Consider the following 274,058-nt stretch of genomic DNA (forward strand, 5'->3'; position numbering starts at 1 on the left):
AAATCAACCCAGGTCTCATGTGGCATTATGGATACAGTGCCTATAGGTAATGACGTAAAGACGTCCACTGAGTTGCCGCTCAGCAGACAAATAGATGCTTGTATGGAGATCAAACAGAGTCAAAACCTGAGCCCTGCAAAAAGTCTCAGTCATGAAATGTCTGCAGGTACAGACAGCTCCTGGCTAGTGCCAGACACACCGGTTCTGAGCAAAACCAGAAGTTTCTCAACACAGACTCAGGTCACAAGTATTAATTCTTTAAAGAGTCCAGAAACTAAACTGAGCACAAAGGACTTAGCAGCAGGTAACAGTAACCATGAAATGCCTGGAAATTTAGCAAAAGCTTGTGAAACAACGTTGTCAAGCAAACATTTGCCTATGGAGATCTCAGCCAGTGAAATGAGCCCTTGCAGCAGCCCAGCAGCAGGATCATTTTCCAGGAACACTCCACCCGTTTCTCCAGTGGATCCAGTTCTCCCCTCCCCTGGCCGCACAGACATAAAAAGCAAGTGTGCCAATATCTCATTTTTATCCAAACCTGTGCCTCCATGCCATGAGCAGTCATTGGAAGATAAAACAGATACCAGTGTGGTTGAGATAGAGGACAATGACAAGGAAATAAGTCTGCCTTCGGTGAGCAGTAGCGTCTTGCTTTGTGAGGAGCCCCCAATCCCTGTTGATGACTGCTGGCGTGTTGATTGTCTGTCACCTGTCAGAGGAACCAGCCAGAACTCCAACCAGGTCAGCCGTGCAACGACCAGCACTGCCAGCAGCCCCAAACCCAGCTCTTTGCATGACCGGTGGGAGAGCCCAGTGCACACACACGAAATCAAGGGCAGTACCCCTCTCCGAGAAAGTGCTGTTGGCAGAAGAACAACTTTGCTCCATCTTGAAAAGAGTCCCATTGAGGCATGTTCATCACTGGGCAGCAGAGCAAGTTACCTGAACTCCAGACTCTGGGATGATTGGAATGGAGAAGAGGAAGATGAATTCCCAGAGATGCTTCCTCTGTCCCAGAGGTTGTCAACTGCAGCTGGTGCCTGTCAGACAGATCCTGTAAAGACTCCCGGTGAGCACTTGTATGGATACCAGATTCATTGAATTAGGTTAAATTACTTTAATTTTAAGTGGTCATCTTGCCTGTGGTTCACTTGATGCACTGAAAGGGTCTCTGCCCATGGCCAGGCTTCATGCATGGTCTCCTGCAAAACTGCTGGTGCTCTGGGCCGCCTTCCCACGGCCGGGCCTGGGCCCTTGTAAGAGGCTTCTGGGTGCCCAGCACCCTTGTGTACCCTGTTTCCCTGAAAATAAGGGTCTTGTAATGAGTTTGGGAGCAAAAATTAATATTTTTTTACATATATAGCTGTCTGGCCACTGCTTAAATTGACTTTTTTAAATGAACTGTAACTAGGGTTTATATTTTGAGCATCCTGAAAAATCATGCTAGGGTTTCTTTTCGGAGTAGGTCTATTTTTCTGAGGAAGAGGGTAGTTCCTTCCATTGAAGACCAGTAATTGATCTCATAGTATCTAATGAAATATATTAATTATGCCATACTAACTGATTAGTCTAACAAGTGTTTAGAACATGATGTGTGAGACTGTGCTTCACCAGTTAATTGATATCATTAAATCAGTATTTAACTCAGGACCCCAAGAGCTTGACTTGCTCAGTTTCTCCTGAAAGTCTCTGTTATGAAGTTTAACTTCCTGGGAGAAGAACTACTTTACAGAATTCAGTAAATCTGTTTTTTTTTTAACTCTGCCTGTTCTAACAAAGCCCTGAATGGGCTTCATATTCAGATGGGACATATGTCTTAATTTAAGCTCTTCTCTGATTTAAAATCAATAAAAAACAAGTATCCCAGTTTAGAAAAAAACCCAAACTGTTGACTGTTCTGCCCAATATAAAACTGAGTAATGATTAGAAGAGCTTGTAGACTAACAGTGCTATTTAAACAATTCTTGTATAATATTAGAGTATCTGCCACTAAGGGAAGATACCAGCCATTTAAAGTCCTTTCTGTACTAATCCTGATCATGGTAATTTCATTCTACTGCAGAACCTTCCTGTCAGGAGAACGACAAGCCTCCCAGCACTCCAGTGACACCGATGCCACATTACTCCATGATGGAGACCCCACAGCTGAAGAAGGAGTTGAGCAGGTTGGCATTACTTTCATGAGTACTTCTCTTTATGAGCAGCAACTTGCTGGCAGGTGGTGTGAAAGAAAGCTTCTGGGCTGAACTGGAGACCTTGGTGAAGGTCCAGTCAGTGTTTTTTGAGGTCACGTCACACTTTTCCAGCTGACCACTGCACGTCCCAGCCCGAGCCCCTTCCTGAGCTGGGACAGTGGAAGGTGCAGCGTTATCTTTACCTAAGCTCCCACCTTTCTCTTTCAGGTTTGGAGTTCGTGCTCTCCCAAAACGCCAGATGGTTTTGAAGCTGAAGGAGATATTCCAGTATACTCACCAGGACGTGGACTCCGACTTTGAGGATGAAATCCCATCTTCCCAGCCTCCCCTGCAGAAGTCCCCAGCCAAATGCCCTAGGCAGCCAAAGGCAGCCCGGACTGCTAGTGGAAAGCGTGCCACTGCCTCCAGGGCTGTGGGCAAAAAAAAGCGGGTTGCTATGGCTTCTTCAGTGGTCCCTGTGGGGAGGGATGATGGTGACCTTGTTGGATCCTGTGAAACAGGCTGTCCAGCACCCAAGAAGGGAACTAAAAGGACAAATCACCCAGAAGGAGCCAAAGAGAAGAAAAAGTCATCCGCATCTCCAGAGAGATGGTCTCTTGCAGCTGATGGTGAGGAACCAATGCCCTCAGCATCTCAGGAGTCTGCAGTTTCTTCAGGGGATGGAAGCGACATCTCTTTTGGTTCACAGAGGTAAGGGAACAAAGTACTAAAAAACAGTCAGTGGTGCAGGACAGAGATGAGCTAGGAATGTGGCAGAGGTGAGCGTCCATGTGGCCTGCAGTGGCCCTGTCACTTCCTTGGGTGTGTCAGTTGAAGGTCAGTACGCTTCAACAAGAGACATAGGCTTTGGGTTTTTAGTCTAATTCCCGGTGAGCTGTTCTCAGAACACAAAAGTTGTTGTGGCTGCCTGTGGGCAAGGCTCAAACCTGGCATGCCTGGTCTCTGCAAGTCAGAGCGACAAGGAGAGGACGGCACAGCACTACACAGTGTGGCGGCAGTAGGAGCTGTGGGTGTGGAGGAAGGAATGCCAGACAGCTCTGGGGCTGTGTCAGCAGGACTGGCGCTGTCGCTCTGTGATGGGTAAGTTTGCAGAGCACGTGGCATGTTTTCCTGCACTCATTTTGTGGATGCTGGTATCAGAGAGTTTGTGATCCCACAGAGGGTAGTCACAGGGGTTGGCACCAAGGGCTCGGAGAGCTCTGATGCTGTCCTTGATGGGCTGTTTTTTCCTTCATCTCTGGTCTACTTGATCTTGCTTTTAGTTCTTTCATTAATGAATTTGAAGCCTGTGCTTTTGCATCTGAGGAGGAGGAAGATGAGCTTCCAGCATCTCAAGCAGCAGCTCGGGAAGAAGAAAAGATGGAGGCTGTAAGGTGCTACATCCGTTCAAATACTGCCCTATACAACAAGATTCTCTTTTATGAACCAATTGAGCTGGCTGCACTGCATGCAGAGCTGAAACAGAACGGCATTAAAATTTCCAAGGCAAAGCTGCTGGACTTTGTAGATGCTCACTGTATCACATTTACCACAGCTGGAGCCCGGAAAGAGAAAGAACAGAAGAGAAAAGGGAACAAAAAACAGAGGAGACGATACTGAATGGAGCCTGCTCCTCCATCCTGAAAATTTCGTAGACGAAGGCCTTCTTGATAAGCTGGAAACCCCGTTCCAGGCTGGTGCTAGCAGCGGTGCTGTGATCGGCGGGTGCGCTGCTCCTCCTTGTGGCCTGCTGTCCAGATGACAAGCTGCACAGTGGGTCTGAAGGAGCTCCCGTTCCCTGCCCTCTGCTCCCAATTGCACAAACTTCTCCAGTTGCTGTCCTGCCTTCAGCATGGGGGTCATCTGGAGCCTTTTTTTTACCCCCAGTTTTCCTCCTGTGCCTTTTCTTTCCATTTTTCTAATCTTTTAGTTCCCCAACTTTTCTTTATGTTGGTGCTTCACCCAGTGACACTTGCCAAGACCTTTTCTCTGGCCTTGGGCTGTGAAGTGCTTCACCCTTCATGTTCCAGTGTTCAGTACAATAACCCACCTGCAAGAAACCAATCCCTTCTCCCCTGTGTAAAGCACTGGTGTTTAGAGCCCAGTGACTTCCATCTTCATTTCTACAGCCCACAATTTGCCCTGCTGATTGTTCAGGCAGGGAGCACTGTGGAAATCCAACGCCTTTCTTCTGTCCTTGGTCCAGTTCGCAATCTGCTTAAAAACCTAAATCTGTGTTTCTTAAATGGCTGCAAAACAGCAGAGGTGTTTTTGTAGTCTCCTTGTGACACGAGATGTCATGTGAAAGCCCTCTGGATTCAAACTTTCCATTCTGTATGTTCACTTGGATGCTGCATCTGTCTTAAAGATACCGTCTGCTCCATTTTCTGAGCACCTTTACCTTGTCCGCGTAGCTTGAGTGTCTCCTTGACAGAGATGTTTTTCCAGAGTGTTATAATGACCGATGGATCTCTTCAGCACTTCTTATTAATATAATGTGATCTAAACCCACTTTTCTGGTCAGTCTTATTTCCAAAATGACTGATCTTAGGTTGTAAATTGTCTGGGCCTCCTGGAGGAGTCTTGGACCCTAAATTGTCATCTTTTATGTATTGACATTCACATCATCATCTGACTTTTGTCTGTTCTGGCAGTTCTGAGTCTGCAAAGAGTCTCACTCAACAAAATGGACACAACACTTCGAAAGATAAGCCAGACTTCTGAATGTATTTATATATTTGGAACATACAAGCATTTTTCTATTTTTGATACAGTATGTCCTTGAGTTTATTTGATTTATATCTGCAATAAACAATTTGGGAGGTACTAATGATAAGCTATAAGTAATGCCTTATGGCAGGCTCCGGGGGGGTTGTTTCTAAACAGCAACATTAGGTCTAGTCGAGAGCAGTAGAGTCTGCAGTCTGTGCCCACGCAGCTGAAACCTTGAGCAGAGAACACGAGGAAGAGTTGTCACAGGCACTGTGAGGACGAGGAACAGGAGAAACCACCTGGCAGCAGCTGACGAATTGCTGCCCGGAGAGAGAGGAGCTGCCCGGTTCATCGGGGCTGCGCAGCACAAAGGGACAGGAGGGCTGGGGGAAGGTGTGGGGGCTGCGGGAAGGGCACCTGTGGGGAAGGGTCCTCTCTGGCCTTGGCAGGGCTGCTGGTGAAGGGGAGGTGAGTGACTGCTGGGGAACCTCCTCTGTCAGGTGTCATGGCACATGTAATGTTGGGCACCTCCTAGCAAAGCCTTCTGCCATGTCTGGGGAATTTGGGATGGTTTTCTTCCCTGCCAGTCACATCACTTTTCTTTCCCCACCTTCTTGTGTAAGAGCTGCCAGGATACGACTTTGTTACATGGAAAGGACGAGGCTTGCCTTAAGTGGCATTCTAGGAAATGTTTCCCTCATTGTACCAAGTATTTATCTCTGAAGTACACACCTCATACACGGAAAAAGCTTTTGTCCTACTTATACCAGTCTTAATACAGGAAAATAAATAAGGTCTGTTCCCGGCTTTTTTGCTCTGTTTTTAGCTAAGGCATATTTATGATCAAAGATTTTGTAATCAATTCTTTAGAACATCTTAACCTTCAATGAATCCAGCATCGCAGTTCAGTGGATATAAATTACAATCGTTCAAATAGCATTGTGTCATTAAAATAATATTTAGCATGTTATGAAAAAAAATCTGAATTTTAGTCACTGAAATGCCTCTGTCATCCTTAAACCTTGTAAGCGGGCAGTCTTTGCCTAATGTGTACAAAATCTGTGCTGTCAGGGTTTGGAGGTGACCACTTTGCAGAGGTTTGCCTCGATGCTTCCTTGTTGCTGAAGCTGACAAAATGAGATGTCTCTTGTAGTTCTAAAACTCTTCTCAGATGATGAGAAAAGGATTTAAAATCTTCTACAGCCTTCCAGACCACAAGGACATATCTGACACATGCTACAAATCATCTGAAAGCAATTATTCACTCGCCTGCTTCATTTATCTGTAAGCAAAGCGTGCCTCCCCAAGCTAGCGCTGCTGTTGCCATCTGCCAGTGATAATGTGTTGCCACAGTTCCATTTGTATATATTTCTATGTTTTCTTTCCTTCCTCATGCAGGTTCATTTATCTTAGAAAATACATTGTCATCATTTTTTATTTCCAACTGTGTAGTAACAGCTATCAAAATATTTTCATACTTCTGTTTGTGGTAACACTTCCAAGGCTGCAGGAAAAAAAAAGACCTTTTTCAACTGAGGTGTTGGTTTTTAAGGAAGAGGAAAGAGCAGATATGTAACTGGCACTGCACAAAGCTGCTGTCTTACCAAGATGCACCTTGTGAGCTCTGAGAGAGCTTTGGAAAACACGGCCTCTAAATTCACTGTGACAATCAAATGATCTGTGGGATGATGACAGGTACCACCTAGGGTTGTGTATTGTCACATTTCCTACCTGAAAAAAATAGTCTCAGTAGGTTTATTGTGAAAAGCTGTGCTGTGGATGTTTACGTAATAATCTTGCACGTGATAAAAGAGCTGGTTTAGTACATGGGCACAGTTCTGTGTGTCCACTTACTCCAGAAGTCAACCCTGTCTTAATGGCATTTCTTGAGTGGGTGTGATCCATCACTGCGGTCTCTGACACAGCCAAAATCCACAAAGGGGACAGATTAAAACAGGAGAATGCTGTAAAGCTCGGAGTGGTGCCTGCTGTGCCTTCCCCTGGTGCTCCGCCAAGAGAACCCAGGTACGGTGCTTACAGTGCCAGCATTTAGATATCAAAACGATAATTTGCGAGCAATCCTCTCGGCAGTTCTTCAGGGGAACTTGGAGTTGTTCTGGAAGCACATTTCAAACGTACTCGTTTGCTTTTTGGTGATGGTTCAGATAATTCTAGCACAAAATTTTTTCAGAGGCATTGCATGTAAGCTGCTTGTTGTTCAATGAAACACAACGAGCCTGGGAGAGGTGACATGGCCTTCGGTACAGACATCTCTGGGACTTGGCTCCTGTCCCCCAGAACAGGGTTTGGGAGGTACCTGCAGTACTTCTGCCCAGGTTCCTCTCAAGCTGCTCCACTGCCCCAGCAGTCCTCTTGTAACCGTAGATTGATAAGGACTGAGACTGCAAAGGATTTAAGTTTGAGCCTAAGGTCAGCACAAGCCCACTGCTCCTTTCCCACCACCAAGACCACGTCCCCGCCCTGGGACCCTCTGGCAGCCTGACAGCGCCACTGGCAGGTCCTCGTCTCTCAGGACGGCCCTGCGCCAAGGACACATCTCCAGAGCTTGGCTTTAGTGTTCTCTTGAAAAGTATCCAGAGCTTGGCTTTGGTGTTCTCTTGAGAAATACCCAGAGCTTGGCTTTGGTGTCCTGACACCCTCTTGTCAGCGCTCATGGCTGTCGTGTCCTGTTCACCGAGCTGCTGCGCCAGGGGTCTGTGTTGCCCCAGACTGGGGACCTGCTGCTGGCCCGGCACGGATGAGCTGTCCCAGACACGCACAGCCGAAGCCTTGTCCTCCACAGGTCCCCTGGGAGAATCCCCTCGCCCGCGGGGAGGCTGCGGCAGCGACGGCGTCTCACCCAGCACCGGGTGACCCACATGGGAGAGACCTGACGAGGCGGGGAGAGCTCCAGCGTGGGCTCGGATCTGCTCCGGCACTAGGTAACCGCCCTGCAGGGGCCGAGCGCGGGCAAAGCTGCCCCGGCAGCGGCGGGTCGGCCGCGGGGTGGGACCGGCCCCACCGCACCCCCGGCGCCGCCATTTTCGGTCGCCCTGAGAGGAGAAGGCGCCGCCCGCCATTGGCCGCCTTGGTCACGTGACAGCGCCCCGGGATCCGCCTCAGCGGAGGGGCGGCCGGGCCCAGCGCAGGTACCGGGCACCGCAGCGGCTCATGCCGCCTCCCCGCCCCGGTCAGCCCCCCAGCTGCGTTAGTTCCCCCGGGGCGGTGGGGGTGCTCACAGGCAGCGGGCGGTGCTCCCCGCCGGGCGGCCCCGGGTCCGCTGTGTCCCGAGCCCCGGTGCTCGCCGCGGGCGCTGAAAGCCCCGCTCGTCTGACCCGCCCCGTTTCTGTTCGCACCGCAGGACCCCCGGAGCCGAGCTGAGATGATCTCCCACACGGACCAGCGGGAGCTGTGGTTCTCCCACCTCCACACCTACGAGGGGAAGCCGGTTCTGAGTGACACCTGTCCAGGTAAGGGCCGGTGTGATCACCTGTGCGCCTGCCGAGGAGAAAACCGGCTCCAGGATGCCCAGATCGCAGCAGAGTGTGCAGGACTGGCAGTGCTGGCTTGGACCGTGGTTCTTCCAGCTCTGCCTGCTGATAGTGGCCGGTGCTGGAGACCCAGAGAAGGGCAGACAAGCTGTGTCCCTGTGCGCTTGTCCAGGGCCAAGCAATGTGTGACTTCACAAACTCCCGAACTAGACGTGCAACGTCTCAAAATCTTGCATCTCTCTGTGTATTTTCTTACATGCTGCAGCTGTGTGTCTTTGAGCACCCATGACACCTGCAGCAAGGAGTTCCACAGCCTGTTTAGTGAGTCGCTGCCTCCTTTGGTTTGCTGTGAAGCTGCCTTCTAATAGTTCACTTTATTTCAGTAGTTCTTAATTTGGAAGAGGGCGCAGGATGGCTCCCTACCCACCCCATAGGGCCACCTGTGTTTTTATAGTCCCCGTGATATCCCGTCTCAGCCGTACCTTTTCCCAGCAGAATGGCATACCAGACGCTGTTCTGTGCCTTTGGTCGTTCATGTCACAGCTCTCTATCTTCCTCAGACCTATTAGAGTTTCTCTGAAATGAGGAATCCATCCTCCCCCTTGCACACAGTCAGGGTGTGAGGTTACCGTGGGTTTGAGCAGCAAGGCAGAACTATTCTCTTTTATCCTCTGTTCTTTTCCCAAGAACGCTGACATTTGAGTAGCCGTTTTGTCTGCCAGGGAGCTGCAGTTTTCGTCCAAGGCGCTATTCCTGATGACACCAAGAACATCCTAGGCCTATCCTGGTGTAAGTACAAGGTATAAAGGCTGTAGTTCTTTACATTTACCTGTGGTCAAGTCCCCTGTCACCTAGGTGGTCAAGATCATAAGGCTCTGCTGCAGTTGATCTTTACAGTCATCCTTTGCTGATTTAACCCTGAATAACACAGAATCTTCAGCAGATGTTTCCACCTCCACTTTCCATCCCTTACCACCTTATTGAGGGTGACTCATCCCATGGCAGCTTAGTTTCTTTATCAGTTTTGGTGAATGACAAATGTCTTTTGGGAATGCCTTTGGACTCCAGATCTCCCTTTTGCTGAAACTGGCCACGTCTCTGAAGAACTCGAAGTGCCTTATGAAGTGAGACTTCCCTTTCCAAAGGCCATGCCAGTTCTTCCCCAGTCTGCCCTCCTTGGCCCTCTGTCCATTAATTCTCTTATGCTGGTTTCTGGGTTAGACCAAAGCTCCGTGTAGCTCCGAGCCCCATCTCGGGGATTTGTGGACTGGCCAGAACTGGATGCGAGTGAAGGGGATAAGATAAGCCTACGATGACACCTTTCCAGCCCAGTCTGCCGTCATCCCGCAGCCTGAAGGCTTACTCATGATGATGGTGTTATTTTTAATAGTCCTCATGGGTTTCTCTTCTGTGAACTCTTGAGTCTGGTGCCAGAAACAATTGCTGTGTCCTCCCACTGCTGTGAGACAGGCCACAGCATCAGCCAAAATTCCTTCTACTGCTGGCTTTTCTTGGGAAAGAGAGATCCACGCGTATATTTAAGGTGATATTTAGGTTCTCAATACGTATACTTACTCTGCTTACCTGGAGCTTGCCCTGTAGCTATAGCACTGGCAGTCTTGGGCATATCAGAGGTCTTACCATCAACCCAAATTGGCATGGGCTGAGGAAGAATGACATTCTTTCTGTTTGTGTGGCTTATTTGTTTTTGCAAATTCAGACCTACGCTTCCACCATTAATTCCTCAGCATGGTAGACTCACTCTCCTTCCATTTAAAATACCTCCAGTGAGTTCCTGTCATCATGATTTTGATCAAACCCTTTACAGACAACTTGTCCCAGATGCCAATGAAGATACCTACCTAGTACCTGAGAAGTAACCAAAATGATTATAGAAATTGAGAGCTGGGGTTATAATAATTGCAATAAGAAGCCTGAAACTCCTGACCTTCCCCCAAAAGTACAGAACAACGTAGAAGGCTTGATTCTCGTGTACTTTGAAGGCCTTTTCAAGTTCTATGTAATGAACCAAAATTCTGTGTAAGTACCAAAGCTAGCGCAGGTAAAGGATATCTCCTTGGGTACAACAGCAACAGAACAACTTCACTGGCTCCATCATCTGCTCAGTGAGTGTGACATACAGGTCAAGGGCTTCATGCTAACCTGCCAGAAGTGTCTCCTTGTCCTGTCTTTGGATATCACCTTTCTCTTTTCCTCCAGGCCTGGAGTAGCTGCAAACAAGTGGAACTGCCTTCATGGTGAATAGCAAAGTTGTAGTTTCTGTTCCTCTCAAGGAATAATTTTAATGAAAACTATATGAGGGAATAAGTGGTATCCCTACTACACCTAACTGCCATAAAAGGTATCTCAGGAGTTCGCTGTGAAATCCTATTGTGATGTTTTCTTGTACTGACTAGAAAGAGGAAGGTTAAGTATGTACGTCTTTCGATCTGGGTTGAGATTCTAGACTGTCTTTTCTTTATCACATACTTCTGGTTCAGCAGTGACTCTCCTCTCCCAAGGCACGCGCTTCTTATCGCAGCTCTGCCAGACCACAGAAAGCGCCTGTGGTTTGTACATCAGTCCCACGCGACTCATCTGTTACTGGTTTATTTCACAAGAGTTTTCAGAGAACCAGGAGGTAGCCGTTGAATCTTTAAGCAGGCAAATCTGGAGGTCTGCATGTCTGTGGCTTTAGCTCTCAGCCTGTTCCGTGTTTTGGGTCTGCATAGAGTCAACAGTAAGTCATCCCTCACCCCTGGCAACCCCTATATTAGAGATTATCAGGAAATGTTTGCCTAATTGACCTGTCTTAAACCCAGATGTGAAGCCTCTCTTCAGAGACACGTTACCATTTCTACATCCCATGTACATCCCTCTGCCGTCCATTTACCCTTCCCTGATGCCACACAGGTCCTGTCTTTCCAATTTAGCGCATAAGGCCTAAGTAAGCTGCGAAGAGCTACATTTCCCTGCTGACGACAAAGGTCACAGTGTGGTTGGGGGTATGTGCTTCTGAACCTGCTAGGATGCCCATCAAACCACATTACAGCAGTGTGCTGGAAGCTGCTCTTTGTAAATACTCCAGAAATCTATGCAAGTGCCTTGCCTTGGAAAGTCTTTCAGCTGACCTTGAGTCTGCGGAGCATAGATTCATACCAGTTGTGCTTCTGCAACACTTTATGTGAATAAGAGGGCAGGGATTTGTTTGTTCCCTGTATCCCAGGAGCCACTCATAACTGCTCAGCTAGCATTACTTCCATGGACTTGCACAATCTTCATCTTCTACATTTATCAGATTTCCTCAACGTATAATCTGGAATCAGGCAAGGAGGATCTTCAGTTCTCCCCTTTTCACAACAGATTTGTTCTTCACCCACGGAAGCATAAACTTAGCTCTCTTCTGCTTGAAGACTGGCAGAAACCAGGCTCCAGGCGGTCTCCATGTCCGTGCATTAGGGCCAGTGTCTCCTTTATACCTCTTCTCTCTCACCGCACTACAAGCAGCACAAGAGCAGGGAGGCTGCATCTGTTGCAACCCAAGTAACGTTCTGCTGAACAAGGCAGTTCTTTATGCCCCTCGTCTGATGCCCAGTTCAACTTCCAGTAACATTTTCAGATACAATATCCTGGAAGAGCAGCTATCTTTCCCATTCGAGCACTAAACTTTCACCTCTATTATGCCAATAATTTCAGTAGATTTATGTTCTAGCAAAGCAATGCAGGGCTATTTCCAGGGTTTGCTTCTGTGAATGCTCTGAAAAATCCACTGAGCAGTTTGGAGGAAAATATCAGAACTTTTTATACTTAATCTGCTGGATTTTTAGAATTTGGCCCCTTTTGATTTCCCCTGACCAAAGTTTCATGTCTTGCCTGTGACTTGCCTTTGGATTCTCATTTTATTGCAGCTGGGGACAGGATTGTGAGCAAGAAAGAAGAAGATGCCCACCAAGGCATCCCTGGGCCAGTGGAACCCGAGGGTTTGCTCTCAGGACTCTCCAGAGAGAACAGTTCCCAGAGCCCTGCGCAGGACCCAGTCCTCCCACGCAGGTCAGAGAGGGTTCAGAGACCTCTGGGAAAGAGGCAAAGCCGAGTGACACTGCGTGGAAAAAGCTTCAGGAGGCTGCCAGATATTATCCAGCAGGGAAACCCTTCTGTGGGGAGACTGATGATATGTGGAGATTGTGGGAAGAGCTTTCGGGTGAGTTCCAACCTCATCCAGCATCGGAGAATCCACACTGGAGAGAAACCCTTCAACTGTGCCGATTGCGGGGAGAGTTTCCGTCAGCGGTCGCATCTCATCCAGCACCAGAGAATCCACACAGGGGAGAGGCCCTACGAGTGCTCCGAGTGCGGAAAGAGCTTCAGCGTGAGCTCGAAGCTGATCCGGCACCAGGTGACTCACACCGGGGAGAAGCCCTACAAGTGTGCTGAGTGTGGAAAGAGCTTCTCCGGGAACTCACAGCTCATCCAGCATCAGCGAGTGCACACCGGGGAGAAACCCTATGAGTGCAACGACTGCGGGAAGAGCTTCAGCGTCAGCTCAGCCCTGACACGACACCAGCGGGTCCACACCGGAGAGAAACCCTACGAGTGCACGGAGTGTAGGAAGAGCTTCAGCCAGAGCTCCGAGCTCATGAAGCACCAGCGGATCCACACTGGCGAGAAGCCGTACGAGTGCTCCGAGTGTGGGAAGAGTTTCACTGTGAGTTCAGCCCTCATCCAACACCGGCGGTTCCACATGGGCGAGCGACCCTACGGGTGCACCGAGTGCGGAAAGAGCTTCACCGTGAGCTCCCACCTCATCCAGCACCGCCGCTTCCACACTGGGGAGCGCCCCTTCGAGTGCCCCGACTGCGGGAAGAGCTTCCTGTGGAAATCAGCCCTGCTCCGGCACCACCGGGTGCACACCGGGGAGAGGCCCTACGCCTGCAGTGACTGCGGGGACAGCTTTCGGCAAAGCGCCCACCTCATCCAGCACCGGCGCATCCACACTGGAGAGCGTCCCTACGCCTGTGCTGACTGCGGGAAGGGCTTCACTGTGAGCTCTGCGCTCCTCCGGCACCAGCAGATCCACAGAGGGGGCGAGCCCCAGGAGGGGTGAGCGTGGGGAGCCGTTAGGTCAGACACCCTGTGGGCATCCCTGGGGAGCCCAGTGTCTCTCTCCCTTCACTCTATTGACCGCCCTGCTTGTGGAGGGTGACAGCAATTTCTTTTTAGGAGAACAAGTCCTTAAAGAGAGAGATGGACGAAGGGGAGAGTCGGTGCAAGGAGCTAATTGGAGGTTTGTGGACGTGTGTGCTACAGCAGGGGAAGGAGGTGGTGGTTGGAGGGACAGCTCTCGGGAAAGGAAGGAAGGAGTTTGCAAAGGCTGGAAGATACTTGGTGTATTTTAGAGGAGGGGAAATACCTTGCCTTCTCTCTGTGCACGTTTGAGACAATTATGGAGGGAACACAACAGACCATGTTAGAGCCTGCGCCGCTCTGACCAGATAAACAGCTCTGGCCTTCCCTCCTCCCGGCTAGTTCAGGCCCGGGGTTGCCTTCCCCAGCCGCCGGGCCGGGCCCGTAGCACAGAGGAACCACAAGCCGGGTGCAGCTCAGCCCCGGTGCTGTCCCCTGCCCGGCCGTGTCCCGCGGGGCTGCGCCGCTTCGTGGGACATGACGCCCCCCGGGAGCCGAACTGTGTGTCAATGAAGTCTGATGACCTGAACCGCCCAATGAAGCCCGTGTTCCGGCCCAGCGCTCCCGCCGTGCTCCCGTTCCCGCCGCTGCTCCCGGCACCGCCTGCGCGGCCTCGCGCCACCGCCCCCGGGGCGGGGTCAGAGCTCCGGCGTGACGTGCTCGCCACCTCCGCCAATCGGCGGCGCTGGCACGTGCCATCGGCGGCTTCTGATTGGCTGTAACGTAACCCTCACGTCAATAAACCCAGGGCGGTCGGACTGGGCCTTTGTCTCGCGCCGCTGGGCAGAGGGCGGCGGGTGAGTGCGGGCGGCGCGTCTCCATGGCAACGGGGCCGGGGGCGCGGAGGCGACGGGCGCGCTGGGGCCGGGACCGGTACCGGGCTGAGACCCGCGGGGCTTCCCCACGGGGCGCTGCTCCATCTCCCTGGGCTTCGCCGCTTCCCCGCCGAGGGCAGGAGGCCGCGCTCCCCCGGAGCCGCCGCGGGAGACAGCGGCCTCGGCCTCCCCGCTCCCGGGGCAGGTGGGCCCGGTACCTTGCGGCCGGGAAGGGCGTCCAGGCCGTCTCAGGGCCGCGTCCGAACGCCTGTGCCCTCCGGCTCCGCGCCCCGGGGCGGCCGGGCCGGGGCTCTGCCGCCGCAGGCGGGGCTGTCGCGGCTGCCCTGTCCGCCGGGCCGGGCTGCGGTACCGGGGCCGTGCCCAGCAGCCTCAGGCTGACCGTGAGCGGTGTGTGCCCTGCTGAGCAGCCCGGCTCTGCCGCTGGGCCAGGCCGGCGGCCGTCAGGCCTCCCTAATCTCCTCCTGTGCCCACGGGCGAGCGGGGAGCTGTGCCGGAGCAGTGGCCTCATCCCCGCAGCGGTTTCTGCACGCAGCGTCTTGTGAAGGGTGCCCGAGCCGCTGGGACGGCAGTCCTGCGCTGGGCTCTCCCGGGGACGCAGGGGACGCTTGGCTCTTCTTGACCCAGCCAAGCTCTGAGAAGAGCTTGAAGGATGAAGGCCTCTTGCTGTTCCTGCTTTTCAATTGTTGAGTGAAACAAATGTCTTATTCAAGCCTCACGGTGCCTAGCACTTGTACGTGTTACATACATTAGCCTAATAAGTGCCTGTCACTGGCCCTGTGTGGGGTGTCCCAGGCACATCTGACTGCAAGCGCTGGCTCTCCCCAGAGCACAGGCTGTTTGATAGGTTCGTGGCTGTTGGTCACGCTGCACTCTTCCTCCCAGCCCCAGATCTAACCTGAACTTACTGGCCCTTGCAGTGTTTTCCTAGCCAATGTGAGAGAACACAATTCCTGAGGTGCTGCCTGACACAAGGGCCACTTATGACGCACAGAACTAAGCAAGATCTGTGAACTCACCTGGGGTTTCCCTCCTTGGTCAGTCTGAGGTGTTGGGCTGCAGCTCTGCATGGGCACTCCTAGAAATGTCTTAGACTTGAATTATTGCCTAAATTCAGGCTGTGTCTGGGCAAAGTCTTAAAGCTACCTGGGATCAGGTAATGTAGTGACTTATTCTGCAAGGCTCCACTTCCAGCAATAGCCAGTGCCAAATGCCCCCACAGATGAGAAGCTTCTGATGTTATTGCCAGGTTACCTCTGTGATGGGTCTCCAAGCTTCTAGGTCTGGAGTTCTGGGGTTTGTCTCTGCTGCAGCGATGCTTGGGTAGGTCCAGCCGTGCTCGGTGCCACTTGTTAAAGCAAAGATGTCAGCTTTGTGCATGGGGAAATACTGTGAAGTTGCACGGTAGTTGAACAGCAAACATGAAGTCTGTATTGCTGGGCTGTTTGTGAATTATTGAAACACTCCCGTGTTGCCCAAGCAAAGCCAGGACTTCTAGTCCTGCTTCCCCACAGCAGCAGTGTCTACTGCCTTCAAAAGGTGCAGGATTATTTGGATTAAGTATCTGCCTACACTGAGGAGAACGGCCGTGCATCTTGAGCATGAAGCTTGCTGTGGAGATGTGTGTAGGGGCAAACTAATTGCTGGCTAGATGAAAGGCAGGGATTTGTTCTCAGACAGTTTGAGCAACCATTATTGGGAAAGAAATGTTTGAAGTGCTGAGGTGTTGTGTACCAACCCTTTTCTCTGTTCTCCAGCCGTGCTGTCCCAGCTCTTTTGTAGCTGTTGGATTTCTCCCAAGCCGGCTGCTGTCAGGGCACCAGGGAGGTATGTGTTTACCCTGAACATCAGCCAGGGTCTCCATGAGCAGAGCTCCTTGTACCAGATGACACTATGTTCCAGCCTCTGCAGTGAGGTTGGCAGCTGCTGGAGCCTCCCTCGGGGTGCAGGACAGTGCTTCTTCAGAGGAGTGGAGTCCCCTGAGAAACCTGGGCTTTCACCAGTGACCATGTCATGGGCTTTCAGTTGCTGTATTTTTTAACAAAAGCAATGGTCTGTTAGAATTAGAATGTTTTTTATTTCCTCTCTTCCAAGTTCTTGTCCAATATCCTAATACTGAAAATGAGAGGGGTTTGTTTTGTGTTGACTTATCTCTTGAATTCGTGGTTCATCAGGGAGGTGGCTATACTAGAGATGGTATTGGAAAACAGTCTAAGCTTCTATGTTTTCCTGTGCATGTACTGTCCTCACCTCTGGCTAAAGAGACTGGTGTTGTGACTGCCCTGTGTATTGCTGTGGAGATGAGCATGACAGACTGAGCCTTTACAAAAAAAAGCCATGGGAGATACAAGTCTGAGAATGCACCAAAGTCCTTAAATGACTTTTTGTTTCCTAATCCCTTCTTCCAACAGCAGACAGTGCTACTGGAACAATAATTCACTGTTCTGATCAGTTGTGCTTCTACAATGCTGGTGACAGGCTTGGGTCAAGGCTTCTGAGACCTCGTGAGATGCTCCTGTATAGTGTGGAGAGCAAAGCTCCCGTGTTGGTGAGTGCTGCTGAACACGGGTGTGCCGGCTCTAACCAGCAGGTTGGCAGCCTTGGCTTGTGCGGTGCTGATCTTGGGAGCTGTGCTGTGTGTGTCTGGCTATCGGGAGCCTCTGACCATTGCTGAGCTCCTGGTTTCTGAGTCTTGATCCGGTGTGTTCCTTTGGGCTGGATTTAATGTCTACCTTCAGGCCTCTTCCAGGGGATAAACGCTGCTGAACCACACCCTTCCTCCAGGACTCCGGCTCTCTGGAGGTGTAAGATAAATCAGAACTGGTTAATCTAGTTTAATTTTGGAGTCTGCATTTCTTGAGCAGTGCTGGGCCTGAGGTAAGCTGAGCGGAAAGCCAGAGTGGCCTGAGAGCTTGTGCGACTGTGTTGGCAGCTCCCTGCTGAGCCTGGGCAGGTTATTTGCCTCTTTACTTCAGTTTCGCTTCCCCATAGTGGGCATTTCCCGATGTTTTGAAGCTGTGTGATGAGTGAAGGCAGTTCCCGTTTGCTGACCCAGTATGAAGGTGCTTGCTGTTTCAGAGAGTCATCAGATAAAAGATCTGAACCTGGATTCCTCAGATATCTTGGAGCCCTTGTGCTGGTGTGCTTTTCTGCCCCTGCTGCGTCATCCTGCTCTAAACTTTTCTACCTGAGGGATGCAGCGGCTGTGCGGTGCCCTGTCCTGTGGGGAAGGGCGAAGGGGGTGTAGGGCTGTCACCCCGATGGCTTCTGCTGCTGCACTGGGCAGCTTATGTTACGGAGCAATGTGTTTGGCCAGCCCTGCCCTCGGGGAGGGAAGGCTGTGCCCTGGTGAGCCCAAAGGCTGCTGATCACAGGGGAAACCTTCACCCTGGTGGTGTGTTCCCTGGTCTGAGTGCTGTGCCTGGGGACGCGTGCTCGGACCTGGCTCCCACTGCCCCTTGCCAAGTCCTGTGCTGGAATGTGGAGGGCAGTGAGAGTGGCTGTGAAACCCTGGGGTGAGGACCTGGAGGGCAGTTAATTTATAACCGGTGTGCTGGTGCTGGCCCTGCACTGACGAGCTCACAGCTGCTTGTCTGCCGCTCTTCCAGCTGGGATGTGTGCTGAGCAGCAAACCTGCAGACACAGCCCACGGAGGGGAGTGTGAGGGGTGGCTCTCTTACAGCAAGTGCTTTTTGAAGAGCCAGCAAGCAGCTTAGTTCTTGCTCATCTGGGGAGGCTGCCTGTAAGGTGGTGGTGCTGCTTCTCACAAAGCTGATTACAGGTCCATTTTATAAATGAAGTGGCTGGATTTGGCTTAAGAGGGGTGTTTGGCCAGTGTAAGCCAAGTTCCTGCTTCTGGGTACGTCTTGGTAACCTACTATATCCAAGCAGACCTTTTGCAAAAGGTGAAGGAGATCCCAGTTACTTCTGGGGTTTGAAGTGAGCGCTGCTAGGCAGTTGTGTGTGGTGACAGGAGCTGTCTGCAGCTCGCTCTGCTCAGGCAGCAGCCGCTTTGGACCTTCACGGAGTACAGCCCAGGAAGGCAGAGCAGTGAAACCTGCCCCTGCTTTGGAAGTTCATCTTCATATACTTGGTTGCAAGGAAGGCTTTTGCTTCCCCTGGGCCCAGCCTGACTTCAGAGCTTAGCTGACATAATTCACTGCTCCCAGGGGACACCCTGTACTGCTGTAGAACTGAAGTTGCTTGTCCTTTCTCCTGACTGAAGGAGAAGTGCTTCCCTGGCCAGTTACTCTGCTCAGAGCCCAACATTGCGTGAGGTATTTGTTAGCGCCACTGGAAAACAGCTCGCTCACCATTTCAGTGCAGATTGCTAACATGGAGGACTTTGGCCATCTTCATCCAGCAGCCATCCTGAAGCGGGAAACTGAGTGCAGGCTGCTGGCTGTGTTGGAGGTGTCCTCTGAGGTTAATGTTTTGTGAAGTGGGTGTTAGTGCTGAGGTTCACCTGAGGCAGCTGAACAGAACAAGCACGGCTTTCTTGAAGTGCCTGGTGCGTGGTGGAGATGGCGGTGGCTGCTCCTCACCGCCCTGCCTGGTGGAGCAGCGCAGAGGCTCCTCGCTGAACTGCTCAGTGTTTCATGCCCATCCCTGTGCCAAGGCAGCTTGCCTCTAAAACCCCTCTCTGATTTTACCTTTCAGATTGTCTTGTTTCCAGCACTGACCACCAATGCCATCAGCTATGGAGGGTTCGGAGGGAGGAGAAGGGGAAATCACGCGCTATGAAGAAACAGAAGATGACAGTGTCAGGTGAGTCCTGAGTCACAACATGGCACAGACACAGTCTTGGGAAAGGCAGGAGATCTTCCAGGTAAAGGAGTGATCTTTCTCCTCATCTGAAAAGGAGTGAGAGATTCCAGTAGGTGATTAATCAAATATATGTGCAGTAAAATCTGTTTGATCAGACTCTACTGGAAGGGATGGGAAGGAGCAATCTGCTAAGGCTGACAACAAGCAGTTATTTTTTTAGCTTCTACTGTCAACTCACATTTCAGAAGTGCTCTGACCATTTGGCAGATGTGTTTGTGCCTTCCTGGCCAAGGTGAGCCAGCTTTCCATGGCAACCTGGGGAGTCTCATGTGATCGAAGCTTCTTGTTTTGAAAGATGACTCTAGAGGTGAACTCTGCTCCAGTGAGCTGCCTCTCTTGCCTTTGCAGAATAGCAGCTGGTCTAGGCAAGAATATTTTCTTGGAGGTTAGTTTAAAAAACAAATTCACACAGATGCCCTAAAAGCCAAGAGTTCAGACTTGGAGAATGGGAAGGGAAAACAGGGCGTTCCCAGAATACCCAGATAGGCTGGTTGACTTCTCTTTGACTTGACAGGCTGTTTCCTGAGACGTTAATGCTGCCTGGTCCTCTCGGCACACCCAGGCCCTGTCTAGCCTGTTGGCTGCAGTGTTCAGCCGCTCAGGGTCTAGACTGTTCAAAGTCTGTCTCTTACAGCTAACAGGAACATGCTATCTGTAGCAAACTAGTCATAAAAACTGTAAGATGCACTCTGGCCTAATTTTGATTGAGTGTAGGTGTTGATAACTGAAGCAAGCTCCAGGTAGGTGCAGTGGCTATAACCTGATATCACCAGTTTTTTATTTTTATTTTTTTAGAAAGACAACTTGTGGAAACCTGCAAAAACAGTGTAATTCAGGATAAATAAACTTAAGGGTGTTCCTGCCCTGTTTTGTCATTGGGCTTTCATCTCTTCTCCAGTAGCTGATAGCCAAGTTGGAAAAACTAGGGTCCTGTGTGTGTATGCATCTGCTCTCATCTGAGCATTTCTCCTTCTCCAGACCACAGAGTATACCACCAAGGCTCCTGTGCCCTTTAGCCTGCCCCAGTAATTGCTCTTCATATGCTCAAGGCCTCTTTTGTAGTATTGTTGGGGCTCACGTGAATGAGAAGCAAAAGTAATGGTGCAGGGATCAGAGGATCCTTGGCAATTGCTTCAGCATCCTGGGTCTGAGCCCCTGGTAAACCCAGCCCTCCCAAAACGGCAGCTCTGGTTGGCACACGGGCATCTGTGTCTGTGGAAGGAGCCTCTGGCTGCTGCCACCCTGCTGCTTCTTCCTGGTGGTGCCACCTCGTGGATCCCAGCTCCTCTAAACAGGGCCTGAGGTGGTGGGGAGTAGGGGGTCCCTCCAAACGCAGCAGGGACAGACTCGTTACTGCGTGTGGAAGTGGGGTGAACGGAGCTCTCCTCTGTGCCTGCAGTCCCACCGACCTGTCAGAGCTGCTGAAGGAGGGGACAAAGGAATCTCATGACCGCGCAGAGAACACTCAGTTTGTCAAAGACTTCCTGAAAGGACGGATCAAGAAGGAGCTCTTCAAGGTGGGTGCTGCTGTGCTCCTGTGGCAGGGAAGCTCTTTGACACGCAGTGGCTGATGCAGGCTCTGAGGCAGAGCACCACAGCCATCTGTGGAGCGTTGTAGGGGGCATGACCAAATAGTCAAAACTATGGGAGAACCCTTGTTCGTGGCTCCTGCCTGGTGTGTCCCACAGCTGGGACCCACAGCAGGGAGGGCCATGCTGGCCCAGCATGAATTTGCTTGGGTGGAGGTACTGGGCTTCTGGCCACATGTCTGCTGGGTGCTCAAGGCAGATGTGGCTGCAGCACCAGACCCTGGTGGCATAAGTTTAGTAGGAGTGAAATCCTGGTGGGATTACAGCACTTATCCCATCCTCTGGAGACTATGTTGTTTTCCACAGGCTTCAGGTGGGATTGCTTTCTTTTCTGTTTTGGGTCTGAGCAGCACTCCCTGATCCTGAAGATCTTGACATATACAGTAGTCTCCTATAGCATGAGGCTCTTGGTGCTGCTTGTACCTATTGGATGACATTAGGCCCCTTGCCTTGCTCTCAAGGTGACAGGAAACACAGAACACGCAGCTGGCAACATTAAACTAATTCTTCGGTGGTGCTCTGTAGGCAATGTTGTTATGAATGTAGGCAGAGAAAAGCCTTTGATCCTTTGAGTGGTACACACCTGGTATGGGCTTTCCAGGCTGGTTTTGTGTCAAGCCTGGGGGTTTCCTCCTTGTTTACCCCAGCTTCATGCAGAGGGGAGTAATCACAAGGTGTGATGTGCCAGTGTAGTGAATGGCTTCTCACATGAGCTGTGCTTTGTCTGTAGCTGGCCACCGCAGCACTTTACTTCACGTACTCTGCTCTGGAAGAGGAAATGGATCGCAACAAGGACAACCCAGTCTTTGCTCCTCTGTATTTCCCCTTAGAGCTTCACCGGAGAGAAGCATTGATCAAAGACCTGAAATATTTCTACGGAGAAGACTGGGAAGAGAAGATCCAGTGTTCAGAGGCAACTCAGCACTATGTGGACAGAATCCATCACGTGGGACAGCACGAGCCAGAGCTGCTAGTGGCTCATGCTTACACACGCTATATGGGAGACCTCTCAGGTGGGCAAGTGCTGAAGAAGGTAGCCCAGAGGGCCCTGAAGTTGCCCAGTACTGAGGAAGGGATCCAATTCTACGTGTTTGACAACATTTCCAATGCGCAGCAGTTCAAGCAGCTTTACAGAGCAAGGATGAATGCTCTGGACTTGGACAAGAACACGAAGGAAAGGATTGTAGAAGAGGCCAACCGAGCCTTCAGGTTCAACATGCAGGTACTGACTCCCTTGAGCCCCTGTGTGTGTGTGCAGGTGCTGTTGCTTTCAAGTCTGGGCCAACTCTTAGGCCCAGGTTCAGCCAAACTGCTCATCCAGGTAAAGTTGTTTGGGTCTGAGACCACCCAAGCCCTTCCAGCTGGTGGGGTTCTGGTTTGCATGTCTCTTGCGCTAACTCCTGGAGACATGGCTGGTGTTGGGTGGGAATTCCTCCCGTGCTCCACCACCACAGCTGAGCCTTTGACTAGGGCAAAATTGAGATGACTTCATCACAAGATTCTCATGGGCTGTACAGCTCTGAAGCACCGGGGGGAGTAGAGCTCTTGCTCTGAGACGGCCTTAAATGGTTTGAGCCTATTGCACCATACTGGTTACAGTTTGTCTCATGTCTGATGTGTTGCCTAATGGCCAAAAGTATCTGTAGCCTCTCGTTTCCTTCCCATAGTACTTGTCTTTCATGAAACCTGACTGAGCTGCCCCTTGCCCCAGAGGGATGAACATAATCTTTGCTACTGTGGGCAAGCTTTAATCTGTGCCTAGAGCAGGCCACTGTAGTTTAAGCTGGTCAGAAATGTGGTTGGCCGCTTTGTGAGGATCCTTACGGAAAGCCGTGGCCGCAGAGGTGGCCGCAGAGCTGGTGGGGCTGCCTGGCCACAGGAGCAGTGATCCCAGAGGGGCTCTGGAGGTATGAAATCAGTACCACTTACTGTCTGTGGGTGGGGGGAGGCAGGAGTGGCTCTTGCCTGTTCTCCAGATCATTCCAGCGGACCGGATGAAAGCTGTCTGGCTCTGTATGCACATTCTCACTGTAACCACTTGCAGGTATTTGATGAACTGGACGAGACTGGCAAGTCACTGACAGAAGAAGCCCAGGATGGAGGCTTTCCGGTCCATGATGGAAAAGGAGACCTACGCAAATGCCCTTACTATGCAGACAAACTAGGTAGGTGTGGGCAACAGAAGCTGCTGCATGCATATGGCAGAAGCCTCGCGACACTGATGGTGCTTTCTGTGTTCCGGCAGGCAAGGCAGGACCCAGCTGCCCCTGTCATGCTGCCGTAGCCCTGGCGAAGCAGCCGCTGGTGCAGCTGATCCTGGCGGCCTGTGTCGCTGTGGCCGCGGGAGCTGCAGCGTGGTACGTCATGTGAGGGCGAGAGCGGCGCGTGGCTCTGAGCAGCGGCGAGGGGATAGACGCGCCTTGTCCTTCTGCAGACTGGTTCCTTGCTCTTGGTGGTGAGTTGACTGCGCAGTGGAAGAAATTAAACAGGAATGCTGCGGGACTGGTAAAGACTCTTTGCACACGAATAATGCAAACACTGTAATAGAATATCTCTAGCTGACTAGTGTACAGGACTGATCCAGTTCGAGGATTCTGGTTTGGTGCTGTTCTACCCAGGCCAGGGCAGATTTAAGGCCAGAGATGTCTTGTCCTGTACCAGCAAAGGCTTTGCCTGCTTGGCTTTCCATCTCCTTCCTGGAACAGTCACTGGGAGGGAGTTTGCTGCCCTGGGCTGCAACCTGAGAATGTGTCATCAGTCTTTTCAGTGAAGAGCACTTCATTTCCTATCCTGAGAAACAATGTTGGCCATGCCACAGCAGCTGTGCTATGGGGCCATTAGCTCAAAACAGAGTCCTGCTTGGTGTGGTGGCCTGGGGACCAGGTCTGACTCTGCTGGAAGCTCCCTGGAGGTGGGGACAGGACCAGGTGTGGTGGGGGGGGCTGAAGGTGACAAATGTGTATTGTGCAGCATTGGGGTTGTGGGCTGGGTTTCTTTCTGAAGCCTTGACTGGAATAAAAAGTTGCAATGCTGTAGCTGGGTAAAGCTCCTGTAATGCCAAAGGCCTCTGCTGCCCTGGGCTGGGGTAGGGAAGCTGCTGCTCTTCCTCCAGTGCTTAGCACTACTCTGCCCCCAACCCTAGTCCTCCCTCCTCATCCTCAGCTTCCCTGGGGGCAGACCTGCTGTGGGTTTGGACCAGGAGAAGAAAAGATGTACACAGAGTTCAGGGTCTGTTATTTATTTACATAAAAACACTGACTAGTGCCACAGTTCCATCTCTGAGCAAACAGCAGCTGCCTGTGCTGGCAGGGCTGTCTGCAGACCGAGACCCCTCCCCTGCTTTGCTCCAAGGGGGCTGCATGCTCCAGTGGCCCTGGCTGCCAGGGGCTGGGGACAGGGCAGGGACTGGGATGCAGAAATGGTTCCCAAATCCCCTTGCCCTTGTCTGTCATAGTGCTGCTGGCAGCTCCTGTCTCTGCCTGCTTGCCCCCTTCTTTCTGCCCCATAGCAAGTGAGCTAAAAATAAACCCCTACACCCACATGCAACGAAGAATCCCACAGGGTGCAGCCGTGGTGGGGGCAGGACGGGGGCTGCAGCGTGGGCGCCCACATACCTGCTGGGGACACGGCTCTGCAGTGGGCAGGCATGGGTCTGCTCCAGAGCTGTGGTCTGGTAACAAATGCCTCTAATCTACGGCGCCGGGCAGGCAGCGACATGCTGGATGCATTTTTGCCCAGTTTGCCAGGTGGGCGAGGAACTGCCAGGGGCTTTTCTTCCCTGCCAGAGCCACAGCAGGGGCTGGAGGAGGCGCATGCAGCGGGAGCAGCTGCGGTGCTGCTCTGGCAGGACGGAGGTGCTGATGAAGGTGAAGGTGCGTGCCCAGGACAAGGCAGCTGCCATTTCCCCCCATGCCTTGAAGGTGGCTTTGCCTGGCTCCCGTGGGGAAGGCTGCGTGCTGAGCTGGCTGGAGAGGCCCATCAACAACGCTGACACCTGCCACCCGTGGCACAGCCCTCTCTGTCTCCTTGACACTGATCCCCTTCCTAGCAGGGCCTGTGCTGCTCCCCCCACTGTGTGTGCTGTGGGGTGCTCAGGTTCCCCCCAATCCCCTGCCTGTGGCAGCTCCCTCTTCTGGGGGCAGCATGTCCCTGCAGCCAGACACTGCGGGGCAGTGAGGGGTGGGCACCACCACCACCACCACCTGCTGCTCTTTCCTGGGTTACTGCAGGCACGAGCAGCCTTGCTAGTGCTCTGGAGCATAAGGGGGGGTGCATAATGGTGTGCCCCCCCCCCCCCCCACCTCATTCCTGCATGCTGCAGGGCAGCCCCACACACAGTAGCTAGGGCCTGGGCCCACCTCCCCTGTGCACCCATTGCCAGCATCACAAATCCAACCTTTTACAGTGAGGACCAGAGCTGGGGAAGGTGGTCACAGCTCTGAGTGGGAGGGAGCAGGGACACACGTACACACCGCCGGAGAGTTAAGCGAAGGAGTGTTGCACACGCATAGACTAGGACGGCAGCAGGAGAGAGGCCGGTGTCATTCCAGCGGCTCAGGCTCCAAGGGTGCTGTTAGCACATGCGCTTGTACGTGTAGATATAGGCCTTGCAGTTGGGACACGTGTGTGTCACGTCCTTGAAGTCATCGAACAGGCAGGGGATCAGGCAGCAGCAGAGATCACACCTGGAGCACAGGAAGAAGCAGTGTGTGGTAAGCTGGGGGGCACAGCCTGCAGGCCAGGGGGCTGGGGGTGCAGGGGCACACATGGGGTTTGCTCTGGGGCAAGAGCAGTGAGTACCTGCCTCTGGGAGCCAGCCATGCCTGCCTGTCACTGTGAAGGGCAGCACAGAGCCCCCTGCCCCTTGGGGATGTGCTGCCACTGGTTAGTCAGCAGTGACCTACCTGACATGGGGAAGGGACAGCCTGGGGGACACACACAGGTGATGAGGCCTGACCTGCCCCTCACTGCTGGGCAGGGACAGGTTCCCCATCCATCCCCTCCTCCTGGCCCCGGAACTGCCAGCCTTGGCTGCAGGGAGAGACCACGGCTCCCAGCAGCACCGTGGGTTCTGGGCCAGGGAATGCCCTGTTCTACAGCAGGCATGTGGAGGTAGCCCCTGCCATGCCCAACAGCTTGGCTAAGACCACCAGCATCAGGCCCACCAGGACCAGGGCTGAGCAACCACCATCACCACAGAGCTTCTGGGGAGCAGGGAGGGCCCAGCTCTGCTCACTTGCACCTACCCCACGAAGCAGCAGAGGAAGCCAAGAAGGAAGCTCATGAGCCCGATCTCATAGGTGATCTTGGTGGTGATGGCTTGCTGGCAGTGGGGACACACCGTCTGCACAGGGGCACCCTGGAAGATCTCGCCCTGCAGCACCGTCACCGTGGTGGCAGCCCCTGATGGGACAAGCACTGTCGCCGTGTGGCCGCCAGGAGATGGGTAGTGGCCCGGGGCGGGGTAGTAGCCCATGTGGGGGTGAGGGCCTGGGGGTGGGTAATAACCTGCTGGGAATGAGAAACATACACAGGTGAATCTCTCTGTATCCTCGGGGGGGGGCCCATCCTGCTGCCATACTCCCCTCTCCCCCCACAGCCACACCACCACCTTGTGTACCAACTTGGGGCCAACCCTGCTGCTGGCACTGGGCCCCCTCACCCCAAGGAGCCTCACACCACAAGCCCCAAATGTTAGCACCTACCCCCCATTGTGTCACCCCATTTCCCAGGGCACATCTACTTCTGGGGGGGGGGTCCTTGTCTATCACCACCCTGAGTGTCACGCAGCCCCTCGTGGTACTCACCAGGTGGCACGTAGGGCCCAGCACTGTCTGTGGGCATGTGGGGGGGCACGAACCCCGGCTGCGAGGGTGGCTCGTATGGGGGGGGCCCAAACTCAGGAGGAGGGATGGGAACCCCCTGGGGCTGTCCCACAATGGGGGTGACGCCATCTGAAAGGAAACACAAGAGTCAGGTGCCAGGGCAGGAGGCAGCAGAGCTGATGGGGAGAAGCTGGCTTGGCTGAGAGGTCGGGGGGTTGGCCCCATCAGGGAAGGGGGATACGACGTGGTGGGGGGCACCCCCCCTGCCAAGCCTCATCCTCTGGGCCACAACAAGCTCAGATTCACCACACATTACCCACAGCAGTGAGCAGAGCCAGGCCCTGAGCACAGAGTGCTTTCTGCTCTCCTTCCCGCTTCCCCTGGGCCCTCCTGCCTGCCCAGAGGGCAATATGGTGACACCAGAGAGCTGCGAGGAGAGGCCATAGCCAGGGCGCTCCCTGGGAAACCACGCCAGCCTGGCTCCTGCCTGCTCGGCAATGTCACCCCAACACCCCAGAGCAGTACCTGCTGCAGAGGGTGGACCGTGCTTCTCTTCTATCAGTGGTGCCGAGGGGCCTCCCGGGTAGGGTGGCGGAGGGTCGTTGGACATGGCTCGGGGTGACCCTGCAAGGACAGAAGCCTTTAGAAGAGACGCCAGCCTTTGACTGCACGCAGGCACCCATGCGGAGCTGCGCAGTGCTTGGGGAAAGAGGTGGCAGGTAACAGAGGGGCTGGGGGCTCGCACCACCACCGCACTGGCCTCAGTCCCCACCCTGGGGCAGAAAAAAGGCCACAGGCCCAAAGTTGGACAGGCTTTGACCCTGGCAGCCAACCCAAGGTGCAACGTCTTCCCCCCAGCTCCGCAGGGTTCCCCTGTGAAACCCACACACGGTACAGCGCAGCTCCTCGCCGCGGCTCCCAGCTGCACAGCCCGTGTGCCGGGGCAGTACTGGGCTGGAAGCTGCTCCACCACGCGCCTCAGCTGCAGCGTTACGGGACCAGAGATGGGGAAGAGCTGCCCACAACCCCAGCTCTACCCGGCAGAGGGACAGGCAATGCTGTGCCCCGGGGGGAAGGCAGGACCCCTGAGCCTGAAAAACAAACGCTGTGGTGGAAAGTGCAAACCCAGAGAGCGTCTCTAAATACTCTGATCAAGTGAGTTAAGGTAAGACCATCTTCAACAGCTGGAGATATTATTTTACCTGGGGTCAAACTTACCTGTCCTCTTGCTTGCAGCAAGGAGCTCAGAGGCGTTGACAGAGCTGAGAAAAACAATTCTGAGCAGTGTAGGCTGGAAGCTGGCTTACCCCTCTGAATCTGTGTGAGAGGAAACAGCAAGAGAGTTACGGTGATGGAGAAGAGCCGCTGCTACAGCGCTGCCTTGGCTACTGCGCCAAACCCCCTCCCCAGCGCAGGCATGGGGAGATGGCTCTGGGCAGGAACCTCCCCACACGTGTCCCCTCAATGACACACGTGTCCTCCTCTCCACAGGGAAAAGCCTCACCAACACGGTCCAAACACCAGGGAAGTGCAACGGCATCAAGAAACCTGATTTCCCTGTTTACTCTGGCTCAGTTATATCTGGTAGGACGTGACTAAACTGGCAAATATAAACGAGAGGCTGTTCACCCAGTGCTTGGGAAGGCTGCCATCAGGCATGGGACACAGTGACATTGCTGTCAGAGCCCAGGGAGCAGTGCTAGGAGCTCTCCTTGGGCTCAGCGCAGCTCCCCGAACCCCTCATCCTTCAGCCCCGCAGGGCCAGGAGCAAACAGGACCCTGCTTGTCTCGTTCCCCTTGGTCTCCTGCTCTTCTTGAGGCAGGTCAGCCTGCTGCGAGGACGGTGCTTTCTCAGCCAGTCCCCCTCCAGTAGCCCACAGGTGAGCAGGGAAAACACAACCAGGCTACAAGCAGCCTGCAAAAACCCCACAGACACAACCAGGGCAGCTCTGGACTCAAAGAAAAGGCCACAGCAGGTGCTGCTGCCCCATTACCCGCCCAGGCAGGGGGCAAGGCTGCCCCGCAGCCCTGGCGAGGCATAAACCCCCTGCTCAGCCAAAGGGAGCTCAGAATGAGGGGTGCTGGAGTGGGGCCGAGCGGGGCAGCACCCTCTGGGGTCCCTGCGCGGGGAGGACGGGCAGTGAGGCTCCCTCTAGCCCCAGCGACAGACAACCTGCCCAGGGCACGCCAACCTGCACAAGCCTCTGGGGCAGTGAGCGTTGCCCCAGCGCTGCCTGCGCTGCAAGGGGCACGGCCACCTCCACCTGCTGGGCCACAGGAAGCCAAGGCCTCGGCAAACACAGGGAGGAAGACCCGTCCCTCCCTGACCTGCTTGGCTTCGCTTTATTCGACTCCTGCTTTTCCAGCTCATGCTCCCAGCCTCTGAGCAGCCTCCTGCAAGGTGGCAGGGAATCTAATCAGGTCACAAGTCTGCAGAGGAGCAACATTACCCCACCGTTACCGCACCATTACCCTTTGCTGATGGCGGAGCAGCATGTTGACCCCCAGGAGATGAGGAAAGCCTGGGCTGGCACAGGCTCTCACCGAGATGTGTGTATCTATTAACTAATATTTCTCCCCAGAGGTGTTAAGTGGTACGTTGCAGACACACAGCTTCAAAGTGTAACACAAGGGTGGCTGGGGGTCACCTTACTCTTGCTTTTCTCTCCAATTTCCTCCTCCAGAGCCAGGGAGGAGAGCCAGCCCGTGCAGCGGGTGCGGCAGGGCTGCCCCACGTAGAACACCTGCAGGCAGAGGAAAGCACCCGAAGTGCTGCGCGCCGCAGAGCTGCCCTCCTCCTTCAGTGACCTACAATGCTACTAATTGGGCCGTGGTCTCTTTAGCTTCGCTGGTGATGTAAAGAAAAGGAGGACTTACTCTTTCGAAAGTCGACAGCCAACCCACCCTGCACACCCAGGAGCACCTTCCTGTCCCTGCACAGCTCTGGATGAGCCCAACTGGAGCACCCCCAAATCCTTACCTGGGGACACTGGCCTGCCAGGGAGCTTTCCTTGCCCTGGCGGCTCAGCTGAGCCCACGGCTTTGCTAATGTAACAGATCTCCTCCTGCTACCACTCAGATGCTGCCTTCCTATAATATAACATCTTTTCTCACTCGCCCCATCACAGAACCATAGAATAGTTTGGGTAGGAAGGGACCTCCAAATCTCACCCAGTGCCACCCCTGCCATGAGCAGGGACATCTTCACCAGCTCAGGTTGCTCAGAGTCCTGTCCAGCCTGGCCTGGGATGTCTCCAGGGATGGTTCATCCACCATCTCTCTGGGCAACCTGGGCCAGTGTTTTACCATCCTCATTGTAAAAAATTCCTTCCTCATGTCCAGCCTGAATCTCCCCTTTTAGTTTGAAACCATCACCCCTTGTCCTGTCACAACAGGCCCTGCTAAAATGTCTGTCCCCATCCAAGCAGCTGGTAAGAAAACTCAGGAGACAAGGAGACCAAGAGGCAATCCCATCACGTGCCGCACCAGCCGCTCCAGAAACACCCGTCAGATGAAGCCCCAGCCCCAGCCCCAGCCTGCAGTTCATCCGGCCACCCTGCCCAGCAGAGGCAGCCGCGAGGGTGAGGGCCGGTGGATCTCAGAGCCGCGTGCGCGCTGGGACAAGGGGAGCTGCAGGGGCTGCAGAGCTGTTCTGCTCGTGCTTGGCAGACTCAGTCACTCTTAATGCAATATTCTGCTTATGAAAAGAGATCTGTAAAGAGCAAAATGTTGGCTGTGTGCCTTTCCCAGGAGGAAAATAAAGCCTGTTGCTTTTAAGCTTCTTAGAAGCTGTTTTCTTTTATCTCAAGAAGCACAAAACCCACTGCAGCCCGTTTCCAGCAGGGAGCTCGGTGGGGCGCAGGCACAAGGCTTCCCCTCCGCGCTGGACTGGAGCTCCCCCGGAACATCGCTCAGAGCCCTGGCACACCCTGCACTATTCCCTCTCGAAAGCAACAGGGTCAAAGCAAAGTAACCCAGATCCTCCTCCTGCACGGCAGGGCACAGCGCAGCCCTGCTCGCACCCTGCAAAGAGCCCGATTCCCAGCGCAGCGGAGCCTGGGCTGTGATCCGACAGGGAGCCCTTCTGGGATGAAGGAGGTTGGTGGGATCTGGGCACAGCCAGGTGAGCTGGGACAATCCTGCCTTTAAATAGAAATGCAGAGGTTTTTTGCACCAAAACCACAGCAGTATTTTGCATCAAAACACGATCCCCAGAATCATGTAAAAAGGATTCTTGCTGCTCGTCATTTCTGGTTTTACCCACCAGCTTTTGGCAAAGCCATATGACTTGGCTCCGTCTTGCGAAAGAGAAACAAGATTTCTCCTGCCCACGGCACTGGTACAAAGAAACCGACTCGGATCCCGGTGGCAGCTCATGGCAGGACTCGGTGGCACAAAGAGCCCTGTGTGGCAGCCCCCGGCACGCTGCGCTTTGCCCCAGGACCTCCAGCTACCCACACCAGCACAACGAGCCGTTCTGCCAGCACCCTGCAGAGCTGCCCCATGGTAACCACGCTGGTCTGTGAAAGTCAACCACCAGCGCATTTCTGTGCCGTGAAAACATCGCAGATCAAACTAGCTGCTCTCACACAGAAAGAAACGTTTCTGAAGACCGCGGAAATTGCATCCACACTAGAGCTTACTGGAATAACCATGCTCACAGACCAGCTGAATACTTAGGGGAAAAATAAGTGCTTTACAAAAATCTAGGCGAAGTTTACTGGGCTTAAGTTCAAGATCAGACGGAATCACCAGTGTCTAGTGCAGCATCACACAGGCTCGCTGCAGAAAGTTTGGGATTCAAACACGGCAAGAGGAAAGGTCTGCACACCCGACCTGCTCTCCAAATAGGTCCAGCATCAAAATCAGCTGAAGCGTGGCATGTAGTGGGACCAGGAACCAGGGAACATCGTGACAGGCCCTAGTTGAATATACACTAACATGCCATAAAAGCTCACTCACCAGCTCAATGCATTGAACAGATAATGCCACAAAGGGGACAGTCACAGATAACTCCTGCGCTACTGGGACACCCAAAGATTTGGTCTGCTAACGCCACTCTTCCCAGGCAGCAGCTTCAGGCTGCTTCTTCCCAGATAAAATCACCAAGGGTGAGACAAAATTGAGAAGGACGGAGCAGATCACTGGCAAGTGTAACTCATGTGCAAAGCCCAGCAGTGCGGCGCTGGTCTGTGCAGCTCCAAGTCAGCCCCACGGCGCAGCCCAGACCCACTCCCACGAGCAGAAACACGGCCCCGGTGTCCTTGCTGCTCTGGCACTTGATAAGTGGAGACCCACGGTGATTCGGCTTCGTTCTGCCAACGTGAGCAGCAGCTCCAGCCACCGAGGCAGGAAGCAGCGTTTGTTCGTACCCATCCACGTTCAGTGGTGCCAGCACTTCAAAAGCTGCTGATTTTGGAGCTATTCCTCCACAAAAAATAACTTCCAATATTTAGAAAAGGAAAAAACATGCTAACGTTAACTTAATAAATAAAAGGATACGACCACTTCCAGCTTTGTTGCACATCAAACAGACACAAATTTCAGCTTCCAAGCTTTTGTAAAATACCTCTTTGAAAGCAAAGTGGGGAGGTCTGAGGAAGCTGGGCTTCCTCACCAACACCAGCCTTGTTAAGAAGGAACAGCATGGTGGTCAACATCACCCCAGCTTTCCTGGCACTGGGAAAGTTACCTGTGTGCCACAGCCTCTGCCGGCTCCAGAAACAGGGGAATACTGAGACGAGGAAGGCAGACAAGTATGCTAGGTATGAGCACAAAAGGCAGGTCAGATGCTGGCAAAATGTCACTTGACCAAAAGCCTTTAAAAGGGGCAGCAAGAAAAGACTGAACCGAGCAGGGTTAGATGAGAGGTGGGCAGAGCCGTACCCTGATCATGGTGACCACAGCTGCCCTCCCTCCACCGCGGCATTTCCAAGCAGCCCCCGCACAGCCCAGCCTGGCCCTGCCTGCAGCACGCTGTGTGTGTCACCCCATTGTGTGTGCCACCTCGTGCCACAGAGCACTCAGGGACGCTGAGCCCCCCACACACAGCTCAGGGGATGTGGCTCCACTCCTGCTGCTCCTGAAAGCACCACACACAATCTACAGCAGACAGCTCTCACCTTCGAAAGGAAAGATAGCAAAAATCCCTGCTGAAAAAGCAGTATCGGTGGTTAATTCTGCCTAGTTTTTATGTGGAACAACAACAACAAAATATATGTTTTCCCTGTGAGTGAGCCAAACTTCCCTCTCAGCCTTCCCTCTTCCCATGCGCATTTGCTGCCTCCAGCCTGCAAACCATCTCCCAGAGCCAGAAGGGAAGGAATAAACAACAGACAGTGCTGCAGTCTCCTTTAGAAAGCAGATATCCTGGCAATCCTTGACCAGGCGGCATGTACCCCCTCCCTCACCCCACCATTAACCCCAGCAGCACTCCCTCAACTCATCCTCCTGGTCCAGACAGCAAGACAGGGCAGGCCTACAACACTAACCCAAGTGAAGGTCCGTTCTTTCTCTGAGCGACTCAGCTGCGTTTCCCCAAACACAAGCCCTGCGCTTCCAGCAGCGCTGCCAGGGAGCACAAACCCGCCATGCAGAAGCAGCCCGGCTGCTCGCAGAGCACCAGGTTTCTTCCACACTTCTGCAGTCGATTTCAGCAGCAGCAAACTGCTACTTCCAGGAGGGTCAGGCTCTTCCTTTGGTGCGGGGACAGAGAGTTCTGCTGGCAAACCACAACAGAAGGAGCCCTTATAACACAAAGCACTGCCAGAGGAGAAGGCTATTCACCATTCAGTCCTGCTACGTCAGACAGCCAAAGCTCCCCGCTCTGCTCTACAGCGTGCAAATCTCTGGAGGAGCATCCCCATTGCATTTACCTTGAGACCTCAGACACGTCATTTGACCTTCTGTGTGCCACCGTACCCCAGCATGCAAATCAACTAAGAGCAGAATCCTCGCTGGAAGCCAGGCGCTGTGTCTAAAGCAAGATTTCTCACGGCATTAAATCCAAAGAACAATCAGATAATCTCCACGATGATGCCCAGGCTCGGCTTTCCTCAGGCAGAGATTCAAATTACTGCTTCACGCAGCTCCTCTATACAGATATCAGGAAGAGTGGACACAAAATTTCCCTGCTTAAGACAAGGATGGTTTATCCGCAGCACCCACAAAGGGTTACGCGCGGGAGGAGCGCTTCTCAGGACCTGCTGCCGCCTCCGGGATTCTGTCCAGTGCTATTCGCCTCCAGATGGGCTGATCAAGTGCTTGCTGGCTCTCCACACCAGGGCTGCAGAAACAGCATTGTCAGGACCCAGTTAACCCAAATATTTAAAGAAAAACCAGCCGAAATGAAAACACAGAACTGGGGTAGCTCTTTGCTCTCCGCCGCAGTCTCCCAATCCACAGCACACGGCTGTGGGAAGCATCACATGCCGGCAGAGTTCCCTGTGCCGGCGGGGACATTGGACAAGAGCCAAGAGGGGCTGCAAGGAGCCCATGAGACACCAGTGAGGAGAGGCCCCTGCACCTCAAGACGGCGCCCCAGCCCTCAGGCAGGCACGGGCGCCGGGAAAGGCTCAGGTGTGCACAGAGCACTCTGGACCTCCAGGCAGCTGAACCCAACTCTCACAAGTCAGTTTTCTGAACGCAGAGCAAGCACGGAGCACGCTGCAGCCAGGCTGCCCCACGGGCTGCTGCTGGCCCTGGAAAACACGCTCCTCCCACGCCAGAGGTGCTTTCTGTTCACACCGTACCAGCTGGTGAACTGGCCTCGTCAGAGAAGACACATGACAATACGTCAGGTGTTCTCATGGATGCGAAGAGGCGATTTAAAAGAAACGTTAAAGACAAACCTGAGCTCCTCTGCAGCTTAGAATTCTGCTCCAGAGACTTAGATAAGAAAGGGATGGTGCCGCAAGTCCAGTCTCTGGGGAACCAAAGAGCTTTTCTGTGAGACTTTCACTTAAGTTCGCAAACAGTCCAAGCTAATGCTTGATAACATCCATGGGAAAGGACTCAGTAATAGCAGCAGCTGTTGCCTTGAGTTCTGTGCATCTACTTAATTTTTCCCTTGAGAGGATAAACACTGCATTATATCCTCCATTTGATATCTAGTTAATAAGATTAATAACATAACTTGCAATAATCTATAGCAAGTAAAACCAAGATCTACTCCAACAGTGGTGTGTTTTAAGACAACACCAAACTCAACTGTGCCATAACGGTAGTTGTTCATTTAAACAAACAACAAAAAAACCCAAGGACAAGTCAAGAAACAGGCGAAGGCAGAATGATCCCCGTGAGTCCCTCCCACCCCCTGCACCTGGGGTGTCAGAGATGTTTCCCCATGCCCACCTTCCCTCCTTTACACCCCACCAGCTCGCTGAGTGTGGCCACAGACGGTCGTGGCAAGTTCTGCTCTTTGGTCACCTACATGCCGAAGCATCTCCTGCTGTCCCACTCCGCTGCCTGCCCGTTTCAATGGCACCTCCCAGGACAAGATGAAGATGGGATAATTACCCACTGAATCTCACAGCCCAACTCAGAGTTTTATAGATCTCCTTCCCAAAACTATACTAAAAATATTTTATTGCTTTATGCACCGCATTTTTTCATTACTCCTTCATGCTATAGATTTTTTTGAGAAAAAGTCAAATAACACAGCTACATCATTGCTGAACTGAACTGATGAGATGTGTGACTTCCATTAAATAACACGGTAAGCTCCAAGGGAGGAGCAAATTAGAGTTATAGAAGATCAGCAGTTTTGTGGAGATGCAGCCGCATTTCAGTTTCAGAATTAATCAGAGCCCAAGAGCCTATTCAGAATTCCTTTGCAGATTTTGCAACACAATGGAATAATTTGCAATACATTGGTGGTGATTCTGGGTCCATTTTCCTTCCAAGTGATGCACAAAACATATGTCACAGTACTGATGTTTTTTTCACCTGAGGCACGGCACCAATTTGCTGTAGGGCGGACTCCAGCCTCCAACAGCGTTAGCATTGTCTGTCCTCTCAGACACCCCTGCCTTGGCACCAGAGAAGCTGCTGACACTCAGATTTAACAGGTACAGTGTCACCTTGCTTTTTTTTTTCCCCTGAGGGCTGGTGAGAGGTGCTCTATGTCACTCCATTACTTTAAGGCCATAGCTCACTCTTTGCAAAGCAGCATGGTTTGGGGTTAAGCAGGAGTGTGGCTCCAAGTTCCAAGATCACTCCCAAGTCCTACTGCCAACAAGGAGGATCCACGCACATCCAGAGATGTGAGCTGGAGGAATTCCTCTGTGCTGAGGTGACCCACGTTATCGCACTCACCTTGTTCCCACAGTGTGACCAGACCTTCCCATTCCCATGCCATGACACCTCAAGGGGTGGCAGTTTGGCAGGAGGAGGGCTCCCTGCACTCCCCTGCTCCCGAACTCAACTCATCAATTGACAATGTCCCAGCTTGCAGAGGGAGAAACCCCCTGAGTGAACCAACAGCCACTGCGCGTACCCAGCACTGGGCCACCCCCAGCAGCACCACGGCAGCCCAGAGGGAGCACTGGGACACACTCCAGAGCCATATGCAGCTCCTGACGGCCCCATTCCTCCCTCCAGTTCCAGCCAGACCGGGCAAGTCTGCACTAACTTCCCGGTCAAGATAAGTCGTTTTTACTCCAAAGCATTTCGTGAGTTTGGTTTCAGTTTGCAGCACCGAGTTCCTGCCAGCTCCTTCCTCACTCCTTCCCCAAAACTCGATTACTATATGCTGAACAAAGCTACGTAATGAGCCACTACACATCTGTCCCTCAGATCACGGCAAAAGCTGCTTCCCCATGAGCCTAATTTGCCAATGCTGCTGCTCGTGGCAGTGCACAGCAGCCCTGCCAGTGGAGACGAGACGTGCAGAGCCCCATCGTTAGCCTGCGTCGCTTAAATGTCAGCAGATCTGACACGAACATTGAGCAAAATACAAATCAGCTAGCCAAGCTGAGCAAGATCTTCAATCGGGCACGCAGAGCTGTATTCCCTTTGAAAAGAAGGATGAAGGAAAAGAGATGATGTCCTCATACCTCTCCCATGTGTGGGACATCACCTGCATACAAGCCACACCAACTCCAGAACCAGGGACACAGCAAGCAGAAGACCTCTTGCTGAAAATCTAGACACAGCAGCTGGATTCAAAGAATCCCTAATATGCACCTCCTCAAGTCCCTGCTCTAAGAGTTTCTAAACCCCTTCTTTGCTTCTCTGTCAAGGCACCACCTCGCTGCTTTACTGCTAAATCAACAGCATCCCTTATCAGAGGGTTTCAAACAGTCCTAAGGCTGGGTCACTGCTCTGACAGCAGGGGATGAGAATGGTGAAAATTCAGTAACACCAAGATGCCCTCAGGGCTGCTCTGGAGATTTCAGGACTGATATCCTCTCCTGAGCCTGATGAAGATAGAGCAGATCCCGCAACTACAACACTAAACGAGGTAGAAACTGTTTTCTCTCATCAGAAGAGCCAGCAGCCAGCTCAAACCTGAGCTCCCACCACGCTAACGCATCCTGAATAGTGGCACCCAAGAGGGAGCCTGAATGGCTAAAACAACACCTGCAGCTCGAAGTCATGAACTTCGGGGGAACCGCCATTCCCAAACGGAGGTACGTTCCAATGACATCTCTGTGGAAGACCTACAACAAGCCCAGGGGAAGAGCTGATATTTCATAGCAGTGGAAACAGTCTCTAGACCCAGCTTCACTCTTTTAATCAGCTATTTACCCAGTGGTCAGTTAAAAACCCAAGCCCGAAATGGATGGAAATCATTCACAACTGCCTTCCTCCACTCCGTGTTCCAGGCTTTCTCCAGCGCTCCCCTTCTGCTACATTCTAAGTGACTGGGATCCCCAAGGACCTCAAAAGCATCCCAGGTTGGAGAGTCACTAGAGCAGGGGTACAGCGTTGGCTTTAGTCCATTATTTCCTCCCAAAATGAACCCCAGGGGTTCCTCACTCCATCTTAAAAGGGTGGCTTGCTTCTTATTTGGAGAAATAATCAATAAAATTCAATGGGCTGATTTTCATTCATCACCAGGCAGAAATCTAATCTCAAGTTAGCAGCGCTACCCTGAACACAGCTATCACATCTACCCCTCAAGTTATCTGCTGTGGGTACAACCATGCGCGGACTCCAGAGCTGCAGTGAGCGGGGCTGCCTACATCATGACAACTAATTTATTCTCAGAAAGGCTAATTTAATCTGGCAGTGAATGTTCCCAAAGCCTCCTCACACAGAAAAGCTTTTATCTTGGTTGGCTTAACAACAATATAGCATATCCAAAACCGTGGAGGGATGCTAAAGAAGAACACTACCCTTGTGTTTTGAATCCTCTAGTACTGTTGTCTGAAAAATTCTTCTTGGTAACCACAGATGTTAAGCAAACATGGAGTTCTTCTTTTTGTTTTAAAAGCCAACTGTATTTTCAAGGTAAAATACACCACTACTCAGCCTACTTTCCCCTCACATACAACTGTGTCTTGACAGAAAGAGCTGTGCTCTTAATAAAACTAAACCCCAGCAAAGACTGTTTTGTATTAGGCACCACGCTCACTTCCAACCGCGTATCTGCACAGCACGAGCGGCGGCCAGCGCGCCTGGTCCGGAGCGCACCGCCTGTCATGGGAAGGTGACTTTCCCCACCACGTGCTACAGAGGAATACACGTCAGAAGAAATTCCAAAGCCTTCCGTGTTAAGCAGCTGTGTAACTGCATCACGAAGCATTTCAGAGAGAGCATCCTCCAGATTTCCAGCCTCTGCTATCTGGGGCAGGGGGGGTTAATAACTATTTAAGGGATCAGAAAGCTTTTTTTTCATTGTTTTTCAATCCTAGTTCCTATTTTCCCCTTATTTGTGAAAGCATGTACAGAGGCAGCATCCAAAGTCATGCTTTGCCATCTGAACCTCAGCTCTGCAATGAGAGTCACCGTGTCACCCGTGCCATGCGGACACGGCATGAAGAAGTAGTCCTGACCTGGAGCCTGCCCTTGCAAGGCAGAGCACTGGAGAGCCAAGCACAGCCCCTTGGAATTAGAGGGGCTAAAACAACGTTTTTTAAAGTGTTACCGTAGACATAGCCATACCAGTCTAATCCTCCACGCTCTTAGGAGTGTCACCACCATCCTGCTGGAAAAGGAAAGCTGGTGCTGTACAAGGATCACACCCTGGATCATGCCTGAGAGGGCTCCTGTGGTACAAGGGCAACAACGTGCCCCAGATGGTGTCCGACAATGTAGGACGATTCAGCAATTTGGGAACAAGGGAAAAAAACGAAGAAAGCAGAACATTAAGACAGGACAGAAGAAAAAAAAAAAAACAAACCACGCAAACCAGAAAACTAAACAACACAACACTCCCGTTGTTCCTGTCTGTCAGGAACCACTGTCCCAAGAATAGCCTATTCAGAAACCAGGAAACTCAGAGAGCGGCAGGGAAGGGCTGAGTCATGGCCATTTAAAAAAAAAAGTACAACAAAATAACCCAAAAGGGCAGGAGAGAAAACACGGACAGCAGCTGTTCTGGGTCTTGGAGATATGAGCAAGACAATCCAGAACACATTAGCCAGTCTTTATTCTTAAAAGCTCTGCAAACACATGGTACTGCCATAAAAAGCCGTCGACCCTCCCTCTGCTCCTGGGAGGCAAATTTAGCTCAGGCTGCATCAGGCAAAGTTGGTGCTTCCCAGCACCCACCTCTCGATGCAATACCCACTCGGCGCTGTGCCAGGACACAAACTGCTCCCCATCTATGGCTTGATCTTCGCCTTTTGTGTGCCTCTACAGCATTAGCATCCCAATATCACAAAGACTTACAGGCTGGACAAATGCTTTGCAGAAGGGACAGCGCAGCGCATTTCAGGGATGCTCCTAGCAGAGATGGGGAGACATCTCTCCTACCTGCACTGGAAGGGCACGAGGTAAAGTGCAACATGGACAGGTTTCCTACAACTCTCTGCGAACGCCTGAGCACAAGACAAGTGCTCCCACCTTGCATCCAGCCCCAGCGCTGCCCGTCCAGCCCCCAGCAAGGCCAGGCTACAGTTAAGTTTTGCTCAAGTCTTCCCACGTGACAATCTTTGTCTCATGACCTAAATGAAATCAATTTTACAATAAATCTCCCTGGGACAATAATCTTATTCATCTACCCATAATCTAAAAGATTATATCTGCAGTCCAGCTGTGGGGCTCTGGGAGGAAGCACAAGGGGATTTCTGAGCAATGAGGGCTTATTTTTAATACAGCACCTCGGCTAACCCTCCCAATCTAGGGAGGCGGTTGTATCTTTTCAATCAAATAACTGCGCTTCAAAACATGTTTGGGGAAAAAACCCTCCAATTCATTTTATTTCACACTGTGAAGTACTGTCAGATTAACGATGCAAAGGTAAGAAGTGGGCAGACCCTCCGAGCCCGTCCCTGCTGTCTCCAAAGCCTGAAAAACGTGTCCTCAGGTGTAACGGCACCTCAACTGCCACGTCTTGTCTTGGTAAAAGATTCAAATGTTGAATGACATAAGTCAGGGCTCCCTTTGTACCAATATGTGCAGCAGACACCATTGTGGAATGTCAGTGCTCACAAAACCAACGCTGGCTCAGATCTGCAGTGAGGTGGGAAGCCTGCGGTGCCTCCACACACAGCCCAACGGCAGGAGAGAGCAAGGCTCTGCGCTTGGCCTTTCCACATCTGCAAAGTCCTTTTAGCCTGAGAGTGGGCTGGGTTTTCTTGTGTGGGGTTTTGTTTAGTTTTTGGTGGGGTTTTTTTTCTCGTTTTGCTTGGGTTTTGTTTGGTTCGAGGGTTTTGTTTGGTTGGTTTTGCTTTATTGTTTGGTTTTGGTTTTGTGTTTTTGTTTTCTTGTTCAGGGAGCCAGTATAAACCACGGTTAGAGCTCAGAGCCTAACGTACCCTTCTGCACGGTGGAAGAGCCTCTCCTCTCCCTTCAGCCCACGCAGGTCCCCAGTTCTCCCGCTGCCCGTCCCACGCAGGGCAGGGGAAGGTGCCCCCCCCAGAAGGCAGCTCCCACAGCCCTAACCTCTTCCCAGGCTTGGGACTTGCTGGGATAACTCCAACGCCCTCGCATGTAGACCCAGCCTTGGCACCAACTCCCAAAATCAGCGCTCAAGGAAACAGGCCCAAAGCAAACAAGCTCCCAAGGTTCAACTTGTAAGTAAATTTCTTTTTCCTTGTGATCACACAATGCAGCGAGTAAATAAAGATGAAATACAGCTAGAGCACGGGATGTGCATGTACCACGGTGAGATGTAATGGATGGAATTTGTGATTGTAAGTTGAAGTGCAAGATGAAACTGTGTGTGGACTTAAAGCTAGAACACTCCTTCCAAAAACACATCTTCCACAACTGTTAATAGGTAATCAGCATCTTAGGGCAAGGTAGTGACAATTTTCTTTCTAAATGCAGGGACTGGATATCAAAGGAGGTTTGGGGAAATACACAGCAGGGAATGTCAACCTGCACACTGGTTCAGGACAAAGAGATCACCGTCTCAGCACAAATGCTTTATCTTAAATTTTCTTAATCTACAAGATAATTGGGTATTGTTCCATATTCTTATGTATAAAAGAGGTAAATGAAACATAACTATTACTAATGCAGAGTTGCTTTACTCATCACTATAAGAGAAAAATATATTACTTAATTTGCACAGAAAGCCCCAGCTCATTTCTTTATTCTCTAAAGATCTCGATTTCATCATGCTAAGAGGTACAAAGTTGAACACACGCAGCCAGCAGCTGTTCTTCACAATTTCTAAGATGCAAATTACATTGTCATCTTCTGAGGTTGTTTCTTCTCTTACTCTAAATTCAAGCCTGCTAAGAGAGTTCAGACTAACGATAACTGCTGCTCACCCAGCAGACAGCCAGCATGACGCAGCTTCCTTCCCACCCCCATCCTCTACCCGGATCCACAACCAGCACAGGCCTGCTGTATTCTCTGGGCTCTCAAACAGCCCACAAACACAATTTAGATTGAAGCTACGAGGCAGCTCTGAATGAATGAGCCCAAAGCAAAATTGTAACAGCAGCCAAGAGCCTCCCTGAGTATTTCACGTCAGAAGTAAAAATTGCGCTTGCCCTGCCTCAGAGGCCTTATACTGTTGAGAAAATGGATTGTGGTTTCCTATGGCATCTGTTCCAACTGCGTTCCTTTGGATCAGAGAAGGAGATACGTCCTCTGCAGAGCATGCAAAGATCTGACGCTGCTTATGAAAATCGCACTGCTTCTCTCCAGCAGATACCAAGATGCCAATCGGGAACAACAGGAAAACAGCAAGGTGAGTATCACACCCCAGGGCAGAAGCTGCTCGTCGTGTTTTTGAAGGTAAAAAAAAATGTACATACACGTTTTTGTCTGCAAGCTTGTGTGCTCAGGTGCCTTGCTCTGAAATCTTCAGGAGAGTCAATTGGTTTCAAGCTAGAGCACTTTGCCTGCATAATTGTTGTAAAATCAGGTCCTGGAAGCAAAACCAACCAAATACCTTCAATTATTACAGAACAACTGAAGCTCCCACTACGAACCATCGCTTGTACTGTATTGGGGAGAAGGGAAGAGCACCGTACAACTAAAATCTTTCCTTTCAGAACACCACTGACTGCTGCTAAGAACCATGAGGCATACCAGCACCTATCTGTTGTTTTCCAAGTCTCCTGTCCTCCCTGTTTTCAGCAGCTTTGCACAGATCACTCTGGGAGAACATCTCATCGCAGTTTGATGAGAAGTTAGCAAACCTGTCTAGAAGCTCCAAGGTATATTCAGTCTTGCTGCCTTCATTATTAATATCTATATTATGAAAATACTATTTCCTCCTTGTCTCATCTGGCAGCCATCAATCTTTGCTTCAGCTTGGTGCAAAGCTGAGTCAATGAGAGTTTGCACACAGAAAAACTACCCCGGGACTGAGGGTACACCCAGCACAGGTACAGGCAATACCAGCACAAGTGGCACACAGCTCTCATGCAGCCCCTGCAAGAAATGCTACTAAAGAGAGTTTTAAAAACTTAGCTTCTACCAATTTAGAATACTCTCTCCTGATTAATGCCATTATAAGAAATCAAATACAGGGCTTTACGGTGGTACCAGAAACAAACATAGGACACCTAATTTCATACTTCTCTTTATCCATAAGCAAAAAAACAGTCTTAGAGCAGATACCCGAAGTCTGTGTATCTCCTTCCAAAACCACCCATCCTCACACTGGAAGATCACTTACTTCATAAACACTTGTATTTAAAGGATGTGGTTGATCTGATACATTCACATCTGAAAGGGAAAAAAATAGAATCTTTTACCTTCATCCCTTCTTTCGCTATGTTAGTAACACTGGCAATGGGAACACTTCTGCAGCTGACAACAGTGTGCCAAGGTCCCAAAACCCCCTGAAGCACACTCAGTATGGGTGCTGCGGACAGGCTGTAGTCTGGCCCCTGGCTGAATGCCCTTCAGAGCGCATCTGCCGACTGTGCTTCACCCAGAAGGAAAGCAGTCAGCTTTGCATCGCTGAATGATTTCCCATGCACAGAAGGCAAGGCTGATTAGGGAGTGAGCTTCAAAAACATGCTCACAAACCAAAACAAGGCGCTGACGGAGACACCCTCTCTCCTTTCATAACAGCAGCTGAGACAGAGCTCCAGGCAGAACAGAAACACCAGGAACTGAATTTCAGAACTGAATTTCAGGTGCAGGACCTGTTGAAGGAACACAAGAAACTCGGCATGGTCTTCCATCTTCTTATGAAGGGCTCAGGTTCTGAAAAAGGAGCTCCCTCTCTGTTAACTACCCCAGTCACAGTTTAGCAAGATCTTTAGGTATTGAGCATATGAACATGCACATCCCCTCTCCCAGCACCTCCCTGAGCACAGCCCTGAGCAGACACAGCCACCACTGCCCCACCTGTGAGTCCATACAACAGCTGGGGAGGACTGAGCATGTTTGCTCCACTTGGCATCACTCAGGGGACATCTGGGGACATTGTTCCCTCACCCTGCCCTTGTTACAGTCTTGTCCCCTACTTGTGCTCAAGCCACACCACTAGACAGCCTGAAGTCATTGCCCCCCTGCCTCCAAGCAGGAATTCCCACCTCACATAACGCCCAAGGAGAACAGAGCAAGTACAACACTAAATGCTTCCAGGAATTTCTTAGGGCACACGAACATTGCTACAGCATTTAGCCAGAAAAGGCTTTGGGAAAGGGAAGTTTTCAGCCTGTGCTTTCCACACTGACCTGAGTTTGTTTGGTTCCTAAAAATGAATGAATGACACACCACGGTTATGTATTATGCTACAGAATACTCGAGTTTCCCTGATTGCCTCCTCCAGTCACACACTCAGGAAAGCAGAAGGACCCTGCTAAAATGAAAGCCCCATTTCCAGCACATTGGTTGAAAGGGAACAAAAGGCAAGTATCTTGCATATTCACAAAGCATTTCTCAGCAAGTTTTACATATAGCCCCAAACCACTATAATTATCATCTAAACCATTTCTACTTAAAATCATTGTCCCTGACCTAGTCTACCACCTGATATTTTAGGCTCAGCCTGGAACATGAAAACTGCCAGTCCCCTCACCAGTTCTCACGGGTGCAAGGAGACCAACTCTGAACAACTTCTCCAGTGACACCTTGGGCCAAAGGGCACACACCTACTATGCTTGCAGGGACTCGGAGAAGTTTAACCTTGAGCGTGACTCCTGCAGACAATCCAGAGGATGCCAACATGGCAGTGTCCATCCCAGCCTGCCTGTTCCTGCTCTCCTGCGAGCAATTCCTGTGGTTCCAAGCCCCATCCCTCCATTTAGCAGCAACCACAACCCCCTGTGCTCTTCATAAAGCAACTGAATGTTGCCTTGACAGCTCCTACCCTTTTGCCTCTCCAGTCCCCTTGGGAGGGAGAACCAAGATCTCACTGTTCTAATGGGTAAAGACTCCCCAGCTGACATTTATTAATGGGTATTTGTTGTTGTGCTGCACTATTCATTAGCCAAATGAGCTCTCCTCCTTTCACTGGGTTCATGCTGCCAATGTGTTGATGGCCAATATCATCTCCATCATCACAATTTCTCTTCCCACTTCTCCAGAGCTCTGGGCTCGTTCTGCCTTCTCATTCACCATCACCGAACGGGCAGCTCCAGCCCAAGTTAATCTCTCCCGAGCAGGGATGACTGGAAACACAGACATTTGTACCCAGGCCTGGTTCCCTCCTCTCCCAGGGATCTGAAAGCTCAAGGTTCATATTTGCCCTTCTCACAACCGTGTCCTGCTGGCAGCTCCCAGCCGTCCCCTCCGCAAGCTGGCACCACCTCAGCCGGGCCGAAGCGCTCGCCTTACAGTGGAAAGTCTCTTCTCTCCCCAAGCACACGACCTCACTTTCCATGCGATTAAATTTCATCCCGCGCCCGCTGCTCCAGCCCATCGGCACATCCCGACCCTTCCGTCCCGACCCTTCCCTGCACTGCCGACGGTACAAAGCTGAAGCTCTGCAATATTTTAACAGCACCCTGCGGCATTTCGTGGCCACTGCGGCCCCGCTGCGGGCCGGCCCGACACCCGGGCTGCCCCGGCCCGTTGTCACCCCCGTCCCTGCCTGTTCTCGGCGGAACGCGCCGCCCGCAGCACCGCTCCCGCCGCGGCGGAGCACAGACTTTCCCCGCCGGGAGCGGGGTCCTTCCCCGCAGCGTCACCGGGGCTTTGTTTTCACCCCTCGTTCTCTTACCGGCGGTGGACGGTGCTGCACTCCTGCGCTTCCCCCGCGCCGTGTCCCCACGCCTCCCCCGGCCCCGCTGCCGGGAGACCGCTGCGGCCTTCCCGGGGCTGGGGAGGTGCCGGCGCCGCCGAGCCTCAGTGTCCGCCGAGCCCCCCTCTCCCCCGCCCGGCCCCACCGCTCCCGGGGCTCAGCCGGGCCCCGTGCCCGTCCCCCGCCTCGGCCTCGTGGGCAGCACCTACCGGCTGCGGCTCTCGGCGGCGGCTCCGGCACCTGCCGGCGGCGGGGCGGGGCGGGGCGGGGCCGCGGTCTCCTGCGCGCTGCGGGCCGCGGCCTGTTCCCAGCCTGGTTCCAGCCGGGCCGCGCCAGGCTGGGCCTGAGCCCGCTTCCCTCCCGGGCTGCTCCAGGGAAGGGGCCGAGGAAGAACCCCGGGGCCATCTCCGGGTAACGTCCCCTGTGACCTCAGTCCAGGCCCCCCCGCCCGCATCTCCCCCCGGGAATACCCCCCAGCCGGCGGACATTGCGTTCGGCACGGCCAGCGGCACCACCCCCAGGTCGCGGCCTCCTGGAGCAGCTGCACCCGCAGGAGGCCCCGGCGCTGGTCGGGGGCAGGAGCGGGGTCTGTGCAGCTCTGTGCTGCTCGGTGGGGCGTCCTGCCCTGCAGAGCGTCCTGCCCTGCGGTGGCTTGTCCTCCAGGAGCACCGCGTCCTGCGTGGTGTCCTGGCTCACGGCACACGCTGACCCGCAGCACGCACTGCTCTGAGTGGCTCCTGCCCCACCTCGTACCCTGCGCAGTGTCCCACCCGACACAGCGTCCTGCCACACACGGTGCCCAGCCTAGAAAGTGACACACTCATGTCATGTCTTGCCGTTGCCATGACATCTGTTCCCCGGGGACCAGGGAGCCCAGTGAAGCATGGTGGCGCATTTCTGGCTCCACTGGCCCCAGCTCCACGTAGGACTAATTAAAGAGCAATATTGAACACAGCCACTGGCCACAGGTGGTTTTGGTCGCTTCTCACCTGCCTCTGAGGCTCCACCAGTACTTGCTCTGAGATTTAGGTCTGTTGGGTCCCATCCTGCCCTGGCAAGGGTCCTCCTGCTGTGCCTGGGGTGGCTGTGGGCCGGTGCATCAGTGAGGACTGCAGCATTCCCACTGCTCTGCTCCTCTCCCTCTCCTCTCCTCTTTCCTGTAGCAAGTGGCTGAGCTGTGGGTGACAGCAGTGCTGCTGTCCCCAGCCCAAGGCAGGATCCTGCGGGAGATGTTGCCACAGCACAGGTTCACATTGTTTGGCTGTTCAAGTTTAGACTCTGAGTGGGAAATGCAACACATAACATCAGAGCCACCTTCCTCACTAGAGCCACACATGGCAGTGCAAGGATGAGTTATAGTGACCTGTGCCTGGCTGTTCTGTCCACAGGCAGTATGGGGCTGGCCCACAGCAAACCCAGCTTCTTCATCCCTTGGGACACCTGGCATTCCCGAGCCAGTCCCATCTCACATGTTGTGACCTCGGCTTTGAGCACAACCACAGAGCAAAGGGAAAAGACAGTAGCATTTCGCCAGGCCAAGGAAACTGGAGCTGGGACACTTGTCCTCTTCAAGTGTCTTCTATTTCAGTTTTGGGGAGTTCTGTGGGCATGACCATGAGCCAGCCAGATGTGGCCAATGCTGTGGAAGCTCTGTTGGGTTCCAGAGATGACCTCGAACCCAGACCTCCAATGTGCACCACTTAACCTCCTTTGACCCCATGCCCCCAGAGCCCGCGGAGACCCAGCATCACTGACTAAACCCATGTTCCTCACATCATGGAGGTGAGCGTATGCTCACCACCATCTGCTCCCTGAAAAACACTGCTGAGGGCTTTCAGGAGGAGCTGCAGCTCCTGAAGGACAGTTTTCAGAAGGTGCATGCATGAAGCCAGACCACTTGCTGGAGTGCTCTTGGCAGAGTGGTTGGGCTCCCCAGGGACCTGTATGGGTCACCAGATGGCACAGGGTGACAGGGATGAGATCTTGAGCTCAGGTACTTTCCCACCCCAAGGCTGAGCTGGGAGATGTGGGATCTGCCCTGGACCCCAGAGGTTTTGGGTAGACACTGCCTGCAGCCACAGAACCCAGCCCTGACCTGAGCTGGGTGCTGCCGATTCCCACCTGTCCCTGCAGATGCTGGTCCCCGCTGTCCCCAACCCCTGTGGGTACTGAACCCTCTGATGCCTCTGTTTAACTCTGATCTGGAGGAGCTGCAAGAGCAGTCGGTGTGGCAGGACAGCATGGCCACCTCCTGCAGAACATCCTGGACCAAATGGTGAGTGGAGGGAGCCCTGGCAGAGGGCCTAGGAGTGGTTGTCTGCAGCACTGCGCACAGAGGCACTCAGCATCCACCCCAGGACTGTCCCCAAGTTGTCTAAGGTCAGGCTTTAGCAAATCATTATGGAAAATACATTCAAACCTCCCAAGGACTGCCCTGGCTGTGGTGACCTGCCTGGGCAAGCATCTGGCCCTACGAGGCTCTTCTGGCAGGGTCCATGTCACCTTACCAGCCACTGGAGCAGGGACATCTATCCTTGGGTGTCCTAGTGGGCTTCTCTGGTCCCTCTTGCAATGCCAGGAGACCATCTTCACCCTGGGACATGGCAATGTACACACAGGGCTGGATTATACCCTCTAGATTTTGAAGCCCCAGGGGACCTGCAGGGTTGGGTATGCTGCTGGGGGTGGTGGCAAGGTTTGGCATTGCCCTCCCCATCCCAGGGGCTGCCCAGGCCCTCTGCTCCTGGAGCAGGACAGGAGGGCTGATTTCTCTCCTGGTCATGGGCAGAGGTGCGTTAGAAGCTGAGCTCCTTCCCTTGGCACTGTGCTGGAATTCTCTCTGTGGGGTGCCCGCTGGTGAGGTGCGTGCAGCCTCCCAGGTGCCAGGCTCCCTTGCTGGGGGCAATGCCCCTTGGCTCCAGGACATCACAAGAATCTTCTCTCTTCCCAAACCTTGGGCACTATTTCATTTCAGAAGCTTTCCAGACAGCTCAGCCCCAAGCCCTCACTGGAGCCAGCCCATGAGCTCCTGTGCAGGCTGAGCTGGCTGCTGGCACAGCATGAAGCCATGGGGACCTGAGAGCCAGCTCCAGCAGCACAGTGGGGAGCAACAACTCCACCATGCCAGGTCACCATGCCAGGCTGTGCCACTGAACCTTTGCCAGGATAAGTGGATGGTGGGCCTGCACTCAGCCATCCCATCTGGGTCTCCAAGGTGCTGCAGCCCCCTGTCCCTCTGCCTCACTCCCAGCCATGCTGTCATGGCTGGCAGGGATGTGGTCACTGCCCTCTGTGGCACTACTGGGTGCCCCACTGCTGCTCATGCCCAGGGCTGGGGAGTCTCCACAGCCATAAAGCCACCTAGGTTTGGGAGAGCACCATGCCATGCTGGGGGCCTGCAGGAGCTGGCACTGCCTGGAGCAAAGCTTTGGTGTCTGTTTTCAGCTGACTTGGGAGCCTTGGAGAACACAGCTGCCTGGCTGGAGAAAGTGCTGGGCGAGGCAAGACAGCTGAAGGATCGAGGAGAGAAGGTGCCTGGCTAGCCGGGCCTCAGGGGGCTGTCCAGGGCTCTGGGGTCTGCAACCCCCCATGCCCACTGACAGCAGAACTCCACACTGGCTTTGACATACTAAGGCACCGTAGTTGGGACAGGAGGCACATGGCCCCAGCTTGTTCCAGATACCACCAGCTTGGCCCGGTCCACCTCAGTGGGGCAGGATGGAGCCACACAGATCTGGCACAACCCTGCACAGGAGGTTCAAGAGATCAGCACAAGCTCCAGCCCTCGCTCACAGCCTCTGCTAAGGCTGTGCAAGAGAAGCATGGGTGAAACCATCGCTCCTATAATGTTTATTTTAGCAACACAAATAAGAGATAGAAATTAATTATTGACTGGTAAGTGTGGAGATGCCAGGGCATGGCCTCATGGGGAGAGAGGGCTCAGCTGGGATGGCAACCTCCAAAGGACCTGGCTCCCATCATTTGGTGAAGAGGGGAGAGGAACCCAGTCACAGCAAGACACCCAAGACCTGGAAGTATCACACAGGGAGCACGAGGGCTCTCTGCAGCCCTGCCATCAGCCTGCCCCTGCTCCTGGTGGGGTCTCACACCCACAGCTGATGTGGTGGGGCAGCAGGCGGAGCAGAGCTGGCTGCTGCTGGGGCTGAGCCCTGTCATGAACCTGGCCAAAGGCAGCTGGTGATCACCACACGGCTGGGATGGGGTGTTTGGAACAGCACACATAGAGCAAAGGCAGCCAGCCCCAGCTTGGAGGCACAGCACACTCAGAGCCACTCACAGAAGGGATCCTGCAACACCCCAAACCCAGGCCACCCTTCCCAGCATCCCGCTGCTGCCGCAAACGAAGCAAAGACACCGGGTTCAAAGCAGAAGAGCATGTATTGCAAGCGGCTGCGGCGCACCCGGAGAGACTTCCAGCCGCCGGGAGAAAAGAACAGAGGGGTTAAAAACGATCCCAGTCTCTAGGGTTACACTGTGTCATGCAAACAGCCCCGGGGCAAACCCCATCCCAGGAGGGCAGGGGAGGGTGTGGTGGCCCAGCCGGGCCCCCCACGGCCCACCCCTGCTCTCCACCACTGAGGTGGGCGAGGGGCCGGGCACCTCCTCAGGAGCTGGTGTTCCCCCAGCCCTGCTCACCAGCGAGCACGGCGCATACGGGGTGGCAGAGGCCGTGGCCAAACAGAAACAGCCCTCGCTCTCTCCCCACCTCACAAAAAACAAGCTGTGTGGGGTGTCTGCCTCCACCCAGTGAGTGGGGCCAAGGGATGGGGGAAAACAATTGGGTACAGCCCGCTCTTCCTGGTGGGGTGGCCCAGGGGACCATGAAGAAGGGACCTCCTCTGTAAATGTCACTTGCATGCAAACTCCGGTGTCCCAAGAGAGGAGGGGTTGCTCCCAGCGGGGTCCCAGGCCAGCACCAGTCCCACGTCCCACGCAGCCTCCTGCTGTCTCTGGGGAGCTCTGTTCAGCTCGAGGACAAGTAAAAACTACTTCAAACCAAACCCATGCAAGGCAGCTATTTGCTTGTGTGTCTCAGCAGCTGCCAGACGCCCTGGCAGCAGAGTTCCTCTCCTCTTCAGGGAGGGGGAAAAGAAAAAATATATATATTCATATGCAGGGGTCCCCGCCGCGTGCGCTCTTCACCACGGCCTCATCTCTCTGCCTCCATGGTCACGTTGGCCTTCTGTTCTGCCGTGGCCTGCTGGGAGACGGCGGCTGGCCAGCCTGCGGGCTGCGCTGAGGGGGCTGGAGTCCACATGCTCTGCTGCTGGCCGGGGGGTGAAGCCGCGGGCCAGGCGGGGTTGAAGGCCCCATGCTGGGGCAGCGGCGGGGCCGGGGGTGGCGGGGAAGTCGCCATGGAGGCCACGGGGCTGCTGCTGTTGAAGCTCTCGGAGGCCTTGAGGCGGGAGAACATGGTGAGGGCATCGGGGAAGTTAGGCGGTGTGGCCGGTGTGTTGGCGGGAGTGCACATCTGTGGGAAGGAGACACGGGATCAGGTGTGGGGTGGGGGAGTCCTCCAGCTTCTGCCTCCCACCAGCACCCAGCACAAGACCACTCTGCCCTCACTGCTGCAGCACAGGGAGACCCCAGACCCGCGCTGCCTGCAGGCAGCACTTAAGGCTCTGAAGATTAATGCTGTGGTGAGAGCTCTCGTCAGAGGGCTCAGACAGGACCCGGCTGTGCCTGCTCTTCTGCTCCATGACCCGCTGGTGCCACCCTGAGCCTGCAGCTTTCCAGCTCAGCTCCCGCCCCATGGGAGACCAGGTGTGCTAAGGCCCTGCCAGGCACTTGCTCTGCACGCTTACTGCATGTTCCCAATCCCCAGTTGTCTTGCAGAGATATGAGGCCATGGCAGCCAGCAAATGCCTCAGACACATCTCCCCAGGCAGATTATGGGTTGCTGGAGCACCAGAGTTAAAGGGACCAAGTCTGGGGACAGCTGGGAGAGAGCAGAGGCAGGCAGCACCCACGTGTGCACGCCCTTGAGTGTTCACACACATCCAGACAAGCAGGCTGTACTGGAGGCACACTCCATCAGAGCAGAGGTTTGCATGCTCAATCGCTCCAGCAAGCACACAAGGACTTTCGTGGGCAGCATACGTGTATCTCAGCCCGTTGCTCCAGGCTCCTCTCAGGCTCTCTCTGGCATTTTGGGGCTGGTCTGGACCATTCGCCATGCCAAAAGCATCCTCCATCAGTCAATCCCTCTCTGAGGGGCAGCCCCAACCCCTCTGCAGGTTCTGAGGGCTTCTCCAGATTCACTGTCCCATGGCAGAGGACAGACTATGCCACCCTCAGCCACTCTCCAGCAAAACCTTCCTTGGCAGGCAGCTCTGGCAGCAGCCGGCCAGCCCAGCCTGCTTGTGTTCCTGGAGATGTGAAGCAGCATGCTGGGCACTAGCAGCAGCTTAAAGCACCCACCAGCTGGTGCTGTGCCCCAGATGAGCACTGGAGAGGTGGGAAAGTACTTACCATCTGATGGTGGTGGCTGTAGGGGATGTTTGTTTCTTGGAAAAAAGCACTGAGAGCAGTCTGAAAAGAAAAAAAAAAAAGAAAGAAAAAGGAAGATGATATTACCACCAGCACGCGAACTGAGCACCCACCTCATCCTTGCACACAACAGCAGGGCTTTGCAGGACCCCAAAGATGATCCAAATCAGTCCTTGTGGGGGCTGGACTGTCCCCCCAGCCCCATACAGCTGCTCCTACATCCTCAAGAGGGACACTGGCCTGCACCGAGGCTGGAGGGGATCACACGTATCTGGGGTCACTGCGCTCACTGCTGAAAAGCGGCCACTGCTGGAGCAGACCCCAGCAGGCATTTCACAGCTCGCAGCTCCACAACCACTGTGTGCAGGGCGAGAAGGGAAACCAAATCCAAACCCAGAAGGGGACGACCAGTGGGAACCAGTTAGATGCGTGTTCTTAACAGGACAAGATCATAGTCACCATATTAACACCAGGAGATCCCCAGGACTGGGGCTGCAGCAGGGAGCCCATCCTATACACCAGAGCATTTCCAGGCAGGGTACGGTTATGACTGATACTATTTTGGCTAACTTCCAGTTCAGACCAGTAATAATCTAGTAAAGCTCACACACCACAGGTATGTGACAGGACGAAAGGGGGGATTGTTGGGAGGGAACACTGGGGGCGCAGGCAGGCCAGGAGGACAGACACCCAGCCCAGGTCTGGGGGGAGCAGAGGCAGGACGGGGCTGATGCAGGACTGGCGGAGGTGAAGCTGTCCCTGTTTTGTGCCGGGCTTTAGTTGAGTTAGGGCTAGAAAACGTTTTGACTCAGTTGCAGATCAGACCTGACGGGAATGTTAGAGAGCTGGTCTGGATCCAGTTCTAGTTGGAGGAAAAGCCCCCCTCCATCAGCCCCGATTCAATCCTCTCCCCAGGAGCAGCCTGCCCTGCGGGTCTACAAGCCAGGGTGCTGTGTTTAATAACCCAGACAGGACCTGCTGGATTTCAGTGATGGCCATACAGCTGAATGAGGGTCTGTGGCCCTGGAGACGAGCTCTGAACAGCCTGGCACACATGAATCATGGAAATGTCCCGACAGAGAGATGGACACTTCTAAGGCAGTGACACGCCTGTCACCACGTTACCCGTAATCCTGTGTGAGGTCTGATATCAACACCTACCGGCCATATCGCTCAGACAGAAAGGATCGTGATAAGGAAGGAGGGAAACAGCAAGCAGGAAGCACAGGCAGAGGTGTGGGCACAGCCAGATCCCATAAGCTGATTAAATACACTCTGTGCTCCTGTTTTCCAAGTGGCTTCGTATCTGGGACTGTGCCATCAGCAGTCCCTGTTGTCCCCATCCCCACTGATCCTTGCCAGCACTGGGATGAAAGCCGTGATCGGGGTGGAGGAAGCGTACCACTATGGCATGCCCCTCTGCCTAAAACTCTGCATCTCTTTCCCTCTACCTGCCCCTTCCCAAGTGTGGCAGACGCAACCCCTCTGACCACCACTCAGCTCCCTCCAGCTGCAGGGAGCAGCTGCCACCTCCCAAGGGAGCCAGGACCCACAGCAGCCCCAACCCAGGAGGCCAGTGCACCCATCCCCTCAGGGGCACAGGGTGCCAGGGCTGCACACATAACTAAAGCTGCTGATGCCACCAGGCCTCCAGCCAGCGTCACAAGTGCCAGGGGCAACTGGTGCCACAGCAAAGCCAATTAAGGCTCCTCTACTCGAGAAGAAGCCTGAGCCACAGCTCAGCCCTGACCCTGCTCCATCGCCCGTGTCACTCTGGCTGGAAGCAGGCGACCAGGCCACTGCGTCCCCCCCAGAGATGCAAAATGAGGGGCTTTGGAGGAGTCGGATCACACAGAGACCCTACCAAGGGGCCAATGGCATTGGTGGTGACGGAACCAGAGGGAGGGCGGCTGCAAGGGCCAGGTGGGGAGGTGAATGCTATGAGAGCTGGATACTTAGCAGAACAAGCTCGGTCTGGAGGAGTGGGACACCCAGCCCTGTGCAGCTGCTCAGACCGGACCCCGGTGCTGTTTGATCCCCTGCCCATCGCTGCCCAAGCTGCACTTGCACCTCCTCCCAGGTGCATGTGTGAGCTGCAGCCGCTGCCAGCACAGGGGATCTGGCAGCAGGGAGCCACGGTGCCAGAGCAGCCCTGGGGACACCCTGCCCTTGAGCCACAAAGGAAAAGAAACGGTGGTCGATAAAACATAAATAAATCAGAAGAGGAAGTGGAAATCCAACCATGAACACAGCAGGCAGTGCCAGACACCTGCTCCTCCTCTTGTTCTCCACAGACAACCTCACTACTCTGAACAGAGACACCACACTTAGCACCAGGAAAAAGGAAGGAATGGGTGGTTTTTTTTTTTCAAAGCTGAAGTCTTCTTATCCTTCCCAAGCAGCCTCAGGGGCAATGAGCACACAACAAAGCCAAATAATACACTTCTATCTAGGAAAGAGCTTGACCCACCACTCAGCCTGAGACCCTGTAAACTCTCAAGTGTCTCCCTGGCAGCCTGCTGGGTTCCAGCCATGGTGGAGGTACTTGCTGCCCTCCCTGGCTTCTTCCAAATTGTCTGCACCTTTGGCCCTAGAGGCTGAGTGCCAGCCCTTGCCCAGAGACGCTCCAAATCGCCTTCTTTGGCCTCTAAACCTCCTTCTCTGATCAGTCATGGCACTGCTCCAGCTGCTGGAGGGTTGGGCTGGCATGGCCATCCCTGCTGGCACCCACCGCAACTTTCCCTGGACACACGGAAGAGCCCACAGCATTGTGAGAGCTGTAAACCATGTTGGGTGTGCCACGAGAAAGCCTGTCCTGAGTCCCTGCGAAACAGCAGTGGAGTCATGGCAAGTGGGATATCATCCACACACTGCCCTGCTCCCCAGGGATGGAGAAGATGCAAAATAAACAGCTCCCTTGTCAAGCCCTTGAGTATGATACAGGCTTTGGTCAGCTTGTGTCACATTGAAGGCAGCTTTATCCCTAATGGTCTCCTGACCTCCTACCTTGCTCACTGTCCTGGATTGAGTCACTTACCCCCAAACTCTGGGTCCACCAGAGTCAACAGGACACCATGCACAAACCCTCTCTGCAGCCCCCACTGCATCCCCTCCCACCAGCCACAACGGCCCCAGAGCAGCCCCAGCCCAGGAAAGCGGTCCCGAAACATCAGCATCCCACTAGCCTGAAGCTGTGTTCCACAGCAGCCTCTCTCGTCTCTCCTACCAGTGACCCAACAACCCAGGCTCCCGATCCCTGTGTGGCTGTGACAAGCAGTGAGTGGGGCATGTGCCCACATAGGAAAGGTCCTGGCCAGGACAGATGGATGCTAGGAGGGTCAGGACAGAGGCAAAGGACTGGCAGAACCTTGCTCCTGCTGTCTTGTCTCTGGCTCTCCCAGCTTGCCTCAGCTGTTGGGAACACCTCTCCTCACAGTGGTCTTACAGGCAGGAGCAATGTCCTCAGGGTTGCTCTGACTCACACCACAGCCCTGGAGTAGCACTTTGAATCCAAAGATACTACAAGTGAAGGCAGCATAAATCAGCACTGAACTTGCCTGAAATCCAGCAATTTATACTCACTGCAGATACAGGCCAGCCAGCAAATGGGTACTGCACTAGAAGAACAAAAGCCTCAGAATATCACAGGTAAGAAGTGAGAGCATGCTGGAGTCAGGAGACGACACCTGCCCAGCGCAGCTCCCCAAAGAAGACGTGCCCAGCGGCCATTTTGCAAAGGGAATTATCTGACCGCTGCACCAAAAGCGAGTGGGAACATGGTAACTGCTCATCGCAGCGTGTTTGTTTACAGCTGAGCTTCCTCTGAGTCATGTGAGTGCCAAGCCGGCAGGAGACAGCCGTTTGTACTTGTGCAACTCGCCAAACGGTGGCAAAGTTCTGCAAAACACCTTTTGAAAGAAAAGTTAAACTTTTGTCATCCGTTCCCAGCTCTTTTGTGACATGCACGGAGGTGGTGGAAGTGAATCCCGGCTGTCCCAGAGGGCCACTGTCAAACTGTATTAGTAAACAAAGCCCAGAGCGTGTTACACATGCAACACATGCACTGCTGACGGCGCTCCCGTAGGCAGAGCTTGGTATTAAACGGGCACAGGGGAGGGGAATGCTGGCTTGGATTTCCACCCGTCCCCACACACACACCCACCCACTCACTCCCTGGCCATGCACAGCTTGGCTTTGAACGCCTCGTGGCCTCTGATTTAACATCTGGAAATCCTGTGGCTACACGGCGATGAACTGTCTCCGTGCCCGACCCATTCGAGAGCCGTCACGTTACAGAACGAGCCCTGAATAACGCCGAGGAGGCCTGCCAGCGGCGCTCGCACCCATCCGGGCTGCGCTGCGTGCTGAACCAGAGGTGCCGTAGCCACAGGGATGAATACGAACTGAACCTCCTGCTCTCCACACTGACTCAGACCTCCTCCTCCATCACAAAACAGATAGTTCAGTTACAGAGGTGCCATTAGTGTCAAGTCCATCAGCTCCAGACTAGAGAGCTGCTGGGGCTGCAGAAGGAAAAAAAATCCTATTTACAAAGAGCTTTGCTTCCTATAGCTGCCGCACTCCACCCTTTGCTGCCCGTGCTTCAGCTCTGGGGATCTCTGGCGGAGCAGAGCAGCCAGCAAGGCTGCCGGGGGGCTCCCCACCCACAACCCCAGCCCCACGCGTGACGTTAACCCCTGACGATGTCACGGAGTATCCTGCCCGCGAGCAAGAGGAAAAGGCATCTGGAGCCAGAAACGCTTTGACCTACAAAGTCTCCTCTCCCACGGCTGCCTGGGGACTCACACTCTCCAGGGCAGGGCCGTGGGAAAAGCCTGCGCTGGGGTTTTCCGGCCCACGGCCACGCGGGAGGGCCGGGAGCGGCGGAAGGAGCGCGGCCCGGGCCGGGAGGAGGGCTCGGTCCCGGTCCTTCCGCGGCCCGGAGCTGCCTGCGGGTCCTGACCCTGCACCCACCCGCGCTCCGTGGTTCCCCGTTTACCCGCCCCACGCGAACAGCCCCGGGTCCTGCCCCGTCGCGCGACCCACGCCACGCGCCGGCCGCCACGCTCCCCACGGCGACGCACGGTGGTTGGGGGGGGGGGTTTCAGCGGCGTGTCCCGCAGGGCCGGGCCGGGCGCGCCCCACGCTGCCCAGACCCAGCTGGCTGCCCCCCACGAGGGGAACCGCCCCGAGCGCTCGGCGGTGCCGGCGGCCGGCACCGGGGCGGCGGCCTCACCTCGAACTGCCAGTGGGCCGCCTGCAGCAGCTGCTTGGCCTGGTCGGCGGCGCAGCCGGCCGCCAGCACGAACTGGTTGATCATCACCTGGTGCTTGAGTTCGTCCATGGCCCCGGCCCCCCGCCGCTGCCGCCGCCGCGCCCAGCCCGCCGCGCCGCCCTCCCGCCCTCACGGCGCCGCCACCATGGCGGAGCCGGCGCGGCTCACGCCAATGTTTACTGGGCACTGACTCACGGCGCCCGGCGAGCCCCGCCGACGGCCGCCAGGGGCGGGGCAGGGAGGGGCGGGGCGCGGGGTGCCGCTGGGAGATGTAGTTCCCGCCCTCCCTGCTGCCGTGCCGCCTGCGCGCCGTCCGGACTACAAATCCCGGCAGCCCCCGCTTTGTTTGCGGAGCGGGAGCCGGGCGTTGGAGCGCGTTGAGTGACGCGCCAAGCCGACCAACTACCGCCCGCGGCTTGGTAGTACCTGACCGTATATGGTCAACAACTCCGCTGCCCCCAATGAGAGGGCGGCGGGGGCGGGCCAGAGCTGGGGCGGGGCGAGTTATGGGGGCGGGCGGGGGGGCCGCGGGTGGTGTTTACAGTCGGCCGCGTGCAGTTTCCTGTTGACGTGCGGGGAGCGGCCGCGCGCGGGGTAACGGCTGTGGCGGGGCCGCGCTGCCCTTCGGCCCCGCGGGTAATGGTTAACCGGGCGGCGGCGAGGGATGGCCCTGCGGGCCCTGAGCTGCCCTCCTGGCCTGCAGGAGCCTGGCGGGGGCCCTTCGGCTCGCAACTGCCTTGGGCCGGAGCTGGTGCCACCGCGCAGCCCCGGGGCCTGAGGGAACGGCGGCCTCAGGCCTGGCCCAGGGCTCCCGGCAGCACTAATAAAAGCCGAGGGCTTGCCCAGCTCCCCTGCAGGCCTGTTCCCCTCGGCCAGAGCGCGTCCCTGCGCCCCACTGGTGTGACTGCTGAGATGTAAGAGGAGAGCTGACAGCAGGAGAAGGTTCTGGAAGGTGCTGGGGGGCTCCCAGCAGCATGAATGGATCCTTTGAGAGCGGAACATTGCCATGGCAGATGAAAGCTTGCAGCCAGGCAGGCGCTGCTGGGCCCCGCTGCAGCACCCGGGGCAGACAATGGTGTTGCTAAGTACCAGGAAACGATAAGCCGGCACGACCAGGCGGTGGAGTGGCTGGAGAGTAATGAAGCAAGGGAAAAACGGGCGAGATGAAGCTAACCACTAGCTCCACTGGGCTTGTGATGGCCCCCTACCTCCTCCACCTTCCCAGAGTGATTCTGGGCTCTTTCCTGCAATTTGTGCTGCGGCTTAGACTCGCCGCGAGCGGTTTGTTCACTAACACCTCTGACCCTGGCTGGTGTTTTGTGGATGGCTGCAGATACTTCTGAGCTGTGAGGATTAATGGCTGAAGTTCAGGAAGGTCACGTATTTGACCTGAGGGGTTTGCAGCCTCCACTGCTGCAACATAAATTGCCAGAGTACTGTCTGAAGTCAACCAGCTGGTAACCATCTTCAACGTCTCCTTTAGAAACTCTGCAAAGTACTCCAGGCCTTGGGGAGGTCAGGGCAATTTCTCCTCTTGTACATATGTCACTGCCCGAACTGGAGTGAGAGCACAGCTGTATGGTGGTGGCAGTGGGACGCATCAAGAGGTGACCCATCTTTTTAAATTTTTTTTACAAGGTTGAAACAAACCCAGGAGGGAAGTGAGGAGGTCTGTAGGCAGCAAGGTGTAAATATAGCTGGGAAAACAAATCTCTTGAAGGATCAGAGAGAACCAGATGTTTTTAGAAACTTTGCAGTCTGGTTTTTGAAGGAGGAAAGGCTGGCCACAGCCCAGCAGGGCTCTCAGGGAAGGTTGCAAGCCCTTTGGAGCAGGGCAGTGTTTAGGGAGGCAAAGTTCATGGGCTCGCCACTCCTGGTGAGGAATAACTGCGCGTTGTCTCCAGGGCTCCTGAACCTTGGTTGTTCTACACGTACCTGACAAAGCGAGTGACAGCACCAGGGAGGGGGCAAAGACAAAGCAACTTGCTTTGCTGTGTAATAAACCCGTGAGCAGCTGGACTTTGGATGCAGTGCTCTGGTGAGTGGAAGGTTTGCAGGCAAACATACTTCCTTGTTTACACGGGCATGCTCATAGCTGCCTCCCCGGCAGAGACGTCCAAGGAGACTCCTGAAGGGCACATTGTGGTGGCTGGTGAAATGCGTGTGAAACGTGTCCAGCTTCAAAACTCCTTTTTCATCCACATTTTGCAGGAAGAAGCAATATAGTGAATTCCAGCTGGGTCTGGGCCATAGCAACGCAACTCGTGGTGAACGTGAGCATGCAGACTAGCAGTGGGGAGCCCTGAGGGCTGGCAGAGGTGGGCTCACAGCCAAGGGATCCCTCTGCTATCCTGCTACTCCTGTCCAGGAGCCCTGGTCCAGTTTCACCCTGATCCTCTGCAGTTCGGGTGCTCTTGGTCTGCACAGTGATGGCACCTGAGGTTTCAGGCTCCCTTTTACCTCATGGGAGTGTTTACATCCCTTTGGGAGGGATGTCAGGGGAGGGCCTTCCACCTTCCTGGCCTTACTGCCTCTCCATTCTCACCATGGTGCAGGCCCCAGGGCTGGCAGCACCACATAAGAGGGAAGCATGAGCTCAGGGAGGGTGAAGGGTGAAGGTGCAAAACACAGCCCTGGTGGCACCACCAGGGTTTGCGGGACTGTTGTCACCTCTTGAAGTGACCATGGTGCTGCAGGCTGCTTCTCCTCCAGCCCATGGGATGTGGCTGTGGTGTTGGTTTGCCACGCACAGGCTGTCAGGGCAGCCCAGCTCCCTGCCCCACTGCTGCCAGCAGCTCTGTCTCCATGTCACCCACTCTCCTTCCCCCGTGCTGCTGGCAGTGGCTCTTGCAAGGGCCGGAGGAGGCAAGTGGTGCAAATCCTGCCTTTATGTGTGCCAGCGCCTGTGTCCCCCAGGCCAGGCGGGGGTAATGGAGCTGCCATCCACTGGAGGTGCTGCTCTTCAGCCCCGATGCTCGCTCTGGGCTTTGGGGTTTAGAGCAGAAGGGCTGAGCCCGTCTCTGGCATGCTGCTCCTATTGTACTTGTGTGTGACATACCTCTCATGGAGCATGGCCCTGAGGGAGATATTCTCCAGCAAAGGCCTGTGCCCTCCCACATGACAATAAGCCTCTCGGGGGCCCAACCGCTTCCTCCAAGCTCTGGGGAGCTGCATGGCCCGGGAAGGACCTTCCTGCTGCTGGAGGTTTTGCACAAACAAAAACCTCCTGCCGTGGCTGTTTCCCAGGGTGGCCCAGTGCTCGGCTGTGCCAGCGCCCCACTGCTTGCCGGGATGCCGGCTCTCCCCTTGGCTTCCATGCTTAACCCATACAGCCCTGGGCTCTCAGCAGTACAGCGCTGTCCCTGTGCGAAGTCCCCTCCTTGCCCTGCTGCGTGATGCAAACTTGGCTCTGCTTTGCCCCCATGCCTACAACCTGTTGGCCACTGCTGGCAACCTGTTCCCAGCATGGCACAGGGAGATGGAGCTGCTAAGCTTTGCTGTGCCGGGTCTGCTCCTGCACCGAGCCCCAGACTGGCTGCTGGGGTGCAGGGTGAGTGCATGGGAAGTTACAGGTTCACCCTGCTTGCTTTCGGGCTGGTGGTGGCACACAAGCTGCTTGCATCAGCCCACTGCTGCCAGGGCACATGCATATTCCCAGCACCGAGGTGCATCTCTGAGCTGTCCGTGCAGGCAGGGAGCAGCTAGGACATGCTCTGGGGCAGGAGACACGGGACGGGTGTTGCTTTGCCGGTCAGTAGACTCCATTCCTCCCTCTTGGTGCAGTTTCTGTCATGAGAAACTCCTGCATGGAGAGGCTGGTTGAGCAAGAGGCACTATTGCTCTGGATGCCAGTAGGATCCTGGGGAACACAGTTGGCAGTACCCAGGTGCAGGATACCTCTCTCTCATGGTTTCCTGGCTGGATGCAGCTGTTGCCAGTTCCCTGGCTTTCCTCTGTCCTTGCCAGCCCTGCTGTGCCACAGGATGCAGCAGAGCGAGGTCTGGTCCTGCTCTGCACCCATTCCCCTGCAGCATGTGCCTCTCACAGCCCCGCCGGTGCAGAGTGGCTGTGCTCAGAGTGGCCACAACAACTGCAAGGGTAATAACTAGCCGGAAGCACGTTTCCCCTCTGGTCTGTTTGCTTATTCCTGCTGGGTGTGTTTTAGCTTGTGTTTATGTCCAGCAAATTCCACCCACCGCCCACTCACTTGCTATCATAAAATCCTGCCGTGCTGGCAGGCTCAGATCTTAGTGGCATCCTATCTCCCCACACCCCAGCCCTCTTTTCCTGCCTGTCCTCTGCTCCTGAGGCCGATTTGAGAGATTTTGCAGCTCCTTCATGTCTGCTGGGGATCCCTAACTCCACCGCTGGGAATTTGGGTCCCCAGTTCCTTTGCAGAGTGGGCCTGTCTGCAGCGTGTGTACAGGAAGGTGCCTCCCTTAACAAGCCACATCTGAGTGGCTTTTCCCTGCGTCTTTGCAAGACTCTGTGCCAGAGGGGACAGGGCTCAGTGTTGGGACATTAGTGGGGGCTCTTCTATGCCTCTTCCTCCATTCCATCCTCCTGGCCCTTGCATGATAACGTGAGACAGCATTCAGTTGTTCCCTGCTCTCATGTCCAAGCCTCAGACAGCTCTGTTCACTTTCCTGTGTGGATTATCTGTGAGAGGAGGAAACAAGAGAGGTTTCCCCTTGTGAAAGTCACACAGCCCTGCAGCTGGGGAGGCTGGCTGCCTTCCTCTCCTGCTGGCAGTGAGCCTCAGCCAGGAGCAGGTACCACCCTTGAGAACTGGCCCAGGTCATGAATCCCTATGCCAAGCTTCCTGAGAGGTGCACAGCTACCCCAGCTGGCCCACACAGACCAACCGTGCCAGGCGGAACGCACCACTGGCATCATGTCCTGGTCCCCAGCAGCCAGCAGGAAAGGGGGCTGATGAGGATGATTGTGCTGCCTGAAACTCTTCAGTAAAAAAACTGCCAGCAGGTTAATCTGGGCTGAGCAAAACAGCCTGCTGGGGCTGAGCTGTTCTGGCCAGGCACCCTCAACGTAATTCCTTCTTCTTGCTTTGCCTTTGTACAATTTGCAAGGTGCATCCCTGTGCAGGGTGTGTCCCTGGGGATCCCCTCTGTGCATCCCTTCTGTGCATCCCTGTTGCGGGGTGTATTCCTGGGCAACCCCATCCAAGGTGTGTGTCCGGGTATCCTCCGTGCACACCCTCCCCGTGCAGGGTGCACACCCTCCCTGTGCAGGGTGCACATCCATCCCGTGCGGGGTGCACATCCATCCCGTGCAGGGTGCACATCCATCCCGTGCAGGGTGCACACCCTCCCTGTGCAGGGTGCACATCCATCCCGTGCAGGGTGCACATCCATCCCGTGCAGGGTGCACACCCTCCCTGTGCAGGGTGCACATCCATCCCGTGCAGGGTGCACATCCATCCCGTGCAGGGTGCACATCCTCCTTGTGCAGGGTGCACATCCATCCCGTGCAGGGTGCACACCCTCCCCGTGCAGGGTGCACACCCTCCCCGTGCAGGACGCAGCCCCGTGCCCGCTCCCCGCCGCCTCCCGGTGCAGCTCGGGCCCGGGCCCCGCGGGCAGCGCCCCCTGCCGGCAGAGCGCACGGTTGGTCGGCGCCGCTGCGGGGCCCGCCGGGAGTTGTAGTCGCGGGGCGGGCGGACTCGCTCTCCCGGCGTGCCTCGCGCCGCCGCCGTGGGTGCGGGCCGCTCGCCGCCGTCGCGCCGCTCCGCTCCGCGTCCCCCGGCCCGCCCGCCCTGCTCGCCGCCGCCATGGGCTCCCTGCTCAGCCGGCGCATCGCGGGCGTGGAGGACATCGACATCCAGGCCAACTCGGCCTACCGCTACCCGCCCAAGTCCGGTGAGGGCCGCGGGGCCACCCCCCTCAGCGCCGGGTCGGGGGAGGGCGACGGGCCTTCACCGGGCCCGGTGACCCCCGGTCGCCCCGACGGGGACAGGCGTAGCGGGGGGCGCTGCCGGGGCGGCCGGGCCGCGGGGTCCCCAGGGGAAGGGGTTGCGGGAGTGCCCGTCACCGACCGGGCCGAGGGGGGCCCGGGGCTGGTTCTGGCCCAGCCCACCCAGCTGCGGGGCCTCCCCGGTGCGGAGCGCCGAGGGATGGATCTTCCCGGGACGAATCTGTGGTGAGAGGCCGCCGTGGTGCCCTGTTCGGCTGAAGTGTAAGGATGCAGGAGGGCCTTTTGCCCTGAATCTAATACTGAAGCCGTTCGTCCGTCCCGCTGCTGGTGTCCGTGGCCGCCCAGCTCAGGCGCTGCCCCTTGGTCCTGGTGGGTGAGCAAAAGCTTCGCTTCTCTGCTCTGGAAACCCCACGGCAGCAAGCCCTCGGTCTGCGGCCACTGGGACATCTCCAGCTGGTAAAGGGGGAGAGGCAGCGGAGTTTGGTGGGGATGTGGAAGGAAAAGCGAATCTGATGGAATCTGGGATGGAAAAATTCCCACATGACAGTGTTCTTTAACTCCTTAGAATGGCGGCGGTTCTTACTTGGGCACTGTTGGACTGACCTACATGGGTATTTGTTTTCCAAAGGGAGACATTCTGAAAACTTAGAGTTGTCAGCAGTGCCACTTTTGTGAAGTTGGGATGAGCCTCTGACTCACCTTATCTTAGACTGGCTTGTGAGATTGGCTGGTGTAACTTGTTTATTTCTTTATTCTTGTCACAAAATGAGTCATCAGGGAAATTCAGGTGCTCTTTTTTCTTAAAGTATCCATTTGCTTAGAAATTTTTCTGAGTTTCTGATTTGCTAGGGCTTTTCCAGGCAGGCTAAAGAATTTGCAGAGTGGCAGTTTGGGTTCTCTCACTCTTGGGTGCAGATGCAACATAGCCTTTCTGTTCAGACACTCGAGTTCTCTGTGTGTCTGATGACAGCTGGTTGTGACATCCTCAGGACTGTGCGATAGAGGCAAGTAGGTCCTCCCATTTTGTTTGGAGTAGATACAAGACCTTCTCAAATAGAGTCTTGCCATCATTATACCTTGTTTTGTTGCAGGTTGCCCTTCAGCAAGAATGCTGATGTGGAGGACATGTAAGGGGGAAACCTTCCCAGAAAAATTCTTCAGCTGTTTTGGCTCTCTTAGAAAATGCAAACTGCTTTTTTAGGGAGGTGGCAACTAGTTTATTGGGCTACTAGGAAGGACAAATGTCACTGCCAGGAAACCAGCAGGACTCTGCGTGTCCCTTGGATGGCTGGGGGGGCTTTCGCATTGTGGGAGGCTGGATGGACATGAGCTGCCTGCTGAGCTATAGCTGTGGCAGCGTGGGCCCTGCTGGCAGTTTCTAACAGCCTGGAGGTTGCATCTGATTTCTGTTGACACTTAGACAGGATTTTAGATATGGACCAGGTTCATTATAACCATCATATGCAATGAACATTAAACTGCTACTTTCAAGTCATCATCCTGTTGTTTCTATACTGTTGTAATTACCCGGACTAGAATTTAATGGTGTGAGAGGTTTTAGCCAATGTGCTTGTATGTTCACATGCACCATGGAAGGGGTCTGTTGATGCAGATGCTGCCAAAGAACATTCTGTATGTGATACCTCCCTTGTAAAACTGAAGAGCTAATGCTTTCAGGCAACTGATTAAAGAAAAATATTGGTATTTCCTTTAAAGGCTTTGGATACAATTAGATGCCTGTTAATTTTTTTGTTGTTGTTGCACTTCCTTGTTGTCTTTCTGAAAGCGTACTGGCTTTAGGCTAGACCTTTCTCTTTGCCGCCTTCTTGTTTATCTAACAAGGATCATCTTGACTGCAGGAGGGAAAGGAGCTGTCCAAGCTCAGGATCATTGTAGGCAGAAGAAGAGGTCATGAACACTTCTAAGGTAGAGATTTAAGGAAGGTTACTGAACACCAGAACAGTAAGGGCTGTTAGGATGGCACTCTCTTCCCTTCTTCAGGTGGAGTGCGTTCAGAAGGACACTGTCCCTTCTGGTGCTATAGTCCTATGTGTGTTTGACGTGGGGCTGGAAAGGTTGGCTGTGACTGGTCCAAAACCTGGCAGTGGGGAGGGAAGGTGACTGGGAGTGTGTGTGGTTGTATTTGATTTAAGGAAGCAAGCTGGAAGTAGTACAAAAAGTTCTTAGGCTAAATGGTTGTTAACTGTGTCAAACTTGACATGGTTGCTGTGAGCCCTGTACTGCACCTCACTGCTGGAGTGGAAGAAACCAGTTTTGCATTGGCTGTGTTAGGTGATTGTTTGGATGTGTGCACTGGAGCGTTAGCCGGGCGCACAGGCAGGCTCCTGCCTGCTCAGAGGTCCCCCGAAAGTGAGGGGGATTACCTCAGGTTACCTGTCCACAGGAGTCTCATTCATTCAGCACTGAGGACTGTCCTTCACCTTTCGTGGTCTTTCCCTCCGAGTCTCTGGTTTAAGCAGATCTTAACTTACTGTGGGTGTCTGGGCAAACTGCAGCGGCTTGATCAGCTCTCGTCTGCGATCGGCATTGGTTTGAAGGATGCGAGTGCATGTTCTGGAACAAATACACCACTTCACAAGAAGACTGTGTTGTGAGAGGACATAAACGCAAAGTGCAGGTATCCTGGCTGTAATTTAGTCATTGTGTCAGCCTTCCTGTGGAAAGGAACACGGTTACTTCACGAGGTCATACCAAGTGGCAGCACCTTGTTGAGTCACAGATGGTTGCAAATGGCGTGGTAAATATTCAGTTCTCATTTATTGACTTTTGATGTGGTTATTGCTGAGTCAGTCACGTGCTCTGTGGAGGATTGAGTGAGTTGTTGTGGAATCCACCTTGGTCTTTATAAGCCAGAGTGCCTAATGAGGCATTTGCAGATTGTTTAACAGCTTTGTTGCAACCAGTATGCAGTTTTGTAGTTATAAATCTTGTGGAAATGCACTGCTTATGCCTTGGAAGGCTCTGAATATGGATCATTTGTATTTCCCCTCCTGCATCTGTGGGGCTGAGGCTGCTGAAATGCTGCAAGATAACACCTGATTCTGTTCTTTAATACCTCTTCACTGGTATGTTTTAACCTTTTTTGCTCGCTTCACGGAGACTGTGCTGGCATTGCAAGTGCCTGACCAGTTGTAAGGGAGTATTGGATGAGGGCCTGGTTTGTACAGAAGAATTAGTGCTCTGAGGAAACAGGCTGAAAATGGGTAATCACAAGGAACAGCCATGGTCTTTGCTGTGCTTCTCTGCTTGAAGTGGTTAAAACAATCTGTGTTCTTGCATGCAGTCTCATGATGCCCCTATTGCTTTAGCAACCGGTGAGCAATGCACCAGCGTTTTCTGCAGCTCCTTCGTCAGCTCATCTGTCTTTCTACTGAGTTCATCTGCAGTGTGGAGCAGGGCAGGGAGCATGTGCCCTTGAGATGGCTTTTCTCCTCCGGAGCAGGCTCTTGGAAGAGAATTACAGACCCTGGCCATGTTTGGGAGGAAAAAAGAAAGGTAGATTGCTCCACTCTGAAGCTAAACTGCTTTGTGGCTTGGGAGTGATGCTTTAATCAAAGAAAGGCTTTTAAATAGGAGAAGAGTACCCTGAGTTCTACTCAGTCTGTCGCCTTGTTCTCAGCTCATGAGCCACATGTACCACGACAATGTTGAGACAGGAATATGTTCCTGTATTTCACATGTAGCTCTCGTTGCTCACCTGCCATGCAAAGCACAGCATGGGGTGGTTGTGTCCATGACTCCTGCTGTAGTTCTTCAGCCCAACGTGGTGACGCCACCACTGCCTGCCGTGGGCTGGTGCTTTCCTTTCCTGCCTTCTCCTCTGCTGTTCATGAGCACCAGACTGGAGGATTCGTGGGCGAGAACCAGTTGCTTTTTTACTTGTTTGTTGCTGGATTATATTTTGCCCAGCTCAGAGCTGTGTTCCTGTTTGCTACATGATGGCTTTTGGTGGCCCAGCAGGGATTGGCGATGAAGAAGGCGAGAGAACCTTGTCCAGCCGTGGGTCTGGTTCAGGCTCAGGCCGTCCCCAGAACCATGCTGTCAGTCCATCCCTCGGCATGCTGCGGTGGTGAGCGTCTGGCTAAGTAATTAAAAAAGACTCAATTTCTATCACTTCACTGTTAATTCTAATAATGGTAGGAAGCCTAAATGGGTATCTAATTACTTTCTGTGCGATACAGCCCTTGTTTTGATGGGGCTGCAGCTGTGTTGCCGACTCTGTGCTCCTGGCTGTTGTAGGCAGTGTGTGATTTCTGAAGGCTTGCAATAGAATATCTCTTTTTCAGCTGCTGAAAGCTGTGTTATAAACTTTTGAAGGCAGTTTGCTGCCATCCTTGTTTGTTACTTTTTCTATTGAGACCTTGTGTATGCAGTGGCTTGTGTAGCCATAGCAGCACTGACAGAGCCCTGGGCTGTTCTGCTTGCCAGCAGTTTTGCCTCTGAGCTCCTCAAAGTGACTTTCCTCATGCTCTTTGTGACTGGCACTGACTGCGTTTCTTGTTTGCCCATGAAGGAAGAGACTGTGGGAAAAAATCCTTCACATTGCAGGAGGTGACTTAGCAAGATGAAGGGAGCCTTCAGTCTGTGCGTGGAATTGAAGCTGTGGTTTCTAGTTAGATAAGCGCTGCTATGTTGCAGGGGGTAGCATGTATTTGTGAGAAACCCTAACAATTTGTTAGAGATCCCAAAAGTAGTTCTTAGTGGAGCAAAGACGGTGTGGCAGGTGCCTTGAACATGCTAGTTATGCATCTTGGTGTTATTCCAGTTGTACCAGAGAGGCCTTTTCACCCCAGGGTGCTGGAGGGGCTGCCCGGCGATGCTCTCCTGGGCTGCTGGCTCCCCTGGCATATGGGGTGTCAGTGTGGCGAGCAGTCCTTGCCCGCTGGACCTCTGCATCCTCTGCCTGTGGGATGCAGACCTTTTTCCACAAAAGAGCATTACTCTGAATTTGTGGAATCCAGGTTTAGTGAGACGTGTCGAGCCCCAGGATATCTTGCTCCTAGGATACAAGGGAGCTGTGTGACTCTGATGCCAGGTAGTCAGCTGCTGTGCCACAGAGGCATCCTGCACAGTTGTCGTCACAGTTAATCAGATAAAATGCTCCAAAACCACATTCCTACTTGACCCATGTGGAATGCAAAATCTATTCCTAAACCCCAGTGTTCGTCATGCTTTTCTGAACCTTAGTATAAGTATAAACCATGGCAGTGTTATATCTCAGCTGGAGAGGCTGTATCGAGCTAGCTATGCTTGGATGTTCTACTCAGATTAGCTTTTTAATTTGTTGCTTCTGGGAGGGATGGGAAAAGGTTGCCTGTCGTTTGGAACACCTACATCTTGTTACGCTGATTGTGTAAGATAGGTTCTAGGTAGATTCTGGACCTGTGCTGAAGTTGATTGTTGTATCTGGAAAGAAGGATGTGTTTCTATAATATAAACATCTGGATGCCTGTAAACTGAGCTCAGCAATAGCTGAGCGCTACCATCATCATTAAAGCACTACCATCTGTGCAGAGTAAGAAGAGTCTGTCTTGAAGCATAAAGGCAAAATGGCTTAATGGAAAAAACAGAGCCATTCATGAAAGCCCTCCCATTTTGGAGTGAATCATGCTTGCTCCAAGCTAGAGGGACTGCAAATCCTTCCATAGTGCCTCCATAACCATTCAGATGATTAGTTACTGCTTCTGTAATGACTCGTTTTAAAACAAATTTTATGCTGTCTGTGCATTGCACCTAGGGAAGCAAATGTGTGTTTGGCTCTGTCCTTTCATCACATGCATGAAAAATCCCCATTCTGAAACTTCAAAGGAAATGGCTTAGGTGGAGCCTTTTATTTTAGTTCTCTCCTGATACTTATTTCTCTGAAATTGTAACTCCATAAAGTTCATATTTGAGAGTGTTTTCCTGAAGTCTTTCTATGGGGAAGCTACGTTTGTGGTGCTCTTGCACAACTGAATCAATTCAGATGACTTTGCCGTTAATCCAGTGCTCCAGAATCCCAGTGACCATGCACACCTTTTGTCTCCTGTAATTTGCACTGGAGTGTGTCACCTTAAAGATAAATGAAACAGATCTGTGGTGAAGCTTTCAGAGGTTAAGCTCAGTTTAGTCAGTCCCAGGGTTTATCTCTTCCAGACATCCATGTTTCTGCATTTAGAACTGTCAATGCTATTAATAAAATTCAGCATCAAGGCATATAGTCTCTAGCACTCACAGTAAAGGTTTTGTGTGGTTCTCGCCCTGGGATATGAGAGTAAAAGAGGTGAGGGAAGGCAAACCTGGCCAACAGGAGTTTGCAGTGGGAGGAAGCCTCATCCTTCTCAGAACAGGTTGCTGGTGTTTGTGGGACTGGACTTCACACTGGAAGGCGGAGGAATGAGAAGGAATTCATCTGAATTGGGCAATATTGAAAAGAGCTGACTCTTACTGCTCCCCGTTCCTTCTCCGGAAAACAAGTTAAAATTGAATGATCTCCACTGTAATGATTTATAAAAGGGTTTCTCCTCCACCCTCCAGCTTCTGCTGTTGGCAGTGGCCATCAGCAATACAGGGTAGGAGTGAACTAGCAAGTATTTTCTATGTCTTGTGCTCTTTTATACTTGTGAATTAAAAATTGCACAGACCAGCTGTTCTCTGTGATACACTTATTTAGAGTGGGTTTTTTTTTTATTCCCGTGTGTTTTTTTTTCTAGGAAACTACTTTGCAAGTCACTTCTTTATGGGAGGCGAGAAGTTTGACACCCCTCACCCTGAGGGCTACCTTTTTGGCGAGAACATGGATCTAAACTTCCTTGGGAATAGACCTGTTCAGGCAAGTTCCTATATGCTGTCTATTTTAACCTTCTATTGTCTACCTATTTTGGCAAAACTTGTGTAGGACTTGTAGAGGAGGATGGCACAGACCTAAGAGACCCTCGTGACTTGGGGAGTGTCGTTCCAGTCTGAGGTGCAAGAGCATTTCCCCACTCTTGCCCCAGGTTGCTGGCTGCTACAGCTATTCAGGTGCAAGCAGGGTTTTTCTAAGAAGCAGTATTCGCTTTCTAGGCTTATTTTCACTTCAGGCAGAAGTAGTGGGAGAAGAAGGACAGCAACTCAGGAGCACAGATTTTGGGACTGATTCTAGTTGCCCACTTGAGCGAGTGTAAAAAGTCTGCAGAGAAGGCTGATCTACTCTCAGAGCCTGGACTTCACAGGGCTCCTGGGCACGTTGGATGGACTCCAACCAGTGTTCAACATGTGCCGTTCTCTGTGTAAATGAGTGGCCTGACTGGGTGCAGGGTTGTGTTAAGACAGCTCTTGATATTTGGTGATGTTTTATTTGCTTTGTAACCTAGGTGGGCTGCTCAGAAAATCTCTCCTTTTGTTTTCCCATTTGGATCACAGAGGTATTTTTGGGCTCATGGGTGTCTTATGAGGTTCTGAAAAGCTATCTGCTCAAGTGATTGGCCTGTGCTTTTATTGTGAACAGGGAGTAGCACAGTTGTGAGGGACAAATAGGAATTTTATGCAAGTGTTATGTTTTGGATTTCTCTTCCATCTCAGAACTGCTTAAAAAGAACCAAAAAGTAACAGAGCAGGAGCCATTTGGAGATGTATTCAGAGTGTTGGAGAAGGAACGGTAAAGAGCTGCTTGCTGTGCCAGCTCTTTTCCTACTTATTTCTGCAGCTTCAAAACAGGAAAAATTGATGTCATGGTTCTCATGTTCAGAAAAGCTGTGATTATTAGTTAATACATGCTTGTAGTGTTCGGAGGCAGTTCAGTATCACCCTTGTTTAACAGATGTGGGAAACTGAGGCGAGATGACTCAATATTTGAATTGGACCAGTGACAAGCGTGTTCTGCTTTCTGAGTTGTCCTTGGGCTGTGCCATTGGTCATCTCAGCACCACAGTTAGTTGAAAGGACTCTGCAGGGTAGGACAAGGGAGAATCTGGAAGGCATTTGTTCAGGCAGAAGGTGCAGATGAGCAACAGGTTTAGGAATGAGGGACTTTAGGTGGAGATTGTTCTGAACTAGCAGTGCTATGCAGGCACAGGGATGCTCAGCAGGTATGCTCTGGCATGTCTGTGTGCCGGGCCTGTGCAGGACAGTGGTTGAAAGCTGACTGCTTCTCCTTTGCTCTGTGACTGGCAGCTGCACAGCACTCCAGTGAAAGCAGAAGATGCAGCTGTTAGCTAAATATCCCGTGTGCTGTAGGGTCTGGCCTTGCAGAGTTAAATTGGCTGCATGTCTCAGCCTGGGCTTCCGTGCAGACATCCCGACACTGAATTTCATCATTTCTTCAGAGGGGAGTGGGTGCGAATGCTATTAACACAGTGGGATGTTTGCCAAACAAGTTTAAGAGAGGGAGGCTGTCGTGGAATATAGTTTGCCTACGTAAAGTTAATGCCCTTTGGCTGCTCTGATTAATCTTCAAGGAAAAAGACACTTGAACACAGAGCAGCAAAACTGCTTTCTGGACATGGGTCAAGTTTTCGCTCTGGAGTAACCGAGGTCTTGACTGCTCTGCGTAGGGCAGTGCTACCAGCCATAGTGCCGAGCACTCTGTGCAAGGAAAGCAGCTGCGGCTGCCCTGTGAATTCTCTGCTGCCTGTGGCACAGTGTCTTCTGTGGCCTTCTCCTGTCGGTCAGGAAACAGCACATTGTCCCTCAGGCTCTGGCTGTTGCCCCACCAATATGCTTCTGTGGCCCGAGGGGACAACACTGAAGGGTTGTGTCCTGGAGCTGCCCTGAAGTTCAGCTGCAGCAGCGTTTGGCTGCCTGTTTAGCAGGCGACTCATTTATAAGGAATCGTGTATATTGGCAGTCCCTGGTACTTCTGCTCCATGTCAGTTGCTCTACACCACTGCAGAGCAATCAGGAGATGTGTTTGAAGGACCCCCAACTCTAATGAGGCTGCATGGTGACACTGGATACACTCCAAGACACCTTCCACCTGAAAGCCTGTCCTATATCTCTGTACCTTTGTGTCGTGCCTTTGCTCTGACTTGGAGCTCAGCCATTGCTCCAGCTTGAGCACCTGCCAAACTTGGCAGTCGTGTGAGTGGATGTTTCAGCTTCAGACTTCACCAAGGAGATGGGAGATCCAGCAGGCAGGTCTGCAGCTGCACAGGTTGCAGACACCACACTAATCAGTGTCCTTTGCATTTCTCACTGGAGATTCTGTGACCAGTAAGGAGAATTACAGTCTGAAGCATTATCGTCCTTTATTTAAAGGACTATCTGTGAGAGAAGGCCTCTTGGCTGTAGAATAGAATGAGGCCTCCTATCCCTGTCTCCTTCTTTTCTTTTCCAGAACATTTGCCCCATTGTTTCGGAATAAAAAAGAGTTTTCCCCCAGTAATCCATGGCTTCGGGATGCTGATTAGCAGTCAGGTCACTGTTTGCATGCTGTAACATGCATGGGAGAGCTTCCTTTCTTTAGTGGAAATAAAAGCTTGTGAGAGCAAGGCTTTCCAGACTTAGAATTCAGGGTGCAGAAAAAGAGCTTGTGAAAATGCCGTTTCTTAAAGTGCGTACTCCCAATATGAGCTACTAGTGAACCAGAGCTGGATTTTTGCCATGAAATATGCTTGATTAAGATGTAAATATAATTCTCTCTGTTGTTCCTTGTGGCTGTTGTATTGAGTATCTTTAAAGGCAGATGTTTCTTGGTTTAGGTAAATTGTGTACCAGGTAACATGCTGCTACCTTTTATAGTATAAAAATAGGAGACTCATTTGTCTTTTTGTTCCAGTTTCCCTATGTAACTCCAGCTCCACATGAGCCAGTGAAGACACTGAGAAGTTTGGTGAACATCCGCAAAGACTCTCTCCGACTTGTGAGGTACTGTTATTGCCTGAACCTTTCGTTTTATTCAACCCAGCATCCAGAGCTAAACTGTATTTCGTAGGGTTTTGGAGAAATAGCTGAATTCCCAATCCTTCTTGCTAGATATGGCCAGAGGCTTCTGTGTTCCCTTGTGATCAGAGCTTTCAGGTAGTTTATACGCTCCTTACCCCTAGACTTGAGCAATCTGTGTTTCCAAACAGGACCAGTGATATATCTGTCTCTACAGGACAGACTAGAGTGGTAAACAAAACCATGAAATCATGAGCATGGACAAAATATATTAGTCAGGTCAGTAAACCCTACAAACAGATTCCTTTCTGCTTTTTTGTACAAGGAGAAGCCAGAAAGCTGATTCTGGTGCAAGTCACAGGCCAGGAGGACTGATTGGTCTTGAGTGAAACTTCCTCAGCTTTCTCCCGCTGCCAAGTTTGGCTGTAGTGTTACACGTTTGTTTAGATGGCTTGTGTCCTGTGCATAGGGGAAGGAGGTCTGGGTAGTTGTGGGGCTCGGTTACCTTTCACTGCTCAACACAGATCTGAACCAGCGCTAGCTGGATTAAATGCCAGTGCTTCGACCTGCAGCCGCCCTCTCTGAAACACATGGCTGAAATACAGGGGCCCAGCGTACAGTGGTTTGTTTTGGTCTGAGCGACTGGGCAGATGTCCAGGCATCTGGACAGGCAGAGCATTTCCCAAAGATCCTTGAGCTGCTCTGAATTCTGCATTTCAGGCACAGGGCTGGAGTACTGGCAGGGGGCCAGCTCCAGCTCCCAGCCAAGGTGGTTTGAGAGCGTGCTGTAACATGAGTAATTTGAGTCATAACTGCACAAAACCCTCAGTTTGTTTTTATGTGAAAACTGGAGGTTTTTTTTGTTCTGTTTTTGGTTTGTGTTTTTTTATTGTTGGTTGTTTTTTTGGTTTTGTTTTTTTTTAGTGAACAATACTTGTGATTTCAAAACTGATTGAACAGGAAAAGAGGGAAGAACTTCTGAAAAAGTAACCATTAGTAAACTGCTCTGAATGCTGTCTGGCTTTTTCAGCTTAAGGGCAAACTACTTCTCTAGGAAAAAGTCCTCCTTTCCTCCCACACTTGCTGTTATTTTGCAGGCTTCCACATAAACAGGGTAACATCTCTCAGAAGCCAAATGGGAAGTGGCTTTTTCACGGGGAGCGGCTTTGCTGTGAGTGGAGGAGTTGGTGGGGTTTAGTATGTCATCTTGCTTTGCCTTTTTGATCATAACATTGGATCAGCCATTTGTCTGAAAGGTGGTCAGTCTCTTCGGCTCTATACATGTGATTGTGGAGGCTGTGTAATTAACTTGTGTGCATGACCAAAATGCACACCTAGCAAAGTTGCTGGTTTATAAATCTGTGCGTGCATCTGTGGGCACCTCACATCAACACTGTAGGTCTTGACTAAATGTACATTGTAAACTTTGAGTGCAGGTGGAGACAGAAGAGCTCTTGAACCACCTGAACCACTCCTGAGCCGCCTCCTTGTCTGCCACATCCGTTGCAAAGAGAGAAGGAATGCAAAATGTGTGACTTTGTCTTGCTACTCCCCTGAAGTTACATCGCACTGTTCCTGCACCTGAAGGTGGAACATGAGATGTCTCTGCCTCTCAAAGTGTGCACCAGAGGAGTCCTTGCTTGTTCCTTGGTCCAGCTACCAGCTGCCATAGCAGCTCATGCTGTATTTCCTTGCCCGAACTCTTTCCTGTGTGCCAATTTCCTTAACCTGCAGCACCAGGTGTGTTGCAACATGAAGATGTGTACACAGCCTTGCTGTGACTGTCACCGTTGGGCACGTACACCTTGCCGACTGCTCAAGTGATGGCATTCCAGGCAGACAGGGCTCTGACTCTCCCATTTCCCAGCACACACATCCTCCAGAAACCTTCTCTTCAGGCACTGCAGTTGGTGGTGGCCCCTCAGTGGTTTCCCAGGGCAACAGATCTATTCTAGTCTAGGTTTAACCCCTTTTCTTGGAAGGATGAAAGCATACTCTGAGTGCTGTCAGGGGCGTGCAGAGGTGAAGTTGGGAGCAGGAGGGAGATCTGCAAACCCGTGTGCTTTTTGTGACTTCCCTGAGAAGACAAAACAGGCAATGGTTTTACTAATGACGCATTGCTTTTGCATGATCTGCCCCCACCCCCAGATGTCCCACTTTGTTACTTGGGGCTGTTACAGGTCTGTGGTGTCAATGGGCATCTCTATGTTAATACCCACCTAGATATGCAGTGAGTATAGGTCTGTGAAGTAGCTTACATCAATGCTTGCCTGGGAGGGTGCTGGTTCTCCCCCACCCTACTTCTTCTGGAAGAAGTGGCAAGTGTATCGTAGCCTGGATCCCTCACTGCCAACCCCAGATCAGCGGAGGATAGCAGCAAGAGAGAATTTGCAGAAGCTTGTGCTCCTGCTTTCTTGGACACACACACATTTGTGAGTGGGTTGTTGCCACCTGTGCTCTTGGGTCAGTCCAGCCTAAAATGTTGATGCTACCTCCGTGTTTTCCAGGCAAATCTGCCCTGCTGCCTGGAGTGTTTCTGGTGTACAGCCTTCAAGTGCCATGATCTTATACTCTGAAAGCAACTAGCTTGTGTGAAAATACCATCTTGCTCTATACTGTGTATTTTATCCAGGATGCTGCAGGTGTTTAGACGCTCAGTTCTTGGGATTTCTGTGCGGGTTTTGTGGGTTTTTTTAAATTATTTTTTAATTTATTTTTTAATACTAGCACGTTGGGTGTATTCTAGCTTGCTTTGCTGTTCTGACCTAGGTGAACCTCTGGTAGAAATCTTATTTGGAGCTCTCCAAGTTCTTCAGATGGGAATGCAAGTGTATGCTATAGTGATTCACTAGGGTTACATTAGTACGTGTGTTAGGTATTTGATTATGCTGCTCTTAAATTTTATTTCGCAGCCTCTGTATTAAATTGCTGAAGCTGAACATTTCATTCTTGTTCAGTCTGGTGTTAAGTAAAATTCATGCTGGAACCCTCTTAATTAGGCAGCAGTTATTATATCTTGGTGAACTTGGTAAATAAGGATTCCCTTGATGATTTTTAGGTTGAATTATGGAGGTTTGCCTAGCCCATTTCTAACCATTTTCAATAGTGCAGCGTATTCATCGAGCCTGTTTAATGACGAGAGAGGCTGGTTGATACCGTGAAGTCAAAGACAGTGCCAAGCTTTTCCTGAATAGTTTAGCTGCTTGGCTTTGACCCCGGCGTTGTGGCAGTTGAGGTAACGCTGACGGACAAGCGAGGCTGGAGCTGGGTAGCAAATGGAGTGGTGGTGTACAGATCTCAAAGGCAAGATTGCAGGTGCTACCTACAGTCATAGGGTTACAGTGGGATTTGAATTTACATATGGGAATCTGCATCTGCCCTGCCAGTGAATCATGTCCATTCTGTCACTTTGTGCTTCAAGGGCATATCTTCTCATGGTGTGTTGTGTGGGCTGCTTCTTCCAGGTCTGTTGGTCTTCCTGGCCACTCCTGGCATGACATAACTCACAACTCATCCATGGCCATAACTTGCTTCTTCAGCGGATTTGTTACCTGCCTGTTCCAGCAGCAGGGAGAAGGAGCAGTACTGGGCAGTGGTGATCACACAATGGGATCCAGCTGTACCATAGCCCAGAGCCAAGTTACGAGTCACCTTTATTAATAGAAGTAACTTCTAAACTCATTCTTGTATTGGTTATCATGCATCTGTTACACAGTTAAATGTGTTAATTTTTGCTCATTAAGTATGTGCAAGCTTCAGTCATTAGCAGCATTGAAGATTTAGTTGATGATCTGTACATTTAAAGGTATTGAAGTTCCTATATTCTGATGCTTTCTGATCTGAATATCACCTGTATGATGCTGGAGGTACCTTTTGCTGAGCTTCAGGAGTTCTTTGTGTTACAGAAACCTTGTTTTTTGCCTATCATGCACCATTTAATTTGCAGAGTTAAAATAATTAGGCTTTAGACTTAACAGGCCCGTGCAAGATTTCTTTAGTCACATACTGAACCTAATAAGATTTAAAAGGAAGGAGAATATTGTCCTAAGGGTTTGACATTCAAGAGATCACTTATTTGTCTCATTCTGTGTCCTGGCACTGTAGGGCAGGGTGAGATTCCTCAGCACCATTGTTACATGATTCATGTTAATAACTTTAGTCAAATCCGGGAAGAACCTTCCTCAGAGGAAGGAATGGTGATCTCCTGGGAAGCACCAGGTAGCAGCCCATGGCGCCTTGCCTGCCCAGAACATCTGGACTAGAGTACTCTTGTCCTGATTTCCAGAGGGGTCTTGATGATATCTCGTATGAGTTCTAATCCTCTGGCATTGTCTTTCAGGTATAAAGATGATGTTGACAGCCCTACTGAGGAGAATGGGAAGCAGAAAGTCCTGTACAGCCTGGAGTTCACGTTTGATGCAGATGCCCGTGTTGCCATCACAATCTATTGCCAGGCTACGGAAGAGTTTGTTGGTGGCATGGCAGTGTAAGTCCTGGGCTTGTGGGCACGTGGAGGGGCACAGGAGCTCTCGGGAGATGAGCCTGTCAACATCTCATGAGTCAGGCCTGAGGGCAGTGCTGCCACAGATGGTGAAGGGGGAAATGTCTAATTCTTCTGTTTTGTTTTATATATTCTGATAACTTTGATTATTACTTTCACTTTCTTCCCCCATATAGCCAATATCCTCTCTTATTCCCTTTTCGGTTTAGTTTTTTTTTTGGGGTGAGGGGAAACTGTGCTGTGTGCAAGAAGGGAAGGGAGCTTGCAGCTATACGGTTTGTCAGCAAGATGTTCTGTGAAAGTAAAGAAACAACCACCTTTCCCTTCACATACTACCAGTTTTTTTCCAGATCACCTAACTCGCTGGATTTCTGTGTTCCTGTGACAGGAGCATCTGGGCCACCAAGGTGAAGTTCAGTGTGACATTTACACAGCGAGTCTGTGTGGATTTGAGGCCCACCTACAGCCCCTTTTGGGACAAATGACCACCCTAACACAAGTTGTTGTGAGATGGCTGTTGGAAGGATTTACTGCCTGGAACTGTCTGTGTGGTTCCTGCCAGGTGCATATACTAGCCCCTGGCTAGCTGCAGAAAGAGTGGTCAAAACGTCATTCTTGGAGTCTTTCTCATATCCTGGTAGTGCATCCCTATGGATTTCAAAACCTTTTTATCTAAATTGGCATGTTTAAACCATTCCAATCAATGCTGTATCCCATAAGACTACAGAAATGTTTCTCTCTGTATTAAGAGCAAAGGTGACTGAAATGTGCTGTCTGTGGTGTGAACTGGAGACACATGAGCTGCTGGTACGTTATGACAGGCTTCCGATGGCCGTGGGACAACGAGTTCTTTTTGTTCCATGGGTAGAGGAAGATTGAGGCTGCAGAAGCTCTTGGCTTCCTCGTATAGAGGCTTTTGGCTGATCAGCGGTTCTGTCCATGTAGTGCTGACGACTTCTGCAGTGGGGATCTGGATCTGGGGGTAAACTTACGTTTTATTGAAGGGATCTGCAGAGGTTTCAGCAGGGAGAAATATGTATGACAAACTATAAAATGGCTTACATGTTTTATGCAAAGTATAAACATCCCACTAATGATCAATGAGTAGTGTATTTTTAGAAATGAGACAAGCTCAATGCTCCCATCCAGATGTGCATTCCTCCAGACTGGAGGATATCTCAGTCCAGAAGTTTTGTATAGGCCCCTTTTATCCTTCTGTTGCCTTTATTTTGGGCAGGTAATTAGCTCTTTTTAAATGCTTGAAAAATCCCTCTTGACAAACTCTGAAAATGCATTCTATTTAGATGCAGTTTTTCCTGAGCAGAGCTGAACGCAGCAGGGTGCCTTAGAAATCCTGATAAAGTTTCCGTGTTCTGTCTCTTAGGTCCTTAGGTTTCCTGTGAATTTAGTGCTAGTGAAGGTGTTGGAATGGCAGCCTTGGAGATTGAAGTCCTCTTTTCCTAACAGGTACACGTGGAGAGGTGGCCAGTGTCCCTTGTGCTGCCCTGCGGCATTCCTTGTTTTTTACCCAAAAAACTGTGGGCTTCTGGGGAGAGCTGAGGGTGCCTATGGCCAGGGTGGATGTATTTACATTGCCAGACTTCAGCCATGGCTTAAATCAGCAAGTCTTGTTTTAAATCGTTGATTTTAATCTTGGTTTGCATATTTGCATATTGGTTTACCTTGGAAGATAATTTGTCACTGGTCAGTAACAATGAAACATTTGCATTTACAACTCAGTGTAAGCTTCATATCAAATTTTGTGCCACATTTTACAAAGAGCTTAAGTCTATAAAGAGTATGTGTATACGTGAAAATGTATTTTTTCAGACTTCTGGTTTTGCATTTTGTTGTGTTAAAATGGCAAGAGAGAAAGTTATTCTAAGGCGAAAATGTACTTTTGTTTTTTTAACCTGTGTCTTGAACCAAGCTGTGTTGGAATGGAAGTGCAACTGAACCACCCGAGACCAGCCGTGTAGCGTTCTTGTTAGTAAACTGCACTGTGTTGGACTCTGTCTTGTCAAGTTGTGCCTTGAATAATAATTGTTTAATGAAACTATTATAGTTACTGAATATAACTAACTGTTTCTGGACAGAGTGTGATTTCAGTCTTCTGTAACTAGTTGCTCTCTTCTAGGAACTGTTGGTTGATTGGAGGAGGGAAACAGTTTCTGCTTCACTTAAGAACACATTTTACTGAAATTTAGTGCCATGCACTAAGCCAGTGACTGTCCCCAGTGCTCTTGTCTGTTCTTTAAAGCTTATGCAGCAAACTTGAACTACCTAATTGCCTTTTAAATTTAATTTGAACAATTCCTAGGCAGAATTTCTCAAAGTTAACATAACTGTCAACTTCAAAGAAAAATATTTTTTAAAATACAAATTTTTTAATCCACCCTGTCCATGGTCACTGGGAAGACGGATCTCTATTCAGATGGCGGAGGAGAAGCCTTTGTTCGTGCAGCCTACCTGCATCTGCACGAAACCAGGATCAGTAGCCAGCAGTCATTACCTGGCTAACGAAACGTAGCTGACGATGCTGTGTCACCCTGCTAGGGTGGCAGCAGTCCCCAGTGCACTAAACCTTTACGTCAAAAGTCAAAGCACTCAGATTCAGCTCTTGCTTCCACTGCTGGCCTTTTATTTAATAAATCATACTTTAATTTCCCTATAATAGAGGAGTGATGAGCTGTCTGTCTCTGCTCTGGAGTTCTTGGACAATAAATGTTATATAGGTGGGGGGGGGCTGCATCAGAAGCCAGGGAGCCTTTTAGAAGGCATGATCCTGATTTCATGCAGATGTGTAGGTAATAAGGGCTGGGGGAAGTGAGATACAAATATAGACTTTATAAGCTGCTTTAATTCAACCCAGGCTATTTTTCCATGTGCAAGTGGCTCATGAAGCACGTCCTGGGGCTAGTGCAGCTGCCCGAAGTAGGCATCTCTGCTTCTCTGGATTTGCTGGCTGCTAGTAAAAACCTTTTGAAGCTCTGATTTCAGCTTTGCAAAGCAATTCTGAAAGGGCACTGCTATAATTACTTTGATTTATTCTTTTCAAATTCTAGTGGAAAAAAAAAATCGGGGCTGCATTCTTAGAGCTCTAAGTGCAGCATGTGCATTTTTAGTGCATTAATAGGAATGCAGCTTCCCCTTGCCTGGCCTGGTAGTTTTTCCTTTTTCTCAGTTTCTTTTGGTGCTAACAGCTACATTCAAGGAACAAGCATGTGCAAAAGCTGCACTGTATATAAATTCAATACATTTTTTATTGCTGGGTTCAGTACTTGATTGGGAAGAAGACGCTATTTAAAACAAAAGACTGGTTTTTTTTTTCCACTCTCCTAAGTTGATGCTAAATTTTAAAATAGGGGAAACTTTCTGGACCCTTGTCAAAAGCAGAAAGTTTCTCCTGCTCCGCAGCCTGCAGCATGGCTCCTTAGAAGCGCCAAACAAGTTATTCTTGCTTCCCTGCTGAAACAGCCACTGATCCTGATAGTATCAGCACTCCTGCTCATGTGAAACTCCTGCTACGAACGTTATTATGTCCATACAGTTTGGGGTGAGGGGAGGTGGCTCTCCCCAAGCAGAGGCATTGCTGCTTGTAGAGCCATATGCTGGGCCTGCCCTCAGAATTAGCTGCTCTCCATGACCAAAGGGAAGCGTTTCTGTCTGCCAGCCAGGAACCTTCCCCTCTGGAGTTGCTGGGGCTCTGTGTAAAAGCTGGTGGCTTTATCAGCGTGTGCTACCTGTCCTAACCTGTCTCAAACGAGTGTTCAGCAGACTTTCCCAGGTAATTGTGCTGAGATACGCTCAGCTATAGCATTTCCCAGCCAAGATCTTGGGAACACGTAGCTCCCAGCTGCTGCTTGCCTCTTTCCTGAGCTCTTGAACTCTGATTTTCATGGGGATCTGCATCGTCGCTGCTGTGGGACCACAGCTGACCAGTGGAGTCTGGAGAAGGTGCATGTGCGGCTGTAGGTGATTGCAGAGGTGTCTTTACCTCTGCAGCCCCATGCCCAGAGAGGGGACCCAGCACTTTCTGATGCTAGGGCAGATATCTGTAGAAGCCTCTTGGATGAAATGGGAGTTAGTATAAATCTGGAATATGTCATACCTGATTACTTTGTGGTGAGGCTAAAGACTCTTTAGACTAAAACTCATTAGTTTTCAGAGGGCTGGCTGGTGCATTACCCCACAGGTAGCAGAGACCAGATCTGCCTGTGTCCAGCATCTCTTTAATGGCATGGAATTAGCAAATTAGCAGTGACCTGCCTCTGAACAGCTCAAGATTCCAAATATCCTCATCTTTATTTATTCTTCTGGTTGTGTCCACTTTCTTTGGTTTTGGAAGCTGGCAAACTGTTCTGCTGTGCTTCTGTTTCCTGTGGCAGTTCCCCCAGAGAGCTGTAGCACAGCGTCTTCCTGAGGATGAGGATCTGCTCTTATTTTCGGTTAGTGGTGGATGTGCACTTGAGGTGTTGGTCTCAGATCTGGCTGGCTTGGAGTGATATTTCTCAGTTTGTCCTTTTCTTTGGCTTCAGCTTCCCAGCAGCTGGGTAGAAAGCACTGAAAACACTGGCTGGGGAGACCATCATAGCAGTTTGACTGCCCAGCCACGAGGACAAGCCTTGTATTGCTCAGTGACACCGAAACACAGCAGTACCTGTCAGCTTCAAAAATGTCCTACAAACAAAGAGAAATTTGCTGTCAGAATCTGTGATGCTAATAACTAGTGAGCTGGAGAGGTGGGTCCGTGCCTATGGTAGAGGCGATGGGCATGTGCAGCAAGGAGGGGTTCAGCCTTCTCAGCCAGAAGGTGAAGGGTGACCAGGATGGGCCCTACCTAAACCACATGAGAATCTCTGCCTTAGTGTGTAGGAGGTGCCAACATGCAGGTGTGTGAGCTGTACATCACTACTCACTAGTGATCGCCCATAACCGTGTGATTTCCCCAGACAGATGAGAGGATGCTCCACATCGCATTTCTACTGCAGGGCTGGCAAGACTCTTCAGCAGCTCCTAGAGAACAGCTGAGGGACTCCCAGTTCATCACCTGCCTTCTCCTGTAGTAACTGGTTTGTGTGTTTGTACCCTTAGATGTCTGTGGTTTAGGAGGCAGGTTTTTCTTTTGGAGGAGGCTGCAGAGATGTTCATATTCTGTGTGTGCTTTACGAATGCATCCTTTCCCTTTCTGGCAAAAGCCTTTACATGCACATTATTAGCCTGTTCCTGGGAGGGCCCCTGGGACTTTTCCAGCCGTAGATATCTTGCTGACTAGCAGGAAGGATTGTGTAGTTAAAACATGACAGCAGCGGTTGTTTCCTCAGGGGAAGAAGTCAAACCAACCCTGTAGCTGGAAGCTCTTGAAACAGTCCGTTCTAAAGACATGAGCAATCTAGGCAGATCAGGAGCTGATGATAAATATGACATGAGAGCTTTGAGTTTCGCAGTCCATTTTTATGACAAAGATCTTTCTCTTTGGACAGAAAAGGTTCTCTTCTGTCTCCTAGCAATGTTGCCAAACTTTCTTATTATAAAGAGAAAACACAATGAAAATAGGTCAGTCTAGCTCTGCAATCCTTACTCTTTTTCAGGGCTGTGCTGTTTGTGTTGTGGATCCACAAATCAGTGTACTGGATTTGTTGCTTTTTAAAAAAAATATCTTGTTTGTTTTGAAATGCCTGCTACACTCATCGCAAACATCCTACCGCAGTCTCTTAAGCTGATGGTGGATGTGACACTGCAACAATTATGTATTCTGTCTGCGTATGGAAGTTTGAATAGTCAGTTCACTAAATGAAATCCAACTGCAACGGGTAGCTCAGCACATAGCTGTTTTCATTAAAGCTTGCGTAGTAGAGACAGACACTCAGGTATTCCTTTGGTTGTTTAATAGCCTCTATCTATTCAGGGCCTTTGAAAGGTGCTATTGCAGCTTATGGCTGTGGACTGTGGTGATTAACATGAATTCTTTGTGCAGAGAGATTTCTCCTGTGTGAAGAAATCGGAGACAAGTGCTGTTTTCTGCTAGGCGCAAGCCTTTACCGCTTTGATCCGGACAGACATCGGTCCCCAAGGGAACGCTGTATTGTGCTGAGTTCACAGGCTGGAGAGCTAAATTCTATAGGTTTCACCAAGCAGACAAACCCTCTGTCTTTTAACGAGGGCTCTGGCCTTTGTGCCTCTCTGCGTAGCTGTTGTGTAAGCCGCCGGCACTGGAACCGTGAGTGTGGCCGGCTCTGCGGCGGGTTTGGCAGCTGAGGACAGACCTCGGCAGGTGCTGGAGCAGGACGTGGCTGGCAGGGTTTCAGCTGCATGATAAGGGGTTTGTCTCCTTCTTTCCTGGAGTGGAAACTCAGTTTTGGAAGGAGAAGACTGGCAGGGGCTGCAGAGCACCAGCTTAGCAGACGGTTAACTTCTTCATGGAGTGGGACCCTCTTGGGGCTGGATCTTGCCTAACTATGAACTGAGACTCAGGACTGTGGCCTTCTTATATTTTGGTAGTGTTTCTTTTACCAATAAACATCACTTTGAGTTGAGACACTGTTCAACTTCCCTCTTGCCCAAAAGCTGACCTCTGAGATCCTGGCCCAAACTGAAAGAGGAGCGTGCAGGTGGAAGAGGGAGGGTCCTGCGTGCTTGCTCCACATCAGCTCCTGGCCTCTGTGAACATCAGCAGGACATGACTGGCTCTTTCCTCATCACATCATCCTCATTCATGTAAGAGCACATGGAGCCCGCCACAGCCTGTGGCAGTGGAAGAATTGGTTCCTGAGTACCCTCTAAAGGTCTCATGTAACTCTGCCTTGTCCTTGGTTGACTGCAGATTGCTGTTACTAAAGAAAGAGGATGTTTATTTTGTCCACAGGCTCTTCACAGTGCAGGCTCTTGGCCGTTACCAGTCAAAAATGGTGCCTTTGGGCACCATTGCTATGTGCATCCTGTTTTTCTTTGAGAAATGGGGTCTGGACAGTGCTGTGCCTAACTCTGAGGCAAACTGGCCAGGGTCCTCACTTGGTGCTTCTTGATCAGGAGTCCCAGCGTGCTTGTAGTAACAGGAGCTGGTTTTTGACTGTCTGAGACAGCCCCGGTGACAGGCAGAGCTGAGCATGAGGAGCACAGCGGTGAAGAGGTCTGCACGAGTTGGGACTGGTGCCCTGCTGAGAACATCCCCAGGCACTGATCAGGAATGAGCAAGAGGGGGAATCACCCCCACACATAGCTGTTGCATCTCCAGTGAGCACGTAGCAACAGAAGTTTAATTCTACTTAGCCAGAGTTCCTGAAAGGCTCCCACCGGAGCTCCTTAAGGTCTACAGGTGCCTGGCAGCAAGTCTGGACTGTGTACAGGTAGCAAGTCCAGACTGCGTACAGGGAGACTGGGAATAATTGTAGTTTGTTTCCTGTGCTCTCAAAAATCACTCTGATGTCACAGGGCTTCTGATCTGCCATTTCTCCAATACACAGCTGGTTTTGGGGGTGGAAGGATTTGGCATGGCGAAGGAAGGAGTCAGAGGGGGGTGTAAACTTTGCTTTGTGGGAGTAAAGGTGTGTCAAAGGGCTCACGGGAGAAGACAGGCTGCATGAATCCTGAGGACAGAGCTGGGGGCTGCTGCTGCAGTCAGCAGTGTGGTCCCTCACTTTGCGGGTGATTCTCATGCTGTCAGGGGTACCTGAGCAGACAAACAGGTTTAAAGAAATGTGACCAGGGATTTCTGCTTGGTCCTGACCTAACAGGACAGACTCCACTTCTCCATTGTCCTGAGCTGCCAGTGATTGCAAGGTGGTTTTGTCAGACCCCCTGTCTGCATGGAGACCTGCCACAGTGCAGTCTGAGAAGCAGCAGCCCAAATATTCAGATTTCAGCGTTTTTGCAGGGAGAGGCAGCATGTTGCTCCTCTGCTGTCCTTTATTCTTAATTCATGCTCTCTTTTCCTGTAACAACACAGCTCTACAGAGCTTTTCCTCTATTGTTTGCTGTAAGCCCTCAACAGCACAGGCAGGGAGTAGAAGACTTATGATTACAGCAGATGCCAACCGAAAGGGCTGGGGATGGGTAAGAGGCTGCTTAGGCACTAACATGCAGGATACTTGCTTTGTAACAGCTTGCCACGTTGTCCTCCTGTGCTGGAGTGTGTACTTGTGCAGTGCATCCTGTGCGTGACCTTAGAAAGGTGACTGATCTCTGTGACAGTCTGCAGTCTCCAGCACTTCCAGGGCATCCGCTGGGCACTTGGCCTGCTGGTGCTCGGCAGCCTCTGCACTGGCCGCTAACTGGAGGTCTCCAGCGCTGACTGGGTGTTCAGATCCAAGTCTGACGTGTGTTTCCGCAGTGGGGACTAGGAAGTCACACAGTCCGAGGCATAAAGCTCTCTTGGTTCACTTGAGAAAGCCTCCTTGGTATTTTTGTCATGCTCTTCAGCTCAGAAAATCAACGTATCTGGTTTATTTCTTTTCTCAGGGGTGGTGAGAGCAGCAAGTCTATGTGAGTGTTGTTCTACCCTATCCTTGGAACAGTGTTACTTGCTTTCCTGTTATAGACTGGCTTGGGCTTCTGGTGCTGTAAGTGCAGGTCCCCCAGCTTTCCTGGCACTTACATCAGCATGTTCACACCCCTGTCCCAGCACTGCTGTGGTGCATGTCATCCAGGCAGTTGCTGACCTCCACTCTCCTCTGCACTTCATTTCCAGTAGGTTCCTGACTTGCTGTCACTTTAGATAAGTCACTTTCCCATCCTCAGGTTTTCCAGCCACAGAGGGGGAATTAGTGCCTCTCTGCAAAGCCAGGAAGCTTTGAGAATGCCACAAATGGAGCTAGATACAGGCTTGCTCTATTCATTGTGCTTGACAACTCAGTAAATAAAACTTCACTCAATTGCTCGCTCTGTAATTCACACATAAAAGACCTGTCATTCTGATCTCTCCCACACCATGCTTTAAATGTGAAGGATGCAGTGAAGCCTTCTAGTAAAGCAGCACAATTTCAGCGCAGTGCAGAATGGTCTTTGAGGGTGAGGTATTGTCAGAAATAACATAATGCACCTGCCTTGGCAGGAAGGGTGGAGCACATGTGGTGAACCTTCGTCATGGCCTTCTAGAGTTTAATGTCGATCTTGTGATACTTGATGAGCCTTCTGAATCCTTAAAGGGTGCAGGAACTACACTGTCTTTCCAGAGAAAGGCAGCAGGAGACCCTGTTTTTTTTCCTCCTTGGGTTCGAGAGGAATTAATAAATATTCATCATCTTCTGGCATCCAGGTTCTTATACCTTAAGCTGCAAAATGAATCCTAATCACTGTGCTTTAAGGCCTGAGTCCTGGAGGGCGACCCGCTGGTGCTGTGGGCTCTTGCATTCTGGCAGCAGGTAGACAGGCCTGTAGCCTCCCTGTAGCTCTTGAGTGTAAAGTGTCCATAGCATCTCTTGAAGCTGAGTTTTAAGGTTCAGGCATGTCCTTTCTAATCATGTCCAGCCCAGTATTTGCATCTCTGGTGTGATGCTCAGTTCTGCAGTTCTTAGTTGACCCTGCGCCTTGGTTTTTCCTATGGCTTTTGCTTCCCCGCTCTGGAATTGAGCTGCCCAGCCCTCTTGCTCCTTGCTTACAGAAACCAGGAGGCATTATCTTGGAGGTAGGAAGGTTTTATGTTGCTATCTCTTTCTGGTGTGCTGCACTCCTCCACAAAGTGTGGTTAGGCTGAAGAAGCTTAGAGCTTTCTAACCTTTTCTTACATACCTTGTGGTTTGTAAGCTATGTCTGTGTTTCAGAACAGCTGAATGTCACCAGAAGTACAGAATCCTGTTTTTCAAGCAAGGATTCTCTTTTGTTTGCCCCTCTGCATGCTCTGTTAACTGCTCTGTACTGAATCAGTCATGTCAAATGCTTTGATCTTCTCTGGTGTTACCTCCTTCTCAGGGCTGGCAGTAGCACTGCCCATGTTCTTCTTTGAGAAAAGTGACCTTGAAAATCTGAGGAACTGATTGTCAGGGGATCCTGTGTGATATCCCAAGCTGAACTAAGCTAAAACTCAGCCTAGATTTCCTGGTGCTAATGTGACACCTCGCCCTGGAGCCTGTCCCTGGGCTGTCTGGTTGATCAAGAACCATGGCAAGCAGGTTTGAACAGTCAATGAGGCTTCAAGCTTGTAGCTGTTCAGTGTGCGGTAGCTGGAGGCCAGTGCTCTCCCAGTCTCACTGTGTGAAGCTCTGCTTAGGAAGTGATGGTTACTATGCAGAAGAGATAACATCCCATGACTGTGACCAGCTGTTTAAGGCTTTCTGGTGGAGCTGGAGCTAGACCTGTCTTGTCACTGTGTCAGGGAGGTTGTCATTTCTGCAGTGTAAGCCTCTTGGGCAAAGGGATCTCTCACTTTCTCTCCAGTTTGTCATCATGCTCCAAACACATGGTTGGTAGCTCAACAACAAAGGCTTTGGTGCTAAAACCAGCTTCAGGTGTTCCCACCCTGCTTTCCAGTTCATTGCCTCCTCTCCTGTGCCACAATTAGCATAAGAGAGGCTGTGCACATCCAGCTCAAAAATCACCCTCCAGAAAGCAGTGAAAACTTCTGATCCTGTTTTGTCCCCGAAGCCCACTGTGAATCATACTGTCCTTAGCGATGGTCAGCAAGAAGTGGAACGTCTCTCAAGGGGCAGACAGCACCGGGTGGGATCTGAGTGCATAAGATGTTGGATGATAGCTACAGTCTCATTCCAGAGATGTTCATCCCATCCTTGCAGGGCTGGCGTTTCAGCGCTGGCCTCAAAACAGTGGAGGAATTGTCACTCTTCTCTAGGTGGTCAGTGTGGAGGATTGGCTGGTGTCTCTCTGTGGTGTTGGTAGCCCTGCAACACCTCTGGGGAAGCACATGAGGAACAGAGGAGTGAACTGGAATGGCTTTTGCTTACCAGGATGGTGGGGAACCAAGCAGCATTTCTACTGCAGAGCTGTCCCGCAGGGGCATGGGAGAGCTTTCAGTGCTGTGTTGGGTTGTGTGTTGCTTCTGTTAGATTATTGCTCATTCTTCCTCGGTTTCCTGCAGAAAATAAGATGCTGGGCTGAAAGCCGGTGTTGCCTAGGCCCTAGATTTAGTGAGCTAGCCTTTGCTAGGCTGCTGCACCCCACTCAACTCTGACACTCAGTGTTTCCAGGCAGGTCAGTACGGATCCAAACAGACCTTGCCTGTCTGCGCTGCTTTCCATTCCCTGTGCTCACCTTCTTGCTTTCACCTTTCCCTTTTTGTATCCCCACTGAATGGCTGCCAGCCCCTGCCAGCTCTGCCTCTTAGAGCTGCCACTTGTGATCCCTGAAAGGCGGACAGGCATGAATGAACAATAGCATAGCAGTGAGCAATCATTTGTTACAGCAAGTTTTCTTTTTCCCCCCTTTCTTCAGATACAGCACAAAGAATCCCTCTCTGCAGTCGGAGACAGTTCATTATAAGAGAGGGGTAAGCCAGCATTTCTCCCTGCCTTCCTTCAAGATTGATTTCTCAGACTGGAAGGATGATGAGGTAAGTCTGTTCTCAGTGTCCCCTTCCCACAGCCCTGTTGTCCCAGAAACACTAGACTCCATTCAGTGTTAGGAAATTATGGCTGGAAGACACCCTCTTGTTTTGTGGGTGTGAGATAACTGGGGCCCTGGGAGGAGCAGGTATGAAGTGTGGGAACTTGGCAGGTAGATCAGGCAAACAGGGAAGAAACCCAACAAAGTGACTTTTGCTGTTGCTGATCAGCTGGCATCCCAACATCTGGTGTAGGTGGGAGGCTGCAGAGGTTGGCACTGGAGCAATTCTGGAGGAACCCGCCACTTCTCAGCCTGGCTCTCCCTGCAGCCAAAGGGCTTGTGGGAACAAATGTCTGTCTTGATCTCTCAGTTTTGGTGCTTGGTGTTTGTTTGTTTGTTTTGGTTTTTTGTTTTTGTTCTGTTTGTTGGTCCTCTGTAACAGCAGTTTCCAAAGTGGGGTGCATGCAAGACAATTCATTGGGGTGAGGGAAGAACTTCAGTAGTACATGTATATATCTTAGAAATAATAAATATACATATATTGGGAGTATGTGCTCTGAATTTTTTACTGGTGGGGTAAATAGTCAAAATAGTTTGGAGGCCACTGTTCTGGAATAGCCCTGTTCTCTTTAAGGGCCACATCCACATTATTGATTGGAGCAGTACAGTGTTCTGGGGGGACACTCTCCCTTCTGGGGCAGATTCACGCTGTTGCATTAATGCTGCATAAGGCAATGCCTTTCTCCTTTTAGTTTAACCCATAACTGCAAACAGATGAAGGCTTGGTTTTAATTAAGCTCTGTGGCTTTTACTACATAGAAAGATCTGTGGAGTCCTATTAATTTTGGTATCTTTGCAAAATTCCAACACAGGCAATAACTCTACTTCTTGAGCCTCCGAACTTTGGCCCAAGGGCTTCCACTGCATGTCGTACAGGGCAAGGAGGCCTCGGTCTTTCCCCTGCTCTGTGCAGAGTTGCCGTAACTGATTTCTCATGAGGAGGAAACAGTCTGTAGTTGCTGCTAATACATTTGTCCCTGTGGATCCCTCTCCCAGGTCAACACTGATGCAGCATTCATTGCCTGACCCAAACCTGTACGAGAGTATTGTGTGTGTGAACCCTGGTAGATAACTCTACCTATTAAAAACCAAAACCAAACGGAAGGGAAAAGTAGTCTTTCATGTATTTTGAAAAGATTGAATAGCTATTGTCTTGAAGTTACAGTTATAACTCTAAACAGTCCCGTGCCTTAACATACCATGGCACTTACCAAGAGCCTGCGGAGTCTGGTCTCCTGATGTCTTGGTTGCTCTGCCAATATATGATTTCACAAGTTCAGCCTACAAAAGCCTGGAAGAGCTGCTTTTCAATCTCGTCTGTCATCTGAGAGAGCTGGAAAGGAGGAGCTCAGATCCCTTTCTTCTTAAAGAACTGAGAAGCTTAATTTTCACTTTTGTTCCTGCCAGCAAGGTTTTGACTCGAGTACTAAAGTCATGTCCCTTTGACAGCTTAAAAAGAGAGATGCTGTGGAAGAGTAAGCTTCTAGCTCCCTTTGCCTGATTCTCCTGTATCCTCTGTCTCCACTTTTTCATTGGTGTTACTGGGAACTCTGGTTGTGGAGACAATGCAGAACAAGCACTGTGATTCGTAGGAGTTTCTTCTCCAAAGAGAGAAGTGTGTTATCACTTGGCTGTGTATAATTGCATGCTTCAGGTTTCTTTCCAGCTTTGTAATTGGTGTTGCCTCAAACCCCAGATTTATTTCATATTTGTACTCGGTGTCATACTCACATATGATGTAGTTCTTGGCTGGTCAAAGGAAGGGGAAATAATGTTATATTGGGTTGTTATGTGGAAAGCTTTATGAAAGTTTACTTTGTCTTCGTAATATATTGGTTTGCTTGGAAGTTATAGAGTATAGCTTGTGTTGAGACAGTTGTTTTCAAGTCCCTAAAAATTAATGTGAAATGGACCCTTAAAGGGGCCTTTTGTTTAAGAATGCAGAGGTTTGTATCGTAAAGCAACGAAAAATCTGCAATGTGACTTTCCCTTCAAATGGACAAACAGTAACTGCTGTCGTACAGTTATAAATCAGAGCAGGAAGCAAAGCACAACCATAAGCTTCTTTCAGCAATTTTAATCAATTGTCCTCGATGAAATTTCCCTCTGTGGCATGCCATAATGTTTCAAAAATGCAAGCTGGAAAATAGTGGCTCAGTGAGTCTCTTCTGTAACAAATACTGAGAGGTTAAATGAGATTTATGTGTTCGCTCTGTTACTCTGCTGTTTTAGAAAGAGAATTGGTCCTAGTAGTTTAAAGGAGGAATAAAATGTAAAACTGTCATAAAGGATGAAAATTAACATCCCTCAAGATTGAAGACTAGGTAGGTCAAATCATGAGGTCTTTCAGCACATGCATTGTGTTTGGAATTGGTGCGCACGCTGCAAGGGGCTGTGTGTGTGTGCAGAGCTTTGTTAAACAGCTCAGAGTCACTTGGAGAAAGCTCTGCAGACGCTGAGCGGTCCCAAAGGTGTGCAGCCTCCACGGGAGCGTGCAGCTATGGGCAGAAGAGCAGCGGACTTGCAATTCCCTCCTCCCCTGCGCCTGCCGTGGAGGCTGCTGAGCTGTTGCAGTCCAAAGCATGTGCCTGCAGCTCTTGCAGAGACGCAGCTGTATGTCTAATGGGCCACAACACATGCGGCAGCAGCTGACGGGGTACATCAGCTCCCAGTGTGCAGTTATCATTCATTTCAGGATGAACATTTAGGTTGTAATTGATTGGAGGAGGAAATGTTTGTGGCTATGTTAAGGCTCATGGTGAGGGTCACCTTCCCTTCAGTCTGGGTGTTTAGGGTTGTTGTTTGGGCCAATGTCAATGGCTATCTTGATAGTTTATCTTTTGAGGGACTGGCAAATCGTGCTGCAAATGATGTTGGGGCTGCAGGAAAGGGAGGGAAGCCCTGAAGCATGACTTGGAAGACTGAGAACAGACTACCTGGAGCACCATGGTGAAATGACATCTTTTCCTCTCTTGGCAAGAGATGAAACAAAAAGCCTCAAGTAATTAAGAAAAAAACACCAGAAATCTAGTCTCTGAGCCACTTGTGTTCCTGGCATAGGACAGTGTTTGTAAGGTTACATTTTTCTTGTGTTTGTATGATGACATGGAGCTTTTGAAGTGCTTCAATGAAGTGCAGGTCAAAGAAAGAAATTGAGTCTGTTTTCCTTGCACTCAAATGAGATCTTAAATTTTCACTCTTGCCAATTTGAAGGTCAAGGACCTGGATTTAATAACATGCCAAGAGATGGAAATTAGTCTGGTGTTTCCTTAAAGTGTTGTGTGAGCTTGAAATTTTACAGGTTTTTCTCTACGACTCCAAGAGCTTCATCCAAGAGCCAGGGTTCCTTTTGTGGTGTAGGGAGCATAATACATGCTGCTGTGCTACAACCAGTATTGCCTACTGTACACAAGCAAAATTAAGGCACTAGATGTATTTTGAGAAACTTATCCTACTACAAATCACTCAGGAGACTTTTAAGATGCACAAATTAGTGAGAATTAAATACCATATAAAATTCAAATGGACATCCTATGTTTTGCTAGCCATGGCTGGTGTTAAGTGCCATGTCAGTGTATATATGTTGTAGTTATTCTGATTGACTCCCTTTGAAAGCTGGTGTCTGAATTTTAAATCCTCCTTCTCTGTCTCTCCTTTTGAGACCATGGACTGGCGGTCCGTCAGAAGGGACCTTCCTTTATTCCTCTGATGTTAACGCTGTCTCGAGCGTTGTCTTCAGGCAAGCCTGGTGTGAATTATCTAAACTTATCTCATTTTTTCCTTCAGCTGAACTTTGACTTGGACCGTGGCGTGTTCCCTGTGGTCATCCGAGCGGTGGTGGATGAAGGGGATGGTAAGCATGGGGTGTGCTCCTTGGGTTTTCTTCTTGCTCCCTTTGAGGTTATGTGACTCCTTCAGGACAGGCCTCCTCCTGCAATGTTGAAAACATTTTGCTTGTAGCAAAGGCTTGGAGACCCTTTCCAGAATTAAAATATTTCAGGAGTTAATCTTAACTTCCCTGTATTAAAGGGGCCCAGCTAACCACAAGTTCTTACATAAAAAACATGCTTTTAAAAATAGCCTTCAGTTTTTACAGGAAAAATGGTCAGATGTTTGGTGTTGGGATAGTGTTTAGGGGAACTCCTGGCTCTGCCACCAATGCCAGGCACAAATTGGAGTTTACATTGGCTTTTGCATATGCAGCTTGTAAGGCAAGGAGGGAGTTGGTGTTTTCCTCTCTTTGAGGGAGCCTTCCTCAAAGAGGGGTCAGAGAAAAAGAAATGGCTTTAAAATGCTCAGGCCACTGTTCAACCCAATACGGCTTCATTCAGCAGTTTAAAATTCTCCTACTTTTTCTAAGGAGTGCTTAATGGTTACAATAAAAGAATGTAACCTTTGATGAGAAATAATATTATTGATTATTTTTGAAACCTTTTTGGAGAGGAAAGTCCAGTAAATATTTAGATTGTTACTCACCTTGCACAGTGTGCTTTTGCACTCCGTGTGTTTGCACTTACTCTGAGCATCAGCAATGAAAAGGGCACAAAGAAGTCACATTTTTTCTAAAATTGGGGGCTGTTGTGGTCAGCAGGACCTGCATTTCGCTTCTGCATTTTGTAACGTTTTGTACAAAATTCAAGAATCATTAGAAATTAAAAAATCCATGGTTGATTGCATTGTTAAGCACAGTCACTTGTTCATGTTATGTTATAGATGTAAAGGTGCCCGGAAACTCATTGCAGTATTTTACAGTCCTCCAAGCAGAGTGAAGTATAACTGGATGAACCAATGTAAAGTGTGAATAACAAAGCACAGCACAACATAAAGGAAATTCCTTCTAAAGTGCATCTATTTTTAGTGATTTCAGGCACTGTTAGTAAAATTGACAGATATGTATATTTCTTGACCATAAATATAAAACCCCTTCCTCTGTTCATGCAGCTTTTGGCAAGGTATTTGTACTTTCTGATGCTGGGCATGCGTAGAATGACCAAAAATAGAACAGGAGGCAGCATGGGAAGCATACATTCATGCACGTACTGTGCCCAGCCTTAGCCAATAGTGTACTGTCATCTATTTTAGTAACCTGGAAAGGCAATTGCTTTTAAATCCTCTCCTGGAAAGAACATCAGCACAAAAATATGTGACACTTGAGCAAGATTTGGGGAAATTGTGTATTTTGGTTCTTTTTTAACGGATAGGGCTGGAAGGAGATGGCCTTGCGTGTTTGGAGCACCTGGAAAATTACAGCTGGCCTGTAACTGCTTGTGTGAAATAAAATTGAATGGCAAATTAAACTAGCAATCAGCGAGATGTTGGTTTGGTCTGAGTTCTGCCAGGAGATGTCTGCGTGCCTTGCAGAATGTAAGCCTGCGTGTGAGCCCTCTGCTGCTCCTGCCAGCGGGATCGCCCTCGGGGAAAGCGCAGAAACCCTTTGGGGAGGGAAGGTGCTGGGCAGGACGGGCGGCACAGCTCCCGCTCCAGCCGTACACGCTGCCCGGGGGCCGCAGGGATGTGCAGGGAGGTGATGTCTGTTCTCTCTTAGCTGTTCAAGCTGTGGAGAGGGACGTGAGTGTCATTTACTGAGTGAGCTGGACCAGCCTGGCAGCAAGCAGACGAATTCCCAGTTTCAGCCCTCTTTTCACAGAATCACAGAATGCCGTTTCTGCATGCCATTGTGTTCCTCATTACACCCAAATTGCCATGGCAGATCTGCAGGTGCAGACTTTCTCCACCCGCATACTGCTGTTTCCAAACATGCTCTTTGTGCCACAGTCCAGTGACAGTTCCTCTTGTTGTCCCTGCTGCTGTGGGGGCCCTTGGGAAGCTGTCAAGCTCCTTTCCCTTTTAGACAACACAGGAGCTGCTTCCTTCAGCTCTTGACTTTCTGGCACAGAGCTGATGTTGTGTGCAGCTCCTGTGCACATGCTGAGCGCAGCATGCGTACCTGTCGGTCCAGGCAAGGCGAGGTGCTCACATCCTTCCCTCGGTGACTCCTTCACAGCCTCTCCCTCCCAATTCCATATGATGAGTCTGAACATAATTAAGCGAAAGGGTCCAACCAGTTGGAGCTGAACAGAATCTTAGTCTTGAGCCAGAGACACTGGGATTGTATTATACGTCAGCTTCTTCTGTTCTGTATTTGCTGAGGAAGCCATGGATGCAGTACAGAAACCTCCAACAGCCCCTTCTCAGTGCTGTTGGATTAAGAGGGACGCCTTGAGTTTGGAAGAGGGAAGACCTGATGTTTGTCTTTGGGAAGAGAAATGGACAGAAATGTTTCAGTGTCCAAAACTGGTATGAGAAATTAATGTTTTATAAGTATGTCAGATTAGAGTGAAATAAAGTGATAAGTACCAGAGCTGGAAGTGCTGCCAATTGCTATTAAACCAGATGGATTTATTAATCTCCATGATAAATTCAGGTAATTAAGAATAGGAGTTTAAGGGGAGAGCAAAATCTCACAGAGCACTTTGTTTTATTTTTCCCTTTCCAACCTCTGAGAACAAAGTGGGATGGTTTGGAGCAGCCCAGGTAAGGAAGGCATGTCTGGGCAGGGCCCACCACAGAGCCCAGCAGGGTTTCGTTCTTGCTCTGCAGGACTGTGAGATGAACCAACCTGACGACAAGATAAGAAAAGTTCTAAATTGCAAGAGGAATGAAAATAGAACAGATGGCAATTTTGAAATTGTGAAGGGACTAACATTCAGCTTAGAGTAGTTTTATATTTTTACTGGTTTCAAGGCTTAACCAGGACTGCTCTTTGTCTTTTTGCAGTGGTGGTTGAGGTGACAGGTCATGCCCATGTTCTTCTGGCTGCATTTGAAAAGGTAAATGAGTTCTTTTTTTCCCTCTGTCCCTATGTTTGTATATGTAAACATTTCCATGGGTCATTAGTTTGTATTTATATAACACTTAGCACAATGGAGTCCTGGCCTGTGACTGGGGTTCCTGAACACTATTGTAGTACAAATAATTGCTTGCAGCAGCTCTTGTGCAGCCTGTAATTATCATTTGTACCTGAGCTGGTCACTCAGCTAATTGTAGCTGGTGTTTCCTGTGTTTTGGGAGCAAGTAAGTCTCAGTGCCTGGGATGCTGAGGGTGGAAGGTGTTGACCATGGCTGCTACCGTGCAGTTTTCCAGGGCCTCAGTGTCCAGGCCCTGTTGCACCATTGTTTGACCTTAATTTACACATAGGACCAAGCCCTTTTAAAGAATTAGGATACATCCTGCATAAAGACTTTGAGCTCCCCTACTTTTGGTAGCACATTTGATATAGCCGACTGCTGCCTACATGGTAAGGCTAAGCCAAGGTATATGCAAAAGCCTGGATAAGAAAGTCTCTTCCCATGATAACTGGACCCCGAAAACAGTTGCAAGGTCTATAACTGCACCACGTTGTGTCTGGTTGTGGTAGTACTGCTGACATGTATCCTGGGCAAGAGACATTTGTAGTTCCACGCTAAAATGAGCCAAGAAATGCAGGAGCAGAGCTAGGCATGTGGAGGGGAGCAGCATCAGTGCTGTGCTGTTAGAAATTCCCCACTTCCAGGCTGGCACATGGACTGACTTCTGTTTCTAAATCTGCTCGGTTCCTGCTGTATCCCTGAGCAAGTTGCCAGGTCTTATTCTGTTTGTCCTGGGTGGATAATGGGGATGGTGACAAACTGAGTCAGAAGGCATGGGAAGTACACTCAGTCCTGAGGAAGCCCTGTAGCCGAAAAATGCTCTGAAGTGCTCTAGGTTGCTTTTTTGTTGGACTCAGTATGTGAAGAAAATGAGTTTTCCTCTGCTAGAAAGTTGCTCTGAGCACTGGCTCTGGAGGTGGTTCTTCTCCTGACAGAGATCCGTCAGAAATGAGATGATCAGCTGCAGCACCCCTGGGACTAGGACGGGGATGTTATTCTTCTAGCTTCCTGCTCCAGCTGATCTGGAAAAACAAAACACGCAGGAATCCCTCAGTCGTTGTTCAGCAGTGCGTGGGAGAGGACGGTGTGGGCAGTGTGTCCTTGGGGAAAGCTGTAGTGTTTGGAGCCCATGTGTTGTCTTGGTAGGAAAATGCTGTAAGTGCAGACCCCCTAGCCTTGCCAAATGGTTGTTCAGCCATTTCTGGGGAGAGAAGAATAGGTGAGACCACCAGCTGCCTGCATGTTACAGCCTGATTTTGAAGTATTCTCTGCATGTTTGCTGCCTTCATCTGCGAGACTCACTTCTGCTCCCCTGGCTATTGCCTTCATAACTTCTTGGTTGTAGCCAGATTCAGATTAGACTTTAGATCTGAGAATGTGAGTATGATTTCTGTGTACAAAGGAGTGTGTCTAGTTGCTGTTTTCCAAGTACCCAAACATAGTGCTGTTGCAGTAAGCCCAGTCTCTGTGGTCAGGGAGTAGAGCTCGTGCTGGGGTCTGGATTTGTCCCAGCTTCCCATTCTGGCATCTCATGGCAAGCACTTGATAATAGCACCTTATGGAAAATGGGAGAATACACACGTTTTGGGAATATATTGGCACGAGGGCTGAAGTGGCACTTTGGAAATTCCTATTGGAGTTTCCCCTAAATCTCCTTTGCTGCTCTCTAGACTCTAGCAGAGGAGGTGGCTTGATTCAGTTCAGCTGGCCATTGTGGGTGATGGAGAAAATAGAAATAACACACCATTCCTATCACTAGTTCTGAATTGTTCCAGTCCTGCCTGCTGCCACTGAGCAGATGAGAGGCTTGAGGTGGTCCCCACAGCTCTGAAGGTGGCAATATGGAACACGTGTGACTTATTTCTGACTCTGTCCAGTGGACAAGCCGTGTTCTCAGCCTCATGCCAGCCCCTGCTCTCTTGGCTCTCTGCCCTCAGGAGTGGCTCTGAACGGGGTGTTATTTACGGTGTTAACAAATGTTCTCTGCCAAGTCTTGCTGGACTTGCTGAAGAAGTGTTTGTACCCAGCTGGACTGCTTGCAGCCTGTAAGCATCCAGTGTGCCAGTGGATTTCTGTGTATGCTCTGACCCAATTCAGCCAGATTTAACTTGAGCCAAGTTCAACTAGCTCTGCACTGGAGCAGACAAGGAGCACTCCGATGCCTTGTTCCACCAACTCCACTGGGAATTATTGCCCTTCAGGCTGTCCTGCTTATCACAGAATCACAGAATGGTTCGTGTTGGAAGGGACCTCTGGAGATCATCTGGTCCAACCCACCTGCTAAAGCAGGTACACCTAGAGTAGATCACACAGGAACGTGTCCAGGCGGGTTTTGAATGTCTCCAAAGAAAGAGACTCCCCAGCCTCTTTGGGAGAGGTTATACAAATACCACCCTCCCCTTAGCTAGCAGACACCAGCTCTGCCCATGAGTGTGTTTTACTCTTAATTTGTACACGTCAGTTATCTAATGCATTTCCTTTTTTTCCTGCTAGCATGTTGATGGCAGTTTTTCCGTGAAGCCGTTAAAACAGAAGCAGATCGTAAGTACCTATTTCCTTTTGCTTGATTAAAGACATTTGCTGGTGTCCCACAGGTGCCCAACTGTACCCAGTGGGAAGCTTCGTTCACTGAGAGCCGAAGATCTCACATTGTTAGCTCAGATATCACAAGCAAAACCAATCAGCTGCCGGCAGCCCTTAGCGTTGGATTGGTTGTTGCACAGCCAGCTGTGTGTTGGGGGAGCAGATCTAGCAGTGTGGGACCGGCAGAGCCATCGTGCAGGTCTCTGTGCTCCTCAGGGAGGCAGGCACTACGTATAGATCCAGTCTTCCCTATACATTCCTGCCTTACTGGTATTTGGTGCTCGGATACAAAACTGGCAAAGTGCAGTACTGATGTTTCATTTCTGTATAGATGTGAGTAAATCAGGCTTGCTTAAGTGCTGTACACGTTAAGTAGTGTGCAGTATATCTGTGTATTGACACTGCCTGATCTCCTTAGGTTCTGTGTTTGTGGTGTGGAAGGATATCTCTGCAAGCTCACAGTGTCCTACCTGGGGGCTGAAAGCTGTTGATTTTCCACACGTGTGTGTGTATTAAGATCCTATCATGTCTTCTCCCTGCACAAGCTTCTTTGGTATACCCATGGTATATTTGGAGCAATCCCGGGGACTGAAACCTTTTGGCTCATCTTGTGTGTCTCCCTACAAGTATCCTGGGACTTCAGCAGTCACAGACATGATCTTGCCTTGAAGCTGTTGTTTATGTACCAGACTGCACGGGTTATGAGGTTAAGGGAAGGAGGGAGACTGGCAAACAGGCAAATGTTAGGAATCTGTAGTCCTTTCATAGCCTATCCTGGTGTGATGTGCAGAGGCTGTGGACTGCCTTATCAAGATAGAAATAGCATTCAGTCTTGCATAGAGAGAAATACACAATCAACTGCAAACTCCTAAGATTGCCAAGAGTTTCATCTTCCAAAAGGAAATCTGGTAGTGATCCAGCTGCAAGGATGAGCTTGACATGTTTTGGAGAAAGAGATGAGATTTTGGTGGTTGATCCCTTTCACCTCTAGATGTGTGCTGTGTTTCTGCCATAAATGTGTTTGACTTCAGCTGCTTGTGATTGATGGATAGGGTTTTCTGATCTGAATTTAAAGCCTTTTAGTATCAAGAAGGTCATTAAGTGCCTTGATTAGACACTTTTTGCTCTAAGATGTTTCTTCCAGCCCCCAGATCAGAAAAGAGCAACTGAACAATGTCAGTTAATCATATATCAACATTGCATTTGGTAGTTCACTGTCTGTCTCACCAGTGCTGTGCGGAGACCCACAGCCTGTCCTTCAGACTTGCTCCTGCCCCATGGCAGCAATATTAGCCCTCACTGCCAGAGCTTTATCCCGGTGCTCGTGGAGAGTTCGCTGGTGCTCCAGCCCGACATCTGTCCTGAGCCCCCTGTGTCCCAGGCTGACCTGCACTCCCCTCCCTCCCTTGGTGCTTAACTTGGCTGTGTTGCAGCGTGATCTCCTGGCTGGCTGATTGATCTGGGTGCGACAAGTATTTTTAATAGACACAGACAGAACCTGCTGCGGAAAGGAATCTACAGAGCATGCAAAGGCAGGTTTGTAGTGGGAGGATCCAGGAGAGCCATGGCTCTGGAGGGAGAGCTTGTGGACAGCGCTGGAGGAAGCTGCCCGAGCGCTGAGGGTGCAGAATGGTGTCATGTCTCTGGTGCCTCTGCCTCACATATTCTTCTGATCAGAAAAGAGCATTTGTGAACTGATTTAAAGCTGCTCATTTATCTTGCTTGCAAATTTGGGAGGGATTTTTACTTATTTTTTAGTTCTTTACAACAGCGCTTAGCTCTGTGGGTCGGTGTTGGGTTACTGTGCACACTAATACAGTGTGTACCATTCTCTGTTTAGCACTCTGGGTTCCCCAAATGGAGGGTTGTCTTGCTGGAAGTGCTCTCTAGGGAAGTTCCCACCCTGCCACAGGATGGTTAACTGTGTCCTGCAGCAAAACAGGGTGTGCTTGTCTGTCTTTACTGGCAGAGCATGGAACCTGCCCACTCAGTGTTCAGTTGTGGGCACATTTTTTTTTTATTGGCAGTTTGTAAAATGTAATGCTTACATGTTCTCTCTCATGGCTTTTAAAATAGAAGGGAGCTCTTGCTAGAAGAACATACAGTACCACTGAAAGTGAGGTAGCATCTGTACCCATAAGAGCATAGAGCAGAGGTATAGACTATCTGTCTGAAGTAAACCATCTGTATAGCGTTGTATGTTCTTCCCCATCACTGCTTTTCTTTTGCCTTCCCCTCCTTGCCATTGCCAGGATTCCCAGGTACCTTTTGTGTGCATCAATCTCTAAAGCTCTTTGGGAGCAGGAGACAGCAGCTAATGAGCTGAACTGCTTGATTCTCTCAGCTGAGATCAGTTCTAATATACCAACCTGTTTGAAGAAATACAACACCGATGAACGCGAACAGATGGGTCAGCAGGAAAACATGACCTGGGCTTGGCTCCTGTGTGCATCAGCAGGGGCTGTGCATAGCAACAGGAGCCTTTGGAAGGATGACGAAGTACAGGGTTGGAGAAGCGTGAGGGTGAAGGATGGCATTGTGTACAGTCACCTACTCCATCTTAGGTACTCCTACTGTTTTAAAACCTAGAGATCTTTCTAGTAAGAGCCATGTTACGCTGTCCACCCTTTTCCTACTGGGACAGGAGCTTCTCAAGGTTTTTAGAGTCCAGCAGCAAAACTGCACAGACTCTGTTTTTTCCCTTCCTGACCTCTTCTATGCTTTGAGCTGACCACTTCTGCACTCACTGCTGCCCGTTGTGATCCTCTGAGGAGTGAGGATCCTGTAACAAGGCTCTGTTTGAAATGTCGAGTTACAAAGGAACAAATCCCACATAATTGTTCGCAAACTTCCTGGGTGAGCTGTGAGCCACTGCAGAGGATTTTGCTCAGCAGTCCAACATCTGACCTCACTGCCTGGAAATGCAGGCCCAGAGCAGATTGTCTGTAAGCTGCATGCTGAGTTAAACAGGGTGACTCTGGAATTAGTTTGTTAAAGCTGCTGCATCCCAGCTCAGAGTATTTCTGAACTGGCAAATGGGCTGGATATGGCGAGCTCCTGCCCCCATCTTGGCATGTGGTGTCTTCTGCAGCACTGAAATCCCATGGCAGAGCCATTGCTCTTCTGAGCACCTGGCTTGACAAAAGGAAAAGAGAGAGGCCAAGTACATGTGGAAATGCCAAAAGCCCTGGGACTGACGAGCTGCCGGAGCACTGGATTCCTGGTGGCATGGTCTCAATGCATTGTGTCAACTGGGTGGTTACTGGAGACGGCAGGAAAGCATTTCCCTGTTAGATGTCATTTTGATACCTTGCAGCCCCTTCATGAATTTACCTGCTGCAGAGTTTTGTGCGGAGGAACTCACCCTGCTCTGGGGAAGCTGCTGCATAGCAGCAGATCTCAGGGGACTGGTGCCTTGGTGCATCCCTGTAGAGACAGCTCCTCGCAGCTGTAAGAGCCTCGTGCTGCACTTGCTGGCTAAGCTAGGAAGGGAGGACGGCACCCCACTGTGCAGAGGGGGCTTGAACTGTCAGCCTTTCTTGCCTCACTTCTTTAATTCAGCTGCTTGGGGGAGTTTACAGGCAGCTGCCAGCATTTACATAAAGGCACAACTCTGAGGAGCACGTCCCAGGGTTGGGGCTGTGAGCAACTTCCACTGTGCCTGGAGCACTTTCTGCCACCACACATGCAATTTAGAGGTGCCACCAAGGGCCTGGAGGTGATAATAAATGACACTGCACTAATGTAGAGTTGCCCCTTGAGTGCTTCTCATGCTAAGGGAGATGGTTTCTCTGTCTTCAGTAACCTGACATTGTGCTCCAAGGCAGTGAACAGCGAAATGATGTGCAACCATTGATGTGCCAGTAGTGAGCTGTTGGCACCTCGCATCTCCTGAGGTTACAAAGACAGGTGGAAGTTCATCTTGGTTGAAGATAGGCAGCGCTTCACAGAAGGAAAGGACTCTGGAGGGCTGATTGCCTCTGGCTTCTTTGAGCTATGGGTGCATGTTCCCTTCTGATCTCTGAGGCAAGCAGAGTACTTGGTTTTTAGATTATTTTGACAGTGTCGGAAGTGGCCAGTTGGGCTCCCTGCTCAGACCAGATGGGATGGGCACCACTTTTTGAGTAAGGAGAGACTCATTCTCTCAGCCATACTTTGCAGTATTTGTTTCTGTTAAATTTTTTATGTGTCTCTGGGGGAGCTGGCTGCCGTGGGTGTTACGTGGACATTTGACACAGGGAGGAGGGGAGGTTGTCATGAAGCAGCAATGACAGAGCAGCTGGCACTCCAACTGTTGTCTTCTTCCCTAGGTTGACCGGGTGAGCTATCTGCTTCAGGAGATCTACGGCATCGAGAACAAAAACAACCAAGAGACCAAGGTAAAAGCGCTCAGAAAGCTCCTGCTCCCTGAGCTGTGGGTTTCCAGCCCACACCTTCTGTTTTCGAGCTTAACAATGCGGCTTGGGAGAGCAACGTGGAGGTGCTTCCCAGAATGACTGTCACGTCTGTGTCATTCCTGCAGGTGCTGAAGAAGAACAGGGATGGCAGGTCCTCACTGTTGTAAGGCCCAAACAGTCAGTGGAGTTGTGCTGAGATAATTCTAGATAGGCTTCTGTAGTGCTGCAGAGAGCCGAGCTCTCTAGGGCTTGCCAGAGTCTCGAGAGCAGCCTGCATTCCCCAGTGTGCGGGAGAGCAGTGTCCATAAGGGATGTATATGTGAATGCCGTAACTAGAAATATTTCCTGTCTTCAGGCAGGAGCTTCTGCTGAATCCCAGCTTGCTGCACAGCCCCGTGCAGATTACGTGACTGCTTTATGCTGGCTTTAGCCTTGTGTAGAGCTGCCCTTTGCTGCCACCTGGGCTGCAGACAGTACCAAGTGCTGGCCTCTGGTGTGTGTAACACTTGCAACAGAGGAGCAGCCACAGAGCAAGACAAGCAAGATTTCCTCTCCAAGCAGTGCAGCGTCCTGCCCAAAGCATCCCGTGATCTCTATCTGCCTGTGTAGGTAGCACCGGAAGAGGCAGGAGGGAGAAGCCTTTGCAGAGATTTTTCTTGCACAGAATCTATTTAAGAGGATTGAAGGCTTCTGTTTGGGTCCTCTAGGGTCTTGTGATGATTCTTTTGATCCAGCAGTCCCACATTTTCGGGGACAAGTAACCTGAGGGCATCAGACAAGTAACCTGAGGCCATTTTTGTTCTTCCTAGTATACTTAGCAAATGTATGAATGGGAGAACAAAAGGCCTGTTCTCCCTTCCAAAACAGATAAGGAATGCATGTGACAGGACAGACAGGCTTGCAGCCTTTTGCTGGCGTAGTTGGCAGGCTGGATGTGGGTGCGGCAGCAGCAAATGCTGTGTGTTGCTGCAGCAAGGTTGCCCGTGGTCTGGCATGTGTTGGCCCTGGTGATCAAAAGGGCCTTGTGAAGTGGGACCAGGTGAAGGTGGAGGGTGGCCCCTGCTGGGTCTTCAGTTTGGTGGGCTCCGGCATAACTTCTCTGGCATCAGTGGGGAGACTGTGGGGTTCACAGATGTCACTTAAGAGAGCTCTTGTGATTGGACAGTAGGTTTCTCCTCACAGCCACAGCTTCCTGGGTGGCTGTAATCCAATTTTGGGGGCTCTGAGTGACTGAAAGACTAGTGTGGTGCACGTTCATGTTGAGTGGGTTCATACTGACCTTCTTACCAGGGCAGCTGTGAGTGGATGAGCATCCCAGGGGGGTTCTCCTGCAGCTGCATCGAAACTTGTGCCAGCACAGGAGTCTGGTGAAAATGCTGTGGCAGGAGAACCACTCACTCCGTCACAGGTTCACAGGACTTGTGGCAGCTGGGCTAGACGTGGCTGGAGTGCCTCCTCCTGACCAGCCGCCTACTGCAGTCAGCAGGCAGCTCCTTTGGGGCTGCTCTCTGTGTGGACACGGGGCAGAAAGGCTGGACTGCCAGGAGCCCACTTCCCTGCTGGTCCCGGGAGCCACAGGCTGGCTGGCAGGAGCTTGTTCTTAGTCCTCCGCAGCCAGAGGGATCCAAACTGCAGAGAGGCTCCCCTCTGCACACAGCCTGGCTCTGGGGAGGGACAGCGGTGCTGTGAATTCACGGTACAGTGTCCTGTCTCTGGCCTTTTGTGAGCTCAGAGCAGAGTCCCGAATGAAGGAGTGTCCATTAGCAGGGCTGTGTGGGCTGGAGCTTTCTCTCCTTGAGAAACCCCTGCTGAGAGCTGTAGAGTCTCACAGCCTGTTGGTTGTGAAATTTTCTCAGGCTCCAGAGTCCCATGGCCGTTCGGCGTGGCCTTTTCCATTCACGTGCCAATGTCCTGCCTCTCATTGCAGCCTTCAGATGACGAGAACAGTGACAACAGCAACGAGTGTGTGGTTTGCTTGTCTGACCTCCGCGACACCCTGATCCTGCCCTGCAGACACCTCTGTCTGTGCAATTCCTGTGCTGACACCCTGCGCTACCAGGCCAACAACTGTCCCATCTGCAGGCTGCGTGAGTATGTGCCCAGGACACAAGGGCATCTTTCTCCCTCCTAGGCTCCTGTTACATCAGTGCAGGCTGTAAGAAGGAGAGTGGATTTTACAGACCCCACCCCAAGGCTCAGCATCAAACGTGCTGCTGCTCTCCCTGGCATCTGGAGATCTTGGCACCTAAAATAACTGTCCTCGAGCAGGGAAGGAGAAGAGAATGGCCCTTTATCCAGTGTCTCCCTGGCCACTTCCCTCTCCTTGAGATGGAATCTGAAAGTGCAGGTGGTCTGAGCTGTGCCATTTAGGCAGTTCTTATGTTTTGGTGAAGAAGGTGGAAAATGCCCCGAAGTAGGCAACACAGAACCTTTATCCTGAGACTCTCTGGCCGAGAAAGCAGCCAGCCCCACTGGAGGGCTGTCCAAGTACTCTGCATGATTTACTTTTCTTCTAACAACCTTACTTTGACTTCACTAGGGAGGCAGAGGTGAGGTAACGGTCAATTCGGAGTCCATTTCTTGGCCAGGAGAGTTAGGAGGATCTGCTTAACCCTTGCATTGCTCAGCTTCCAAAAGATGGAAAAAATTAAATACCTATTCCGACGCTCAGGCAGCACTTGCTGAATTCCATGTATTTTCTCAAAAGCACAGAGGCACTGGAGTCTCTTGAGAAAATGCCTATGTTTTTGCTGGAACGGGCGTATGTTTTACCCTGTGCTTGGTCTCTGAGATTGTTTCTAATTGATACCTCTCAGGAAGAGAAAAAAAGAGCCTGAGACAGATGTTTGGCCTGAGGATTTAAGTCTAAACAGTTCAAACTTGACAAAGATGCAGTAACCAAAAGCAAGATCACATCAGAGGAAGTGCCAGACAGCTTTGCCTATAAATAGCACAACTTAAAACACAGGAACAGCATTATCTCATCTGCATGCTGCTGCGGAGTAGTTTGGATTTGTTTGGAAAGTGCACCCATGTCAGACTTCCTGGAATCTGCTTCTGGGGACTGCAGAAGTAGCCAGGATAGATTTGCACCTCTGTCCTCTGGTTCTAGGCTGATCTTGTGAGTAGCTGGGTGCAAAAAGAGCTAGGGAAACGCCTGGGCTTTTCCTGGTGTACGAGCAAGTTCTTACAGCTGCATCAGAACAGATGTCTGGCTCATTCATATGTGCTCTTGGCACAGAGGAACTAACAATATTAAAGATCTGCAGATAGAAAATGGGACTGTGGGCAGGGAGTGGAGATCAAAGCTGTTGTGGTGGTAGGACAAAGGGTTTGCTGTGCTGGAGACAGGAGTTCAGCCGCTAACCCTCTGGGTGGGTTCCGCCCAGCACCGCGGCGCTGGCTGGTGGGAAAGCAGCCAATGGCAGGCGTCATGCTTCCAGCACCAGCTGGACCCCAGGTCTGGGACTTATGGGGTCTGAACGAACCCAAAGTGGTTTTACATGAGGTCCCTCACCATTCTGTAGCTTCCAGTGTGCTGTCCAAGGCCAAGCTCATTTTTTTTAGTAGTATGTCATACAGTATCAGACCTGAAACACCTCTGCCTGAAACATATACAGTGCCTGTTCTCTGCAGGGGCTGTGTGTATGCAGAGTTTTTTGGCCAGCAAATCTCTCCCCAGTGTAGATGGATCAACTAGAAGCCAGACCACGGCACTTGGCTTTGGTGTGCTACGTGGTCCTGCTCCCCCATGCTGATGGTGTGTGTGTGGTGAGCTGAGCTGCTCCGGCACATGTCTGGCACGGCCTGGTCCTGCTGGGCCATGCGGTCACCTGCCTGCTGTTCTCTCCTAGCCTTCCGTGCCCTGCTGCAGATCCGGGCTGTGAGGAAGAAGCCGGGAGCTCTGTCACCGGTGTCGTTCAGCCCTGTCTTGGCACAGAGCGTTGACCATGACGAGCACTCTGTAAGTACCTCGCAGCCCCGTGTACAAAGCCTGGGTGCTGGTCTCAGCCTGAGCAGGCAGCTTGTGCTTGCACGAGGTGCTCAGCCCCGTGGCTGGTGTCCATGGGACCTCAGGAGGTGTGGTCAGGCCTTGGAGCAAGGTCTTGCTGAGCCGTGCCGCCTCTCTTGTCAACCCTGCTAGACAGCCGGGATCTCTCCTCTTGTGGTGGACTGGTTTTAGCCAAGGGCCCTCCTGTCTTTTGGTAGAAACGAATCCACAGAAACCTTAGTGTGAGAAGGTTTCTCAGGGCCTGTCCCAGCGTAAAAGTGGCAAAATTTGAGCATGACAGGAGAGTGGGAGAGGGTTACGGTTTGACTTGCACACACATCTGTATGTCAGCATGCTCTGATGAAATGCTGTTGGCCCTGAGATTCCCAGCACGGTGGCAGAAAGGCCTCTTTGTGACAGCCTCCCTGAGTGACAAGGTCTCAGCGGGCAGCTCGGGGAGCATGGGATGGAAAGTGTGGTGCTGATGGCACCGGGGCCCAGTCACACATCCCTGGTGTGGTGAGGGCAGCGGCTCATTGCCTGAGCAGTGCTGCTGCACAGCTGGCTCTGGCGAGACACATGAGATCAGAGTGAGGAGAGGGGGATCTGCATCTAGATCACCTTACTGGCTTTCATGGGAGCAGAAAGAGATTGTCACAGAAAAAGCCTGGTTTTATCCATCTGTCCTCTGCAGCACTGTAGCTCTGCTGCCTTCAATTGGGGCTAAGAAACAGGGCAGGGGAGAAACCCTGAGGGTCGTGAAGCTGAGTGTGTTAGAGGAAGCAGGTGCTGTCACTTGCAGTGAGGTAAGGAGATACAGTGTGTCTTTTTATGTCACTAACCTCAAGAAACAACTTCTTTAAAACATGGTTTTCTCTTGACAGTGTCCCTTTAAAGCCCTTAAGGTGAGCACTGTCTCCCTGCCCAGCAGGAAACCTAGAAAGGAAACAGTAAGTGGACTTGGTTGTGTTTGGCTCCTATGGCAATTCTTTGCCAGCACTGTCACCAGCACGTGGACGTGTTACACGCACAAGGGCTTGCTAACACGCTGGGTTTGGCTTGTGTCCCTGTACAGGCTGCGACACTCTCCGTCCTGCCTCCATGGTAGCGATGAAACGCTCATACCCTGCACAGATGTATCACTGACCTCCCTGGTTTGCGAGCGGAGGAATAAGCAAGGTGGAAGCAGCTTGCCACAGGGGTCTGATGCTGGCTTGCAGGGACTTCCACAGGTTCTGAGCCTGGCTGCTTTATAGTACCTGGCCAAGATGTTTTTGTAGCTTTGTAGGACTGTGGGCAGGCTGCTGTCTCCTTGGCTCACCCAAAAGCTTCCTCACACTTGTCTCACCCCCTTGGCAGTTTGACGTGGGCACATCTTGTGGTTTCCACCCCGGTGCTGGGATGTAGAGGCGGACAAACAGGCACAGCTGGAGCAGATTTGGCATTCAGGAACACTGGCTGCAGTGGGCTGGTTTGCTTATAGAGATAGAGGAAGGATGGAGCTTGTTTTGTTGGGGGCTTTCCGAGTTGGTGTGATAACATGTAACTGTAATGCCATGCTGGGGACAGCATGAATAGTGATTGTGAGGGACCAGGAGCTGGGGAGGGGAAAGGCGAGGGAGGCTGCCAGGCCATGAAGCGTCTCTCTGTCTACTTTGTGTACTCCCATCAAATGCGGCTACAGCTGTCATCGGTATTGAGGAGGCTGCAGTTTTCTTTTGCTCAAACACCAGCCTGGATGCCCTATGAGGAGTGCGACTTGCTGTGCTTGCCCGGTCTGAAGAAAGCCTGGTGCTGGGTTCAAGTGATAAGGCTGTTGCAAGCTTGGTGTGACCCTGGCACTCTGCAGGCCTCCTGCAGCGGGCTCTCGGGTGGTGTCACGGTGAGTGTCCCAGGAGGGGAGCAGTGTCACAGGGTTGTTTGGAAGTTCAGTGACTTGCAGAAATGGAGTTGCAGCTGTTGGCAGAGGAATCCACCGGCAGCCTGAGCTGTGCCACAGAGCCTGAACTTTCCTCACAGTGAACCCTCAAGCCTTGGTCTACACAGCCAGGAGAAAATATCCCAAACACGACCCAGGGGGTTTTGCATCCCTGACTTTTCTGTCACAACGGACCATCTCTGAGCTGCTGTCTGGCAATGACATGTTTTGGTGGAGGTGGCTTTAGGCCCCACCGCCTGCAGGTGGCACCAGCTGCAAACCCATCCCTTGTTCAGCTGACTGGTGATCTTTCAATCTCCAGCTGTGGTTTTCAGCGCAAGCTCAGAATCATCACAAGACCAGCACTTTAGTGGCTGTGGGTTGATGCTTGACTCCAGGTGCCACTGGTTCTTTCTTGCCCATCATATCTAGCTCCTTCTGTGACCACAAGTGAATCAGTTCAGCAATCAACTCACCCCAAATTAGCAGCTGGTGTTGGAACAGGTTGCTGAGCAGGCTCATCCACAGCTGTGTGTTTGGGGGATGAAGCACAGAGAAGCTTCAGGAGTTGATGGCCAGGCGCAGCAGCAGCACACCACCTTAGGTGCAACACAGAACCACCTCCCTGAGATGCAGGGCTGAAACAGCTTAACTGAGTGTAAGCCTGTGCTGCTGCAGCCTTGCCTCTTTGCAGTGGGCTGGGTTGAGCTGCCTGTGGCCTACTGGGTTGCAGCATAAACTCCATTTATCTCTGAGTCTGCAGGACCTTGATGATTTGGAGTTAAACCAGTGTTGGTTTGATGGCTTCACAAGGGTCCTTTTGCCTGGCAGCTTAGTGAGTTACCAAGGGGATGGGAATGGGTGCAGTTATGCCCCCCTCCCTCCAGGGCCAGTGGTTCTGTGATCCCTTTCCTTCCTGTAGCAGAGGTCACTGTGCAGAGAGCCGGTGTTTTCAGCTGAGGGGACCGAGTCCATGGGAGAAGTGGAAGTGCTGGAGGCTCCAAGGATCAGCCCTCGTACCTTTGACTCTCTCCTGGTGACACTGGTGGTGCTGTGAAAGAGCTGTGGGAAGCACAAGTGCGGTGCTTATTGAGTTGGAAGGGTTTCTGAACCCTTGGAAGAACTTTTAGGAGAAAAAGTCCAAACTTGTTTTATGGCAGTTTTTTTAGGAACCTGCTTTCTCACCCTCCTTATACAGCTCTTGAATATGTGGCAAGGGGTGTGCCCAGCCATGGTCTGACAGGCTGAGATGCCCAGTCTCATTGCTCTGGAAACTTGCCCGAAGCATCATCAGCATTACAGCCCAAAGGGGAACAAATGGCTGCTGCAGAGGAGAGAGGTGGAGGGTCTCTGGAGAGGTGGCTGTGGGGAGTGCAGTGTGGAGGGTGTGGGGCCTCCCCTTTCTATAGGGGCTTCCAGCCTGCTGAGGGTTTCTTAATGTGCCCCTTGCTTTCTCACCCACAGAGCTCTGACAACATCCCTCCAGGCTATGAGCCCATTTCCTTGCTGGAAGCACTGAACGGCCTTCGCTCTGTTTCCCCCACCATCCCGTCAGCTCCTCTGTATGACGAAATCAGCTACTCTGGCGTGGTGGATGGGATGCTGCCTGCTGGCCGACCACTTGCGGGGATGGACAGAGCTGTGGAGAGCAGCCACCAGAAGAGCAAGCGGAGCAAATCTCCGGATAGGTCAGCATGGGGATGGAGGGGTCCACGCCTCTTGCAAGCCAGGAGAGGGCTCAGGCTCTGGCTCTGGCTGGTCCCATCACTGGTACCACAGCTAATGCAGAATTTTAGGAGGCCACCAAGTACTAATGGCAGTGAGAGACTTGGGATACCACCTCTGTGTTCAGCCCCATGTGACAAGCTTATGTCTGTTAAGAGGTAGCTTTGTCACCAAAAGGAAGAGGATTTTTAACAAGGAGATTTCATCCAGAGTTTGGATAGAAATGTCTCGGTTCCAGTGCAGTTAGTCTCTCCATTTGCATTTGACATCCAAACCTCGTTGGATTTCACCTTTCCATGGAGTTCCCTGGGAACAAAGGAGTGGGAAGAGAAGTGACCTGAATTTAGGAGAACAAAATGCTGAGTGAGATCCTTTCATAGTTGTCTGAAGCCTGCTTTATTGGCATCATGATGGAGGGTGTAGGTGTGGATGCTGTGGAGTGGGCAGCCCACTGCAGGTGACCTTCACGCGTCCCTTGTGGGGCCACACTGGTGGGGTCAGACTGGGTTTGTTCCTGGCACTCCTCGCTGTCCTCCATTCCGAATTTCCTCTGGGAAGGGAGCCCCTGAAGGTGAGAGGGGCAGTGTGGGACCAGGGCCTCTTGCTCTCCATGTGAAGGCAGATTTGTCCGAGTTGTGTTCCTGTGCTGGAGCTCTGCACTGCTGGGCTCTGCCACAGAACTGCTGCTGCTCTTCTCCCTGGGGCTGATACTAGAAGGCCCTGGTGAATTTAGCTGAACAGTTGGAGCTTCTGCTCATGCGAGTTGGCTCATGCTGCTGGTGGAGGGACAGAGCAGGAGTGGTGACAGCTTGAGCTGCTGCCACCAAACCCACCAGAGCCCACGGTGCTGGCAGCACTATGGCTCCTTACAAATGGAGTTTCTCTTGCCGCAGCACGCTACGGTCTCCCTCGTCCCCAATCCACGAGGAGGATGAAGAGAAGCTCTCCGAGGATTCCGACTTGCAGCCAGCATTGAGCGGTGGTGAGCTAGTCCTGAGAGAGACCAGCTCTCCAGAAGTAAGTCTGTGGTCTGCTGGGGAGCTGCTCTGAGCCAGAGCTCTTCTGGGGGGGTGGCTTCTGAGACATGGGAAGTGCCTTGAGAAGGGCCATTGCTCCCTCAGTGACAGGGTAAAGATGAGCTGCTTGGCATGAGAAGCCTGGAACCAGGTCTCGGCTGCCTTCATTTACCCACAGGGCTTCATGGGGAAGGACGCAGCCGCTCGCTGTGCCCCAAACACATCTTTGGGAGCTGTGGGGTTGGAAAGCCCATTGGCCTGCAGCCCTGTCAGAGCTGAGCTTCCCGCAGCTTCCTGGGGGGGCCCAGCAGTGTTTGGGCAGGGGTAGAAGCTGGGCCTTGCTGGGTTTCCAGCCCATGAAACCCCTCCATCCCGGCCTGTGGTGCCGCAGCGCTGATGGGTGGCCCTGTGCTCCCTGTGGGAAATGAGTCCCTGCTCCTGAGTGCGGCACTCTGGAGAGAGACAGGGCAGCAGACAAGTGCAGCAAGGGCCTCCAGCCTGCAGAACTAACTTGTGCTTCTCCTCACAGAGTGTGGCAGGGGGAGAGATTGAGGAGGACTCATCCCTGCAGCAAGGTAAGTGTGCACTTGGCTCTGGGGCAACCAGACCTTGTCTTGGTGGGAAAGGGATAGTTGGGGGACAGATGTGCGTGTCCAGAAACATCCAGCCCCTGAAATCCATCTCTGAGCTGCTGTGCTTTTCCAAAGGTGCCAGGGTCTCTCCTTGGAAGTGGGGCAGTAAAATCCACAGGTTTATTTGCCAAGCATCTCTACTTGCTGTGAGCTCTGCACAAGTAGAGCTGTCCATGCCATGCACGATCTCCTCACACGGCTGAGGGGGCGGATGGCTGCATGCACCAGTGTGGTCCTGGTGAGACCATGGCCGCAGTACTGGGCGTGCAGGATGTACCCTGTGTCTTTGGGGCGGTTGTCTGGTGCTCAGTCAGTATCCAGAGGGCAGGAGGACAGGGTGGGAGGGGAGTGCTAGCTGTGTTTTGAGGTGTGAGGCTGCGTGTGAACAGAGCTGGCCCTTTGACAGTGACCCAGGCCAGTGTGACCGGCTCTCCTGAGACCTCTGTGGGGATGGGGGGGCCGGAGAGCTTCCTCACGTGGAAGATCTCAGCCTGTTCTCCTGGCCTCTGCCCCTGCGGAGCTGCTCTGGGCACTGAGGGGCTGCGTTCTCGGCTGGTTCCAGGTAGCCACCTGCCCTCTGTTGAAGAAATCCTGCAGGATGGCAGCTGCAGTGAGCACAGAAGCCTGACACAGTCGGAGAATGAACCCCCGGTAGACGTCTACCTGCCAGGTAATGGGCACGCCGTTGGGGTCAGAGACACAGGGCCAACCTGCCTGCTCGTGGCTCAGGTTCGAGGCACCGAGAGGCCTGGGGGGGTTGTGGACTGTGAGCCTGACCACGGGCAGCCCCCCAAAACGGGGTGATGAGCTGCAGCCTTGGGATGGGACAGGAACACACCTGCCTGGAGCATGGGCTCCCGTTCTGCCTGTGGGCAGAGTGAGCTGCAGGCAAGGGGGCTAATGCAGAGGTAACTTGTCCCCACTTCTCCTTCCCCCTCCCTCACCCTTTTGTCTCTGTTCTTCCCTTCTCTCCTCTCCGGGCTGTGGCCACCCAGTGGCAGCATTTATGTAACAGGGACCTCCTGTGTCTGTCCCCAAACTGCACTCCTGCCTTTGGCCGAGGGAGGGAAACAGGCTGGCCCAGCTTCTGGGAGACCGGGCTAGCGCAGGGGGCAGCGGGCACCCCTCTGCCGTGGGGCGGTGTCACGGCGGGGAGGGCTGTGGGGTGCTGTGCTTTGCTGGCCTCACCCCGACTGTTGTTGTTGCAGCCTGTTTTCTTCCATAGAGCAGCAGTTTGCTCTGAGTGCCTCTCTAATGTCTCCTTCCCTCTCTGTCTGCCTTCCTCCCTCCTGTCTTGGGCAGCACTGGGTCCTGATTCCTGCTCTATTGGTATAGAGGAGTAAGCTGGTACGTCTTCTTGTTCTTCTTGCGCATCGCTGCGGTGTGGGGCAGCGGGACCCCTCCTGGGAAGGGGACAACCAGGCAAGGACAGGGATAGAACTGATCTTGTCCATGGGGGCAGGGCAGGAGGGGGCAGCAAACCAACCAGCCTGCGCTGCCAGCCCTGTCCTGGCTGTCCCCATTCCTGGCACCGGCACCCCTGCACCCCCAGGGTCTGCGCTGTCCCCGGGTGCCAGGACCCCAGGCAGGGCAGCAAAAACCCCAACCCACCCCCGGCTCTGGGCTCCTGGGTGAGGGCTCTGCTGCCTGGTGGGCACTGTGAGCAGCCAGGGCCATGCTGGCTTTTCCCAGGCTGGTGACAGACAGCGTGTCCCCTTTGTGTCCTGTGTCCCACCCCTGGCGCTTGCTGAATCCAGATCTTAGCAGGGGCAGAGAGGATGGAGCTCGTGGGCTCCAGCGCTGTCTCCTGTGCTCAGGGCAGGGGAGGAGGGGGGGCGGGGTGATGCGCTGCTAGTCTGACCCAGAACCGGCATTATTTGAGCTGAACCCCCTTCTCCTCACTCAGGCTCATCCGACTTCACCAAGATGCTCCCCAGCCGTGGCACCGGCAGCCCCACGCAGCCTCTTCTCTTCGAGCAGACGCGTCTTCACCTGGAAGATGAGCAGAGCCTCTCGTGAGCGGGGCCGGACCTCCCTGCCACCGGACCCCAGACCCCAGCACAGCCTCTCCCCGCACCGGGGCTGCCTCGTGCTCACCGCCCCGGGGATGCGGTGTGGCGTGTCGCCCCGGCACGGTTTTGGCACAGCCCGGCTTTTTTAAAGACGTGCATGTTTCCTGCTAGCGGTGGGTAGGGGCTGGCGCCGTGTTTTTATGTGGGAGGGGGGCTTGGGGGTTAAAATGAGCAGATGAAGGACAGACACTACCGATGTATATTTTGTACACACCCAGCACAGCCCTTTGCTGTCACTGCCCCTGTACATAGCTGTGACCGCCCTGGCAGCTCCTCGGGGTGCGGGGGGAGCGTTGCCGGGACGCGGGGTCTGCGCGGGAGCGGGGAGCCGGGGGGTCCGCCCCGCCCCGCCCGGGGTGCCCATGTGGGATGGAGAGGGCTGACCCCCGCGCTCCCCCGCGGGGCCCGGCGCTGCCCCCGCCGTGTGCCTTGTTCTGCTTCTGCGGCGGGTCCCAGGGCGCCCCCTCGATGTTTGTAGTAATAAACCCGTGGAGCAGCCACGCGAGTTCGCGCTTTGTTGGGGCGGGATCGGGCTCCGCGGCGGGGCGGGGGTGAGGGCGGGGTCAGGGGCGGGGCTGAGGGGCGGGGCCGCCATCGTCCGCCTCCTTCCCGGCGTGCTTTTCGGCGCCAGCTTTGATCTCATTGGTGGCGGGGGCCGCCAGCCATAGTGCGGCTGTTGCCTAATATGGCGTACGACGCGGGCAGCAGCGCCGGCTTCCATTGGCTCATCTCCGCCATTGGCCGCCCCGGCCGAGCGCCCATTGGCCCCGCGGCGCGCGGCGGGCCGCCACTGGCTCTTGCTGCGGCCGGTCCCGCCCCGTCGTCGCCGTCGCGGCCGCGCGTGCGCAGAGCGGGCTCCCGGGGCGGGCGGCGAGGCGATGGCGGCCATGGGGGCGATGGCGGCCATGGGCGCGCTGCCGGCGGGCGCGGGGACGCTGCCGCCGCTGCCGACGCTGGGGGTGCCGGGCGTGCCCGAGCTGAAGCCGCTGACGCGGTACGAGGCGATGCGGCTGGGCCCGGGCTGGAGCCACTCGTGCCACGCCATGCTGTACGCGCCCAACCCGGGCATGCTGTTCGGCCGCATCCCGCTGCGCTACGCCGTGCTGGTGAGGGGGGGACGGGGGGACGGGGACCCGGGACCGGGTGGGGCCTCGGGCTGGGCCGGGCTGGGTCGGGCCGCGGGCACGGGGGCGGCGGGCTGAGGGCGGGCGGGTCTGTGGGGGCTGTGCAGGCGGTAGCGGCAGGCCGGGCCGGGCCGGCGGCGGGAGCGGCTCGGGGGGGAGCCCCCGGGACCCCCGGCTGTGCGGCCGCGGGCCGCGGCGAGTCCCGGAGGCGGTGTCGGTGAACGGTCCTGGATGCGCTGGAGCTGGAAGGAGCGGCCGGGCGGGCTCCCCGCGCTGCTCCGCCTCCGCAGAGGCCCCGTCGGGCCGGCGCGCCCGCTCCTCCCCTCGCCCCCCGGGGCCCCGCCGTGCCCCATTAACACCATGCGCCTCTATTGCAGATGCAGATGCGATTTGACGGACTGCTGGGCTTTCCCGGGGGGTTCGTGGATCGCCGTTACTGGTCCCTGGAGGACGGTCTGAATCGGGTGCTGGGCTTGGGTTTGGGCTGTGTGCGCCTGACGGAAGCTGACTATCTGTGCTCGCACCTGACAGAGGGGCCACATCGCGTGGTGGCACACTTCTACGCCAGGCAGCTGACCCTGGAGGAGCTGCATACCATCGAGATCAGCGCGGTGCATTCCCGAGACCACGGGCTGGAGGTGGGACATCCAGGGAGGGAGCGCGTAGAGCTCTGAGCGTTAGCCCAGGGAAGACGCAGCTTCCCTCCTAGGTCTGCTGGGCTGCCGTCTCTCGCAGCCCGGTGGGGGAATGCACCGCACGTAGAGCTGCTGTCGGCGGGTGCCGTGCACCGCCCTGTAGCGCCAGCATTAGGAGGTTTGGCTGTTGGCTGAGGTCGTGCCTCAGGCTGCAGAGCGTAGCGAGCTCGAGCTCTGGCCTTTCCCAGTGACCACCCACGTAGGGAAGAGCCCCAGGTACCCGCTCAGCCTCAGGACACGGGTGAGGTCCAGGTCCGTTTTGCATCTGGTGGGCATCTCCCCCCGCTCTGGGTTGGGTCGTGACTCCAGTCCGGGTGACCCTCGGCGTGGTGATGTGTTGCTCTAACCCCAGTTGTCCCTGGCTTGCACGGAGGCCGTGCAGGCGCAGCCTTCTTCCTGGGGAGCTGGGTCTGGCTGATGCCCCGGGCTAGAGTGTGAGCGCCAGGGCCTCCCCCAGCGCCTGCAAGGCGCTCGGTGGGATTCGGCAGCTGTGTGAACGGCAGAAGTTGGCTGTAGGTTGTGGCGTGATTGAGGGGGACACATGGGTGAGCAGTGGTGTCCCCAGGCAGGGTGCGGAGGGGGAAGTGGGGCTCCCCGTAGTGGCCTGGGGCAGCGGGATCCCCCTGAAGGGGCAGCAGGGGGAACAGAGCCAGGGCTGGGCTGGGCAGGGAGAGCAGAGTCTGGTGGGGTTGGGGAGGGTGGGGAGGGACTTCAGCTGGGCTGGGGACAGGAGGTGAGGGCAGGGGTCGGTGTGGGAGGGACGGGCAGGATCTGGCAGCCGGGGCATGGCGGGCCTGGGCTGTCGGGGAGCTGGGGTGAGGGTGTGAGGGAGAGAGGGCTCTGGGGGGTCCGGTGCTGCCGCGCGCTCTGCTGAGCTGCACTCCGTGCTGTGTTGCAGGTGATGGGCATGGTCCGTGTCCCCCTCTACACCCAGAAGGACCGCATGGGTGGTTTGCCCAACTTCCTGGCCAACTCCTTTGTTGGAACCGCCAAATTCCAGCTGCTCTTTGCCCTGAAGATCTTGAACATGGTGCCAGAGGAGAAGCTGGCCGAGGCGGTGGCTGCCACACAGAAGCCGAAGAAGCAGGCCATCGACCAGGCAGGAGGGAACCTGCATGCCGCTAAGCACGCAAACGAGCTGATGGCAGCCGCTAAAACAGGCAACGAATTTGCAGACAGAGCAGAGGACCAGGCAGCGGTGCAGGCAGCGGTGCAGGCAGCGGAGCAGGCGGTGGCTGGGCTGGAGAGCGGGGCCGTGCTGGAGCAGCCGGTGGGGCTGGGGGCAGAGGCTGTGCTGGAGCAGCCGGTGGCTGTGCCCATGGAGTGACACCACCGTGTTTGCACTCGATTAAAAGTGGGTGAGACTAGAGACTTTCTTCTAACTTTCCAACCCATCGCTGGCTGCAGTTGTTGCCCATGTGATTCCACTGCCCAGCTGGGAGGGTTTGGGTTTGTCTGAAGTAAGGGACAGCTTATGTATTTTTATGGCCATTAAACTAGCGAGCTTCCCAGATCAACCTGCACAGACCCCGGCAGAGAGTTCATGTGCTTTTGTGAGGGCGCTGAGGCCTTAGAATTATGCTTTGATTTCAGGGACGTGCTGCTGCTGTCAGGTCCCCATTTCATTTTTAAGGAACAAAAACGTCTTATTTTTTAAATGCCCCGTGTTGACTTGGACGCGGCTGCGTTTGCAGCGGACGCAGCTGAGGGACAAGGCAGCTCTGCCAGCGCTGGGGGAAGGGCTGCCCTCCACCGGCATGGCCAGGCTCCCACTCGGGTTTTGGCGCAATGGGGTGGCGTGCTGTGAATTCCCTCTGGGGCCTGGGGAACGCTTGTGTGGGGTTCTACCTGGAGATCTGTGGGAGCAGGAAAGTGGAATAAATGGCTTTGCTGAACGCCTCGCAGTCAGGATCATTCTTGACCGCCAGCACAGAGCCCGTGGTGACCCGGAGCTTTGGGGGCGCAGGGGCTGTCAGTGCCCCTGCCTCAGGGCTCTGCTCCTTGCTGGCCCCTGCCAGGGCCTGGGCTGCTGCGGGCGCAGGGGGCTGGTGGGGCGAGGGCTGGCTCAGGGTGCCACACCACTGCAAACAGCAGTCAGCTTGTGCTGCTGGGCTACACCAAAATGGCTCCTGCACCCAGGGGCCCAGGGAGGAGCCGGCTGCGCTGCTGCAGGTGCCTGAACAGCTCCTAGGCACTGGCTGTTTGTGGGGAGTGTTGTGGGGGAGGCATTTAGCTGCTCCCTGATCCAGCCCCTGCCCTGTACCCCCGCCTGCTCGCAGCTGGTCCCACCAGCACGAGGTGAGGTGAAGGTGCTGGAGCAGGATTCTGCATAGTGACAAACGACTCAGAAAAGAGGTTCGGTTTAATTAAAGATGTTTAGAGAGAGGCTGATAGTGGCAGCACAATGCTGTTCAATAAATAACGGGCTGTGAGGCGGGCACGTGGCTGACACCTCAGAGGACAGGGTGGCGGGAGGACACAGACCAGCCACAGCTTCCCTTGGGATGAGCTCAAGCGCTGCAGCTGTGGAGTTGGTTGTGCAGGGGCAGGATAGAAGAGTCATGGGGAAAACATCAGTCCCAGGCAATTGGGAGAGAAAAGAAGAGAGACTCAGTCTGGTCCAGAGTAAGCAAGTGCCAAGGAAAACCAGGGGCGGGAGTTGTTAAACTCAGATAAACCAATAGATGTGCTTAAGTAAAAACTGAATAAGTAAAAAAAAAAAGAAACAAAAAAACCCAACTAAAACAAACAGAAAAAAAAAAAACCAACAAAAAACCCACAACCAAAAAAACCCACCACATAAACCCAAGAAGTAGTGACATGAATAAGTCTGGAACGGGGGTGGCTGCCTGTCTCCTGCAACATTCTGGGGGCCTGAAGGTCTTTGTGCTGAATTTGAATTGTTTGAGCCAGACCTGTTCAAGCCCCCAGAACACGGCTGTGCCAGCCCCCGCGGCTGGAGCACCTTTTGTTAACAAACTTCCACCTCAGGGGCTTACGGACACTGACGTGACTTTGTACAGTCAGCTGGGCTGCAAGATCTTGCCCTGCTCTCTTTCTCCTCCAAGTCTAAGCCTGCGCTGCATTGTCTCATCCCCTGCCCTACCCACGCTGGTGCGGCCTGCACGTACCATTCGCCAGCTGCAGCACAGCCCTGCTTTGCTCAAGTCCCGGTTCCAGAATGAGAGGGGAATGAGGAACATGGTGCTGAGCAGGGAAAGAGCCTCAGCCAGGGAAGGGGGATTCCCCAAGGACACCAACAGGACACAGGGACACCGGCACCTCCAACGCACGACCAGGCTGGGTGAGCTGCACAGACTCCCACCTTAATAGCAAAGTCGGCAAACCCATCCCTCCCCCGAGGCGCAGGAGCGGCCTGGCCTGGCTGTGGCACACAGGCACACTGTGTGAGCGGAGCTGCAGCCCCAGGGTCCCGCAGCCAGGCTAGGAGCGATCTGTGCAGAGAGCTCATCCCTAAGGATCCTGCAAGATCCAGCCCCAGTGCCGCAGGACGGTGCCTGCAGGGGAGACAGGCTCTGGACCAGACTCCACAGCAGCATCTCGACACTCCCAGCTCCCCTCACCTGCTACGCTCCAACTTGAACAAAGGTAGAAAGATCTATACAGTATAATATATATATTTCACTATGAAATAGCAATTTCATTCCCTGCCTTCTACTCCATGCATCCTGAATTCGATACTTCTTTTGAAGTCACTGCAGAGGGCTGGTGGGGCTGGGTGGTTTCCCATGCAGCAGTTCCCCTCGCTGAAGTTACCCACAGGCAGCAGCTGACGTGGCAGGACCCAGACCTGGTCCCCGCTTCTCCTCGCCCAGCTCCCCTCTTCCCTGGCAACAAGGGCCTGACTGTATATTCTGTCAGCAGCAGACTGCCAGGGCACTTACAGCTCATTTACATGATCGGTCAGCGCAGATTCGTTAACCTCATTCATGCTGCCTTCAGTAGCCGTGGTGTGGAAGCAGCGACTGAGCCCCTCTGCATCACGGGTGCCAACAGGAGCAAACCAGAGGTGAGGAAGTGGAGGGGACAGTGCAACATGCACACAGGCCGGTGTCGCGAAGGGCCCGCAGCTACCGCACAGCCAGGCGCCTCGCACGCCGGCCGGGCCTGCCCAGGCGGCACTCGCAGGCTCCCAGCCGCAGGGGTAAGTTGGGGCCATGGCCCATCGAGTGTGAAGTTTGCCAAATCTCGGTCAACCTGTGGGACAAGAAGTCCAGTCCAGGGGCTGGGTCAGGGCCTGAGAACCGTCATCGCTGGAGTCAGCGCAGAGCCGGATGGTGCAGGAGATGGAAGGAAGACAAAGAGGGCTTTAGGGAAACCAGGTGTTAGGGGTCTCTTCAAGCATACTGGGGAGCCACTGTCCTGAAGAGCTTGTTGTCAGAGACCTGCAATGGAACTGGCAGCAAATGGGCTGTCAATTCCTGTGCTGGGACGCTGAGCTGGGGAAGAGTGAGGACTCATTCACTCTGCATCTTGTGAGCTGGTCTAACAGAGCTGGGAAAAGTTGAGACAGCAGGAATAGGTTCCACCTGCTGTCAAGCTCTGGGCTCAAGTAAACAAGATCAGAGTTCAAATTCCCTTCAAATGGAACCAACAGGAGTTTGGCTACCAGCCGGAGACCGGAGCACAGCAGTGCCCAGGGATATAGGAGCTTGCCCAGCGGCAGAGCTGCAGTTTCAGCAGTCTCGCTCCGGCATGCTCTCAGCTGCGCCAGGGTAGTGGCTGTGGGGCATCACCACCATGTCACATCACCACTGTGTCACTGCTGGGCTGGGGCAGAGAAAGGAGCTTCCCCCGCCAGGTACCTACCTTTGCTTTATTTATACATCTCCCGATGCAGTCACATCGTCCGGCTATACTCAATGCCACTCTTGGCAGAAATGCCAGACCAGGGCAGGAGGCTGCAGAGAAGGCTCTGGGCTTGTCGGTATATCCTCTGGGGAATGGAACACGGGCTCAGGCTGGCTAGTGTTGATCCAATGTGCTGTAGGTAATCAGTGGTCATCAGTTAAGGACAGTGACATTTACACTGTAACTTAAGAAATAACTTAAAATACTCTGTGGACTGGCATTCCCCAAAGTGACCATATGAGACAGCAAAAACCGCTCTGCTCAGTCAGACAGACACATCTGCTCCTTGTATTAATTGCCTGCTCCTTTCTGTCAAAGGCAGGTCTGCTTTGCACTACAAATAAAGGAAATTTGGGAACACTGGTTCCAGCTTGTCTGGGAAATACCCCCCTGAGCTAGGTCCCGTTGCACTCCACAGCAAGTTCCTGTGGGGATGGCAATCTACACACCTGCCTGGAGAGGTCAGGACTGACTCTTACACCCAGGAAAGATCAGGTTTCTTCTCCGTGATCCAACCACCTGAAATAAACTCCCACAGTCAGTTTGGGAGCAGTCTGCAGGGATCCGGGCCAGGCCAGGGAAGGGTCACAGGGGATCCTCAGCCACAGGAAACAGGACCAAGGGCTTCTCTGCCATGCCGCTGGAAAAGCCTGCACCACACAAGCCAGAGCATGCCCAGCGCTCTGGCTTAACACCAGCATTTGCTATCACTGGCATCAAACTGGCTCTGACTTAGAATTCAATGTATCATCCTACGCTGTCTCCCTGAACTGTTCCCAGGAGTCGTGGAGCCCAGGCACAAGCAGGTCACTGTCAAATCCCTCTGACGTCATCTTCCTTCTGGATGCAGATTGAACTCGCATCTGAGCAGGCATCAGTCCCAGATCTAGCCAGGTCACACTTTGCTGGATTGCCTTTTTTAGCCTAAAACATAACGTGGTCTCTGCTTACTGCGTTCTACTACCAATCAGGCTGAAGGTAAAGGATATAAGATTGTCCAGGGTGGATGTCCACCGTTGATGTACAGGACATACGTAAAACCATCTTTGAGGACCCCTCTGATGGAATAATAATAGGGAAGATAGTGGTGCTGTTTAAAGTCTCTGTTTTCATAGAAGTTTATTGCTGTGTTGTTAGTGGTGAGGACATGCAGGTAGATGGCTTTGCAGTGATCTTGGGCAGTCGTTGATATATGGTCTTTTAAACTCTCAAGTAAGAGTGAACCTGTTGGAGGAAGGAAGAGCAGAATCACACAGCGCAGCTGCCGTCTCATGGACAGCACAAGGATTTGTCAGTCCCAGCTGAGATCTTCACCCAGCATCTAAGCAGTGATTGCTGCACATGCCTGAAGAGCCCAGATCACACACAATTCTCACAAACCCTCCTGAGAAATTCAACAGGACCACGCTACGTGGTTTTAGTGTGAATCTCCTCTCACCTATGACCATGGCTCCACACAACAGACTTTATAAAGACACAAACTTCTGATTCAATAACCACAAAGATGAGCCAGACATGAGAATCTGCCAATAATGCCCATCCCCAGTCAGGCAGCTCTCGGCTTAGGGGAGGTCAGTGAGGCATTTTCAATGGTATCAGTTCCATCACATTCATGTATTTTAAAGCCATTCAAAACAGCAGAGTGCCAAAACAGGACTTCACAAGCAGGTTACCGCATTGTGTCTGCTCAACTTGAATTAGCATCTAAGAAGTGGTAGGATTTTAAGATCCCTTCTGAGGAGGACAGCCATGGCATAGTGTCATTCAACCTGGATTTTCTGCAGCTACAAATCATGAGGAGAAAACAAAGAAAGGCACAGAGGATACTGCAACCCCAAGAAACGAGATCTGGTTCACCCAAACCACCTCAACACAGCATGAAGGATCCGGCAGAACCTGCACTGGAACTTCGTCCATCAGGTGTGGTAACAAGCTAAAGAAATAGCTGAACTAATATAAACACACCAACGAGATTCACGCTGCTGTTTCACAATCCCTTTCAGAGCCCAGACTTTCAGAAGGACCCGCAGGATTTCAGAGCAGAAGTCAACAGCACTGACTTCATGATCACTTGATGCTTAGTGGGAATTTATATAAGCCAAGCACAAAAAGACACTGAGAGAGCAGTTTGGTTTTGTTAGGAGATATTCCACTCTTCTGTCTCACAGAAATCCAACTGCTCTCTGGTTTAAGAATAGCAGAGAACTAGAAACCAGAGCCTTTTAATGTCTGTCAGAGAAACATCAGAGCTTTAGTGCTTAAAAGTATGCCTGGGGTGAAAAGCCTTCTGCATGAAAGACTTCTGCCTCAAACACAAGTAGAAAAACTCCCAAGAAAAAGGTCTCAGAAAAAGCAGCAGCAGGCAGCAGCTTCTTTAGGTCGTCTTGCTATAGGTACAAGTCCAAAGGTTTTGAGAGGGCACAGTAATATGCTGTCTAGGTGAAACGGATATAGGGAACACCAATTCTGAAAGAAGAAAATTTGAGCAAGATGGAGCTCCAAAAAAAAAAAAAAAAATCAGGATTTGCAAACTGAAAGGAGATTCAAAACCACCAGAGTTTTATCAAACAGAAGACACCTTTATCACCTTCTCTGAACATTATTCTGTGCAAGAATTTTCTTCTTTGTACAGAAAATTTACCTCCAGTAGCATTTCAATGCAAGTTTTAAATACAGTGCTCCCACTGAGTACTCTTCTGGTCATTTCTTTATGTATCCTACCAGTTTGGACCTTTCTAAACATGACCAAGATAGAAGTGAGGACCTGAAGAAGTTATACCCGTATCCTCTGAAGAGACTCCAGATGTGCAGTTATACCCATATCCTCTGAAGAGACTCCAGATGTGCAACACTGAGTCATGCTGCCAAACCTGGCCCATTGCCTTTTGCAGATCAAAGATATAGATTGTGCTTGAAGTAGCACCAGAAGGGCACTTATTTGATGACAAAACACATCCTGCTCTAAATGGAGATAAGCCCTTCTCACTGCAGGATTTTGAAACGGCTGCAGACATGCTGCATGTTGCAGCAGGCGTTCAGAGCTGACTTTTACACGCATTTCACAGACAGTTCCTTTTGTCTTTTCCTAAATGTTTGTTCCACCTGTTGAAGTTGAAATGTTAAAAACAGCTACGTTTTCTGCCTCAGGGACCATGCTTCTGATACCCATGAAAGAAAATCGGAAGCCAGGGAGTATACACTCCCTTTTCACCCCAGACAGGCTTCACACCCTGCTCCAGGGTGAAGTCCTGGCACTTTCAGTCAGTCTCTGCAGCAGGAGTGCAAGTTTTTGGTGTGCTCAGCTGTCCCCTGGGAACAAGACAGACAAAGCCCCATGCTCTTCAGAAACTCGCACATTGTGTCATGCCTACACCAGTACAAACACGGCAGTGCACCTGCACTGAGAGCAAGAAGGGGATGGGAGTGCATCACCTTCCCAACTGCTGGTACAAATCACCGACACGCTTGTCTCACGAGGGTATTGTGGTGAAATGGTGCAGCTCCTTCAGTCATGCCCACTAGCCACCCATTGTGAGCAACGGCAGCAGAGTTGTCACTTAGCAGCATCTTACCTATTCCGTGTTTTCTGAACTCTTTCACCACTCCAAGGCTTAGGATGTAAGCAACTTGAGTGTCCACAGGAAAACTGGAAGCTAGGATGTCTCCATCCTGAGTAGAGACACGACAGGTTATTTAGTAGGGTGCTGAATAAGTCCCTGGCTTTTCATTAGAGTTCGTGAAGATGTAGTTTCTGACTAACTAGCTTTGAGGTGAAGCCAGATAGCTAGAGTGAAGACAGCCATGCCACTCAATGCTCTTGGTTCCTACGAATTGTAAGATTATTCTTTAGTCTGATGTCCTCTTAGAAGTGATGCACTCTCTGCATTGCCCTCACTTTTTTTAATCTGCCTGCGTGAGCTGTTCTCCCTACACTAGCCCAGGGGTCTTGTCCCACACTGTCTTCAGCGATCATCTCTTCTTCACCTCTCTGCTGTACCGTGTTGCCTCTCCTGGCCTGCAGGCTCTGCTATCCCTGAGGCCCAAACTTTCTGCAGATCACCTCTGCTCCACGTTTGAGACAGTGACCGTGTAACTGAGGGAGTTTCTGCAGGAAGTCACAGGAGAGACTCGCCCAGCACAGCTATGGAAGTTCAACCCTTATGTAAAAAAGGAAGAGCTTTGTTCTCCCACAGTTATGTGTTCCCCAGTCACCAGCGATGACCAAGCGCACTCAAAACAGCCACGCAGTTAAATGGCCTGACACACAGTCACTTCTGAGTTACACCTGCATGATCAGAACTCTCAGCACAGCACATCAGGCAGTAAGTTTCCCGTCTGGCCACAGCTGCCCAGCCCCAGCAGGAAGAGACTCTGCGGTACCAGCCTGCTCAGACACACCCCACCACCCATGCTTCACCAGCTGGAAATTGGCATGTTCCCAGTTTCTTAAATTAATTCAAGATCGTTCTTGTAAGTGTCTGGATTGAGGGGAAAAACAATACCCGAAACAGGCTCCATCCAAGTTACCCGTGGCAAGAGGTGGACTATCTCACGCTGAAGCACAGTTTAGCAGCGTACCTCCTTATGCACCTTCGTCCTGCTCTTGATCTCTGCCACTATCATGCCCACGATGGAGCCTCTGTATGTGGCTGCGAGGGAAAAGAACTTCTTGTTGGAAGTGATATCTCGGTACCATGAGTCAGGGTACCTGGGAAGGAAGAAAAAACAGGAATGTTTGGGAGGACAGAGCCCACGTGAGCAGGCAGTGGCACAGCAAACGTGCCAAGATGTTGCTCAACCGGAAACAGGCAGCAACATCTTTAAATGCCAGATACTGGAACTGCAGGCCAATGTGTTCTACCCAAGACTGAGGGAGGGAAGCTGCACTGCTGAAAGGGCCATCTTCTGCAAAGACATACAGCCAAGGAGCTCAGCCACGTGTCCAAAAAACCCTCTTTCTATGCTACTAATATAGCTTATTACAGGAAATCTGGCTTAGGAAGTTATACGCATTTCCTGTCTTAACTGTTGTGTGGTACCAATGAACATCGAACAGCTGCTGTGCCCCATTTGGTAGCACAGTTTCTTTCAACTGCATCCCAGCAGCAATGCAGGCTGCTCATGTAATGGCCTGCTGCCTCGCTACAACAACCACATTTTCATCTTGCATTCATTGCCCAGAGCTCTCACTTCCATCTTTAGCAAGTTATTTTTAAATGCAAGATCCATCTGCCCTCATCTAAGAGCGTAAGGATCTCATTAATTTGATACACATGTGAAAAAATACTGCATATTGGCACAAAACCTCACATCACCAGCCTCCAGCTCTCCTCCTCCTTCTGCAACTACTAAAGAGAAACTAGTGTACGCTAATTTATTTCAAAGTAAGAGTTCAGCATGCTTTGTGTTTAAAAGAAATCTACAAATTGAAAATATTATGAATGCTTCTGTTGGTTTGTCACATTTTATACAATCTTAATTATAATCCCCTAAAATCCTCTATAAACCTCAACAAAGCTAAACAACAACAAAATCCTTGAAGTCTACAGCTACAGTTTCCCTGGATGCTTTAAGCCAGAAAGCTGTCACCGTCCCCCAGAAAAGCTCCTTATTCCCGTGCTTGTGCAGGCATAAGCATTTACCAAATGGGGGTCTGAGGAACTGACCAGCGACAGACTGAGATCAGCTTTAAGCCAGACATTTGCCAGAGTTCTGGGAGCAACAGTGATCCAACATACACAGGCAAGTACTGCTCGGTCTGCCCCAGGACATTCAGTAGAATGGTCCCTCAGGGAGAGTCACTCCGTGTCAGTTTGGTTCAGCTCTGAGGGTGCTTTCCCAGCACGTGCTCCAGACACAACTTTCTTTCACAAGCATAGGGATGCTATCCTTTTTCCTGGAAGCACGGTCCTTTCTCCATCTCATACACTGTCTTTCCTAAGAAGCTGATCTACCCCCTTAATTACAAAGCTCATTTTTCTGCAAAAATCTGCATACAGGAACTTTCTGATGACTTTAGAAGCCTGCAGGACAGGCAGCAAAGGGCCATTAACAGGAACACCATTCACATCCCAAACCAGTAACATACTCTATTGGGAACCAGTCGCCACAGAGCTGTTTCACTGTGTCTATGTCATCGTGGCAGAGAAGACGCAAGTTTACGTCCGTAAGCGCAGACGGGGGCACCTCCTCTGTCATTCACGCCTGCAAGAAAAGAAAGCACATTAGGAACAAAGAAGTACAGACCATGACTCTTGGCTTCAGTCAAGCATCTGCACAAAGACAGCATTCTGTATTGATAAAGTTTTTTTGTTTTAGCAGACCAAGTTTTCCAAGTGAGATGAAGCAAAACATGGCAACACTAACTCAAGAAGGAACTCAAAGCCCTGTCGACCACAAGATAAGCACAGCTCAGTTCTTAGCCTAACCTATGCTGCTCCCTGCAAGCACAGTCTGGCCATCCTGCCTGTGAAGGAGCACATGGCACCAGCCACTTTCAAAAAGAGCTCAGGATGCTGCATAAAATAAGCCAACAATGTGCCAAGTGTATCTCCTGATGCATGGAGCTCTTCAAATGCCTATGCAGGACCAACGTTTTGTTCAAACAAAACTGAACCAACAGTTTACAAAGGAAGCACTGCTAAAAGAACATTTATAAATTCCTCTTACACAACCCCATCATCTCCAGTTAGGATATATGCAGAGGATTCAAATTCTTTAAAACGTTAATTTTGTTTTAACTTTCGCTGGTGAAATGAGATCTAGTTTCATTTCCTCTCATTCCTTGTGCTATGACTCCACAAGGGCTGGCTTTCCAGCCCAGCAGAGAGCATTCAAATACAGAAACCCCAAGATATCCTTTTCTTTCACCATAGCACTGCCACAATCCTGCTAACCACGTACAGGACACTTACTCAGATGTACCAGAGGGAAAGAAGCAAGCAACAACTAAAGTGGTTGTAAAAGCTTCTGTAGCATACAGGCATGACCAAAAATCAGATCTTGAGAGGAGGCCTTAGGCTGGACAAAGCCCCACATGAGGCACTGAGCACACAAAGCAAACGCAGCAGTCACGGGACTAGGCTCCCTTTCACTGGCCATCTGCAGCTCTCCATCCACAGCTTTGTCTCTCTCACTCCAGCCCTCCTAGTCCCAGGTCAAAGAATCCGACCAGGATACAAAGAAAAAAAAAATAATCCCAACAACTTTAATTTACAAAGTTGTTTGTTTTTGGCAGCTCCAATCTGCCCCGCTGCTGGCTGAGGCAGCTGATGCCCAGTGGTGCAGCCCCAGCCCTGCCCTCCCACACCTCCTGCTCTCACCAGACTCTTCGCTGAGCCACCTCTGAGTGGTGACAAGGTCACAAAGCAAGAGCAAAATTGTTCGTAGGCCAGCAGTGTTTGGCAAAGATTGGGTAGCATCAGATAGGCTTCAGGGGGATTCAACAAGAGGGAAGAGTGAGCACACACATGCTGCCAGAGCCGCTTTGGCCATGGCGAAGCTACAAGCCAGGATACATTGTTGTGTTCATGGGCATTAAGCAGCACTCAGGTTTCCAACAGCAGTGCTCTTTCTCATACACATTATTTTTCTTGAGAATGCTCCTGTAAGGCAACATCCATCTCAGTCAATACTCTCAGCATTAATAAAGCAGAGATAAATGAAACAAACATGACAAGGGCATATTTTTGTTGATTAACAGAAGAGGCAGAAGCCTAGGAGCAGACTGAACCAGCAGCTGCTGCCAGAGAGGCAGAGCCAGCACAGGACACATTCTTGGGAGGATTAGTTCGTGTTTATTTAACACTATATTCTCAAAGAGCTAGGCAAGCATTCTGCATTATCCTGTAGCTGAAGCCAGTCTCAAACCAGTAATCCATGGCTGTTTTGTTGAACAGGATAATTCCCCTCCCCTCAAATTCAGACAGCTGTCTCCCAGCACTGGTTGTGTTTGTAGAGACTCACTCCATCCGCTTTGCATTATGTTGACCCAATCTGATGCTCTTGCACATTTAAGGGAGAGTCAGGACACCCCCTTGGCACTGTGTCCTGCCACAGGGTTTCAGGAGAGCAGATCTCTGCACCTTCCTCCCTGCACAGGTGGTGCTGCCGCTGGAGGAGCTCTTATGACCAACAGAGACAAAATCCCAGGCAAGTTTGGAGGACAAAAGATATGTTTGGAAGCATAAAGAAATACTAAAAAAACCCCAGTTTTAAATACAGCCACTTGACTCAATGGAACTTAAAAGGGCCTTTAGGGGCTTAGAGGTAGCACAGGTCCACTCATGGCTGCAACACTGTCAACACCAGCTTCTGACCTTTGAGACCAAGTGGTGGTTGCTGTGAAGCAAAAGGCAGGCTCCAGCCACGGGCAGCTAGCTGAAGCCATTTCTGAAAACCTAAAGTGAAGCTACCTACATTCCCTCCGCACAAAGAGCGAAGTACGGGTACTGACATACTGCTGCCACCACTGCTTCCAGGTCCTGCCATGCAAGCATAGGTGCTGGTTTGAGTTCAGGTTACCCTACCAGGTGCAGGGACACATTCTTTACTTGAACTAGATGCTTCACAACTAAGAAACATCAACTTGGGCATTTCTCAAGAGCAGGATATTTTCCTTCCCTCTTAGATCCCTCATATGAAAAAAAAAAGTGAGGAAAATGTACAGAATACCATATTTCTAGAGAAACGGAGGTACTCACACAGAATCAGCACCCTTAATCCAACAGGGTGTTCAAATGCAAGATAAAGTCTGATGCTTACTAGAATTCGGCAGGCAGCTGCTCAAAAGCTTTTGAAAATCCCTCGAGCACTTCTATACCTACAAAAGCCAGGCCAAGTGGTTCAACAAGATTTCCCTTGTTTAGCACTATTTGACATGTTTTAATGACGTTTCCACCTTGTGCTTCCTACAAAAAGGAGTTGGATTTGAGTAATAAGCAATCATAAGATGCTGGTTTTATAAGTTTTTATTTGGACTTCAACTTCCATCCAGATAAGCTCATGAAAATCCCAAATAAAAAATGTATCATCTAGCAACAAATACAATTTAATTTCCTGGCAAAATAAAAGCAAGATAATCTCAGACTAAAGCTAATTAATACTAACTAGAGTCATATACATATATAACTTCCAGTAAGGGGTGTTTGGTCTTCAACTTTAGTGTTCACACAACAACCAACGTGAAGGAATCTTCTTCACCTGCAGAAATAAAGCTAGATGGAAGTCAGTAAAAATATTTGCTTTCCAATTTAAATCCTCATTGAAATAAATTCATCCTGATCAGAAAAAAGCAAACCTGCAGGAAAGAATAAAGAAAAACAAGCACGGCAGGTCAGTGGATTTTTCTAAAGCAATCCTATGATTCAGGAAATACTGTCCCAAAAGACACATGGCCAGCCACCCTAATGTCGTGGTCACTTGCGTCATTAAATGGTTCAGACCTTTATTTACTTGAGCTGAAGATTTTCACCTTCTGGAATCCAACGTACTTTCTTCAAGCACACTGTTGATAGATTACTAAGAAGGATTATCTGCTGTCGTTCCACAGAAGGAAAAGATTAAGCGCCTCCAGACAACTACCAAGCACATACCATGCAGGGGCCAGGGCTGAGGAACCGCAGCGATGCTGAACAAGCCTGCTCTGTGAAGGCAACAGGCAAGTTGGCCATTCCTCCAGCTGTCAGCTCACAGCCCACTGCCTACGGCTGCGTGTTCCTACCCAGCACTCCAGTGACGGACATATGCACAGTAGCTGTATTTTACTTCACATGAGCAGACCATCTGCTCAGCACAAATCCGGACAAGCAGATACTCCCTGGAAGATCTGCATGCACGCACAGGGGGCCAGAGCAGGACTTCCCTACACCCGGTACTCTCATCAGCGGTGCTGCTCCAGTGTCGCCACCAAATCCTTCTTTGTGATCTCTGTGTGGACAGTCCTCAAATCTCGGCAAGACAAGATTTCCAGGGGAAATAAAAATTTAATGCAACTTGGCATCCTCTCTCGCTTGTAAATAAATAGGATCAAACAAAGCCAGAATTTTAAGAGCCACTTCAAAATGCAGGACAGGCGCATGTTAGCTGTGCCTGAGCAACACAGAACTCAAACCAGAGACAAACTCTGCTATTGTTTGGGGAGTATCACTTCCAGAGCACCAGTGGGAGTTTTCACAGCTATAAGTCTCTCTACCTTGCACCATCTGGCACTGGGGATTGATTTACATTAAACCATTCAATCTGGACCAGCCAAAGGTCCAATTCCAACAAAGCAGTAAAGATTTCCCTTCTGCATTTCATTTTAAGCTTGCTGCATTTTTAGGTTACTGGTCTCACAGGGGATGTTCCACACAGACAACCCTGTTACCAAGCACCTTTGATTTAATACAATACAATTGAGACTAGATTTGAAAATGTCATGAATTCTTTACTAGGAATCTGAAAGAGGTGCTTCTATGACTTACAGCAACATTATCAATGAAATAGGAGCCAAATTTTTAAAGATATTTAAATATTTGTCTTGATACTACTTCAAATCTGGTCAATGAATTAAAGAAAACAGGCTGAAAGGACTGTTTGGGGTTTAACCCAACTTAGATCAGGTTGCTCAGGCCCACAGTCCCATGTAATGTCAGTGAGAAGCCAATCTCTTCTTCCTGCCTGGGCTCAGACAAGTTCCGTTGCACCGAAATGCACAACTGGAAAGCTGGGGTGTAAAACATGGTCTCTGCACCACACACATCTCTGCTATGTGAGCAATGCCAGCACACCTCTCTGTGCCATTTGTTACACTCTATTTAGCCCATTTAATGTTCCTGCTCCTTCTAGGAATCCCACGCAGCTTCATTTAGGACAAGCAACATGCAAACTCCCAAAGATGTGGTTCTCCTAATTCCTGGTATGTTACGCGAACTGACACAGCTTGGAGTTCAGTCATGAGCAGAACAGTGATTGTTTCACCTCCATTCTTGTACCATTCATCACATCCCATCGGAGTGCTGCCCAAAACTGCATTAGCAGACGCAGGTGTTGGGAGCAAGCAAGACACTTAAAGAGAAATCTAGGACAAAACAACTGATCCTTGGTCTGAGAATAATGTAATAATATGGCTAGAAATAGGCTCTAATGCTAAATTATGGCATTTCACAATAGTCCATGACACCTTTTGATCCAGGCGTGACGTTTTTCTGTCATTTCTACCAGAACCACCAACACTGAACCGCAGAGCCCCTCGCAGACCCCTGGTCACTCAAGGACATGCACAAGCTCAAGACTTTGAGGTCCTTATTGTTTAAACTCCTCCAGTAGCGGCTTCCTTCTGTGCACAGAACTGCCCTCCTCAACCAGCTCCCCTGCATCATCTCCTGCAGATACACTGTCAGTCCAGCCTAGCCATGTGGATCCTGTTTGCCTCCAAAGCAAACCCTGAGAACCACCCAGCTTCTCTCGGGGACATTAGAGAAAGGAGTTTGTCAGTGCCTGGACTTTCCAGTCCAGTGCAGCATGCCCGATCAGCACACCCCATAGTGGAGGAAAGCAAAAAACAGTGAGCTTGGGGAAGAATGTACTGTAAAGAAAGCTGAACGTATGTCAACATCAGGGAGACTGGAACGTAACCTTGGGTTTAGAAAATACAGCTGCAGCAGTGAATTGTCAGGTTCCCTGAGACAATGAACAAAGAATAATGTCTTCCTGAGCTAGCCAGACCAGCATGGGGGGAGCACATACATAGCTGAGCCCCAAGTATAAAAACTAGACAACTAATAAAGTAAACTTTGAAGAAAGTAAAGCGCTAGAGCTTGCTTCAATCTGCATATTCCTTCTCAGTGACTGCAGGTGCCCAGCACTGTGACAGCATATAGTGACCAGGAATGGGCATCACATTTGTATTTGGATTCAACTGTACACTGCAACTGCTGCATTATGCTTGTCTGGCGATTTCAGTATGCTGCTGTATCACCCTGCTAAATCAAAATCCCATGTAACACCAAATACACCAAACCAGTAAACTTTATATTTAACCCTCCTTGTGTGGAATACCCAAAAGAGCCTGGCCAGCGCACACTGGACTCAGAGAGCCAGGAAGGCAGCACTGTCACACACAGCATTCAGCCCTCCTCCCAGAGGCTCGCTCCACACTCCTCAGCCAACTTTTCCTCAGCTCTGAAATTCTGAAAACATCATTCTAAGAAATGCATTTGTGCCTTGTCTCCAGCTCTGCACTTCATCTTCTGTTATGCCCAGGTGTAGCTGTGCACATCACAGGACTATAAGCCTGAAAGCCAAAAACACAGAATCACAGTAATTAACACTCTGGCCTCCTGCCATGAAGGATAAGGAATTGAAACAGACCCCAATAGGATATTAAGAAACGAGAGGGCAAAACATAGTTCTACCTGCACAGCAAGGAGCCATTATTTATTTGAAATGAAAGCACTTACTGTTAGTGAAATCCTTTTGTACTTGTATCCCTGATCCTCTGCACACTTCAAGTTTGACTTGTCAGCCTTCCAGCAGCAGAAACGTTAACCGTTTTGCACGCGAGTCCCTTTCTGGGCTGTTCTTTTACCCTACAGCTCTAGATCCATTACTGAAGCTGTAGATTTCACGGGAGCTAGTATGCGAATAAAGTGTCTCTAAAGCATACTGCAAAAGGCACTGCTTCCTGCTGCCCCAGATACAGCAATTCCTCCAGGGAATGGCAAATAAAAGTCTCTAAGAGGGTTTTGTTTTTAAATCTTTTCTTGTTAAGATGCGGAAGAGAAAATCTGCTTTGTGACAGTACTGCTGCGGGGAGCTAAAACTGAAGGGTCACAATAGCAGCACATTTACAACACGAAGCTCACTAGAGGAGAGGTCTAATACCTTCCAAATGCCAAACGCGGCAAGTTTCCAATAGGCAGCTGTTCCTGCAGAAAACAAAAAACAACCCCGAACAGCTCATCATACATGCAGGCCCGCTGCCATTTCCAAATCAGAATAAACAGCTACACAGAAAATGTATGTAGTGACTAAAAAAACCCAACAAAACAGCCAGAAATTAAGCCTAGAGTAGTATAAACATGGGTAGCAGGGAATTCAAGCCTGCCTCCATTTCCTGGACACTGTCCTCATTACTGGGCAGCAACACACAGCTGTCAATAAAACCCAGTCCCTCTGCCTACATCATTATATGAGACACTAACAAGTAACTTTTTAGAGGCTATTGCAAACAAGGTGCTTTAAAAAAATAAAACAACAAACAACAACAACAAAACCCCAACCAAACAAAAAGCCACCAAACAAACGTGAAAAGAACATTCCTTCCCTAGCTGGCAGACAAGTGCACCAAACTCGTACCTCTCCAAGATATGGAATTTAAAATTTGAGCCAACCTGGCTCCTTTTCCTTTTCTTTCCCAATGGTGTTTTCCAGCATGAGACACACAGGTTCAACTCAAAACCACCACTGCGACTGCTTTAAACTAGTAACATTTAAATGGATTCTGGCATAGGTGTCTGCTCTTACATCCACAATAAGAAGTTGAAAAGGAGAAATGAAAAACTTAATTAAAACCCAACACTGGGAAACTGAGCAGCTCCCATTCCTACCTTTCTATGAGGAGGCAAGTGTGGGTAGGGACACATGAAGCTCTAAGTCTTTTTGCAACACCCTGCACTGAAGCCATCAGACACGCTGTGACCGATTAAAAACCCAGGAAGACAGGAGTGATCCTGCTCTAATGACATTTGTAGATAGCATTTAACTTTGAAGTTTGTAGAAGAGATGCTTAGATAAGACAGAACTTTCTCTGCTTTTAAACCGATCAGCTTAGCTCAATTGTTTCTTTAAAATCATCTTAACATCAGAGGAACAAAGGATCAACAGCCACCTGGCACCACATCACTGAAGGGAATTCCTGTCCATGACCCACGGGAAGGTGGAGCCCCCGGGACTTCTGAATCAACAGGGAATCACAGGGAAGTCTCTAGGCTGCAACCTGTGATTCCTCAGGGATTTACAACAGCACTGTCATGGAGAGTCAGCCTTTGCAACCACAGTTTCAGCTGCTCTTGCTCACTCCAGCTGGGAGAGGCCAGGGTGTGGGGCAGAGAGGTGGAAAACAGCCAGGAAGAGAGATGATGGCTTCTTGGGTGGCAGGACCAGTTCACACCAGACGATGGACTAAGATACCAGCACCAACTCACTGACTGACTCAGCAGACTGTACTGGCCCAACACCTACATTCATATAACAACACCCCTCCCCCCCAAAAAACACTCCACAAAGAAAAAAAACAACCACACATTCAAATAAAGATCATCCTTACTGGGAAAGAAATAACAGCAGTCATGGAAGAAGTACCGGACTTCATTAACAAAAATAAATACACCCACTATGTTAAAGGCTCTTTGAGCTCTCAACTACAAAAGACCATTTTTCTGAATTCCACTGGCGTTCCCACAGTGTTTCACGACATGTGAGGCCAGCCCAGATCCCACTCAGGTTTAGGAAAAGAAATGAATACTAAGAATGCCACAGATTTTTAAGAGGGAATTCACAGGACAGCCACTTACCAATTGCTCAGACATGTTAAGTCAACATGCTTTAAATATATCAAGCAACCAACTGCAAGAAACAACAGAAGCAGCTACTTTAAAGAACAAAACGATGCATTAGAACCACGCTTACTACTGTATGTTTCTTTATTTGCTACCAGGCATATAAATACTAATTAAAGCAGCAGTTTACATGACATAACAAAACTATTTTTTAAACTGCAAGACTAAAACCATCTACTCGAAAAGCCGGGTGCCAGGCAGTGCCCACTGCTGCTGATGGGGTGAGGCTGCTCTACATCATCTTGTAAATGAAGATTTCACACTAATTGCAACAGGATGGGAGACAGCCACCAGCCTTTTTTAAAAGAACCTAACTTATGAGAAATCTACTAGTTTATTCATACAGGCAATTATTTATTTTAAAAAAGATACCATGCACCAGCACTCCCCAAAAAGATACCAGAAATGTCCCTCGTAAAGGCTTTTGAGGAAACTAAGCTGGACTAAGGAGAGTCTCTGGCAGATTAAAAGAAAGGAAGCAAATCTAGGCTGAAATCCATAGTAAAAGGAGATTCCAGCTATAATCCATTCAACAGATTCATGAAAAACAGACAGAAGAAGAGATTAATAGATACACAACAAATATTGATGATCCTTTGGGGTAGGGCAGAGATTTCCAGGACAGTAAAATCTAAAGCTGTCCACAGCTGCAGAAGGCTCTCACGATGCCAAAAGACTAATACAATGGCAGGTGAAGTCCGTAAGTCAGTAGATAAAAAAGGAACATAGGCTGGAAACAGGCAAACATTTCTAGTTTGTGTTAAACACTGCAAGGAGAAAAAAAACGCACACTCTCACAGCAAGTTCCCTGAGAACATTGATTTGCTGCTCAGCAGCAGTCAAAATAAAATACTGGGAATTATCAGAGCAAACAGAGAGGGAGAAACACACGTCTAGACAGCCTTTGGCCTGAGCTACTGTGCTGCTCCTTACGTCACAGATGTTTAACGCTTGTATATATCTGTCAATAAAAGGCCAGACACTCAGCCACATCCACACAGTTCTCAAGAGCAGAGGGGCTGCAACGAACAACCACGGCTCAGAGGAGCTCACCACGGCCATCCGGCGTGGACTGGCTGATATCAGGTGGCTCTGCAGCATACGACGAGAGGATAAACTACAATACATACAGAGCAGGCTAACAAAGTTCAAACTCAATGTCATATCACAGGAGATTATAATGATTTGATGCCTGTAATCAAGAGCAAATGTCTGAGGTTCATGGCTGGACACAGAAACCCTGGTGGCGAGGACACCAGCTCTAGTCACTCAGACAGGACATAGACAGAGGCAGAGCTTTCAGCATGTGGCTTCAGCACTCTCCAAAACAGAGATGCTATTTTCACCACAGAGATAGTGTCAGTATAACCCACCGCTGTGCAGCCCAAGGAATTGGGCACGGCAGCTGGAACACCTCTGGCAAAGCCAACTGCCACCATGGCCAGCAGGCAGCACAGTGCCACGGAACCTTTGGGACAACAGTTAAAGCTCAGTTTGATCCACTGCAATTCAAACCTCAGTAAACACGCTGCAAAACATTCAGCTGTTGTCCCACTTAGATACGAAGTCATGCATTTGCTTTCTCTCCCCCAAAGCTCTACAGGCTGGTTCAAACGGACACAACTCTTATTTAGGGCAAAACACAGAAAAAATTAAGCTGCCGTGGTGTGTGCTAGGGTCGAGCCAGCCAGGGCAGTTTGCAGCCACTACCTGGACTGTCAGGAAACAGAGCAACAGGGAGAGCCAGGGCAGCTCCTGTGCAAGGGACAGAGCTGGATCCACTCACGCAGGAGATATTCCCGGCCCTCCCAAGGGAAACTCTGCTACAGAGGAAAAGGAAATACAGACACACCAGGCCCCGGCGCGGCCTAGGAGCGGGGGGCCGGGGTTGCCATGGCGACCCGGGCCTAGGCCCGACCCGGACGCAGGTCCCCATAGCAACCCCGGCCCCCCGCTCCGCGGCGGAGGCCCCGACCGCGCTTCCCCGCTCACCTGGGAGGGGCGGCGGGCGCGCCGCGGGCGGGCGGGCTCGGCTCAGCGCATACCGGGCGGCGGAGGCGGGCGGGCGGGCGGCCGGAGGACCGGCGGGCACTTCCTTTCCACGGACACCGCGCAGCAAGGCCTGTCCCCATTGGCTGTCTGCCGGCACGTGACCCGCGCAAGCGCAAAAGGGAAATCCCGCTCCCTTGGGGGCCACGTGGGCAGCGCCGGGCAGGCTCCAGGCAGGAGGCGCAGCGCGAAATCGATGATAATCAAGGGGGATATTTTAATTAGCGGCGCTTCCTTGAGCACAGACGCTTAGGAAACAGGACGCAGGTCGGGCACACACCTCTCCCGCAGTTTTCCCCAGTCCTACACCGCAAGGGGCACCAGGGTGGCCTGTCATACAGCCAGGGCTCAATGCAGTGATGACTCTAATCCTGAAATTCTAAGGTTTTAAGGGTTTTTGCTATAATTAGAAGTTGAAGCTCTATGAAGTGAAGTGAGATAGGATATTTTACTTGGAAGGGACCTAAACCAATCACATAGTCCAAGTGCCTGACCATTTCAGGGCTGACCAAAAGTCAAAGCATATTATTTACCTTCCCTTTCCAGAGAATGTCAGTTTCCTTTCCAGCTGTTTCATTTAAATCAGACTTTCACAGCTTCCATCTAATCTGTCCCATTTTTGTAGCGCACGTGCAATCCGGTAACTACAGCCACCACATCTCCAAAGTGTGATGAGGACAACAGCAGCAGAGGTCTTTGTAATAAAGTCACTATTTTGTAGAAAGGACCCTTTTTCTTGCTTTTTCACCCAGCAGAGCAGGCTGAGAGAATCACAGCACAACAATAAAGAGCTCAACTAAAGTGGCTAGACAGGCACAGGCCTAAGAGATTAGACCTTACTGCTATTTGAGAGATAAAGCAGCAGAATTATTTTACGCTTCTTAAACTGTTTCCTTTAATAGGAAGTGTTGCTTTACTCTACCTTGTGCTTCTGAAACAAACATTTGTGTTCCAAAAATATACAGTGTACACATACTCTGTTGCTATAGATACAAACATTTACAAAGAAAGGAGCAGGCTGGAGTGGACTAGCTGGAAAAATCTCACACTTCTGCGTTTGGCCCTCCTAGAGCAAGATGAGCTGGGCAACTAGATCTGGGCTACTGAAAACACATGATTGAGAAAATACACCCGTGCTGATTATATGAAACAATGTGGGTCAAAAAAATTTCCACACGCTGCAGAGGTTTGGAGTTTCTGTTGCCTTTCCCCCCCGCCTCCTTTCATCCCTATGATCTGCCTCAGTATTCACATCCTGCATCCCCATCGACTGTGTCCTCCCTGCTGCCAAGAGCGGATCCCTCACACGGGCATCGCTCAGCTTTACACCAACGAGGAAAATGTGGTTCCCGAGACATTTGGTTTCATCTGCAAGGCTTCCTCACACTATGAGAAACCGGGTACACTGTACAGTCTTGGCATTTTAGCGGATAGGCCGGTATGGGAATGTCATTCCTGGGATGAACGTTTGTACAGGGTGAGCCGGGAGCGCCGGGTGAGCCGGGAGCGCTGGGTGCGCGGCGTGTGCGGGGTAGCCCAGAGGAGGAGTGTGGATGTGAGGATAAAATCCCGGTGGCAGAGCGCCATGGGCTGGTTGCTGTACTGGACCAGAGATCACCAGCTGCAGCAGGCTGTGGAGAGAAATTCAGAGGTGTGAGGATTATTCAGAGAAAGCTTTTGTTGTGGCTGTCCCCAGCCTGCAAGGGCCCAGCTCTAAGGACAACTTGCAACCAATACACAGCACAGCTGACAGGCGAGAGGACAATGACTCTACTACGCTTTTACAGCTTCCACCACACTCTTCTTCCTTTCTTCTCTAAAAAAAAAAAATTGAATAAAACCACCAAAAAAACCCACAACCAAACAAATCCACACTTGCAAAGAAGCAAGAAGCAAAGTGCAGTTAAGCTTAGGGTTAGGTAAAACAAGCTGGGACATGCGGAAGGGACAACTCTGGGGCACATTCCATGCTGTAAGGACATTTTCCCTTTCTGTGCATCTATTCTAACACAGGTAGGGCAAGATCGTCTGTGTGGTGGGGGTCACTGAAGTCTCCTCCAGTCAATAGTCCAGCTTGCAAGGGAAGAAGCAGCCAGCACTTTCACCTTCATCCTTGTGCTAAACCATGTCTGAATAAAGGCCAATTTCCAGAAAGTACACACAAATTTTTAGAAGATATTTTGTCTCAACAGCCCTCACATGCGTGTTTTGGGATATGCACCAAAGCAAACACAGCTGTGGAAAGGTCTCTTACTTGTTATGCGGCAGCCTGGAGCACACAGTTCTCAAGTCATCTGAAAGAGGACAGAAGATATAACAATAAGGGTAAAGCAGAAATTAGAGCAATTTTCCTCTTCACTCTCCTTTCTAGGAAGGTCAGATTACCTAAAAAGCTACAGCCATCAAAATATCCAAAATCCCACTCTCAGACCAAAACCTTCCATAGGAGAGAAAATGTTTCTCTGTCTCACCAGTTACTACCCCAGCTTTGCACATAGACACTTTATTGTATGTTCAACACTTAACCTACGCTGCCATATGGAAAACGCAGCTTCATTTCAAGGCAGACAGAGTCTTAGTATAGAATTCACAATACCACCACAGTATCAAGAAGTAGCTAAGACATAGGTAATACAAGGTTTGACTCTACCCACTGAACATGGCATTTATGATGAGAAAGACACCAGGTCAAAGCAATGCAAAGCTTACCTAATACCTGTTTTGTTTTTTTAAACAGTTCTGGCATAAAGAAAGGGTGAGTTTCTTGTTTGTTGTGGTTTGTTGAGTTTTTTTTGTTGTTTGCTTGCTTTGTTCTTCTGAGGTCTATCAACTAGAAATTGCACCTTTTTACCATCTCCAAACCTCTGCTAAAGCAGAATAGATAAAACAAAGGTATTTAACAACAGATCCTGCTCCTGGAGTTCTTTCAGGAACAGCCTGAGAACAAACTTCTGCCTTTGTAGATAAACACACCCCCAAAGCACTGAAAATGGTATTTTAGCAGCTACTTACATTGAACTACCTTCACTTCTACACAAGTGCTCAGAATGTACCAGGTGAGCAGCTAAGAAAAAACACACCCAAAACAAGCCATCAACTCAAAAATTTCCACTTTTCTCCCTGTTCTTATTACACCCAGAGCTACTTTATGAAAGATGAGCCAGAAGAACATTGAGATTTGACCAGCAGCTCCGGTTCAGCCAGGGCAAAGCAACGGTCACCTCCTTAGGCAGAGGCCACTCTCTGCAGCCAGGGTCTGCACTAACTGCTCTGGCTGTTAGGAAGATCTAAACCTTTTGGTCACACTAAAAATCACTCATTTTCAAGAGAGCATATCAAGAAAACAGTACGTCTGGGTGACCCTGTGCTGTACTGAGGCACTTCCCACTTTCACCTCTGCAAGTTTTTAGAGAAAAAATGGTTTTGGCAACAGGAAAGACTGATGAGAGCCACATTAGCAGGCTTCTTTACTAAGTTTAACTGAAATCACACGCACCGTAATGGGGTCTCATTACAGGAGAGCTGAAGGACCAGACGTTCCAGATTAATAGTTTTTGTTTGCTTTTCAAATTCCTTGTCTAGCACACCCACCCCATGGTTCATCTGCTTCACGGTCTCTCCTCCAGCAGGCAAACTCACAGAAGTCAAATTGAAGCACAATTAAACAGTGCTTTTTAAATAGCTACAAACAATTGTAAGGAGGTCAAATTTGTCCCCATGCTGGACGCCCAGATATAATCCCCTTGTGCACACTGCAAGGTAGAAGATCAGTTCTTGAGCTCTGCAAAGCAACGCACCATCATCTGCATCAATGATCTTGCCTCTTCTACTCTCCATGGAGTTATTTTTCCCAAATTATTAATATTTCATGGACTATTGCTTCCTACGAGCAGCCAACTACTACTTCTGATGTGAACACATTGATCTTTACTCTCCTCATCCCCAAACTCCCTCGTACAACATCCACACAGGGGAGGAAAATAATTCTGTGCCAAGGTCTCTGCCAGCCCCACCGAAAACTTACCTCGAGTGCACAGGAGTGCTCCCGATGCCATGGCCACTTGCAAAGCCTGAGCCAGTCTGTCTAGAGCCAGTTCAATCTCTTTGGATGCATTGAGAGGATTGAGTTCATCAGACAGTCTGTTAATTTCCTCAATGAGTGGAACAATGTGGTCAAAGGGTACAAGGCCCAGGCGCCCATAAAGGTTCTTCTCCGTTAAATGCCCCTGAAGCATCATAAGAACCTGCAGGACACTTAGATGCAGTTTTGAGTACAGCTGATGGCAATCTCTGTCTTCTCCTGAAGTTGAGTCCTTGGCAATTTTGCTGGGGGGATGTCCATTTGAGAGAGAGGCTTTCTTCTTCCTTTTATAAGCCAAGGGGGCCTTTACACACCAACGGATCAGTCCAGTCAGCGGGGTGAGCTCTAAAAACCCTATTGGCAGGTTGGCTGCAATAGGAGTGTTTAGAAATGTGATGAGGATCAAGCGGGGGTCTTCAAAGATCCAGGAAACAATCAACTCGAGCAGATCCGAAGGAGGGATGAGGTCATCTGAAGATAGGAAAGGTATTACTGAGTAGGCCAAGCCTTGCACGGGAGCACAGGACAGCAATCTTTAATCTCTCACATACACTCTTCCCACACTGTCACAAATACGATTTCACAACCTCCCCAACTTCACTGTTTTTTTAAAGACACCAAAGTTAAGTGCTCATTTGTCCCAGGGAAGACACAACCATGTTCCTGTCAACTTCATCTTCTCCACCACCAAATGCCAACATTTATCCCCTTTCCCAGCAAAGCTGCTTTTGTCATTTTCCTTCTCTCCCACCCATTCCCTGTTCACTTTCTCCTCTAAACTGTCTCCATTTATCCCTTGCCACAGGAAGTACAATGGGGAAGGAAATAAGGAAGACTTGCTGGCACTTCTTTCTCCTCACCCCAGTCATTCAACTCATCTCCTTTACAACTTATCTAAACAAGTATGTCTTTGTGGAAAAACTTAACGACACAATCACCTGACAGGTAAAGGATTATAAGATTATGTAAAGCTTCAAGTGAGAAGTGAAATGTGGTCATGAACTGAAGCTTCAGTACAGACAAGAGAAACATTGACTTCACATCATCCCATCACAAGGTCAGGTCACTGGATTGAGCCACGTACTTTTGTTGTGAGTTGTGTACGGCATCAACAGAGGGCTCAGCACAGAACTATCTAATCGGGTCTTATGCAATGACTCATAGGAAAAACCACCTGGACTATAGAATTACTACTATGCAGAACTGGTATTTTCCAGTTTTTAGTTTTTTCCAAGACCTCTCAGTATCACAGATAGTGGTGTTTGTGTGATCAACTCCTGTCCTCAGGACGTGGTGGAAACTGCCCAGTTACAGATCACTCTTTGAAACGCAAACTTCCTTTTCTTGTGTCACCAATAACACCTCAAACTAAGGGATTTAAAAAGTTACTTCCTATAACTCATGTTATTTCCTTTCCAACATACCTTTTAATTAGCTGGATGGATTTCCAAGTGGTTGCACTAAATAGGCATTAAATATGGAGGAAGACTATGCTGTAAGCTTTACCAAACACTTTAAAAGAGAAAAAAAAAAAGAAGCCTGCACCTCTCTCTCACTAATACCACGCTGCTTATCTGGAGAAGACTGCGCAAAATATTTCTTTTATTGATAACAAATAGGATTTGCTTTTTTGGATGATGTTGTTATTTACTGCAGGGTTGTTTCCTAGTATACCATGAGCTCTCTATCTGTCTCGCCGAGGAAAGATAAATTGATCTTAAGACACCTACACGTTTCTAGTGTCTGAGCAACAACCACCTGAGACAGGTTGTACCACCAGCTGGTCACACATGCAGTTAAAGAGCGCACCAGGGGTATGCTGTTCATTGTGTTTCTTGTCACCATTCAACAGAAATGCTGCTCAGCTTGGAAACATTCCAAATTTGTGTTCCCCCCCTTTTTGGAAGGAATCAGACAGAGACAGCGCCAAGTCTATCTGCTGGGTAGGTGACACACAATAAGGAGGCCAAACTCCCCAGCCCAGGCAGATCAGCTTTCACACCTGGAGCTGCTCAACCAATAAGGTCCCTGTGTCCTCTGCCCTCTGTGGAGGACACTGCCCTTTGTGTCAGGTGTTACCTGCCTGCTTCTCCAGCAAAGGCTCTCCCTTCAGCCATTCCCTGATTATTTTTATTCTCACCGCAGTGACACATGGTGCAACAGCCACACCCCTGAGCGGCTTCTGACAATAATTACATGGTAACGAGCATCTTTAGAATTTCAGCAGTTAATTCGCTTGCAACAGTTAATTTGTGTTGCGTTATTCTGCCTCTCTTACTTGGAAAGACACAGCTTGGAAACACTCACCTGAAGAGAGGTCGTAGAGCGCTGTGACGGAGGTAATGAACTGGCAGCAGAAGCGAGGGCTGGCGCTGAAGATCTGCTTCAGGGTCTGGATGGAGCCTGGCACCAAGTTGCAGTAGTCATCGACCAGGGCCCGGGCCAGCCTCACACAGTACACAGCTGGGGTTCGCTGCAGGGGTGCAGGACAGCACACAGGGAAAAGCGGATTAAACCAAATCACAGAAAGTTCTACAGAGCTAGCGTTAAAGTTTATGTCACCCAAACACTCTGCCTGCCCACTTCGCCCATAGGTTTTGCCATTTCAACATTTGTGTTTCCACTTCCCCAAAATCAAAGTGCGCTTTCTCTCTCTCTGCATGTCAAAGATACTCTTACACAGAAATAAAACTACTATTCCACAATATTAAAATAGATGGTGATATTTTGTGTTTACAGTATCTGTAGTTTAAATTTAAAGCCCTTTACACCAATATTTTGACTTAGATAGTGATTTTTTTACTAATTCAGTGATGTAGTTCTGTAGTTCAACTAGTTCAGTAACCTCTCAGTTACACTTGACATTTTTAATATGGAAAAATTCTGTGCAATCCTCATGTCACTTCAGAGCTTTGACCTGCAAAATAATATACCACCTTCTGCTATCCAGGTGACATCCCCTCCTCCTTTGTCAAGGCTCACAGCTGGGAAAAGAGGAACTCCACAGAACCTGTACTGATCCGCCTCCTGTCACCCTTCCCTCCCAGCACAGTCGTTCCGTGCTGCCCTTTCTGTAAAACAGGTGATTTCTGCACATCCCACAAAGGCAGCGGGAACAAAGATGCACTTCCCAAGGTCTGCGTTGGGAAATCTCAATGGGAAAAGAGGCAATATAGGAGATCCTGACACAGTGTGTTCACAGATTTGAACACCCGATACAGGTATTTTGTGCTCAAATGTCAAGAGAGAGGTCTGCCTCTTGTGCCATGAGGGACAGTTTATTTTCCAAACTCCAGAGGTGGCTTCTTTGGGCAATGTGACCACAAACTGCCCTAGTTTTGTTCCCCGTGTCAGTCAAACACTCCGCTGATCCCTTTTAACATGCTGAGGTTGGGTGGAGGAAAAAAAAAACAACATTCAATAAAACTTTCACCCATGGTAAAAAAACCACAACGTTTTCTTCCGCCAGTGCAGCACGCAAATTGATTGGCAAAAGCTCTACCTTTTTTCCTGAAGCAAAGGAATAGGCACGAGCACAGACGTGGCATGAATGCAGCTGCAGCAGCCAGCTGTTGTAGCATCTTAAACTCCCACGGAGCAGCAGCTGACTGCAAACAGCTGTCACCAGCCATAAGGTGACACCCTGCCTCATGCATGCCCATCACAACACACTCCCAAACTCCTTCCCCAGACTGCCCTGCCTGCACAAAAGCTGTACCTGCAGCCAGAAGGCAGCACATTCCAGAACAGGAACCCTGCACACAGCCACTGCCATGGAAACCAGCTTTCCTAGTAAAGCCATCCTGCTGTCATCTGCTTTATTTCCTTGAGGGCTGAAGAGAGATGAGAAAATGATCTGCCGGACCGAATCCTTGGTTTGCTCTTGGAAATAATTGCACATGATATCAAGGAGCTGAAGTTCCTGAAGTGAATTCAGTCTCTGAAAGAAAACAAATGCAAAGCTGCAAAATATACCGGGGCTCTTGAAGAATCAAAAGCTGCTTTGATGGAAGACAGGAACAGTAAAAGCTGAGAGCTTCCCTCAGGCGTTAGAAACTCAGTATTTATGTACAGCACACATATTAAAGCTTCCTGAACCACCACTGCGTCTACCTTTTTAAACAGGAAAGCTCTAGGTTGCATTTGAATACTTGGATGCCCAAGGCTGGTGCTGGCTGTACCATCAAGTGCTGCCCACAAACTGAGAGATCTATAGCAATACTGGAGTGAAAAATATTTCTTCCCTCTCCAAATAACAGCACTAAGGGCACCTCCAGGCAGCCCTGGGGGAGGTGTCACAGCCAGCCCAGACAGCCCGCTGGGCCCCAGGCCCACACTCCTCGACATTCGGCAGCAGCCGTGGTTTCTAGTCGCTGCTCTCTGGGAGGTCCCCGCTCAGCTCCAGCCCACACACAGCCTTCTGAAAACCCTGGCACAGCTCTGCTGCAGCACTGTGAGGCCACAGGCCCCACCACACCTCTGTTTGGGAGAGCAAAGTCCTGTCCAGTCCCTCTTAGCCAAAAAGCACCGTCACCAGCCCCCCAGGGACCCTGTCCTCCCGAGACCCCGACCTCCTGCAGCAGCCCTCACAGGGACCCCGTCCCGCGCTCTAATGGCCTCGGCCTCCATCGCCCCTCCCTGGAGCTCCGTTCGGCCTCTTGCCTCTTACGTGCCCGCAGAGCGCCAGCCCCCAGGGCCTGCCCTGCTCCCCGCCCGGCTTCCCCGGGGCCGCGGCCTCCAGCAGCCCCCTCGGGGCCCCCGTCTGCTGCCCCAGAGCCCCCGCCAGGCCTCGCCCCCCAGCCACCCCGCGGCGGGGCCCACCTTGGGCGGAGCGCCGCGCTCCTTGGGCACCTGGAACAGGAACTCCTCCAGCAGCTCGGCGGGGCCCTTGTCGACCAGGGGCAGCGGGGCGTTCTGCAGCTGGCTGCTGAAGTAGATGTCCAGGTGGTACAGCACCTCCTTGGCGGCGCTCAGCGCGTCCCGCCGCAGCAGCGAGTGCCGAATGTCACTCATGGCTCCGACCCTACCGAGAGCGGGTCCCCCGGCCCTCCCCGCGTCCCTCCGGCCCGGCCCCGCTCAGCGCGGCCTCCCTCGGTGGCGGAGGCGCTGCGCGGACGGGCGCTACGGCAGCCCGCGCAGGACAAAAAGGAGCCAGCCGCGCCCGCCGCCGGCAGCGCCCCCTGGCGGCCCCGCCCAGAACGGCGCTGAGCCTCGGAGCGGCCCGGCCTTGCGGGGGATCCGGCCGGGGGGGTTGGACCGGGAGCTGATCTGGGGGGTCTTGTCCCGGGAGGGGACTGGCCCTGAGGGGATCTTGACGTGGGGAAAGCCAGGGGCTAGCCCTTGAGGGGCCTTGGCCCCAGGGGGTTCTGGCTCTGGGCGGGGTCTTGGCCTGGGGGCTCTGGCCTTTGGGGGTCTTGGCCCAGGGGGATCTGACCCTGGAGGGCCTGACCTTGGGGAGCTACAGCCCCACGGGGGGTTCGCCCTGATCCCGCTGTGGGAGCCAGCGTGCAGGCCCAGGTGTGCTCTGGGGAGCCTGTCCCCACCCAGCCCTTGGGAGCACCGTGTGCTGTGGGGCCGGCACGGCCCCCTGGGAAACGCGGCAGCTGCCTTGGGAGGCCGGGGAGCGCAGGGACACCAGCCAAGGCCACTGCGGCCGGGCCGGGGTGACCAGCTTGGGAATGTTCGGGGACAGGCACTGCAGCAGGGTCCTGTTGTTTTTCGGGACTCCTGCCTTGGTTCCACAGCCAAAGACCAAAGCTGGTGGGGCTGTGCTGGGATGCACCGACTGTGCTCAGCCCCCAGTGCTGGGCACCCCTGAGCCCCAGCACGTTTGCCTGAAAACAGCTCATTGGAAATGTGGAGTGCTGGATGGGAACAGTTGGTGAAATAAACACGTTTTAAGAGAAACTATGGCTGGTGATGAGTGAGAGCTGTCCGCACCCTGTATTGGAAAGCTGCCATTCCCCATGAGGGGTCTCTGGGATTCACTTACACCTTGCAGACCTCTTGACAGCATTTTTATCAATTCAGGCACATTCTCGGCCTTACCTGTGGCGGGAGGTGTTGGCACTGGTTGAAAGAGTTGTTTAGTTTAACTGAGCAGATCTTCATGAAAAATGCCATTTGGAGCCCGCGGCCTTGCACGCTTCTTGGCTGGGCAACAGCTTGGCAAGGTGAGCACGTCCCTCCCCATAAATGCAGGTACAGCTCCTTCCCCTTCCAGAGACCGCAGACGACACCAAAGGTACGTCCTGCTCCCCTCTCCTACCGTGCCCCAGGAGCTCACTTCCCTCTCTAATATAATTTTCTCCAGATCAGCTTAGTTTTGCCAAGATGCTCTGCCGAGGCCAAGCTCAGGCACAGCTCACGAGCATCAGCCGGAATGGATGCAGGTGTCTATCAGTGCCTCTGCCCAGGCAGCTGCAGAGGTGGCTGTGTCCCCTGGGAGCGGAGGGGACTCGTGGGGCCTTGGGCAGTTTGTAGTGTGATCAAATTATAGCATTACCAAATCATGGCATTACCGAATAGCTGCATTACCAGCTGGAGGGGCTGCGGTGTTGCAGATGGTAGTGTTTTCAGCCACAGCGAGGGTGCAAGAGGGGAAAGGTGAGGATTTAACTAGAGTGGCTGCCCCAGGAGAAAAAGTCCGGGGGCAGCCAGCCCTTCCCTGGGTCAGGTGTGCCAAAAGCCGGGGTGTTTGTGGGTCTTACTGGGGCTCCCGGAGGGACTAGGATTTCGGGACGCCTGGGCTTGGGCAGGACTCACATCCCACCCGCTGGTGAAATATTACCCCGGGGAGCTGAGCACCACGGGAAATACTTCCCGAATGCTTTTCTGCATGGGTCAGAGCCACCGCGCTGCCTCGGTGGGTGGTCCTGGGGGACTCCAGCCTGGGTGAGGATGAGGCAGGGACTGTGCTGGGGGACAGGGGAGCAAGACACACCAGGTGAGGATGTTCCAGGCAGAGTAAGAGCTGGAGAGGCGTGGGAATCCATCCCTTCTTTGCTTTGTGCCAGCACAGCTGCTATTGGGTCTTTTGGGTCTTCGGTGCAGACCTGGGGAGGGGTGGGAGAGGGACAAGCCAAGGGACCTTAGTGTCCCCAGCCACTGCCACCCACCCTGGGCCAGGAGAGGTGTCCGGGCTGAGTGCGGTGAATGAGGAAGTGACTTCTCTGCGTCACCGTGATGGCATTTGCTCCTTTGCCAGTGAATTACCTGCTCTGGCCTCATGAGCAGCGTGCCCCTCCTCCAGAAGGGACAGGCAGGATGAGGTCCCACGTGAGGCAGGAGCTGGATGGCTGGACAGAGGTGCACCACACACATGTCCCGTTGGTTCTCTGGAAAACCAATGCCTCCCAGCAAAACCAGTATGGCCAGTGGGAATACCCTGACCACTCTTGTTATCTGTGACTAATTCCCCTGCCAGCCAGGAAGGCTGAGCCCATCCCTGCCCCTATGCACGCAGGATGAAATCCTCAAAGCTGGTGCTGTCACTGCTGGTTGCAGCTCTCCTGCTGCATGTGGTCACCATGCTGAAGATCAGCGCCTTCAACATCAAGACATTTGGGGACAGCAAGATGTCGAACCAGACTATCGCAGATATCATCGTCTCTGTGAGTGCTGGGGGGAAGGAGCAGTTGTGGCTACTCTCTGCTCTCTGGGACGCAGCCAGCTTGGGGCAGTTGAACACGAGCTTTCTGCAGGCGTCTGTCCATCTGTGTGTCCATCTGTGCACAGACCCACCTGTCAATCCACCTGTCCACATCCCCCCATCCATCCACCTGTGTCTCCATCCATCTATCTACCCATCCATCTGTGCATCCATCCACCAATGCCTCTAATCATACATGCCTCCATGCATATCGTCCATCCATCCATCCATCCATCCATCCATCCAAGCCTCCATCCATTCACCCATCTGCTCTTTCCCTGCCATCATCTCCAACCTTGGGCCATTTCCACTCTTGCTGGTCCCCAACCAAGGAGGGGTGATGCTGTTGAGGTCCCTCACTCTGAGCAGCCTGTGACTGAGGAGCTGCTGGGATGGTGGGTGGTAGACAGATGCGTGTTAGAGGACACTATGTCACCCCAGGGTCCTTCTAAGCCAGAGCACACTGGCAGAGGAGCTCCCTCCCTGGCTCTGGGGTCCCTGCTGCCCTCCTGTTGCCAATCTGGAGCCTTCACAGCCCAGTCCAGCTCACAGGTGCCCGCATGAGCAGCTCTTGGCCAGGGGCAAGTAGCTCTGAGCTTGTCCCCCCCAGATCCTGTTGGAGTACGACATCACCTTGGTACAGGAGGTCCGGGATGCCGACCTGACAGCCGTGAAGAAGCTCGTGGACCAGCTGAACAGGTGACCCTGATGGCACAGGGCAGGAGGTGCCAGCAAATTGGACACTGGGGCAGATCCTGGCCGGCATCGCACTGTGCCAGGGCACCCCCAGCTCGGCTAGAGAGAGCCCAGTGGGTGCTGGGGGCACTGGGACCCTCCTCTCACCCTCTCCACATCTGGCTCCCAGCATGTCCCAGCACCCATACAGCTTCTTGGACAGCATCCCACTGGGTCGGAACAGCTACAAGGAGCAGTATGTCTTCATCTACAGGTAAAGGGTTGCCACCAGGATCCAGCGTCCCCCGTGTCACCCACTGTCCCCCCGCAGTGGCTCCTGAAGGGTGGTTGGTACCCCCGCATGGAGGCCCTGGCTGTGGCAGGGACAGTGCTGGGGGCTGCCCTGTGCTTCTCCCCCAGGTCGGACATGGTCTCCGTGCTGAGAAGCTACTACTATGATGATGGCTGTGAGTCCTGTGGGACCGACACCTTCAGCAGGGAGCCCTTCATCGTCGAGTTCTCCTCACCCACCACACGTGAGCAGAGCTGGCACATGGCAGCATCTCAGATGGTGTGGGCAGCTGCTCGTTCCTGGCATGGGGTGCCCTCCACACGGGGCTGAGCTGTGCCTGCCAAGTGGGGGTTCAGACCTGGAGCCCAGCTCAGGGGCTCCACTGAGTCCTCCACTGCTGAGGGGTCTTCTCCCACTTGTGGGTGCCCAGAAGTCCTGGGTCCCAGCCCAGCGTGGCCAGCACTGCCTGTTGTTTCCCTCCATGTGCCACCTCACACCATTGCCTGTCACCTCCCAGCATGCACTGTCCCCAGTTGTGTGCCATCTCACATCTCCAGCTGTTTCCCATCATGTCCCACATCCCATTGCCTGCTACCTCCTGTCTTGGGCCATTTCCCACCATCTGCTTCCTATAGTTGCATGCCATCTCCAGTCAAGTGCCACCTCCCACCTTGTGCCATCTCCTACTCTGTGCCATCACCTCTACCTCCCCAGCAGCTCCCCAGGGCACACACACTCTTCCATCTTTCTCCCACCCATCTCTTTCCGAAAACCACGGTGACTTGAAAAAAAAATGGTGGGAAGCAAGCACCAAACCCTGAACCATGTGCAGAGAGATGCAGCTCCCTGCTGGAAATCCTGGCCTGGAGAACGGGCAGACCACAAAAGGCAACACACTCTTTCCCTTGGCAGCTTTTCCTGGGCAGTAGCTGAGGCTTGCCCTGGGTTGGTCCTCTGGGGTCCCCACTCCCTTCCTGAGTGCTGCACCCAAGCTGGGGGCTGATGGACACCTCTTTGGCAGAGGTGGAGGAGTTTGTGATGGTTCCCCTGCACGCCGAGCCCAGCAACGCAGCAGCCGAGATCGACGCGCTCTACGATGTCTACATCGACGTTGTCAACAAGTGGGCAACTAATGTAAGGGGCAGCGGGAAGCTCGGCTCCTCCCTGGGGCAGCCAGGCGGGCGGGGGTACGGCCACCACATGTCCCAGTGGTTGTCCTGGGGCGGATGTGTCCCACGGGAGACGTCTCATACCCACTGGAGCGAGTGCCACCCTGGCAGTGTCCCGGCATGGAGCTGCTGTGTGGCTCTGCTGCCATTACTGGGGGCTATTCTTCCTGTGCTGGGGAGACCTGGGGGTATCTGGTAAGATTTTAGGAAGCCCTTGCTGCCCCGTGAGGTCTGTGGGCAGGGGCACAGCACACTCCCCTGCAGAACATCCTCTTACTGGGTGACTTCAACGCCGGCTGCTCCTACGTGGCCAGCGCCCAGTGGCCATCCATCCGCCTGCATTCCCTCGGTGCTTGTGAGTGGCTCATCCCTGACAGCGCTGACACCACCGTCGCTGACACCACCAGCTGTGCCTACGACCGGTGGGTGCTTCGGCGGTGGGGTAGGGGCTGGCATGAGGGGGACCAGTGGGCTCTGACACCCCCACGATGCCCTGGCAGCATCGTCGCCTGTGGCACTGCCCTGCGCCAAGACATCGAGCCTGGCTCTGCTACCGTCAACAACTTCCAGAAGACTTTCCACCTGCAGATCAAGGATGTGAGTGAGGGGTCGGGGGACACAAGCCCATCAGCACTGGATCCCACCCACCACACCTCCCAGGAGTGTGGGTGGGTTCCCTGTCCCCCAGGGTGCACCCGAGGGTGACCCAATGTCAACCCCTGCACTGATGCAATGCTCTAGACAGAGCATTTTGGGGTCCAGTCTAAATTTTGGGGTTGGAGCAGAGCATTTGGGTCCCAGCCAGCCACAACAGCATTGGTGGGTCCAGACGAGCTCAGCTGCCTCTCTGCTTTCCTGCCACATCAGGCTTTGGCCGTCAGCGACCATTTCCCGGTGGAGGTGACCCTGAAAGCCCGCTGAGCCCATCCCTGCACTGGTAGCTACCAGGACACCCCAGCAGACACCTACATTCCTCGTGGGAGCCCACAGCGCACCAGCACCAGCCAAGTAGCCTGCCGTCTCTGCAAGGAGCTGCTCTCCAGAATCTTGTGGGAGTGGGATGCTCTCTGCTTCCATTAAAAAACAAGATTTTCCAGTCCTGCAGCTCTGGAGGGAGTGTCCCTTCAGTCCCTCCATCAACTCCCCAGGCCTGAGCCCCCTATCCCCCTGTCACGAGCAGCCCCACCAGGGCTGGAGCCAGGGAAGTCCCCAGGACCAGGGTCCCCCTCCTGCCATCAGGAGCCCTGGATCCACAGGACAGTGTCACTCCCCTCTGAGCTGCTGGTGTCAAAAGCGGGGACACCAGGAAGAGCCTGGGAGGCTCTGGGCAGGATTCAGTCCCCTCACTGAATGCTCTTCCACTGACTTGGGGACCACATCCTGCTGAAGCCTGCCTGGCTGTGGGATGGCTGACAGGGTGCTGATGGTGAGGGTGGGGGAAGGCAGAGGACATGAGTCTGTTCCCAGGAGTTTCTGTGCCTCCTGGTGGGGTTTCGGTGCTGCCACAGCACCAGGGGACACCAGACTCATCCCGTGACTGGGTGTAAAACCTGGAGGCGCACGCGAGAGCCTGGCAAGCCCTGGCATGAGCAGCTGTCACCACCCCACCCACCCCAGCTCCCTCAGCCGGGGTGAAGCCATATGCTGCGGTGACGCCATGTGCCGTCACGGGGGACACCAGCTCCACTGGGGTTGCTTTGGGTTACCAGTGGGGCTGATCTAGGTCACCAATGGGGCTGCTCTAGGTGACATCTAGGGCTGCTTGGGTCACGAGTGGGGCTGTTTTGGGTGACGACTGACACTGCTTCGAGGGTTTGCAGCTGCCCCCCTTGCTGAGGCTGGTGGTGCTCAGCCTGCCTGACCCCAACACCCCACCATTTCCTTCTCCCCCATCTAATTACAGCACCTGAATTAACCCTGTTAAGGCCATTGCCCTTTGCCACCCCCCTGGTGCCACCCCAGCTGAAGCCCCCTGAGTTTTGGGTCCCCACTCAGCCCCGGGATGTCCCAGTGCCGCACCCCCGTCCAACCTTCGCTGCATCGGCAATGGGGTGGCTGTGCTGGCCCCACCCTGTCGCCCTGTGGGGTTGTGGTTTCCCAATGTAGGAAGGGAGCCCAGAGCCGTGCCAAACCCCCACGGGGGTGTCCGACTCATCCTGCTTTGCCAGCACCTCCACCGGGAATAAAGCCGCTCGTCCTGCTGCTGGGAAGGCAGAGGTGCTGCGTGCTTGGCAAGGTAAGGACGGGTCTGGGCTCTGCACCTTCAGCTGCGAACCGGGAGGGACTGGGATGAGCTGGGACGAGCTGAAACAAGGAGTTACTCCCTTACCCCAGCAGTGGTGGGTTTAAGGACATGGAGCCTGGGGTGCTGGTGGTGGTGGCTGGGGCTGGCAGGTGATGAAGGTGTCCCAGCGAGGAGCGGTGCTGGGTGATCCTGGGAGCTGCTGGGTAGATTCACCGCGGTGCGATGGGGTTGAGCTTCCCCTGGGATTGGCGAGCCGGCAGACAGCCCATGCCAGCTCCACAGGCTACTCCAGGCAGTGCCCACCGTGGCACACTGCTGCACAACAGGGCTTAGGAAGGAACTACATGGGGTTTTTTGCTCTATCCCCAAATCCAAAGCAGTTTTCTAAGTTTGGCTCCCATCGCTGTATCCCTGTGGCTCAGCATCGCTCCCGGCAGGATGGGGACCATGGTGCTGGCACTGTGCCTGCTGACTGTGGCTCTCCCATGCCTGGCCACCGCCGCACTGCGTGTCGGTGCCTTCAACATCCAGGCATTCGGTGACACCAAGATGTCCAACGAGGGAGTGGCAGGCATCATTATCAGCGTGAGTGCATCTGGTGCCACATGGGGACGGGTTGTGTGCTGGGGCAGACCCAAAATGTGGCTCCTGTACCAGGGAGATATGGCCATGGATGGGATGGTATCCCAGTGCTGGGGATGTCATGGGTGGGTGAAGGCTTGGTGGGTACCGAGGTGGGACATCAGGCTTACCCTGCGGTCCCTGTGAGCCCTCCATGGGGACACCTGCCCTGGCACCCAGGGACATGTGGGTCCCTGTGGTGCTGCACCCAGGCCATATCAGGGTGCCCACCTGGGAGACAGGTGGGTGACGGTGGCCCTGAGCCAGCCCCAGGCTCCCTCTCACCATCACTGTCCTTCTTGCCCCCGCAGATCCTGCATCGCTATGACATGGTGCTGGTGCAGGAGGTGCGTGATGCCGACCTCAGCGCCGTCACCCAGCTCATGGAGCAGCTCAACAGGTACGAGCAGAGCCAGGACTGAGCTGCTGGAACAGTAAAAGGCCAATAAAAGTTGTCCATTGGCAGAGGGTTTGTTTTTGCAAAGCAGAATGGGAGAAAAGTGCTGGGGCTGAAGCTTTGAGCAGGCACTGACAAAGCCACCAGGAATAATCTGGGGAGAGGAAAGGGGATATGGGCAGCACAGAACCTGTCTGAAAGCTGCAACCCCACCGGAGCACATGAGATAAAAAGGAACCACAGCCCTGGCACCTCCATCTCCAGAATCCAACAGGACAAGGTAGAAGCAAGATGGGGGGTGAAGAGGGCAGCCCCCAGCACTCCAAGACCCTGTGAGTGACCAGGGGACTCCAGGATAGACGCAGCAGCAGATGATGCTCTGAGCAGCTTAGGCACCCCCGGAAGAAAAGGGGCTGCTGTGGTGGGCTAGAACTGGCCACCGTGGGGTGGCAGCCCCTCTGCTGGCTGGATGCTGACCTTGTTTTGGGTGAGGACACAGGTCAGAGCCAGGTGAAGGTTACCTCTGCTTTATTGAAAGGCGGTGAGTGCTTCTTGAGCAGGGACGCCCCTTTGGTGTCCCCTCCAGCACCACCTCAAAGCAGCCACGGTAGGGAGGATGACGCCAGGCTCCACGAAGCCCCAGGCTGCTCATTAACCTAATTTAGCTTTGCTGCAAATGAAGGTGGGGAGCGTCCCTACAGAGAAAGGGGTGGCAGGAGCCACCCTGTGTCCTGCTTGTGGCTGACCGTGCTCAAGAAGCCATCCTCAGGTGGCAGGTACAGCAGGGTGGCTCAGAGCCACTGCACCGCATGTCACCACATGGCCATGGCATGGTGGCCTACGGGGACAGCAGAGCAGGACCAGCTGGTGCCAACCCCATGGCCATCCAGCCCCTGGCCATGCTGAGGCCACCCTAGGATGGTACCAGCCATGTCACCGTCCTGCCTTTGCGTCTCCACAGTGTGTCCACATCCCCATATGACTATGAGATCAGCGACCCCCTGGGACGGGAGAACTACAAGGAGAGGTACCTCTTCATCTACAGGTAATGGGGCACTATACGAGTCCACCGACACTGTGGAGGGAACGCAGGGGCCATGCTGAGCCCCAGGGTCACCATCCCTTTGATCACACAGGACAGATGTCGTGTCCGTGGTGGACACCTATCAATATGAGGACCCCCAGGATGTCTTCAGCCGGGAGCCGTTCATCTTAAGGGTCTCAGTGCCCAGCACCAGTAAGGAGGGGGACAAGTGGGCTCGGGCAGTGGTATGGGGTGGCTGTGGGGCTGACGTCCCTCTCCCCTGGCAGAGGTAGAGGAGTTTGTGCTGGTGCCGCTGCATTCAGCCCCACATGATGCTGTCACCGAGATCGATGCACTCTACGATGTCTACTTGGCCATTGTCAGCAAGTGGGGGACTGATGTGAGTTCTGCCTGTTCTGGGGGTGGTATCAGGGGTGGGCGCTGAGCTTTGGGGACTGTTTGACCCATGCCAGGTTCCCACTCTGAGGCGAGCACAGCTAGTGCAAGGGTGCTGGGATGGGGACCCTGCTCCTGCCCCGTCCCCTGCCACGGGGGATGCCCTGGCCCCGTGGGAGGGCTGGTGTCGGGGGCAGCCCCTTCCCCAGCCACCACAAGCACAAGCCCCCCCATCTTCCCACCACAGAACATCATGTTCCTGGGGGACTTCAATGCCGACTGCTCCTACGTCCAGCCCAGTGACTGGTCAAAAGTCCGCCTGCGCACCAGCGATGTCTTCAAGTGGCTGCTCCCCGACGGCACTGACACCACCGTGGGGAGGTCAGACTGTGCCTATGACAGGTCAGTGCCACCATAGTCCCCTCCCCGGCACCCTGGGGTCCCCTGCCCATCCTGCACCATCAGCAGCCAAACACAGAGGCAGGAGCAGTACCCACCCCCCTTGTCTCCCTGGCAGGATCGTGGTATGCGGTGCCAAGCTGAAGAGAAGCATCGTGCCAAATTCAGCTGCCGTCTACAATTTCCAGCATGCTTTCCAGCTAGAGCAGGAGGAGGTGAGCTTGGATCACAAACCTGGGGCTCAAACAGGCGCGTAAGCTGAGCTGCTCCAGGCAATGCCAGCTGCAGGGCTGCCAGCATCTGTTCAGGTTTAGGCAGTGGCCGTGTAGTTGATGCATTTAAAAAGCCCAAATGCAGAGTCGAAGCAGCTCCAGCAGCACCCTGAGTAGGCTCTGGCCACAGCACATGTGCCCCAGGCCAGCTGCGATGCCAGCACAGCCCTGTGTGAGGCTCGTTCATGTCCCAGGACACAGCAGCCTGCAGACGGCTAATGGGGAGCTCAGGGTGACAAGGGCCCCACAGGTGGAAACAGGAGGGGGGATTTGGAGTCATTGCCTGTCCCTGTGGGGAAGAGATAAGACACATGGGGATATTTGTGGCCTTTCATTGGCAGGTGTGGGCAGGACTCCAGGTCATTGGGGCAATCATAGCCTATCTTCAGCCACCCATAGCTGGCACAGAACTCCCAAGTGAGATGCAGGGAGGCCACACCTGGGCATCTCTCCATGGGAGGTGACAAAACTGGAGCCTTGTGTGTTGAGTGTCTCGGGGTTGGGGACACCGCATCTCACCCCGCAGGCAGAAGGGTCTGGCAGGGCAATCACAGCCGCCCTGCCAGCCCTGTCAGCATGGCAGGGGGCTTGGGGCTCACCGAACCCCTGCATTACACCTCCACACCTCTTGCCCTCCCCCAGGCCCTGGCAGTCAGCGACCACTACCCGGTTGAGGTGAAGCTGGCAGCTTGAGCTCCTCCTGCAGCCACAGACCATGATCCAGCTCCAGCCTCTACCACCAAGCCCCATGAAGTGCTCCAGGCAGCCCCATCCACCAGCCCAGCGTCCGGTCTGCTCCGAGAAGGGTCACAGCTGGCCACCAGCCATGCCCAGGCCCCTCAGCCCACCAGGAACTGAAGCCCAGGGACAGGCCACCAGCCAGGAAGCAGTGACCGCAGCCATGCTGAGGAATGACACATCCACGTCTTACATCATCAAGAATTTATTGAGAAATCTCATTTCACAATTAGCTGTTGGACAGGAGGGAGGATATCCAAGGACCGGAGGGCTTAGGCCGCAGCAGCATCAAGATGCTCTCCCTGTCCATTCCTCGGGCAGCGAGCGGGCAGCTCTCCCCACTCCCAGGAAGGCAGCAGTGGTGTCAGGCACTCTGTGGGGACTAAGGGGAAGGGGCGCTTGAGGTGGCCACAGGAGAAGGCAGCACATCATCAATTGCTGACACTGCAGACAGCTTCACTGTGAAAGCCTACAGCTGCTGCAGCGTTTTGGAGGGTCACTTGAGCTCCTTGGACCAGGCCCCAGAGGACTGGCTCCTCAGCCGCTCTTCTTCTTCTTCTTCAGCATCTCCATGTACATGCGAAGTGACTTCTGGATGGACTCTTTGGAGTTGAAGCTGATGAAGTGCTGAATGTCTTCCTCCCGGTGAGATATCAGGCGGTCCAGCACCGTCTTCCTCATCATGGACTTGGTGATCTGACGGGCATGGTCTGTGGAAAGGAGAGTGAGGATGGGAACATGCGTGGTCCTCACTCCTGACCAGCTCTCAGCCACTGCCACCATATGCAGGTGCTACCGAAAAGGAGGTGCCACACACCAAAGGGCTCTTTAGACCAGCAGGGAAAGGTGTCAGAAAACCCCACCAGCTGGAAGCTGAACTGGATAAATTAATGTGCAATAAATTGTGATCTGTATTGCTCAGTGCAGAAACAACTCATCTACCTGGACAGATGATAACAAGTCGTGCAGCAGCACATCTATTGCAGAGATGTTGCATGCATACTCTCAGTGTGCTGCAGCTGTGATGGTGAAATGGTGACCAGCCTCTCCATTCACTGGGAAACCTGAATTGCTCCAGCACCTGGGTGCGACAGACACCTTCACCCAGACACACTCCTGCGGCTCTGACTTAGGGCTCTGGGGAAGGATCCGCGTGGTAAGAGCAGAGCAGAGATGTGCTCTCCGCTCTTGGGGGCTGAGGTGTCACTCTGATGCCAGAACAGCAGGACAGAGAGCTGTTCAGGGACTCTCTGCCAAGGCTGGGACACAAAGTGACGGTCCTGGGACCTCTCCATTTTTGCCCAGTTGATTCAGATTTCTACAGAAAGAGCAGCTGAAGGGTGACACGTGGCATGGGATGGAATACCTCAGATCCAGTCCTGGCCCACGGAGAGCCCTGTCCCAGCCCAGGAACGGAGCAGCCCAAACACACACATTACATCTGTACTTGCTGTCTGTCCTCACATCCCCATCGTCAGCCCCAGCTCAGCAGAGTGCCGAGAGTCAATCCAGACTGCAATGGCAAATTGGCAGCCACTCCAGCACTCTCACCCAGCCCGTTCCCCCAACTCCACAGCAGCTTTCCTGGGGTAACACCTCCACTGACAGACACAAAGGTTCATATTGTATCTGGAGCTCGGGCATCTCCGGATTGACTCAGCAGGGCTGGCAGAGTACAACCAGCACAGTGTCCTGTGTGGGGGCACTGGCAAGCCCATCTGCTAGCCCAGGGCTGGCTGGACCACTGTGCTTTCATAGAATCATAGAATAATTTGGTTTGGAAGCGACCTTCAAAGCTCATCTAGTCCAGCTCCCTGCCATGAGCAGGGACATCTTCACCAGCTCAGGTTGCTCAGAGTCCTGTCCAGCCTGGCCTGGGATGTCTCCAGGGATGGGGCATCCACCACCTCTCTGGGCAACCTGGGCCAGTGTTTCACCATCCTCGTTGTAAAAAATTTCTTCCTCATGTCTAGCCTGAATCTCCCCTTTTAGTTTGAAACCATCACCCTTTGTCCTGTTGTAACAGGCCCTGCTAAAAAGTCTGTCTCCATCTATATTATAGGCCACTTTTAAGGACCTTCCTACCTCCCAGCCATCCACACCTTTCCCTTTAAATTGAAACTGTTACGTGCTTGCAGGTACCAGCCCCGGTACCTGTCCTTCCCACCCAGATCCCACCCTCTTCCTCTGCTGGAGGTGCCACCCTTACCAGGCAGGGCCAGCCACTGCGCCATGACAGCCACAGCCCTCTCCTGGAGCTTCTCCTCTGGCACCAGCTCATCCACAAGGCCGAGCTTGAGGGCCTCGGGTGCAGGGTGGAGGGCACCGAGCTGGAGGGAGCGTTCAGCAATTCGCTGTCCCACAACATTCACAAATGTGTCCTTTAACCTGGAGGAGACAGGAGGAAAAGCCATGGTCAGGGAAAGAAACACCCAGCAGCAGACACCCAGACACGGAAGCTAAGAGCACGCTGGGTCCTGCTCCCCGGGCAAAGGTCTCTGAGCAGCAGCTACAGGCTCAGCCACGCTGTGCAGTCAGGCAGGCAGAGCCATTTTCAGTATCACCCCAACAGAGTTCCCCCTTCCTCTCCATGACACTGCACCATTTACCTCCAGAGCGCAGGTCCCAGCTATGCCCACTTGCTGTGACATGAAAGCTCCGTTCCAACAGTACATTTACACATTTTTAGGGCAACCAAGGGTCCATGCCCTAGTATATCAGTGCTCCTATGCTTCCAGAGATCCACACAACTATGGGATTTTGCAGGTGCATGGTGTGTATCCAGGGAAAAGTGTACTCCCAGACTGAGCCTGACCTAGGAGATCTCCCAGAACTAGTTTTGGAGTTGGGTGCAGAGTCAGAGCTGAGGTCCTCACTGGCAAGGGATGTGAGAACATTCTGAAGCCCAAAAGCTTTTCAGTTACACGCAGGACAGGACAACGAAATGAGGTGCTGTCTCTGGCAGCTGCAACTACCTGATCACTGACGCATAAAACTACATCTCAGCAGACAGTTAAACTGATTAGAAACTGGAAGATTCATTCTTTTTAGAGACCTACACATGACACTAGATGTGGGAGGCACTGGCCTACCAGAAGGGAGCCACAATGCCCAGCTGGGTTTCGTTCAGGCCGATGCTGAATTTGGGGTTGTCCACCATGATCCTGTAGTCACAGGACAAGGCAATGAGACAGCCTCCCGCCGGGCTGGACCCCTGGCAAAGAGAAGGAAGGAGAGAGTTGAGGTCACGGTTCCAAATGGCCCTGCACCCCCAGCCTTGCTGTCTCCTCCAGAGCACGGAAGACAGAGGGTGACAGAACAGATGGCACCCAAGTCTCTGATGACCTGATAAGAAACAGCCCTAAAGAAGATTTCTGATAGGCTTACCAAGGTTTATCTCTTCATTTTTTAATGCTCTTTATTTCTTGCCTTTTCCAGCCTGGAAATCTAGTTAATTGATCCATGTTACTTGGGTTGCAGCAGAGATTTACTGTGCCATTTTCTTGTAACCCTACATGAGTTTTTAACCCTACTCAGGCCTCCTCCTGGTCCTCCCGCCCGGAGGACAGATGCACAGCCAATCTCTTGGGTACAGCTTTTGCTGTACAAAGGGCACCTCAGCCCTGACTGGCAGGACACAAGTGCTGAGCAAGCTCTCCACCACAGCCAAAACGCTGCTATACTCCAGCAGCGCCTGCAGCTTCCATGGAGCCTGCAACACCTCACGCTTCCACACCTGCCTACACCCCAACGTGCTGAAGCAACAGGCATGTGCTTTGCCCAGACGTCCCAACAAATACATCCCTGCACTTGTTTCAGCACTGACAAGCCTGATTTTTTGGCTGCCCCTGCCCACACAGCGCAAACAAGCTGCAGCAAGTGACAGACCACAGGGGCTGACCAGCGAGATGGATCTAAAGGACGTACATTGACTGCGGCAATCGTCACCATGTTGCAGCCGTAGATCAGGAGCCACATCTCCTGCACAGCTCTCCAGAACTCGGCGTAGTGCTCTGCGCTCTTGCCGCACATCTCAGTGATGTCCAGGCCAGATGAGAAAATTTTGGGGACGGCCTAGAATCAGGAAAATACAAATGTCACTGAGAATCACTGCTCAGGGATGACCCTTTAGCCCTCTAATGCACTCGGCCTGGCAGCCTGAGGAAAGAGAAAGTGATAATTAAATATGGCATAAACCAGGGTCCTTGGGGGTTCTGAAACAATCTCCACAGTGCTCCCACAGCCTGGATCATCCCACCACCATGTCCTGCAGAGCTGGGACTCTTTTGTTTGCAGCACAGAACCTGTCCTGTCCCACTCCAAGGCACCACCTCATACCCGCATCGCATCTGAAAATAAACACTGGCATCTCCTGCCAGGCAGTTCAAGAGATCTCAAGGGATGTGTCACATTTGCAGATAAACACCTTTGATTTTAATGACAATAATACTCGGTTGTTATTCTTCTGCTAGAAACAGGCACAGAAGAAACAGCACAATCCTTCCAAGAACTCCCTCCCCTCCTTCTGGAGCTGATCAAAGCTGCTTCCCAGCCCTTCCATGTCAGTGACCAGGGGGGCAAGAGACCAAACATGAGCAAGGGATTGGCATCCATGCCTGCCACATTGCCCCACAGCTCACACCCTGAGCTCAGGACAACACATACAGATGTCATGATCACGCCCCGGCAGGCCCGGTTGTTCTCCAGCTTCTCCAAGCTTATGCAGAACTCGGTGAGGAAGTCCAGGCTGAGGCTGTTGACCGGGGGGCTCTTGAACTTCATCGTGGCAAAGCCTGTGCCATGGTAAACACAGAGACATCAGAATCCCCAAACCACAGCAGCACCCACTACCCTTCCCAAGGGAGTTTCACCCAAGTCCCTGCTCATCCTCATTGTCTCTTCCCATTCCTGGCTCTTCAAAAAGCCCCCAGAGCAGTGGGCCCAAGAGCAGGACCCTCCCTTTACCCAGACCTGCCTGCAACTGGGCTCACTCAGACAGTGGTGAACTGGAGCATGAAGGAGCACATGTGTGTCCCAAAGACCAGCCACCCTCAGGGTCACATTGCCCAACAGTTCCTTTCTCTCTGGGTTCACTGGACAAGGTCAAACCTCCAGCTTCTATCTCAGCAAACATTCTGTGCCCAGTAGGTCACACATCTTTCTGAGCCTGCTGGCACTGCTGCCCTGGCCAGCACATGGGAAGCACTCTAAGCCCTTGTGCCCCTCCCAAACACCACCACCCTACCCCAGAAGGTCCTCATGGAGTGCTTAGCCTGGGTGCTGCAGCTGTGCCCAGGCTGGGGACAGCACGACTCCTGGCAGCCCCGTGGGTTGTAGGTAACACCGCTGAGATGCCCCTCACCGTACCTGAGCTCTCGTCCAGCTCCACCAGGATCTTGTTGTTGCTGAAGGCCCGTGCCGGGGCGAGTGGGAGGCCAGGGGGCTGCTGGGCCGCTCTGCCCCACGCCGGGGGCCGGCGGCTGAGGGGCAGCACACCTGGGGGGACACAGACAGGTAGGGCTGGGCAGGGCACAGGTGTGGATGTGCTCCCCAAAACTGCTTGGGCACACAGGGTGGGGAAACAAGGACACCCTGATCCATAATTGGGGGATACGGGGAACATCCCCACCCATGGCAGGGGGACACCTGACCCAATGAGAGCATGGGGACACCACGACCCACAACTGGGGACACAGCGACCCCACGGTAGGGGGACATGGGGACACCCTGACCCACTGAAGCAGGGCATGGAGACACCTCCAACCACGGCAGGGGGACATGGGGACACCCTGACCCACTGAAGCAGGGCATGGAGACACCTCCACCCACAGCAGGGGGACACCTCGACCCACGACGGGGGACATGGGGGACCCTGACCCCCTGGGGAAGGGCATGGAGACACGGGGAACATCCCAGCCCACTAAGGGAGAGCGTGTGGACACCCCAACCCACGGCGGGGGGACACGCTGAGCCCCAGAGGAGAGACACAGGGCCACCCGAGTTCCGGGGCCGCACGCACCTGACCGGACGATCGAACGAGCAACGGCCGCCGCCGCCGCCATCTTCTGCCGGCGGCTCAAGGGTACGGGGCGGGGCCTCGGCCGCGTCACCGCCTGCGCCACGGGACACGCCCCCGGCAGCGCGGGGCCCCGGCTGGAAGCCCCGCCCACTCCCGCCCCAGTCCCGAAGCCCCGCCCACGGCCAGCGCTGCCCGCCCACCCTGCCCTGTATCCAGTGCCTTAGTGTGACTCCCCACCCTGCTGCTCTCCAGGGGCTGGCCCACACACCATGTGCCCACAGGTACCCCCCAACACCTCCCCCTGCCCCGTGTCTCAGCACCCCCAGCCTGGCCCCTGATCTGGGCAGCTGGAGCCCCAGGAGTTCCTGGGCCGGGGCCAGCCACCCCCGCAGAGTGCCTGGCCCAGGGCCGCCGGGCTGGGAGCCCTGGTGCTGGTGGCTGCTGGGACACGCCAGCAATGGCTGCAGATCTCATCATGGTGGAGGCCACCCCGGGGGGGCAATGCGGGGGCCAGGGCTGGCCCTGCCGTGCAGGCAGAAAGCACCCGGCAGCAGCATGGCGGGGACAGTGCTGCCCCTCTGCCTGCTCCTGGCTGCTGCCATGCAGGGTGGCCTGACCCAGGCGCCGAGAGCCGCAGCCCGGCCCGGCCCCTTGCTCCTGCGGCTGCGGCGGCTGGAGGAGCAGGTGGGTGCCCAGGGTGGGGAGGGGGCACAGGCCTGTGCCAGGGGGGCACTCGGTGCTTTGGGCCAGGCTGGTGGTCAGTGGCACCACAGGGGCCAGGCATGAGGATGGGAGTTCACCCCACCTCACCCCGCTCCCTTGCAGCTTCACCGGCTCCAGGAAGTGACACTGAGCCATCTCCAGAGCATCGCTGGCAACTACAACATCTCCTACAACATCGATGGACGCTTCCAGGCGCTGGCAGAGCAGGTGGAGGTGGCTGCCGCTGCCCAGGCTGCCCTGGGTGCTGAGCTGGCCCGTCTGGCCTCTGCTGGCCGGCAGCTGCACCGCAGGCTGAAGCGGCTGGAGAGGACAGTGGGTGTCCTGAACCTGCCCCACCGCCCACTCACCTACCCACCAGGTGCACCGGCAGACATGGGCTCCAAGCCACATGGCCTGCCAGATGCTGCCCACAGCTGGGAGCAGGAGCCACAGGGCTGGGTGGCCCCCAGCACTGCCAGCCCCCGGCACCTGAAGGCAAGGTGGTGGCAGCAACGCCGGCAGGAGAAAGGTCACCAGCTGCCAGCTGATGCTGGGCCTGGTGGAGCACCTGAGGAGGATGCAGAACCCCCTGGTGATGCAGCACTGGAACCCCAAACCATGGCACCAGCACTCCTCACCATGACCATGGTCACCCAGGAGCAGCCACCAGCCCCACAGCAGCCAGCAGAGGGTAGGTACAGCCCCCCTGCCCCAGCGCCCACCTTCCCAACCTGCCACACTGGCACTGTCCTGCTCTTCCCCAACACCTCTGCTGAGAATGTGGCCATCCTGGGGCCAGGGCTGCGCGAAGGGCTGCAGGCACTGTCACTCTGTGCCTGGCTGGCCACCCCAGCCCCCCACCTTGGTGCCCTTCTCTCCTATGTCACCGAGGACGGCAGCAGCAAGCTGGCCATGCGTGACTGCAGCGAGGACCTCCCTGGCTCTGCACGCTTCATCATCGGAGACGGGTTTTTTCGGGAGCTCCCGGTGATGCCGCTCCTGGATGGCAAGTGGCACCACCTCTGCCTCACCTGGTCCTCCAGCCAGGGCCGGTACCGCTTCTATGTGGACAGGCGGCTGCTGGCTGCTGGCTCTGGCTTCCAGCAGGGTTATGAAATTCCTGCTGGTGGCTTGCTGGTGCTAGGCTGGGAGAAGGATCACCCTGGCAAGGGCTCCAGCACCGCAGAAGCCTTCGTGGGTCACCTGGCTGGCCTGGCCCTCTGGAGCCGGGCTCTCCTGCCTGGAGAGGTGGCCAGCATGGCCACTGGCCAGGGTCTGCCCCGCAGGCCCCTCCTCACACTGGCTGATGCCTCTCTGCAGGGCGAGGTGCGGAGGGTGGCAGGTCCCTTCCTCCAGCACTGCCTGTGACAAGCCCAGCAGCAGGAATGGTGCCGGCTCCTAGCACTCAGGGCTGGCTTGCACAGCCTGGCTGGCACAAGCCGCATCCTCCCAGGGCAATGGGACACCAGGAGGAGGGGTCATCTCAGGACTGGGACCATCAGAGGTTCGGTAAAGGGACTTCGGCAGCCAGGGTGCAGCAGGAGTGAGACCCGTTCCGGGGGCCTGTCCCAAAGCTGAGAGATTGTCAGCTCCAGTTCCCAGAGGATGTTCAGCGCTGTTGTTCCTATTAAAATGCCCTGGGCAGAGAGGAAACTCCTTTATTTCTGGTCTTGCTCTTCACTGTAGTGCTCAGTGACACAGCCGGGCAGGAGCTGCTCACACAGGCAGCAGGAGCCCCGGGCTGGGTCACGCGCGGGTGACCGCTGCCTGTCCCCTGCCACCACCAGCATCTGCCACTGAGTCAGACGCAGGGGGAAGCTGTGGCATGGAAAAGCCCGTGACTGTGACCGGGAGTGAGCCAGAGGTGCCGGAGCAGGTGCCGTCTGTGCTGCGTGCCTGGACCCGCTGGAGAGGGACAGAGCTGAGCGCTGGGCCAAGCTGTGCTGCCCCAGGGGGCTCGGGTGCAGTTCACAAAATGCTCCCGAAGAGCCGCCCTGCGAAATTCCCTGCCCAGAGGGCAGGAGCGGCGCCGGCCCTGGCTGCTCCCTGAGCCCCGTGCCCCGGGGTCGGCGGGGCCTCGCTGCCTGGCCACGGCCGGGCTGACAGCGGGAGGGTGTGCCTGGGCCCGGTGCAGGGCGAGCCGTCTTGCCTGGGCTGCTGTCTGCACGCCGGGCCCCGGGCCAGGCCCGTCCCCGGAGGCGCCTGCGCGACAGGTTGGGCACGGGCTCCGGCCCCTTCCCCGGGAACCGGGCCCGGGGGCCGCGGGCGGGACTACAACTCCCATCGTGCCGCGGGGCGGAGCGGCCCCTGCCGGCCGCCGTAGCGCTCACGTGAGGGCGGCGAGCCGGCGGTCACATGACCGGGCGGTGAGGCAGGGCCGGCAGAGGAGCGCGCCGCCGCCCCGCATGGCTAACGTCTCTAAGAAGGTGTCCTGGTCCGGCCGCGACGGCGACGAGGACGACGACGAGGACGAGTGCGCGGGCGAGACCACCCCGCTGCTCAACGGCACCGGCCCCGGGGCGGCGGGCGGCGCCCGGCAGGTGGGTACCAGCAACGGGGGCGGGGAACCGGCACCGGGAGGCGGGTAGCGGTGCACCGGCGGCCTGCCCTGTCCCGTCCCGGGCCTGCCTGCGCCGAGAGGCCGCTGCAGGGGGCTGGGGCTGCGGGTTGGGCTCGTGCCCGTGTCCCCTGTCCTCGGGAACAACCGCGTTCGTTGCCCAGAGGCTGCCGCGCTGTGCCGGGCTCTCCTCCCTGAGCAGCTCGGCGGGAGGCTGAGGTCCCTACAGGCTCCCCCGGGCCGGGGAAAGCAGAACCTGGCAGGGCCCGGCATGGGGAGAAGCTGGAAGGGAGTCACGACGGGGACACGGGGCCCTTGGGTCACTCGTGGGGGAAAAACTGAGCGTGGGAGCTGACTCAGTGCCCGGTGCCCACTGTGCAGCAGGCAGTCCCGTCGGCGGCAGCTCCCAGCACGAGGTGCCGGTGCGCAGCTGGGGCCTTGCCTGCCCCTCAGCCCTGGGGCCACACCTGCTGGGGCTGCCCTCTTCATTTTTACCACAAATGTGCTTCTGTGCGAGAGCCTGTGTCCTGACACGCTGCTGCTGCCCAAACCAACGCATTGGGCTCAAACACGAGAGCATCTGATGCTGATGTGGTGTTGGAGGTCATGCTATACGTACGGAACTGCACTGGCAAAAAGCAAGTCCAGAACGGGATGTGTTACAAACACAGGGAGGAGGATTCCTTCTTGAAAATTTATTTTGGGTAACTGACTGAAATTAAACCTCTCCAGTGTACCTGAAGGCTGCCACTTGGGCAATCTGCCTAGCGATCTCTCCCACACATGTGGTGTGATGAGCTGGAGCATGCCGTGGCTCTGGCCGAGGCACTGGCACCTGTTACAGAGCGAGGCTGTGGCTGGACAAGCTATGCCAGGCCAGGGCCATGGGATGTTAGGCTGGGTCCCCGGGGCACGTCTGTGCCGGTGCTGGATGTCAGAGGGGCTGCTTCTGGATGACGTGCTCAAGTGAAGTTTGCTGGGAGACTCAGCCTAGAGGAGCAGGGGCGGTGCCAGCCTTTGGCAGCTGTTAGCAGGGGCATCTCACTGAGCATGATCCTGTGCCGCCCTGCTCCTGGGCAAGTCAGAACAGCAGGCCATTAGAGGGAAATACAGGGTTCGTTAGCGTGGAAGTGCCTAGCATGGCTCTGCAGGAGCAGGGCATGGTGGTTGGAAGGAGTTTCCTGTGTTACTGCAGCTGTTCTGATGTGAAAATAAAAATAATCTTCCTAGCCAGTATGACAGTACACGGTGTATTTACAGTATGGGTTGTCTTTAAAAACCGGTGGTGAATTCTGCAGGTCCGAAGAGTGTTAAAAATAGGGATTAACCAGATTTCCTGGCTGTGGATCAGGTATGAAAGGGGTTTTGCTGCTGACTCGGAAGAAATACAGGAGCCTTCTACAGCAGGGGCAGTTGATGGTGGAGACCTAGCCCTGCCCATCTGACTTATTGTCACTGTGTCCCTTCGCAGTGGGGACAGCTCAGGTCCCAGCGGGTGATGAGGCGCTACACAGCGTTTTCCTCAGCAAGGGAGGAGAGCAAGTATCTTGTCGGAGCTCTACACCCACAACTGTCTGGACCACATGTGCCTCTGACAGTGTCACCAACCTGGCAGTGGCAGCTGAGATGTTATTGTAGCACTGGGGTTGCCTTTCAGTGTAGGGCAGCTGCTTCTCTCCCTTGGATGGTCCTTTGGCTGAGATGGTGTATAGTGCATAGATTGAAAAATCAAGGCAGGATAGGTTTGGCAGAGAAACAAAAAGAGACTGGAGCTGCTTAGCTGGCAGGAGACTTAAGCTGGTGTCATGGTAATAAAATAAAAGTGTCCCTGGTGGAGCTTCTTCTCTTTGTCACATGTTTGTTTAATGGAAATGAAAGTGATTTTAAAGTGACAAAAGGAAACACGGGTCTACAGTTCTCCAGCCAACTACTGTGAGAGACGGAGGTTAAGCACTTGTGTGTGGGAGGTGAGTTGGAGCTGCAGAAACATGCCTGTGACTGCAGAGAGGATGCTGCAGGGCTATGTCCAAGGTCTCCTCTGTTTTTAGGGCCAGCAGAGTGATGCTCCAGAGCTGACTTCATCCCCTCACCAAGACTTTCTAGCCTCACACCTGCTGTGGCCCTTCTTCCGTGTTCTCAAATTGTACGGGTCGGTTCCCAGGCTGAAAAGTGGCTGGACAATTTTACTAAGAGCAGCCGATTTCTGTCATTAGGCATTTTTCAAAAAATAACACTTCTCTTTTGCTACCCATTGAGGATGTGTCCTGTGTGCTAAAATGTGTTAGCTTTGGGACTGGTATAATGTTTGTGCTTCAGGGAGTGCGTGGGACGAGGGGCATGGGCAGGAATTTGTCAAAATGTGGACCAGGCCTCTGCTGCTGAGCGGTTTGCCTTTCTTAACCCCCGTGTGTGTATTCTGCATCTCTAGATGTTGGTCTTGTTTTTTGTAATTTCAAGTAACAAGGTGTAAAATGCAGCCTTTGTGGCCAGGTGATGATGCTGCAGGGCTGCTGTGCTTGCTGTGATTGGAAAATCTTGGTGGGGGGGAAGAGAGGCTGTGTGAGCCCTGATTCCTGACAGATGGGCTGCAGGTTGTGTGTTCCCCGGGTACCAATGAAGATTCTGCGTGTCCCTGCCTGCCTGCTGCTGGGAGCCTCCTCAAAACACCACTGCGTTCAGGTGGTGGCAGGAGGGTCCCCGAGTAGAGGGTTTTTAGCAAGTCGGGTCCCTCCTGCCAGCTGCCCATGCTGCCAGGGGCTGCCCTTTAGCCTTGTGCTGCTCCTGTGCTGAGGGGACATGTGCGACAAGGTGCCAGGAGAACGGCAGGTGGGCCAGGACAGCAGCAGTATCTCCTGGCCCGGTGCAGATGAGAGGACAGGAGGACCTGTATCCTAGAGCAGCCGCACACAGTGTGGGGCTGGAAGCAAAATTGCAGCCGAGCCGTGACACTGCAGGGTCAGTGCCGACTTTCTCCCCCAGTGTGGGCCTGGGGGTGAGAAGCCTCTTTCTCTCCTGACATGGTGGATTTTGGGGATGATGGTTGGGTGATTTGGAGCCCATCGCAGCTGTGCTTGTGTGTCAGAGGAGGGTGATGTCAGGAGAGCCCCACAGCTTGTCTCCACTGTTCGCTTCCATGGTTTCCCGTGCCAGTGAGCCCTGTGGTGATGCAGCCTGGAGCCGTTCTTCCCACCTGAGCAGGTACCGAGGGCTCTTCAGCAGAACACGCTGGGGCCAAGGGGGCCCTAGAGGCTGTAAATCCTCTTCCTTCCTCCTGCTGCTTCTGCAATGCTGCTGTGGTCTGCACCGTGCTTTATCTCATTGATAACAGAAAGCCACGTGCTTCCAGTTCGTTAGTGAGCACCGTGACAATGATAAGGGATGGTGTATGGGGGAGTCTTTGCTGAAGACGGTGGTCTCTAGGGGTGGGTGATGTCCTGCAGGGAATGGCCTTGCTGGCTTGTCCCTGTGGAAACAGGCTGTGGAGCAGAGTAAGACGTTCCCTATTTATGGTTCTCATAGGAGGCACTGCCAGGTCACTGTGCATACAGCTTGAGTTGGTTCTGCAGCTTTTTAGCCTTGACTGAAGTCATTCTGGCATTGCTCTTTGCTCTGCTTGGATGTAAGCCACTGCTGTGGCATCACATATAGCAGTGTGGCTCCTTGTCACCTTTACAAACTGGGATGCTGGCAGCAGTCCTGCTCTCTCCCTCCTCAGCCCAGGATGCTCCAGGCTGGTGCTGGGATCTGCATCCAGGTGCTGCTGCCTAGCCTTGGCGATGGTCACCTGAGTAGAAGGTGAGGCTTGAGACCTTTCGCCAGATTTTATGTCATGTTGAGACTGATCCTAAGTTTGCTCTTGCCTGTCTGGGAGCAGCGCTGGAGTGAATGGCAACACGTTGTAGGGGAAGGAGCAGGGCTCTAGCCCATCCCCATCCAAGAGCAGATCTGTTAGACCAGGTCACTTGGGGCCACATCAACTGGAAATTTGAGTATTTCCAAGGCTGAAGATCCTGTACCCCCTCTGGCCCCAGGTTCAGGACATCACCACCCTCGGGCTGAATGTTTGTTTCTGATATCTAAGCAGAAGTTCCCTTTCTGCAATTTTTCCAATGTATATTGTCCTGACAATGCAAAGCTTCAAGGAAAGTGGTTCCATCTTCCCCTGTAACCTCTTGTTAGGTGACCAGAGATGGCAAGAGGGCCTCCCTGAGAAGCTCCAGCTGTTTCTTGTATATCTTCCCACATGCTCTAGCCTCTGACTGACTTTCTGGACTTGCTCCTGTGTCTCAGTCTTTCTTGCCCGGGGAGCACAAGTAGGCTGCCACGTCCCAGATGCCAGGCAGAGGTGTGAGATCTCTTCCCCGGACCTCCTGGCTGTGGTCTCACACCACCCAGGAGGTGGTCAGCCACCTCCGCTGCAGGCTTGTGCCACCAACTCCTCCTCAATTTGACCACCAGCTCGCTGCAAGACTTTTTCAGCAAAGCTGCTTTCTGCCCCCTGCAGCTCATCTACCCCCAGTGTGGCACTTTGTATTTTCTGCTCTTCAACTTTGGGGGCTTCCCTGGAGCCTGGTGAGGTCCCTCTGAGGAGCAGCCCTGCCCACCAGTGTACCAGCTACCCTGCTGACAAAGCTGTTAAGCGGTTTTGTTCCAGATCAAGGCTCTGGACATCTCTTTGCAGAGCTCAAAATGGATAAGGAATTAGCTTTACCCCCTGGACAGGGTGAGTATTGTGTGCCATTGCTGTTCATGAGCTGCCGTCAGAGGCAGGCTTAGTGGGCCTAAGAGCCTCTCCTGGGACAGGAGAGCTGTCAACCCATCTCCCTTCTCTGGGCAGTGCATGTTGTTATTTGGAGATAATCATACCACGGTCACACCAACATCATATGTACCCGGATCAGCAGCTGGCTTGGCCTGAGTTTGAAAAACATCCAAAGGAGGAGGGTAACGCTGTTCATGTGCTCGGTGAATCCTTGAGCTATGCACAAACAACCTTCTGTCTTGGCTTCTGCTTGCCTGGATCTCGCTGTCCCTCTTATAAAAGTCTGGTGCTGATGGAAGTAGCTTTTTCCTGCCCTCCCAGCATGTGATCCGCTTGCTGAGCGAAATGAGAGCCAGAGCAGCTCTGCCTGCCTGTGCGCCAGGGGGATGGCAGGATTTGGAGGAAGAAAGCACAATAAAAACACACTGCTTGTCTAACAGAGTTCAGGTTCAACTGCAAATCCTTTCCCTTCACCTGTGCTCAGGTCCTGCTGCTGCCTAATCCCTTGGGAGCAGAGCTGCCATGCCCCACGTAGGGAAAGGGTGGAGGGTGGGTATATCGCTGTTTTGTTGGCGTTTTATCTTTCTGTGGACCCCCATGACTAGCAGAAGGAGGATTTCCCTGAAGGGCTGGTCACGTCTTGGGGATGAGGTCTTGGTGCCTGAGAACCGAGCCCAGGCAGGAGAAGGAGACATGGCACTGGTGACTGTTTTCACCTCATTGCTTTGGTCTTGCCCTGGACATGTGGTATCTAATGAGAACCTTAAATTTTGTGTCTCCTGAAGCTGGGTGCAGAGAGTTCCCTTTCAAGGTCTCAGCTTTGTCCCTCCCAGGGTTTCAGGGCAAGAACCATGTCCTTCTTCTGTCCTCAGGAAAAGAGTCCACCTGCATCCTTTCCATGGGGACTGTGTAGCCATCATGGACCAGAAACAAAGCCCAGGCTGGTCTCACCAAACCAGTGTCCAAAAACAGCTGCATGGAGCACATTGTGCTCAGCCCCTACTGTGGTCTCAGGCTCTGGGCACAAAAGGCACTGAAGCGGGTTTACAAAGCTGGGGCAAAACCCACCTGCAGGTCAGGGGGTGAATGAGAACATGGAGCAGATGGAGAAATGGGAAAATAGGTCAGGCTGCAAACACAAAGGGATATTCTTCATCTGCAGTGACGTGCATGGCTCCCGGCCACTCTGGCCTGCATGTTCCAGACAGGATCGAGGGGATTAAAGTCACAGAGGCTCGATCAGGGATCTGCTAGCAGAGAGGGACTGACATTCTGGGGCCCTGCTGTTGCTCCCCTCCCTCTTTGATTCTCCAGTCCTTCAGCCTGGCAGCTGCAGAGGCGTGAGTGTCGAGAAATGGCATTTGGGCTGTGCTTAGAGACAGTGCTGCTCAAGCCCCTGTACATCCCTGTGTTTCACGATGGCACAGGGGTGGCAGCAGCTCGCCAGCTTCTGCCAGGTCCTCTCACGGTGCAGCCCAGCTGGTGTCTGGCTCTGCTGCAGCCCAACCCCTTCCCCGCATCAGCTGGGAGATGAGAGGTGCCCCAAATAGTCCAGAAACTCCTGTATTATGCAATCACACTGCCAGTAACAAGACCAAGTGGTCACCAGCAAAAGGAGAACCTGCTCCCCTAGAGGGAGATGCAAATGCTCCTTCCCAGCATTGCACTGGGGCCAGGTCAGTGTCCCCTTGGTGTCCCTGAGGCTGCGTGGGAGCAGCATGCCCCGTGTCCTCTGTGTGCACTGGCTGGCAGTGGCCCAGCCCTTGCTCCAGTCCTGGCTGCTCGGAGTGAGATGAACACAGCGATGTGCTCATCTCCCTGGCTGGGACCTGCTGCCATGGAGCTGGTGGCAGAGCCAAACTTGCCCTTGGCCAACTCTCATCGCCAGCCAGGTACATAAGCCAAGGGGTGGCCCCGGCAGGTCTGGGTGTGACTGTGGAGGTGGCACGTTCTGGTCATGGTCTGTCTCTCCCCAGATGCAGGAAGGGATGGAACGTGCTGCTCCACACGGTTTGCTGGCTGCACGACTGCTGCGCTGGGGTACCCGCTCGTTGGCTGGAGGCTCTTGGTGACTCTCGCTGGCTCCCGGGGCTGCCAGGCCGAATGAGCTGCTGCTGGCACCATCGCCGGCTGAGCCGGCTCTGCCAGCCGACGGGCTGGAGCAGCTGCCCAAACCCTGCAGGCGGCTGCTGCCTCCTGGCCTGCTGGGTGCTGGGTCGCACCTCCTCGTGTGTCCTCCCAGAGCAGTAATCTGCAGTGCTGTGCTTTGGGGGCTCTGGTGTGGCCAGGCAGAGCTCAACGAGGGGGACAGAGCACCTGCACAGCTGCTCCTTCCTTCTGCTGGTGCATTCAGGAATTGACCCTGTGTTCCCTTCTCTCCTCAGCTCACTTCTTCTTCCTTCCTGCGCATCGGGCAGCTGAGCAATGTGGACCTCAATGAGGATGTCAATGAGCTGGTGAGCGGCACGGAAAAAGGGATCCACTGTTATCGAGACCCTTTTCCTTCTTCCACTAACAGCACTAACAGCTGCTTCTGTTCCCCCCTCACATCCTCTTTGCCCCACAAGGGCTCCAGTGTTTCCTTCTGGGCTGGGTGATCTTCATGGCCTGGGAAGCTGCCTGTCACACTGCCTCCCCTTTGCCGTAGCACTGGCCCAAGGACATAGCAGTCCCCTGCATCCCTCTGACAGCACCAATCCACACCATGGGGACCTCTGTCCTGTGGGACCGAAGGCACAAGCCAGTGGGGTGGGAAGGGATGTCTTCCTTGTTGCCATGAGAGCTCCTTAAAAAGCTGCGTCTCTTGCCTGCTGCCCAACTTGGTGTGAAGGCCGGACAGGGAACATGTAGTGTGACAGCAGCTCAGGGGGGACATCTGCACCCTGGAGACAGGGCTGGCACAGGGGGGACATTTTGCAAAAACTCTCAGGTGTCAAGTTATTTTCACACAAACGCACACACACACCCCCCTACACCTGAAAACTTTTCTTCTCCAGATGATTCTGCATCAGCTCCAGGGCTGTAGGAAGAGCGAATGAACAGACAACTTTTGCTAAATATTTCTTGTGGAATTCTTTAATGGGAAGAAACACGTCTCAGTCCAGCACCTCAGAGGATGGGCTGGGCCTGCTTTGGCCGTACCTGTAATGCGGGGCTGGGGAAGGGTGTGGGAGCCCCTCAGGCATCCTCAGTTAATGCCCTAATTTGGAGCTGGGAACAGCTTGCATGGTCAGAGGCATTTGGGAAACAGAATTTGGTTTCTGCCCAAAAATGTAGGCCTGCTTGAAATAGCTTCTCGCTTTCAGCCAAAGGAGTTTCCTGCCAAGGTGAAAGGTTGCCCTGCGCTGGAGCACGGCGCTGAATCGACATGGCAGTGTGGTACCTGACTGGGCAAACAGTCTGTCTGTCCGTGGGGAATTGTCCTGCCCAGGGGTGGAGAGGTGGTTGGTGAGAGTGTGCTCCTGACAGCCTGTTCTAGCTGCCATAAATCCCACACATCCACCAGCTGGTGGAAAATCATCCCAGACCCTGGCCTGCCAAGCAGCTTGCACTCTGCAGTTCTCCTTTGCCTCTCCTGAGAATAAAAACTTGTGTTAAACCAGCAGTGACATGGAGGAGGGGAGGGTTGGGCTTGGATTTGGCCATCCTAACGTGTGTATTGCGTCCCACAGGAGACAGAGCTCCCTCGGCAGCACCCTAATGAGATCCCCCACAACGAGAAGCTCCTGTCGCTCAAGTACGAGGTAAGTGCTTGTCTCTCCATCTCTCAGCAATGCTCTTTGGGGTGCAGCGGGTGAGGTACATGGGGTGAAGGCTTGTGGCTGCCCACCTAGGGGGGTTTCAGTGGGGAGGGAGAAGGATTGAGGAAGGAAGATGATCCAGGAGCGTGAACAGGCAGAGGTGAGGGTCTGAGTGTAGCCCTCCCTGCTGCAGGTGTCTCTTCCCCTATGCTAGACAGTAACAGCATCTTCTTTTCCTGAACTAGAGCCTGGACTATGACAACAGTGAAAACCAACTGTTCCTGGAGGAGGAAAGGAGGATAAACCATGCAGTGAGTGTCACTGTGACCCAGCTGCCTGCCCTCCCTGCAGCTGCGATGGCCCAGCGAAGCTGTTCCTCCTGCCTGGCTGCTGGGGGGCTTCTCCATGCTGGGGAAGGTCATGCTCAAAGCAACGCCTGAGCTGGGTGGGTTCATGAGCACCGACCAGCATGTGATGAGCTGTAAAATCTCAGGAGCAAGGACCCAGCATAGGATGGTTTGAACAGGAGCTGGTCTGGGTGTGCATGGTGGCATTGCCAGGCAGCATGGGGCAGGTCCCTGAGCAGAGGGACTTCTGGAGCCATGTGAAGCATGGGGGCTAGTGCTGCAGCAAGAAGCCCAACAGGAGAGGCCTGATAGAAGCAGGCAAGCTGGAAAAGCATGTCTGCTGGTAGGGATCCCACAGAGGGGCAAGGGCACTGGCTTGAAATATGTAAATTGTGGCCAGACTTTGCAAACCTGGGTCAGCTAGCATCAGTTTTCCCTGGGCAACACTCCTTGGAGCTGCCCAGCCTTGGGCCTGTGCTGGAGAAGGTGGCCAGGTGGGCTGGAGTGCCTCCCGATGCTGGCGGGGGCTGGGCTGGGCAGCAGTGGGGTCTGACTGACAGCTGTCTGTCCCTCAGGCTTTCCGGACGGTGGAGATCAAGCGCTGGGTCATCTGTGCCATGATTGGCATCCTCACCGGCCTCGTCGCCTGCTTCATCGACATCGTGGTGGAGAACCTGGCTGGACTGAAGTACCGGGTGGTGAAGGGCAGTATCCTCCAATGGAGCCCTGGCTGCCAGCCAGCTGGCGTCTGTGGGGTCTCAGCTCCTGGTAGCTTCGAAAGGGGTGCTAGGGGTGAAGGCAATGCTTCCTCACTCGAGTGTAGTGGCACAGACCCTGACACCTGAGGTGCTGCTGGGTGCCTGGCTGCTTGGTGGGGCTGTGTGGTAACTGGGTGCTCTGCTGTGGTGGAGAAGGCTCCTCACAGCAGCCCTGGCTGCCGTAAGGCCAGACACGAGGAATAAATTTTTTACAATGAGGGTGGTAGAACACTGGCCCAGGTTGCCCAGAGAGGAAGTGGATGCCCCATCCCTGGAGACATCCCAGGCCAGGCCAGACGGGGTTCTGAGCAACCTGAGCTGGTGAAGATGTCCCTGCTCATGGCAGGGTGGGACTGGATGAGCTTTGAAGGTTGCTTCCAAACCAAACTCTTCTGAGTCTATGATTCTAAGTGCACAGGATCTGCTGTGCTGCTGCAGCCCAAAAAGCATTTTGGTGATGTGTTGTCATGATGGGAGGGAGGGTGCCCAACTGATCCTGGCTTTTCCTTGAGCTGCTTCCCCAGACATCGACAAGTTCACAGAGAAAGGGGGCCTGTCTTTTTCCTTGTTACTCTGGGCCACCCTGAATGCCAGTGTGGTGATGATTGGCTCTGTCATCGTTGCTTTTATAGAGGTAAGAGTTTGGAACTGCTCTTGGCTGGGATATCCATGTGCCTCCCGATGGGGCTCTTCACATGGGGAAGCAGGATCATGTCTCCAGAAAACATGCGAATTTGTGTGATAGCAAATATATTTCTGCCAAATTTGCTCTCGGTAGCCCCAGTTCTTCAGCATTTGCTGCAGCTGTACTGTTGAGTTTCTCCAGGATTGTCAGGCTGGTAGAATGTACTGCTCGTCGCCATCAGCCTGGGACTGGGGGCACGCTCCAGCCTGGGGCCAGGGTTGTGCTTCAGCTTTGGGCATGAGTGCAGCTCTCGCAGCCTCAGCCTCAGCTCGGCCTCCGCATTGGGTGTACATGAGCACTGGCAGAAAGCAGGCTGACCAGGTGCCTTGGGGGCACAAAGGCAGAGACTGGGGCCAGTTATGGCTGGGAGGGGATGATGGCTCCCTACAGGCCACTCTGAGTCAGCAATGGCTTCTTTGTGGTTTTGCCCTTGTTCTTCCTGGCCACCAAGTGTGAGCCTTCTGCAGCACTGGGCCTCTCACCATGGCAGGGTGGTGGGAGCACCCCAGTGCCCCCAAGAACCCAGCCAGCTCCTTCTCTCTGGCACATTTGCCCTTAAGGGCAGGAGGTGTCTGTCGTGCCCACCTCCAGAGCCTTGGAGATGGGCTTTGGCCTCATCTCTGAGCCTCCCTGAGGATATGCATGGTGCATCCTGTGCTGAGACACAGGTGTGAGGTGGCCAGTGTGTCCCCATCCTGTACATGGCAGCCACTGACGCTCTCCCTGCTCCCCACAGCCTGTCGCAGCTGGCAGCGGCATTCCCCAGATCAAATGCTATCTCAACGGTGTGAAGATCCCGCACGTTGTCCGCCTCAAGGTAGGAACAGGAAGGGGTAGGATGTGGGAGATGATGGCATTCCTGCCTTCTGCCTGTGATGGGGCCCCTCTGCCAGGCTGGCCTGGGTATGTTGTGTCCCCCTGGGGTGCTTCCTGCCTGCGCTGCAGCAGAGGAGGAGCTGGCAGGAGCTCTGTAGCTGTTCCCCACAGCATCAGCTGGTTAAACCTGCCCTGGGATTGGCAGCTGGTGCTGGGAAGAGCAGCTTTGAGTATTTTTTTTGCACTGGCCAAAAAAAATTGTCCAGCGCCATTGCCACAATGTGGGGGGATGAGAATCACAAGATCCCTGGGGTCGCTGGCTCCTGCCCCTGGGTCTCTGTCCCCCACAGCTGCCGTGATAGTGTTCCTCATGCCACCCATGTGATATGCTGTGCCTGTTGTCTCTGTTTTGCAGACCCTGGTGATCAAGGTCTGCGGAGTCATCCTCTCAGTGGTCGGTGGCCTGGCCGTGGGGAAGGTGATGTGCACAAAGCTCTCTGCTGGCGTGTTGTTACTCGCTGCTGGCACGTGTGGCACAGACTGTCACTGTCCCTGCACTGGGGGCTCTGCAGTGATGTCCCAGTTTGTTCCCTGGGCTGCTGGCTGAGGTGACTGTGGCATGGCCAGGCGTGAGGACCCCCCAGGGTACACAGTGCCACTGAGACAGCCTGTGTGAGGCTCAGCTGAGGGCAGGAGAGCAGCAGCTACATCCACCAGGGCTCTGAGCAGCCTGAGCTGGTGAAGATGTCCCTGCTCATGGCAGGAGTGGCACTGGATGAGCTTTGAAGGTCGCTTCCAAACCAAACTATTCTGAGTCTATGATTTTAAGTGCACAGGATCTGCTGTGCTGCTGCAGCCCAAAAAGCATTTTAGTGATGGGGGAGACCTGGGTGCCCCATTGGGACCTTTCTAGCTTGCTGGGATGGAAAACAGGCAAGGGAAGTCCCTGTCCCCTCGGCTGGAGGGAACAGGAGGCAGCCGTGGGAGCTGCTTGCTAGAATGAGGGTTTAAGGGGTAAAATGATAAGGTCTGTATTTCTCAGAGGGAGATCATCCTAACCAGCTCCTGCAGGGCTGTGACTTGGTGAGCAGAGTTCAACTGTCTCTGATTGTCCCTGGGGTTCTCCCTTCTCTGCTCTGACTCTGCTCTCCTGCCTGTAGGAAGGACCAATGATTCATTCTGGAGCGGTGATTGCTGCTGGAATCTCCCAGGGAAGATCCACATCTTTAAAGCGAGACTTTAAGGTTGGTGTTGAGGGCTGAGAGGCTGTACTGCAGGTGTCCCTCCTGTGCCCACACCAGACTATTCCTCAGAGTCATACTGGTGGCTTGGGCTCATATATGGCAGACTTGTGTCTCCCCTAAACTCTTTCTTGTGGCCAGCCCTAAACCTGCCTTCACTTTGGTGTTTCAGATCTTTGAGTACTTCCGCAGAGACACAGAAAAGAGGGATTTTGTCTCGGCTGGAGCTGCTGCTGGTGTCTCGGCTGCGTTTGGTGCCCCCGTGGGTGCGTGCCATGGCTCTCTGATGCTGAGCGGTGCCTGTGCACAGGTCTCAGCGGGAGGTTGCTCCTGCTTGCACAGGGGCAACTGCTGGGATCTGCCTGGGGCACTCCAGGAGCCTCCTGCAAAGTGCCTGGCTCTGCTCCGAGCTGTCCTGCCCTGCCACATGTCTCAGGAAGAGAGGAAGGGGGTTTATTTGTCTTGGATCCCAAATGTTGCCTCCCTGGGATGGAGTGAGGGCAGTGAAGGGCCTTCACTGCAATCAGTATGTCTCTGATGGCTGGGTGGGCTTGGCTAGTCCTTTCGCTGGAGTTTGTGGGGTCTGGGCCAGCACGGGGCACAGATGAATTTGGGTGCCTTGACTGGTGATGTTACCCAAGGGTCCATGGCATGCCTGCCTTATGAAGGTGTCTGTGTCTTGCGCTTGCAGGGGGTGTCCTCTTCAGCTTGGAGGAAGGGGCTTCCTTCTGGAACCAATTCCTGACCTGGAGAATTGTAAGTGCTGGAAAGCAGGAGCAGTAAACTGAAGGGTGCTGGCTCCACCGTGAGCCTTTTCCCAACGCCTCGCAGCCCCTGGCCATCCAGGCACCAGCCAGGCAGCCATGGGTCACGCATCCCAGGGAGCAGCATCCCTGTTCCCCTTCTGTGCCCTGGGCCTCAAGGGCTGAACTGAGACCTGGCTGAGCTCCATCTTCCTGCCCTTTCCAAGGGCGCTGCCTTGGGCTGTGCCCCAGGTGATGGAGAGCGAGCCCCTGGCCAGTGCAAGCTGCCCAGTGCTGCCACAGGGAACGTGTCCACTTGTCCCCACCACACTGCGGGTACCAATTCCTATGCAAGGCCGCTGGGGACTGGTTCGGGGTTCTGTAGGGGGAACGTGGTGAGGGAATGGGGCTGGAGGTGTCTGGCAGTGACTTTGGGCTGTGTCTGTTTCCAGTTCTTTGCCTCCATGATCTCTACATTCACTCTGAACTCTGTCCTGAGCGTTTACCACGGCAATGCTTGGGATCTCTCCAGTCCTGGGCTCATCAACTTCGGCAGGTTTGATAATGAGGTACGGGCTGTGACACAGTTATTCCATGTGTAGGGCTCTGCTGGAGCAAGCTAGGAGTAGCCCACAGCAGCTTAGGGCAGCCAGTCTGTCTTAAAACACCACTGGGGGCTGAGGCAGGCTCTGCCTGCGCAGGCTGTGGGCTCTGGCCAGATCCCAGGCCCACCACTTCCAGTAGAAAGCTTTTCTGCAGCTGTTGGTGGGTCAGGAGGCCCTGGGGTGTCCAAGGGAGACTTTGGGGCACTTCCCAGAGCTGCTCACAGTGACTGGCTGTGGGGCTGCAGATGGGCCAGAAGATCTGAAACCGGTTTCTTTCTTGTTTGCAGAAAATGGGATACACAATCCAGGAAATTCCTATCTTCATCTTTATGGGAGTGGTTGGTAAGAGAGTGCTGCTCTTTCCATTTGATTAGTCTGAATAATTTCCTCTGTTCTCTGTCTGGGTCTAAAAAGCTTTGGGATCCAGTTTCCTGGGGAGAGTGGGAAACCCATTAAACTCTGGAATAGAGGCTGCTTGTGGGGCTTATATGGGGATGAGAGCTGGATCCTGGCCTGACCCTCACCCTTGTAGCAAATTCAAGGCTCTTAATCTGTGTATTGCAAAGTCACTGAGCGAGGTCAGTGCATTGGAGCCATGAGCAGCCCCTGGCTTTTAAATGAGCTGCCCTCATCCCCGTAGGAAGGAGAAGCAGAGCACATTGGGCACTCCCCAGTGTGCTTACCTAGCTCTGAGCCTACTCCACCAGCCTGTCCCTTGCCTGCCTAGTGCCAGCCCTGTGACACTGGCCCCTGGCCACCTCGCTGCTGGTGCCAGGCTGCTCTTGGTGTCAGGTCCTGGCTTTCTCTACAGGGACAGTGTCTGTGTGTCCCAGGGCTGCTGGTCATGCTGGATGGGTTGTCTGTGTCTCCCTGAGCTTCACAGGTTCCTTATGTCCTGGGCAGCCACAGGAGAGCCTGGGACCTGTGTGCTGAGTTTTCCTCTTTTGCATTCACAGGCGGGATCCTCGGAGCCTTGTTCAATGCCCTCAATTACTGGTTAACGATGTTCCGAATCAGGTAAGAGCTCACGGGTAACTAAGTTGATTGACATAGCTTGTCTGGCACCTCCTGCACTCCATCGAAGCAGTGTTCCCAGCCAGAGCAAGGCTGTGATCTCACGCATAATGTGAGCAACAGCAGCCCCTGGAAGCTGGGAGGTGAAGGAGCCATGTGCCTCTTGCTGCCTGTGGTCAAGGCTCTGACCTGCAGCATCCACTGTTGCTCCGACCCTGCCAAGTGTTTCCCTTCGCTGATTTGAGGGCCCAAAGAAGTTCAGACCTGGCTGCTATGTGCTGGCTGGTAAAGCCATCGCAGCCCAGTCTGGCACAACCAATGCTTGTCACCAGCTTTTCAAGCCCCAGGACTGGCCTTGTGGCCTCGGTGGGGGGGATAACCTGTGCCGTGGAGCAGTGAGGGACTCACAGCAGCTTCCAGGGCGTTGCCTCTCTTGGGGCTTCACATGCCACGGCTTCCTAGGCTTGGCTCTGCCCTGTCCCCCGCCACATCATGTCAGTCAGTATGGAGCTGTGCCCTGCTCTGGGCAGAGGAGCTGAGTGGATCTGCTGGAGCTGGGGGGGCAAAGCTGCTCTTGCCACTGGCTTCACACCCCAGCTCCCCAGGACAGCTGGGGAAAGGGTGTAGGATGGCCTGACAGGCTCTGGGGAGGGTACAGAGGCAGCCAGCCTGTCTGTGTGCCTGCTGTGACGTGCCAAGCCAGGTTGTGGGTGATCCTGCCTGCACCCCTGGGCACCACCTTACAGCTCTGCTCCCCACCCAGGTACATCCACCGGCCTTGCCTCCAGGTGGTTGAGGCCATGCTGGTGGCAGCAGTGACGGCAACTGTGGGTTTTGTCATGATTTACTGCTCAAGAGACTGCCAGCCCATCCAGGGGAGCACAGTGGCATATCCCTTGCAGGTAGGAGATGCTGGAGAATGGCCCCCCAGGGTGGGGAGACACCCTGAGCCTGGGCAGAGTCTCTGTGGGGAGACAAGTCCCTGCTGTGTTTTGTGTCACTGGACCTCGCTGGATTGCCCTGCAGTTGGTGCCCTCACCCCAAGCAGAGATGGAGACCCAAGCGTGGTGTTGGTGTGCTCGCTGCCCAGAGCTTGCTGGCACACGTGCCCCCAATGCCTGGAGCTTCCCTGCTGCAGGGCAGCTCAGATCTGCTGCCTCTAACTTTCTGTTCTTCCCCCTCAGCTTTTCTGCGCTGATGGAGAGTACAACTCCATGGCCACTGCCTTCTTCAACACACCTGAGAAAAGCGTTGTCAACCTCTTCCATGACCCTCCAGGTCTGTGCACCTGGCAAGTGGGTCCTTGAATGTAAGCAGAGCGGGGCTTGACTTGCACAAGGTGGCCAGCCTGTTCCCTGACTTCTCATGGGATGATGCAGGGGATGATCAGCATGGCCCCATGAGAGCACAAGGGACTCCAGCAAAGCACTGTGCCCACTCCTTTCCTGCCGTGGTGGAATGAGGAGGGATGGACATGGCACCTATGAGCTTTGCCAAAGGGCTGTGGTCTCGGGAGCCTGTGGACGAGGATCTGGCTTTGTTTGTGAGCTGTTGCGTGGGAGCATGTCTGACCCTCGCTGGCTGTCTGTAGTCCATCCTGGAAACGTCCCTGGCTGTTTTCTTAATTAGCAGGGCTTGTTGCCCCAGAATGACTTTATCTTCTGGGCAGGCTGCGGAGGTGGATCTTGGGGTTTGAGTTTGCTTGAGAAATGCTGTTTGGCTCCTAGGTTCAAGCTCCCATTTCCCTTGGACCTAGTGTAACAACAGCGTGCCCTGCTGGTCTGAGCCTTGTGCCCAGCTGCATGTGGGCAGGGAGCAGACACCTCTGAATTTCTGAACCGTCAGCCCGGAGAGTGCAGCTTGGCCACCTGAAGGCAAATGGTGACTGTTCACTGCCTCAGGGCTGCTACCTGCGGTGCTGGGTCCTCCCTGGCTTGAGGCTTCAGTCCATTGACCTCTCTGTGAAGGGGAGGTTGCAAAATACTCATTTCAACTAGACTGAGCTGCTCAGCAATCCTAAAATAGCAGTAGGCTGAGGCATGGGGACAGCAGGTTCTGGCTGTGGTGGCACAGCCCACGCCATGGGGCAGCTTGGGACTGGCCGGAACATGAGGGGGTTTGCAGGACCTGCTCTGCTGAGTGGATCCTGATGCTGGCAGTTGGACCCTTGCCAGCTCACCAGCATGTCTGTCCTCCCAGCCTCCCCCTCCAGCACTGGTGGTCCCTCAGGGCTTTGAAATTTGTCACACAGCCTCACCGGAGGCTGGAACCATGGGGCTGGGAGGGGATGGGTCATCGCAGGTTGCAAGGTGAAGGAAAGGCACATGCGGGACTCAGTGGGGCCGGAGGGCTTGGGGTGGCCCTCGCTGGCTGGGAGAAACAACCTAAAGAGGAGGTTTGAAGGGTGCCCCTGATAAGAGGGGCTTTCCATGCTGGGAGTGTGTCTGGGGCTGCTGCTGTCTGCGCTCCCGTGGCCACAGCCCATTGCGGTGTCCTCTGGGCTGTAGGACCAGCACTGACACTCTGTGCTTTCTGCACCTCAGGCTCCTACAACCCCATGACGCTGGGCATGTTCACACTGATGTATTTCTTCCTGGCCTGCTGGACCTATGGCCTCACAGTGTCTGCAGGGGTCTTCATCCCCTCCCTGCTGATCGGCGCTGCCTGGGGGAGGCTCTTCGGCATCTCCCTGTCCTACCTGACCAAGAGCTCAGTGAGTCCTTGGTGGGAAGGGGTGGTGGGTGGTGGGAGCCGCAGCACCCAGCTCTCCGCCCTTCTCACTGGGCAGGCAGCACATGCAGGTGGCGTGCATGGAGCTGACTGAGAGCTTGGCACAGTGGTCTCGAGTGGGTTGACTCCTCACTCAGTGTTTTCCTGAGTTGGGTCTGGGCTTTCCCATGTCCTGGCAGAGCCCAGCCAGCCGCTGGTCTGTGCCTGCAGCCTCAGGCACTCCTGCTTTGGAGGGTGGTTTGTGTCTCTGGATGCCGTGGGGCCAGCAGCTGACTCAGCTCCTTCTCTCTCCTGTGCTCAGATCTGGGCTGACCCTGGGAAGTACGCCCTGATGGGAGCTGCCGCACAGCTGGGTGAGTTCCCCGTGGCATGGGCTTGGCCAGCTCCTCCTGCTCATGTCAGGGTGAAGGTGGTGTGGGAAAAAGTGATCCCTGCTTCCCTGGCACAGCTTCTGCCCCAGCTGAAGCCCAGCCTGGCTGTTGGGTCCCTGGCAATGCTGCCAAGCACAGATGGCGCTGTGCACTGGCAAGGGCTGGGTTTGTCCAGGGCACCCCTACCTGTGCAGGCAGTCCTGCGCTGCCCTGCAGAGACACAGGGGCTCAGGTGCTTTCCTGTCCCCTTGCGCCATGTTTCCCTGCCCTCCTAAACCTCAAAACCCCTTGGGTGTCTCTTGCAGGTGGGATAGTGCGGATGACACTGAGTCTCACGGTCATCATGATGGAGGCAACAGGCAATGTCACCTATGGCTTCCCCATCATGCTGGTGCTGATGACGGCTAAGATTGTGGGAGACTACTTTGTGGAGGTGAGGGCTGTTGTGCTCACTGGGAGCCTGGGACATGGTGAGAGGCTGTGGTTTGGGGGTGCTGGGGAACTGTCAGGGGGCCAGGACAAGCATGTACTCCCTCGCAGAGGTGAGCTGCTGCCTCGCTGTACCCCTTGGCATCTCACCAGGCTCCTCCTGACTGCTCGTCTTGTTGTAGGGGCTGTATGACATGCACATCCAGCTGCAGAGCGTGCCCTTCCTGCACTGGGAGGCACCGGTGACATCCCACTCCCTCACAGCCAGGTGGGTGGGCTGAGAGACGCTCATCGCTCCCTGGGCAGCAGCTTTTGGACCATGCTGTTGGCCTGAGCTGGAGATGGAGGGGGTGACACGCTTCCCTCCCCAGTGCTGCCAGCCCAGCCCCCTCCCCAGCAGGGACCAGGGCCCATGGTGCATTCCCTCCCTGTGTCCCCAGCAGGTTCTGGGGATGGAGGAGGTGTGCATGGGGGGCAGGTAATTCAGGGGGTGGTGCCGTGGGGCTGTTTCTCACAGAGTCTTCCCTTCAGGGAGGTGATGAGCACTCCTGTCACCTGCCTGCGGAGGATTGAGCGGGTGGGCACGGTTGTGGACATCCTCAGCGACACGTCCTCCAACCACAACGGCTTCCCGGTGGTGGAGAGCAACCCTGACACCACACAGGTGGGCTGGGCACCTCTTGCAAGGGGCTGTAGTTGGGGGGCTTGCCATGGCGTGGGACCCTCTTCCTTGCCCCCCAGCTCCATGTCACATCTGGTGCTCTGTTGCAGGTGGCAGGACTGCGGGGTTTGATCCTGCGTTCCCAGCTCATCGTCCTGCTGAAGCACAAGGTGGGTGTTGCTGGGTGGAGGCTGTTTGGACTGTGTCTGTGCCCCTGTCCCACTGCTGCCTCAGGCCCTTTGCTGCCTGCCTTGCTCAGGAGGAGCTGGCAGAGGGTCCCTGTCATTTCCCTCAGCTCACCTGAGGAGGTGGAGGCTCTGGGCTGTGCTGGGGTTACCCCAGCATCATCCTACAGTTCCTGAGCTCACAAGCCCTGAGTAAATGAGAAACAGGCTGTTGTTCTGCCCTAGGCTCCTGCTCTTTTCCCTCCCTGCCCCTGTGTGTTGTCCTGGTGCCTGTTGGTGCTGTGGGATGGTCCATGACAATCTCACTCCTCCCAAGGTCTTTGTGGAAAGGGCCAACCTGAGCCTGGTGCAGCGGCGGCTGAAGCTGAAGGATTTCCGGGATGCCTACCCCCGCTTCCCCCCCATCCAGTCCATCCACGTCTCCCAGGATGAGCGCGAGTGCATGATCGACCTCAGCGAGTTCATGAACCCCTCGCCCTACACTGTGCCTCAGGTAACAGCCAGGGACCCCTCTGCACCCCAGCAGGTCGTGGGTGGGCGATGGGTGCTGGCTGGACATGCCGCAGCCCACACGGCCCCTCTCTGTCTTGCAGGAGGCATCTCTGCCGCGTGTGTTCAAGCTCTTCCGAGCCCTGGGACTGCGGCACTTGGTGGTTGTGGACAATCGCAATGAGGTGAGTCCCTGCCTGCCATGCGCAAGCAGCTGGGGCTCCCTGGCAGGACACTGCCCTTGTCCCCAGGCTCCACATGCTGGTGAGGAGCTGTGCCCTGTCCTTTTCCTTGCAGGTGGTGGGCATGGTCACCCGCAAGGACCTCGCCAGGTACCGGCTGGGAAAGGAAGGCCTGGAGGAGCTCTCGCTGGCGCAGACATGATGCAGGGCAGCGCTGCCCAGTGCAGACATGTCCCGGCCCCTTGGAGCCAGGGACCCTCTTTTGTGGGAGGTGAGGAGAAGACTGGGCCGGGCTGTGCAGGCATCGTGGTGCTCTGGCTCTCCTGCCTGTCGCTGCCTTCCCATGTCTGCTGTCCCACCACATCTACTGCCTCCTCCTCTCCTTGCCCCTTCCTCTGCTTCCCCAAGGGATCAAACCCCACCCTTGGCTCCATTAGCCCTTGGCACATGCTCTCCCTGAGGGCTAGGTGGAGGCTGGAGCATGCTGAGGGGAGCAGAAGTGCCCTGCTGAGTTGGGGACAGTTCTCTGCCACTGCATTTGCCCTCCATCAGCTCCTCCACCCAACCTGGCATGTCTGGGACCCAGCTCTGCTCCAGCCCCTGCTGCAGGGCCTGTGGGAGGAGGGGAAGAGACATGGTGGGGCTCCCTCCTGCTCCCAGGGTCCTGTTCCCACTGCTGGCTGGGTCAGGCTGAGCCTTGGGGCAGGCTTCTGTGTCTCTGCCCTGCTCAGCTGTGCAATAAAAGGGCTCCTGTGGTTCGGCAGCTGCTGCCTTTTGCTCTTTTGTAGCTCCCCGGTCACTCTGACCCCAGCCTGCATGTGGGGAGACACCCCTGGGGTTTGGGGCAGGGATGGGGAGGACAGAGCTACTCTGGCCAGGGTTGGTCCTGCAGCTGATGGCTGTAGCCTGTCCCTCTGTCACTCCCACCCTCCTCCCAGCATTGCTGCTGCCTCTCCTCTCCTGCCATATTGGGGTCCAGAGTCACCCCAGGTGCATTTCTGTACTTGCTGGAGCTTGGCCTGGCCCTTTCCAGCAGCCTGGGCTCTGCCAGGCACCCCAAAACCTGCTACTGGCCCTGGCTGCAAGGGGGGAGCAGACCCTGCACTCCCTGGGGTGCTGGGGAGGGCTTCAGCCCTGGCACCTCAGCTCCCCCATCTGCCCCCATCCTTGCCCCTCACCTTGGCATTGCCCCTGCCCTGGAGCTGTGGGCGCAGGGCTGCCCCATCCTCGCTTGGGCAGGGGATACCTAGTACCTGGGGGGGACTTTTGACTGTGGGATACTGTGCTCAAATAAAGCCTGTTTGTACTTTTTTTATGGTGCTGCCTGTATTTTGCTTCCCTCAGTGCTGCTGCCCAATGCTGGTGTTGCCACGGCTGAGCTGAGCCCCAGCCCCACTGCGGTAGCTGGTGGGGGCTGCAAGGGGAAGGCTGCCCCACTACCTCTTCCTCAGCCCCCTGGCAGGGCTGGAATGCTCGAGGCAAGGGGTGGCTCCCCCTTTGTGGCTGCTTTTCCCTTTCAAGGCCAACAAAGAGCCACCACAAAACAGAGAATGCCTCCGCTGGACCCTGGTAACAGCGCTGTGGCCATGGACTCCCATGTGAGCTGGGGCCATGGGGCAGGGCCAGCTGCTCCCCCTGTGCTGTGGGTCAGTTGTGTTCCCCCATGTGGGTCTGGTTCCCTGGCACTGCCATGGGGCAGGCAAGCTGTGGGGTGCAGCGAGTCCCTGTGGCGGGTCCCACTGGGTGCTGGCAGCCGGGCGATTTATGAGGTCCCGTGTTGCCCTTTGCTCCAGCATGGCCGAGATAAGGGGATGGGATCCACCGACCTGGGCTGCAGGGTAAACACGGGCTGCTGCTCCTGCGGCACCAGCTGCCTGCCTCTCCTGCTGCCAGGGCAGCCGGCGGCATCCAAGGGCCAGGCTGAGCGGGGACCCTTTGTCATAGCGGTAGGGACATGGTGGCAGTGGGTGGCAAAGGACACCGCACACGCTGGTGCCTGGCAGGAGTCATTTATTCACTCATCCTTTTGCTGGCTCCAGGTGCCCCGGTGCTGGCACTGGGGCTGCTGGGTTTATCATTAACTGGGTGGCACGTGGCGGGGCCAGGGGCCCCCGAGGCCATGGTGGGGTCACAGCCCAGTGAAGGGCTCAGCCTCCAGCCCTGGGCGACCTGGCTCAGATGGCGGCTCCTGCCCTGTGCCTGGCAGCTCTGGCCCCGGCTCCACCGTCCAGTTGGCCAGGAGGTCGCTGAAGTCGGGGGTGCTGGTGTGGAGGAGGCTGGTGGGGCCAGGGCCTGGCTCCTTCCAGAATGAGGGCGGCAGCTTCCTCCGGTGCATGGGGGTGATGTGGCCGTATTTCCTCTCCAGCCGCTGCGTCTTGCCACCGGCTGCCTGAGGTGGCAGGCACCGGTGCACGCCGTATTCAAAGAGCTCGGCCAGTGGCCCCAGCCTGTGCACGGCCCCGGGGCCACCCTGCAGTGCCATGGCATCGGGCTGAGCCTTGGCACACTGGGGTGAGCCGTAGTCCTCTGGCATGCCACGGCTGCCGGCGGCCTCTTCCCGGCCCCGCCGCCCAAAGTACCGCTGGATGTCACAGCTGATGAGCTCCGAAAACTTGAGGAGCTGCAGGGTGGTCTCAGCAGCACTGGGGATGGCCAGCTCCGGCCCCACATTCTCTTCTGCTGTCTCCTCCTCGTTGTCTTCCTCTTCCTCTTCTTCCTCCTCTTCCTCCTCCTCCTCAGAGAGGTCAGGGAAGTCGGGCTCGGGGCGTGTGGGCAGCAGCAGATCGTGCCGGAAGGGCGAGGGCAGACGCAGCTTGGCCAGGGGCTGGATGACGCCTGCAGCCATGTCGGCACGCAGGGGCACTCTGGGGCTTGGACTCACCCTGTGGGCAGGGACAGCGGGTGAGGGTGGCACGCACTCCAGCACCCTCCTCGATCCGCTGCCCTGCAGTGGTGCTTGGTCCTGAGGTGGCAGGGGGACGGTATTTTGCCATGCTGTGGCCATGGTGGGACTGGAAAGCAGCAGGGATGTCCCCCACAAGCCATGGGACATGGGGCAGTGGGGATGACTCCACCAAGCTATGGGATATGCAGCAGTGGAAACGTGCCCTTGAGTCATGGACATGGAGCAATGGTGATGTTATCCCCTCCCAAGCCATGGGACATGGGGCAGTGGGAACCTCCTCATTGAACCTTAGGATATCAGGCAACAGGGACATCAGCCTCAAGCCATGGGATGTATTGCAACAGAAATGTCTCCACCAAGACACAGGATGTGAGATAATGGAAATGTCCCACCAAGTCATGGCATCTGGGGCAGCAGGGGTGTCGCCACTGATCCATGGGACATGGGGCAGCAGGAATGTCCCCAGCAAACCATGGGAAATAAGGCAGCAGGGACATCCTTCTGAGCCATGGGGCAGTGGGGATGTCCCCTGTAGTTGTGGGGCAGCAGGTTGTTCCCCTTTGCCCTGGGGCTGTGCATGGAGATGAACGGGGCTGAGCCCCCTGCCGCCCCAGGCTGATCTGTCCCTGACAAACTGTGCTGAGCCCTGGGATGCTGAGCCCCGAGCCCTCCCCACACGGTAGCCCCGCATGTTTCCTTGTGATGGGGCAAACCTGGCCAGGACTGCCCTGGTGGGCTCTGGTCATGGCTGGCTTGTGCTGAGCTGGATGAGGCCCCTCTGTAGTTAGTACCACCTATGCCCCAGCGTCCCCAGCCTTGCCTTACTGCAGGGCATCCCCAGCCACATGCCTGGGACTGCCATTGCCCTGCTGCCGGCCCCAAGAGGGTCTTGGGGAAGGGGATGAATCCTGGGGGACAAATCTTGCTCCCGCCACACCAAGCACGGTGCTGTGCCCTGCGCCCAGCCTGAGACAGCATCATTGCCATCTCTGGGGTCACCATGTGTGCCTCTTTGTGCTGTCCCCACAGCAGGATGGACCTCTGGTCCTGCCTCTGTGCTGCCCCAGGGTGGGTAGTGGGGGGCTCAGCCCCCGGGGCTGCCCCAGCAATGGACCCAGCCTGCCCCGCTGTTCCCTGCAGCCAGAGAAACGCCCCGGTGCAGGAGGTATCGCCCAGGGCCACAGCTCAGCACTCACCTTGGCGCTGCCGCCCGGCCATGCATAGGCTCCCGCGCCGCTCCCCCTCGCCGTCCCTCCACCTGGGCCTGAAGTATTTATAGCGGAGCAGCGAGCTGACGGCTGGCAAATATTTGGTCACTGTATTGTAATAGTAGACTCGGTAAACAGAGCTGGGGTTTGCTTTAGCACCCAGCAACGGGAGAGCAGCGCGGGGAGGGACGCGGGGACGGAAGGCAGGGCTCACCTTAATGGTTCACTAGCCAGGGGATTTTCAAGTGTTGTTCCTGTAAATTCACCTATTAAATCGGCAGCCCCAGCTGCCAAACTGCCCACACACTTGTGCCAAGGGCTCTTATCTCCCTGCTGATTGGAGGTGAAATCAAGCTTTGTCAAATAGGCGTAAAATTAAATTTCATGCTATTTTGACTCCTGGAGTAGGGATCTTCTGAAGAACATACTGTGTATCGAACAATGCCTCTGCAAACAGGTGCTGCCGCTATGGCTGCAGCAGGCGAAACCTCTCCTGGGGGTACCCCAGGTGCTGTGCAGCCCCCATGGGAGTCCAGACCCCCATCTCCAGACTCATGCCTCCCAAGGTGGGTATGGGGCTGCCTGACCAGCCCCCAAATGAGGTCTGGAAACTTTTGAGGTGGCAGGACATGGTCCCAATGGCACAGCCAGCAGGAGAGTCACGTTGGGGTGCTGTGCTCCGCGGCAGCTGGTGGGGCTGGGTGCCTGGGGCCAGTGGCTATTGCCAGGCGGCACCTGGGAACGCAGAGGTGGGACATGCTGTGTGGGGAGCGGCTAGGCCAGACTGGCAGGGACAGCACCTGGGACAGCAGTGTTGCCACCATGGACCGGGTGCTGGGGTGCCCCATGTCTCCTTGATTTCCTGTGACTGTATTGACTCAGGTAGCATGTGAGGGACTGAAGACAGTGACAATGGCAAGCAGCTCACGCCCCGAGGCGGCTGTTGCCCAGAGGTGCTGTTTCTACCAGTGGGGCTGTCTGGGGCAGCACAGAGCATGGTCTGGGGACACAGGTGGCTGGGGGCCCTGGGGTAGCTCAGGACACACAATGGCCAAGGGACACAGGACAGCCTGCCTGTGACAGCTGGAGGAATACTTTAAAGTTTTGTACTGTGCTAGAAATTCTTTCTCCTCCTAGGTTTATAAAACATTAATTTGTATTTTTTTATTTTAGTTTAAAAAATAAATTTAAATCAATAAGTAAACTAAGACTAGCATCCATTATTCTAGCCCCAGTGTTCCTCCGCACATAAGCCTCAAAGTTTCCTCTCCTTTTTTCGAATTTATTTTATATTTTGCAATGTTTTACTCAACATTTAGTAGTTCTTCCAGCCTTGCCCGATGCAGCACCCAAAGCTTTCCAGCGCCTGTACTGGGGGAGCTCAGGTGGTGGGACACTGGCCAGCAGCACTGGGACAGCCAGGGCACTCCAGAGCTGTCCTGCTGCTGAGGTGACCGCAGCTCTCGCTCTGCACCCTCGGAGCCTTCTCTGTCCCGGGCTCGGCACCCTGGGCTGGGCTGTGCCCGCACTGCGGTGCAGCAGCCGCGGGGCAGCCCTGGGCACCAGCCCCGCTCTCTCCCTTTCCCCTTCCTGCACGCTCACCCGGCCCTGCCGGGGCGGGAGCCGCAGCTGTCCCGCCAGGGCACTGCTGGGCAAACACGGTGGGTCGGAGCTGATAAGCCACGGGCACCCTTCGGTCTGCTCCTTTGTCACCTGCTCGCCCGCCCGGCACGGCTCGGCATGGCCCGGCATGGCCCGACACGGCTCGGCATGGCCCGGCACGGCTCGGCACGGCTCGGCATGGCCCGGCACGGCCCGGCACGGCTCGGCACGGCCCGGCACGGCCCGGCATGGCTCGGCACGGCCCGGCATGGCCCAGCACGGCCCGGCATGGCCCGGCATGGCCCCACGCTCGGTCACTGCCAGGGGCAGGTGCCGGTGCCCCCACAGGGCCGCACCGCGCTGGGGGCCGGTCCCGATGTGGCGGCCCAGCGAAGGTGCGGGCAGCGGCTGACCCGCCCAGCAGCTCCAGAGCCGCCGCTGACGAGCCGCCCCGCCCAGGCCTGGCAGCTGGAGGAGGCGGCGCCCCCGGCGGGGCCACCGGCACCAGGGCGGGGCCCATCGGCACCAGGGCGGGGCTCTGGCGGCCCCGCCCCCTCCGGCGGACTACCCGTCCCGGCATGCCGCGCGGTGGCGGGAGGGGCTGCTTCCGCCCAGCGCCCGCCGCGCGTCGCCGCCGCCGCTGAGGCCAGAGCCGCCGCCGCCCCAGGCCGGAGCCGTCCGCCCGCCGCTCCCCGCGGCCCGGCCCCGCGCCCGCCATGTCGGCCCAGGCTCAGATGCGGGCCCTGCTGGACCAGCTCATGGGCACGGCCCGGGACGGTGAGTAGGGGCGGGCGGGGCCTGCAGGAAACGCCGCGGCCTGGCGGCCGCCTCAGCCGCGCGGGGCCCGGCCCGGCCCGGCCCGGCCGCCGCCTCCGCTCCGGACCTGCGGCGCGATCGGCCTGCGCCCGCGCCGGGGGACGCGGCGGGCCCGAGCTGGAGCCCCAGCCCGCCTCTCCGCGGCCTGGCCCCGGCCCCGCCGAGCAGCGCGCCTGGGCGGGCCGGCAGAGCGGGCCCGGGACGCGCCTCGGTGCGGCCTAGCGAGCGGCGCACGGGGAGCCTGGTGCGGTAGGGCGGCCCGGCGGAGGAGCCGCCTCGCCCTGGCCCTAGAAAGCGCCCGGCGTGCGGCCCAGCCCTGGAGGAGCCCGCCGCTCCGGGCCTGGCTGCCGCAGAGAGGTTTTAGGGAAAGCTCTGTGCCCAGGCCCCGCCGTGCGTCCCGAGGCGTGTAGGTAGGTGTGCCTGCAGGAGCCGGCCGCTGTAGTTGTCCAAGAAAAGAAATGTGATACCCTGTGCAAAATATGTTCCCGTTGCCGTTTGTATCTCCCTTCTGCGACTTGCTGAGTACTTAAATCCCCTTTGGCACATTAGCAGGGCTGTTCAGGTACTTTGCACTTTGTTTCGTAAGTGAATAAGTGCTTTTCTTTCTTTGTGTGTTGAGTTGCTATTGAATTGCTTCCCATATTTTTATTTCATACAAACTGAACAATTGTGGCCCCTCTATTTTATTTATAAAGGTTCAGTGTATCTTTGCCTGCCTACATCAATCTGCAAGGGAGTTGCAGAAAAGCCTCATGTTCATCGAGCCGTGAGTCACAACCAATTTTTAAAGCTGTTATAACAAAAAAAAAAAGTGTTTGCGTTTTTTCACAAGTAACTTTAAAAGTGTAGCTTAGAAAGAAAATAAAAGCAACCAACATTTTCAGTAGACACAACATTATTCCTGGATGCTTGTGAATCCTAAACTATATTCATACTTTAGTATTACACATACCTGTGTCATATACACAGATGAACTTTAAAGTTGTCACATACCATTACCACTTTGCCTTTACTTTTATGTATCGTTCCCCTGACTTCCTTACTGCAGGTGTGGGCAAGAAAACTTTTCCTTTAAAACTTTTCAACAGTGGGCATAAAATTCTGCAGCTGAGGTCTTGAAGAATGCAGATGGGTATAGTATATGTTGGAGCTCGCAGTGTGTATTGACTAACTTTGTTTCCTTTTTGAGTTTTTTATTTTTTTGCTTCTCTGATATTGTCTTGTTTAAGTGGCTCCTGAGTGTAAAATGTCTTCTGAGGGTGGGATGTGGGTGGGAAGCACGCTTCGTGTTCCAGGCCAGGACCTACAAGATTCATCTTTGCATGGCCTTGGAAAGCACACTGCATATTTGGTTTTCAAACCAAATGGACTGATGTCTCAATTATCAGATGAGCAAATAGCAATTGCCTATAAAAACTGTCCAGCACAGCCCTGTTTTGTGATCCAATAGCATGGGTGTCAGTATCTTCTGCCCCTTCCTCGCAGTAAAAAAAAAAAAAGCCGGGGGTGGATAAAACAGTTTTGGCTGCGAGCCAGGCTGTCTGTCTCCTTTTTTCTCTTCTGGCTGTGCTGTTGTCTCTTTATATGGATGACAGGCCTTGGACGTTACTTGGCTCGCCAACACTGTGTTTAGCATGGTGTACTGGATGAATAAACGCTAAAATAGTGTGTGTTTGCCAATTATAAGTGTTCCAGAATATCCTGTTACCCTCTAAGCTTTTTTTTCAAGTAATTTTGGGGAGCAGGAACACCAAGTATTTTAATCTGCATATTGAGGCTAAATGATCACACTGACATCTTTGTTATCTTATTGCTGTTCTAATGTCTCCTTATTTAAAACGACAAATGAATTTCAGGAGATGAAACCAGACAAAGGGTGAAGTTTACAGACGATCGTGTTTGCAAGAGCCACCTTCTGGATTGCTGTCCTCATGATATCCTGGCTGGAACAGTAAGTATATTCCCTATAATAAGGAATTCTGGTGACGATGACGTTGGTACAACTCTTCAGGGCCACTCTGTGCATTGTATGTAACTTGTAGGAGAGATGGGACTTTCTGTGCCCAAGGAGCAGTCATGATTCTAACTCCAGTTTCTGTGACCTGTGTATGGAACTGCTGAAGTCAGGAGCTCTCAGAATTCACATGATTTTTTTTTTCCTCACAATCCCACACAAATTTGCAAGATTATTTCTCTTGTAGCAGTTTCAGATGGTTAGGGCTTGAAACTTTTCCTGTGGAGGTCGCAAGGTCATGGCTAGCTTGGTTGCTCTAGTTCACTGTTGCATCTTAAGACTGGCAAATTTTTTCTCACTGTCTGCAATAAGCCTTAATCCTTGTAGGTTTTCAGGCTCCCCTCTCCAACCACGTGATGTTTTCCTGATGGAATGGCAGCTCTTTCATCGCTACTGGTGGTTGTGCTAATGGCAAGTTACAGCTCTGGCCGTCTGTCTTTAGAGCTGGTTGCTCAGAGCAGTGTGTCAGTCTGCCTGACTGGTTTGAAACAGTTGAGTCGGCTGCTTCGCTGCCTCTCCTGGGGACAGAGCTGGCCAATTCTCAAAGGTTTGGCTCTCGTGCTCTCTGTAAGAGTAAAAGGTGACGTGGGCTTTTAACAATGAAATCTAGTGAAGTAAATATTCCATTTTGGCTCACAGATGAAAGATGCAGTCCGACTTTCAAAAGAAGATGGTGCACCTCTTTTGTAATTGTTGCTGTATTACATACTTGCAGGATGGAGATGAATATGGATGTTTGAAATCCATCTTTACCCTCACTGTTTGACAGCAAATACCATGGCGATACACATTGTCCATCCGCTAACCAGTGTTTAAACATACTGTCAGTATTTATAGCCCTTCCTGCTGTTATTTCAAGAGCTGGGTTTGACACAGTGGGTTGCCAGCGAAGGGGAGGGCTGGCACTCCTTCCTCCATCGCTGCAATAGAGAGACTGTAGCAGCACTAGTAGAAAGAGCTTTAGCAAAAGCTGCCTCAGCTCAAACTTTAGCTTCTCAGTGCCTGCTGCTGCAGAATAAAATTGGAGGTTGAATACCAGTCTCTGTATTTATTTTTTGTTAATTTGAAGCTCAGTTGTATTTTCCAGTAATTGCTCTGTGAGCCTCAATATCATTCCTATTTCAGAATTCTAAAGCTGCTTAAATCACCTTCTGCCCACCTCCATCCTTTGTGCAGGTCACTATGGTTAGGGTATGCTTTTGACATGAGATTCTGCGACAGTTTTTTATGTTTTGAAGATGCAGGCTGCCTTCTGCGGTGAGTTCAAGGCACTGAATTAGGTAATGCTCGTGCCTATTGGAGCTAGTTCCAAAGCATGGAGGAAGTCAGATGTTCAGATGTGTTGCGAGTCTCCTGGCCCATAGAAGCGCATTGAGAAATCTTCTCTTGCTTCTGTTGTTACTTGTCTGCAGTGAATTCTCTTACCTCTCACTGTGGAATTTGTGCTTAGAAATCTCACACAGGAACAGGAAGGAAGACAGCTTCTGTGCAACTGATTTTTTGGATCACTCAGTTGATGTTGTTGTGGCCTTTAAGAGGTTGTGGAGCTCTGATGCTGCTGTCATCAACTTCTTAGAGGCAAGAAAAAGTGTTGGTGCCACAGATCTGTGTTGAAAGAACATGTGATGTCTGAAACAGGAACAGCATTTCAGCTGTCAGCGCTGCCAGCACAGAATGAAACTTAACTGGAATGTGCAGGAACTCCTCGTGATCTCTGGCAGGTTCACTGTGATCTTACGGTGCTCCATTAAGGGAAGAGCGGTGTGGGTGAACCAGGCTCAGCTAAATGGGGCAATGTCCACGTCTGGCTGTGTAGCATTGTGGAAATCAGGACCTTGGATCTTTTTGGAAACTTGAAACAGATGCTCCAAACCTTCTGGTGCTGGTTATGTTGCGTCCCCCAGCTGAAGGCGTTGTTACTGCTGCATCGTTCATGTGTGCAGATATTGCTTACTGGGAGGCTGATTAGAGATGACCAGGAAGCTGGATCCCTTGGGTAGACGTGCTCAGGGAAACATGATGGAGTCTCATTCACTGACCCTGAGGTGCAGAGTAAGAGGAGTCCAGGCTGTATGTAAAGCTTTGGAATATTCCTGAGAGCTGCAGAAGGCATGCTGATGTTTGCTTTGTTTTGGTGGGCCGATGTTCCTCGTCATAAGAGCCTTTGGCCCCAGAAACTTGTCTACACTTATCACTAAATAAGCTACAATGGTTCTCTTTTTGGGCTCCATGGGAAAGGAGGAAAATTCTGGGAGAACACGAGTTAGTTTAATACGTACATGTGCTGTTATCAGGGGACTTGTCACTAGATCGTTAGTGGCCTTCACTGAGCTAGCTTTGCAGCTAATGGTAAACATATTTCTGTCACTGGGAGTACTGCAGCACATTCAGAGATGGCATCAGCTGGTAATCCTGAATTTTAGCTCCACTAATAAGTGGACAGATGAGTCTGAAAGCTGCCCAGGTAGAATACAGCTTGGAAATTACACTCAGGGAATTAATTGTGTCCCCCCCTGGGAGTTATGAGTGAGCTGAAATCTGTAGGTTGTAAAATGGTTTTGTGGGAGTCTGTGCTTTTCTTTTTCACTTAGGTAGAACTCTGCAGCTCTGGTTACTAATAAAGAGCTTCCTTTTGGAAACATGTTCTGGTGAGTTAGCAGCTCAGTGGAGATCATAAGAGATACCTCAGAATGTGGATTGCTCAGCAAATGCAAGCAGGACTAATTATCAATGGCATCTAAATGTATTAAATCTTTGTGTCTGTGGGGGGCTAAATTTTTACTCAGACTCTACTGGTTACCTGTCTCAACTACCTGTATTATAAATCAGCCACGGGTGCTGACTCGAGCAAGTTGCCATCACTGCTGGAAAGGGTGAGTATTGGATGGGAGGCCTCCCTGAGACGAGAGGATTCTTTGAGAGAGAAGGGTTAGAGGTCCTACCTCAAGTGGGCAATACCTGTGGAAATCTCCATGCACCTAGATCATCTCCAGGGATGTGGAAGAAGATTTGAGGTTTGTATGCTGATGAGACCTGAACGTTCTCCCCCGGAGGAAGAGGTTGAGGGATTTGTTGTCTTTTAACAAGCAGGGAGAGGAATACGGAGCACATGGTTGGCTTTTCTGAAGTTGTGGGTTGGAGCCCCTTCTCTGGAGTGGATCTATGGGCTCAGTTTGCAAGAGGAGTTCAGATAAGAATAGTTATGATCTGTGACAATCATACCTGACACTGCTGTTTTCTCCCTGTATTGGAAAGGGATTTCAGTAGAATAACCACAAGAATAAAAGATTTAAGTCACAGCATGGGAAGTTATTTTTGTGGTAAAATAACAGTAGCTCACTAGCATTCTTTGAAGACGCTTGCCTGAAGATGAACATGGTTAAACTCTGAAAGTACTGAATGCTTTTTTTTATAGGCATTAAATTCCTGCAATTAGGAGCTCAGCAGGACTATTCCTGGGCACAGTGTCTGTTCTTGTAGCCTGCTGGCTATGTCCTCCTGTTGCTAGTAAATCTGAGCTAAATGAGGAAGACTAAATAGTAGCAAGTTGTCTGGAGTTGTTTTCTTTATTTGAAAAAGCTAATAACACAGGTAACTGCTGCAAACCTGAGCATTACCTGGTGGAGCTTGCTTTACTTGCTCTGCTTCATTCTGAACACTTACATTGCTGCTGAGTGCATTGCTTCACATGGGTGTCCCCGGCACCCTCAGCTCTAGTTTGTGATATTCCACAGGGATTCTGTGTTAATCCCGATTTAGCTTTTTCTGCAGTTCAGTGAGTTGACACCTGTTGTGTCGTGTTCAGGTTTGGGCTCCTTGGGACTGGTGGTGAATGGGAGAGAAGAGGACGGTTGGCTGGAGTGTTCCTGCATGCCGTGGCATGTACCCTGCCATTCATACTGTGGTTCACACTTAAGCCTTTTATTACTTTGGCTTTCAAAATGTCATATTCTTTTTCTGCTTCAAGAGGAATGTTCTCTGTTGCATATTGATAATGTCAGATTGGAATTTCCATGTTTTAAAAGTATAATTAACTTTGGTTCATGTGGCTCCTAACTACTAGATTGGGGAAAAATAACATTTAGATAGCATTTACTGCAATGGGAGTGAAGGGCAGCATGCAAGTCAGGGCTTTCTAGGGAAGGAGTTGCTCTTAAGAAGTCTCTGATTAGATGAGCTTATACATAGGAATTAGCTTTGCTGGACAGGTTTTAAAATCCCAGGCTGCAGCTGAATGCAGGAAGAGACTAGCTGTAGAATTACGAGTCTGCTGTTGCTGAGCATGGATTTGTGCTTTTCTACTGGCCATAACCCTTATTCCTTTAAGTTCACTTGTTCCCAATAGGAAACATTGTCTGTGTTCTGTGATTTGGTATCTTTCAATACATTACTAGGGCTTGTCCTGTCACAGATGCGCTTTTCCAGGTGAGCTTTGAACAGGTACTGTTGTACAATTGCTGCTGCAGCATGCTGCACCTTCCCAGCTCCCTCCCAACAATTTCTAAGGCTGTGCTGTGACCTCAAGCAGGAGTAGGACTGAACTTAAAACATTTGGGGTGTTTTAATGTTGTCCCAGGAACACCTAGAAAAGGGGTTCTAGCAAGCCTGTGGTTTTTCTGGGTAGTTCTGTTAATGACAGCTTAAGAGGAAGCTTTTCTTCCTAAAGAGGCTGTATTTTGGTATGATACAGTTGGCAAGAGTTGAAGTGTCTGTCTCTTATTGCCATAATGGAGGGTTCTTACACTGATTGGCCTTTTTCTTTTCAACAGCGAATGGACCTGGGAGAATGTACAAAGATCCATGACTTGGCACTGCGTGCAGATTATGAGATTGCAAGTAAAGAGAGAGACCTGTTTTTTGAGCTGGATGTGAGTACGGAGAAACTTGTTACTTTTGTGGAAATGGCCTCTTGATGTTATTTGGCTGAATGATAGAACCCCGTTGGCATTTCAGCCAGCCATGTTATATGATGTGTGACCTGACAAGAATGTGCAGCCCCTTCCTGAATGCTGGCTTGATTGCTGACTTGAAATTGTAAAAGTTGTGGTTCTTGCAGCCGTATTAGCGCAGCTAGCCAGGAGGCTCCTCTAGCATTCCTCACATCCCACACCTGCTGCTCTCTACCAGGTCATTGTAATCTGGTGGCCTGTCCCAGAGGCAGATTTGACATTAAAAGCCTTCTCCTCTGGCTTCACTTTTGCCAGATTTAGCTTTCTATGATCAAACAGATCAAGTGGAAGATTAATTCTGTCTTCCCTTTTCATGTTACTCGAGTGCTTTTGTCTTTGCATCTGTTGCTCATGTGTTGGAAGTTCCAGTGTAAAGCAGTCTTCGTGTGAGCATCCTGTTATGTGTCAGAGTAAAGGAACTGTGTCAGGTTCCAGGCAAGTGACAGATTTAAGGGCAGGGATCAAATTTTACTTTTTCTGCAAAATGTCTTATATTTTTCTATTGAGGCACCCATTCTTGAGGTTGTTTGTGCATTGTACAGGGATTGCACCAGATTGCTGTCAAAGCTAGCTCTGGCATGGAGAGCATCTTTATTCACAATTCTTTGTCTGAACACGCAGGCGATGGATCACCTGGAATCCTTCATCGCAGAGTGTGATAGGAGAACAGAACTGGCCAAGAAACGCCTGGCTGAGACACAGGAAGAGATCAGTGCTGAAGTGTCTGCAAAGGTAGTGTCCTCCCATTAAATGTTTGTGCTTGAGAGAGCACTGGTGCTCTGTTGTCTCTGACACCATTGATACTGGGAAGTTAGGCTCCACCAGGTTTTCTCTTTGGGAGCTTCCTTCGTTGAGACAATACAAACCATTTCTGAAGCTGTTTTTGTGACTCTGTCCTGTAAACTAGAAATGTGCCACTGTTTGCAGCAGAACTGGTGATGTCCTCTCCATGTCCAGTTTCTCTCTTTGTGTGTGTCTGTGACTGCATTGCCTGTACTTGACCCACCAAGCCCTTTTTGTTGGGTGGGACTCCTTTGACTTTTGGAGATTTATGGTCATCTTCCAACAACTGCTTTTGTTAAGCAGTATTTTTTAGAGAAAAGAGTTGTCCTCCAAGCTTTAGTAAGTTTTTTGTCTTATTAAAAACTAACTATTCTCTTTAGGCAGAGAAAGTACACGAGCTGAATGAAGATATTGGAAAACTCCTAGCTAAAGCTGAACAGCTGGGAGCTGAAGGAAATGTTGATGAGTCTCAAAAGATCCTGATGGAAGTGGAGAAAGTCCGCGCAAAAAAGAAAGAGGCAGAGGTATGGTGTTGGTTCTCCCATGAGTTGTTGTAGGGGGCTGGGCTGGGCTGAGTATGTGACAAACAGTTGGGCAGTTCCTGCCTCTTTTCCAATGTTTCCAGCACCTTCTTTTTCAGTTTCAGCAACGCACCGACAAGCAGTTGGCAATGTAGCATGATAGATGAAGAAAAGCTTTTTAGAAACTTTTTATCTAGTGAAGGGAGCTGACTGAGGTGGGGTGATTTGTCCTCTGAAATATCTCGTCACTAGTCATTTGCAGGGATAGACTCTTGGGTTAGTTGTGCTTGCAAAGCATTTTGTATGGCACCTCCTTTATATTGAGGGTGGTTTTTTTGATCCTTAAAAGCAGCAGGGCAATTCTTTGCATGGATTTCCCTGGAGGGTTGTGCCTATGTAGGGGTTCCCTGACATTTGCGTGGTTTTTTGCCTCTGTCTAGGAAGAATACCGAAATTCAATGCCTGCATCCAGTTTCCAGCAGCAGAAGCTGCGTGTGTGTGAAGTTTGTTCAGCGTATCTTGGTCTCCATGACAACGACCGTCGTCTTGCTGACCACTTTGGAGGCAAATTACACTTGGGCTTCATTCAAATTCGTGAGAAACTGGATCAGCTGAGGGTAATCCTCTCTATTTTAAACCTGCTCCTTGTAGTTTCGAAGACGTTCAACACCTTTTATTAAATTAATACAGAATTCTTTGCACAGTGCTTGTAAAAGTCCAGGTATTTCTGATTGCAGAATCCCTGAAACTTCAAATTGAGGTTTTTGGAGCCTCATATGGCGTTTGCTTCTGTAATTTCTAGGTTACTAAATGTGTACCCTCAGAATTAGTCAAACCAGACCACTGCTGTCATTTCTTCCTTAGAGTACTGGTACAGTCACCTGTATTTTTCTCATTGATATGGCTGCAATTTGTCACTCTTAACTTTGAGACCTCTTAAGAAAATGCTTGAAGTTTCACATAGTGCTGTCAGTGAAAAAGGTCTTCAGTAGCTCAAGTGATTAGAAGTTTTCTGTAATGGTTTGTAATGGAATTATGGTACTGGCCTTGCTCGCAAACAGAGATGTCTAGCCTGCTCCAGTAAGAATTGTGATCCCAGTGCCTTATTCTCTAGGCAGTATACTGGTGTCCATGCCTTGACAGATCATCTGTGCGAGGCTAGAGCACTGTTTCATTGTGTTGTGTGTGCTCGTGGTGACACAGACCCTTTCCGCAAAGCTTACGGGCTTGTCTCTGAGAGTGCCATTTCTTGCGCTGATGTGTGTTAGTGAAGTTGTGAGGAAAATGAGAACCTTGGCAGAGACCTTGGCTAGCACATGAAATGCAATTAAATAAATGGTTCTTTGCCTTACTACCTGAATAGTCCCCTTGCAGATCTCTCTGACCTGTTACTGTGTGGCTGAAATGCAGTGCGAACTTTTTTCTAGAAAACGGTGGCAGAAAAGCAAGAGAAGAGAAACCAGGATCGTTTGAGACGCAGAGAGGAGAGAGAACGAGAGGAAAGAATGGGCAGGCGGTAAGTGGAAGCTGGTAACTGGTTTGTGAAGTTGGTTTCAAAATAGTCTGATTTCCTGTATCTGAGCATTGCAGGAAAGCAGCATCTGCTGCGGGAGCAGCTGTTGGACATGCTCCGGGTGCCGTGTGATCACCTTGGCATTCAATTAAAAATGTAAACAAATGCACAAACCCCCAACCTGAGTGATTGTATGTGCATTGTTTTAACCTCCATTGTGTGTCTGAAAGATGTGAGCTCCTGGTAATCTTCAGTCTTATAAGGGTCCAGTCCCCATCTTTGGCAATCTGAATCTGGCTAAAATGCCCTTAACTTTTAGGCTAGAAGATGACAGCAGAATGGAGCTGGTATCTCTGAGCCAGATGGTGGGCTGCCTGTCTTGCTCCAAACTTTTCTACAATAACAGGTGCTTTTGGCACAGCTTAGGAAGCGTTTTCCAAGGGGATCCCAGGAATCCCAAGGTGTGGCTGCTTCTGGTGGTTGTGGCTGAATGTGTCACATTCTGCTCACACGTGTATAACCCTCGAGCAATGGGAGTGGCTGCAACACTGGTATTCTCAGGACAAGCTCTTGTGCCTCTTGCCAGCTGAACTGGAAAAACTATTTTTTCTTTAGTTGAACAGGCGTCTTGCGTGTAAACAGCTCAGTTAAACAGCCTGGTGTGGATAGGGTGGTTATTTGCGATGGTCAGGCAGAGGAAGTGGCTGAGTAGGAATGCTGTTCTTGTCACCACATCTCCCCAGTTACCTCTCGTGTTTCTCCTCTTGTACTTCTTGCATCAAAAAAACTCAACCTTGCTGCCTGTGGAAAGCTCCTTTTGACCCTTGATGTAAAGTGCAGTATGTGTTTCAGCCATCCATGTCAGAGGCATGAGAGATGCGTAACTGCAATATGCTCTGAGGTATACACTGCTGGAAATGCTGGCAAATAAATACCAGAATCAAAGCAGCTCAGTCTTCTGTGGTCTGCGGCTTAGTGATTTTGGTGCATTGTGAAGTTGTAAGCCCCAAATCATTACGCATTCTCCAGTTTGGGTGTTTTATGTGAGTTCTTTCTCCTTGTGGATTGTCTGGTGTCATATGAAGTGCCAGTTCATGCTGCAGCTTTCTCCTGAACTGCAGCATGTCATGCAGAGCCTCAGAACTTTTTGGCATCCATGCATGGTTTTCACTGATCCAATTATTTTTGAGACCTGCAGAATCTGGAACTGGCTCACATGTGCAGGAGTTAATCAGGAGAGGCTGATGTATGTTGTTGCTGTGGATAGAAAGATGGAAATGAAACAAGAAATGTCTTCCCATGCATCTGCTTTGTGGGAGGATCTTTCTGACCCATGGTAGTACCACATCTAACCTGGACTCTGCATTGGTCTCCATGGTGCCTCTTCTTCCTGGAGGTCATTTCTGTGTGAAAAGTGATCAGTGGACTTGCCTTCAGAAAGAATCCTCTGGATCTCTTAGTTGGTCTGCATCTCCCCAAAGCACTGGCTTTCTTCTCCTGAGGCATGTCTGTGGTTTTATTTTTGTGGTTTAAAAACAAACAAACACAACAACCCTCAATTCCCCCCTAAACAACAACAAAATAAAAACAAAACAAACAACCCTCAAACCAAACAAACAAAATGCCCAAGAATAACAATAACAAAACCAACCAAACAAAAAACAGACCTCCACACAACAAACCCTTGGTTCCTGGGTGTTAAGGAGCCTCCATATATGAATGCATCTGATGAGGAAGTTTGAAGATCACTTTTTAATGTTTATTTAATGCTTTAAATATGAAGGCTTTAAGAACTGTGTTGAGATGGTCTGAGTTCTCGCTGGTTCCGTATGTAGCACTACTTAGAGTGTGGCCAGCCTTTGCCTTTGCTCCGTGCGGAGGCATCTGTATGCTCCTCTCTTCAGATACCAAAGAAAAACTTGTTACAAAGGAGCCAAGAGTGTCATACAGAGGAGGTCAAATTATTTGCCTCCCCAAAGTGAGACTTTGACCCAAAGAAGGAAAATAGTTTCTCCAGTGGACACTCAAGAGTCAGAACACAGACTAGAGCCCAAATGTCTCAGCTCCTTCTCCACTGGGAGCTGTGCAACACCGTGCTTCCGGGGGCATTTTTCCATCAAAACTAATCAGTGACTTCTACTGCCTTTCAGACTGCCTCTCTTAACCAGAGCGTGATAATTTAAGGAACCACAGAAAACATGTTTCCTTCATAACTCTTCTTACCCTGTTTTCATATGCAGTATCTCCATGGTGTTATTCAGTAAGAGAACAAGTCCCGCTTGACTTGGAGAAGTCTTTGGTGACTTACATGTGCTGTGTGATACTATGGAAACGTGTAGATTCACTTGTGAAACTCTACCTGTCACAGCCTTTACTAATTTGTCAATTAAACTCTGATTTCCACATAGTAATGAGTAAGCCGGGTTGTCACCCTTAGTGGTAAATAAACCCAAGTCCTTTGGTGTTGCTGGTGACCATGGGCTACCTGCTAATTTCTTAAGACTGGAATTCTCTGAAGAGCTGGCATGCTTGGAGTTGCAGACCTTGGTATTTGCTTCCAGAGTACACTGGTAAACAAGTCTAGGTGGGGTTGCCAAATGGATTTCCTTTGTAATATGTTGGACAAAACACATGTTGTGAAACTCAGCACATAGCTTCTGTGATGTAGGTCACAAAAGAGGGAAAAAATAATAAATATGCTCATCCTCCCACTTCTTGGGACAGCAGTCTTCTACTCTCTCCTGCTGTATACTGATTCAGGCTGGTAAGGAAGATGATGCTTTGTTGGATGCTTCCTGAATTCTGAAGTCTAGTGCTAGGCAGTCATTATCAGGGGTTTATTGTGCAAACTCCTGCTCAGATCATAGGCCTGGAAGAGAGCTAGGCTTTTCAGGGGATGTGGAGTGGCATTGTGAGGATGTGTGCACTGGTGATTCAGAATAAAGTGATCAGGAGGAAAAGAACATTAAGAACTGGGGGTAATTACAACCACCAAAAAAAAATTGAGCTGCCTGCCAGGCATCTACAGGACGTCCTGCTGCTCTGTCAGGTTCTGTTACATGGAAAAGGAGGTGTGGCATTATTGCCTTGCTCTCCTGGTTTATCAGCTTTTCCTCCTGTGTGTCGCCTCAGCGCGTGGTTCACTTGGCTGACTCCAGGTTCAGCTCCACCTTGTTTACAGTCCTTCTCCCTGAGTTCCGTTCTAAATTTATTATTTTTTTATTGTCTTTCTGCCATTATTGAACAATCCTCTTTCATTGTGCATATTGATTCTCTTAACCTTATCCTATCCAAGTATGGTTTTAAATTATGTTGTTAAAATAGACACTTCTCTGTTGCTTTTTAAAATTTTGCCTGTATGTAGCTTTCAGCCACATCTCCTGTTACGGTGCCAGAACTGCTCTGTGGCTGTGTAACTGGGACACCCCTGCAAGTCTGTGTGCTGTGGAGAGACGGAGGCTGTTATGTGTGTGAGTCTCTTAAGTCACTAAACAGGGAGACTGTCTGCTTCTCAAAGCACAGAGACTGTTCAAACAGTGTGTGAGGTTTAGGTGTAGGTTGTCTCTGAAACGTGGCTGTAGAGAAAAAGGGAGATGTATCTTTCACATGAAGTGGTATTTAAGGTGATGCTGAGTAATGGTGCTTTAGAAGTTGAAAGGATTGTGACATTGTTATTTACAGACTGTCAGAAGCCGATACTTACAGTGTTCAGGTTAGAGTGCTGTACATGAGCTCTGAGGCCATGGAAATGTGAGAAAGGATAGTGAGACTTGAATGATCTCAAGTTGTCTTCTGAGTCTGGGATGAAGGATTTTCTGTATGTTGGTTACTTTTGAGTAATAGTTCTTCCCTTGTGTCTGCGTCCCCTCTTTTTTTTTCCTAGCTCATCTTTCCTAAAGAAGAAAAATAATTGACGTAAATTTCCATCTAATATTCGTTAAATAAATATGAATGAGAAAATCCTGTATTTTCTCTTTATTAAAACTTTTAAAATGTGCAACTACTCCAAAGGAAACAAAATCAGAAAACTGTCAAGTGTCTTTCTGACTGGATAGTAGCATGAAATATGTACAGCAAACTTAGAGTTGGAAAGGTTTGTATTGTTTTCTTAACAGAGACTGAACTGGTTTGTAGACCTTTTCTGTTCTGACAAGAAGCTCTGCATGTAGAAACTGCTCTTTCTACAAAGTTATTCAGATTTTGACAAATTCTCATTCTCCCTGTCCCTCAATTTGAAAATAATTGCATGTTTTAATGGCTTTATGGCAAGCTTTTTTAACTGACATATTAGTTGGGGTGTTATTGTGTTCCTGTGAAGAGCTGCCAGGGTGAATGAAATGCTTTATTAAAACCCCACTGACGATATCATACCTTCTCTTGCTTAACTCTCCTCTTCTTTCTAGGTCTGGATCAAGAAATAGAGATCGTCGAAGGTGAGTGCACAGTTCTCACACAGTTCCCTCAAATACCCATTTGTATTTCTGTCAGCTAATGAGGTTTTTCCTGGGTCTCACAAGTGGAGTTCTCTCTGCCTGAAAGAAACTGGAACTGCCACTTGGGCACCTCTTTAGTGCTGCATAACATCATGTCACCCCTTGGGCTAGAAAGCAGATACCGGCCAGCCTGTTCAGGACAGAGGGTGCCGTGTGCTCCAGAGTACGAATCTAAAAATGCAGTTGATGCTTTTTTTAATAAACATCTAATATGCTTTAATAGTTTTAATGTCTGAAATAGATACATTACATATATAATACCTCAGATGTAACAGTATAGTCAAGATGAAAGGCCCCACACCTCTGTGGAGAGCTTACCTTAGTGGTGTGACAGTCTTCTCTCAGTGATCCCCTACCTGCAGATCTTCTTTTCTGCTGCTTTCCATATACATTGCCATCCTTTGTTTTGTTTTTACAGCAGATTGAAACAAATCTGCTTGAAACAGATCTGTGTCTGAAATGCAGTACTTTCACAAGGCAGACTCTCTTTTGGTGGACTGCCACACAGGTTATGGTAATTTCTCGTGTCACTTTGCCTTTTTTCTACTTATCCAGGCCTCGCTGTGAGCGAGGCACAGTTGGTAAGCTCTGCTCTAGGCATCAGCACATGCTTACGTTAATGGTGAGAGCTTTTTATATAAGCTTCCCAGCAAATCAAATTTAGCCATTGGCATTTTGTTGATAGCATGAGGCCTGGGAGGTAGATGCCCATCCTGTGGGTGATCTGCCCTCTGTGTTGTCAGGGATGCGGCTGGGGGGTGAGTGCTGATGCTCTGTGTGTTTGTTACCGAGGAATGTCTGAGAGACAGGGTTGGGTGTGCAAGTCTGATGTACTGGTCCATCTCCTGAGTCTGAGGCAATTTGTGTCTCTTCTCAGATCACGGTCTCGGGATAGGAGGCGAAGACGCTCGAGATCAGCTTCCCGTGAACGGCGGAAGTCTCGTTCCCGGTCCCGAGACCGACACAGACGCCACCGGAGCCGTTCCCGCAGCCACAGCAGAGGTCACCGGCGGGGGTCCAGAGACAGGAGTTCAAAACACAAGTATGTATCCCTGTCATGACTGCTTCTGGAAAGGGGAGTCCTTGGCATCACAGAGAGCCTCTCCAGTCCCTTAGAGTGAGCAGGAGCATAGCCAGTTTCTCCAGTCAGCAGCTGCAGTGTCCTGTACCAGCCCCTGGGCCAAAGCAGGGTTTCCCTGTGGCTGTTTGTAGCTGGCCTCACGAGAGAGCAGTAGGGCAGTAACTGTACAGCGAGATCCTAGCTTGAGAGGAGAGTCTAGGAGAACAAGTCACCTGCATTACCCTGGTGAACTTTGAGAAGGTGCCGGTTTTCTTGTGTAAGCAGCAGCACAAAGGCCTGCATGTGCTGAGCCTCCCCAGGCCTGTGAAAGCCAAGGAACTGAGGGGCAGTTTTGGCATTCTGTTTCTATGGTTATCTTCTGCTTCCCAGCTTTGTTCTCTCAGTGCTGGCTTGTGGAAGGAATTGAGTGCTTTGGGATCTGGGGAAAGGCTTCTATTAGGGTAAGAAGATAACTGGTCAAGAGAGAGACAGTTCTTTAGGAATCTGCACTAGAGGGAGGGGAAAAGGCATTTGGGAGGAGGAGTGTGCTGTTCTCATGTTGCCGAGGAGTGTAGTCTGAAGAAGGGCTGCTGAAGTCTGAAACTCAGCAAAATGCCTGCTGTGCTTTGGGGAAGGATGAAGCAAATGTATGTAGGAGTATTAGCAAAATTGAAAGGGACCTTTGTGTTTCCTTACAGCCCTTCTAGTCCCAGGAGCAGGTTTGTCAGCAGGTGCTTGCTAAAGTTAGATCTAGCTCTTAGTTAACGGAGGAATGCTTTAGCACTGTCTTACCTGATCAGGCACCAACCATTCAAGTACAGTTCTAGAAACAAACCTACTGTTGTTTCTTGTGTCACTTTGGCTAAAGGGGTAAGAACAGATTTTGAAGATACCTGATGAAGGGGGGTGGGAAATAATGGCCTGAAAAAATAAGTCTGTTAATGATTGAGGGGGGGGCTGTGAAAACTGTTGATTCTCCAATGGCTGCAATACTAAAGTCCTTTTTTAAATCTGTCTTGAACATGAAAAATAAAGAAAAGAAGTTTGGACAATTAGGAAGTGAGGAAGACCCTGTAATAACTATTACTAAAGAGCAGGTAAGGGATTACTTCGAAAACCTTGAACATGTTCAAATCAGCCCATCGAGACTGTAGGGGGATTGACTAGCTGACATGCTCCACAAAACTACTGAGAACTGAGGAGAGACCAGGATCAGTATAAGAAACTAAAACCAAGAGAACAAACAGAAAAACCCTGTTTCCTGGAAGACTGTAGCTTCTATTTTTGCATTGAGGATTAATGAAACCTGCATTCAGGTTCTGCTGATCTGAGGTCTCACTTGTATGAAGACACAGAGAGGCTGTTGCAGGATCTGCAGATCTCAGGACAGGAGGTCTGTGGGCAGCAGGCATTGTTGTGGAACAGGAGAAGAGTTAATCTCATCAGACAGACTGATGTCTTCTGGTTAAATGACGCAGTTTAATGGAAATGAAATGGCTCGTGATACAGAGGGCTGTGTAAGGTTTGAATTTACCAGTTGGGCAGTATTTCCAAACCTTACAATCAGCCTGAATAAGGGCTGGAACCTCTCAGGTACCTGCCAGGTCGTCTTCTTTCTTGTTACTGTAAAGGAAGAACCTGGATGCTGAGCCTTAGAACGAGATATGCTGGCTCTGTGTGGTCTGGGAACACCCCAGCCTGGTTCTGAGGGGTCCAGGCTGCTACTACTCCGTCAGGATCAGCACCTTTTGAAAGCTGCTGGTCAAGGAGCTGGTGTGAATCATACAGAAAACCAGCATTTTCAGATCAGACTTAATATGAAGCCCTCTGCTTAATTCTGTGTGGGCTGATACAGTGAGGCACTGCTAAAAATCTGGAGCTGTCATTTGGGCGGGCTGTGAAAAAAATTGCCCATGTTGTGGGCTGTGAAGATAAATCTGTATCATCCTGACTTTAAACCCAGGATGCTGCCAAGGATGACGCTTGTCAGGATGCAAAGTGAAAAAAAAAAAAAAAAAAAAAGAAAAAAGGGTTGAGCAGGCATTTAGGTCCAAAGAATAGAGTTGGTATTTGAAGCAGTCAAGCAGAAAGCCACTAGCATAGAGCATCGCCAAAAAAATGCTCTAGAAGACACAAAGAGAGCTGAGTGATAGAAGAGGAAGAAACTGCAGAGACTTTAGTGTGGCCCAAGGAAGACCTGGGAGAGCCCTTGTGGCAGCAGCTTGAAAGGATCACGCTGAGGAGAGTCACAAAAGCTGTGCCGTGCATGCAACTGCGCGGCACAGCTGGTGTTCTCTGCATAGAGCTCGGAGAGGCAGCAGCGTTCCTGTCTGGGGGCCATCACTCCCGCCATTGCAGTACTCAGGCACATTTCTGTGAGAAACTTATGCCACAGCCTTGTTAGGGAAAGATGTTGTAATTTTATGCATATTTGAAAATTCTTTTAGTTGTGAAGCTTATAGCAATGGTTTACTTTGTACTTCAGATCTTCTAGAGATCGATCTTCAAGAGAAAAGTCACGAGACAGAGAGAGGAAAGAGAAGAGCTCTTCTGAGAGGCGGCATGAGAGCACAAATGGCAAATCTCGTTCCAAGAGATCAGAAGAGAGAGAAGCTGGCGAGATCTGAACTCAAACGATCTGTGTTGCACTGTAAATAGTCTGATAAACATTCTACACAAAGCCTAAATTTCCCATTTATATTTACTGAATACAACTCATCTTTTGTAGTTTGGAATTTTTATTGTTTGGCAGATAGCTGTGAGTTTGTAGAGACACAGAGTTACATACTGTTTAACAGCATTTTGTTTTTAGTAGGAATAAATAAATCTGGACGGATCGTTTTCCATTCAGGCCAGTGGTTGGCACATGGTGTTTGTTCTGACCCAGCGACCGCGGTCGCAGACCTGAGCTGCCGTGATGTTTGTAACGCTTCAGCCCTTTCCAAAAGGTCTACTTGACCCTTTGTGAGCACACCAGTAGCACTGGTTCTCACTTAATTAATTTTTCCTTCTGTTTATATATGTTAAAAGAAATTCAGAAGTGGGGTTTTTTTTCTTTTAGTGCTTAGCCACCTCATTTTTATGTCTTTGAGAGTTGCCTCACTATTCCAGCCAAGTCAAGACAGTCAGAATTTGGCCCTGATCTGCTTGTTTCAGAAGTTTGTTCATCTTTGTGAGGATGACCAGATCAGCTGGAGCGCATTTCTAAGGTGGGCTCAAGTCTGGTTTTAGTTCTTGTACAGATCAGATACTGAGTGTAAACAGAACAGGGGAAAACCTGATTTTTCTCTAGAGGAGCACAGCCCCGGACTGTGCGCTTGAGGCAGAGCTTCCTCTGTGGAGTTTTCTGACTTAAAAATCCGGCCTCGGTGGGTGTTTTGAACAGGCCAGTCAGGCAGAAGAGGTGACTGGAGCGGGTGCGACCCCGTGCCCCCCGCGCTGCTCCTGGGCCCGCAGCACAGCTGTGGGTGCAATTTGCATATTGTAAGTAGCTCCTATGTTTGTTCCACGCCAGGGGCGGAAGGGGCAGCGGCAGCGCAGCCGTGCCCCGGGGACGGGCTGTTGTGAGAACGGTGGCAGTCCAGCCCTGGCTCCCCCAGCTGTCGGCCGGGCCGCTGCCCGTTATCTCGGTGTGGGTAGTTAACGCCCCCAGCGAGGAGCACCGTTCGTCAGTGCTGCGGGGGCGGCTCCTGCGGGTGTTTTTCCCCCCCAAGGCTCCACACGCTGCTGCCCGGTGCCGGTTCCCCGCGGGCGCTCCCCGGTGTCAGTCCCAGTGCATGCGGCCCCTTCCTTGTCCGTTTCCACAGCGAGTTCCGCGGTTTCACGTGTTGTTTTTGTAACCTCCGTGTCGGGTGAGGGGGGAGCGGGCCCGGGGGCGGCGGGCGCGCTCTCGGGATGCCTGTACGTGACTGTGCTGTTCTCTCGCGGTCTGATCGCATTAAAGATCTGTGTTTGTGGCTCCCCGTGCTGCCCGGCCTCGTTCTTGCGGGTTCCCCGCCCGCGCCGCCGCCACCGGGACACACCGCCCGCCGCGGCCACTCTGCGCAGGCGCGGCTCCGGGTCGGGCGGAAGCGGCCACTACGTTGAGGCGTCACTTCCGTCAGGGGGCGGTGGGGGACGGAGGCGGAAGTGACGGCGGTGGCGGCGCGCAGGGTGAGTACGGAGCGGAGCGGGGCGGCCGTTGCCGCCGGGGGAGACCGGGCCGGGCCGGGCCAGGTTGGGTTGGGTTGGGTTGGGTTGGGCTGCGGTGCGGTGCAGGAGGCCGGGCCGGGCGGGGGACGCGACGGGCAGCCCCGGAGGCTGGGTGAGCTGGCCTCCCCCGCGCCGCTCTCCGGGCTGCTCCCCCGGTGGGCTGTGGGGCTGCCTGTCGGGGGAGGGAACCGGCTCCCGAAGCACCCCCGGGCGCTGCTGATGGCTCCGGCAGGGCGGGCGTGGGATGGAGATGCCGGGAGCCAGCCGGTGGGAGCCAGCGCGGGAGCTCGGGGCTGGACCGGGGCGGTGAGCCGGCGGCAGGGCAGAGGCCGGCGGCAGGGCTGGGCCCGCGGCCCTCGGCACTGCCGTCTAGCCGGACGGGGCAGCAGCGATGCTCCGCGCTCCGCGCCGCACCGGCCCCAGCGCTGTCCCTGTGACTGGCGGGTTCACCGTCCGCCTCAGCAGCTCGGGAAGCTGCCCCACAACAAGAAGCCTGGGAGGGAATTTAATCCCTTTTGCAAAAGCCTGGGCCTTTGCTGAGGTGGCTTGTTGCTCAAATCCTCCGTTTGATCTGAGATTATTTATCCCGTGTGGTTGGCAGCCTGCGTGGGAGTCCTGGGGAGACGCTTACGCAGCACTTGAAAGTGCAGGTCTGTATTTCAATCAAATAGAAATACACGAAACCCCTCACCTCTGCGGAGCTCAGCACGCAGCCTTCAGCACTCTTCCTGGAGACGGTTCAAATTTGCGTTTCTCTGTTCCTCAGCAGGCCAAATCTGCAGGGCTGAATTGGAGCATTTCTTGCAGAAAGAAAAAAAAAAAGCTTTAACATGCTTAGTTCTGATCTCATTTCCACTCGTTTTTTCCTTATTTTGGAAAGCAAAAATATCCATGCACAGCCTGCATGGCGGGGGGGGTGGCTCCGTGTGGCCGCAGCCAGCCCTCCCACGTGCTGGGGCAGAATTGGGCCCTGTTCAAGCAGCTGCCTGTGGAGGCTGGAAGCTGAGAGACTCTGCAAGGCTGGGCATTGGGTGTGCGGGTGGAATGGTCTCTGTATGAGCTTGAAAAATTCAGTTTTGGGGGGAGAAAGGAGGTTTCTCTTGGAGACAGCTGACAAGGACGGCAGCTGCTGGAAGAAAGTGGCTGTTTTGTGCTGTCATAAACCTCGCTGGGCTGTGCAGGAAGAGCCCAGTGGCCAGTGGGGAGCTTGTGACCTGTGGAACAAGTGCTCCACTTAAAAAAATGTACTTTCTTTTTTTTTTTCTTTTTAATAAACCGATGTGAAATAAACACAGTCTCTTCTAAAGGGTTTTCATGCTCTGAGACCTCCCCATATCCCTGTTGTGTTAAGTGTCGAGCAGTGTGGAGAAGTCGCTGCGCTGCTGGTGCAAGCAGGGGAGCCCCATGGGGATGTCTCTGATGTGAGGGATTCAAACAACTCGCTAACTCCTTCACCCAGGCTTGACGCAGCGGCTCTGCAGCCCTCGGTGAGCACGAGTGGCTCGGATCCAGCAAAACTGCAAGGTCTGGGCTGACAAATGGCATCTGTTCCTGCTGCTTGGCTGATATTACTGACCTGACCTATAATCAGTTCATGTCGCTTTGCACCTTTAATGCTGTCTTTCATCTTAGAGGGCTTTGCTCTTCCCATCCTTCTGTTGCTCTTCGCTAAACAGATCAAGTTTCTCTAAACAGATCAAGTTTCTCTACTTGAACCCCGACTGTAGTGAAATCTGCCTACAAACGACACGTGTATCGCATTGCAAGGTGACATTTGGTTGTGCTTTGGAGGAGTTTCCAGTTCACTTGCTGTGAACTCTCTGGCACGAGTTGTGTCTGCGCTGGAGGGTTAAGTGTTGGTTAAGAAGAACCTGGTGTTTTGAATGGACCTGTGTTAATGGGCAAAATAGCAAGAGAGAGGGGAGGGGAAAGGACGGCTATAGCAGCAGAATGTGGGTATTTCTCTGAGCCAGGTACCTGCGTTGTCTTTGGCGTGATCTGTGTTACAACCCGTATCCATACAAAGACTGTAAGGCCACGGGCAGGAGCAGAGGTCCCGGGTGATGTGGGGATGGGGCAGCTCTCCCTGCCAGCCCGTGGCTACGACTTTAGGTCGAAAAAGAGTTATGAGCTGCAGATGATCTAGCAAAACTATAAGCTTGTGTGCACAGTGCAGTCTGGATATATTTGAAAGGAAAATGTCCTCATTTGGGGGAAATCTTGCGTGTTATTTCCTTGGGGCTGATGTAACTGGGACTGCAGAAAAGGGAAAAAATGACCCAATAATGCCTTGGTGTTGCAGGAGGTGAATGCCCAGCGGATTCTCTGCAGTGCTGTGCTGTACATGGATCAAAACTGAACAGTCTGCTTGTGGAAGGCAGCTATGAATGTTACATCTTGTTCAGAGCAAAATTTGGAACCTGTTTTGTCATTATTGGTTTCAGCTTTGGGCTTCAACAGTTTCTGACTGACAGAAAGTAAAGCTGTAAGATGATTGAAACAAAGAAGTACAGAACCAAACCAGCCAGATGCTGTGTTTGGGTTCCTAAAATGGCTGGTCAGTATCTGATTTCACCAATCTGTGAAAGAAATAAACATGTTTAACATCAAATCTAAGTTATGATATGTTGCTAGAAATTTTCCAGGAAGAGCTGGTGCCTGGTGTGATTACAAATGCTGTGGTTTGGTATTTTACAGGTGGAAAATGAGTTAAACCTTCTGTCAGACTGATACTTCCATGGTTTCTGTCCCCAGTTCTCTCACACCTAACGGTGTGTGGTTCTCGGTGCTGGGCAGGCGGTTGCAGCTGCCCGGTAGTGACAGTTTGTTGGATTTAGCTGTGGCCTGGTGCTAACCGCTTGCTGCATGAGTTTCACTAGTTTGATTCAGATCAGATCTGTAAATCTGCGCTGCAGCTTTGGGAGAAGAGTCAGTGCCCGGTGAAGGTGAGTTGTGCTGAGGAGCTGTGTGTTTGTCCTTAGTGCAGTGTTGTTGCTGTTGGACAGGAGAGCAGGTCCGTTCCTGCTGGCTCCTGGTGCCATTTGCTGGGGTGAGCAGCTGTTCCAGCATGGGGAGCAATGCAAGTGCACTCCAGCAAGTGAAATTGTGCAAGATGCAGATTCTGGCTGTACTGCCAAGCTCCTTGGGCTGTGCGGGTTCAATTTGGGTCTGTCGTGTGCAATTGCTAATTATTTCCTTTTCTATTAAGTCTTTTTTCTCACGGTGAGGCTCCACATCCCCAAGCAGGGAGCCGGTGCTGGCTGTGAGATGTCATGCACGCAGTGTGTGTTAATCCTGCAGTGGCACAGGGTCCTGTCGCTGCCTGTTTCTGTGCAAAGTGCCTGAATGCGTTGAACTTTCCAGCAAATTATTTTGTGTCCTTGACCAGCAGGAGACAAAACGCCGGCTGCTAGAGGACAGTAAAATAATCTGAAGTGCACACTATCATTTTCTGCTTGTCTTCAATTAAACTGATGACCAGACTTCTTTGTTGTTCAGAGCTTGGACCATTTCACGCGCTGCCAGCGTGTACTTTGGCAACCGCGGGCAACGGGGTTTCCTGCGTTGTGTGAGTCTCTGCCACCAGCCTTTGTCGTGGTTGTTCTGGCACCGCCTCTGCGCTGGCAGGGGTGCAAAGGGCATTATTCAAACCCTGAAAGAAAAGATAAAGAATTGCTTTAAAGGCATGGAGGGCTCTTTGGAATCGGTGGCTCCTAGGGTCATTGCTGCAAAAGAGAGGCAATTGCTGGGGCTGTCGGGATAATTACCACTTTTTAAATTGTTCTTATCCCAGACTAGATGACAGTGGTGTGATTTATGGTGAGTCATACAAATAGGCCTTCCATAGAGCATTAAGATGGTGTCCCTTTTGGACTAAGTGGGGAGAAGTCTGGTTTAGGTTCATCTCAAGGTGTCTCATAGGTGCTGGAAGCACTTGGCTGTGCCTTGGGGGTTTCCCAGCTCCATCTTGGGGCTGGAGGGGCTGGTAGGGCTGTGCTGGAGCCGTGTTGCAGCCTGTGCTGTGGATGCTGGTTACTGCAGCCTTCCAGACGATCCACATCTCCCGTCACTGGAGATGGGCATGTAGAGATACAGGAGGGAGTTGCTTCATGGCCAGGGAGGTCACGTAACCCACTCCTGCGCTGTCCCCGTCGCTGAAATGTGAGGTGTCACCAGCCCTGTTGTTGGAGTTGAAAGCCCCAGCCCTCTGTGTTGTGTGTCGGTGCTGAGTTAAAGCTATTTTCTGCTGGGGAAGTAAATCACTCCAGCGGATGATCCAGGAATGGTCATGGAAAATTGGCTCAGTTGTCATGTTTATTTGCTCTGATATAACTTTTTATGACGCTGTCATGCAGCTTTTTCCAAGGCCACTGGAATGTGTTGTTCTTTATTTCTTCCGCTTTTTTTTTAAAGAAGCACTATCAGAGAAACTGTATATAACATTGATTTTTATTGTTGTTGTCAGTAATGAGTTACAGACTTCTGTAACAGGCTAGGGCTTTTTCTATTTTTTTCCCTTTTTATAATAAATTGGCACAGAACCTCTCTGTTATTGTAGCTGTAGCTCAAGATTATGATTTATAGCAGGAAAAACTAAAATAGCAGTTATTAGCTCTTCTTCCATTCTGATGAAATCAAGTTTGCCTGAATTTAGTCTCAACTTGTGCCTCCTTTTTCCTCTGGGGAGGAAAATAATCACTCTCTTGCCTTCCATAGGGCTGGGTTGATAAACTGATCAAGTGGTTTCTCATCTGAGAAGGTATTGAAGAGGTTGGGTTTGTTCCTGTACAGGACACACTGGTGTTTATTTCTCTCTCACTCTCCCAGGGAAGCTCAACTGCTTGTTACAGTAAGGACCAGCCTTACGTTGGGATATAAAGGTCACAAGTGTTTCCTTTCAGCTCTCCAGCCAGGAGTCAGACTGACATACACGGGCAGTGGCCAGAAGTCTTTGCAGCAAAAGGAGCTATTGGCGTGTTTCTTACGGGTGAGACCTACAGAGCGCTTGGTCTGTTCTGCAGAGAGGCTGTAGCCGTATTTGTGCGGCTCTTGCAGAGCCGATTTCTTCCTCTGAAGAAGCAGCAGTGCTATTCCTGCACCCCACAGTCTCTCCCCCTTGGTCCATATGGGAGACCTCAGTACCACTGGTGTGTTGCACCCAGCTGCATGACAAAGCGCTGATTTGCTCACCTCCCATTAAGTGTTTCCATTGTGAATATCAGGTAGTAACAGGATATTTTGATGGCTCTTTTGGATATATTCCAAAATCTATTTTAACCATACTTTCCATTGTTCCAGGTGAAGGGGGAGAAGGGTGTCTGAACACCGATGAAGGAGCTGCGATGGATAACAAAGACTCGGAAGCTGAGATCCACCCTCTGAAGACTGAGGACGTAAAAGCTCAAGAGAACCATGAAAACTCCGTGGAGAGAAGGATTATCAGCAAGCAGCCATCACAGCTGTCTCGGCTGTCCCGGTGGCGCACTGCCGCCTTCTTCATCTCATTATTTCTGTGTCTGATAATTGTGTTTGCTTTTTCCTTTATCATTCCTTGCCCAGAGAGGCCAGTTTCAGAAAGAACATGGTTCCGAAACTATGACAATGCAGGTGAGCTTGATGTAGCAGAATAAATATTTACCAACAGTCCTTTTCCTTTATGTGCCATGAATTTGAATTGTGGAGCTCTACCTCAGCGCGATCTGGAGCCGGCAGGGATGCTGCCCTGGGGAGCGAGAGCTCTGGGTACCTGACCTGGATAAGCAGTGGCCCGTCATAATTGCAGTGGCCTTCCTGGAGGTGTTTACAGGATCTGCTGGGGAAATTAAATGCTGCTCTGAAGTGCTAACAAGGTAGCAGGCTGGCCTCATTTGGAAAAATAAAATTGAGGAAGGTTATCTGGGAATAAATCTCTGTGGAAGTTTGGTCTGTGAAGTGGTCCCTTGAAGTTTGAGATGAGGTTTGGAGAGAATTAGGCATTCTTGCTCTGTCAGTATGACTTTCTAATTTTCTCCGTGACTAACAGGAAAGGGAAAAGAGGAATTGCATCTTTTTTTTTTTCTTTTTTTTTTAGATACATTGCACAAATTTATGTTGCTTTAGTTGGCTCTTTGGCCTGAGTACTGCTCCCTGCTGGCTCCACATTCGCTTCTGTGAAAGCTTTTCTGTATTATGTGTGGCGAGTGTGTGCTGCTCATGCTGTAAACACAGCAATAGTGCTCACCCACGAGGACTGAGCTTTGTGTGTTAGTGCAGAAATCCCAAATTCTGCACCTCTGAGCTGAAGAAAGCTGCTTTTAGCTGAGAGTGAGAGAGATGGAATATCTGGGGCTGGGTTTTGCGGGGTTTGTTTGTTTGTTAATATATTTCGGGAATGGCATCCCCTCACCAAGACCAGAGTTGTTCTTTGTTTAGCGTAGTTCAAATTTTGGTTGTTTGGCTATAAAAAAAAGAGGCAAATCCTCTAGGGGTTAGCAAACTTTAAAAATCCTTTGGCACTAACTTCCAGTCCTTGGTAGTCATGTAGATGGCTTTTCTTTCAATACAAAAGCCGATTTGTCTTGATGTTGCACTGTCAGGGATGGAGGCAGTGAGTGGGTCTCTGGGAATTTGTGTTTTGTTCCAGCCAGCTGTGCTGGGAGTTGAGGCAATCCCCACCAGCACCTGCAACGGGGTCTCTTTTACAGTGGCCTACCAGTTTCTCGCTATAGAAGACGTGGACGAAGACAAAGTGCAAGATGTCATCTTTGCTTTCAAAGCCAGCAACAGCAGCAGCAGCTTCAACAGATCCTGTTTGGATGAAGGTAGCTGTTTCAGAAACGGGCTGTTATTTTTCTTTTAGCTCTAGTTAGTGAGGCTACCATGGGACTGGGAGAGAAAACCCAGGTAGCGCGGTGGGGAGCTGGGTGAGCAGCAAGGTGAGTGTAGGCAGCGCTCCCTCTGACATCTCATCCCCTCAGGTCTGCCTTCTCCCTGCGCCTTCATCGCCGCCGTGTCTGGCACGAATGGCCGAGCGCTCTGGGAGCGTCCTGCTGCCGAGGAGGTCGAGTGGCTGCAGTGCGGCATCCGGCAGCTCGGGGGGAGCGAGGCCCCGGGTTGCCTGGTCGTGGGGAAGCCGGTGTCTCTTACGGCAGTCGAGCTGCGGACAGGTGAGTGGCGAGCAGAGCGCTGCTGCCGTAACTGATGGGAGACATGCCACTTGCTTTCCTCACCTGATGACCTTCAGACCTCGCAGGCTCTGGCCATCAGCGTGACATGACTTGCTGGTACATGAACAATGGCCACAAGGTGTTTATTATCTCAAAAACCTTGCCAGAGCAACTCTCTGGGCTGTTGAGAAGCGACTGTTCTCTCAGCCGCTGTGTTCCAAAGGCTGGACTCTGTTGTGGTGGTTTGTGCCAGCCACTGTAATATAAGACCAACTTTTCAACAGCTTTTGAAACAGGAGAAGCAGTCACTAGCTGTGAATGTTACTTTATGCTCTCAGGGGTTGGACACAAACCCGCAATGTTTCTCAGGTGTTTGTGTGTGAGTACTAGGAGTGCCTGCAGTGGCAAGAGGAGTGGGAGTTTTAGGCATTTATGGTTTTAAAGTCGGCAAGGAGAGCACTTATCCTAAGTACTCACCAGTCAGTTTCAGTAGTCCAGGCTTTTGCCCGGCTCCTCTGGAAAGCGTTCTTCATTTCTGGAGAAATTAATCATCATCTTGCCTAACATGGGGTGAGGGTAGAGAGTGTCAGTACTTCCCTAGGAACACGGCACTGATCTTCTATTGCACCGTGAACCTTCCTTGCTGAGGAAGCCTGAAATACCTCAATTTTGGAGGTCTCAGTTTCCAAGGATAAAACAATCCATGTTCCTCCTTGGGAACATGCCTCAGGTGCCATCCTCTGTATCTGGTATTGAACCCCTCACACCCTATTTTCCCAAAACTGGGAGAGAGAAATAGCAAGAGGTATAGCTCCAAGGAATCTGAAGAAAATCTAGTGTAGCTTTTGATTTCCACTGCAGATGGAAGTGTAGACACACACACAGAGCTGGAAAGCTTCTGTACCAACCGAGATATCTTAGCACTGTTTCCCTCATCAGTAGGCTTTAACATGGGTTATTTATAGACTATTAATGAAGCAGTTGCTTTCAGGGCAAAGTGTAGAACAGCGACTGCTGAGCCAAAGGCATAAAAAAATAGCACAAACATGGAGAGAAGGAACCAGGCGAAGCCACAGGTTGCAACAACAGTACAGTAAAGAAAACATTCCGTAGATAAAGGAAAAGCAAAATATGAAGAATTGCTTCAGATAGACAAGTGAATAACTCAGAAGTTGGCATATTTTAATACCTTTTTGCTAATAAATAGGTTAAAAGGGGATTCTTAGCACATTGGACTTTTACTGGAGAATAGGAAGACAGCTCAGAATAAAATGTATTTAAATAGGCTAAATGTATTTAAAGTGGCAAAGTCTGACTTACACCACATTGTGCTAAAAAAAGTAGTCAGAAAAATCTTTAGCTGTTAATGATTCATCGTGGCGCAGGATTGGTGCGATTCCAGGGCTCTTGGGCTGCCAGACCTCTGTCCATAGGAAGACTGAAGGAGGGGTGGGCAGATTATCGTCTGAAAGTGTCTGATATGATTTTGATCTTTAAATGCTGATAAAGTTAGTGCTTTTCTCTCAGTTCGAGCTGGGTTAAGTCTTGCTTTCTTCATTGCCAGAATAAGTGACCTGAGCAAACAAGAAGGAAAGTGCAGGATTGCATCTTCTGTTTGTGTGGGACATCCAGCATTCCTGCATGCTTATCTTACAAGCAAACTGGGACACAAGAGCTTAAGATTAGCTGTTCCAGGTCAAAGCAAACGTCTGTGTAGCTTTGTATTCCATCTCTGCCAGGGCCAGAAGCAGCCTCGGGCAGGAGAACAGGAGTGTTTTGTTATACCTTCTCAGCTTATCCAGCAGTGCTGGTCTCCTAAGGGATGTGGCAGAAAGGGGGCCACAATGACCAGATGTGTGAAACTGTTTCTGTGTAAGAAATCACTAAATAAACCAGAACTCCAACCTGGAGAATGTGTAACAGGGAGGAAAGCCTATAAAATTATGAGTGATAAGTAGAGGAACAGGGAATTATGATTTCCTGTTGCAGTTCTTCATTGCTCTGCGGTTCTTCTATCAAGTGATAGGTTCAGAAGAACCAAAAGTGTATCCCTTGGGATGCAAGGAGCTTACAAGTGTTTAGTAAACGAGTGGGCAAGGGCATGGGAGAGGGGGCTGACACTGCGGTAGGAAAGACCTGCCTGGAGCTCAGGTGGCTGCTGAGCTGCAGGATGGGACAGCGCAGCCTTTGGCTTTGTCTGCCCCTCATCAGCCTGAAGCCAACGATCCCGCTCTGTGCCCTCCGGGGCTGCTTGAAGCGAGAGCTAAACTCCCTTGTCTAAGTCCTACTTTTATAATTCCTTCCGGACCAAAAAAACCCAACCCTTTCACCCAGGTTAGATTTGCTGTCGAGGCACTTGTCTAATTTCCATCTTGGCTTCTGTTGCCGTGCTTCTGCTGTGGCCTCAGGCTCTGAGGAGGCACTGTAGCGCTCCGGACGTCGGACAGGATAGTCCCATCTCCCCTTGATGGAGCAGGATGGGACTGGATTCGCAGTTCATGCTCTTTGGGGGCTCTGTTAGAGCATGAAATCTTCTCACGTCCTTTGTGTTGAATCCGTCTCACTGTTACGTGTTTCTATCAAGCCGGTCTGCTCTTTTATGAGTAAAATACCCCCTCCAAAATTATATCCACTTTCTAACCAGCAAAGAATAGAGCCTTAGGTATTGAAATGTGGATTTCATGAGCCTGGTCTTACTGTTGTAGCTTTGGACTGTGCTGAAGCCAGGATATAGTTATTTAAAACTTAAGTTCTCTCCTTCCTTTGCCTGCTTGTTTTCTTCAGGATAGGGGGGGAAATTCTTTGCCTTCCCATGATTTCCTGGGGCACTCTTCTACTTCACGTCTGTTGTCATAGTAACAAATCCAAGTATTTTTTCCGTGTTTCAGTGAAAGCTTTGGAGGAATCCTACTGGAAATACAGCCTGCCTTAAATTATTGTAGACAGTGTCAGGTAGTGATTCCTTGGCTTTCAGCACAGCTGCCTTCCTGACAAAGAGCAGATGATTACTTCGCATTCCTGAAATGATAACTGCTGTGTGTGATACTGCTTAAAGGGGAGGGTAAGCATTTCCCCTCTGAGAACCTAGTTAGTCACGTAAGTCTTCTTTAAAAAGAGGTCTCAGCAGCCTCCCCCTCAAAATTCCACTGCAAATTCCACTGGGCAGTGACTGGAAAGTGGCCAGCAGCCCTGGGCAGAGCGGAGCAGAGCCACTCAGCTGGCCCGGGGCTGTTGAAGAGAAACACCCCTCACACACGCTGTCTTTTAAAAACCAAAGCTTTTCCACCTGTTTACAAACAAGTTAGAATGTGCTGTGTGTGTTCTTCAAACAAGGGAGAGGTGGATGTGAGCTGTGGCTGGTTGCCTCAGCGTGGAACATCTGCAGGGGACAAGCTGCAGCAGAAAAGGTTTTGTTGGGAGTAGCTGTAATGCTGTGGTCATAATTCAGCTGCTTTATGGTCTTTAAATGTCTGTGCAGATGGAAGTACACAGCAGCAAGGCTTTAGGTCACAAAAAAGGATTTTCCATGTGATGAACATGCTGGGAAGCTTGTTAACATGAGGCAGGAGAAAAGCCGTTCTCTGTGCCCGGGGTGTTGGGCTGCATTTGTGCAGGCAGCTAGAATTATTTTCCACTGTAAGTTGAAACTGGATGCTGGGACTCATTTGAAATGTAGAAATGCAATGAAATCCCCATGATGAGCATAAATGTGACTGGTTTGCGGTGCTAATGGGCTGTAAATGGCTGGCTGGTGCAAAGTACCTCAAAGAGCAGGAGCCTTAAAAGCCTTTCAATCTAAAGTGTGTTTTAGTGTTTCCCAATAACTGTCTTGTAGGGGAGATTCAGTGGAGACAGCCCAGTGACTTCGGAGCGAATTACACTGTGCTGAGTCCCGTGTCAGTGATCCCAGATGTGGATAGTGATGGAGTTCAGGACCTGATAATCTTTATTGCTACAGGAGATAAGGTATGTCACTCTGGAGCTGTGATAAACGCGGTGGCCAGACCACAGGGCATAGCAGGAATGCTATTTATTTCCATCTTGTCTTCTAAGAGGAAGTGTCCAGAGGCCTCTGGTACCTGTGGGTTTGGGGCAGGTTCTTTCCCACTCTTCAGAGATGTTCTCCCAAATCAATGCAAGTGTTTTATGGTCAAAAAGAAAAAGAAAAGAGCTGGCCAGGAATCCCTCCCCTTTTTCAGTCTGCGCTCCTCGCTGTGTGTGGGGTGAGCCTGGGCAAGATGAGCTTGCAGTTTTCTGGGATGCTGCTCAGAGAAGTGGCAGTGAACAAACCCTGACAGGTTTGGCTCTTAGATGAACGCAGGGCTGACAGCCAGTGCTTGTGTACCGCCACTGCCCTTTCTGATACCTCCGTGTCTCTGCCTGTGCTCTGCGCAGCTCTCTTCCTAGTCACTGCACTGGCTAATTCGGACTTGGGTTCATTTAGTGAAATACCTGCTAGTTGTGTTCTCTCCATCCCAATATTGCTTTTGCCATTTCTTAGAGGGGGAAAGCCCTGTAGCAAAAAAGTGTTTTTCTACTCAAACATCTGCAGCCATGATTGAGTGGTACAGCATCGTCTGCACAGGCGGTCTGTCTGTTTAAAGCGTTCACAAGTTTTGGATCCCTGCAAGCCTGCTGGGAGGAGTGGGAGCCCCATGTCCTTGTACCAGCGTCCCCCATAAACAAATAGGGTTTTGCTGTCCAAGGCATTGTTGTTGCCAGAGTCATCAGAAATTCTGCCCTCTCCGCCTACGTTTCTCTTGTGTTTTCTTTCCTCCCTGCTTTTGCTATCCCAGTTATCTCAAGACTTCTTTTTTTTCCTTTTTTTAATCTTAGCAGGCCAAGAAACGTTTGAATGTAGTCTCTGTTCTGCAAGACTGCCTTTTGATTTGTTTTCCATTTAACCTCTCTAGCTATCTTGGTATGAAATCCCTTCCTCCCTCCGGACTTGGCAAGCACTCTGTCAACTGAAGTAAAAATATGTTCTCTTTTAAGAAATCACACAAAATGTAGGGAGCTTGAGTGGAGCTCTGCAGCTTAGAAAAACACAGTCTCATTGGAAGGGAGATTCAGAGCTTAAATAAATTAGCTTTGTAGCTAACAAGGGCTGAAGTTGAATGTTAATTATACTGCTGTATCCTGAAATGTCAGAGCTTTGAGCTGCCAGTGGGGAAGGGTGTGTGGGGTTGGGGTTCAGATGGCAGCTTTTTCTGGGAGTCTTATTGACCTCTACCTGCTGCAAGCTCCAGCACAAACACGCCTGGGAAAACGTGCCGTTTGTCAGGATAATCTCCTGTAGCAGCGCAAAGCAGCATTGAGCAGTGCAGCCAGCGAGGGGATGGGAGTTCTTACTTGCTGTGTGAACACCTTTAGCTGTGCCTGTCCCGGGGCAGCTGCTGAACCAGCGCTTGGAGTAAAGGTGAAGCTGATCTACAAGAGCTGGTATGTGTCTCCTCCCAGTGCAGGAGGCTGGGAACAGCTGGTGAATGCATTGCTTTCCCTCTCCAGCTGTGTTCTTCATTCTCTCCAGCAAACTCTATCCCTTATTCACCTGCCAGACTCTCCAGATTCAGTTTGGGAGCAGCAGGTTTCCTTCTCTTTCCCAGGCCCTCCCTCGCAAGGAAAAGGGAGCCTGCCTGACTCAGCATCTCTGATGGATGCTGTTTCTCTCAGTCTGGTGTTTCTCTTTTCCCTAGTGTGCATTGCTCTCCCCAGACCATGACTGTTGCCCAGATGTTTGAATCTGATCCTGATTTTAGCCTTCGTTCTCCTGGGTGAAATGTTTTTAGTGGATTCTATTACTCTGAACAAAGAATATAAAGAAACCCGTCAGCTCTTTTATCCCCTTGGACTCATGTCAGCCATAGGAGGAGTAGATTAGGGCACTTAAAATATTTAGCAGAGCTCCTGCTTGAAGCCAGGTTTCCCCTGTGCCCATATGCTGCTTTGTTTCTGCCTCTGGGTCCTCTCCAGTAAAAGCTCAGGGCGAGTGGCTGTGCTGGAAGTGGTTTTCAAACTTGCAAAGGTATTCACAGCAGAGGGATCATCGAACTCATGCCAACACCTCCAAAAACAGGGAGAGACTGTTCACCTGAATTATGTTGTTCCCATTCAGCTGCTGTTCCCTACCAGCTGCTCACAATTTTTGGAAAACATTTGAGTTGGAACAGTAACAATGTGACACTACTTTAATGTTGTTATTTTTATTTTTTTTTAATTCCTTCCCTGCATAGATTAAGAGCTTCATCCATTCAGGAAAAAGTGGCAAACAGATTGGCTCTGCTGGAAGCCTGGACGTGGCTGGGAAAGCTCGCTACATCAGGCTGAACCTGGACCCCTCTTCCTACTTCCTTTTCTATACAGGTACAGTTCTGTTTGTGAATTTGGTCTGAAAGAGCGATTGTAATTGTGAAATCAGGATTGCTGCATGGTTGTCTGAAATAATCTTTTGCATTCTTAAAAGCTGTCTTGTGCTTTCATCTAGCAAAAGAGCTATTCAAGGCTCAGAGAAGGGGGGGCTTCAGCTTAAACTAAGGTTTGTCACATACTGTAGTAATTTTATTTGAAAAATATTGAGAATGTAAGGTTTAAGTAGTTATTTATAGCAAATGATTATTGTGGAACACTTGGATTGTGAACAGATAAGATGTTAAAAGCATTCAAAAGCAGGCTTGAGTCTCAAAATACCACTACAACTCTCTGATGCAATCCCTAAAAATATATTTTATCTACCAGATTTGGAAAATTGTGGAGTTCAGAGCAAGGGCAGGATAACTTATATCCCTCATTCTTGCTTTGTTTTTTTCTTTTTTCACAGAAAACTCTCTCTCTGCCTATTCCCTGAAAGATCTCTACACTGCAGCAACTGGGATGGAAATTAACCTTCCTGGCCTTGAGCAAGATCCTCAGTGGGAGAAGAACATTGACCGCAGCACGCACCGCTTACCCCTCCTCAGGTGTGACATTGTGTCTTGGTGGCTGGTGGAGCCAAGGGTGCTGGTGTTCCTGACAGAATGGCCTCTTGGGGCTTTGTTCTTTCCTGGCTATGTGGGTTTTGGTCTAGGAGCACATCCAAAGCTTGGGGAGAGGGCTGGCGTTGATGGCCTGGTCAGGGTTTCACAGGGAAGGAGGGAAAGCAGGCCAGGGTTTCCCATTTGCGTTTACTGTGCAGGGAAGCAAACTGAAACCTCACAATAAAACCATCCATTGTCTAGAAATTGTAATGATTTCTCTGTCCTTGTTCAGCTTCGGAGACATTCGTTACCTGGCAAAAATTCCTGGACGATCACGGGAGAACATCTTGGTTGTAAACTCGGAGATGGCAACGCTGATCAACGCACAAAATCTTCAGACTTTGTGGACCCTCAACGTGTCCCGTGTTGTGAGGTAGTGTTACCACTGTGGGTTGGAAGTGGCATTTCCAGGTTCCCAGCAGCACCGGTGTCCTGGCGCATGCTGTTTTTTTGTTTCATTTGAAGCACACACAGGACCCTGCTCTGTGGTCATATCTGGATCATGCTGACTTCATTGCGTCTCCTCTGTGGAGCCCAAAGCTTTGATTCTTCATTCTGAGCCTGCTGTGATGTGGCTGTCCCAGGACTGGGCTCAGAGTGGGGAGCTGTGAGAGGAGAGAAGCTGCTCTGAAAGAACAGGGTATGCCCAGCCCATCAGAGTGTGCTATGATCTGTCTTGTCTCTTTCTCTCCCTTAGTGAGCCGCTGCTCGGTTACTACAAACCTGATGTTCTTGCTATTGTCCTGGAGAGTGAAATCGGACCCAACAGGAAGAAGGTTTGAAATCTCTTCCTTTTAATTTCCTTTCTCTCCGTGTGTCTCAGCTCAAGCTGGCACTGAGTCGAGGACAGTTGGTAGGATGTGTTCCTTCTGGCTGATTTTAGGAAGCTTTAGGCTAGGAAAGGATCTCTTTCAACAGGTTATTGAAGCAGCTCAGGTACTTTAATTCTCTTCTCAGCAAGAGGCTTCAATGACAGAGCTTTGAACTCCTTGAAATAGCTGAAAAGCTTGTGACTTTGATGTGACCTGCCCCAGTTCTCACAGCTCTGTGATGCTCAGCTCCTCATCTTCCCATGTGTCAAATACTTGTTCCCATAGCCAGTGTAGGGTAGAGACAGCTGACTCGGCTTCTCTCTCACGGCTTGTCAGAGCTCTTTGGTGTGAGTATCTTTTCTCTCTTCCCTCCCAGGTTATGATTGTTGAGAGTGGATCTGGAGCAGTCCAGTGGGACCTGAAGCTGAACTCTAGAGCTGAGAGCCCTGGGCCAGCCACACTTTATACTGCTGATCACCGCTCCACCTTCCTCATCTGGGGTGACTACCAGGTGCCAGGAAATGAAACGGTGAGTAGTGCTGCGGGATGGTTGCTGTTCTCCAGACTTTAGGCCAGAACTGAGTGGAGCTACCCCCTTCTCCCAGTGTTCACATCTGTCTGTGCTACTACTGCTGCGGCCTCCTGCACTGGCTGTCCATAGCAGGGTCCCTGCTAGCAGCTGGTGGTGGCACCAGCAGCTTTTGTCACCCTTGGCCTGTCTATGTAGAGAAAAGGGACTTAGTTGGTCTGTGAGCAGAGTCACTGGCTTTCCCAGAGCCCTGCCATGGTGCCGGTAGTGCAGCAGAGGCCACTGGCCTGGTACCTCTGAAGTCACTGCTGTTTGGCCAGGTGCCTCCTGCAGCATTAGTGCACACAGCCACCTCCCGTGGACACGTGGACATCCTCTCTCTGTGCCGAGGCGGCTCTGGCAGCCTCGATGTGCAGCTCAGCTGTGGAACCAAGCCGGCTGGGGCAGTGGCTGAGAGCATGAGTGACAGGTTGTGACTTGGAGGGTGCCTGAGTACCAGCTGAGATTCCTGTGCTTCCCTCGCTAACTCTGCCAGCCCTGGGATGAAAATCTGTCTCCTGCCTGTAGCAGACAGGCCTGCTGTTTGCCCGGAGCTTGGGGCGGGGAGGAGAGCACCAGCACCAGGAAGGAAGCAAAATCCCAGCACTAGTACTAGTAGTATCAGGCAGGATGAGCTGGGCAGATATGGATGAGTACCTGGCTGGATGTGTTCTGTCGAGCATGAGTATTAGCTGAGCCTGGTGCTGGTGTTGTCTCTGGGATAACATGTGAGTCCATGTCCTGATAGTGTCCTGTTGGTTGCAGAGATCCAGAGCTCCTCTCCAGAAGTTGTATCTTTTCCACCCTTCCTACACTAATGTCCTGTTGGAGCTCCGCAATAGCACAGACCAAATAATTGCATTCAATGGTAAGTCCTCTCTTTCCAGCCCACCAGCGAGGAGGTGCAGGAGGACACTGGACTTCTGGTACCTGCTGGATTTGGTGGGTATGCAGTGTTGGGTCTGGTGGCCAGTCTGAACACAGAGACCTTAGGCTGCGCTGTTCCCTCTGCTCTGTGTTCCAGCTGCGCTGTTCGAGCGGAGCCGTCACGCCTGCTATGTGCTGTTGAGGGGGCCCCAGCCCAGCGAGGAGCCGGGATCGGTGTCTCTGATGAAGCGTAAGCTGAAGGAGGACGTCTCTGATAGCAGGGTGATCTGGCTGAGCCAGGTGGCTGTGGACAGTGAGCAGTATGTCCGGGACCGCCTCTACAGGATGCGATTCCACAGCCAAGCGTGAGCTTGCCGAGGTAGAGGGAGAGGCTGCCCCGGCCCAGGCATCTCCAGGCTGCCTCTCCTCTGCCACTGTGCTCTTGGCAAACCCAGATCACGGATTCAAACGGGAAGCTGCCTTTCTCGATCCACAGACCAAAGTGTTGCTGGTGGGGAAGCACTCCCAGTGTCTGGGGATGCCTGGGCTGTGGGGGCAGCGGCTGGTGAGTCTGTCCACAGAGCTGATGGGACTTGAGTGCTTGGCCACCACTGAAGTGTCATCAGCTCGGGGAAGAGGGCTTTCCCCTCCATCCTCCTTTGTCTGCAGAACGGTGCTGACTCAGCTCGTGTCTGGAGGAAAACACACACTTGCTGGGGGTGCTGGCACTGGTTATTTCTTGGGTGCTTGCCTGAGAAGTGGAGCTTTGACGTGTGGTGGTAGATTTCCTTTGAGTCAGCTCTCCTGGCCGTGGGAGAGGTGCTTGGCTGTGCATTGATTTGCAATCACCCTCTTCTGGATTTAGGCCTCTGCTTCAGTAGGCATGGGGTGTGCATAGAGATGGACCCTCCCCACAGCTGATGTTGTGGCTGAGCGTCACTTGGGCCAGCAGAGCACAGGTTCAAGTGTCATTCTACTTTTAAAATGGCCTTTTTTTTCTAAGAACAGCCCATTGTACCCCACTCTGCAGTCACAAGCCCACCTGTGTCTGTCTCTCTTGCTTCGTTTGCAGCCAGGCTGTGCAGCCTCGGTGACACAGAAATGGAGCTGGTCTCCCTCCTGCTTTGAGCATCAATGTTCCTCCCTGGCCCCAGTCTGATTACAGGTGATATGAAAACCACCCTGAGCCCAGGCAGGCTGGTCCCTGCTGTATGGTCATCACCTCTCCTGCTGGTTTTGAGGTGCCAGAGGATCTAGGATATTTTTTCAGAGTAGAATTGCACTTTAACCTTGCCTGGGAGCTGGGCTTGCCACTCCGGGGAGCACTGTACCTGAGTGGCAATGCCAGCCGCCCTGCAAATGCTCATTCAGCTCTTGAGTTTTGCAGTGCTGGAGGCGGCTTGGCCAGTGCCTCCCTCCCTTGGCTAGTCTCAGCTCGGGATATGTGCAGAAATACTGTAGGATGAGAAACTTATGCAGGGTTGTGTGTGTTTGGACACTGGTTCTTCTCTTGTGACAACAGCTCAGTGCCCTGCCTGGGCTCTTACCTCCTGCTCCCGGCTGGCCTGGTCCTTGCCTCAAGGGTGCCCCGGCTCCCCCTGCCCTGTGACCCAGAGCTGGGGCGGTCGCTGTGCAGGACGAGAGCTGCTGGCCTGCGCAGAGCTGCGCTGCTGGCAGAGCCCAGTCCTGGGGCCTCTGGGCAGAGCACGAGGCGGGGATGCTCCCAGGAGAGCACCCCATGACCCCCAAAGCAGCCTGGACTCAAAACACTGGGTTCTCCCCCCGTTCCTCTCTTTCCAAGCTGTTTTCTGGGGCTGCAGGGAGGCTCCCCAGTGTGTCCCCCAGCTTGCGTTGCCTCTTTGCTTCGCACAATGAAGATCTGAAGCCAGGCAGCCCCGCAAGCCCCTGTGCCAGCGTTGCAGGGGTCCCGGGCAGGTTGTATCCCACTGAAATGCCCTGGCAGGGGGCAAGGTGCCCAGGCCATGTTCTCAGTACAGTCCCAGCATCTCGGCTCTCTTCCTCCTCCGATCACTACCCAGTCCTGACCTTTCCCGTAGGCACACTGAGCGTTCCTTCAGGATTTTTGGCTTTGGGGTCTTATCTGGCTTTAAGTTGTGCATTAATGTTTTCAGACACTTTGAAAATGCAGATTTCCCTGTGGCAGCTCAATGAAATGCATCAGTGCCAAACCAGCACCTTCTTAACAAAACAAGTCCTTTTTCCAGCTTATTTTCCTGTGTAATTGTTTTTTTGCAGTATTTAATAATTGACTTTGTGCCTTGACTCAGTAACTCAGATGGGTGATGATGGCATATATCACTGTGTTATGTATTAGTGTGTTTTTTAACACTAAGACAGTTTGGTTTGATTCTTTTAACTTACTGCAAATTGTGCCCTGTAGGACTTGGTCTAAATCGGAATGGTTTCAATAAATCCTCTTTTGCATTGTTTGTAAGTGGTGCCCTGCTTTTGTTTTTGCAGCTGAGGTTATGCAAGACTTCGGGATTTTTTGGCAGCCCTTGGCGTGGCTTCCCAAAGGCAGAAACCCCCTTTTTTGGGAGCGATCCAGGTGTCCTGGTGATGCTTTGATGGCTGAGCTGGATGTGGCTCTGCCCTGAGGCACTGCCTGTTGTCCTGTCCCATGATGGACCAGGAGAAGAGCATGTGGAGGGAGGCTGGAGGGAGATAACTGAGCGGGGCCAGCCCGTCCCTGCCCCCCGCCAGGGCTCCGTGACCTGGTTTTACACCCCAGATTCCTGTTGCAGCCCATCAGCATGAAAATCTCACTCTGGGGCTTGGATTTGGATCAGGCTGGAGGGAGCTGCGTGGCAGGCGCTGTCTCCTGGAGCGTGGGACCATCTGTCACTGCCTGGTGGCTGCCAACACCCAGGTCCAAAGCTCCATCCTGTGACCGAGGCTCCTGCAGCGTCCCCTGCCCCGAGGCTGCCCTGTCTGACCCAGCACTGAGCTGAGAAATATCCCCCATTCTGTGCTGGGGGTCCCCAGTTTTGCGACAGGGATGGATGCTGTGGTTCTGACCATTCCAAGTGTCCCTGATGTTTGTTGGCCAGGGTGCAGCACGGCACCGCTTGGTCCTTCGTGGGCTGGGGACGTCCCCAACCTGCTGCGCTGTGTGGGTCCCTGGGTGCACAGGGGGTGGGCATGCTGGCGGGCAGCAGCCCCCTCTCCTTTATATAAGCACCAGTGTTAATCCCCTGCAGCTGGGGCTCAGCTCTGGGGAATAGAATAATCCTGCTGCCAGATCCTCAGCCTCTGCTCAGATTAACAGGCTCTGGGCACGGAGAGGGCTCAGCGCCAGCCCCGCTCCCTGCATCCCCTTGCCAGTCCAGCTTCGCTGCCCCGTGGCACCTCTGGCCCCACTCAGAAAGCCATTTTGTCGTCCCTGGAGGCTCTATGTGGGTGCTCCAGTGGCTGAGCCAGGAGGGCAGCTGGGTATGCCAATGGGGTCTAGTTTTGCCCTTTGGAACAAGCAGAGATTTGCGTGGTGGCCGTGTCATGGGCACACGTGCCTCGGGGAGCTGGTCCCCCCTGCCTGGGTGCTGCAGGCAAGGGCAGGGCTGGCTGCCAGCCCAGGGGACACAAGTCCAGCTGGAAGGGGTGGCCACCACCATGTGCACCCCCCACCCGTTTGTGGTGATCCTCCCGAAAACCACGGGAGCCGCAGTGTTTTCCCATGGGGGCTTTATTGTCACCATGGCTTGTGCTTGGGGAGGCAGGAGGAGGAGGTGACCCTGCACCAGGCCAGCTGGGTGCTGGCTCCCTGAGGAGGGTGCAGGGACGTGAGCAGGGTCTGCAGCAGGGCCAGCCTGGCCCGGGGGGCTCCAGGTGAGTGTATGGCTTCTCTCCTTCAGTGCTACTGCCGGAGGGGGTCCTGCAGCGGGGCAGGGTGTGCTGTGGGGGGGCTGCGGCCAAGTTGGGGTGCTGCGCCAGGGAGCTCCCATGTCGGTGTGGGGCCGGGGCCCTCAGCTCTCCTCCTCGGGGACGGAGGCAGCTGTGGGGCCCCTGCTCTTCTCCTCGGTGTCGCCCGCGGGCAGGAGCAGGGCCGGGCTGGGGCTGGAGTGCCGCTGCTTGCGCATGAAGGGGAAGACCCTGCGGGCAGAGCAGCGTCAGTGCCGGCAGGGACCAGTCCAGCGTCCTGGGGGTCTGGTCCCTACACTCACCGCTTCTTGGTCTCTGGAGGGATGACGGCCTCAGCCAGGAGGTTCCTGTAGAGCTCGGACTTGAGGAACCGCGGGTAGGAGTCCTGGGCGAGCAGAGGCGTCAGGCTCCTGCCCAGCCCTTGCCCAGCCCTGCCCAGCCCTGCCCTCACCCACCTTCTTCATCAGCATGTAGATGTGCATCTGGGCGTCATCCATCACGTAGCGGTGGGGCGTCTTGATGCCCTCCAGCGTCCGCTCCATGGTCTGGCTGTCGATGTTCACCCAGCGTGTGGCCCCGGGAGCCAGGAACTGCCTGGGGAGTCACAGCCGGTGGGGAGCACCCGGCCCCGCGGTGGGATGTTGCACCGTGATGACCTGGTAACCCCAAAGCCTGGCCGCCCCCAAATCCTCACCCTGCTGGCACTCACTGGTAGATGGAGTCCACGATCTCGGGGATGCGGGACTGTTCCCCGTAGCGCAGCTCCTCACAAGCCTCCCAGAAGCTCAGGTTCTCAGCTGGGGAGGGGGACACAGCGCTGGGCACCCCCCATGGGCAAGGCCTAAAAGCCATCATGGCTGGGCACATGGCCCAGCAACCTCCCGCCCCGGGATGGAGCCAGCGGGTGTGAGGTGGGGCAGTGGGTCCAGGGGTGCTGGGACAGGTTAGTCAGGGGTGCTGGGATGTCGTGGTGGGTTGGGGATGCCAGGACAGGGTGATACGTTGGTTTGGTGCCAGGATGGGGCAGTGGATCAGGTGGTACTGGGACAGGTTGTCGGGTCTGGGGGTGCTGGGCAGTAGCAATGGGTCAGGGGGTGCGGGGCTGGGGGTGCTCACCACTGAACTCCTTCTTGAGGAATTCGAGGAGCTGTGCCCGGCCCAGGGGGTCGGTGATGAGCTCGCTGAAGTTGAAGCCCCAGCGCTCCACACGCAGCTTTGTGGGGGTCGGCACCCTGCGGGTGACACTGGTGTTGGGGCTGTCGCTGGGCTCCCCAGGGCTGCCTGCACGAGCCCACACGCCATCCTGCAGGTTGGGGTACTGGGGGGCCAGGGCCTGGCCGTCCCCATGTAGACACTTACGTGGGGGCGTTCATTGCCCAGTACGTGGTGTCGTCCGTGATCCAGGGGTTACTGGGAAGGCAGCCGGACATGATAGGGTCGTGGGGCACATACTGCTCGTTGAACTTGATGTACCTGCCAGGATCAGCGGCTGGAGGCAGGCAAGGCCACCATCCCGCGGCTGCCACCAGCCTCAGCCACTGCAGGGACACAGTGGGGACATGCTTGGGCACTGTGATGGCCACAGAGCCTCGGCTCTGCTGCCTGCCAAGGGTGATGGCAGCGCAGGTGTGGTGATGCTGGTGGCCCCGTCACCCTGACAGAGACCCTGCCCGTGGCCAGGGCAGCCGCTGGCCACTCACCCCTCGAGGCAGATGGAGGACTTCACCCTGGTCCTGGCCATGGCTTTCCTGCAGTACTCGATCTGGGGCCGGCCATGAGGGAGACGTCAGGGGTGCCCGGCAGCCTGTGCCCACCCTGCCCCTCACCCCACTCACCTCCCGCTTGTAGTAATCCATGTTCTTGGTCTGCAAGAGGGGCCAGGTGAGAGCATGACAGGGCCAGGCCACTGTGCCCTGCCATCGTCACCCTGGACAAGGACCCTGGCATCCAGTCCTCCCCGTGCCAGCACCCCATAGCCCATCCCTATGGCCTCCAGCCTCATCCCCACACCCCTCCTGGCTCAGCCAGCACAGCCTGCTGGGTGAACCCCGGCATCCCTCCCTCCTCCCCAACCTGGCACTGGCTCTGGGTCAGTGACACTTACGTGGGCAGAGGACACAGCACACGGTGCAGAGAAGAGAAAGCAGGGAGTTAGCGAGGATGGACTGGGGGGGCTGGGGCTGTGCTAGTGGGGTTAGGACATGGGGAAGGGCACAGCGGTGGCTGTGGGCACCCCAGGGTGCGAGGGCTCCCAGCAGCACACGCACCCTGCAGGGATTTCATGTGCTGGCATGGAGGAGTGGGGGTGCATGGGCAAACTCATGGACCTCACAGCTCAGCTGGGGTGGGAGGATGGGCTCGGACACAAGGGTGTTAGCAGAGCTGGAGCTGCTCCTCCTTCCCCCAGCAAATGTGGCCACAGCCGGGGGGGGGACAGTCAGGCACCCCCCGGGGCAGTCTGGCACCCTGGCACAGGCAGGAGGCTGTGCCTTGTGCCCATCGGCAGCCCCAGGGGTGCCTGGCCCACCCCACTCACCAGCTGGACACGGGTAGTTTGGCAGTTCCTGCGCTCGGGGCCCTGCTCCAGCACATTGGGGGCTCCCGGCTGCAACAAGAGCATCATGCTGGGGGCTGGCGGGACCCATGCACCACCCCCAGCCCTGCTCCCCAGGCTGGGGCTGTGCTCAGTGCTGCCCAGAGCTTCACCCGCCAGCCCAGCACACCTTGCCCCACCAAACCCATCCTCACCGGGGGCCGGTTGACGAGCCAGTATGCCTGCTCCTGGCAGTCGATGACGATGCGGTCGCCCTTCCGCCGCTGCTTGGCCGCCCTGCCCATGCAAAGGCAGCGGGGAGGCACTGGCACCCTGCCCGCCCATGCCAGCACCCAAGGGTGTTCCATCCCGGTGGGTCCCCGGAGTGCAGCAATGCCGTGCCATGCCCACACTCACCGGAGCTGCTCCCGTGCCTGCATCACCACAAAGTCCCACGTGTGGTTGATCCGCTTGTGCAGGAGGTTGTAGTTGTCCTGGGGAGCGGCAGCAGCGGTGTCACCCCACGAGCACAGCACGACACCCATCCCCTCGCCTGGCTCCAGGTCTGATCACCGCTCCAGCACAGGCAGAGACAATGCCACCTCACACACAGGTGAACTCCCACTACCAGGTGGGCTGAGACCCTCCCCCCCAACTCATCACAGGTGTGAGGAAGGCACTGCTCACCTTCTCGTGCTCGATCAGGTCACCCTGCTTGCGAATGTTCTTCTTGGCCAGGTAAATGGCTGCAAGAGGAGCGGTGGCACCTCAGGGAGGCCAGGAAGGGACTGCAGCCTGCGACAGTGCCAGCGGCATGGTGGCACCTACCGTAGTCCAGCTCTGTGGCCGGCCACTTGGTGCTGGTCCAGAAATAGGGGGTCTGGATAGGGGGAAGGAGAAGCTGAGGTGCAGCACTGTGGGGTGCCATGGTGCCAAGCCAGGGGTGGCCCCAAGACTGCAGCAGTGCCCACGTCATCAGCAGAGCTGTACCTGGAAGCGGTAGGGTGACTCGTCTGCTCGCAGCACCAGGCTGCGGGGGTCGCTGAGAGGGTAGATGTAGCCGTGCTTTACGATGAGGTTGCCAAGGTGCAGTGACTCTGGGGAGGCAAGAGCAGGGGCTGTATGGGGGCCTGGCAGCCCCAGTATCCCCTGTGGTGTCGGCTGCCGGTGCCAGGACACTCACCCTCCTCGGAGATGCCATACTTCTGGATGAGCCACTCCACGATGTCATTTCCTGGGGACCAAGGCAGCATTAGTGGGGTGCAATGGGCTCCCCTAGACAGGGCACGGGAAGGTTCTCAGGCTGAGGGACCACAGCACAGTGGGTACTTTGGGGGTCATGCAGGGTGATGGGGACCCTGCCAGGGATGTGCTGAGCCACTCGGCCCAGCAAGCGCCCGCCCTGCTCAGCCGATGCATAATTGATCCCAGCTGCAATGCTGAGTGCCTGTGGGTGCGGGGAGGCGAGCGGCATGGGGTGCCATGGGGCTGGGTGCAGCACTGGGGCCACCCAGGGAGCACCTGGACACCTCCCCCACCCTGCGTGCCTCGTGGGGTGCCCTGCCACGAGGACCCACCTGTCATGGCGTGGGGGATGACCGTGATGAGCAGGCGCTGGTTTCTCATCTTGATGCCCATGTCGGGGTCCTGCATGCTGACGATCATCCGCTCCATCTGCCAGGCAAATGACCCCCATGCTCAGCCCCTCGGCCGGGGGCACTGGGCCTGGCAGATCTTGGCCCCCCCACCCTGACGCAGGGCACCCCGTGCACTGCCCGGTGACAGCCTGGCACTCTGCAGCCAGGTATCCCCAGGCTGGAGATCCCCGGTTTTGCGGAGTGAGCTCTGCCGGGGCTGTGGCAGGGCCCTGGGCCAGCGGCAGGGGCTGAGCACACAGCTCCGGAGTGCTGCCCGTGGGTGTCCCCGCGTGGGGCGGTGCCCGGTGGCAGTGTTGAGGATAGGGTGATGCCCGCTATCCCACGGTACACAGGTGGTGCTAGTACCCCCCGGCGACCCTGACACCCACTGCCCGGTCCCCGATGCCCACAGCGCCCAGTGCAGTGCCGGTGCCCGGTCCCCACGGTCCCAGCGCCTGGTCTCTGCGGCACCCTGTCCCCACGGTGCCAGTGCCCGGTCCCCGCGGTCCCAGCACACGGTCCCCACAGTACCCCGTCCCCACGGTGCCAGTGCCCGGTCCCCGCGATCCCAGCACACGGTCCCCGCAGTACTCCGTCCCCACGGTGCCACCGCCTGTGTCGCCTGCGGTGTCCGGCGCGGTGCCCGCTCCCGCGGGGCCGGGCCGGTGCTGGCTCACCTTGCGCAGACAGGGCATCTGGAGGCGCGGGGGGTGCCGGCCGCGGGGGCCGCCGATGGTCATGGCGGGTGCGCGCCCCGAGCCGCGCCGCTCTGCCCGGCCCCGCCCTCGACCGCGCCCCGCCCCGCCCCGCACCCCCCCGCGACTGCCGCCGACTTACCCGGGAGACCCGACGGGCACTCCGGCACGCGGCGCCCCCGAGCCCCGGCTCCGGCACCCGGGACTGGCCCTCGCCCTGCCCACGGGCCCCATAGACTGGCCCGCTGGTACTCGGTCCCCCATAGCCCGCGCCGGCCGGGGCCACGGGGCCGCTGGCCGGGTCGGGGAGCACAGGGCTGGCCCAGTCCCCTGGGGGGTTGAGTCGGTGGGCTGCCGGGTGCAGGCGGGGGTGTAACCGCAGTGACTGTTGGAACGGCGTGATACCGGAGTCAATCCCGGGACACCTCCGGGTCAAGCAAAGACCCCCTTGGAGTGGTGCTGGGGTCAACCCCGGGACACCCATGGGAACCCACTGGTATGACCCTGGTGTCATGTCCAGACCCCCCGGCATGATCCCAGCACCTGTCCCAGCACAGGTCCCGGCTGTGTCCTGGGTCAATGCCAGGACACAGCTGGGACCTGCTGGTATGCCTCCTGTGGATGAGGACCCTCCAGCAGAGCAATGTAGGGAGTGAAGACCCTCAGTCAAAACCAGCCCTAACAAAAACGCATGTTGGTCAAAGGAATGAACACTTCTCGGCTTACCTTTCACTTCCACTTCACTTTAAGGGGTATTTGGTAGTGGCATTGCTACTGGGAAGCTCAGTTCGTGTTAACACAAAGCACAGTGCTCCAGCCTCAGTGGCAATACAGTGGATCAGCCACACAGTGACATGGATTGACATATTTTCCTAACTCCTTTGAGGTTTTTTTCCTTACCAGACCAGAATTAGCAAGAGTTTCTAGTTCTTGCCACTTACCCAACACACGCAAAATGTTGTGCCTAAGGACCTTACCTTCTCTATCTACTACTTACCATGTGAAAGTGAGAAGTTGTTACTCTTTCCTATTTAAAAAGGGGAATACATGTTTTGTTCCCTATATTCCATCTCTGGCAATGTCACACAGCCTCACATCCCCCCCAGGAGCTGTGGGATCCCAGGGTTGCAGAGGGTTTCAGAAGTTAACAAGTTTTTCTTTCTTCCTCCACCACCAGTTCACGGATGGATGGATGCGACACACCCCCCACCAAAATTTAAAATTGTATCTAGTGGAGCTTAAGTAAATCCTTCTCAGGCATTATTTCTCACTGAGAGACTTAGGTTTAACTGCCGTCTGTAGGATTTGCTGGTCTCGGTCCTCCTGGTGGAGAGAGATGAAATGGCTCAGCGCCCAGGCAAGGAAGGAGAGGAATTGGGGATGGGATGCACCTGGTGCATGAGCCACCCCTACCTTACCCCAAGGGACATCTCTCCAGATCGACAGCCAAAGCACAGCCATGAGCCAAAGAGGAGCGCTTTCCTCCCACCCTAATAGTGGCATGTGAGCAGCACAGAAAGGCAGCGTTTCCCTGCCCTAAATCTGCTCCGTAACAAAGAGGGTGAGAAAAATCAGGTCAAAGAGCTGTTTGTCTTCCTCCTCCACCAGCTTTGACCAGCTCTGAGCTCCCTGGTGTGCAGCACAGAGCTAGCAGCAGGTAAACTGAGGCACGAGCAGAGAGCTGCTTGCAATGGAGGGCTGAGGAGCCAGAAGATGGAGGTTAAGGGTGTGTTGGCTCCTCAAAGGAGCAAACTAAGAGGAGGACAAAGTCAATGCTTTGGTGTTGTGGAGGAGCCCAGCACGGAGACAAGATTTCCATCTGCCCTGATGGTTTCTCTCCATGCGTTACTTGTGTGCCTCCAACACCTGAACTGAAATCAAGAGCCAGGACATGCACTGCTCACCCTTCCCCGCAGCCCCGTATGACACCGTGCAGCACACACGTCACAGAAATGAGGAAAAAGATGGGAGTGAAGAAAAGGTCAATGCAATACAAAGGGATTAATAGAGTTTTCTGTGCTGTTTCCTTTGGAAAACATCGAGGGCTCGGCCCTTTGTCTCAACATACCACTGCAACTCTTGGTAGATTTTTAATAGAAAAAATACCACAGGGGTATTTTAGTCTATCTGTTTCCATTTCTGTTTTTTCTCCTTCTCCACACTGTCTTGGCAAAAAGCAGCTAGAGGAGTCTCAGCTCTTGCTAACCACTGAATTAAAACAATATAATTTTAGGTAGATCCAACACATTATTTGTAGCCAAACAAGCAGTTTATAACTAAGCCTTTCATGTCAGCAGATCAAAGGCGGGGGCGGGGGGGTGTGTGTGATGAAAAGTAGGTTGCATACCTAAGCACATACATATCCCACCTAAATATCAAACATTAATTTGAAGTGTTAAATGCCCATGGCCCACACATCATATCGTTCAAACCACAAAGGCAGAAGCATCTGGGGGGGCTGAAGAGCAACCCAGATGTGCCACTCGCACTCTGCGTCCTGCAGAGTGAGCCCAGGGCACTGGCGTCCCAGCTCACGGAACAAATGCCAAACCTCAGGTGAGGCGAGCCCAAAGCCTCATCCCAACATCCGTTACCACCACCACCAGCTCCACAGAGTCAATAACCGAGCCTCTTTGTCATTTCTGTATTATTTAAAAGTTCAGCTGTTGGTTCTAGCAGTCTGTCACACCACAGTATGTTGCTATTATCTAAAATGGACGGTGTGGGGGGGACAACAACAGCAGACACATTTTCTTCTCTGAGTTTTGACTCCACAGAAAAAGTCTTTCGCTCCCAGACCTTTACACCCTCCTTTTATGCCCAAAGCACAGGCTGAGACGCCAACTGTGAAAGAGCTCCCTGGAGCTCAAATTCAGCAGCAGTACCAAAGCACACAGCAGCTTTTGTAATTCACTATCTACTAATACGACATTAGACATCAATCAATAGGTCAGAAGATTTCACTGCTCGCTGATTTTGTGGAACTGATTAACTGGATGATAAAGAAGATGTATATTTTATGGCATCTGCTAGGACATTAATTTTTTGTAGGAGGAAAGAAATTGTTTACTTCAATTTAACAGAGGAATGAATCCCATCGTGTATGTGTACATGTATATATGTAGATGTAGGGTTATATGGACTCCATTTCCAAATAGCTGCAGTCTGGGGTGCCAAGTGGCTTTGAATCTGGTGCCGCTGGGCCCAGCGAGCTCTGCAGCCGAGCTCCTGGCTCTGCAGCACCCACAAACCCTGCGGCAGGGTGAGCACCCCGAGCTACACCCATCGAGCAAGCCTGGTGCTGCCCACTGTATGGCTGTAGTGTTTGGTCTCAGCACTTCTGCTCGGGCATGGCTGCAATGTATTTCAGTCTGCCAAGTAAAGGCAGAGATTTAAGCTAGACTAGAGTTGAAGGCTGGAGAAAAATAGAGTGAACCTTCCTCCCTCTGCATCCCTTATGCACTGGTGGGAAAGCAGCACTGCTCTTCTCTGAATGCAGATTTAGAAGCCTGTTAAGTGATAAAAGGTAATGAATAAACAGAGTAGGGCACTTCAGTGGCCACCAAGGAACCTGCATGAACTGTGTTGCCACTAATCCCATGCACTGGGCAGGGAGCCTGGTAGAGGAGCAGACACAGCCATGGCCACGTGTGACATGGAAGGGTGGCAGCACAGTGCAGTGTCACACATGGTGCAGCTCCAGCATGGCCGATCAGCAGCTGCAGGGCTGGTTGTACCATCTCACACCAGCCTGGGTGGATGATGTGATGTGGACATGTACTGGCAGCATCTGCATCACTCCTGCTCATGCTCCCAACCTCAGGGACTCGTCTCTGCACTGGCATGTCTACTCTCTGGCCTCTGCCAGGCCCCTTAATTCATCTGCCTAAACAAGAGCAGAGTTTTCCTTTGGGATTTAGCTCCAGCCTCACACAAGCCCTCAGGGACAAGCAGCACTCGACACAGATGGCAGATGTCACCGTGAATTTGATGCCACCAGTGCAAGAGGAGAGATCCCTGGCAGAGCAAAGATTCACCCATGGAGGTGGTGGCTGGGGGAGGGCAGTGGGCACTGAGCCCCTTTGTTACCCTGAAAGGAGGGAACATGGCAGGTCAGCCAAGCAAAGTGACAGCCGTGGCTACACAATCCAGTGCTCATTTCTTTGAAAACCCATGTCAATACAGCGTGAACCCTGACAGACAACAAGACCCTTACAAAGCACAGTTCTAGGAAATCCATTAAACCTTTACCTGGTTCATCGCCGTTTCTGCTTTTCTTTGTCAGTGCCATGTGTGCTGTTTGGGCTCTGCTGCTGGCTCCGCTCCCCACCCAGGACAGCACCACTCTTCCCACCGGCACCCCAAATAACAGCATACCCCAGCTCCCCGGGGGAGCAGCACGGAGTCGCAGGGACTCAGCTCAACGTTCTGAACAAGCACAGGGACTTCAGGGCAACACAGATGCCCAATTCGAGCCTAAATACCCAGAGGCCTTATTTAGTGCCTGGGTATCCAACCAGATTCACCCAGCAGAGGGCAGCACCGTACGGAAAGTCATATTACGGCACGCAGGATGCTGCTCTGAGCCGGAGCGCCCGTGCTGGAACACGGCATCCTTCACCTCTCTGCACAGCAACTGATAATCTGCGGAATACATAACCACCCATTTTCCCCCAGCTTTCACCTGTCTCTTCTCTGAGCCTGAAGGTCCCCTCACGATATCCTCAGATCACGTAAGTTAGTCTCATACTATGTAGCATCTGTTTCAAAACATCAGAATGACATAGGGGGAAATAATAATAAAAAATAAAAAAGCAATTGTTTTAATGACTCACTATGGGTGCAAAAAGACTCTCAGTTGTTTAAAGCCCATGATTCAAACATATGGCTTTTACAGGCACCTGGCCAGCACAACACGCGCTCCTGCAATGCTCTCTGCAGTACCTGCAGGTTCTTCTCTATCCCAAATAATAGGAAATTACTGTTTGCAAAAGGCTTTAGAGTGTTCCCAGGCAGGAAGCATTACAGGAGGCAGTAGAATCAGTATTATTTATATAGATCTCGTTATTACAAACTAGAACTCCACACCGCCGCTGTAATAAAGCATTACCCAGGAGACCACTGAAAAACCTGAACAAAATCTTGTAATACGCTGGAATGAAATCAGAACACAGAAGGTGGCAGCTTTCTGGATCATTTGCGGTTATCCCTTTAAATGGAGCTGCCTCGACATGTGCTGTGCATTGCAGGGGACTGGCACGTCAGCAGAGCGCTCCACAACAGCTGCAGGACTCTCTAAATTACACCTTTTCCTTCTCACCTGCATTTCTTGGTTTAATCCTTTGTGGTCTGTTTTTCTACTGATGTGAATATGTAGGGGGACGTGGCAGGAAGAAATGCCAGCAGACAGCCCGGGCAGGTGCTGCCTGATTTGAAAGCAACACTGAACAGTCTTCATGTGGAACATCCTTAGAGACTCACAGGGTGGCAGAAAACCGGACTACACACAGGGGAAAAGAAAACCCCAGCAGGGACCGACTGAGCCAAATGCCTCCCGACAGCCTGGGGCGCTGCCCTGCAAAGCCCCACAAGTGATGACGTGCCCTCTCTTTTTAAGCAACCAGCTACAGAAATAGCAGCAGCATGTGCTGCTGAAACAAAGCTGAATGCTCCCTGTGTTTGGACCGTGCCCAAAGGGCGAGATGTTTCTACATGTGTTTTATCACAGTGGCTACAGTGCCATCAACAGATGGGGTTTCTTTGCTGCCTGTGTGCGGTACATACGTTCCAGCGCTGCTGACCTGGCCTGTGTCTTTGCTTCTGCCCAGGCACAGCTACAGGCCTGGCGGGGGGTTAACAGCCAGCCAAGGATGTGAACAATGTTTCTGCATCTATGGCCAAGGTGGTTTTTTATTTTTACGCACAGGCTGCTTGAATGTAACTCCCCAGGAGCTGGTGAGCTGCTTGCTCGGCTCCCACTGAAGCTCATTCCACCACTGCAACCAAGAGCTGGACACTCCAGGGGAGGGGAAAGCCAATATTATTTGTGCTTTCACTGCGGGAGCTGCAGAAAAGCTCATTAGTATTGATACAGCAACAAAAATCAGGCCACTTCAGTCCCTCCTATTTGTGGAAGCAATAATTCTCCACAGGCGCTTAAACGAATACAGAACAGACTACTTGTGAAATCACCTTATTTAGGATTTGGATCTGTTTCAGAGCAACTCAGGGCAATTATCAATATTTGGTGATTTGCAGCAGAACTTTCAGATGTTATCTCAGTTGTCCCCATTGGAGTCCCTAAGGAGCAGCTGAGCTGTTCCATATCAAAGGAGCCAGGGAGAGGTTAAGTGAGGACACAGCGTGAACCTAAAACTGCCTGTTGTGGCAGAGCCGACCCTGCCGGGCAGGGGTCAGCCTGTGCCACTGCCTGCACCGCTGCCTGCACCACTGACTGCACCGCTGCCTGCACTGCTGCTGCACCGCTGCCTGCACCGCTGCCTGCACTGCTGCCTGCACCACTGACTGCATCGCTGCCTGCACTGCTGCTGCACCACTGCCTGCATCGCTGACTGCACCGCTGCTGCACCGCTGCCTGCACCACTGCTGCACCACTGCCTGCACCGCTGCCTGCACCGCTGCTGCACCACTGCCTGCACCACGGCCTGTACCACTGCCTGTACCGCTGCCTGCACCACTGTCTGCACCACTGTCTGCACCGCTGCCTGCCCCACTGCCTGCCCCACTGCCTGCCCCACTGCCTGCCCCGCTGCTGTACCGCTGCCTGCACCGCTGAACAGACACCCTGGGGAGGGAGGAGCCGGGAGAGGCAAAACCCAACAAACTCACTCATTGCCAAAGCTAAACCCATCCAGAAGCACTCACAGAGGCATTAAAAAAAATACAGCAAAATTCATCCGAGGACTGTGGATAAAACTCCGCGTAAGCCAACACTCATAAACAGGGTATCTGGGAACTAAAGGTCAGCTAACCTGCATGTCAACGTTCTCAACCACGGAAAATAAAATGCCAAATAAACCAGGTATTTTGGTTGCATTGGTACCCAAATTATTTTAAAACTAGTTGACTGATAGGTACTACATGACAAACATATTAAGAATCAAATAGTTTATGTTCTTGATCCAACCCTATTCAGTACATTACTAATTTATCTGGAAAATACACAAAACCATGACTGACACGGCTAGCGTGTGGCAGTGTTCTGTGCCAGGAACAGCATTAATGATGGGAACAGATCTGGAAATGTGGGTAATCTCAGTTTATTTGAGCAAAGTGCTCTGGATAGCTGCAAGTGGCACACTGCCTATCTAAGAACCAAGTACACAGGTCACACTAACAACGTGGACAACAGTATTTTGGCATCAACAATTAAGAAAAAGAAATTGGGAGGTTTGTACAGAACCAGCTGCACATGGACGCCTCATGTGGTGCTGTTACTAAGAGGTGAGAAGCAATCCAGAGCTATGAAAACAGGAGATTAACAAGCAATGCAGGGAAACGGGGTTATTTCTGCATGCAGCATCCAAGACACCATTGCTAAATGCTGCGAGCAGCTCTGGTGACCATATTTCAAGGATAGTCTTGAAAACATACGAAGGATTCAAACAAGACTCTGAAGTTATATTGCCTCTGGAAAAGTTGGCTGATCTTAAGAGGCTTTCCTAGCTCAGGCTGTGCAGTTTTCCCGAGAGCTGGTGGGGATAATTCAGCTACAGTCTGCGATTACCTCCGAGAGGAAGAAATTCTGATAGTGTGCGGCTCCAGCTGAACCAGGCATGGTGCAGAAGCAGTAAATGAAGTAAAGCAGGGGGCAAGCAGTCACTGGATACAGAGCACTTGGGATGCGATTGACTCTGCTCAGCAAGCAGGGTGGGTGACAGGCAGAGCAAATCCCAGGGCTCAGCCTGACATGAGGAACCCAAAGCAGAAGGTGCAGATGATGTTTGGATGTGCAAAGAGGCACCTGAGCAAGGTGGGCTCTGGGGGTCATGCATTAGAAATCCTTCCCAGCTGTGTTCAAATGCTCTCCCCACCTGGTCCATCTCTGACCCATGAGTGACAATGTCCCTTAGCAGTGTGGAAAACCAGGTTAATGGCAGTGGGAAAACTTCCAAGGGAATAAAAGGATGTTCATGGAGGGTTCTTGGGGAGCTGACTGCTCACACTGCCTGCCCAAGGCATTTGAACACAAGAAGGTGACTGGAGTCTTTTGGGGTTTATTCCTCTAAGGAGACACATGAACAACGTGAGGACATTTTTGGGCTGTGTTGCTCTACCTTCCTGCTGAGACCATCACAGCACACAACAGATTTTACAAAATGACAGATCATACAGATAACAGAAAACCATCATGCAAAGTGACTGGAAAAGGGTCCAAAAAATGACAGACTGCAGCTCCCAAAATACACAGCACATATTTATCAAGTGAACACTAAGATACCGGCAGCTGGCCTGGGAGAAAATATTATTTTTTTCTAAGGTCTCAGAGCTCATAAACCCTAAAAAAAATCCAACTATGTAATTTCTTTATACCTCTTCTCCTCCCCTTCCTTTCCTGCCCATTCATGTAACCAGAGTTTGACAAAATTACAACTACAGATCCTGGCTGTGACTGCTGAAACTTCACTCTCTGTATTGATCTGCAAAAGGCTTTTTCAGGGTGTGAGTGCCATCTAGATGAAGGAAGGAGGATTTGCCACTCACAATTCCAGAGTTAATTTCACCATCACCAGCAATATTCAGCAACAGATAACAAGCACAGAGCCTCTGTGATTACTGATGAGCAACCTGGCATGATGTGTTATTCCTTACATTTCTCATATGCTATGCCAAGTAAACTTAACAGGGCCAGCCAAAATTTCGTACTAAAATACTACCTACTGTGTTGGTAGCAGTATATTAATATAGTCTTCCTTGCTTAAAAAGCTTCAGTAACCTGTATAGTAGCTTAAATTAATCCTGCCTTGTGTTTTGCCAGTTAGAAACAACGAATACAGCTGCTCTTATCAGCTGTTAGGTTTCCTGCCACTATCTTTCTACAAACCTATTTGCTGGCAGCTCCTTCTGGGAGCAACTCAAATCCATGAAAGAAAACTGATTTGTCTCATTTTGGATGTTCACATGAGAAACATCAGTATGCCAGGGTTTTTTCCAGTGACAAATTTTAGGTTTTGTCAGTTCTTCACATTAACAGCTGTTCACACAGCACTAATTAGGGCCAGATCTGGAACTTGCTGAAAGCCACTTGGGAAATGGGGAGATTTATCCAAGAATAAGTTTTGGAGCTCTTAGGAAACAAGGGGGATGTTGCATCAGAATAAACTTAAGTTTAGATGATACTAAAGGTGTTTCTATACCATAAGCTGGGTTGGTTGGAATCTAAAATCAGTCACGTTCAATAACTCATGGCAGTAACACTAAACTCCCAGTAGCCTTACAACACCACTTTTTGGAAAAGCCCATCAGACTTCCACATTCACCATCTGTGGATGTCAGGCAGATGTGCAAGAAGGAACCAATGTACCATATTTCTGAGAAAAATCAGTCCCAAAGTAAAATATGAAGGGAAAGTCACACATCCAGGCACCTCCCTGTATTGAAGTGCATCTTCATCAGATCAGCCAGAGAAAGCACCAAAACCAGCAGGTTTGGAGTCTTCTGGCCTGGAACAGCAGCAGCTGAACTGGGAGCTGGTTCCTGTGCTTGTGTCAGTGCAAGCATCCCCTCCGGGCACCAGTCAGGGTGTAACCCAGGTGAGGATGGAGCCACCCATTCGGGAGGTGACGAGGACCATGAGAACAGACACTGAGGATGGGCATGTCCCCTGCAGCTGAGGTCCCTGCAGCAGCTCCACATGAACCAATACGAAGCAAATTCCAAGCACAGGGTCTGTTGCAAATCAACCCAACAGCTCTCCTCCTTTAAGCTTGGTGTGGGTGCTGAGGGAGGCTGCTGAAGGTTTCCTTCTCTGTAGGACATAAATGTTTTTTAATCAATTAATTTAAAGCCATTTATGGCATAAAAGGTCTCCTCTGAAATTTCTAGTCACAGCTGATGCCTGTGCCTAACAAGCTGCTTTTCTCTATGAAATCACCACTGACAGTGTTTTCCTTCCACCTGCCCCGCAAGGAATGTGATTTCCAGCCACTTTCAATGTCCATGTGCTCAGGGCAACTATGGGCAATAATTAGCCCAGCTCAGGAGGGGGACTGGCCGGGTACAGCATCAACATTGCAGGGACAACATCCCTCATGTTCCCTCTTCAGAACCTGCCCAGCCAGGCACTCCCTTTTTCTCTTGTTAATGGCCAAAAAGCATCACTTTAAGGTATAAGTCTATAAATCGTATAAAGATAAAATGTATGATATTTACTTGCGATAACTAAAAACCCATTTATACCAGAATGACCAGCCTCGCAGTCTCTGAAATTTCTAAAGTACTTAAAAGTAGGAAGTGTTTAATTGCATTCTGAGTAACTAATGGATTTCAGTCCCTCTGTAATACTTAAACTCAATAGTTATCTCCGATAGCTACATCCACATTAATGAGAAAAAGAAAAGGTCAAGTTTAAAGCACACTGAAATCAATATGGCTCTAAATGTGCCTGTTTGAGACGAATTTGAAAAACCCACACATGAAAAAGTGCCAGCCAGACATTTTTCTAGGAACCGAATCACCTACCCACCAGCACCACAGGGCTCCAGAAAGTGTTTCGGAGAGGGAGAAGATGTCCGACAAGGAACCTTCAAAAATGGAAGAAGCCCTCAGGGCAGCAACAACACGTAAGTTCTGCCACATAATTCCAAAGGCAAGGAAAGGCAGGGGCTAGGAAAACAAGATTCAGGGAACTACCAGCTGAAGGGCTGCTTGGTGTGCAGATTTTCCTACTTTCTTTCAGAGGGAAGAATGTTTTCTTTCAACGTCATGTAAACAGCAAAACCCAAAACCTCGTTGTAGAAAGTCAGATCAGTAAATACTTGTATATACTATATATTTATTTATTGTAAGTAAAGACTGAAACCCAAAGTCTTGGTGTGAAATCATGGAGTTCTACATCTGAGCCACTGAATCAGACACCTTCCCCAGGGGAGCAAACACTGTGGAAAACACTATGGAAAGTATTTGGAGAACGTGGTTGGTTCTGTTCGCCGCGAAGCCTTCGCAGACTCGCACCCTAGATGGCAGCACCAGCCAAAGAATGGGCCTGCAAACACATAGGGTGCCAGAAACCTGCTTCCCACCTGCAGTGAGTCCTGTTTGGAGGCCTCTGTCTAAAAAAGAAAAAAACAATAAAGATTTCTGGAAGCCTGAATAAAAAGTGCATGAGCAGCAAAGCGTTTCTGGATGTTTGAGAAACAAGGTGCTGGGGAGCAGCACAGGTCTCGGGGACACCAGAGCCCTAAGTCAGAGCCCGCTCTGCACCTTTCTGCTACCAACTCACTTTTCTGGCACAGTAATGAGACAAACCTGCCATAGATGTGCTACCTTCACATAACTGGGAGGGCTGAGCCGCTGGTTGAAAATAGCAGCCTCATCATGGGGGAATCTTGGTCTGTTTCCGTGCATAATTGTTTCTAAGTCATGCCCATACCTTAAAACAGTTTTACTTGTTTCAGTACTGGTACACCTCTCGTCTAGCTCCCCTAATTTTTGCTCAACACCCAGGCAACAGGAAAGCTGCAGCCAAGGAACACAGAGCAGGCACAGGGTGCACATGGGGATGTGGTTGTGGGGGGACAGTGCCGGCCAGAAGTTGCAGACACATTCATAGAATTATTTCGGTTGAAAGAGACCATCAAGATCATCAAGTCCAACCATAACCTAACTCTGGCACTAAACCATGTCCCTAAGAACCTCATCTAGACGCCTTTTAAACCTCTCCAGGGATGGTGACTCCACCACTTCCCTGGGCAGCCTGTTCCTCTGCACTCTCCAGCACCTCAATGTTCTTCTTATGATAAGGGGCTCAAAACCGAACACAGTATTCAAGGTGTGGCCCCACCAGTGCTGAGTACAGTGGCACAATCACTTCTCTAGTCCTGCTGGCCGCACTGTTCCTGACACAAGCCAGGATGCTGGTGGCCTTTTCAGCCGCTTGGAGACACTGCTGGCTCATATTATACTGGCTGTCAATCAACACCCCCAGGTCCTTTTCACCCAGACACTTTCCAGCAGCGCTTCCCGGAGCCTGTAGCACTGCCTGGCGTTGTCATGAGTGCAGGACCTGGCACTTGGCCTTGTTAAACCTCATACAACTGGCCTCAGCACAACAATCCAGCCACTCCAGGTCCCTCTGTATGGCCATCCTACCCTCCAACAGACCAACACACCCACCGAATTTGGTGTCATTTGGAACTTCCTGAGGGTGCACTCAATCCCCTCATCCAGATTATTGATAAAGAGACTCCCGTTACACCCCGTCAACAGCATTGTAAGCACACCTTGTCAGGACTTGTTCAGGACCCACATGGCAGCAGGCGATGCTGGGCACCATGTCCACATCGGCACACAGGACAGGCACCGCACGGGCATTCACTCCACTGAGCGAGGTTCATCAGAACTTCAAACAGCCCGAGGAGGTCAACTCACACCACAGCCCTGAGTGAGCCCCAGCGCCGAACAGAGACACAGAGATAAAAGGGTTTCTATGCTATTTACTTGCCAAGGTTGGACTCCTGCCAGTGGCATCAGCCAACACTGTTGGCAAAGTGAGGATCCTAATAGCAAACACAGGGCTACACAGGCAGATCCTGCCCACCTGAAGACAGGCAGAGCTAAGGCTGGCAGGGACACTTTGGTGTCCCCATGGACAGCACAGAGAAAGCTGATGTAGCAATGAAACCCTGGACTGTGACATCTTCTCCATGCCTCGCATACGAACAGGCTTTTCCAACACAGGACAAGGATGTCCCATAAAACCAAGAAGGTAATGACCTTGTACATGGAGATGGCCCTTCCTCCAAGCTATACTCATTGCAATCATTTTCTCTAGCAGGGAGGAAGATGATGCCTGCTAACTCCTATCAGACATCTTCTCTGCCTGCTGCTGCTTGCACGGTGCTCTGCTCTCCGGCCTCCCCGCAATGCTGTGTTACCCTGCGGGATCACAGTCAGGGCTGTGGTGAACTCCTGGGACTAAAGAAAAGCAAGCACTCCATTCCACCCCTCATTTTAAAGGTGCATTTATTTTTAACAGCAACGAATATTGACTTTGTTTCCATACAGGATGTGATCAAGAAATGGAAGACGGGAAAGGAAAGTTCAGAGAAAATAAGAGAAAGCAAATAATGTCATTTAATTTGCAATGTATTATTGGTTTCATTATGTGAAATGCTAAGCCTGGATTTTACTGCATGGATTAAGTGTCACTCTGGCAAATAATGGAAACAAGCATCTACCAATGTAAAAGCAAGAATGAGATACAAGCTGCAGAAGCAGGAAAGCACAGGGCATCGCTCCATTCACTGCCTTGTGCATCGCCCTGTGGGAACAGAGGCACCTGCCTGAGCCTCCCCTGGCCATGGGCTGCCCCAGGTCACCTGGACAGCACCCCGACCACGCTGGCACCTGCTCCATCACTCTCTGAGATGAGTCAACTTCGGGCTAGATATGCAAGAGTTACGCTTGTATAATAAAGTTACAATTATGGAGATTTCACCAACTCTGTTGATATATATGAAAGTTTAAATGTAGGGAACATACAGGATTAACAAAAAGTGACAGTTTTGGCACCAAGGGCCTGCAAAGCTGTCTTCAGCCACTGAGAAAGGAGGAAAGCATGTTGTCAACATATAATTTGATCTTCACAGAGGACAGATGACAGCACATAGCTCTTTTAAGGACACAAATACAGCCAGTAAATCCAAGAGGTGTTTTCTGTTCCATACTTCGGTTCATCTGATGATCTTAGAGTTCATCAGCCAAAAACCACATCGATTCCTCAGCAGCTGCACTGGCAGGCAAAGGCACTGTCAGCCTGCCTCCCCAGCCCTGCCCCTGCACAGCACAGCCATTGGCACAACCCGCTGGACCCCATACCTGGAGAGAAAATCCAGACCGGAACACAAGCAGCAAAGCTCCTTCTGGAGCTCAGGAGAGCTGGGATTCCCTCCCCACACCTTGGGCGGCCCATGTCACCTCATCTTTTCTCTGCCAGTTAATGTAGGGGCTCATGCTGCTTTTTAAAAGCATTTAGGCAGCAGCTGGGTCACAGTCAGACTGTGGGTGCACTCTAGGGTGAGCCTCCCAAAATATCAGGGGCTGCTCCACCACATGGGATTTATGGGACACATCACCTCTGTCGGATTTTCTCCTCTTCCTCTCTGTTTGCACACTGTGAACAGAGTGCTGCTGGTCACCCGGCCCTCGGGAGGGCCACCCCACTTCTTTCGAGCTGCAAGGCAGTGCCACGGGAAGGAGCTCCTCTCATTCACCGCTCCCATTCCACCGAGCGGTGGAAATGGGCACAGCTCCATGAAGCAGCTGAAGATCTGGCTCCACTTGACAGCAGCTTTATCTGAGATCACGAAGAGCTTGACTAGAGGGCGCCAGCTGGATTGCTCAGGGGACCATATTTATAGATAACACTTGAAAGGACAAGTTCAAGGTGATGGCCCTTGGTGGTCTTTTTCATACTCCTTTGAGATCCTTTTTCACACCTACCCGAGCTCTTGCCAGGCAGGCTGGAGAGACAGGGGATAGCGCAAAGGTTTCTTCTCCAGCCAGTGGCTTTGCCTTGCACCACTGGCCATGGACAGCCAGCACCTGATCCACAACATGGCTACACATTCCTCAGGCCAAAACTTCATTTCTGTGATCAGAGCAGTACATTATTTTTCCTCATAACAATGAGATACTCAGTGCAGAAACAGTACATCAGCACTTTTTAGAGCTGTCATCTTCCTGCCTCCCAGCACAGCTTGTGCGACTCATTACTTGACTCTGGACTTTTTGTTTTACAAGGAACATTTGAAAATCACTGGCAAGAGTCACCCAAGGGATTATTTTTGCTTCTTGAGTGACTTTTAAAGGGGTAAAGGGACTGGGCATGGCATTAAATAATCCTAAGGGCTCTTTGTATTGCTTTAAAGCTTTGAGAAACTCAGAAATACTTCAAAGCATCAGTATCATCCCATGAAACCCCCTGTGATAGAAACAGATGCTCCACTGAGCCTAAACTATGTACCAAACTGTGGCTTCTCCATAACAGTGCAGCATGCTTTTATTCAGGTACTTAAGCCACCTATTTTGTATAGCTTTAAGTAATACATCACATGGGCAGTTGTAAAAATGACTTTTTGAAGTCACCCAAGCCATCAGTTGGCCCCTACAGCCACTGCTGAACCAGGGACGGCAGGAATACAAAGCTACCCTGGTCTAAGCTTAGAGTTAGTGCAGTTGAGGACTATGACAGCTGATGGGCAAGTTCACTTCACCTTCCCATGCCCCTGTACCAGCTCTCTCCCATCACTTACTCCTTCCATTCTTCAAGACCTCCTCCTGCATCTGTGCAGTCAGGGGGTCTCAGTAGGGCATTCTAGCTCCATGTTAATGCAGCTGCTGCAAGGACCTGGGTATTGACTTAGAGGCACTGGATGGGGCAAGCTCATGGTTGTGCAGGTTGTAGGAATCTGCCTTTAACTTCATCACCTCTGTTCAGAACAGCTGTGGCAAAATAGGTGCACAAGGAGGACAAAAGACCGGACAGTATTATGTCAAATCCAAAGTAAATGATGGATGGAAAGTCAGTCTCATTTGAAAGCTGCTTGGTCAACTGATAGAAGGACAACTTGGCGCATTACCTCAGCAGCAGGTCTGAGAACTTCAGACACCTTTACAACCACATGAACATGTACAACTAATGAACATCACTGCAGAACCTCACATGACCCAATCTACAGACAGCCATTTACTCCAAGGGGTATCAGAGCAGGTTCTGACACAGCTGGGCACCCAAGACACCCACCCTCCCCAAGTCTGCCCAGGTTCTGGCACATTCCAGTGACATCTCCGAGCTGTACAGCCCTTCTGGAGCCATGAGTAACTGTTGGCTACGTTAAAAGTATTGTGATGATATCATGACACGATTGGGCATCCAAGTACAAAACAGTAAACTTAAGAGAAAGCCCACTGCAGTGTGCACTTGCAAGAGCCTGTGGCCAACAGGTCTTGGTTCCTCCCAAGCTGGAATATTTGCTATACATTCAATATTGGTTTTTACATTTCCAAAGAGTTTCTGTTGTGAATTTGAAGTATCCTTAAAAGGAAGGATGCTTAGCCAGGACCTGCTGCTTTAATCTCAGTGAAATATGCAGAAGACTGACTATTTCAGGAAATAAAAAATGAAAATAATGCAATTTCAGACATTTCAGTTCATAGTAAACAAACTCAGGCACTGGAACAACGTCAAAAATCTGCATTTCTGGAGATCTTAGACTGGAGCAGAATAAGTAATCCAGGTTCTATTTTTCAGGCAATATCCCAGGTTTGTGACAAACATTTTCAAGGTACCATAATGCTTTTCTGAATCTAGCACATATGGTGTCCAGTAAGCAAAGTTTTAGACCTTTATAACTAATAGGATTTTACCATTTGTCTCCAGTAAGTCGTATGAGAAACAGACATAATGACAATTTAACTGATTATACATCTAATTTGCATTGACAGTTTCACTTTTCTGTGCTGTTTCCCCTGTATCAGATCACATCAAAATGCACATCAACAGAAGCTTGCACATACAAGGTTTCACTCCAAGTTTCACAGTATCAGTTACCTGTCTGCCACAACATTAATGAGGAGGGGTCTGGCCTGAATACAGAAGTACACGGCTGCTCCTAATTAGAATGTGAAATTAGAAAACAGCATTTTTATGACTTATCAAAACCATGCTCTGGCAGACACTTTCCTGTCCATCAGAGGTGATGTTTCCATCAGCTGAGCGGATGATGTCCTGCAAACATCCAGCACAGCACCAGCTCCACAATTCAGCCCAAACCAACTCTGTTAGTTCAAAGCCCATGGAACATGCAGTAAAGGCAAGAAATTCACATAGTTAAACTGGGGACCAGTTTCTACTTGGCAGGGCAGCACATCCTTGGGAGGTTATGGAGTAGCAATTTTGACAGAACAACCTTTAAGATTCCAGAGGTTTATGTATCTCATAGAAGAGGAAAACTCATCCATTCCCAAGTCATTTTCAGTGGTCAGTTCTTATGTGAGCAGCAAGTGTTACTTGGCATCAAGGACACCAGTGTCTTTTACCCTCCTCACAGATAAAACCGCATCAAGGACACTAAATAGTGAATCCCAGACTAATTCAGGTGGAAAGGGAACACAGGAGGTTACTTGGTCTAAACCCTGCTCAAAGGAGGTGCAAGAGCAGGATGCTCTGTGCTGTATCCACTTGAGTTCTGAGTATCTCCAGGGTGGAGACCTGGGATTATGTGTATTTAAAAGATACCACACATATCATGGGCAAACACTTACCAGAAATACCTTGATGTTCAGACACACCGTGCTGGCAGAGGGAGATGCTCCTTCTATAAAAGAGGTCAGAACAGGCCACAGAAACCAACAGGAGGAAGAAAACCAGATGCAGACACAGCTTGTGGGTGTGTGCTTTAGGGAAGATCAAATCTGAAAACAAACTCTGAAGGAACTCAGGCCTCCTTATGGTGAAACTACTACTCAAGATCCCAGTTATTAGGATTTAAATCTGCTGAACCCATTTCCCTCGAAAATTTCCATGTGGGAGAGATGTATTGTCCACATTCTGGGAAATGCATCTAGGCTTAAGGAAATGTGAATCTTGGCAAGGCCACATCAAAGCTCTGATACAGAGCAAGCTGAGGCAGATGAACCAGGCCATTGCCTTCAGGGGCTCCCAATGGTTTGCCTGGCAGCTCATCCCTTACAAACACAGGCGAAGATGACAAGCTAAGCCAGCTGAAGAATTACACCACTCCATAATCAGGTTTTAATAAATAATCCAAGACTGCAAATGAGTTGCACTACTGCACCGTCACACAAACCCCCACAACTACCACCTTCAAAGCATCTTCAGCGGTTTCCTACTCTGAAAACTACAATCACTTAAGTCAAAGACTTCGAAATTCATTTTAGCAGGGAGAAATGCATTTGTAGCAATTCACTTTAATGACAACAGTATCTCCAGGGAGAGAAAAGAAGCCTGCCTACCATGGGAGATCACAGATGTTCTTCCACGGGATGTCACTTAAACACAGCCATGAGAGAGGAGACTTAACTGTGTGAGCTTTTCCAGCAGAAGTGCTTAGAGATGACAGAAACAATACAAAACTGTGGTTTCCTCAGCAGGATGAGGAGCTGGATCATTGGCAGGATGGCCAGTGCCAGTCCCTAGAGGACGGCCACCTTGGCTGAGGAGGCCACTCACCTCTAAGTACAATCCACACACTTCTTTTTGTTGGTGCTTTTAGAGAAAATAGAAACACAGGTTTTAGGAAACCTCTGTTGAGGACAGCAATAGTCATCATCAGCTGCGCTTTACAAAATAGATATAGGGCAGTACCACTGTTGCCAACCAGAGTTGTGGCAAAACTCTCTCCCAGAGCTTTAAAATTTTAAATGTGTTCAAAAAAAGCACAGTAGTTTTTGAAAATAGCTATAAGACTGGCCTAAAGCATTTAAAAGATCCAAAGATTTGTGGTTTGAAAGAGGTCTAAAGATCACTGATTTGCAGAGAGGCAATGCTACAGACAACTGGAGTTATTATGTGAGATCAAGTAATTACTGAGTTAAACAGGTAAACAAACTTGCTATTTTCTCCCCACCTTACTCTTGGTCTTGCATAGTGCATTATAGATAAGCAAGATTCAAGGAATGCACTTTGAAATGAGAAAGTTAGGTTCAAAATTATCAATATAAAACCAAAAATATGGATTAATAAAGCAGCAAATGAGAACCTTAGAACTTTTCAGCATTGACCAAATTCTATGAGCAAAGGTACCTACAGCTGTGCAGGCAGCAGGTGGGAGCGATCCTATCCAAACTCCAACAGAAACTGAGAAAACTCTTAGTATAACTACTTTAAATGCCAACATTTTGGATCCTCTGCTTTGATGCCTTGTGAAAAAGGACATTAAGCATACAAAATACCAGAAGAATTCCTGTGGCTTGAGTTTCAGAGCTGGAGAAGCATCGTGAGTTTCTTGCTGGCAAAGATGGTGTTACACCATGACCATACAAACCAGGATGGTGTTACACCGTGACCACACAAACCAGGACTCCAGGGTTTCCTCTCATGCACAGCTTGCTGCTTTCTTATACAGAATCCAGAACCAAATGTACACTTGAAGTTGATATAAAAATGATGAAATACCACAAAGCAGATTCCAACAAGGTCATATTCTTGTGTGCTCCCCACATCCCACCTTAGCTGACAAAAACACAGCCCTGTGGACAGCCGCTGTACTGCCCAGCAAAGGAGCAGCAGCATCACTGCTGCCAACAGTCAGAGGAAATGCTGCAAACTCATCACTCACTGAGAAACATTCTTCTTCCAAGTCTCTCTTGCAATGCGGAGCTAGGTGATGCTTCCAAAGTACACACGAGTGGATTTGGTTTATTCACTACTACCCTTGTGAGCTTGAGTCATCCTTAGTTTTCCTTTCAAGTTGGTCTGAAAGGGGCCCAGGGTGAGGACAGCAGGCAGCACCAGTGTCAACTTCAGTCATTTCCTAAGCTCAGAGGACATTTACCAGCCTCCAACCACCCCCAGGAGTCAGATGCTCTGACCAGGAGAGCTTGAGACAGGCACAGCCAGTGACAAGTGCCAGTGTCCCCATGTCACCTGCAATAACTCCAATGTCTGGAATAGGCCTCAGTAGAACAACTCTGGTGTGCATTCCTTATTTCTTCCAAAGTATTACCAGCTCTGAGCCAACATTCAAATGACTTCTCAAAACCCACCATCTTTTAAGAACACTTTCCAAATCCCCACTGGAACGTTTCACTGGCTAGAAGTGAAGAAATGTTAACATTAATTTTAAAAAGACATTTTAAACTCAAAAGCTCCTGTGAATTAAAGCTTTCCTTCAGAATGAAAGTCAAAGACCCAAATAAGTAAAAAATAGTTTGCAGGTTTGGGGACACACACATAAAGCAGGAAAAGCTGCTAATTAAAGCAACTAATTTCATTCAAGTCCAAAGAGTCTTTTGCAAGAGACTTGAAAGCTCTACCATTGCAGTCAATGCCACTCAACTTTCTGAAGAGGTCTTAAAGTAGTACGGTTTAATATGCTTTTCCTAAGTATTAGTGATGTTAAGCTCCACAGAGTGTCTTGAACAATGGTAGCAGTACATCCCAATTTTTAACATCTTCATTAGTCCATAGTAGACAGAAAGTCTCTTCAGTGTAGCTAGACTGAAGAGCTACCATCAAATCCCATTCCTAAAGAAAAATCCTGCTCTGCAGAACCAAATCAGCCTGTCAGCTCACACTACCCGTACCCTGCTCTGGGTTTACTCATGGACTGTGTTATTCAGAAACTTAAAGAACTACAAAGCAGTCTGATTAGTTGTATTTATTTTTTTTATTAGGTTTATTATGACTTAGAGTTTCTATTACTCCAGCTGGGTAAACCACATTTGAGAGTAAGTTTAACTGCAGGACTTCAGTTTCAGCCAAAATCATTTTTGCATTACTTTATTGTAATATAGATTTAAATTTAACATTTAAAACTTACTTCATTAATAAGCAAGCCAAGCTCAGTAGCTTCAGTGCAGGATGTACTTTATGTAACTTGCCGCACATTCATGTTAGATTTATGTATACGGAGAAGAGACCGGTCAACTATACGATTCATAGGAAAAAGCAAAAGTAAGCACCATTTTTACCAAACTAAACAGTTCTCAACTCAGTGTTTCTTACAGAAAATCAACTCACTTCTGGCTCCAGGACCTATGGTTTGGATAACAGCTGAAAGCTATTTCCAGAATGTCAATTTTCTACACTGGCACAAGAAATATAGTCTTTAAAGCAACAGATACTGGACTTTATTTTTATATATTTTTTTTTTAAGAGACAACCTGTTCTCCTTGTGTTTACCAGGTGAATACATGCATTTTTGATCATTCTGGCAGAGGTTAACAAAGAGCAAACAGCAGTCAGGGCTAAATGAAAAACAATCAAGAAGTCGCCAAATATTCAAGGTACAAGCAAAAAAAAAAAAAAATAACCCTCACAAACATTAATGCAACCAGTTTAATATCCAAGCCTGCTTTTTTCAAAGCAAAACGGCACAACTTAAAAAGCCAGACAAGTTGTTTCAGATGGTACTAGGCTGAATTAATGCTTTGAAGCATTAACAGGATTTCACTGCAAGGAAAGGGAATAGTACTTCAAACAGGCTCTGTATATTTGGGCTAGACCAGAAGCACCGCTACAGTTTAGTCCATATATGCAGAACTGATACCAATATGATCTTACCTTTACCACATCTAAGAGTAAAGTGTGTTAGAAGTTGCAGAGCATAAGCATCTTAGTTTTACAAACCAGTTAATGAAAAAACAGAAGAGCTGAAGAACGGTTCTCACACGTGTCCTTTCTGTTTGAGACTCCAGATTTTTCTTTTGGAACAGAAAAATCCCTCTGCCCACAGCCTAATAAATACTAACAGAATATATTTAGATACCATCTTCAAAATCTTTGTTGAAAAAGCAGTCTCCAAATGAAAACTAGCTTCATGAAGTATTAGTATTTTACATAAAATAAATCTTATGAATCGTAGTTAATAGCATTAACTGAAATTAATGTATACTGAGTCTTCAGGTGATGTGCAAGTTCAGCTACATAACACAGGTGGGGGTTTCAAACAGTTCTTACCATCTTGCTTTGGACAGTTTGTACACTTGTCCCATAACTACAGAGCCTCTAGCTACAGTACGTGCAACTGTTGACATCTTCAAGAGCTCTTCAATGCAAAGAAATTTGATGGAAGCACCACAAAGCACAGAAAACATGCTCTCGGTAAAGAGCCTTGAATCCCAAGAATTTAACACATCATTGCTGTCTTGCCTTGACTACGGAACACCAATGAGAGGACACCAGGGTAAAAAAGGAGCAAAAACTACAGTGAAGTCTGCTTCAAACAGGGAAGATAATACAAAAAAGATCTGACTCTACAAGCATGTCAGCAAAAGTCTTGAAGAGCTGTGTATTAACATGGAGCTCAGGATGCCTTAACTCAGCTAGAACATCACCATTTTTTTCAGTATTGTGAATCTAGCATAGCTGCATTTCATCCAAGAACCAGCCTACGCTTCCAGTTAAAGCATGCACACCACCTCACTAAATACCCCTTCCCAACTTGCAGGTTTGGAGCTCTTCATTTTCTTGTTCCTCCTGGATTACCCTTTCCCAGGCAGAGATTTACAGGCCCTGAAAAGCCAGAGCTCTCCACCAAAAACTTGCTGCACCTACATGTAAAATAGTTAGGATGCTCTTTGAGACCAACAGATATCCTTCCCCATTCAGAAACAGATTTTCAGATCAGCCTTGATCTCTAGTTCAGTTTTAGATTATGCTTAAGTTATGGCAGCCAGAGTTCAATCCTATGAATGTAAGCTCAACCCAAGAAGAAAGCCATTTATCCTTTAAGTCATCCTTACGGCATGTTTATCCAGAGCTTTATAATCAACTTCCAGTTTTAAATTATCTTCTTAGCACTTCACAGAACCTGCATGTCACTCCCTCCTGAAGGAGACGGCATCACACAGAATCTTGTTTAAGTTAGTCCAAGTTCCCACATGTGACCAGAAGACTTACTTGTTAGAACACACCCCTTTTGGAACTATTCCCCCTCGCTCCCTCTCCTCCCACCCCTCCCCAGCAATGGGCAATTACTTCACAAGAAATGCAAAATGGGATATGGGTGTACACAAATCTACCCTTCACTAATACTGAACAGAAAAGCCTATCTTCCAATTACAGGACATCTTTCTCTAAATTTAGGTCAGCACTGGTGCAGTCTGCACTGTGTATGATTACCACAAGGATAATACCAATAAGTACATATATTTTCTCAAACTGATTTAAAAGCCTATGAAGTTAATTGGGGAAAAGTTTAATATTGCTAACTTCAGAGCACTAGAACACACAAAGTGAATCCAATAAAGATCCTTGTATTGATTCAATATTAAGTATTAATTGCATGACCATCATAGCACCTCTTTACATTATCACACAATCACCAGAATTGTCAACTGCTTTTAAAACTAAAAAGGGTACAGTCCAATATTTATAACTTGCACACTGTTACTATATAGAAACTAGGTGCATGGTACAGTGCTGCAAAAATGGAAGCCTGCAGTTTTGACAAAGATGCCAAGTCATGTTGTAGACAATTTCTGTCAAACTGGCAATACTGTTTAAGCAAATACTCAACACAGCAGGAAATAAAGGACAAAAAAAAGCATTCTAAAACCAAATAAACATCTGAAATTTCCTTTCCCTTTAAGAATACAAGTAAGGTCACTTTTAGCCTTGGAACGGATACATGTTCACCTATGATGATCTGGCTAACTACTACACAATATCTGATGTCCTCTGCTAAGAATATAGTTTAAGAAAGCCGCAGTTACAAGAGGCATCTAATGTAATATCTAAAATTTCCTTTATGGCAATTATTGAATTCATTTGTTTTAAACAGTGAATATGGAAAGATGGCCTCATGTTTCCTTTTCAATAGTACTCTGAGGATCAAGTGGCTTTCAAGCAGCATGGTGGGTTTGAAATTTTTGCAGTTTAGATCATTCTGTTGCGTTTATGAGTTGGTGAGTCTGTAATGACATCGCCACACTGGGCTGAGGTACGCTTTCTAGTTCCACCATTGTCCAAGTGGAGTGCCATTTCTTCTGATATGAAAGTGTTCAAATCAACATCATGGAGTCCATTTCTCCTTCGACTAGCATTGGAGCCACTGCTCACGTGAGTGGGCGAGCCCGGGGTACTTGAGCGAACACTTATACTAGCCATTGCACCACTAAGACCTGGGGGGAAAAAAAGAAAAAGTATTTAGGTCAAACAGTAAAGAAAGTTAATTTTCCACGTGTGGCAGAAGGGGTTAAGCTTATCTGACTCCTAGTGACATGTTATAGGCACTTTGTCCTGTTACTTTTACCACAAGTCCAGATCACATGTTCCCAACTTTTAGACCATAAGAATCTTGCAACGACTCAAACTGCTTTTTATGACATTAAAACTGAGCTTATACACCAGGTTGTAACAGCACTCTATGGCAAATGCTAGCTCCATAAGCATGACATGCTATTCAAAAATACATGGACATACTCAAGAATAGATTATTCCAATATAGAGGCTTCACACTAGAGCAACAATTACTCCGAAGAAAAACCCCCTACCAAGGACTTTCCAGGCTGACCTGATTCGGTCCTTTTTCAGATGCCATCGCCCCAGTTCCCTTCACTCCCTTGTCACTGTAGTTCTAAAGACAACTGCAGTATGACAGCAGATCTCAGGTGTATACCACCACTAGTTTTTAAATAAAGCTTTATTTAAGGGCTGCCACTATTAACCAACACATTGGAACTATCAAAATCCAAAAGAGCAGGCAAAAAAAAGCAAGCCAAAACAGACCACATGACAATCCCCCAGAATTTGCTGTGACTGTTCTGGATCAGATCTGTCAACAAGTACCATGCAATTACTTTGGTTTGTGTTCAGGTTATTAATAAAATCTTTAAAACAGAAGATTATTTATTGTAGAAAAAGGCCACAAACAGGAAAACCATGAGCTTCATACTAATTTAAACTTTGTCTTCAGTAATGTTACTACTACAACTTTGCAAAAGCATAATATTCCAAAACAAGTTTAGTAAGGGCTAGTACATGAAAGCATAACAATTCTTCTCAATTTGGAATTCCAGCTATGTTTGTAGATAAAAAGGAGCTCAGAGATAAGAAATATCTTTGCTATCATGACTGCTTCAAATCTAAGTATTATGAGAGAAATTTCAAAAACATCTGTTGGCCCTAGAAATAAACTACCAAAGCAAGATCATGCAGGAAGAGGAAGAACAGCAGAATAAGAGCTAGATCTGGATGTTTCTCTAATAATAAGAACACACAAATGTGGTGCTCTCCAGGAAGACTTCTGTCTCTGTAACCTTCAAAATCGTGAGCTCTCTCAGAGGTCTTCTCCAGTTTCAAATATGCTACATCTTTGTCCATACATCATACATCTTGTGTGTGTGCAATGCCATTTAATATGTATCTTCATATATGGTCAAGTAGGCAGCCAGGTCAAGCCTACCAAAACCCTGTCTATTAGCTGCTGGTGGGCCAAATAGGCAGCTTCACAGGCTCTGTGAAGAGGAGACTGCAAGAGCCACTAGAGCTGTTGGCAGAAACCTCAACTAGAAGGCAAGTTCTAAAGCCATTTGCAGCCACAGCAGGTTGATATCAAAGTCAGGACAGAACAGGCCAACCAATTTCACTCTGTTGTATGTTACTGTGGAACAAACACATAAAGCTTCTATCTTGTAATAGCATGGGATTTGCTTTTATACAGAGTGGGCACTACGCAACAACAAGTAGAAGCAGCCACTAATCACTGACACTTCTTAGAGCTTTTACTTACAGCTCTGAGTAGTGTTTCAACACAACCCAGAAACAGGGTCTGAAGTCTTGATAGGGACCCTGCAGGTTTTATTAATATTTAAGTCATCATTCATTCACAATAACAGTATTTAAACAGCAGAAGCTGTTTTAGTGAAAGGGTAATTCAGAAACAAGGGTTGTTCCAGTACTCCCAGGATTAAGGTCAAGCTGAAATTCAAAACCATTATGAAAGAGGTTCCTATACATCTACCAAAGAAAGTAGAGCAGCTAATTGGTAACATAGATGTACAAGGAAAAAGCCAGTTCATATACTATAGCTTGGATAAACCACCAACATGCAAAATTTGGGCAGGTAACAAATCACTTCACAATTCAAAGACAACATAAGTTTAATTTCAACTGGCATGACATACAGTAGAAAAAACATTAATTCATCCTGTACATTTAAACTGGAAAAGATGTGACAGTGCACAGGTGACATTGTTTCAAATCCAAATTGATTGCAGAGGTTCTCCCACATCACTACTCCAAGCAAAATTACTCTGAACACACAAGTTCAGTGTTGTTACTTCCACTAAGAGTCAACAATTTACACCACTTATCAGTCATTTACTTTTATATTATACAACCCATAACCAAATGGCCAACATACTAATTCTGTTTTATCATTACATCTCTGTTTAGCACCCAAGTACAAAGAGTTATTCTAAATAAACCCCAAAACCAACCTGTGATGCGAAAACACATTTTCTGGCATCACTCAAGAACTGTGTTTTTAAATATAGCCTTTTCAAGCAACACGCATTTTTGAAAGTGTTATATACAAAAGTCAGAATTGAAAGATGCATCTGTAATATGTTGCAGCATATTCTAAAACAGACTGCCAAGGTTTGCAAGCAATGCCTCAAGCAGGCATTGACTTCCCAGTATTTAGTTAATACTGAATCACTGTATATTTAAATACAGAAACAACCTTCAGGATATAATTAAGAAGTTAATATCTTCAACATAACCTAATGTCAAGGCAGGAGAGTAGTTTGAATTATTTTCTACAAAGATGGCAATACAACAATATTGCATCACAACATTAACTTCTAGTTGCAGTTTAATCTTGCATCTCAGAGGTATTTAATACTGAACTAGTAAGTAACAGTCATTACTGAGTATGCCAGACCGAGTGACAATTTGGTATCAGTTACTGGCAGCTAAACATATTCCATAGCACTCCAATCCAAGAAAGCAGAACTGACAAACATTTGGATCACAGTTTAGGATTGAGTAATCAAACTAATATGGAAGAGAATTCCAGAAAAAAATTCAAGGAGTGCATTGAAACATCAAGTTGCCGTTTCATGGAAGCAACATCTTTGAACACAATCAGCAATGCAATTGAAAAGGTCTGTTCTTTGACCAAGAAAGAATCCTTCAGGAGTTGTGATCCACAGTCCATTTTTTCTTGGAAAGTTCTTGTAACATGAAGAAGAAATCTCAGAAAACCCATTTATTGTGAATTATTCCAAGCTGAAGTTTTCAGTGGACCCTGAGACCTCTTCCCAAAGCATTTAACCATTTAAAGCAGTAATGCAAGCAGTAACAGGTATCAGAAGTAGTAAAGTGACATGACTGTAGCAACACCACTTCACAACCTCAAATTTCTATATTGTAATTAACATGACCTGATCACAGGTACATCAGTTTGTCCGTACAAATAAGGTGTCTTTACTTCTTTCACAACCTCATTAATATCTCTGAAGTCTCACAGTGCTTTCTACAGGAGACAATTCCCTTTCTACTAAGGCTTTTACAAAAGGACACATGGCTTTCTCCCTTTTTAAACTTGAAAGGATTGAAGAGGAGGTCTGAAATATTTTGCAGTACTTACTACATTCTCATTCCTGCCATATCTCTCTAGTCATCTGGCATTTCATAGCCAGTAATTTCACAAAGAACTCTGCTTTTGTCTGAAAGTATATTCTCACGCACTTATTATAGTACTGTTAGAAAAAGTTGCAGTATAACTAGTACTGGTCACAGTTTTTTCTAGTTTGTAACTGAGTACTCTACAAAACTATCAATGATTAGAATACTTGGCTAAAAGTATGTTATGGAATATGAACTACTTAAGGTAAATAAAACTGTCAACTCAAAAGTAGCAAGTTATCAACACTGGCCTAACAAACTGTAAATGCCATTTTATCTGCACTATGAGTCCATAATGAGTTACTCATGCCTCTACCACAGAATATATTGGATAAACTGCTGTCCAGTATAGTAGTAGTATTAACTATTGTTTTCTGGAAGTTTTAATCAGGAAGTATCAAAAAGAACATTCATGCTTCGATAAGCATGACTAAAGCAGGAATTAGTTAATAACCCCAAATAAATAAAATGGCATGCAGATAGATCCTTGTCATTCCTCTGTGCCATACTCACCCTTCCACAGTACTGCCCAAAGAGCAAGTTTCAGCAGCACATACCAATGCACAGTTCTGTGATAGCTATATATACACACAACCTTTAGATTTAACTCTTTCAAACTAATCTCAACTCAGCCCTCCAATCCCCTCTTCTAACAACTGCTTCTTCTCCCTTCTGCTAACAACCACTGATGTTTTATACTTCAGTTTAACATCTGAGATGAGAATAGAGAGGCCTAACGCAAATTCAGGCTCTTCAAAGAGTCCAAGCCACACACTTCAAAATGCTAGAGCAAGGGTTCCCCCTCCACAGGGACTGACTTAATCACATTAGTGATATACATTGACAATAAAGCTAAGGAGCAAACCAACTAACCCTCCCTCACTGTGCTGTCACCCTCTCACAGCATTTTCAGTTAAGAACACTCAAATCTAACACATTTCAGCACTGTCCTCCTAAGCTGCTACTTCCTCAAATCACAGCATTTTCTGTCATGATACTGAGAGCATGGTATGGAAAGCACAGAGCACATCCTGCATTAAAAACCCAAAGCATTATTTCAAACATGGGCTGTGCACAGGCACCAGCTGCAGGCCTCACGATGCTGGCTACAGCCAGGCAGACAGTGAGCCGGCACATGTCAGCTTTTGGGAATCTTATCACTATTAGCTCAGTTTGATGCAATTCTGTCATTTGAAACTCTTCTCTCACAGAACTGGATATGGCAGGATGCACCCAGAAAGTAGGTGAAGATACATCCATATCTATGCTAACTACAGCAACATTTTAGGGACTGCTGGACTTTAAAGACCCAAATTTATATTTGAAATGGTAAACAATAAAGGTATTTCTTCTATGATTGCATCTAAAAATCTAAGCATCAGATACACATTTCTTGTAGTTTCAGAAAAAATCCACTCGAACTTCAGAATAAAAATAGCATGTATTACCTTGAGCTACACACTCTTGCTTTTCTTGAAGGCTTTAATTTCTTTCTAAGTATTCACAGCTTAAGTTTCCAGCCATGTTTAATTTCAAAGGTTGCCAAGCAGCATACTAATAATGGAAAACTGATATTATGGGCAAAGATTTTTTATTTAGCAGAGTTTTACTTTCTCAATAGGTTACTTGTTTCCAAAAACTTGTTCACAAGTACCCTGAAGTTACACTACACATTTCAGTAACAGCTGTACGGCATTGATGCCATAGTAAAAAGGTACATCACATACACCTTAAACATTCTTGTGTCAGTACACTTTCACCATGATGACTTCACTTTTAGCTACTGTAACAAGTCTTGAAAGCAGAACAGAAGGGGAAAAAAAAAAGAAGTGTCCTAATAGCACAAAAACTATTGATAATCAATATCACAAGATTAATTTTGAAGTCCAAAATCCCTAGCTTTTGTCAAGAAAGCAGTCAACTACCTTGTGGACCTATAATATGGGTCTGATGTAACAAAGTCTGAGATAGAGGTAAGGCTGAAAAATTCAACTTTAATAGATCTCTTTTCAGATGCAGTATACAGTTTTAAGATTGAATTGACACCCAAAGATACTTCTAATGTTTTATGCCAGGGCATACACCTAGAATTGTGTTTGATGTTCCAGAAAATATTTCATTATTGGCTACTTTGTTGCCACCACTACTGTAAACAGGTTTCAGATGTGATTATGAAGCATTCAGAGGTTACATGATCTAAACAGAGGTACTGCCCCCATCAAAGAGCACGATCAGCAAGTTATGGCATCATGGTCTTTAAAACTATTAGTACCCATTTCTGAGAAGTCAAACCAACTCTGCTTCCACAGAGCTTTATTTGGTGCCATAGATTCATGCCTATCCCTGCTTCACTAAAAGAGTTCTTGCTCAGAGCAGCAGAGTTTTGGCATTACACCTCAAATGTAATTCAGCCCATCCACATCACCAATGAATACTCCATTTCCATAGCATCACTCTTTGACACGCCAATCAAAAATTCCCCTTAAAGCCTTAGCTCTGAACACTTACTGACACTGTTAACAATCAGGTTTTCTCACATTTCCTCACAATACCTAGAAGGAGCAAACCACATTTAAACAGTCTGCCAAAAATGATATGTTTATCTGTACAGAGGACAATTTACACACACCTGAAGATCCTACACAGCTTTCAAACATCAAAACTCAGTTCTGAGAAGCCCTACAATAAATACAAAAATAGTTTGGAAGGTGGTTTAATCACAACTTCTCTTAAGAAACAGGGGAGAGAAGCTGGAGGAATGCAGACGTTGTAGGCAATAACCTAAGAACAGTTGAGGCCAAATATAAGCCTAGTCACTAATGGATTAGCACAAAAGCATTTGTGTCAAAGACCAGATTGAAACTGATATCAGGAGAACCTAATTCAGAAGGTGACTGACATGTAATCCTGTCAGCCAGCTGATGAAGAACACATTTCTAGCCCCTGCAGTGCCAGCACAGAGCAAAGAATTTCCTACAGTCCACGTGACCCTATACTAGGTTATGAACTATGAAAGAAAATCTTATATCTCATGGTTCAGATTCCCATGCTATAGAGAAGTGACTTCCATAAACCACCTCTGTATAAAACAGATGCTGAGGAACAATACAAGGACATGAAAAGAGTCATATTACCAATAAAAATGCCTGAGTTTACTCTCCTTGAGAGCTCACTGTGCAGAAGGGAGTCTAGCTAGCTCACTCTCACCCAAGAGTAAACCAACTGTACACCAGATTCAACTACAGTTTCAGAAAAGATTGTTTAAGAAGGTGTTTATCACACCATATCAGGTGATAGCCAGATTCTGCACTTGTTTTCCTCATGATCACTTGAGGAACCTGAAGTCTATAGGACCTGATGAGATGCATCCCAGAGCCCTGACAGAACTGGCTGCTGTAGTTGCCAAGCCACTCTCCGTGATATTTGAGAAGTCATGGCAGTCAGGTGAAGTCCCTGGTGACTGGAAAAAAGGAAACACCACACCCATTTTTAAAAAGGGTAGAAATGAGGACCCTGGGAACTACTGACCTGTCAGCCTGGGAAGACCATGGAACAGATCCTCCTAGAAGCTCTGCTAAGACACATGGACAACAGGGAAGTGATTCGAGACAGCCAGCACAGCTTCACAGAGGGCAAGTCCTGCCTGACCAATCTAGTGGCCTTCTGCAAGGGAGTAGCTACATCAATGGACAAAGGGCTACAGATGTTGCCTGTGTGAACTTCGGTAAAGCCTTTGACCTGTCCCCCACAACAGCCTTCTCCCTAAACTGGAGAGGTATGGATTTAGTGGATGGATGAGGAACTGGTTGGATGGTCATACCCAGAGAGTAGTAGTCAGACATAATATTCTCTCCCCAACCCTGCAAAAATTTGCTAGTTATTTTCTACTAGGCAAATCTTAATATTTAACTAGTTGCTAGCATAGTATTATCATTTTCCAAGAATTCTGTTTACTTTAGCATTGATATGAATGCCAAGTCTCTTCATACTTCAACACCACCACCAAGAGTTGACATTTAACTGTTAATTTCACAGCTGCAGAATATTACAAATTCAAGCCTCATTTTTATACAATACCTCTTCCTCATTTAAAATATTTTGGCTATGCAACTTTTTAGTAGCTAACATGCTTTATGCATGCAAAAACCCCCTTAGAGAATGAAAGATACCATCAGCTGGAACACCAAGTACATGACATATTAGGACAACAACAACAGCCAAGAGCCAGACATGCTTTAAGAACCCCCACCCAATTACAACCAAGTAGTATTGAAAAAATTACTGTTACCATGCAGAGCTATGGCTTCACGGAAGGGTTGCAAATCAGTCTCTACAGATGAGCTAGTTTCTGTTGAAGTAGCTCGGTTAGGGGATACTACAGTCAGTCTTGGGGGAGCTCTAGAATTTCTTGGAGGAGGAACTTTTCCACATAGGAAGCTGATCAAGTCTTCTCTACGAATAGTTCTTCTGCGTTTTTTAACCCAAGCTAACACATCCTTATTCCGCCGCTGATAGCCAATTTGAATTCCTACATCAAAGCTTCGCTGATGGACATCCACACTTTCTGCAAGAAGACAGAAAAAAGTTCTTAGTATGACAGATAGAGCAATGTAGAGTATGGCACATCACTGATACAGCTGTCTGTCAACCATGGGAAAGAAGGCAGTTTTCTACAGGTTACTGTGACATCATACCAAGTTAGATCTAACAAATTAACCAGCACTGGAATTAAGTCCTAGTAAACCTAAAGAAAGTATCAAGCAAAAAATTCCTCCCCATTTACAAGTCAAAAGCAACTCAACCACCACCTAAATAGCATTTGCTATACTTCAAGTCAACATTACAGCACTGTTCATGAAATCGTACTGGATTAACATTAAAACCACTTTGAGCTTGTCAGTCTGAGGAAGGTACTTAAAAATCAACAGACAATGCTGTTTAAGAGACACACTCTTAAAGTGCATCAGTAGAGCCAGGAAACCCCACATAAAACAAGGAATAATTGCTTTTCTTACTTCTGATAGGTAAGGAATTTTCAGAACACTCAGATTCCTTTCGAGTCCTTCAAGCTTCACCTCAACTTCAATTGCAGAGGCAATTCATAGGAGACCATAGTTTCAAAACTAGTTAGAACACAAGTGTTCTCAATGCCTTTTAATGAGGCAACACACCATTTACAAAGGAAGTCTAAGAGAATTTCATTCCCCGTGTAAAATCCCATTGCAAATTTGATATACGAAGGCTTTAAACACATTATTTGCCATTAATCCCACTACTAAATGCAATTTCATTCTCCATTGATGTAACTGGTCACCTGTGCACATCAGTTATAACTTTGCCTCTAAGAACCACACAAATGCCTTGTATTGCATTGCTTTCCAACTTAAGCTAGTAGCCAGAAATGTACTTACTGAAGTATGAGGAAGTTTCTCACAACAGGTGGGACAAACCCTCTTCTCAACACAATTAGCCTCATCTTGTTTGTCATACATTTGTTATCAGAGCTTTGCCAACAGGTATTTCAGTTTTATTACAATTACTACTATGTTGCTCTAGTTCCATTAACAGATATCAATGTATCCACTCCAATTTCATTTACTCAATTTCCATAGTGGTGTTGGGCTTTTGTTCTTTTTATTTTTTAATCTAGCAAAGCTGGTAACACCTTTTGTATTCTTGCTTTACTAATGAAGTCCAATGTAACACTGTTTATGGCAAATGGCTCTTAAGTGATTTGTTTAAGAACAGCTCTCCAAGATACCAGTTTACAGGTAAACTGTGACATACACATTAGTCTGCTCACACAAAAATTAAAAATAAAATCACTATTAAGACACATTCTAAGGCACCACTGCATGGTCCACAAGACAGCATTAAAATCTACACTATCAGAGAGCAGCACTTCAAACACAACACAACCTACCAAAAAAAGAAAAACATCTCCAACTGATCATAGTTATTAAATCTTGGAGCTTTTAGTATATAAGCTCTACAGGTATACACAGAGCATACTTAACATGTTAGTTACTTTTATGCACTCTAAGAGTATTTTGCCTATGCTGCTTTATAATTAAAAGGCTAGAAGACTTACAAATGCTAATTTCTGCAAAAGCAATGGCAACACAACAGACTATTCCTCCAGCCATTTTATCCTCCAAAGCAGCTCACAGTAAAAGCTGCCCAAATACTTCAGAGCCAACCTGGAAACGGACAGTATTGCTTTAATCATTTTCTGAAATACCTTAAGTCCTTCCCAGACATGAGGAGCCCAGCTTGATGGCAATAACCTGCTTTCCTTGTAACACAAGAATGCTTTTCAGAGGACTAACCAGGAACTAGTTATGAGGTCAAACACACTGACTGCTGAGGCAGCATGGACAAATTTCAAGAATCATTACTCCAGGAAAGTTTAAATTTTTATAGTAAAAGCTACAAGTACTTTGTTTACAAAGCTAAGCTGGCAAAATATAAGTGCTCAAATCACATACATTCTGAAATTACTAAGTAAGAACTAGCATTAGCAAACATTCCACTTTTTTAAAAAATAAAAATAAAGTAAACTATAGGCTCAGAAGCCTTATTCTACTGCCTAAGACTTTCTACAGCAGCCTTAAGTTCTAAATCCTACATTACAAGCTATGCCTTCACTTCCTTAGTGCCATCTGGACAATACTCACGTCTTTTCAGTACTGTCTCTATCAGCAACACCAATCAGAAATACACCATTTAAGACCTTCACAGTTGGTGTGAAGAAAAATGCTGACATTCAAGACACCATGGCATTCTCTGTATGCACTATTCCTCATATAGCTCATTTAAAAGAATTATGATGCCTCAAAAATCCAAATATGTATGACATCAGAAACCAGCTGACAAGGCAAGATGCAGTTTGTGGTGTTCAGTTTACCACACCAAATAGTTCTCCAGTGTTTTGACAGAGTTCCCCAAAGCACAAACATTACTGAGTATGTGACAACAGGAGATTTTTAAAGAGCCAGGTTCATCACTGACAAGGGGAAATTCACATTAAGAGCCTCCAACTTGCCTGGTATGCCAGTGTCTAGCTGGTTCTTACCTGTGTTCTCAAACTTCGACCCACTTGGAAGTTAATTTAAAATAGACAGATGGCAGTTTTGAGTAACTGAGGTACTTCAGCAGCTAAAGATCCATTTGAAGGAAGGATTTGTTTCAGCAAAGTATTATATCACACCTGACTAAAGACAGCTTCCTGAATTCTAGTTTCCCCAACATTCACACACATGCTCTTTTATTAATAAAATTGTTGCATAATAATATGGTTTATTTTGTCTATAGCACAAGTAATCAAATGATTCCACCAAAAATAAACAGTTTAAGTCTCTAGTAAAGATGTTATAAGTGAGAGCAATACCATTTGTAACAATAGACTATAATTATTCCAAACAGTTTATTAACACTACATGTTTCTACTCTAGCACCATGCTCAAGTGACCAATGTCCCAGACCAAGGTCTGGTGACCCACTCCCTCGGGCCAGCACCTACCCTGTTATGTGACATGCTGCCCCTTTGTATGACCTGTGACACATACACAACATTCAAATGCACTTTCCACAAGAGTGAAGTCTCTGGCACGGAGCGTTCTGCACCTATGTTTCCTCCTTGCTCTGTCCTCATCTGTCAGAAACCAAATTAGCCATCACAAACATACTAAGTTCAATTGCTTAAAATTAATCCAAAATGGGAAAACTAGGGACAAATGAAAGAACGTGCAGGTAGAGCTATAGATAATGTTGCACAAAGAAGAAAAGACACAAACAACACACCTCACAACTGAAAAAAAAAAGTATTAAACTACAAGTCAGAAAAACAACTTGGAACTTTCAAGCATTTTTCCTTCCTAGGAATGGAAGACAGTAACAATGGGAATCACACTGTGTCAACTTAAGCCCACACTGATCTAGATATCATTTTTGTCCAATCTTTTAAACAAACTCCTGCAGACAAGAATTCTTGTGATAATCCAAAGAACAGCAGAGTTGAGAAACAGATCCTGACCAACACACAGTAAAACAGCACAAAAGCACAGCCACATGCAGAGTGCACTCTTATCAAAGTTTCACCTAACACCGTTTTCTTCCAGCCCCCCCAGACACAGTCATAATAGCATTCTAGTGCTTAAAATAAACTGGCAAGCTTACTTAAGAAGCCTTGCTGTCACAAGATGTTAAAACTTTCTGTCACATAACATCTACACAGTTTTACAAACACTAAATGCACATTATGCTTCACCACAAATGTACATGTATTTACTGAGATGCCAATGTTTAATACATCAAATACATAAAATGCAGGAAATTTAAGCACTGTTTAACAGGCTACTGCACTCTTCCCTTGAATTCACATCATCAAACCACACACTAAAGACATCCTTTTTTCAATGGTCTTGAAGTAAAACATCTTTTAAGTTATTAGTCATCAACATGAGGCAACACAAAAGATTCAGCTACCGTCAGCTAAATTGGCCCAGGGAAAACTTGCAAGATTCAGGAAGCAGTCTCGGGTTAGATTTTATCAGGGTGAATAAGAGACATTAACAGGCCCTGCTCATGAGTAAGCCAGGCAGGCGGCAGAGGGGAGCCCAGCTCGGCGGGGACGGCTGGGGGCAGCTAGGGGGGGCAGCCCCTTACCTTTGTAGAGGTTG

The 274,058-nt window shown here is 51.4% G+C and overlaps 18 protein-coding genes across 35 annotated transcripts in view; 10 read left to right on the forward strand and 8 right to left on the reverse strand.

Annotated features, from left to right (window-relative positions):
* SLX4 (SLX4 structure-specific endonuclease subunit) overlaps positions 1 to 4,917 on the forward strand; it is a 20,840-nt gene extending 15,923 nt beyond the window's left edge. Inside the window, exons 11-14 of the mRNA XM_080353666.1 lie at positions 1 to 1,069; positions 2,063 to 2,165; positions 2,403 to 2,885; positions 3,458 to 4,917. The exon at positions 1 to 1,069 is cut by the window's left edge and continues 1,387 nt beyond it. Of these exons, the coding sequence (XP_080209792.1) occupies positions 1 to 1,069; positions 2,063 to 2,165; positions 2,403 to 2,885; positions 3,458 to 3,794 (1,992 nt within the window). The 3' untranslated portion in view covers positions 3,795 to 4,917. The remainder of the gene's footprint in view (positions 1,070 to 2,062; positions 2,166 to 2,402; positions 2,886 to 3,457) is intronic.
* Positions 4,918 to 7,696: 2,779 nt separating this feature from the next.
* HMOX2 (heme oxygenase 2) lies at positions 7,697 to 23,682 on the forward strand. Of its 3 annotated transcripts, XM_080353930.1 has the most exons (7): positions 13,493 to 14,358; positions 16,806 to 16,942; positions 19,054 to 19,161; positions 20,621 to 20,738; positions 21,541 to 22,032; positions 22,855 to 22,975; positions 23,056 to 23,682. In XM_080353930.1, exons 3-7 carry the CDS (start codon positions 19,082 to 19,084, stop codon positions 23,178 to 23,180), a joined length of 936 nt encoding a protein of 311 aa, XP_080210056.1. In that variant the 5' UTR covers positions 13,493 to 14,358; positions 16,806 to 16,942; positions 19,054 to 19,081; the 3' UTR covers positions 23,181 to 23,682. The 3 variants fall into 3 exon arrangements, 2 of the variants coding, with proteins under 2 accessions (XP_080210056.1, XP_080210057.1); XM_080353931.1 differs by lacking the exon at positions 16,806 to 16,942; XR_013922876.1 differs by lacking the exons at positions 19,054 to 19,161; positions 20,621 to 20,738; positions 21,541 to 22,032; positions 22,855 to 22,975; positions 23,056 to 23,682 and adding exons at positions 7,697 to 7,828; positions 8,248 to 8,356 and having other exon boundaries at positions 12,286 to 14,358.
* A 1,624-nt stretch (positions 23,683 to 25,306) lies between these two features.
* Positions 25,307 to 27,911, reverse strand: CDIP1 (cell death inducing p53 target 1). The gene is made up of 5 exons (XM_080354091.1): positions 27,854 to 27,911; positions 27,161 to 27,259; positions 26,618 to 26,764; positions 26,057 to 26,318; positions 25,307 to 25,495 (listed from the first exon to the last, which is right to left on the reverse strand). The coding sequence occupies exons 2-5, from the start codon at positions 27,243 to 27,245 to the stop codon at positions 25,384 to 25,386; spliced, it is 606 nt and encodes a 201-aa protein (XP_080210217.1). The 5' UTR covers positions 27,246 to 27,259; positions 27,854 to 27,911; the 3' UTR covers positions 25,307 to 25,383.
* Positions 27,912 to 49,783: 21,872 nt separating this feature from the next.
* UBALD1 (UBA like domain containing 1) lies at positions 49,784 to 57,390 on the reverse strand. The gene is made up of 3 exons (XM_080354255.1): positions 57,151 to 57,390; positions 51,897 to 51,956; positions 49,784 to 50,895 (listed from the first exon to the last, which is right to left on the reverse strand). Exons 1-3 carry the CDS (start codon positions 57,256 to 57,258, stop codon positions 50,575 to 50,577), a joined length of 489 nt encoding a protein of 162 aa, XP_080210381.1. The 5' UTR covers positions 57,259 to 57,390; the 3' UTR covers positions 49,784 to 50,574.
* Positions 57,391 to 62,892: 5,502 nt separating this feature from the next.
* MGRN1 (mahogunin ring finger 1) lies at positions 62,893 to 114,758 on the forward strand. 2 transcript variants are annotated; one of them, XM_080354093.1, is made up of 17 exons: positions 62,893 to 63,065; positions 69,834 to 69,952; positions 72,878 to 72,966; positions 77,321 to 77,467; positions 88,865 to 88,982; positions 92,822 to 92,888; positions 95,813 to 95,865; positions 98,438 to 98,485; positions 102,838 to 102,906; positions 104,852 to 105,011; positions 106,779 to 106,888; positions 110,298 to 110,521; positions 111,452 to 111,575; positions 112,104 to 112,149; positions 112,769 to 112,876; positions 113,509 to 113,553; positions 114,113 to 114,207. In XM_080354093.1, the coding sequence occupies exons 1-16, from the start codon at positions 62,978 to 62,980 to the stop codon at positions 113,547 to 113,549; spliced, it is 1,611 nt and encodes a 536-aa protein (XP_080210219.1). In that variant the 5' UTR covers positions 62,893 to 62,977; the 3' UTR covers positions 113,550 to 113,553; positions 114,113 to 114,207. The 2 variants fall into 2 exon arrangements, with proteins under 2 accessions (XP_080210219.1, XP_080210218.1); XM_080354092.1 differs by lacking the exon at positions 113,509 to 113,553 and having other exon boundaries at positions 114,113 to 114,758.
* A 238-nt stretch (positions 114,759 to 114,996) lies between these two features.
* Positions 114,997 to 117,992, forward strand: NUDT16L1 (nudix hydrolase 16 like 1). 2 transcript variants are annotated; one of them, XM_080354140.1, is made up of 4 exons: positions 114,997 to 115,384; positions 115,780 to 115,855; positions 115,934 to 116,040; positions 116,996 to 117,992. In XM_080354140.1, the coding sequence occupies exons 1-4, from the start codon at positions 115,157 to 115,159 to the stop codon at positions 117,422 to 117,424; spliced, it is 840 nt and encodes a 279-aa protein (XP_080210266.1). In that variant the 5' UTR covers positions 114,997 to 115,156; the 3' UTR covers positions 117,425 to 117,992. The 2 variants fall into 2 exon arrangements, with proteins under 2 accessions (XP_080210266.1, XP_080210265.1); XM_080354139.1 differs by having other exon boundaries at positions 115,002 to 115,384; positions 115,780 to 116,040.
* Positions 117,993 to 119,731: 1,739 nt separating this feature from the next.
* NAA60 (N-alpha-acetyltransferase 60, NatF catalytic subunit) lies at positions 119,732 to 137,659 on the reverse strand. Its single transcript, XM_080354064.1, has 7 exons — positions 137,562 to 137,659; positions 127,058 to 127,173; positions 125,548 to 125,677; positions 124,542 to 124,638; positions 121,959 to 122,193; positions 120,928 to 121,115; positions 119,732 to 120,371 (listed from the first exon to the last, which is right to left on the reverse strand). Exons 2-6 carry the CDS (start codon positions 127,165 to 127,167, stop codon positions 120,959 to 120,961), a joined length of 729 nt encoding a protein of 242 aa, XP_080210190.1. The 5' UTR covers positions 127,168 to 127,173; positions 137,562 to 137,659; the 3' UTR covers positions 119,732 to 120,371; positions 120,928 to 120,958.
* A 136-nt stretch (positions 137,660 to 137,795) lies between these two features.
* Positions 137,796 to 146,821, reverse strand: INTS15 (integrator complex subunit 15). 6 transcript variants are annotated; one of them, XM_080354282.1, is made up of 6 exons: positions 146,551 to 146,821; positions 145,418 to 145,639; positions 144,007 to 144,172; positions 141,643 to 142,170; positions 139,873 to 139,912; positions 137,796 to 139,249 (listed from the first exon to the last, which is right to left on the reverse strand). In XM_080354282.1, exons 1-6 carry the CDS (start codon positions 146,710 to 146,712, stop codon positions 139,042 to 139,044), a joined length of 1,326 nt encoding a protein of 441 aa, XP_080210408.1. In that variant the 5' UTR covers positions 146,713 to 146,821; the 3' UTR covers positions 137,796 to 139,041. The 6 variants fall into 6 exon arrangements, with proteins under 6 accessions (XP_080210408.1, XP_080210407.1, XP_080210409.1 ...); XM_080354281.1 differs by having other exon boundaries at positions 146,521 to 146,821; XM_080354283.1 differs by lacking the exons at positions 137,796 to 139,249; positions 139,873 to 139,912 and adding exons at positions 140,347 to 140,482; positions 140,631 to 140,682 and having other exon boundaries at positions 146,521 to 146,821.
* A 2,344-nt stretch (positions 146,822 to 149,165) lies between these two features.
* Positions 149,166 to 152,407, forward strand: LOC308046470 (deoxyribonuclease-1-like; the record flags this gene model as incomplete). Its single annotated transcript, XM_080354309.1, has 8 exons — positions 149,166 to 149,312; positions 149,961 to 150,049; positions 150,216 to 150,299; positions 150,446 to 150,561; positions 151,339 to 151,451; positions 151,751 to 151,908; positions 151,987 to 152,083; positions 152,354 to 152,407. The coding sequence occupies 8 exons, from the start codon at positions 149,166 to 149,168 to the stop codon at positions 152,405 to 152,407; spliced, it is 858 nt and encodes a 285-aa protein (XP_080210435.1).
* Positions 152,408 to 153,682: 1,275 nt separating this feature from the next.
* On the forward strand, positions 153,683 to 157,601 carry LOC308046124 (deoxyribonuclease-1-like 2). Its single transcript, XM_080353818.1, has 9 exons — positions 153,683 to 153,722; positions 154,154 to 154,316; positions 154,664 to 154,752; positions 155,711 to 155,794; positions 155,886 to 155,986; positions 156,061 to 156,173; positions 156,417 to 156,571; positions 156,687 to 156,783; positions 157,483 to 157,601. The coding sequence occupies exons 2-9, from the start codon at positions 154,170 to 154,172 to the stop codon at positions 157,531 to 157,533; spliced, it is 837 nt and encodes a 278-aa protein (XP_080209944.1). The 5' UTR covers positions 153,683 to 153,722; positions 154,154 to 154,169; the 3' UTR covers positions 157,534 to 157,601.
* Positions 157,602 to 157,782: 181 nt separating this feature from the next.
* On the reverse strand, positions 157,783 to 163,726 carry ECI1 (enoyl-CoA delta isomerase 1). Its single transcript, XM_080354256.1, has 7 exons — positions 163,598 to 163,726; positions 162,946 to 163,074; positions 162,244 to 162,371; positions 161,506 to 161,652; positions 160,671 to 160,792; positions 159,788 to 159,966; positions 157,783 to 158,288 (listed from the first exon to the last, which is right to left on the reverse strand). The coding sequence occupies exons 1-7, from the start codon at positions 163,638 to 163,640 to the stop codon at positions 158,116 to 158,118; spliced, it is 921 nt and encodes a 306-aa protein (XP_080210382.1). The 5' UTR covers positions 163,641 to 163,726; the 3' UTR covers positions 157,783 to 158,115.
* Positions 163,727 to 163,850: 124 nt separating this feature from the next.
* PTX4 (pentraxin 4) lies at positions 163,851 to 165,908 on the forward strand. Its single transcript, XM_080353667.1, has 2 exons — positions 163,851 to 164,281; positions 164,423 to 165,908. Exons 1-2 carry the CDS (start codon positions 164,099 to 164,101, stop codon positions 165,665 to 165,667), a joined length of 1,428 nt encoding a protein of 475 aa, XP_080209793.1. The 5' UTR covers positions 163,851 to 164,098; the 3' UTR covers positions 165,668 to 165,908.
* A 767-nt stretch (positions 165,909 to 166,675) lies between these two features.
* Positions 166,676 to 187,925, forward strand: CLCN7 (chloride voltage-gated channel 7). The gene is made up of 25 exons (XM_080353855.1): positions 166,676 to 166,839; positions 174,003 to 174,074; positions 175,290 to 175,361; positions 175,604 to 175,669; positions 176,281 to 176,413; positions 176,988 to 177,097; positions 177,885 to 177,965; positions 178,380 to 178,442; positions 179,125 to 179,208; positions 179,378 to 179,471; positions 179,897 to 179,961; positions 180,401 to 180,517; positions 180,841 to 180,895; positions 181,510 to 181,570; positions 182,331 to 182,469; positions 182,752 to 182,845; positions 184,111 to 184,280; positions 184,599 to 184,650; positions 184,974 to 185,101; positions 185,280 to 185,365; positions 185,629 to 185,761; positions 185,869 to 185,928; positions 186,260 to 186,436; positions 186,537 to 186,617; positions 186,730 to 187,925. Exons 1-25 carry the CDS (start codon positions 166,705 to 166,707, stop codon positions 186,814 to 186,816), a joined length of 2,415 nt encoding a protein of 804 aa, XP_080209981.1. The 5' UTR covers positions 166,676 to 166,704; the 3' UTR covers positions 186,817 to 187,925.
* Positions 187,926 to 188,742: 817 nt separating this feature from the next.
* On the reverse strand, positions 188,743 to 190,741 carry PERCC1 (proline and glutamate rich with coiled coil 1; the record flags this gene model as incomplete). The annotated part of the gene is made up of 2 exons (XM_080353901.1): positions 188,743 to 189,496; positions 190,716 to 190,741. The coding sequence occupies 2 exons, from the start codon at positions 190,739 to 190,741 to the stop codon at positions 188,743 to 188,745; spliced, it is 780 nt and encodes a 259-aa protein (XP_080210027.1).
* A 2,204-nt stretch (positions 190,742 to 192,945) lies between these two features.
* LUC7L (LUC7 like) lies at positions 192,946 to 211,322 on the forward strand. 6 transcript variants are annotated; one of them, XM_080353773.1, is made up of 11 exons: positions 192,946 to 193,106; positions 195,002 to 195,096; positions 199,929 to 200,027; positions 200,730 to 200,840; positions 201,272 to 201,415; positions 201,853 to 202,029; positions 202,840 to 202,928; positions 207,329 to 207,358; positions 208,296 to 208,460; positions 209,514 to 209,575; positions 210,964 to 211,098. In XM_080353773.1, exons 1-10 carry the CDS (start codon positions 193,046 to 193,048, stop codon positions 209,539 to 209,541), a joined length of 999 nt encoding a protein of 332 aa, XP_080209899.1. In that variant the 5' UTR covers positions 192,946 to 193,045; the 3' UTR covers positions 209,542 to 209,575; positions 210,964 to 211,098. The 6 variants fall into 6 exon arrangements, with proteins under 6 accessions (XP_080209899.1, XP_080209896.1, XP_080209900.1 ...); XM_080353774.1 differs by lacking the exon at positions 209,514 to 209,575 and adding an exon at positions 193,841 to 193,911 and having other exon boundaries at positions 192,950 to 193,106; positions 210,964 to 211,322; XM_080353771.1 differs by lacking the exon at positions 209,514 to 209,575 and adding an exon at positions 193,841 to 194,277 and having other exon boundaries at positions 193,066 to 193,106; positions 210,964 to 211,322.
* A 1,179-nt stretch (positions 211,323 to 212,501) lies between these two features.
* Positions 212,502 to 231,518, forward strand: FAM234A (family with sequence similarity 234 member A). 4 transcript variants are annotated; one of them, XM_080353769.1, is made up of 12 exons: positions 212,502 to 212,630; positions 217,968 to 218,276; positions 219,353 to 219,469; positions 219,626 to 219,814; positions 223,650 to 223,780; positions 226,048 to 226,177; positions 226,632 to 226,770; positions 227,060 to 227,200; positions 227,525 to 227,603; positions 228,016 to 228,168; positions 228,973 to 229,075; positions 229,232 to 231,518. In XM_080353769.1, the coding sequence occupies exons 2-12, from the start codon at positions 218,012 to 218,014 to the stop codon at positions 229,441 to 229,443; spliced, it is 1,659 nt and encodes a 552-aa protein (XP_080209895.1). In that variant the 5' UTR covers positions 212,502 to 212,630; positions 217,968 to 218,011; the 3' UTR covers positions 229,444 to 231,518. The 4 variants fall into 4 exon arrangements, with proteins under 4 accessions (XP_080209895.1, XP_080209894.1, XP_080209893.1 ...); XM_080353768.1 differs by having other exon boundaries at positions 212,617 to 212,630; positions 229,201 to 229,444; XM_080353767.1 differs by lacking the exon at positions 212,502 to 212,630 and adding an exon at positions 215,535 to 215,614.
* Positions 231,519 to 232,870: 1,352 nt separating this feature from the next.
* RGS11 (regulator of G protein signaling 11) lies at positions 232,871 to 237,160 on the reverse strand (the record flags this gene model as incomplete). The annotated part of the gene is made up of 16 exons (XM_080354310.1): positions 232,871 to 233,184; positions 233,256 to 233,338; positions 233,409 to 233,547; positions 233,663 to 233,750; positions 234,070 to 234,185; positions 234,313 to 234,426; positions 234,654 to 234,715; positions 234,789 to 234,818; positions 235,490 to 235,558; positions 235,702 to 235,783; positions 235,904 to 235,980; positions 236,174 to 236,232; positions 236,315 to 236,366; positions 236,477 to 236,583; positions 236,670 to 236,720; positions 237,064 to 237,160. 16 exons carry the CDS (start codon positions 237,158 to 237,160, stop codon positions 233,058 to 233,060), a joined length of 1,353 nt encoding a protein of 450 aa, XP_080210436.1. The 3' UTR covers positions 232,871 to 233,057.
* A 21,243-nt stretch (positions 237,161 to 258,403) lies between these two features.
* HAPSTR1 (HUWE1 associated protein modifying stress responses) overlaps positions 258,404 to 274,058 on the reverse strand; it is a 17,009-nt gene continuing 1,354 nt past the window's right edge. The window contains exons 2-4 of the mRNA XM_080354142.1: positions 274,045 to 274,058; positions 269,666 to 269,941; positions 258,404 to 261,866 (exon numbers count right to left, since the gene is read on the reverse strand). The exon at positions 274,045 to 274,058 is cut by the window's right edge and continues 67 nt beyond it. Of these exons, the coding sequence (XP_080210268.1) occupies positions 261,622 to 261,866; positions 269,666 to 269,941; positions 274,045 to 274,058 (535 nt within the window). The 3' untranslated portion in view covers positions 258,404 to 261,621. The remainder of the gene's footprint in view (positions 261,867 to 269,665; positions 269,942 to 274,044) is intronic.

The sequence above is a fragment of the Nesoenas mayeri genome (genome assembly GCF_963082525.1).
Source record: "Nesoenas mayeri genome assembly, chromosome: 15".
Lineage (NCBI taxonomy): Eukaryota > Metazoa > Chordata > Aves > Columbiformes > Columbidae > Nesoenas > Nesoenas mayeri.

What these genes read in the sequence shown, in the direction of transcription:
- UBALD1 (XM_080354255.1), bottom strand. Translation starts at nt 57,258, where the DNA reads ATGGACGAACTCAAGCACCAGGTGATGATCAACCAGTTCGTGCTGGCG. An exon ending in CGGCCCACTGGCAGTTCGAG is followed by an intron (nt 51,957 to 57,150) that starts GTGAGGCCGCCG and finishes TTTTCTTTTCAG; the next exon opens with ACTGCTCTCAGTGCTTTTTT. An exon ending in ACAGCCACCACCATCAGATG is followed by an intron (nt 50,896 to 51,896) that starts GTAAGTACTTTC and finishes TCCTTCCCACAG; the next exon opens with ATGTGCACTCCCGCCAACAC.
- FAM234A (XM_080353769.1), top strand. Translation starts at nt 218,012, where the DNA reads ATGGATAACAAAGACTCGGAAGCTGAGATCCACCCTCTGAAGACTGAG. An exon ending in AACGTGTCCCGTGTTGTGAG is followed by an intron (nt 227,201 to 227,524) that starts GTAGTGTTACCA and finishes TCTCTCCCTTAG; the next exon opens with TGAGCCGCTGCTCGGTTACT. An exon ending in CCAAATAATTGCATTCAATG is followed by an intron (nt 229,076 to 229,231) that starts GTAAGTCCTCTC and finishes TCTGTGTTCCAG; the next exon opens with CTGCGCTGTTCGAGCGGAGC.
- CLCN7 (XM_080353855.1), top strand. Translation starts at nt 166,705, where the DNA reads ATGGCTAACGTCTCTAAGAAGGTGTCCTGGTCCGGCCGCGACGGCGAC. An exon ending in TTAACGATGTTCCGAATCAG is followed by an intron (nt 181,571 to 182,330) that starts GTAAGAGCTCAC and finishes CTCCCCACCCAG; the next exon opens with GTACATCCACCGGCCTTGCC. An exon ending in TCGTCCTGCTGAAGCACAAG is followed by an intron (nt 185,929 to 186,259) that starts GTGGGTGTTGCT and finishes ACTCCTCCCAAG; the next exon opens with GTCTTTGTGGAAAGGGCCAA.
- NUDT16L1 (XM_080354139.1), top strand. Translation starts at nt 115,157, where the DNA reads ATGGCGGCCATGGGGGCGATGGCGGCCATGGGCGCGCTGCCGGCGGGC. An exon ending in CGCTGCGCTACGCCGTGCTG is followed by an intron (nt 115,385 to 115,779) that starts GTGAGGGGGGGA and finishes CCTCTATTGCAG; the next exon opens with ATGCAGATGCGATTTGACGG. An exon ending in CCCGAGACCACGGGCTGGAG is followed by an intron (nt 116,041 to 116,995) that starts GTGGGACATCCA and finishes GCTGTGTTGCAG; the next exon opens with GTGATGGGCATGGTCCGTGT.
- ECI1 (XM_080354256.1), bottom strand. Translation starts at nt 163,640, where the DNA reads ATGGCGGCGGCGGCGGCCGTTGCTCGTTCGATCGTCCGGTCAG. An exon ending in TGACGATTGCCGCAGTCAAT is followed by an intron (nt 160,793 to 161,505) that starts GTACGTCCTTTA and finishes TCTCTTTGCCAG; the next exon opens with GGGTCCAGCCCGGCGGGAGG. An exon ending in GCAGTGGCTGGCCCTGCCTG is followed by an intron (nt 158,289 to 159,787) that starts GTAAGGGTGGCA and finishes TCCTTTCCACAG; the next exon opens with ACCATGCCCGTCAGATCACC.
- CDIP1 (XM_080354091.1), bottom strand. Translation starts at nt 27,245, where the DNA reads ATGTCCAACGACCCTCCGCCACCCTACCCGGGAGGCCCCTCGGCACCA. An exon ending in TGGGCCCTACGTGCCACCTG is followed by an intron (nt 26,319 to 26,617) that starts GTGAGTACCACG and finishes CATTCCCAGCAG; the next exon opens with GTTATTACCCACCCCCAGGC. An exon ending in TTCCTCTGCTGCTTCGTGGG is followed by an intron (nt 25,496 to 26,056) that starts GTAGGTGCAAGT and finishes CCTGTGCTCCAG; the next exon opens with GTGTGATCTCTGCTGCTGCC.
- MGRN1 (XM_080354092.1), top strand. Translation starts at nt 62,978, where the DNA reads ATGGGCTCCCTGCTCAGCCGGCGCATCGCGGGCGTGGAGGACATCGAC. An exon ending in GGTGGTGGATGAAGGGGATG is followed by an intron (nt 92,889 to 95,812) that starts GTAAGCATGGGG and finishes GTCTTTTTGCAG; the next exon opens with TGGTGGTTGAGGTGACAGGT. An exon ending in CGTTAAAACAGAAGCAGATC is followed by an intron (nt 98,486 to 102,837) that starts GTAAGTACCTAT and finishes CTTCTTCCCTAG; the next exon opens with GTTGACCGGGTGAGCTATCT.
- INTS15 (XM_080354281.1), bottom strand. Translation starts at nt 146,712, where the DNA reads ATGAGTGACATTCGGCACTCGCTGCTGCGGCGGGACGCGCTGAGCGCC. An exon ending in GCTCTACGACCTCTCTTCAG is followed by an intron (nt 142,171 to 144,006) that starts GTGAGTGTTTCC and finishes TCCTATCTTCAG; the next exon opens with ATGACCTCATCCCTCCTTCG. An exon ending in TCCAGGCTGCCGCATAACAA is followed by an intron (nt 139,250 to 139,872) that starts GTAAGAGACCTT and finishes TTCTCTCCACAG; the next exon opens with CCTGCTGCAGCTGGTGATCT.
- HMOX2 (XM_080353930.1), top strand. Translation starts at nt 19,082, where the DNA reads ATGCCATCAGCTATGGAGGGTTCGGAGGGAGGAGAAGGGGAAATCACG. An exon ending in ACAGAAGATGACAGTGTCAG is followed by an intron (nt 19,162 to 20,620) that starts GTGAGTCCTGAG and finishes CTGTGCCTGCAG; the next exon opens with TCCCACCGACCTGTCAGAGC. An exon ending in TCAAGAAGGAGCTCTTCAAG is followed by an intron (nt 20,739 to 21,540) that starts GTGGGTGCTGCT and finishes CTTTGTCTGTAG; the next exon opens with CTGGCCACCGCAGCACTTTA.
- LUC7L (XM_080353770.1), top strand. Translation starts at nt 193,046, where the DNA reads ATGTCGGCCCAGGCTCAGATGCGGGCCCTGCTGGACCAGCTCATGGGC. An exon ending in GTGCTGAAGTGTCTGCAAAG is followed by an intron (nt 200,841 to 201,271) that starts GTAGTGTCCTCC and finishes TATTCTCTTTAG; the next exon opens with GCAGAGAAAGTACACGAGCT. An exon ending in CAAAAAAGAAAGAGGCAGAG is followed by an intron (nt 201,416 to 201,852) that starts GTATGGTGTTGG and finishes GCCTCTGTCTAG; the next exon opens with GAAGAATACCGAAATTCAAT.
- PTX4 (XM_080353667.1), top strand. Translation starts at nt 164,099, where the DNA reads ATGCGGGGGCCAGGGCTGGCCCTGCCGTGCAGGCAGAAAGCACCCGGC. An exon ending in TGCGGCGGCTGGAGGAGCAG is followed by an intron (nt 164,282 to 164,422) that starts GTGGGTGCCCAG and finishes GCTCCCTTGCAG; the next exon opens with CTTCACCGGCTCCAGGAAGT.
- LOC308046124 (XM_080353818.1), top strand. Translation starts at nt 154,170, where the DNA reads ATGGGGACCATGGTGCTGGCACTGTGCCTGCTGACTGTGGCTCTCCCA. An exon ending in GGTCTCAGTGCCCAGCACCA is followed by an intron (nt 155,987 to 156,060) that starts GTAAGGAGGGGG and finishes CTCCCCTGGCAG; the next exon opens with AGGTAGAGGAGTTTGTGCTG. An exon ending in TCAGCAAGTGGGGGACTGAT is followed by an intron (nt 156,174 to 156,416) that starts GTGAGTTCTGCC and finishes TTCCCACCACAG; the next exon opens with AACATCATGTTCCTGGGGGA.
- NAA60 (XM_080354064.1), bottom strand. Translation starts at nt 127,167, where the DNA reads ATGACAGAGGAGGTGCCCCCGTCTGCGCTTACGGACGTAAACTTGCGT. An exon ending in GGACGAAGGTGCATAAGGAG is followed by an intron (nt 124,639 to 125,547) that starts GTACGCTGCTAA and finishes GTCTCTACTCAG; the next exon opens with GATGGAGACATCCTAGCTTC. An exon ending in CATCCACCCTGGACAATCTT is followed by an intron (nt 121,116 to 121,958) that starts ATATCCTTTACC and finishes ACTGATGACCAC; the next exon opens with TGATTACCTACAGCACATTG.